The 288,358-nt window shown below is 46.6% G+C and overlaps 2 long non-coding RNA genes across 2 annotated transcripts; one reads left to right on the forward strand and one right to left on the reverse strand.

Moving 5' to 3' along the window:
• Positions 1–30,635: 30,635 nt before the first annotated feature.
• Positions 30,636–32,374, reverse strand: LOC128436459 (uncharacterized). The gene is made up of 3 exons (XR_008338079.1): positions 32,286–32,374; positions 31,016–31,057; positions 30,636–30,906 (listed from the first exon to the last, which is right to left on the reverse strand). It is a non-coding gene; the product is annotated as an uncharacterized LOC128436459 (long non-coding RNA).
• A 53,838-nt stretch (positions 32,375–86,212) lies between these two features.
• LOC128436458 (uncharacterized) lies at positions 86,213–87,683 on the forward strand. The gene is made up of 3 exons (XR_008338078.1): positions 86,213–86,403; positions 87,277–87,400; positions 87,513–87,683. It is a non-coding gene; the product is annotated as an uncharacterized LOC128436458 (long non-coding RNA).
• Positions 87,684–288,358: the final 200,675 nt, after the last annotated feature.

Genomic DNA, 288,358 nt, shown 5'->3' on the forward strand with positions numbered 1-288,358 from the left:
AGTTTGCTCGAGAGAAGTCCACCTTGTTTGATTGGTGGTGCACCGCCACTAAAACTACAGATTTTTCCTCTCTTCGAGAATTAGTCCTGCTGGAGGAATTCAAGAATAGTGTATCAGAACGTATAGTAACATACTTGAATGAGCAAAAAGTGGTGTCAATGTCCCAGGCAGCTGTATTAGCGGACGAGTTTGTACTCACCCACAAGCCCGCTCGTTCGTTCTCTACCTCTCCAACCACTCAGTTTCGCAGGTCAGTTTCGCTACCTTTACGTTCTAGGGAGGAACGGGAGTGTTATTATTGTCATGAATTTGGCCATTTAATTGCTGACTGTCAGCTTCGTATGAGAAATCATCCACCGCCCGTTCAACAACCAAAGGGGGTTGGGTTGATAAGTACAGTTTCTCGCTCTGTGGCAGTTATGCCGAATGTGTGTATTTCTGACCTTCCTGACCCCAGCTACAAACCATTCATTTTGAGTGGTCTCGTGTCACTGACCGGTGATCCAAAGGAACAGCAAAAGGTTCAGATTCTCCGTGACACTGGGGCGGCCCAGTCGTTTATCCTCTCTGATGCAGTGCCATTGTCAGGTGATTCATTCTGTGGTTCCAGTGTTTTGGTTCAGGGCATAGAGATGGGGTTTGTGCCAGTCCCCTTGCACCTGATACATTTAAAATGTGATTTAGTCAGTGGAATTTTCAAAGTCGGGGTATGTCATAACCTGCCGGTAAAAGGCGTTCAGTTTATCATGGGCAATGATATTGCTGGAGGCAGAGTGCTGCCTATGTTGGAGGTATTGGACTGTCCCGAAGCTAACGCTGAGGATGAGTTAGCCGAGAGATTCCCTGGGATTTTTCCGGTGGGGGCTGTTACACGGGCGCAGTCCCGACCATTGAGTAATGTGGTTGACCTGTCTGACTCCTTTCTTGTCCCAGTGGGGGACGTAAATGAGGTTACTGGTTCTACCTCTGTGCCCCCTCCACAGCCTGATAAGAACAGTGCCGTTGAGAGTGCTGGCCTTAGTCTCGACCCATTGCCTCTACCGATAACTCGTGATAAGCTGGTTGCTATGCAAAAGATAGATTCTACACTGGAGCAGTGTTATGGGAAGGCTGTTACTCCGGGTGGGGATATCGACGGTAAGGTGGGTTACTTCCTAGATAATGCTCTTCTCATGCGTAAGTGGACTTCATCTCTTGATTCAGAACGTGACTGGAGTGTGATCTATCAGATTGTAGTGCCTGTTGCATATCGACAGGATATTCTATCACTTGCTCATAGTCACGTATGGTCTGGTCATTTAGGTATCACGAAAACCTATGACAGGATTCTAAGGCACTTCTTTTGGCCTGGACTGAAACGTGATGTAGCTGCATTCTGTCGTACTTGTCATACCTGTCAGGTCACAGGAAAACCAAACCAGGTTATTCCACCCGCTCCTCTCTGTCCGATACCCGCGTTAGGTGAGCCTTTTGAGCACGTGTTAGTTGATTGTGTTGGCCCATTGCCTAAGTCTAAGACTGGTAACCAGTTTTTATTGACGATTATGTGTGTTGCTACACGTTATCCTGAGGCTATTCCCCTTCGGAAAATCACTGCTCAGGCAGTGGTCAAGGCTTTGGTTAAGTTTTTCTCGACGTTTGGGCTCCCGAAAGTGGTGCAAACAGATCAAGGAAGTAATTTCCTTTCTAACCTTTTTGAGCAGGTGCTGACATCTTTGTCTATTACACACAGAGTTTCCAGTGCCTACCACCCTGAGTCTCAGGGTGCCCTCGAACGTTGGCACCAAACGCTTAAATCCATACTGCGAAAGTACTGTCTCGAGACCGGGAGAGACTGGGATGAGGGTGTTCCTTTTGCCTTGTTTGCGGTTCGTGAGATCGTTCAGGAGTCCTTAGGGTTTAGTCCGGCTGACCTTGTTTTTGGACATACGGTACGCGGCCCTCTCAGAGTTCTGAAAGACCAGCTTATCTCGGGTAGTGCTTCTTCTCAAAATGTGTTAACTTATGTGAGCCGGTTCCGTGAACGGTTGCACAGTGCCTGTGCCCTCGCTAGGGAAGCTCTGTCCGCCTCACAGAAGCGGATGAAGCGTCACTTTGATGAGAAGGCTGTCCCACGTTCACTGCAGACGGGTGACCAGGTTCTAGTTCTGCTTCCCATTCCCGGATCCTCCCTCTCTGCCCGTTTCTCCGGTCCTTATTGTGTGGGACGGAAGTTGAGTGACACAGATTATGTTATACAGACCCCAGATCGGAGGCGCAAGACAAGAGTTTGCCATGTTAACATGCTTAAGTTGTATCATGCAAAAGTTACTCCTCCTGAGGACTCCGTAGAAGGGTCTACGGGTCCCACAGTCAAGTCTGCCGTTCCAGCTGTATTGGTTCCAGGCTCCTACCAGGTTCCTGAGGGTGACGAGGATGGATTGGAGTTGCGGAGTGCTCCTCAACAGACCCCTCGGTTGTTGAACTCTCGGATGCTGTCATCTCTTGACTCGCATCTGGCCTATCTGGATGAGGAACGTAGGGCTGACATGGTAGCCCTAATACGTGGGTTCCCTTGTCTGTTCGGTGATGTTCCTTCCCTGACCAACGTTTTGAAGCATGATATAGATGTGGGAGGTGCAGCACCTATCAAGCAGCATCCATACCGCATTAACGCTACGAAAAGGTTGATCATGTCGCAGGAGGTGTCTTATTTAGTAGAGAATAGTCTGGCGTCTTCGAGCTCTAGTCCTTGGAGTTCACCATGCCTCTTGGTACCCAAGCCTGATGGCACGTTCCGTTTCTGTACGGATTATAGGAAGGTGAACGCAGTCACGGTTCCTGACTCGTACCCGTTGCCGCGTATTGATGATTGTGTGGACACCATTGGGTCTGCCCGGTATGTGACAAAGCTGGATCTGTTAAAGGGATATTGGCAAGTCCCACTTACTGCTCGTGCTTCGGAGATCTCCGCATTTGTCACTCCAGACAAGTTTCAGCAGTACTCAGTGATGGCGTTTGGGATGCGGAATGCACCTGCCACTTTCCAGCGCTTAGTGAATATTGTTTTAGCTGACGTCCCACACTGTGCTGCTTACCTCAATGATGTGGTTGTGTATTCGTCTGATTGGGCTGCTCATGTAGATACCTTGACAACAGTGTTCCAGCGTTTGGGGAGGGCTTCCTTGACGCTGAATTTGGCAAAATGTGAGTTTGGTAGGGCTACCGTTACTTACCTTGGTAAACAGGTTGGGGGTGGTGAGGTGCGCCCCGTGGAGGCTAAGGTGACTGCTATCACTGCCTTCCCAGTGCCAACCACCCGGCGTGAGCTGCGCCGCTTCTTGGGTATGGCTGGGTATTATCGTGGGTTCTGTAGGAATTTTTCCTCTGTTGTCGCCCCTCTGACTAGTCTGCTGAGCCCCTTGGTCCCGTTTGCGTGGTCTCCAGATTGCCAGCACGCTTTTGTTTCTGTTAAGACTCTGCTATGTAGTACCCCTGTTCTGGTGGCTCCTGACTTTGAGAAGCCATTCAAGATGGAGGTAGACGCATGCAATGTAGGTGCCGGTGCCGTTCTTATCCAGGAGGATTCCAACGGGCTGGACCATCCGGTCTGCTACTTCTCACGTAAGTTCAATGAGTGCCAGACACGGTACTCTACTATTGAGCAGGAAGCTCTGGCTTTGCTGATGGCACTCCAGTTTTTTGAAGTTTATTTGGGATCGAGTTCTAGGCCAATTGTGGTCTACACGGATCACAATCCGCTGGTTTTTCTCCACCGGATGTATAATCAGAACCAGCGCCTCATGCGGTGGGCGCTGATTGTGCAGGGGTACAACCTGGTGATTCGTCACAAGAAGGGCTCCGAGAATATGTGTGCGGATGCCCTTTCTCGTGTGTGATGTTTGCTCTTATGGGTGGGGGTGTTACGTGTGTGGTTGTTTTCCTGTGTCTCCCCTCTCATTCTCTGTAGGTCTCACACCATTGGCTGTTCCTCCACCATCGTCCAACCCCCTGTCCAATCTGGGAGCTGTCTGTTGGCCAATCAGTGTCGTCAGGCCTTGATAACTTGCACCTGTTTTGTCTCCATTGAGGGAGGCCATTGTCTGCCTGTGTGTGGGCTGTGTGGGGCTGTTGCCTTTTGTTTGTGAGATGCCACCGGGGTTTAGGTGAATAGGTAAGACACCCTTGGGTTTACACTGCCATCACGTAGACCATACTCTGTTATCACATCAGGTTAGGAGCGGGGCCACCCTCTGTATGTATTAGCTAGGTTGTATGTGAGCACTAGTTAGTTGTCACTTTATCTTGTTTTCTTTGCTTTGGCTCCGCATATAGTTCCCTATTCCCCTTGGCGGATCGCTGGCTAAATAAAACACACTTACTTATCCAGTTTGCTGTTGTGCCCTGTTTTGTTGTTCTCCGAGTCAGCCTAACAGTAACATGTGTTATGGTTCCCCTACTCCCCCCCTAGACGTAGCAAGCTAACATCCTGGAGCCGTAACAATAACCATCATCATACTGAATGGAGTTGAGACTGACCAACATTCACACAGGATACAAGGTGATCATCTGCTGGAGGGGATGATTCACGAATGATCAATTTGTACTTTCACTGTCAATTCATGTCAACTACAGGCCTGCTGCAGAGCTCACATAAACTTGCAGATTAATCTGTGGCTGCTCAATTTTTGTGCACTTTGGTTGTTCGCAACAATCAATTCACTCCTCTTGATTGCCCAGCAGCACCATCAGCAGGCCCCACCAACGAATCAGTCCCACTGGGAATCATCTGATATGTCTCCAATTTGTCTCAGTATGTGGCACAGGACTCAGAATGCCACAGCGCTATTGCATTGAGGTCACATATGACTCAATGTCTTCTTCCATTTAATTCAAATTGTAAATAAAACGTGCGTCTTTCCCACAACACATTCGCTCTCTTAAATCTCGAAAGGCCTCAAAACTACAGCCATACAGGTGAGTGCATGTGTGAGTGAGACAGAGGGATTGAGACCGCCAAGCTCTTCCTGCAGTGATTTCTATTCTGTAAGTGTTATTGCCGTCTCTCCTCCACTCTGCTGTTTATTATGCAGCGGAAAATGATACTTTCCCTTCGGGAGGGTTTGGAAATGGTGGATGAATTGCACTTCCCTCTGGGATGGGTTGGAGCAATGTGAGTGTACCAGACAGCTTTCAGCTTTCTCTTACAAACCTCACTCTCTACTCCTCATCCTCTTTGTTCTGTTCATTCCCCCTCTTCTATTTTTTTATTACCCACTGTCTCTCTGTATTTGTGTGTGTGTTTTTGTGTGTGTGTGTGTCAGTGTATCTCAGGGGTTGAGAAGTGCTTGTCAAATTACAGCAGAATATTGATGCACGACCTGACGTGACAGCACAGACACACACACACAAAACACACAGGTTTGCACAGCTATCCTTATTACATCCCAATTTACATCTTCCCCCTAACCTTAACCAAGACCATTACTGCTCCTGACAAGATCATTCTTTATGCTGGAAAAGGTCCTAAAGATGTAACAAAATGAGTCCCGCACACCAACATTGAGAGCATCAGAGCAAGACACATCCCTCTGTTGAGTTAGGGACATTGTGCGTTTGAGGAGTGTGTTTATGTATCTGATGTGTGCATGTTTGTGTTCTTTCCTGAGCCCCGAGTCTAGGAGGAAAGTATGTACAACATGGCATTCATGGTAAATTGACTGATACTGTGCTTGTGGTGTGTTTGCGTGTGTCTGTTTGTTGTGTTGATGATGCAGTAAAATACCAGTATTCACACCTTTGTGGTCGCAGGTGTAAAGTTTCTTCCTTATGAATGTGTGACAGTCTTGCCTCGGTCTGCACATTTAAGTGTGTGTTTTTGTGTGTGTTGTCTTTGACAAACTCCAAACAGAATGGCAGAGCATTGTTGCGGAACAGCGTCGCTCTGTTGTGTCTGGTATAACAGATGTTGGATGGCTGAATGAACGATCATTAAATAGCTTTTATCTGGCTGAAATTGTGTCTGATGTTTATGTGAGTAAAATAAAATCTGTGCACCTCAGTAGATAAAACAATGTACAAAAAATTGTTGACCAATACATTTCTACAGCTTCCTAGACAATTAAAATCTGTGTAACTCATACCTTATCCATACCAGATGACATTGGGTTGGCGAGGGGTGTTTCCCTAATCAACTCTTCTCGACAAAAAGGGCTGCAGTTGTACTCCACTCCATTACAATGGTTATAGCCAGCAGACTAGACTTAGTTTAAATACATTTTTGTTTGAAGTGCATGCAGTTCCTTTTGTTGCATTGATTTCTCCTGCCCGGACACAAAAGAGAATTAATTGGATGCTTCAGAAAGATTGCTCTTTGTACGCTGAGGTGAGCGTCACACTGATTCAAACTGAAATATGTCAACAATGCACACTGCTCATGTAGCTGTGTGCGTCACATGCATCCAATGAACAGTTCCTTCACATATATTTATCCTAATGCTAATATTCTTTTGAGGAAGTGAAATGTGCAGTGAGTTGATTGTTGAGCCTCATGTCTCTAAGCTAAGAGCGTGGCTGCAGTCTTTTAGTGTTTCCTAAAGTTTGCTAAGAGAGTGAAATGAGCTTGAGGTGGCTGCCATGATATGAGCTGGTCAGATTTTAGAGAACATGGGCTATGGTCGGATGACAGCTTCTGCGGGCAATGCTCTTTATTTTGGGGCTTCTAATGTAAACAGTGGTATCCAGGCCAAGACTCCATCTTCTGTTTACGCCTCAAAACACTAAGAGCAATTACTTTCGGTGACGTTTTAGATCCTAATAGCATTTTGGCTAATTTGTTAATGTATGTTCCACCCCTTTTGCTCTACACACGGACTGTTTACCTGCAGGCATCCAACGATTCTGCATATTAATATTTCAAATCTGCCCCAGATAACTGTCTGCGCTCTCTAGACACTGTATATCATGGTGCCTTAAGGTTTGTCACTGGTTGTAAAGCCCTCACTCACCGCTGCATCTTATATGCTCGAGTTGAGTGGCCATCTCTGGCAGCACGCCGCCTTATACATTGGCATATTTTTATTTATAAAGCTATCTTGGGTCTGCTCCCCCACTACTTATGTAAGTACATCTTTAAATCCCAGAGCAATTACTGCTTACGTTCAAATGAGCTTTATTTATTAGTTATGCCCAAAGTAAACACTGAATTTGGTAAGCACTGTTTTAAGTTCGCTGCACCTGCTGCTTGGAATGCACTGCAAAAAACTCTTAAGTTAAAGGAGCTCATAAACCTTGAAACTTTGAAGACTCGTGTGAGAGAAATTGGAGCGGCTTCATACCGCACTTGTTCTTGTTTTGGTGGGAATCCGGAGCTTTAGTCCTGTTGCCTTATCTTAAGGGAACAGGGAACTTATCTTATTTGATCTGTGTTATGTGATTTTTGTGTGTCTTGTGACTGTTGACATTTTTTGTATGCTGCTGTCTTGGCCAGGCTTCCCTTGGAAAAGAGGTCATTGTATCTCAACGGGACCGACCTGGTTAAATAAAGGCAAATAAAAAATAAATAAAAAAATCTGTTCATAAAGATTAGAACTGACTCTGACATTCTTGCTCTCACGTATAGCCCCTCTTGTTAATTTGAGGAGATTATTCGGATTTTAGTTCATGTCTAAAAGCAGCAAAGACCACGGGTCACAGAAATATCTTCACCAAGAGATATAGTCTAAACAGCAACAAAAGAACCAATAGCAAATTATTTTAATTGTTGTAAGTATTTTTTTAGTAAATAAAGAGTTGAGCTCCACTGCTGTTGTGTTGCTCTATTAATTCATCCATCAAGTAAGCTGAACAGTCAAATGTCAATCAATGTCCCCCTAGTCAATCTTTCAGACAGTCAATCGAGCAGCCAGCTGCTGCGTCACTCACAGGGAAGCGAGCGCTATCTAAAAATAATCTAAAAACCAGTCATGCCAGTCACTCAGGAAGGGAGCCAGTCACTCCATCATGCACTTTAACCTGGTGCATCTCTGCAGTCTCAGGATATAGCTCTGTGAGCGGCTCAGATACATTTCAGCTTGTAATAAATTCCTACTAATTCCAAGGAAGCCAAGTAGAAAATGGAGAATGAAAAACGGACAATAATTTGTCCCAAGAGGAAGGTGTATTTTCATGCCGTGCGCTGTTCCACTCTGCAATTTGTCCAGAGCATGCATGCATACAGTCAGCTAGGAATTCAGTCATCTGGCCAATTTATTTAGCCAGTCATCCATTCAAGCACTCAGCCAATCGGTGTGCCTGTGAATCAGCCAGCCATCTTACCCACTCATCCATAAACATGGCCTGTAATTCGCTCATTTTAGGACGTTAAAAGTGGTTTTGTTTTAATGGAGAGGTCCTGTAAGAGCACGGCCCTGCAGCAAGACAGATGCACATATTGAAGTCAATATCATGTGCATTAAAAATGCTTCATTTAAGATGATGTATAGAAAAAAACACTGCATTCATCAGTTTCATACTATGGAACACACACTTTTGCAAGATTCTTGGTCCTTTTGGATTGACACTGCTCCCATTGGAGGGTAAATGTGAGTGACAAAAAACAAACATCTTCTTAGTTATCTCTATCAGCTGATTTTGGGGCTTGAAGCCTTTAGGTGTATGGTGAACAGAAGATAAGAGTCATGCATGAAATAGGCTTGCATTAAAACACATTTACAAATTGTAGTGCTGCACTACCGGACACATAGCCACTTGTTGTTTAATGAGAGTTGATCTCACACACCTCCTCCCTGTGCTGAAAATACTAACATAAAATAAAAAAGGAGAATTAACATTGGCTAAAGTGTACTCGTTGCTTTTGTAAAATAGGAGAATAATAAAGGCTATAATATAAACATTTATGTGGAGGTGCTATGGATTTACCAAAGGAATAGAAAGATAAATAGTTTTAATCTCATAATTATGTGACACGTCTGAATAAGGATTTTATAATCTAATAATAATAATTCATGAGAAAACTCCGGTATCCCTCCATGATCTATAACGCTTATCTTTATAAGGGGCACTGGGGCCAATCCCTGCTGGGTGGAAGGTGGAGAAAACCCTGGACAGGTTGCTCATCTATCACAGGGCCAGCATACAGAGGCAAGCAACCAATCACACCTACGGTTATTTAAGAGTCTCTAACGTATCTCAGGACTATGGCCGAAGTAACCTGAGAAAACTCACCCAGAGGGAGAAAGACATCATTTGTTCTATTAATTATAAGAATGATTTGAGGAGGTTATCAATCATCTCTACTTGAGAAGACAAGCACAGGATGGCACTTCCTTGCTCCTTGGTTTGAGACAATGTATGATGTGGATGACACTGTATTACTATTGGTGTGGTTTATATAACTGGGTATTCATGAAATAATTAAGATAAAGGGAAGCCATATTTACAGTGTAAGGTCTCTAATTGACAACTGGGCTTGAGGTGTTTTTGAAAGGGGTTACTTGAGTTCATCTTTTTTCTCAAACTACTGCCTCCGAAGTCAAGAATGAAACTTACCCAGACGTCAATTTAATGATCTTTGAACCTAAATAAAATGATCTGTGTATTTTGATGATATCAAGACACATCATTTGTTGATATATAAAAATACTAAAAATGTTATTATTATTAACCTAGAATGAAACTAATGCCCATGCAACACTGGAAGCCTGGGTCTTGCTTTTGCAAAATAAACAGTAACAATTATCTTTCACCACAGTTTCAGTGTCTGTTTCTTTAATATGTCGCAGACTTAAATATTCCTGCACTTACACTTCCTGCACCCATTTAAATGTAAAAGCATTGACCCTTCATGTTGTCTGAATCCATTCATTTGTTTAAACAAGGTTTTTAATTGTAAATGAAGGATCAGAAGATGAACGGATTCATACCATACAGTCCTGTATGTGATTGAGCATTTAGACCCATTTCTATTTGAGGAAATACTGTATATACCAGAAACATGCAGCTCTGAAGCAGGCACGCTTGAAAGATGCAACAGATTGGCGAGACAGTCACGTCATGTCTGCACAGTGTGGCCCAGGTCTTAAAAATTAAATTCCCCCGCCAGCATCCATGAATTATTCTCTGAGACATCAATATGTTGGAAAAAAACCTATGTTAAGGAAACTGAAAAAAAATCCTGCGTTCACCCCCCTGATACGGATCTAAACCAAAATGTAATGGGTTCAAAGACAAGCGCAGATAAAAACACACAAATTCCTGAAGAAGATGAAGATATAAACCATCAAATTATATCAAATTCATATTATTTTCTAGTAAAAGATGTCATGTTTTAAAGTTAAGTGAAAAATCTTCACTGTGTGGAAAGGTAATGTACACTTTGGTTTGATATACTGTCTTATCTGCCTTGGCGCGGTTTCAGTTTGCCTCGGGTTTCACAGATGAAACTGCAGGAGAGGAGTCGCATCACTATGAGGCTATCCTGAAATAATTTAGAAAACAATAAGCACACCCAGGAGTTGTGAAAATAATATTATTGACTGGAACACTATGACTCGAACAGCAATTACTGCTTCAGTTCTCCTGGCTGCAGGGCGCTGACATATCAATCATAGTGCCAGTGTGTCAGGGAGGCACACTGCAGCTGTGTGCATCAACATGCTGAGTTTCAACCACACGAAAATAACAAATATATTTACTACAAATGAAAGGAAGCCATTCCAGGTGTTTCATGTAAAATTCATAATTATTCATCGGTCCTGACATTTACTGATTTAATGATCATGAAAAGCATCAGTGTCACAATTTTGCATTGCAATGATTATTTATGTTATATTTTATATTGTTCACTATTTTTATATTGTTATATTTATGCTTGCAAAAAACTCACCAGAGCAAATTCCTCTCATGCGTAAACCTACTTGGCAATAAACCCTGATTTTGTTTCATAACAACAGGTTTGTTATATTTGCAGCTTTAGCACTATCTTCTCCTGAATGTCATACACTGTCCGACAAGCTTCTTTTATCATGTGAGTCAAAAGTTTCTCCAGTACAAAAAATGGATTCCAAAAGAGTTTTTGCCAGTTATCATATATATTCTTGCCTCATATTGAAACTGAGAAACACTTAATCAGTTTTTTTCTCTCGTTCACACTCATTCTCCTACAATCATGTTTCGAAGATTTGAAATTAAATCACAGCATTGTACTTCCCTGGTTTTCTGTCAACAGCACACACTCAGTCACGACTATTCGAAGTGACCGTCACTGTCAATTCCACCTGGGGCTTTACAAAATCTACAGAGAAGCACCTTTTGTTTGAGATGAGCCACGAGCCAGGTTGGCTGCGCTCCCAGTAAACGGCCCCATGTGTTGTCAGTGGAGAGGTTGGGGGAGAGAAGACTGGAAAATTACCACCAAGCACACACAATCTGAGTAACCTGACCGCCAGAGATGCTACAGAGACACATTACGAGGATGAGCGAAAACTATATCAAGCTGATTGGTTTGCTTGTGTGGTGTGTTTCACGGCTATATAGAGGAAATGACAGTGGTTATACCGTCTAACAGGTGATTTGTGTCATTGACAACCTCACACGTACACTGAGGGGATGTTTCCAGGAGCCGGGGGGGGCTGATTTGATGTGCTCCTCAATTGTCCGATAATGGTACATTATTACAGCTTTACCCTGGTTTCTGCACATGGCAACATCTGTAGTCCAATCACACAACATCACCCATAAAAATCAAAGAATCACTGGAATTTCTTTTGCACGAGTTAATAATGTACAAGGCCTGCTACAGAGGCAGCATAATAAAACTTCAACTTTTAAAATATTAACTGAAACAGGATGAGATGACCGTTCATAATACGGTGAGCTGATGTTAAATAATAAACTGTGCTTGTGCTGCTGGTCTATTTGCATCAGTCATGATTGTGATCGCAACAGTAAACTGATCATATTTGAATGCTTATGATTTAAGAAACACTGTTCATTTCACATACCTATAGCTGTAAATTGCTTATACACAATAAACTAGACAAAACTCCACCTCAGGGCTTCAAATCTCCGGGCAATGTCTGCTTTAAATGGACTTTTCAGAAGTCCTGTAGCTCATCCTCTCTCTGTGGCTGTTCTGAAACACAGCCAGCAAGCTGACACTTTATTTGGTAAGAGCTGTCAACAGCTGCTTTCCCATTGATTGTTTTCTTGCTTCAAAGCTCATCTAAAGTCCTGAGCATTCGCTTAGTCACAAATGTAATTTCATTGCAATTTCACCACAGATAACATTTTATATAGGAGCTGTGGCTCAGGGGGGATAGCGGGTTGTCGTCTAAACAGAGGGTTAGCGGTTGGAACACAGTCGTCCCCGTTCCGCATGCCAAAGTATCCTTGGATAAGATACTGAACCCCAAACTGCTTGACGACTGTGCCATTGTCATGGAAAAAGTGCTCCCCATGATGCACTGTGTGAATGGTGGGTGGCAAACAACAGTAAAGCGCTCTGAGTGGTCGTCAAGAAAGCGCTATATAAATAGAGACCATAGACAATTTCTCAGAGTTATGCCAGTGGATGGTGATGTTACATTGTGATACTAAGTTTGTAGAGACGAGTCAGATTGGATGTGATGTGTCTTCTCACAGGTTAGATGTGTTGCTCTGGCCAGTGTAGGTGCGCAAGGATACTTAGAGAGAAGATTGTGCTCCAAAGGCCTTATTGAGTGCAACTGTCTTCCTCCGAATACAAGGATGCACTTGAAGATACTTTTATATGCTGCTATTTTTGATAGTTTATGATGTTGTACAATGCTCATCAGTAACCAATCCCATAACTCCTCCTACTTCGTAGTCTTGGACGAGTGCTTTTCCAATGAAAGACACATACCACTCCTGACCCATGTTAACTCAACATTTGGGCAGAAAGGATGTCCTTACAGGACCTTCCCTTTATTGATCTTCTTGTCAATACACTTTCAGTTTTCATTCATGATGCATCACCCTGTTTTTAAAGCATCACATAACTATTTAAAACAAAATCATACATCAGTGTGATAAGAAATAAAAAATCTCCCATCCACAAACATGGTGGAGCCAGGATTTATGACTCATACTGCAGCCAAAAACTTTGGCTTCACTATCATAATATCCATCTTTATATACAGTGTGATTTGACTCAGTGTGTTATCATGTATCATATACATTTTAAAAGTACCAATGTTCCGTACCTGGCCCTACTCCACACACTTCTAACTAATCAACAGTGTCGACATCAAGTCTACTAAATAAAGCTTTTGCATCCATCTTAACTTGTGGTTTGATTGAAATAGCATAAAGCAATAAGACAAAAGACAAACATCCACAATGGGATACGGTTGTAAATGTGGTGAGGATGAGTGAGTGTGAGTGAGTGACAAATAGAGTGTTTAATAGCCTGTGACACGTTAAGATGAGAGCGTGAGCGGAGCTACACTCCAACTGAGGAAGATTTATAGTGGTGGATCATCAGGTGCAAAGGCTCCGAACAACACTGATGAAAAGAAACTCCGGCTTCCTGCAGTGGCTTATAGACGTGACGGCCAGTACAAGTGAACAAACCCAAAGGTCCCAAACAGTCCCAAAGCAGATCCTGCATCAGCTGATCATAAACCTACCTTAAAAACAAATTACACATTTCCAATCTAAAAAAAAACACTGATCTTTTTCAGTGTGATACAGTGCTAAGTTTTCATGGTTCACTTGGGAGACCATTTAGAAGAAAATCTCAGGTATATGTGCCACAATCAGGTTGCATGATTAAAACTAAATGTTTTGATGTAAAAAAGTAAGATATATATATTCCATGCACCTGTAGCATAGATCAGATCAGAAACCCACACTAGCTGCATAATTAAGACAAACAATTAAAGTAACATATAAAACCAATGAGAAATTCAAATATACTTAAAAACTGCATGGTGTATAGCAATACTTGTAGGAGCTCCATTAAGGAAACATTTAACTCTGCTTGACAAAGTACCACATAACTAAAGACTCAAACTGCCAAGTGTTGGAACACATATCAGAGAAGGAACTGCCTATACTATGGACACAGTATAAACATGGGAGAGGAGGAAAATACAGAGCTATATGATTTACTTGGCCTGAGGAGAATAATTATTTCAAAAACATGTTAAGGGAGATTTATAAATGTCAACACTCACACTTTAATACCACATTAGGCCTATATCTAAATGTTAGTGTTGGTACTCAGTTTGCCTGTTCAGAATCCAATAAATTACGTAACAAATTAATTTTGTTAAGCGCTGTTAACGTCCTCTGACTCTCTGGCAAAGAACATACCAGTATAAACTCAGTTGAAATTAGACCTTTTTTTTTTAATTCTGATTTTTGTAGATTACAATACTGAAAACAAATGTTTCCAATTGGATTTGAAGTGTTTTGGACCAACAATTTAATCCAAATCCAATTATTAAGGTCCCACCTCTCAAAGATCTGACATTGAGGAAAGTTGTAATTAGAGAAGCAATATGCTGGGTTTAGTCTATCAATCACAGTTTTAACTGTCCATCATTAATTTGAAGTTCTTAGAAAATGTCCTCACATTGTGCCTCAAGCAGCAGCTGGTTTGACCGATTACACTTCGCACATGCTGAATAATAGATGACAGGGGACCTTGAAAATGTTTAACCAAATCACCTCTGAGTAAAGTTTACGAGATTAGGATGCGGGGAGTAAAATGAGGGGCGGCTTAAATTCCTCAATTAACTGTATTATCTCCTATTTTCAGTACTGCTTATATATTTTGTTCTATTATTATATATTTTTACAGGGAGCAGAGAATGACTCAGTAACCGGAGATATGACAATGATCTAACACACACACTGAAGCTAAGTCATACACGGCGGTCTCTTTTTACATGTCCCTATGCAGGTCTATACAGTTCAATGACATGCGAAGCAATTGCTCACGTCCCTGTGCATTGAGACAAGAAAAGAGTCAATAATGTCAGTGATAATATAATCCTCAATCTAAAGCACCACTTAACTGCTGTGCAGAGGAGGGGCTGAAATCACCAGCCCCCAGATTACAGCTCCCTTAAATCAGGTGAGAGAAACTTTCCCTTCAAGTCACCAATCGAGTTGATCCTATTGGACCCTGCAGGTTTGACTGTTTGAAGCGAATCCCCAAGTTTAATTAAACTTTATTTTTTTAATCATTTATTTAATGACCACTATGAGTTCCTCCTGCAAAGTACACAAGTAAAGGTGGCTGCAGTTAGGAGCTGATGTAGCAAGTGGAAACAAAGTCCCTGCAGCAAACGTACTTTGTTACCACAAAGGTACCTCATGTTATAGAATGTTCAAAGCCAAAAATGCTACAGTTCAACGCCAAAAATGCTACAACTTCTACTCTATCATGTTGTTTCCTGTTTTTAAATTGCATGAACTTATATAAGCATTGTTTTGTGAGCAGGTGGTTTCTACTCCAGAATTAAATCCTGCAGCTTGACGGGTTTTTTTCCACAACTCAACCCCTGAGGCTTCTGCTGCTGCTCATTGTAAATATACAGTAAGTATTTACATGATGTGCTAGTTACACTAGCATGCTCCAGACTGTTCTAACTAACACACTCGTACACACACGTCTGTATATAATATCTCATTAAGTTCATAATTCGATTTGTAAAGAGGGATGTGTGTTTGTGTGTTTGAGAGGGGCGTTAGGGTCCAATGAAAGGATAAAGTGAGGGAAATGTGTATTTTTTTTAAACTTCTGATACACAACAGTCTTAGGCTTGAGTTTTAATGAGATCAATGAGCGAGTTACAAAGCCTTGATCACCTCCCCCTCTTTTTACCTTCCTTACTTCCAACAGCCTTCTCTCAGTCTAACCCCCTGTTCAGTCTTCTCTCCGTCTCTCTTGCCTAGAGTAGTGTACGAATAATGACGAGATTGAGTGATAAAACGGATGCAACCAACATCGCACATCCCTTTGTTTGCTCCAGATGCTGTTTAGTACACATACAATCTTGCCCGGGGTTACATCTGGATTGACTCACTCACAACACCAATTTCTATTCTCTGTGATCACATGAAAGCAGGTTTGGCACTCAGTGTCTTCGGATGTGAGAGGAGGGTGGAAGGAGGGCAAAGAGGAGGATCAGAGGTGTTCAGTGTGGGGGTGAGTTCTAAATCTTCTACAGAAGTATGGAGGTATATGACCTTTTTATTCCAGTACCTCTCTCAGAACTATTTATAAACTGACATGGCAGCAATATCATTAAATGTAAGAGATCTCAATGCTGTGGCTGTATGGGGAAGTTGGCAGAGCTAAAACCACATCTTTGACTTGCAGTGACTACCTTCCACTCACTAGAAAATGCTGGGGTTTTGTAGAGAACAGTCCTGACTAGCTCCTCCCAGGTTTTTGCACACCTTGTTGAGCTTTAAAATGTCCCCCCAAAATGAAATGGGACAAGGTTTTGTCTGAGGATATAAGTACATGGTTTGAAAGCAAGCAGCATTGGTGCACTTACGCCTTAGATTGCTTTCAAATTATATTATATATTTATATACACCTCAACATTGTCTCTGTACTGTTTTTAAAGTTAGATGGATCGGTTACAGTGGATGCTCTCGTTGTCCTCAGAAATTAAACAAAGCAGGCAAGACATTGTTCTTCCGGAATAAAAAAAACTTAAGAAGGGTTTACAAAATGCAGTTTGAACCAGTTCTGCTTGATTAACACATTTTTCATTCTCTCTCCAGCCAATTACATTCCCAGGCGAGAATACTACTTTTCCCTTTTGCATAACTCATCTCAGCCTCAGTGAGCGATCTCAGATAACAGGCTCATCTCCAGCTTTATCAACACCAGCTGCTGTTCATCAATCAACCCTCTTACCAGACACAACGTTGCTATTGGAATATTATGCACAACCCCATTAAACATGATTACTGATGTTAACCTACAATGGTTAATGTTCACATAAAAAAATCCTGTCTATAATGTGGGCATGGTACTATGGCAGGGGTTTCCAACTGGTTTTGTCCCAAGGACCACCATTCTGACAAGAAAGTAATCCGCGGCCCACTGATGCGCGTGCCTACGCACGCGCATGACTACTTGTGTGCGTGGGTGCATTTGGATAGAAGGAAGTTTTAACATTTGGTTTTCCATGTTGGTTTTATTTAAAAACCTCAAACAAATCTAGAAAAATCTTTGTAAACAACAACAAAAACGGTTGATTTTTAATGCTAAAGAATTGAAAACAAAATTAAAATGCAATTTGTAGTTGTACTGCCTCGCAGAACCATATGTACAATCATATATAACGTTCATGACTTAAATGTACAGACATGTAGCTGACATGACATGACGTTGAGAGCATGTTAAAGTAACGGTTATCAATAACAATCAACATAAGCTGGGGCTACAACTGAAGAGGGAAGCTGACAAAGTAATGCAGAATATGTCACAAATGATAATCATACAATATCAGACCAACAATTAAGGCCTACTTAAGTTTAACCTCATGATCACCAGCAGCAAATTACACCTACTGCTAGTGTGTGTGTGTGGAGTGAGGGGAGACCTATCAGTGTGATATCTGGGCATGGTGAAGTCCACACAGCATGTCTATTCGTGGCGAAATGGTAGACAGCGACAGTCTCATGTCATTCTCTGGTTCAAGCCTTGCCCTGTACTTATTCTTCAAGTACGCTAGTGTAGAAAAACCGCTCTCACACATGTAGGTTGTTGGAAAGGGCAAAAGACACCTCTTTGCTTTTGCAGCAAGCTGTGGAAATTCTGTCGGGCAACTTATCCAGAACATAACAAGGGGCTGTGTGTCATACTGTGAGTCTTAGAGCTCTCCTAAGAAATTGTTTCTCAACCAGCGAAAGTGTCCAGCGAGTTTGTCTTTTTCCAAGGTATTTGTTTTTCACTATTTAATATTTTCATTATTAATTCTGCCCTTTTGGGCCTTCTTTTAGGGAAAATAAAAATTCCCATCATACAAACTACAGGTGTGTAGGGTGCACTTTGTAAAATGTGGTTCTTATATTTTTATTTAGACTTAACATTGAGATTTATATAAAATATTTACATTTAAATGTAACATTTAAAAGTAACATTGAATGCTTATATTCATGGAAGATATTGTATAATTTTGCTTTACTGCAGGACATTGCTCTTAGAAAATGCATTTAACTTATTTACTTACATTTCTGTCTCAATGAAAAAGTGACTGTTGAAAGTAATGTAATGCATTTGAGCAGCATGTTGGGTGGAATGTGTTACTGTCTTAATCCCCACATTAAAATAGACAATGGTTGTCCTAAATGAGGACATACATAGGCTGAGCTGGCACTGTGTTAAATAAGAAGCTGTCACTTCATAATTTACCTATAGGTTGTTGCTAATGGTGGTGGAGGCTGAAATTTAGCATGAAACTATTTAAACCTGCTTGTTAACACTGGCCTCACTAATTAAAATGACTGATAAGCAACAGAAGTATTAACTAAGGCAATCATCAGCGTGTGCATAATTCTAGTTTGGTATATCCATCATGGCTCCTCTACCCATAACATATGTGATTATACATTCAATTCCTTGTACAAGTATACGTTCATGACTCCGATTAGAAATGTGTGTGAGTTTTGTAAGTCATAGTTCACTGGTGTGAGAGAGAGAAATAGGAAGACAAATGTTGTACACTAGGCTAAAGGGCAATGTTGTACTTTATAGGTTTTACTCTGTGTTGCACAGGGTGAAGTATTCAAAAAGCCAGTGCCCTGGATCATTGCTGAAAAGCAAGACAGTTATGGGGCTTGAAGAACATCAGGAACATGGTGCTTTACCCATCACACTCTGCTGACGTCACCCCAGCTGCTTTACAATGCTGCAATCAGATATTTTCTATATGTGAAATATATTACAGTGCTTCGAAAGTACCCTTTATACAACGAGAAATGTGTGCCTCCTTATTATAATTAATGGCCAAGTGGACTGACTGCAGCCCTCCATTAATAAAATACAGACGCTCCGAGCTATTGATATCGAACAGGAGAGGATCGGGTTTCAAACTTTATATGATTTAGATTAATTGCTTGCAATCAAGGCTTACCATTTTTTCAATATCCCCTGTTGACAGTTTGTTATCACAATTAATTAGCTGAGTGATTGAGTTTATTCATCTCTAACAGGGAAATTATAGTCCTCTCTAGCACTGCATCCTCTGACAGTGTACGGATACATTGTAAAAATAACAATTGTGTGTTACACATTCCTATTGAATGTGAATCCAAGGACCTGGATGACCAATTTCTTTAATTTTGAGTTAAAAGTTTATGCTAAGTATTATATAACTATCTTTTACATCTCTTTATATATTTGATTTCAGCACACTTGAGGCTCTGAATGTGAATAAATCATATATATATTTCATTTTAGGAACACTAGTCATTCTATCATTGTGGTAAATGAAGTATTTCGAAAGTATATTCTAATTTATAAACAGTTCTAGTTTAAGTTTGGTCATTTATCTTTTTTATTGTACATTGTTCCTCACTAGCTCTTTTATAGGATACTCAGTATGAATTGAGCCTTATTCTGATAGATGTGAACATAATTCAAATGAGCCTTATTCTGATAGATGTGAACATAATTCAAATATTGATTATTATAGGATAAGGATAAGTCGGTCGTTACAACAGCGGTGTATATTCCGCCACTTATCAGGCCGCTGAGATCAGACACCATAGACTGTATACAACGATGGGCGATATGACTGAAATGTTTTGATCATCAACTGGTGGCTGGGTGCAATAATGGTCCTAAATCCCACCTCCTCCTGGTTAGTGGATGGGACATGGACCAATCTAGTCATCAACGTATGATATATTCACATTTATTTTCACAATCTTCCATGAATGAGACACCAAGAGTGGGACAGAGGATTGTGTTTACAGTTGCACAAGGATCCTGTTTTTGTATCTCATCCTACTTCAGTGAAAAATGAAGGCTCCCAGATTGAACGCAGCACCGCAGCCCTCTGAACCTTTTTTCTTTTCAATGGATTTCACTGTACAATGACAGTTTTTCACTGTGCAGAGCAAAGTGTAAGCAGCCATGGTCAAAACTGACTGATGCTAAGAAAAAAAAATCTAAAATGTGTTGGAGTTCCTTGAACAGGTGTCAGGTATGTTTTAAGCTTGTCTGGAAAATTGGAGAACCATATAATTTCTTTAATTTGTTGTGCAAACAGTGGCTAGTATAGAGCAAACCAAAAGCAGTGGAGGGCTGTGAGCTGAACCCTATGGCCAGCAAAAATCAGTTTCTGTCTGAAAGGACCTTTATTCATATACAGTTAGAACAGTAACCATTAGCATTAAGATAATATTCCCTTTGACAAAAACTGTGAGATGATGCATTACAATTGTGAGACCAAAAGTTTGTATTTATTGGAGTTTCACGGTCTATTTGTGAACTTAATCCTCCCCTGTCTCATTAATGCCCGGCTCAAGTAGGCACCACTCATGTCTGCTATCATGACCATTACAGATCTGAGAGTTTAAGCTATTATGAAACATCCACTTTGACAGCAGCAGGCAGGAATCATTTTAATCGCCTATCCCTCACTGTCTCCGTCCCTCTTCCTTTAAGAAATCTTTACTAATTGTCACGACATTTCATTTCGCTCTCACAAATAAACCTTTTTTTCCACATAAACATTTAGCAATCTTGTATACGACTCAAGCTTAAACTGAAAAATGGACATCTCAATGAAGAGCCCGCTTTATATCGTTAGTATGCTTCTCAGACTCCATAAGTATTTATCACCTGTCAAAAACTATTTGCCCATCTTTCTACTGCTGTAGACGTCTGTCACTTTTACTAAGAATATCTCCTATCTTTCTCTTCACTGAATCCATTCTCCCTTCTTTCCCTAATTAAAGTCACATCCGTAAGGCTCAGCAAGGAAAGACTCACACACAAACAACCATAATTAGCCCCTGGATTCAGTTAGTTCAGTAACAAAACCACAGTTACAATACATTCACACTCAAGAGTAAAGACACACAAACACTGATTTGCACCACGGACACACTCATGCTGTCTTTCCAGATGTTTTGGGGTTGAGGAATTATTTCTAAGGAATTCATTTTTGACAGGTTGTTATTAAACAAGAGTTGCCAGGGCAATGCTCAGTAGGATTTAAATAGGCGTACACCCATCCTCCCTCTTCCAAACATGGTGGAGGTAAGGCAACACCATGAAAGGTCCTGTGTCTGGTTTGTCCAATCTGGGCTACCGTAAAAACATGGCAGTGCAGCATGGCAGACTCCATGTGGATATAATAATAGCTCTTTGTTAGGCTAAGAAAAAAAAAAAATCCTTATTTTAGTGATAATTCACAAGTGACACACTCAAGGGATAGTTCTTAAAAATCCACTCACCGTCTACTCACCACTACGCCAATGGAAGGGAGGGTGAAGTGTTTGAGTCCATAAAACACAGTAGGAGTGACAGGGTTAATTGCAGACAAATGAAATCCAATTTAAGTAACTGGTGGCTCCTTCTTCAGACCTAATGAAACAGAAAAAATATATAAATGCGTCCATACGGCTGGTGTGGTGTCATCGAAGTGACGTAAGCTCAGGCATTCAAATTCAACTTGAAATGGCATCCTCTATACACCATGTTAAAAGCCTAAATAATAAACTGTTGTCTTTCCTTTTAATTTCTAAAGGAGTGCACAATTGTGCACTTGTTGCAAGTATCTGGTTTAGAATATGATAAAAAAAAAGCCCACCGTAGTGTCCTGGGAAGTTGATCAGTACTATTGTACTGTATAGAGTGCAAATCTTGAATCATTTATAAATTATAAGTTGAAGTTATTCGTCAGAGCAGGCTTTTGGATGCATTTATCATTACAGTCTTTTTAAATCCCTTTAATAATAATTTTCATCAACTTTTTTCAGCAATGGCCGTTCAGTAACCTCCATGCATAATATGTGTGACAGTTTAGACCACTGTCCCTGTTTGGCTGCCTGTCGGCGGCGCGCATTGATGGATGGTGTGAGCGGCAAGGCCCTCAAGCATACATTCTCTTGTTCAAACACTCACAAACAATCTTACCCGCTCACCACGGCTCTGTACTGCAGACTAAAAGAGTCAGGGTGGGGCTGAGGGCTTTAAATATGGTGTCAGGAAATACCTGCTGCAACTGATTGGACTGATTGGCCATGTTTGGGCCAAACCATTTTCCCTTGTGTCAAAGGGGGACACTGGACATTGACATTGGACATTAATGAGTGACAATTTTAAATGTACTAGTGAAAATCACTAATCTGCTAAATGAAAGTAACATTAACATGCATGCTGTATTTTTTGATGAGTGTATTCATGGTTGGTTGGCAAAATGCTCAGTATTATAATCCCCCTGTTGATTGGGCCTGTCTAGTGGGAGGGGCCATGGGGTATATAAGGGGTGAGCTGCTGTCCTTCTGACAGTCTGCTGCATGCTGTTGCCGGAGGAGGTTGTCGTTGTTGTGCAGGGTGCTCAGCTCTCCACGGAATATCTACTGAGGTGATTATTCTATTATGTTGTAATTGAGTTTAATTTGCATTTATTTTGCTAATGGATTATTTGATTTATTGACATTGATTATTTGAAGTACCGGTATTTGATTTTGAATATGCTTTGATTTATTATAGAGAATATTTGATTATTGATTATTTGAATTGATTGAATTATTTGATTGTGGAATTGGTTTTGAATATGTTTTATTTGACTATTTGCAGATGTTTGGGTTTTGGCCTCCTATGTATGTTGTGCACTTATTTTGACACTTTGGGAGAATAAATGTTGTTATAAACCAATTTGCAACTGTGTGCCTTGCCATCTTTGGGTTTGAAAGTCCAGTCTTTTTAAGGTTACATTACCTTCACCCGAGGCGGGGTGTGACAATATGTATTAATACATCAAAGACAGTTGCAGACGTATACTACCTCTGTTCCTCCATGTGAAATAAAGGATAAAAGAGTAGACAAAATGAAAGCGCTGACGTTTCCCTGAAGATATGTAATTTTTTTATTTTTTTTACCATGACTCAGTGGAAAAATCTAACGAGCAACTTCGTCTCTGTCGGCTTTGCACATTGTAAACCATGATGAGACAGGAAAGTGCGAGAGAATAAGTTATAGCGAGCCCAGCGCTAACCATGCAATTTGTCACAGGTGACTGAGTAGATGGGTTAAACTTAATTAATATTTTAATAGGAAAATTTACCTTTTGTGTGCTCGACTTTCAAGATAGATGAGTTCCACAAACTTAAAGTCCAAGTGAGGATAAAGTCAGAACTAGAAAAAAAAAAGAAAAAATCTTGTGTAAGCTGTTTTGAATTTTTTTTTTTTTTACTTTCAGTGATTTTCAATGAATAAAAACAGATCATCTCTGGAATTAGTCATGGTTGGTTCAGTGGTAGAAAGCAAAGACTGTAATTAAAGATGGATGACACTTTTGTCTTTGGAGACAGTCTGTCTGTGCAGCAGTGTTTGTGATGTGCAGTTGTAGTATTAACATTCTGCCGATACATCATGAGTAGCTATCAGCTGTGAATCATGACATTTCACACCATTTTTTTTAAATCAAATAACGAGAAAATGTACCAGTATATACATCACTGTGAAAAGAGTGACCTAAAACAAAAGAAACCATATTTTGAAAACATACTTTTTTGGAACTACAGTCAGCCAGTAGGTGGCACTGCAGATGATTTGGCTTCACGGTAAAGTCATCCATCTTTATATAAAGTCTATGAAGGTAACAAAATAAAATAAAATAAAATAAGGAAGACAAAAAAGCTAAGAATTGTGCTACACCTCATATTTTGCAAGGGAAATAATATAAACAATCTACGACTACCTTCATCTTGATGAACATTTCAAAGTTGTTAAAAATGTGTTGGCATATCAATAGATAATGGTCTGCATTTATAATAATACATTTAAGCCATAAACCTTTTAATTTTAATACATTTTTAATTTTAATTAGAGACCCATTTTTTTTTGCAAATGCAATTACATCTTTGATCCTATTAAATACATTCGGTTCCCAGTACATGTCAAGGACACCATTTCTTAGCTTTTTCAGTCTAAAATATGTATGACTAAATCTTACCATATGTCTCATACCCTGTTTCTTTATACGTGGATATGAATACAACATTTCAGCAGCATTTTTTAAAACAGCCTTGTGCAGAAATTTTCTATTAAATGGCCACCATCCTTTAGAATCTCATTTCCCAGGAAACCACATTTGTGCTAGGCAAACCGAGACAGAGAGGAGCCATGGGTTTGAGTTGTGACTGTGCTGGAGGGCAGAGCCACTGATTTCGCCCCAACAAATGACAGTTACAAAGTACCCAATAAAACACAGAGGACATCTGCAGCTGTGACAACTGTATCAAGTCATTTATTCACCCACTTCAGGAAACTTTACAATCTGACACAGGCACTTGGGATGCATAGTGAAGCCTCGCTGATTTCGCTTACCTCTTTGTTTCCAGAGACTACTGGCTTTGTCCTGATTCATGGTGACTCAGGTAGTGTGTGTGTGTTGAAATAAATTGAAGTCTGAGCTGCAGCATTAAGTCGTTTGTCATGGATGACAGAGTAAACGGGGTAGTCTTAATGAATATTTTAATTGATGCATTACCTTATTGAACTTTTGGCTTCTGAGTTTTTCTTCTGGCCGTCTCTAAAGGTTTAGCATCATTCCTAATTAATAGGTTGGTCATTTGTGATGCTGGCAGTTCTAAACAAAAACACACGCAGCCATTGATGCATATGTAGTGTAAACTCACACACACACACACCTACTGCAAACCATCCTAATTTGAATATCACTGTTGGAACTCCATTCATTTTTAATAGGCAAGGGAAGTCAGTCGGCGAGTTCAGTGCATGTCTGACAGCGAGTCAAGCTATTTTGAAAAGTACTGCAGCAAAGACACACACAGGGGATAGAGATGCATGTACACACATCCTCATATAGGACATGTTGCATGTGAGCAGACAAGCACATCATTATACAGACAGTACAGATTAGTGTGTATTTGAATAGATAGAAACCACCAAGCTGTTAAAAGTACCTCCCAAGAGGCTGTTCTGTGTACTTGATCCCTCCCCCCCACCCCCCTCTGAATACCAAACTCCTGTGAAGTGTGGTCTCAATTTGTTCCTCTTCACAAATAAATGAGTTTATTATGTTGATTATAAAAATATGCTAATTCACTTTCAGAAATGGCTCAGGTAAAAAACAGGAGAAGGGGTATTTCTAGTCCCGCCAATGACTCTGCATTAGGATGGATGACGTGCCTCCACATCCTCCCACTGTACAAAAATAAAGCCCAAATATGGCAGATATGGTCACCGCAATATTGTTCTGGTGACATTTAGAGCCAGAGAAGAGCCTGTAAACTTATCAAGCACAGCACAGTACATTCCACAACAAAAACTAATTTTTGTACTTTTGGAAGCACAAAACAATGCCAAGAAAAGGGGTTGGATTTTGCCCTCCATTTTTTAACCTTGATTCCCAGTAAGAGATGCAGCTATGGCTACCAAGTCACATCAATCACAATCAATCAATCAAATTCTAATTCAATAGCCCACATTCACAAATCACAATTTCGTCTCATAGGGCTTTAACATTGTGAGACATCCTCTGTCCTTAACCCTCAGCAAGAGTAAGGAAAAACTACTAAAAACCCTTTTAACAGTGTAAAAATACGTAGAAACCTCAGAGAGAGCCACATGTGAGGGATCCCTCTCCCAGAACGGACAGAAGGGCAATAGATGTCAAGTGTAGGAAAACATCATCAAGATTAAAGTTTTTAGCAGCATTGATGAGGGTAAACATTCTGAAGGATAACATCAAGACTATATGTCAAGCAGTCCTGCTGCAATCATAGTCTATGGTCAGCAGCCAGCAAGATCATGATCCATCATCCAGATCGGATCCACTATAGTCCAAAGTCATTGTCCACTACCGCCAGTCAGGATCCATCATCAGCTGCCACCTCGGTCGTGGTCCACCACCATTATCTGATGCCAATGCGACAAAGGATCCTCCATTATTATTACAATCAGCCAGCATGATATAGAATCCACCACACTGGATCCACCAATGCGACCTCGGATGCGTGATCCACAAATCGCAATCCATGATGATGTGGCCACAGCTGCGGCCCTGGATCTGCGGGCGATAAGGCAAAGGGACTCAGGGGAAGGGGTCAAGTCAGAAACATGTATTGATTAGATATGAATTATGATGTGATAAGGATGGAGAAGAGGAAGGTGAAGCTGGAAAGAGAAGCTCCGTGTGTCATAAATTCCCTTTGCACCATCAAGTGTTTTTGCCTTGTAATCAATGATACAGGCCGAACTTGAGGGTACACTGAGGCTCAAGGTAAATCTGACTGGCTACTGGTTTGTATGGTAGTTCTATGAAAACCATGTGGCTCACTCAGTAGATCAGACATCATTACTTCTATTCCTTTTTAAACTAAAAGCTTCCTAGTTAAGAACATAGGTTAAGTTACGCTCTGCCGCACTTATTAATGCATACCGCCAGTTGATGTTATCAACCTTCTAGACCTATAGCAGCATAACTAAGAGGAGGTCTAAGACAAGCCTGGAACGGCTCTAACTATAAGCTTTATCAAAAAGGAAGGTTTTGAGCCTACTCTTAAACGAACAGATGGTGTCTGCTTCCCGAACTGAAAGCGAGAGATTATATCGCAGGAGAGGGGCTTGATGGCTGAAAGCTCTGGCTCCTACTCTACTTTTAGAGACTTTAGGGACGACAAGTAGGCCTTAATTCTGGGAGCGGAGTGCTCTAGTGGGTTGATAGGGTACAACAGCTCTTTAAATGGCGCATTATTATTAAGGGCCTTGAAGGTGAGGAGGAGAATTTTAAATTCTATTCTAGATTTAACTGGAAGCCAGTGTAGCGATGCTAATACTGGAGAAATGTGCTCCCTTTTCTTGGTTCTTGTCAGGACACGTGCTGCGTGGACAAGCTGTAGAGTCTTTAACGACTTACTGCTAGAGCCTGATAATAATGAATTACAACAAGGGGTCAAACAACATCATGGGGCATCGTAGAAATATCTACCTTTAATCTTAATCTAGTTCTAGCTGTCACTGTACTACAGCATCCTGCCAAAGCCAGTGCAAACAGTGTCTGCAAAGCAAATGTGTCATGAGATAATACTTACGAAACATAACCAGTCACTTCATTACTATCAAATGCCTGTGTGCCGACATAAGCAAAGTAAAAAAGGGCACAATGTTAAAATGATCTTCTCATATCAGTTGTGGCCAGTAAATGACAAAACAAAAATCAACATTTGTATTAACTATCCTCTCTGTTAAAACTAATAGACAATTAAAAAGTATGGATAGGTAGATTAGTAGAGTTGGAGTCAAAGAAATCAAAGAAAAAATATTAAAACCTAGTTTAAATGGACAACATTATATTAATTTGTTGCAGATAAAGTAAACTCCAGGATCATTCAGCTACACTGGTGACATGTTCTCTTCTTTCACATGAAGTGCCAAAATTATAAATATACATATAAATATTGAGGGCTCAACTGATTTCATAGTATCATCCCTCCTACAAAATTTGCCCTAAATCAAACCTGAACAAAATCCAGATCAAAAATGTAATCCAACACTGTCACCTATCCAGTGACATGTTTAGCATGCACATTATCATAATCATTTTATATGTGCTAATTTCACTTTAATTTACCATTGCTTTTGTTAACAAAAACTCGAAGAGTTGGAACTCAGAGGATAAGGAAATAATCAATGTCTAAATACAGGCTAAGGTCATACACATGGACAATCTAAGAAAATACAATAATGGCTGAAAAGTGGTCGGCTAGAGGAACAAAGCCAGCCTGGCAAACAGGAAGTGAACCACAGTTGATATACATTCAAGGAGATCTGATTGGATAATTGAGCACATGTGAGCAGATAAACAACATCAGGAAGAGAGCTAACTGAAATGCATGAGGAGAAGATTTAACAAAAATAAAAAGGGGAAATTTAGTTATGTGCAGTCCATGGTGTCTATGCAAGTGATTGCCATGTTACAGCTCACAGCAAAGTACATGATGTCGATTAAAGTAAACACCCAAACATAAGTGGTTGGATCACAGCAAATTTAGATTTTTTTCCCACCAGATCCAGGTCAGTATGGTCCTGTTCTCTGGAACAAGCTGCCTGTTGATTATTAGACTTATTATTAGTTATTATTGTGTGAGGTTTAAGTCGGTTGATTCAGCCAGTTTAATGCTGTGTTTAAGTGCAATCTGTAAACAGGGGCTTGGAAGCCTATATCATGTTGTAGAATCTCTATAGCAGGGGTCACTAAGGCAGACCACTGTACAGATCCACCCCCAGATCTATAACTGATAATTAATTGTCTTAAACATGAATCTCCTTTGAAACGTTGAAACAACTTAAGATTTAGTTGTTATTTGATGAGCAGTTAATGTAACGTGAAAGGGAAATTCTATGATAAGTAATCAGCAGTACAGTACATTTCTTAATATTGCAACGAAGATTCCTGGCTAATTATCAGTGTAAGTCTTCTCAATAATGAATGTTTAGTGGATGTGACAGAATGTGTCTAAATGTATCATAGAACTCAAGCAGTGTTATTCAATGTCTCATCAAGCCAAATGTCAGATCATTCTTCGGGACATGACATTAGCAAACTTACTTCATGGAATCCTCAAGTCTGTGTGAATCTGAACCTTCCACATTTACTATGACCTTTACTGTTGTGGAGATCCCATTGAAAGTGCATCAGATTCCTCCATCTATAGCTCAGCTGCCTCTGGCCATGCTTCAATGACCTCCATTCATCCATCCATCTCAACAGCAGATGCTCTTCTCACTTGCAGGATACATCGACTCTTTCATCACCTGAACATCTTAGCCAGCCTTGGTCATTGATTTGCTTTTCCTATGACACAGAGCTTGTACTTGCCTCAGGAGATGAAGCTTAAAAGAAGGAGACAATTCAACTCTACTAATAAGTATCTAAAAGCATCCTTCAGTATGCTTCCTATCCAACATGTGCACAGCTGTCTTGTTTGGGCACTGATTCAGAAGGATGCTATGGATTGCTACAAAAACTGAAATATCATATGGGAGGCTACAGATACAAATTAATATGGCTTGAATGCCCAGAGCTTGATGTGAACACTCTCAAAAGAAAAGTTCAAAAATATCAAAAAGCTAAGAAAGGCTTGTCCACAGGGACAAACAGACGAAACATTGGAACATGACAGTTGAAGAAGAGAACAACTGTCAGACCATCAGTGAAAAAGTGTATGTCAATCAAATACTACCAATCAACAACCTTAAAGACTGATGGCCTAGCCGAGGTGAATATTTTTTTTTAGTAAAACGGTTCACAGTATGTTATAAATAAAGTCTGTTTATATTAACATATTATGCCTTTTTATTGGTTAATTTTTAAATAGATAAATGAAGAATTTAGAAGGATCGTCACTATTAACCTGGAGATGACATTCATGGCCAAAATTGACCAGTATATCGTTGGAGTCCTCAACAAGAGGAGCTGCTAAAATTAAGATTCAGCGGATGAGATACAATATACAAGAGCTATGAATAAAAACATTTCAGTTCATTTTTTATTTCTACCATGTGATATTGGTTGAGCTTGATTTACACATTATCTCAGGCCATGGTTAGTGCTATGTTTATTCACTGTCACCAGAGACGTAACTTTGGACCCTTTTCATCCGTCGTCAGATGCACAGCTCATCAGCTCTATACCCTGAAGCAATGGAGCAGTGATAGCAGTGAAATGTGAATTGCTCCTCCCACCTGTAGGGCGACCCAGAGTGTTCACCAGCAAATTGTCATCTTACTTTAAGAAAGAAAAGGATATTTGTAATATTGCCCTTTTTGACTAATATGGCGACGCCTGCGAGCTAGTTCTGGCAGGCAACTCGAGCGGCGCTGCGCCAATCAGGTGTCATACATCATGTGACATACCTCAATCTCCACAACCATCTTAATACACACCCACCTTATCAGGTGGTCTATTTAACCAGAGAGACATTTCCCATCAACCCCTCTTGCTCGCACTGCTTCTGCAGTATTGCTACCTGTTGCTTCAGCGTCTCAGCGTTGACCAAGTGACCGTTGTTCCTCCGTGGGTCGTTGTCTCTCTCAATCCGAGTAATTCCTCCTCTGAAGAAGTTCGCTTTATTTCCGAAATTTCGGCTCGGTCCTTCAAGATTCACTACGTGTGAATCGGACGTCAAGCGTCTGCGCCACGACTCCCGCGGGCCTCTCAGCGCGCACCACATCCTGGAGGAGCTGCGCACCCGAAGCGTTTAATTCATCGGGTCTGAGCCACGAGTTAGTTTCAACTACTTCTTGACTGAAGGCGGCTCCGCGAGGCCGAACAAACGCTGGTGGCAGCGTCACTGACGGCAGCTTCGCTGACGGATTCTTCCCGGCAGGGCTGGACTGGGAGAACAAAACGGCCCGGGCATTTTTTGGCTCAGACCGGCCCACATAATTAGCGGAGCACATCTGCCATTAAATTGACGTAACTTATGTCTTCTAAATGTACAAACGTTCTGGCCTAGTGGAAAAGGTGCACAATTTAACTAAAAAAACTCTCTTTCAGGTACCAAAAAAACACCAGGAAATGTGCAGTGACTTCACACTCAATTGTTTATTTAAAATGAATCTATAAATTTGTCATGATAGCTGGCAGAAAACCTGGACGTTGAGAGAAGAGAGCCCCTGGCAGCTGCCGATGAACTGGCCTTATCTGCTCTCTTCAGTCCAATCAGCTCCTTGGACAGAGAGAGAGGGGGGGGGCACATACCCACTCTGATGTTAGGCACATACAACATCAGATTTTTAACGCTTTTATGTCGTGGTAATGTGGATATGTTTACTCACTTGGTGCATAGCCTTGTCTGCGCTCTTCAGTTCCAATCAGCTCTTTGGGCACACACACTACAGTCAATCAAACACTCATGAAACCTACAGATAGCCACACACACACACAGAGCGGGGGGGGGGGGACATTGTGTTTGGAGCATCTTGCTTTGGATGGTGGTTCAAAAAAGTTTGCAGTGTAGCACGGTCTGGACGGCAAAAGTAGTCAACATCTGCCTCAACAGTCTGGCAAATTAAAAGAAGGCCAGTAGGTCTAAACGAGTCACAGAAAGTAAGCACCAGAATAAAGTAGTCCAACAATAGGCCATGTGATTGAATATCCAGTAGGAATAAGTAAAACAAAAATGTTCTTGAAAAATTAGCCAAATATGAGCTATCTAAAAAGATTAAATTGGCTCAACAACAGATAAGGCACATTAACTTTGCCAGTCATCACCAGTCAACCCCAACCCATATTTCCACACACCCATATGACTATATGGCACCAGCCTGGCTATCAATCCACCCCAACCCCTTGTATTCCCTCCCACCCATAACACACTGGATTATGATAAATGGGGAGACCAGCCTACTTCAGCTTCTTGTTGAAGCCAGACACCTTTTAACTTTCACCAGCTTGTCGATGTCGGGGGAAAGTTTCTGAGCAGCGGCTATTTTCATAACTTCATTCAGATGTCCGTGCGTCGTCTCCTCACTCCGCACATCAACACTCGTGTTCTCCCTCCGCTTCCTCATTAACCCCTGAGCCACCAACAACCAGCCAATGAGAGCCCGTCATTCCACACAGCCCCACAGCCATTTGTCAAGAACTGTCACATGTCCCACCGCGACCCATTCACTGACCCTCTGGACATCTTAGTACTTTTTTTTTTTTTTCAAAAAAAAAAATCAAATACTAAAAAATATTCGACCCTTATCACCCGCGGGCCGGATGTGACATACAGTCGGGCCGGATCCGGCCCGCGGGCTGCCACCCCGGCATCCCTGGTGTAATGCCATAGTAGTGTAATACTACGTGGTAATAAAAACTTTCCAACGACTATTATTACAGCATTCCACCTGTGAACGGCGTGTATCGTGGGGCTATGCTGTGTGCTTGCTTATCCGTCAGGCATGATAGCGTGCAGCATGACTACTCATCTAGCATTTTCATTAGCATATTAGCATAGCCGTTTGTCACATCTATTACGCATCATTTTCATATCGCTGCGGCTGGCTAAATTCAAATCCATCATCTAAACGTATTATCCTTATGTTAATAGCTGCTTACCTGGTGCACCGGCAGCGGCTCACTCAGTCCATGAGCCTCGGGTTCGGACTCATCATCTCCTCCTCCCTGTTCATGGCTAATACTACCGTCACCCTCTTCCACCATCTGTGCTGTCTCCATGGGTGGATCGCTACAGCTAGCCTCCTCGCCCTGTCCACTGGTGCTGGTGGTGCTTGATTCACCTGAGGTGGAGGGGGCTCCCGAAGCACCTCCACTGAACATGTCAGTTATTTTAGCACATTTTCCGGCGTCTGCGGCTAGATTTTTGAGCCTTTTGGCCCTGAGCTTTTCAGCTCCACCTTTACGCTTTGGTTTGTCCATTGCCGTCTTCCACTCTCGCGCGCATAGCTAAATACAGGAAGGGGTGGGGCGTAATAATTGGTTCTGTCTCAGATGGCGCACTTGTGCACTTGACTTCAGCAGGCACCGTTTCAATGCGTATGGCGGCGTATTGGTTAGGTTACCCACCGAATAGTACCGAAGTGACATCTGAGACACACATTTAGTACCCCCCCCCCCCCCCCCACACACATGGTGTCATGTGGGGGGGGGGGGGGGGGGGGCCTCGGCCGTCATGTTGACGGCCCTCGGCCGTCAACATGACATCGTGGGCCGCCGGTCAGTTTATTTATTTTTATTTTTTTGAAAAAAAAAAAAAAAAAAACCCGGGGGCGGCCATCGGCCCTCGAGGGACGTCGGCCCAGCGGGAAAATGCCCGGTATGCCCGATTGCCAGTCCAGCCCTGCTTCCCGGGACATCTCTGCTCTACCAACTTCTCCCTCACCGCGGGATGTTGTCCCTCGGAGGCAGAGGACGCCCGCCTGGATCCGCTGGGGCTTTCATCCTGTCTCCTCTGCTGAATGAAGTCTGCACTGAACGTTATGAATGAAACAATTCAGGCTGGAATCACACGCCATCTTCCCTGCACGTGATGTAAACAAAATTACGGGACCGGCTCGTGTTATAGTACTTCCTGGTACGTCACTCCAGCAGGATTATGGGAGTTGTAGTCCAATCTTCAGCCATGGGTCTGAAGCTTCTGTCTCCTGACAACAGTACCTTTCCCAAAGGAATCAAATGCTAGCAGGTAATATGTTTTGTTATTCCGGAAACTTTCAATTATATAATATAATATATATGTGGGTGGAGTGGTCTTCCTCCAACCAAGGGTTGGGGTTCAATCTTGTGCAGGGTGCTGGGCCCTCAGGTGGGCCCTCATAGATGTTGAATGCAATAATTGTAAATAACTTGTATATATGACTTTCTTATGACTTCTGGCATGCGATGATTTCGCAACGGACGTGCCATGTGCTATATTTATCGCATTGCACATGCCCGAGTTTCAGGGATAGGAAGGGAGCGAGATGGCTCACTCCTCAGCTACTTCCATCAGCACCTCCGGTAAAACAAAGTTTATTACAGCTGCGCGAATAACACGCGCATGAGGTAACTAACGAATGATCGAATATTAAATTCGCAGGGGCAACTATTTTGTCTTCGGATTGTCAACTACAATCTGGTGCACTTTGAGGTAGTGCACCAGAAAATTCTGGACATCCTTCATTGGATGTGAGAGAGTGGTGGTTTACTGTTGTGTCAAGACACCACAACACTTCTGTGCGCAGCGTTGTCGTAAGGCCTGCATGATTATGGCCAAAATCATAATTACGATTATTTAGATCAATATTAATATCATGATTATTCATACATTTTAGGAACAATATATTTTTATAGCATTTTCATGTTTAAAGGCACAAGAACACTGCTTCACTTCCATGTTGTGCTACATTCCAGCTAATGTACACATCTTTCATTAGGTCCTGGGCAATCGACTCTCCTGTCGGTTCTTATGGGAAAAAAATGACGTCTGTAAGCATCGACTCTTCATTGCAAATTACAATCAATGCAGTGAATTGTCAGGGACATGTACGGCTCCATTGTTGTGCTTGATCATTGCTCACAGTATTTATTGGACACATGTCTTTGGCCAAATGAAATGCGATCGCATCAGTTATTCCAGTGTGTCTTCGGGAAGGGGATGGATACGCTGTCGCACCATGCATGGTCGTTTATGGTTTTCTCTGTTGACGTTGGACATGGACGGAGATTCAGGGAGGTAATGTTAGTTTTGGCCTTGATGCACTTGTTGTACTATGGTTTGTGGGTCGTTTTTTCAGGTGGTTAAACAAGGTAGTTGTATTGCTATGCGGCGCAAACACAACTCTAAACGCACTCTGGCATTATTTGTTCTTGGTTATCATCACTTGCCCTAAATTCCAAAACTACCATACAACGGTTGATGATCCTTTTCGAAGGACTAGCTCCTCGCCTTCTGCTCCTGATAATTGATTTACCTTTCACACGACACCGTGATTGGCTACTCTCTGTCTCTACTCTCTAAGAAATACCGGAACTGGCTGCAGACAAAACGTTGTTCTGGCTACCGCTGCAGGGTGCGTGCATGACAACTCCCATTTTGTTCTCCCTCTGGTGGTTAGCGAATGTTAGTCGAGAAAGCGCTTGATTGGATATGTAGCAAAGCACGCATTTTAAATGTCAATATCGCTGACGATCATGCAATTCGATTAATTGTGCAGCCCTAGTTGTTGTGGCTCCCTTTGTCACTCTGAGGTCCGTAAATAGATAGATAGATAGATAGATAGATAACTTTATTCATCCCCGAAGGGAAATTAAGTCGTCATAGCAGCCGGTACATTTGATTACAATAAAATACAATACAATAGAATAAAATATTGAGGTAGAAAGAATAAAAACAGAAACACAAGATAAATAGGTAGATAAGGTGCAGTGGCAGATGATGGTAATAGTACTGATGATATGATGGTAATATTATTGTTAGATAGTATATAAAAATTGTATAATATATATTTATATATGATAGTAATTATACCAATATAATAGCAGTATATAGTAATAATAGCAGTAACAGTATATATAATAATAGTCAAATATAATAATAATAATAACATGTACACATGTATAAATATGTGTATATAGACTTATATATACAAAGAATATACAAAGAGTATGATATAATATATAGTACGGGTATAAATATAAGTATTTGGCGATGCAATAGATAATATAATGTACTATGAGTGTAAGAATATGTAGACAGAGTGTGCAAAAGACAATATTATTGTATAAAATGATGAATTGAGACAGGTATATTTAGTTTAGTTCAGTGATGGTGGCTCTGACAGAGGTAGATGCGTTGTACAGTCTTATTGCGGTTGGGAGGAACGACTTCCTGTATCGTTCCTTAGAGCAGCGGGGTTGAATGAGTCTTTGGCTGAAGCTGCTCCTTAGCTTGTCCAGTGTTTTGTGGAGGGGTGAGACGGATTGTCCAAGATTGCCAGCATTTCAGGTGGTTTGCTGGACTTAGAGTGTTAAATTCTGGGGTATAGGTTGCCATGTGCCAAGTTCACAATATATTCTCCTACAGCCAGGGCAGTTGGGGGGAACCTCACCAGGCAGTATATATTCTCCCGCGACAATGTGCCTACAGCGAATGACCACACCACGGGGGTGCATGGTGCGCATCACAGTTTCACAGGTAGCATATTCTCCTGCAGGCATGCGCCATGGAGAATAGCTACACCGCAGTGGCATGGCACACAAAACAGGCTCACTAGGTAGCATATTCTCCAGCAGGCATGCGCCTATGGAGAATAGCCACACCGCAGTGGCGTGGAACACATAACAGGCTCACTAGGTAGCATATTCTCCAGCAGGCATGCGCCTATGGAGAATAGCCACACCGCAGTGGCGTGGAACACATAACAGGCTCACTAGGTAGCATATTCTCCAGCAGGCATGCGCCTATGGAGAATAGCCACACCGCAGTGGCGTGGAACACATAACAGGCTCACTAGGTAGCATATTCTCCAGCAGGCATGCGCCTATGGAGAATAGCCACACCGCAGTGGCGTGGAACACATAACAGGCTCACTAGGTAGCATATTCTCCAGCAGGCATGCGCTTATGGAGAATAGCCACACCGCAGTGGCGTGGAACACATAACAGGCTCACTAGGTAACAGGCTCACTAGCCAGCAGGCATGCGCCTATGGAGAATAGCCGCAGTGGCATGGAACACATAACAGGCTCACTAGGTAGCATATTCTCCAGCAGGCATGCGCCCATGGAGAATAGCCACACCGCAGTGGCATGGAACACATAAACAGGCTCACTAGGTAGCATATTCTCCAGCAGGCATGCGCCTATGGAGAATAGCCACACCGCAGTGGCGTGGAACACATAACAGGCTCACTAGGTAGCATATTCTCCTGCAGGCATGCGCCTATGGAGAATAGCCACACCGCAGTGGCGTGGAACACATAACAGGCTCACTAGGTAGCATATTCTCCAGCAGGCATGCGCCTATGGAGAATAGCCACACCGCAGTGGCGTGGGACACATAACAGGCTCACTAGGTAGCATATTCTCCAGCAGGCATGCGCCTATGGAGAATAGCCACACCGCAGTGGCGTGGAACACATAACAGGCTCACTAGGTAGCATATTCTCAAGCAGGCATGCGCTTATGGAGAAATGGCCACACCGCGGCGGTGAATGGCGCACACATAGCAGATACCGATTCATCCGTCAGGCTCCGAATTTGTGCAGTGTTGGGGGGTTACAGTATTAGCTCATCACTCCCATCATTCCTGTGTTAGCATATTGGGAGTGATTAAGTTGGAGCCTAGACACCAAACACAAACATGTTCTATTGTGAATAATAAATATCTTAATAAATAAGATGTGAGTAGTCTGACTGAAATGGAGCGAAGCCAGCGAGCTAGTTCTGGCAGGCAAATCGAGCTGCGCTGCTTCAGTCATGTGCCATACATCAGGTGACATAAATCATGTGACATATATCAGGTGACATACTTCACTTGCCACAACCAGCCACAGCACTCATCCACTGCATTAGGCGGTCTATTTAAGCAGAGGGAAATCCCATCTGTCCAACCATACCCGAGCGTCTTGACCCCATGGTATTCATCCAATTCCTACAGAGCAGTGAATAGATCAAGAACCAATAACCTTATCATGTGTCAATGCTGCTACAATAGAAAATCTATGAATCCTCAATGATGACAGGTAAGACTGTCATTTACCTTGGCTTTATATTTCCTTATTACTGAATTGTTGTCAAGGTGAGTCAGAGTATATGATAACGGAAGCAGTCTAATAGGAAATCTGACAAGGACGCTCATTTAATCCTCTACATGACCTTATCCTCTCTAGTCTTAGAAGAACACATGTTCACAACAAGTCTGATAGATCTTGTCGAGACTTCTGAATTATCATTGCTAAGAATAAATACTGCTTTCTGTTCTTTCTTCTCTATGATCAAACGCTTGCATCCCTCTTCAACCCATCTGACGACACCCTTGCCTACCAACAATGGTTGAAAATGCATGACGAGATCTCCTCAAAGCTTCGCCATCCCTGCCAGAGCTGAGGCCTAACACCTGGATGCTGTCCCCGCACTCACTAAGATGTGGCACCGCTATGACTGCAACACTCCATCATCAATGCTACTCATGCTATGTTGGACACCACAAGAAGGAATATTGACTCTCAAACATCATCTGCAGCCTTGATGTTTTAATATGTAATCTCCGCTGCACAAATCCTTTGTTGCATGTCAGATCTCGGGATCCATCACGTCTCCGCGTCCGGGTATAGTCACAGGCATGTTTCGGCGCGCCTTCATCCCCTCAAATGGTGACGATACAATGCAAACGATGCCAAGGGATTCATTGCACCCTTGCCGTGGCATACATCTGTTCCTGTCCATCCTGGGAGAGGGATCCCTCACATGTGGCTCTCTCCGAGGTTTCTACATTTTTCCCTGTTTATGGGGTTTTTTTTGGTAGTTTTTCCTTACTCTTGTCGAGGGTTAAGGACAGGATGTCGCATTTGTTAAGCCCGATGAAACGAATCATGTTTTGAATATTGGCGATACAAACAAAACATGTGAGTGAATAATTTCTATGTGCTTTGCAGACTGATTCTTTTATTGCATTTCAGGTGGTTTGCTGGGCTTAAAGGTGAAATTCCGATGCATATGTTGCCATGTGCCAAGTTCACTATATTCCCGTATATGGAACCTCACCAGGTAGTATATTCCCCCGCAGACAATTTGGCTACATCGAATGACCACACCACGGCGGTGAATGGCTCACATAACAGGTTCACTAGTTAGCATATTCTCCTGCAGGCTAATGCCCCTACGGAGAATGGCCACACCGCGGCGGTGAATGGCGCACACATAGCAGATACCGATCCATACGTCAGGCTCCGACTATGTGCAGTGTTGGGGGGTTACAAGTATTTGCTCATCACTCCCATCATTACTGTGTAATCATATGGGGGAGTGATTAAGTTGGAGCCTAGACGCCAAACACTAAATCTGTTGTAATAAATATATTACATGATCAAACGTGAGTTGTCTGACAGAAATATGGCGACGCCTGTGAGCTAGTTCTGGCAGGCAACTCGAGCGGCGCTGCGCCAATCAGGTGTCATACATCATGTGACATACCTCAATCTCCACAACCATCTTAATACACACCCACCTTATCAGGTGGTCTATTTAACCAGAGAGACATTTCCCATCAACCCCTCTTGCTCGCACTGCTGCTGCAGTATTGCTACCTGTTGCTTCAGTCCCTCCACCACCCCAGCATCCACCTGTAGGCTCCAACGGGGGGTTACAAGTATTTGCTCATCACTCCCATCATTACTGTGTAATCATATGGGGCAGTGATTAAGTTGGAGCCTAGACGCCAAACACTAAATCTGTTGTAATAAATATATTACATGATCAAACGTGAGTTGTCTGACAGAAATGGATGTTTTTTCTCTTGCCAGAGCACAGTGACTCAAAAAGTGGGCCCAAATATATATTCTTTTTCACTCCCTCTGTCTCTCTATTAACTATTGAAAGTTTGATTTGCGAAACAAGACAGACAGTCTTTCTGTCTCTCCCCCACTCCTCTGTTATCTATGAGGTACAAGCTGTATTTCCATATTTGGACCAGTGAATAATATGACTGGGGGCCTCTGGGAGGAGGACCGGCTTATTATTGTGTCAAGGCTACTGAGTTTGCCCTGACAGGGTTATGGGAACACATACACACACGTTTATACCTCTATCTTTGTGGGAAATTCATTGACATACTGGATAGTCCCCTCAGCCCACCTCAACCATCACGACTACATGCCAAACCCTGCTCCTAACCCTAACTTTAACCATAATCATAAAGTCTTAACCCTCAAACAGCCCTTTGAAGTTGAAGGGAAGTAAGGACTGTCTAAAATGCCCTCACTTTCCCAAAATGTCCTTACTACAAAAGATATAAAACTCAAATTTTCCAGTTTTTATCCTCTGGCTATAGCACAGATGAACACCAGTGGGATTTTATTACACTTTTTTCATTATTTATTACCAACAGTCACAGAAGCTAGCTCCTATAAACAACGTTTATTTCAGAGTGTGTGTTATGACTGTTTTTGCTAGGGTGCTTGTACTGTGGGATTTGCATACATTTTCTAATTTTTGTGTGTATCTCTGCGTATAGACTGTTCATTTATCCGTGTTTGTGCCCTTTCCCTGTGCGTGTGTGCCCTCACTTGCCTCCTGACAATTGAGAACTTAATCTTAAAATATCACACTAATCAGAGATGACCTTGATCAAAGTGAAGAGGAAATCTGTGATAAAAGTCTCGTCAAAGAACGTGACTGCAGTATATTTGTGAGAGATATAAAGCTAAAAGTTAAGATATAACCCCTACATGCTATTTATGCAAATAACAGACATGGAACAGTGCAGGGATTATATGGAAGTAATGGAAAATGTGTTAAGAGAATATTTGGTAACCAGGTCCTTCATTAAATGTTTTTTCCAGATTTTGCCGGTTTGGCGAAAGGCCGTTAAGCAGCTTCCATCACCTAAAGGTACATGCATATATGCGAATAATATTCAAAATAATGATTACAATATATCTTATTTGAAGAGTCCCTTTAAGGATATCCAGGAGAAACTTTACAATAGAAGATGCTATTGAAACACATACTGAGCCAAGAGGGTAGCAAAATAATTTAAAGGCCCAATGAAATGAAGAATACATTTTCCAGGTTGTTGTCTCTTTTTGTATGTCAAAAACAAATGTTATAGTATTATTAACATCTGAATTCCTGTCATTTCTCTTTATGTAAAGGGTTTGATGACTTTAATCCTTTATTCAGGAGCGTTTAAAAATGTTTGCCTTTGATTATAATGCCTTTTAAAAATATTAACTCATGACCATAAATTCCAACACATCAGCATAGAGGGACCAACATTTTTCATTCTAATTTGATCTATAAATCTGAAGGTGTAGGCAAAGGATGTGGTGAGTATTATGGAGGTTTTCTTAAGGCTGGTAAAAGGAGAACTCAGGCAGCAGCTGATGTCTTATGCAAACGATTCTAATGTAGACTTGATGCATCAAGGAGACCAGAAGTTGAAACAATATACAAATACTAACAGAGTAACATGATCAATTGTCACCCCCATGTCTGAAGATTTCTTCCACAGCATCCCAACTTCAGTCCAACACGAGAGAAAGTTCAACGTGAGTTGAAGTGCCGATTCCCAGAGGATGTATTCTAACCTCTAGTCTTGTAAACACAACACTGGCTGAAGCTGATGGCAAGTAAACAGCTGTTAATGCTAATGTTGGCTACACTGTTTTGGGTCAGCACGACTCCCCAGCAGAAATAATTTTATTTTTTTTCCACAGTCACACACACACCCCTGTGACAAACACACACAGTGGACAAAACAAACATATTATTAAAGTTTACATTGAATTAAAAACTGTCAAGCCCCTTTGTTTACCACCAGTCTACTTTTCACTCTAACATGAGAATGGAAGCACAACATACTCAAATCTGTTTGCTGATATTTGAAGTATCCATGTCCATTTTGCTTTATTAAGAAAATATTTATCTCATTCTCCAGCTGCTTAATTGAGCTTATAATTTTCTGAGAGACCTTGTGAGGCTGTTACAGTTTTTCTCCATTGCTTTGGCTCATTTCACGAAACAGAAATGACATTCTCAAAACAACACGTGCAAACCTTGTTCACAACAGATTGGAATATGTCATTCCTTTAATCAAATTGCAGCTGTATTAGCACATCCTTGCAATGTCAAGTACAATTTCCAACAGCTTGCACAAATTTCAAATGATTAGCACACCTTTGCAAACGGTTAGGTACAACTTCCTTCAGTTAGCAATTGAATATATATTTCTGGTCAAAACTGACTGTCGATTCTCAGTCAAGTGGTTGTTCTCTGCAGAACATGTTGGCATAATTTCATTGTGTACATCATCACCTGCACAATAGTTCACTCTACTGTCAAAATCTTTCAATCACATAATACCATGAAAAACATCATGGTATATACTGTAATAAGGATATCTTGGATCATTGGCTTAATTTTCAGGTGCAACTAGAACTTTAGTAATCAAGGTTGAGTTTCACACATCTGATCACCAATCACACAGTAAGTTTACAGTTTTTCTCCATTGCTTTGGCTCATTTCACGAAACAGAAATGACATTCTCAGAGCTCTAAGTGCAATTGGGAAAATAGCCAATATGGTTCAGGACAACTACATAGATCACCTTCAGAAGGTCATATCTCACTATACCAAATTTTAGTTTTGATGTGCTTATTGTTTGACAGTATATTGTGCTGTACACATTTTCTGTTACTGTAAGTACGATGTATGGCAATTACTGTAACAATTTCCATGGCAGTATGAGTGCAATAAAGTATTTTATGTGAAACCTTGAATTCATCTTTTTTCTGTTTGATACACATAATATTCTGGAAAGAAAACATCTACTGTAACCATTCAGTGACCATTCAAGGACTGAGCCAAGATTGAAATGTGCACATGAGGGATATTTCTATGGTCCACTGCCATACTGACAAAACATCTAAACATTTTGACCTGTAGTGTTTAAACAAGGCCAAAGGGACTTTTCATTTTGGGGGCACTGACTATTTATATGAGAAAATGATTTGGTTTTGAAACTTGAGTTAACTGTTTTGGGTGAGATAGGACCTTTTGAAGGTGATCTATGTAGTTGTGCTGAACCATATGGGCTATTTTGCCAATTGCACTTAGATTTCTGAGAATGTCATTTCTGTTTCGTGAAATGAGCCAAAGCAATGGAGAAAAACTGTAATGTATTTTAAATTGACAAATACAGTACATCAGTAGTCTTTTCCAAATGTATGAAGAAGAAGAAGGATAGTGCTCATCGAAACTAGAAAAGCGCTACGTATATAAGTACAGGCCATCTAACAAATAACAGTCACAACCGACAACAAACTAGCTAGAACATCAAAAAATCCTCAATCTTAAAAACAAATACCCATAGGTGAATATGTTCCCAGCGGCTTTGCTGCTGGTGAAAGAGTCACAGTGTTTTAGCTTTTGATAGTCACAAGTTGTCATCACACATTGAGAGCTGCCGGAGCACAGATGCTCTGACAATTCACAGTTTTACAAGAACATAACGCAATCGCAAAAACAGGAGGACAAGGAGAGCATAACCCAGTTGATGTGACTCTGTATTTAGTATGTGTATTTAATTACTACTCTGACATCACTATATCATTTTCAAAAAACTTAGATATTTTACCAATTAATTCTAAAAGACATTTTTAAAACTTTACAAGCTGTATAGAACAACATCTCAGAATAATTTGCAGCTGTTATATTTAAATAGTCCTGTGAATTAACAATGCAGAGAAAACCCAATTACACCAAACACCGGGGTCAATTCCAGAACATCCTTTAGAGGACCTATATGAATTCATCAATTAATTAGCATTTCATAAGAAAGAGTTGGCTTCCTCCTCTACGATAGCTTCAAGGAGGTCAGTGGAAAATCTGAAAATAAAGACAGGTATGTCAGCACTATGTCATATCGTCAGCAAGAGTTGTGCTTCTTCACAGAATCTGGTAGAGTCAGACGAGTCAAACATGCAGTGTCAATCATTCATGAGGCAATAAACAGCAATGAAACATCAAGGTGTTGAAATTAACATCACGTCTGCATGACAACAGTCACCTCTGCTTGCACTCGCAGACTCTGCTCTCATTCTGCAGAAATGCCAAAATTGTGTCTATGCATGCTGCTGTATGCATTACTCTGCCATATTTGTCTTTGCTGCCTCGTGTTTCTCTGTCGGTTTCAGTTTTACTTTAATCGCAGCCCTTCTCTGATTATCATTCATCTCGTCAAACAATCTGTTCACAGGCTGCTGTAGTTCACCGGCTGCTGTAGTTACTCCTGTCATATCAATCATTCATACACACCCACACAGACGCCAGGCAAATCCCTGCCTGGCGTCATTCCTAGCCGATGATTCTGATTCCTTAATCACTGCCCCCTTTCATACACTGAACACTCAAACATAATTGTTTACTGCCACTTTAATGTATACAATTATAAGAGGTATCTACCGATTAATTCCACAAATGATTGTATGTCTTTTGGTCTCTGTTTATGGCATACATACACTCCTGATCAAAATCTTAAGACCAGTTAAAAAATGTCATGAATTTGCATTTTGCACTGTTGGATCTTAGGAAGGTTCTAAGTAGAGCTTCAAAATAGAAAAAGAAGAAATGGGAACAAGAGACCAAAAGTTGTGAGCAGGCAATTTATTGAAAACAACAATTAAACTCAAATAGGCTGTTCATCAGCTGATCAAAAGTTTAAGACCACAGCCTTTAAAAGCCAAAATCTGTGCAAAAATTTGGATTCCATGTCATTTCCTGTCAAGTAATCACACTGTGAAGATCTCTTGATGGCAAAGGCAAAAAAGCTCACCGTCTTTGAACGTGGTAGGATTGTTGAACTGCATAAACAAGGCCTCTCACAACGTGCCATCGCTGCTGAGGTTGGACGCAGTAAGACAGTCATTTTGCATTTCTTAAAAGATCCTCAGGGTTATGGAACAAAAAAAATCAAGTGGTAGACCCAAAAAAATCTCACCGGCGCTGAGCCGGAGGATCCGAATGGCTGTCCGTCAAGACACGGGACGATCCTCGTCCCAAATTAAGGCCATTACTGGTGCTGCCTGCAGCCCAATAACCATCAGACGGCATCTGCGAAGGAAGGGCTTCAAAACCAAGAAACGTCTTCAAAGGCCACGTCTCCTTCAACGCCACAAAATTGCCCGTTTAGACTTTGCAAGGGAGCACCAAACATGGGACATTCAAAGGTGGAAGAAAGTTTTATTCTCTGACGAGAACAAATTTAACCTTGATGGTCCTGATGGCTTCCAACGTTACTGGTATGACAAGGAAATGCCACCCGAGATGTTTTCAATGCGGCACAGTGGAGGGGGCGCCATCATGATCTGGGGTGCTTTTTCCTTCAATGGAACAATGGAGCTCCAGGTTATGCAGGGGCGTCAAACAGCAGCTGGCTATATGGAGATGCTGCAGCGGGCATCCCTCAGGACTGAGGGCCCTCGTCTGTGTGGTAACGACTGGGTTTTTCAGCAGGACGACGCTCCAATTCACAATGCCCGTCTGACCAAGACTTTTTTCCAGGAGAATAACATCACTCTTTTGGACCATCCTGCGTGTTCCCCTGATCTTAATCCAATTGAGAACATTTGGGGATGGGTGGCAAGGGAAGTTTACAAAAATGGACTTCAGTTCCAGACAGTGGATGCCCTTCGTGAAGCCATCTTCACCACTTGGCGCAACATTCGCACTAGCCTTTTGGAAACACTTGCATCAAGCATGCCAAAACGAATTTTTGAAGTGATCAACAAAAATGGTGGAGCTACTCATTACTGAGACAGTTTTTGACACTTTAATTTCTGTTTTAGGAGGTTTCTTTTTTTTTTTAGCTGTGGTCTTAAACTTTTGATCAGCTGATGAACAGCCTACTTCAGTTAAATTGTTGTTTTCAATAAATTGCCTGCTCACAACTTTTGGGCTCTTGTTCCCATTTCTTCTTTTTGCATTTTGAAACTCTACTTAGAACCTTCCTAAGATTCAACAGTGCAAAATGCAAATTCATGCAATTTTTTAACTGGTCTTAAGATTTTGATCAGGAGTGCATCTCATAAACAATCATCTAATCGGGTTCACACTCGATTTGTTTATTGTAAATTGCCAGAGAAAGTGCAGGGCGGAATTTAGTGCAACTTTGAAATGTGATACATTGAATGTTTATAAAAATAGAAGAAACAGTCACTCCGGTGCTCTGTAGCAGAGGGTGGGGGTGGGCGATGTTGACTGAAGGGTCAAACCACAAGTCAACATCAGCACCAGGTCATTTTAATTATTTGTTTTTGTTTATTTCAACATATCGGATTGAGAGACATTCACGGATGCGAAGCAACATCATGACATCATAGAATAACTTCCTGTTTTCAGCAGTTATTCTTCAAAGTAAGAGCACAATGTTTTTTTTGTGGCGGCAATCCTTTAATCTCGAGGTTAATTACAGCGCTTTTATTTGTATATGTTATGAACTCTGATCTTAACATTGTGTTGATTGCATGTCAGCTATTTCATTGGTCTATTAAGCAATGTATGAAAGAATAATATAATTCAAATCATTAAATAATTTTCAAACTCACAGAAGTCACACCTGAACAGACAAAGAAAAATTGTTTTATTTTATTAAATTCACCTGACTGTATTGCAGGGTAAGTGTTTTCTAACTTCAGTCTGCACCATAGAAGAAGCTTTGCACACAACAATAACAAAGAAACAGTATATTATAGAACAGTTTGAGGAGGACTCACTAATGACATGTATTAATTCTGAAGTCGCTCCAGAGCATCAGCCCAGGCCAAGAGAACAGCCATTCTAAACAAATAATATGTTACCCTAAAACCAAGTGATTGACCCAAGTATTTTTAAGGTGAAAAGTTGCTTCACATTCTTCAGCTCATTGCATACCATATTTATATGCTATAAATACCTGGAGAGGTCTTCTACTTAAGCTTTCATGCACTGTTGAGTCAATTAGCTGGTTCTTTTGTGTGAGCGCATACATCTATGAATGTGATGAACCTCAGAGACCGTCCTTGAGAGACCAACCACTGGCCTGAACTCTGGTCTCCTCCCCTTCTTCCTTGCCTTCCTCCTCTGCTCCTCTGATCCACAGACTTACGGAAAAATGGAAGAAGTGCAGTAGGCAGAGTGGTTGGGGGCTGTAAGGAGGGGGAGATCAAACACATGGCATCTAAAAAGAGAGGCAGAAATCCAATTAGGGAAAGAAGAAGAAGGAAATGTATGCAATCAGATGATTTCCCCCACCAAAGGCAACTGTATAACAGGCTCTAAGACTCGTTGTTTATGCATCACAGGAAAGAAGTTAAACTCAGTAGAGAGGGAAACAGACTGCAGCAGGAAAGGAGAGATGGGTCCATGGATAATTGAGTTGTAAACTAAATGAACGTTACTTTTAGTTCGGAGTAATAAAGCATATTGTTTCACTTGTTATAATTAATGTTCTCTTACCCCTACATCACCCCAAATAACGAGAAAGATAATGTTATTTAAGTCAACTTGACAGGAGCATTATCAAGATAATAATAAACTTACTAATGAAGATTAATTGATGTAATTGATTACATTAAATCCAAACTAGGCTGTAATGTACACTACAATACCCAGCCATGTGAGCAGCAACCTTAATGATCTATGACAATGGCATCATCCTGATTCCCTCAACTAAAAGTAAATGTGATTTTTACGCTGAGCTTTGCATTATCAAAAATCAAGCTCTGTGAAAAACAACAGTTCATGACCAAAGGTTTGTTCAGCAAAAACCTCTTTACAATTGTATGCCATTTTTATGATTCATGATACATCATCCCAGGTCAAAAGTTAACATTATAATGTGTATAAATGAGCCACATCAAAGGAACATGACTTTAAAGCCATTACCACAGAGTTTCGAACTTCTAATTGGTTACCATATTTACCTTTTCTAAAAAAGCCTCTTCTCATCAAAGGTTGGTAATAGTTTGGAAGCATGCAAGCATAAGCACAGTGCTATAAAGGTTGACTGTAGCAGATCAGTTTTAATCAATCAATCACTGTGAGGACATTAAATGTTCTCGATAAATTTGGATGCCTTTTTTTAGAAAGCCTAAATCTCAAAAAGTCACATTCGGGGTATTTTATGCATGTTTTGAAGTTTTTCATGTTGTTAACAAAGTTTTTCAAAAAGAGCACACCATTTACTTAAATTGTATTTATTTGGCTGCAACGCTATGGACTCAAATCACATAATGGTGAATAGTTGAGTAGTTTATTTTCGGATTAACTATCCCTTTATTGTCAGATTTCATCAAGGAAAATGTGTCACTTTCAGCTAAATCTAAACTCCTGGACAAAATGTCACAATTATGGTAAGGAATCCAGCAAGTGGAGTGGGGTAGTGGGACATATCAGGTTTGTGTGGTAGATTAAGGCATATCTTTCCCATTTAGGCCCTAAGGAAACTTTAACTGTGCCTAACCAATTTACTGTACTGAATGTCTTTTCATTAAATCAGCGAAATTTGTAGTCCAACAATATAGTAGCAGCATTATTATATTGCTGAAAGCCAAATGGATATTGGATAATATAAATGTCAATATTCTCTAAGGTCGATGTCTTGAATCAAAAACATCCTGTGGCTGATAAGAACTGAAACAGTAAATTGACGCAGCGAAGTACAATCACAGTCACTCTTTGTCTTGTAAGAAGGGAGAAACTGATTTGACATTTTCATTAAAATGAAAATTTTACAACCATTACTACATGATATCAAATGCAGCAATTCTAGTATTTGTATGTGTACGAGTCCCAATTTATTTTTGAAATGTTACTTAATATATATAAAGTCCTGATGTTCTGATAATCTCTGCCTCATTTATATTAAATCAGTATGAGAAAAATAGCTGAAAGCAAAAGTGAATTAACACAAAGAGGGAAAGAAAACAGAGAGGAAGGACGAGTCCCAGGAGAGCTGGAGGATATCTGTTCATTTGGAGCTGCACTGCCCCTCGAAGTCCCTTGTCAACAAGCTTTGCAGTGCCTCCACTATTGAGATTAATCGGGAGGCTCTGGTGTGTATGAGAACAATAGAGCAAGACTGCATATATATTTCATCAAAATTAATTACGTGACTGCACATCAGTGGGTTTACCTTTGCATGTGTACAAGAGTACCGCACTTGGCAATGAATTGTCATCTGTCATCGCATACTAAATAGCTCCTTATTTATTATACAGTTGAGATGCCAACACTAAGTCGTGCCACAATCTGCTTTGATCACAGCCTCGAAAAAATCTTCCATCCTTAGACCCTTGATTTGGATTAAGCAATAACTTTCCGCAGGAAAATCCTTGTAGCGGCAAACAAAATGAAAAACATGGAACAAACCTCAGGAAGGGCCATGGAGAAGGAAATATCATGTTGACAGTCTAGATCAACATAGTACATTCAGTGTATAACAACATTTAAAGATAGTGCTGACCTTGATGCTATGTTAGAGGTGTGCTCGGTCACAGATCCTTTAGACAGCACTCTCTGCAAGGCTGGATGTAACCAGCTCCCGGACGAGGTTAACATCAACACCAATATTCAAATACCAACCCAATTAAGCAAATATTCTCTCTGCCATGTAAACAGCATTTTCTGATTACCTTAATACAATAAAGTTCATACTCCGAATAAGAAATAATCAAATTAAGACATGGAGTATTCCAACATGTAGACATTTTAACTGCATCAAAACATTTGAGTTTTCATAGCATTTTTGCGATATCGACATACAGCAGTTAAAAACTGCTTGAATACAGATTCCCTGGGTGCAAACAAGATGGAAAAATGAAAAATAGTTGAAGCTTTTGCAAAATAAGACAGAAAACACTATATTAAACAATTTCTAGTTTTATAACCTGCAAAATAATGTCGGACATAATGAGGTTATTCATAATCAGACTATGTTCTGCAACATGAATGGGAATATAAATCTTATTTTAACGTGAAGGAAGAGGGAAACATAATCAGCCACTAATAACTTTGGCCATTATAGTAGGGTCAGGAACCTCAATTCCAGGCAGTCCATGTGTCCTTCAGTGTGGCAGGCTTTGCGATAAAGACTGTTAGACACAGACTATAGCTAAAATATTGAAATCCTAACTCAACTCTAAATGAATAAAGATAGAAGTAGTTTGAGCCAGATAAGGCCTTCACGCAAATGATTAATAATAACCCTTTCCTTCCAAGTGTTTAATCTTGAAAATTAGAATGTGTCTGCGTCACAATGCTGTTTCGTTGTTTTGGTTAAATTGTTTTGATATAGCAAGAACACAATAATCTTCTCTCCAATTGTCAACACCGTTGGCCCACATGCCATCAGCTGTGTCAAGGCTGGTCAAGAGATGAACATTTTGAGACTTGTCACTTCCTTATTCCAAAGCCAAGAAGGAGGGGCTACGCCTGCGCACTTTCGAGGAGGAAGAACCAAGATCTACTGTTATAAAATAGACAGGCGCTGGCTGTTTGATGCGTTCTGATGGGTCTCGTGTTCTGATGCGACTTGTTGGATGCCCATTGCTTTGCTGATTGTTACCTTTCATTGCTTTCTAAATAAATACTTGATTGAACAAACCGAGTTTGGCTTGTCTTCTCATATTTAGGATAAACGAACACGCTTAACAAGACACTGATTCAATTACCTCAATGGAGAGGTGGAAAAATCTAAAAAAAAAAGGCCCTGTTATGGAAGGGTCTAGACAAATTTGGAGATGTTTACAGAACTGTCGATTGGGATAAAGGTTCGATTGGACATATACTGACATGTATACTGACCTTTTCCAACGCCAAAAAACTAGAACAAGCCAACAAAAGACAGAGAAAAGAAGAGTTTGAAGAAAGCCAATGTCAGTCTTCGTCTATGTCTGATGTTTGTTCCCCACATGCGGCTTCAGCTTCCAAATGGCTGCGATCAAGCCTAGGGCCGATCCATGACAAAACTAAATGTGTCTGGTGCTGTGCTCCAGAGTCGAAGAAGCACCCAGAATCAAAGCTGCACTTGATTTCATATGATCAAGCATGGACAGCATTCAAGAACCACACAGTGGCCCTGGAAGATCAAGTAATGCGCGACAGAATTAACTGTCTCATAGATTCGGCGGCTGATCAACCCTACGCACTGGAGATCAGATATCCCCTAAAATGCTGGTTGAAACATGTGCATAGATACCAGAAAATGAGTGAAGATGACAAGCTTCCATTGATGCACAATGTCACTCTCCGTGAGGCTCAGACAATGTTCTTTGACCACGTCAAAACAGTTATCTTTGTGGAACATGAACTAAGATCAATACAGAGCCTCCTCCATGACTACACATCCATCATATCTGGGTACGGCTTCCCAGGATCCGGGGTAAAGTCATCTTACATCAAAGACATCCTGACCCGGGAGTTTGGGGGTAAGATTGGCTTCAACTCACGCCCTCAGAGGAACCAGAGTGACCTAGTCTATGATACATGTGGGGGAGGTACATATGTCGAAGCAGCGCTCTCATCCATTGGTGTCAGCAGTGAGCAACTTGTGCACAATGTAGCTGAGCGGCTCAGAGATGATGTCAAGTCCATCAAACTTCAGCAACTAGAGGAGGAGGAAGAGTTCTCACCACTCATTGTTCTACTGCTATCTTCTTTGCAGGGGAAGAATGGGGGTAGTAGATCTGTCTCCAAGCACACTCTCCCTTTCATCTCTTTTCACACAGTACATTGTAAAGCGACCTACCACAACTCCTGGAGACCTGGGGGCTGATTTGTGTAACATTTTTGCTCTCCCGGATGGTGGCCATCTTGGATTTTGGGGTCAACAGGATGTCTTAATGTCAAAATGATGTCAGAATCACAATCTTTATGGTCAATGTACCACAAAAAGTTTCCTCATACATTATTCTAGGTGCTCTGGTTAAAAAGTTAATTTGTGTATCAAATTTCGTTGTCGCTCTACCAGATGGTGGCAATCTTGGATTTCGGGGTCAAGATGATGTCTAAATGGCAAAATTGTGTCAGAATCACAATCCTTATGGTCAATGTACCACAAAAAGTGTATTCATACATTATTCTAGGTGCTCTGGTAAAAAAGTTACTTTTACAAGATAGTGCGGCTGCCATTTTGGATTTGGCCCTCTAGCGAAAAATGCCGAAATTTTTGCGAGGGACATGGGGGCAATTTTTTTTATAAATGGTGTATAGATGTCAAATCAGTCGTCAAAACATATTTGCCAGAGAATGGTCACGGAATTGAGGTTCCTGACCCTACTATTAGGTTCATAGTTTTGGTTTAAAGTGAAATGACTGAATGGAAAGGAAATCTTTAGATTTGCTTGTGATGTTCAAGGACATGAGTTACAGTATATCTTGACTTTTTAAACTACAAAATAACTAGGTCAATATTTCAGTTTTTCCAATACTTTGATTCAAGACCAACGACTGCAAAATTAACTTATCAAACTTAGCTGTATATTCACTGAGCTTTATTTTTTTTTGTAATCCTCTTGCTGCAGTCCCACTCATTATATCCCTTGACAAGTTTTTCAATCTGGTAAATTGTCAAAAAAACTCATATTTCATACTAGCTCTACATTGCCCCTTTTTCAAGAGGTCTTAAGCTACTGTCAATCAACACATCCTGCACCAACACTTCAAATTAAAAGCCTTTCAGTGGCCCGGATGTATAATACCACCCTTTTTTCCAGGCTTGACTGTTATACCAGCCCTACAAACATGAATATATGTGACTGAGGGAGTGAGTGAGTGACTGAGTTATAGCATTGACCAGCAGCTAGAGTGTTTCAGAACATTCGATTTCAGGCCACCTTCCAGGCCGATCAATCTTACCACAATATCAACATCGAAATTCTTCATGTATCAAACCCCCGATGGTTGTGAGAAACCTGGGTGTCATGTTTGATTAATGGCTTTCCTCTCCTGGCAATGCTGCATGTCTCCCGGTCTGATTTTTTCTCGAACATGTTGAGAAATGTTTGACCATCCTCACACATTAGTGTATATGCTACTATATATTAGGTACTATTCTCCTGTACAGATATATGTCTAATTCCACAGATACTCCCTTCTCTCTCTATCAGTACCCAGGGCCCGGTTATCGATAAAGGACCAACCAACAGTACACTGTAGTGTTTATGTTGAGCGACTTCCATATCTAACTCAGATGCCCCAGACAGAGAGGCACCAACTTCAACTCTTTAGGGTATTTCACCATTGGCAAGAAGTAAGGACACAATGTGATTTAGTTATGCATACTTTAGGCTTAACTATCCGATAGGATTCGAACGCCTACATGTAAAATAGAGAGTGACAGCAATTCTAGCCATTCATGGATGTGCTGTTAGAATGGGTGTTATACGGAGCCAGATAAAGCCTGATTATTCTGACACTAAACTCCATGTTTATCTCTCGCCACAACTACTGCAACGCCCATCTTTTGTTCCCCACTTCAAACACAGTAAAACTCTCACAGATGGTTTAGAATGTAACAGGATGTCTGCTTTTCGATTAGCCTAAAGTGATAGGCCTGTGTATCACTCCACTGCTTATTGCGCTCCGCTGAGCAGCGATGGACAACAGAATCAAAATCAAGATATTTCTTGTGACTCCTGACTCTTAGACCATCAAACAGGCTCACAATCAGTCATGGCAACATCATTCCTCCAAGCAACATCATCTGCCATTCCCATCCATGCACACAAGACCACTGATGTACAGTCTTCTTGATTCCCAATGGTGGAACAAGCTATCAAATGAGAGCAGTGGGATCCCTGTATCTTAAAAACCAAGCAAAAGTATTCAATTGGGATTCAATTTGTGGTAAACGAAGTGTTAACATCAGAGTATGGTAAGGAACATAGACATGCACAGGCCAAGTTAAGGAAGTCATTTACACGTTTGAATATGCACACATATATTGGAACATTACATAAGTCGTCATGTGGAAGGCAAAAAGAGGCTTTGATCAAAATGTGGAGTTAATGAGGGTTGACACGGGTAGCTCGACCATCAGAATTCTCTAAAGGAGTACAGAGAGAGAGTGAGCGCCAGTGAACTACAGTGAATTGTCAGAGCTGCTCCACGGGCAATGGGAATACATTAAAACATGGTTGTTAAGGGCTTTAATGACAGGCATCAAATGATGAAACGGAAAAATAAAGCTTTACGCTCATGGCTGCAATGTGACTCAAAATGATGAAAAGGTTTCTCTCCAAATGGATTTAGGTTGGCCTCAGAGTGGTGTAAAGTCTATTGGGGATAGAGAGCTTGAGCATCAGTAGCAGATGTTCCATGATCAAAGATTCCAAATACAAAAGGTTTATGATTAGTGGGAAAATATAATATGATGAAATGATTGAGAAATCTTTGGAAACACTGTCAACAATCATCAGTGCTCTATAACTCTGCTAGGTGTTATAGGATTATAATCAGTAGAAGGAGGCTTATTTAAATTAAAGGACAAGGGGAGAATTCTGCACAGGGAAGCAAATGAGAAAGATGATCCCATGCTAAAAAACATAGTTGGGTTGCCTTTGAGCTAGGCATTTGTAACCTCCATTAGTTTCTCACAATGAAAATGCTGATATGCACTTTAAATATGCACCTAACATCTCTTACTTTGAAGTAAGCAAGTACACCCGGTTACTTTTACATGTAAAAAGTCCTGTATTGGACAAATTGGACAGCACTCACCTTGATTTAATTGGTGCTAAATGAAGGTTAGAAGTATTATATATAACTTTAACTATATCAAAATGTATAAAAAATAACAACCATACCAGTGAATTTTTTTTTATCTCGAGAAATCTGTGAATCTGTTAGAATAAGGTGACAATCAGCTCCATTTTGCGGTTTGTCATAAGCCCTTTGCACATTTCATAATTGTGTTTAGATTGAAATTGATTGTTATCCAACTTTAGTCGAATTTGAATGACACAACTTGTTTTCGTTTTTACTTTTCACCAGTTATTTCAATTTTATTGTATTTGGCTGCAACACTGTTTACCCCTGAATCTCCAAAAGTGTTTTGTGGACTCAACACACCCACCTTTCATGGGCAAAGTGGTGAGTAGATAATGAGGGAAATATTTGTTTTTCGGTGAGCTATCCTTTTAAGTTGTCAGTGAAAGAAGATGAGCACACAGCTACTTTGAGATTTCCGCCAAACAGCAACAGTTAAAGTGATTTTTGAGAGGAGGGGACCTCGGATTAATTCAATTTGCGGAAAAAAATCTCCCAAACTTCTCGATCTTAAGTTGTCAGGAAAATAAGCTGAGCCAACGGTAGCTGTAGCTCGGCTCACAGCTTTTTGAACACCTCCTCTGTCTATCAAACACTGTTGGGGTAGAGTCGGGTTAGAGTGAAACTGCTTTATTCAGTGTTTTAACTAGATTTAATCTTTGTTAATTTATTTTGGAGAGATGTTGGAGACCTTTGAGTGTTATTCAGTTCCTAGGAAGAACTTCTTGAACCAGAAACAACCCGGAAACGAGAAACTCGAGTGGCATTACATTATATTGTACATTGTGTAAGTGTCGTTCTGTCCAGGACAGACATGTGCAGGTCCACGTGCACATGGGTTTTCTGCTGCATGTACTGTATTTGTATGTATGTTTAACTGCCACATGGGGTATGAATTCATCACATGAATGAATTTGTCTCATGAATTTCCTTGTTGGTCCACCTCTTCCAATCTGGAACAAATTGGTGGACCAACAAATCAACTCAAACAGCCATACCTTGAACACCACATCCATGGCTTTAAACAGTGTGTGGCTAAAACAATGGAAACCTACACAGCAATAGTAAATGAAAATGTGTGAAAAGTAATATTGTTTGCTATCAGATCAAATTACATGGTTTTCTGGTGGTAATTTACTGAATTAATTTTGTGATCAAGTTAGGATTGTATGGACTGAAAAAGTCACTCACAAGCATGGAATTTGAATTATAATACAAAAAGTGCAAAGTTCCGACAACAAAATATATAATTTCCAAGAGATATCAAAAGTTTGGCATTTCTTTTATTGATCTTGTTCCCGTGAGAGGGAATTCTTGATAACGCAGGTTTCCAGCGATAGATGTATTAAAGATGAATATGATATGAATTGATGATTGACTTTAGTTTTGAAGGCTCAGGAATTTTTTAAATAATGATACAGAGAGAAAAGGAACATAAGGATGAGAAGTATGAGTGAAGATTAGATTGTTTGTCGATCATTTTGTGAGATATGTCATAATCTTCTTTTTTCTTTGCCTGGAACTCTTTGACTAATACTGCAGTATGTGGAGCTGGATATGATGAGGCCATGCTCACAGGACACATATTTGTTGTTTAACTTTTGTTTATTCTGTTTTCTCCATCATTTTATTTGTATTTTGCGTGATTGCGCTAAAACAGTGCCATGCATAAACATGCTCAAATTTTGGTAAACTGAATTGATCGCTTTGCAGCTGCTGAGCTTGAACGTGGGCATTGATTACTCTTGTGAGACTTATATGATGCTCAGGTTTTACAGCACCCTGAAATGAAAGATACAATTTTCGCCTAACAAAATCTTACACTTTGGGAATGAATATCCTTTTTTGAAATCTACTAACTTTGAAGTCCATTTCATAGCAAGACATCTCAAAATTATCTCTGCCAAGCTTTATTCTGAAAAGTGAAACAGAGTAAAGTCAGAAGTTTTAGTAAGGACTATGTTTTGGACTTAACTTTTTGGACATTCTGGACATAAACAACGTATTGTGACGAAACATCAGAGGTAAGACTTATTTGTCGTTCTTTGAGGTAAACTCCATTTTTTGGTCTGGTTTGGCTGTTTGTAAAGTGAGTGTTGATTGAAATAGCATGTTTATCAGTACAGGCCTTGTGTACAACTAGTTTGGGTGTTTTGTCAAAACACTTGCTCAGTTGGTTTGTTTTTTAATTGCTTTTGGTGAAAATTGTTGTTATGGGCATTTTGCAGAGCTGTTCTTACGAGGTACAGCATGTCAATATTAACTCAACTTTATTTCATATAACACCTCTTCAAATCTGTAATGTCCACTGGCAACCCAGTGGGTTTTAAGAGGAAAATTCTAAATTGTGTACTATGAGCGTGAACAAGTTAATTTGTAACTGATCTTTGAGCTACCCTCTTTTAAGTGTGAACTTGCACGACACTAATCAGTAATTTGGACCTTACATTGCTACATTTATCATTTTTAGCTCTATCACTCTGCCAAGCTTTCAGGGATCTTAATTTCCAAGATTTGTTCTTATATCTTTTGTAACATTTCATGTGCCACCAAATGGATTCATGTTTTGAACGCAATACAGGTCACCGAGTGTGTCACACTATTGCTGCGAATCTGAATATCATCACACAAATGCTAAGGCACGGAGACACTTCTTTCCCAAATCACACACATACAGGCACACTAAGAAAACACACGCACACACACGCATGCTGACACCATCCATTAGAAGCAGACAGGTGACAGCGGGCAGTGGTGGCAAACTGTGACAGGAATGACATGTTCTTTAATCAAAGAGGACACACACACCTCTACGCTGTGATTACAACAGCAAAACGGGGTGAGCTCCATAGACATAAGGTGGAGGATAATGGGAAGAGGGAGGGCAGAGGATAATGGGAAGAGGGAGGGCAGAGGAGAGCGGCAGATGGGGAGAGAAGACAACATATTTCAGCGACTTGGAGAAAAGGATGAGGAGATAACAAATGAGAAGACAAGGGACCAAACAAACTAGAACAAGGGGATTCCCTGCTGGAAAAGGCCTGAGTAGACAAGTGGAGCCAGGATGGCCATATGATTCACCTCGCCCCTGATGTAATGTACCAGGTGTTCAGCTGTCAGGTGTTATGAACCGGTCTTCTCCTACTGTGTCCTCTGTCATCTGTTGCCGTACAACAGCCTGCTCTCAGGCTGTGCCCTGTCTCCTCTTTCTTTTAGCTTTCCTTTTCTTTTATCCTCTCCTCTTCGATCTTTTCTTATCTCCCGCTGCCAGGAGGAGGGGGCATTTAAGGCATAGGCAGCTATACCATCGGGCAATTCTCTGTCTATCGTCATGTCAAATGTGCCCTATCTTGGATAGAACGGTTGTGATTGTCCTGACTGACGGCCAAGGACGCTGGAGGTGAGGGAGGTGCAGACAATTACTGTTAATATTAAACATGTTTAAAATTTACAAATCAAGGCTCAATTGGTAGGATTAAGATTATTTTGTAAAACCCTCACATTGTAGAATTACTTGGGCTTAGCCACTTCTGGTGGACTTTTAGACTAGTGTGGTGTCATCCTATTATCTGCAAGCCCCGACATTCATGAAACAAGGTCATTTGCACCGTGTGTTACCTCTAAAAGGTCCACCAGAAACGGCTAAGCTAGCGGACGTTAGCATTTCTGATGGTCCCTTAATGCACCTCGTTGGAAGATATCTGCAGCCATTAAAGCTTTAAAACACGGTTTAAATTACCACGTTTTGGGTCGGATATGAATGTCGGGGCTTGTTGTCACTTCGATGACACAACAGGAGAAGTATGGAGACGTGTTGTGCTTTTTTCTGTTTTTACATCTGAAGATAACCCCCTAATATCTTCAGTTGTATTGGATTTGGCTGCGACACTGTTTACCCCTGAATCTCCAAAAGTGTTTTGTGTCATCATTTTCGTACGTTTTCTAAAACAGTCACTCGTGATAAGCAGTAATTGGCTACGTGTGCCGGGGGAGGAAGGTCACAACATTGGAACGACCCTCTTGAAAGTTCAGTGTGTAGAATTTAATGACATGTAGTGTGAAGTTGCATGTTGCAGCTGAATAACCCTCACCTCAGCCTCCCTTTCCAAATATAGAAGAGAGCATGTGGGAACCCTCAGATGTCATAACAGATCAAAAGGTGTTTCTCCAGTTTGGACGACTGTAAAAAACGTGGTGCCCTCCATAGAGAGGACCTGCTCCTGATGCAGATATAATGTATTTAAATGTAAAAGACCCATTGTGAGGGAAAGAAAACAACAATTTGTACAATTTAGAATATTACACACTATATCACTGGGATTATTTTATATTCAATATCTACCAAAAGATCAATTCACCTAAATTTTACACACTGAACCTTTGCGGTCTCTTTGTGCACCACTGAAAGCTTGCACCATCATTTCAGTATGTCCAGTACATAGAGTTTCTCTATGATGGCACTGTTTTCAGTAGGGATGCACCGATATACCGATATTTAAAATAACAATCTGGCCGATAGCCGATACCGATATTTGTTTATTTTCTTCACCTTCACCTTCCATTCACCTTTTTGTGCCAGAAAAATAATTAAATCATTATTTAAAAAGCACTATTTAAAAAAATGTCAGCCCTTCATCACTCTTATCTTTTAATGAGCACAAATTGAATCAGATTTATGAAACAATCTTTGATTTAACTAAACTTTATTTAACAGAGACATATTATGCCCATTTTACCGCAAGTTGAAATGGTTCCTCGGGATCTTAATGAAATGTCTGTAACATATTTTGGTCAAAATACCACAAGGATTATTTAAAACCGCACCTTTTTACCCTGTCTAAAACAGCCCTGTTAAAGTATCATTATAGAGAACGCTCTTCTCATTGATTTACGGTAGCAGTATTGCCCGTTTATTAGATGTGTTACGGCTTCTGTGTGTATGACGTATGTTGTCAGTTCCCTTGTTACCTGTGCATGAGACGGATGAATAGAGCCGGTGCACATGAGAATAAAGTACTTAGACGCTACGCTCATACTTTTTACACCAAGTTACACTGCGTGAGTCAAGATAACCTAACAAGCCCTCCTCAGTTTTACCTGGTTTGGGTGTCGGGCAGAAATCATATCGCGTCATCACCCACCGTGGCCCTTCGCGATGCTTGTTTTAATTAAACAGTCGGATTCCCCTGGTCCGCACCAGTTCCCAGTCAGCTGCTAGGCTGACTGGGAAACAAGCCGGAGGGTTCCCCCAGCGGTCGCCGTAGCTGAGGTGATTCGCGAGAAGGGCCCGACACGCGTCCAGAGTGGCCGCCGCTGACCGCGTACCCGGTCCCCTCCAACGGCCCGCCTTCCGCGCCGGCGATGGACACCGCCCCGCGGTCCAAGAGAAAGAAAGCCCCCGCACCAGTGACGCCGTGAGGTGCCACCGGATGAGGACCTCCCGGTGCCGCACACTGAGCCTCCGGCGGCGCGGAGAGGAGGGCGACGGAGCGGCACGTGCCCAGCGGTTTTACAACAAATATGAACATCGGCCAATGATATCGGTGAAAGTCAAGTTTATTACCGATAAGCCGATATCAGTAAACGAGGCGAATATCGGCCGCTACCGATGTTCGGCCGATATATCGGTGCATCCCTAGTTTTCAGTCCTGTCTTGAAGTGTGGCCATATGCAACATAACGGGTGCAAACTGTTTTGCCGTTAGACATTTTGTGTGACCTAGTTCTTTACAAGGGTTCTGTTTGTTGCAGACTGTTCACAAAGTTTGGCTCATGGGCCTGCTGCACAAACTCAGCCTGTAAACCCAACGTATTCTCTTTGCTTATGATTGTTCTGTATGAGCTTCCTCTATGTTTGACTCAAATTATTGAGTCTCAATCTTTGTGTTTTTTTCTGATTAATTCCTGTTCTCTTGTTCCTCTCGTCCTCTGGAAATGAATCTGGTAACATCTCATCTCATCTCATCGTCATCCGCTTATCCGGGGTCGGGTCGCGGGGGGAGCAGCTCAAGCAGGGGGCCCCAGACTTCCCTTTCCCGGGCCACATTGACCAGCTCTGACGGGGGGATCCCGAGGCGTTCCCAGGCCAGTGTTGAGATATAATCTCTCCACCTAGTCCTGGGTCTTCCCCGAGGTCTCCTCCCCACTGGACGTGCCTGAAACACCTCCCAAGGGAGGCGCCCAGTGGGCATCCTTACCAGATGCCCGAACCACCTCAGCTGACTCCTTTCTAAGTAAAGGAGCAGCGGCTCTAATCCGAGTCCCTCACGGATGACTGAGCTTCTCACCCTATCTCTAAGGGAGACGCCAGCCACCCTTCTGAGAAAACTCATCTCGGCCGCTTGTACCCGCGATCTCATCCTTTCGGTCATCACCCAGCCCTCATGACCATAGGTGAGGATAGGAACGAAGATCGACCGGTAGATCGAGAGATTTGCCTTGCGGCTCAGCTCTCTTTTCGTTACAACGGTGCGGTAAAGCGAACGCAATACCGCCCCCGCTGCTCCGATTCTCCGGCCAATCTCACGCTCCATAGTACCCTCACTCGCGAACAAGACCCCGAGGTACTTGAACTCCTTCACTTGGGCTAAGGACTCATTTCCTACCCGGAGTAAGCAATCCATCGGTTTCCTGCTAAGAGTCATGGCCTCAGATTTAGCGGTGCTGATCCTCATCCCAGCCGCTTCACACTCGGCTGCCAGCCGATCCAGTGAGTGCTGAAGGTCACAAGCCGATGATCCAATGAGGACCACATCATCCGCAAAAAGCAGTGACGAGATCCTCAGACCACCAAACTGCAACCCCTCCCCACCACGACTACGCCTCGATATCCTGTCCATGTATATCACAAACAGGATTGGTGACAAGGCGCAGCCCTGGCGGAGACCAGCACCCACTGAGAACGAAACTGACTGGCTGCCGAGGACCCGAACACAGCTCTCGCTTTGGGAGTACAGGGATTGGATGGCCCTGAGGAGAGACCCCCTTACCCCATACTCCCGCAGCACCTCCCACAGTTTCTCCCAGGGGACCCGGTCATACGCCTTCTCCAGATCCACAAAACACAAGTGGACCGGATGGGCATACTCCCAGGCCCCCTCCAGGATCCTTGCGAGAGTGAAGAGCTGGTCCGTAGTTCCACGTCCGGGGCGAAAACCGCATTGTTCCTCTTCAATCTGAGGTTCGACGATCGGCCGAACCCTCCTTTCCAGCACCTTGGAGTAGACTTTACCAGGGAGGCTGAGAAGTGTGATACCCCGATAATTGGTACACACTCTCTGGTCCCCCTTTTTGAACAGGGGAACCACCACCCCGGTTTGCCACTCCTTTGGCACTGTACCCGACTCCCACGCGATGTTGAATAGGCGTGTCAACCATGACAGCCCCTCAACACCCAGAGCCTTTAGCATTTCTGGCTGGATCTCATCAATCCCTGGGGCTTTGCCACTGCGGAGATGTTTGACTACCTCAGTGACCTCCACCAGGGAAATTGACGACGAAACACCATCAACCTCGAGCTCTGCCTCCAACATAGAGGGCGTGTTATTCGGATTCAGGAGTTCCTCAAAGTGTTCCTTCCAACGTCCGACGACCTCCTCAGTTGAGGTCAACAGAGTCCCATCCTTACTGTACACAGCTTGGATGGTTCCCCGTTTCCCCCTCCTGAGGTGCCGGATAGTCTTCCAGAAACACTTTGGTGCCGACCGAAAGTCCTTCTCCATGACCTCTCCGAACTTCTCCCACACCCGCTGCTTAGCCTCCGACACGGCAGCAGCTGCAGCCCTTCGGGCCTGTCGGTACCCTGCAACCGAGTCAGGAGTCCTCCAGGATATCATATCCCGGAAGGCCTCCTTCTTCAATCGGACGGCTTCCCTGACCACCGGTGTCCACCACGGTGTCCGAGGGTTACCGCCCCTTGAGGAACCTAAGACCCTGAGGCCACAGCTAGCCGCCGCAGCTTCAGCAATGGAGGCTTTGAACACCGCCCACTCCGGCTCAATGTCCCCAACCTCCACAGGAATGCCAGAAAAACTCCGCCGGAGGTGTGAGTTGAAGATACCTAGGACGGGGGCCTCCTCCAGACGTTCCCAGTTCACCCGCACTACTCGTTTGGGCTTACCAGGTCTATCCGGAAATTTCCCCCATTCCCTGATCCAACTCACAACCAGATGGTGGTCGGTTGACAGTTCCGCCCCTCTCTTTACCCGAGTGTCCAAAACATGCGGCCTCAGATCAGATGACACGATCACAAAATCGATCATTGATCTTCGGCCTAGGGTACTCTGGTACCAGGTACACTTATGAGCACCCTTATGTTCGAACATGGTGTTTGTTATGGACAATCCATGACTAGCACAGAAGTCCAATAACAAACGACCGCTCGGGTTCAGATCAGGGAGGCCGTTCCTCCCCACCACGCCTCTCCAGGTATCTCCATCGTTGCCCACGTGGGCGTTGAAGTCACCCAGCAGAACTACGGAGTCCCCTACTGGAGCCCCATGCAGGACTCCATTCAGGGTCTCCAAGAAGGCCGAGTACTCTGAGCTGCTGTTTGGTGCATACGCACAAACAACAGTCAGAGTTTTCCCCCCTACAACCCTTAGGCGCAGGGAGGCGACCCTCTCGTCTACCGGGGTAAACTCCAACACCGCGGCGCTCAGCCGGGGATTTATGAGTATCCCCACACCCGCCCGGCGCCTCACGCCCTTGGCAACTCCGGAGAAGAATAGAGTCCAACCCTTATCCAGGAGTACGGTACCAGAGCCGAGACTGTGCGTGGAGGTAAGCCCCACCAGATCTAACTGGTAGCGCTCCACCTCCCTCACAAGCTCCGGTTCCTTTCCCCACAGCGAGGTGACGTTCCACGTCCCCAGAGCCAGCTTCTGCCGCCCGGGTCTGGTCCGTCGAGACCCCTGACCTTCGCTGCCACCCATGTGGCTGCGCACCCGACCCCAACGGGTCTTCCCACAGGTGGTGGGCCCATGAGATGGAATCTGGTAACATGCCTAGGCTTTTCTTTCTTCCTTCTCTACTCTTATCTTCTCCGCTTTTGACCTCCTCTGATATTTTCCATCTCTGGATCAAAGTAGGGACACAGATATGTGTCCTCCTCTCATGTAGGGTTTCTTTTGTTGCTTCATCAACTCTATTCTTTATCACACATCCTTTTTTGTTGCATTGGCTGTTTTGATGCTGCTTCAGAGCAGTGTTCTCTTTTGGGAAAACTTTAAAAACAATACTAACAAGTACAGTGCCAGACTAGACTTGTTAAAACTAAATATAGACATCACTTTTAAGTGATATCTCTTCTAATATCTGATCTCAGAACAGTTTTCTATCCCATAAAGGATCTGATGTTTTCTATTTGTATTCATTTTATAATTTATTGTCCAGTATTAGTTTGACAAAGATAAAAATTGCAAAGATTATATTTAGGATCGGATAATATCTATAGCTATCTACAGAGATGCTTGTCAGGCTGCCCTTGACCTCCATCATTCTGAGAATAGTTATGAAACATCATTACGCAAATGTATGTACTGTTCTTGTGCATCAGAAAACTACTTCAACAGTCTTTTCATCCTAAGCATTAAGAGGCAGCAGTAGTGAACAAGAGACACTGCAATTCATCATCTGTGCAAGATCTGCAGTGCAGTCTGAGACACAATATTGTTCAATATCATTGTGGGATTGTTCAAAGCACGGGTTGTGTGCATAGTGAGATGGCGAGAGAGTGGTTTTTGATGGTTGGAATCTGGAACCTAGAGTCAGTTAAGCTGTGAAGAAGAACCATTTATGAGCAGTTTATGCTGTTTGCCAGTATAAACAAATGTAACTCCTCAACACCCTAACCAAGTTCCTGTACTGTCCACTTCTCTGCCGTTCTGCATCTTGCACGGTTTCATTTTTGCAAACCGGCACCCGACCCGCCTTGTGAGTATCAAAAGCGAGTCCATTGTGGTACTTTTTTTAAGCAGCAAAGCCACAATGAATATAGTCACCACTGGTTATTTCTGTCTTCATGTCATCAATATTGATGTTCTAGCTGGTTTGTCATTGACAGTGACGAGTGGAAGTGAAGTGGTGAAAGGTCATGTCATAGGCTTCATATAAGCTGATACAGATGTTAAAATACTGCACAATCATCTTAACATCAGATTTCTCCAGAAAAAGTAATTACTTCGGTTCTTATTAGCGGGTGTCTGACCCATACAGAGTTCTAGTCACGCAATGAAAAAATAAATTAACCCATCAAATGTATTTTAAAAGTACTTGTTCATACAGTACATACGGTAAATGTTAAAATGTTTGATCTCAAGTTTATACTATTGTAAGCCAAAGCAAGAAAGAGTGTGGTGGACAAACGATTGTCTGTTACATTGGGGGGGAAAAAGTTTTTTTGTGTTTAGATGGATAACCATCTTCTGTCAAAATATTAGAGGCTGTTGGAGACTTTGCTCCAATTCAGCCGTTTTTATTCGGAAAAAAAGGGAACCGAAGCAACTTTTTCTCACCTCAGCCGCTCTTCTCTCACCTCCGCCGTTCTTTTCTCACCCATATCTTCCTCCCCCACTTCCTCTCTCGCCTGGTTGGACTATACGAGCAACCTGCCTTCACCTTGCTGCCCTTCAACAACCTCTCCTGTCCTTGCCATATTGTTTCATTTCCCTACCACCTCTCTCCCGGCATGTCTTCTCACCTCCTCTTTCCCACTTCCTTTCTCTGTTGTTAGACTTCACAATAACACAGACAGACACACACACACACAGAGAAACACAGAGGTAAAAGTTGAATGAATATATTCCAACTTGTGCATATAGTGAATATAAGACATATTCAAAAGATGGGCAGAAACAGAGACCAGTTCCAACGGTTAGCACCGGTCCGTAAACCGCCGGCTGTTCACGGCCGGTCAGTCCTTCCGCCTGGCTATCTCAGGTCCCGGAGTCCCAGGTACTTGCCGGTCCTTCCTTACTCTCTGCTCATTGACTTTTGAACTGCAGCCGCTCACATATCCCACAGAGAGGTCGAGGTTGACTTTTATGATCAGCCAGCTTTCGGGACAGGCACATGATTGGGGAACCGCCGAGTGGGAGAAGCAGTCAGCTTTCTGTTCTTCTGTGTCAGACTTGATGGTGTCCGGAAGGTTTTTGACCATGCTACCCCCGGCTGAGAGGCAGCTTGTGGCCTTCCTAACCTGGTCCAAGGGAGCCCGTGAGTGGTGGATTATTCCATCGATTTCCGGACGCTCGCTGCTGAGAGCGATTGGAATTCCTCCTAGCTGACGGACGCTTTCTACAATGGCCTCTCTGACATCATCAAGGATGAGCTGGGGGCAAGGGATCCTCTGGCTGATTTGGACCAGTCTTAGCTACAGCTATCCGCATCGACAGACATCTCCAGGAACGGAGGCGAGAGAGGGCAATCACCATAGTCGTCCACCTTCATCACCTTTGGACACCTCCGGCAGGACCCGGCTGTCATCAGCTGAATGACAGCAACGCCGTATGGAGAACTGATGCATGTATTGTGGGCAGGGAGGCCACTATGTGTCATCTTGTATGGTAAAAGACTGGGCTCACCAGGAATTCCAAGGGCACTGGTAAGCCATATCAGAAGTTCTGAAAGGTCCTGCTCTTCTGCTCGGGACAATCTAACACAGTTTTTATTAACTCTGGGGCCAACACCAACCTCCTGGACCGTGCTCTTGACGTGCAGCTGGACTTTGATCAGGAACCTTGATCCAGCCCATCAAGGCCACTGCTCTGGATGGGCGCCTTCTCTGCACAGTAACCAGATTTTATATCGAAAAGGTATTTATGATGACAGGGCAATAAATCGATTTACTGCAGAATAATGAATTGTGACAGAACATCATCAACCATCCTCTGTTGGAGCAAAGATAAACAAGAGTGTGTGAATCAAAGGAAAATCTTTCAATAGTATGCTTTCATCCCATTGACCCAGCATGTTCCTGCTGTGCAACTCTAGATAGGTTCAAACCTACATTTTACATCTATTCCTGGAATAGATAGAGCCTTATTCACAAGGCCACTGTATATGCATTAGCTTCCTGTTGTAGACTTTTGATAGAGTTATCAACAAAACCTGTAGATTTAGAGCAAATATACACTCTAGTTTTGATCCTTCCTTGATCCCGGATTAGACCCCACAGCATTTCTGTTTATTTCCTTTGCTCTTAGTCACTATCAATTATGATAAAATAGGGATTAGCACAGTATAATTTTTCTTTATTGATTTACCATGGATCAAGCTCTTCAGATTTACATTTGTGTCATCACATTTTTTGATCAGGGATCAACAATCAACCTTATTATAGGATAACATGGATGGTCTCAATCCATCAACCACAGAGTAATAGGCCCAGCAATCTTCTGCAGCACTACTCTGGGATTACAGTTTCCAGTTACAGTCCAATCTGAAGCACCTGTAAGCAAAGATCTGCTAGACTGTGTACTTTACCTTATCTGAAAGACTATTGACTTTGATAAATCAACTAACAGAATCGTTTTGATCCTTTGGCCTTTGGGTTATTGACCCTCTTCGTATTTTCTATTTCCGAAAGATCCAACTGCGTAGTCCAACTCAATGAACATAAGCGTTACAAATTTGTGTACATTCCTCATTTTCCTCGGCTTCAAAAACTGAAAGTGGTGTCGTTGTGTCAACTCACTAAAGTTCATTAAGACTTTGTGATATTTCAAAGTTTCTTGCTGAATATCAACATAAAAACAGTTTTTTTTAACAACCTCTACATCTTTTTGTCAGACAAACAATTCAGCATCAATGTTGAAATTGCTGGGCCTTATTCTTGGATTCCCGAACCCTAACCTTGAATGGTTGACTGTCATTCCCTTAGACACTTCCTGTGGGAGAATGTAACTGCTCATTAAAACACTCACCATACATTGTGCAACAACAGGCATTCAACGTGGAGATATGGAATGAAACAATTGCTCTTCTGCCTATTATATGCCTGTGTACAATCAAATAGATTCCGTAGCTGTTACTTTAAGATGAAAGAGATAATGTTGCTATAAAGTGATTACTAGGGCATAGACCCTCACTCACATGACAACACAACTTAAAAAGCCCAAATAAATTACATTAACATAACTGAAATTAGCTTTTCCAAAAGGCACACGCAGAAGGCAATGGGTATCCAGCACGTTAACCTTCATACCAGCATGCATAGATTCATGTACGCACATATATCAGTTCACAGCAGGACACCACTTTATTCTCCACTGAATGCTGAGGTTGAACGATTCCACATATAGCACTGAGACACACTCATACACACCCAACCACACACTGTATACATAATATACCTACCAGTACACAGCTCTCACAGCAGTTGGGCACTTTAATTTCACTTTCGCTGCAAACACACACACACACAGACATAAACACGCAAGTTTGATTTATTGATGTATTCCCAGATAAATTATGTACATTTGGATTCCATATGGTGTTGGCTAAATCTCTCATCGCATACTTGTTACAGCTCCATCACATACAGGGAAAATTCATTCCCGAGTCAGACATTGAAAAATATTAACTGCAAGAAAAATCTCCAGAAACAGCTTTGTCACATGTCATGATTAAAAAAGGTAGTCTATATTTGGATCAGAAAGTTTTTAGCTGGTAGACTAGGAAAGTCATAAAATGTCTACTTTATTCTTAAATATGTTTAAAAGATTCGGCTCAAACCTATTCAAGCCAGACATGTGATATATTTCATGAATTTATGTTGTGTAACTACAGTCATAAGTCATTCTGGCATCAGCGTGTGCATAATGTCTCAAATTTACTTTTGGCTCACTATCAGGGCTCAGTGAACTCTGGGAATCAATTTTATGCGTTTGCCAAAAATACATCCTAATACAAGTTCATCTTCCTTGCCAATGCCAGGATTTTTTTGGGGGGCGGGGGGCGCAGTCAGTCAGCTAATGTGTGTTCTTGTAATGTTGAGTGAGGTAACTTTATTTGTCTGCACAGCAGGGACAACAGTCGGGTATGGATGGAGACCAAGGCGGGTTGAATCGATAAAATAATCCATAGTAGAGCTCAACAATGCAGTTCCAGATGTTACAGTCCCATTTTCCTAACAGAGATTTTGATCATCAGCCCTACTTTTTGAACCACCCAAGGTAGACTTACCACAAGCATTGAGATTTTATAAAAGTTTGATATGCTCCTGTAGATGCCGTGTGATATCAGCTGCGTGTTAAGAAACACACATTTTAGTCACGATGCCTGTACTGTTTAGCCATGTGAAGCACTGTAAACATACATACACTACCATATTGTAACACTAAATCAACATCATCAAATCCAAGAAGTTGAAAATGGGTGGTTAATGGGATGTGTGGTTCCTGTCATGGTTACATTCACACATACTCAAAGCATTTCCAGTTTCAGGTTTTAAATCACTTCCTGTTTTACTTTGATACTCACGCTTGTCTCTGTCTCTTAAGGTAACTTCACTTCTGCATGTGTCTCGTTATCTTCAGTTCAGTTAGTATATATAATGTGCGTCTCCCACTGTCATGTGCCAGCTCGTCTCGTCCGTAACTTACCGACGTTTTTAGATCATTTTTTCAGATTTAGCGATTTTGTCTTGACCTCACGTTTTTGGATACCTTTGCCTCGTCTCTCCCCTTTTTTTGTGATTTTTTCATTAACTTCTTCATTGATTTCTGTCAATGAGAGGCCCTTGTCTACATCTTTGAGCTACGCTAAGGGTACATGCACCTCTTGAATATTAAGATCTCTGTTACAACTTTGATGTATGCAGTGACAGCACTGTAAATGAGGGACAATCCAAGTCTGTGATCTTCGAAACCCTTTGATATGAGCTACTTCTTTTCCTGGCTGATCATGAATCTGCATGGTCTTTAAAAGGCTTTTATCCTAACAGATAACGAGAGCATAATTGTAACGATGGTTTGAATGTAAAAGGTTTATTCAAATCCAACTAGAGGAAAAGTAAAAATGACTAGAACTATATCCAACAATATTCAAATGCATAAGAATCTAAAATCATATTTACGATAATGGGACATTTCATTTTGTTGGCCTTTTACATTACATCATGTTTCTAACATTAATGTGTGCAACACTTCCTGTAGCCTACCCATTTCAAGATAAAAGCACTTCAGTGTTTCTGTAGACTGAATCCACTCATTTGTTTTTAAAAGGATTTAACTGCGAAATACTTGCAGGGGCGGAAGGTGCCCGGCTTCATGCTGTATAGCACTGGTATGTATTTGAGTACACAGGACCACTTTTGTGGAAGGAAATACAGGAGTGACACCAGAAACCTCAGAAAGGCTGTAGTTATATTTCAAGTTAATGTAAAGGTGATGGGTAAAATTCTGTCATGCTCTCTCGCCCTCTCTCCCCGTCTGTCTCTCTGTCTCTCTCACACACTCACCATATATGGCCATTTAGGGCAAACCCTCTATAAAAATCATAGAAATGAAGCTAGCGTAAGTTCAGTCAGGAGGACTTAACCTGCAGACGATCAGCTGATTGTGGGCATTCCTAAATATCCAATCAGGTCGGGCGCGGTCTCTCTTAGCCAGTCATTCAACAGCTGTCAAACTTTAAAAATCCCTTCTCCTCTCTTCCTAAGTCAGCCATCATTCAGCAACTCGCGCAACCCCTCCTCTACCCCATTCTCCTCCAGTCTTGAAGGATATTCATCACCTCATCCGGATCCCGACCTCAACTGATCTGTGGATCATGTCAATGGATTTTCCCTGTCAAGGTTTTTTGTCGTTTTTCCTTACCCTTGTGAGGGTTGAGGGCAGAGGATGTCACACTCAGCGAGACCAATAGGTAAACGAGCATAAGATGTGCCATCCAAACAAACGATTGACCGATAAACCACCACCAGTGTCTAGACCCCGGGGGGTATTCCTGTTCGATGCTCTGCTCCACCCCCTTCTATTCCTGATGACATCTCACAGGGGTCTAAAATGCCATAGACTATAACACATTCACATTTCTGCTGTGAGATTGCCAAAATAAATATTGGAAATTGGAAATCAAGTCTCTCCTGATTGAACTGGCAGAAGCTGGTGTCAACTCCTGACAACTGTTTCCCCCGAGCGTGATTCGTGTACCTGTGTCCCTTCAGATATATTTTAAACAGCAATGGTGGCTTATCAACGTCAAACTATTTTTTTGATGTTTTCATTAAGAGACCCCTTGTGGATGACGTTATATCCTAAACATTTAATGTTGTGGAGCTGGCTAATGGTTGCACATAAACTGGGCATGCCTGAGCTTCATATATATTATTATACATCTATGCCTTCATTCCTCATACCACATTTTCTCTTGAATACTAAATTTGTGTTTTATCTTTTTTATCATCTATATGCAGTGTCGGCTTGGAGACACAGTTGAGGCTCCATTTACTCCACAGACCCACAATTCCCTAGAACACTTCTCCAATCTTTCTTTGCTATTTGAGTTGCCATGTCTCCCTTTTTTTGTCCCTTTCTTCCGTCTCTCAGTGTCCCTTGCCTCAGCCAGTACGAGTCATGTCTCCTCGTCTTTATGCAGTAAATCAACAAATTTCCTGTGTAGCTGCAGTATAAAGGTCATATCCACTTGACTCTAATGGTTTACCAAATAATATCTTCACTCCTTTTACGCGACTCTCTTTTTGCTTTTGGATTTGACCTTAGTCCCATGTGCCTGCTTGTATATTTCTCTTTTATTCATTCCTCAATTTTCTTTAATTACCTGCTGTATTATGTTTAAACAGCATGAAAAGCTCCAAATAAATATTTTGTTAACAGTCTTAAATGCTCTTCAGTAGTGGCACTCGTGAGGAAGTTAGAAAAACGTCTTAATTTATTAATTATCTCTCCATAATAAATAAGTCTGGTCAGAAGGAAATCACTTCAAAAATGTCTGAAAATGTTTTTTTAATACTACTTTTCAAAGTAGGTAAACTCATTCCATATGGCTGTTTTTCCATAGCGCCAGGATGGGTCACAAGAAACTATGCAAATCATGTCCAGGGTTAGGTACATTTGTAATCAGAAATATTTAATCACATGATAAAAACTACAATCAACCCAGATTTCATTTTCCAAACTATGTAATATGATAATGTTATCATGGATGATGTGATCTCAGCTTTATAGTCTTCTTTCTTTTTAAGCAGTACTAATAGGAAAGCATTTCCCAAGATTTCACAACGAAATAATCGTTCAGCTTGAATTTTGTTTCATTAATTTTCTCAAAAGTGTAAATCAGTTCATTTTCATTAGCTACAGTAGCATTCGCTAACACACAATACTGAACCCATTACAGTTATTGGGTACTGAATACACAAATTGTATGTTATCCCCATCAAAAAAATAGATGTTGCAGAAAAAAAAAAAAAAAGTATTCGTAGAAATGTTGCATTCGTTTTTGTGTGTTGTAAATTGCGATATTTGCCATGTGTAAATTAATCCAGAAGTTTTTAGAGCGGGTCACATTTTTTGTAAACCAATGAATTAAGTTAGTAATTTCAAAATAAATGTAATGTAATTAGTAATGAGAAGTTGACTACATTTCATAGGAATCTGCTCCCTGTCCTTGTATATGAATTATCTTAAAATCGTATAGTGGTACTTTTATATAACAGTGTTTTTCTGATGTATTAGTGGATTTCTGGAAAACGTAAATAAAAATACTTTAAATCTAGTTTAAGGAACAAAGAAGGTGATTACCTTTTCTGTGAGTCAACATTGATAATCATTTATTAATTAGAACACGAAGATTAATTTAAATGTTAAAAATAACTAAAAAGCAAGCCCAGATTGTGAATTGTATGCGTGTTGCAGTCTCCTAGATACCAAATCATAATAATCATGCTTTTTATCACAATGGTACTAAAAACAAAAACAAAAAAATTGTTTGCACTAAATAGCTGTATTATTAATAAAGTCTTCTCTTTCTACAAGCACATTCACGCAGTTCCCTTGTTAGAGACCTGATGTTTTCTTTCAAGGCTCCATCTTTACAAAAAGCACTGTTGTTAATGATTACGGAAAAAGGCAAGAGGCCATATTTCCTCAACTGCAAATTTATCTGCAAGTCCACAGCCAACACCAGGACACAGGGCAGCTGGTTTGTCGCCTGAGAGTCAAACTCAAGAACAGGTAAAACTGTCAGTGCTTTTTTTGGCCTTTCTTAAATATTATTGCTGCAATCTCAAGGTAGGACGTTTCGTAGAAAGTGTAGTAGAAAGTAGAAAGGTGACTCAAACCAGTCCAACAACATTTTCCTCTGCTTTCTGTGGGCAGACATTAACATGAGACCTTGGAGGGATTTTAGGGAGTAAATTAGATTGAGAAGACGATGCGACAAGAATAGAATCCCCATTGGAAACAATGCCCTTGGATAGTGCTCATCATACTATGGCTTGAAAACAATGTGTCCTCTCAGCCGGTTCAAAAGAAGACTCTTGCATTTCCTTAATGATACTCTGTATGGTTATTATTCCTTAATGCAAGAGTTAAAGGCATAGTGAAGATTTAAAATATATACATACAAAGTATATAGCTCTTCTAACCAAGCCCTGTTCACTCGCACAGATTCAGCCCTTCCTAATACATTTTTGGGGAGATGGTCCTCATAGTTGGGAGCTATGGGCATGCATGTGTCTTGGGGTGAGTTCTCGTTAGGGTGACTGATGGATTGCTCCTTCTGTAAACTGCCATTTTCTCGACAAATTTTATTAATCCAGAATGTTACATGGCAAGAGATTCAAGTCCACATTATTGCTTAGTGATCAAGATGACTAATGAGTTTTTCTATGTAGCTGGGATGGGTGCTCATGTGGTACCACCTTCCAGGCAGAGTGATGGGACCTGTGGGATTTCACAGATCAAGATAGTGGACAGCTTCTCACTGGGCAGGGCCCAAGTGGCGTGAAAATAATTGTCTGTACCAGCCAACAGGTGTACATTCAGCAAATCCCATCTACTTTGGGTGATGTGGGCTCTGTGGAGAGTTTCATATTGTACAAGTTGAGCATTTATTTCAGCAGTCAGAGAGAAGTGTTCACGGATTAATGGACCCAAATGCAGGAATACACAAAAGGCAAATAATAAGGAAATCAGGCTTACATGCACATGAATGGAGTTCAGGCCAATAAGCCAAACTCCTGGAGCAAAGCATGAGGAACAGGAGCAGAAACCAAACAGTTTTGTGAGGAAACAAACTGTTCCTCAATTCAGGGCCTGCATCCTTCAAAGGATTCCGTTAATGCAGCACGATCAGGGCAGACACACATTATGAATGTGGTTGCCTTGTTTCGTGATGGATTTGCTGCATGTCCTCACTCCCACGCTGACCTGCGTTCACTTTACCCCTTAACAATAAAACACAAATTCTAATGAGTTGTACTGGACATGCCGTTTACTCTGTGTTTTATTCGCTCAAGAGTTTATGAGACACATATTTAAACACATTGGAAAAAAGTCCAATATTTTACTTGCCTGGGATGAGGTGACTTGCACAGCCATCAGGGTTACAGTGGATAATCTGGATTCATGATTCTGCACCATATATTATTTCTTCATAAATGTGATAATTTGTTTGTTTGTTTGTTTGAGGACGGACGGACGGACTGTCACATGCAGGCTGATATTTTCACCTTGCTTGCTGTCACCAGTATGTCTTTGACTAACAGTTTGTTACTTAATCAATGAATCCTTGGATATGTTGGGCCGGAAGGAATCTTCCCATTTGTTGATGCATTTGAATGAGCCTTTGAATTGGGACTTGGTCAACTTGTGCCACTGTAATTCAATCTGTATCCAAATGCTGCCTCCGAAAGAATGCAGCCCTCGAATTGAGACCGACTACAAACAAAGACAGGAGCAAAAGTCTACAACATAAACAGAGAACACGACAATATGTTTTTACAGATCCTGACTACTTTTTCTCGTAAGTATTTAATTACTTGCGTATAAATTTGAGTTGAATCTTTTGATTATGGATTTAGTTTTGTTAGTAATGAAAAAGTCTTCCACCTCATATTTTACAATTAGTGTACTAAATCAAATGAAAGTGGTTATTCGACAATAGTTGATGGAGATGAGTGATTCCCTTTTGTTGCCATGATGAGACGGGAGTGTTGCATAGCTGTTCTGGATTGTGTCGATCTTTGCACATCATGTACACATCACTTGTGATTATTTTGTCATTTTATTGGTCAGAATCAAGGAGATTGTTTTATTGTTCCACTACTTCACTTTCTTTGACAGTGGAATGAGTCAAGTGCATCGAGCCATTTGTCAGTGGGGGTGGTTGGAGGCAGTGAAATAAGTAAGGGTAGACTTTTGACTTTAACCGTAGCAATTTGCCCAATAAGAGTGGGTGGGAGTTTGTTCAGTATGTGTAGTCATCCACATTTTGTATTATTATTTCAGTATTTTATTATATGGAGTATTTTTAAGATTCCAATTTCTATAAAAACAAATCTTCAAATGTGTGTTTATAAACAGACTCGAGTTCTCTGAACACAGTCTATCTTCTTCATAATTAATTTTTTTTCTATCATCCAATCAGTGGAGCACCGAGGATGATTATGTGGTCCTCAACTATTTGTTTATTGGGTGCATTCAATCCTGAGAGGAACTAAAATAATTGAATCTTCTGATTGAAAACCGGCAAAATGTTCACAATCACTTCTGAGTCCATTTCAGCATGTAACTGGTCCAGTTGGATACACTATGAGAACAAAGACAGAATATTCTGTGTTCTGTGTAAAACACAGTAGATTGAACCCATTCTGAAAACTTTAATGGTGGAAGAAAGTATTTGGCAGTGTGTAAACCCATCTGGGCTTGAGTACAGTTAGAAACAGGGGGGAAATAAGCATGACTGTGGAAGAGTAATCCACAGTCAGCAGAACAGCCTTCATAAATCTCAGTAAAAGAACGAGTATAGCTAACAATCAAATTTGTAGCTGAACAACAGATGTTTGTTCATGAAGCACATATAATGAATACAGCTACAAACAAATACTCACAAACCCCCGAAAAGGCCAGAGTAACATACACAGGCCTCATGGCTGAGAGCATCACTTTTACATACATTCTCTGCATATTCCCAAAAGCCTCAGACTAGGGTCCCTATTTGTTTGGACTAATTCTATTTCCCTCACCTTAATGCCGTTTACTGTATATGTTTCTGGATCCAAGCCCTGCTGCGGATTAAGGATGCATACGTCAGAAAACAACACAGCCCAGGACTATACATTTAAATAGCCTGTCCCCAACAATACATTAAGAAGAGATAGATGAAGTAGAAATTAGGAAGCAGAATTAGAGAGAGAACAAAAGAAAGGGAGGGAAGGAGGGAGATAGTGATGAACAATAAAACACAAGGAAAAATTAGGGGGGAGTGAAACAGAAAGACACAAAGTTCTGCTAAAGAGCTGTTTTAGATTAATGGCTCATCTTCCAAAAGTGAGCGAGACACTTTCGGGCTCCCGGTCTAAACGTAGCCAGGTCGTTAATCACCATGGCAACAGATGAAACAATGGCCACCGATATGACATTGAGCTTCGGAACATTTGCCCATTTTGGAGTAGGTCCCTATTTTATTGTGTGGGACAGAGGCCAAGTGCCACACAGAACTACCCCAGCAGCCGGACGGTAAGCACAGTGTCTTAATTTGTGAGGGCCAAGGAAGAGAGTTAATATTGATATAGGACTCACGTCTGCGTCTCTAGGTATTGCTTAGAATGAGAGCGAAAGCAGGGGAAACAGCGAGCGATTTATTCTCAGTTTAAACTGTACAAAGGCATAATGTAATGTAAAAATTTGTATTCCTCCATTTTGATTCACAGTGTCTCCAATCACCGTGCACCTCTACCTTTTGGAAAGCACAGGTCTAGTCTTTGTTCTCCGTTCTCTCTAAACTTCCCAGTTCACCAGATCTGGCAAATTCACCTTACCACGACAACAACACTTGACCTGTTCCCACAAATATTCCTATTTGAGTGTGTTTTACAGTCAATTCACAAATGATTTGGCCATAACGGTACAAAGATATGGGCACATGCAAATAAAAAGGGAAGGGTTTACTGCATATGACCAATCCCAGACATGGACAAGTGTGCTTATAATAGAAAAAATTTGTACAAGGACTACAAACACATCCCTTATAGGAAAACACACAAATTTCACATGGTTTTCACATGTGGCAAACATGCAAGAGTAGATCTGACTGTAATTTCATTGTGTATATGACCGTTCTAGTCTTATTCTTTCAGGTGCAGCCCTGGTGGGCTCAAGAGCACCTGGGAATAAATACAAAATAAACTCAAAATATACAGTCTAAAGATGTAATTAGGCTGTTTTCATATCTTTAGGCTACAATCGTTTCGTTTTGTAAACAGATACTTAAATAAAGTAAGTCAAATACCATAAAGAACAAAGTAGAACAAAAATTATACTTGGAAAAATATTGCTATTAAAATGTCAAATCTACATTGTACACCGTGTTCTTGCTGAGCTACTCTGCATCACCCACAGTGTACAAGAATCACCCACAAGTAAAGAAACGTAGATTAATGCAGACAGTCTCCGGTACTGTGAGCACATTGCTCCTATGTATCAGGTGGTTTATGTTCAGCTCCAACAGCTGACAAAGGTTTATCGTTCTCGCCGATGAAAATCAATATCTTTCGTAAAGATACACATTGGAGTAGGCAAAAGGATTTGTCCGGTGTCTGAAGACCCTTGTCCTCCTCAGAGACCCTCAACAATCTATGCATCAGAAGGAATTGATTGGTAAGAGCGGCGGTGCTTTTATACGGCCTGATCTCTCCACTCCAGGAGCAGGTTAGCCGTTTAGCATAAGTTACCATGGCGATTTACCCCGATAAGATGAACAACCTTCAATGGACTTAAAGTCCTGCAGTACAGGCCCCTGTTAGGCTCACTTCTAAGACTTCAACACCAACCACAGCGGAGTCATTAGATACAAACACATTTCGTGCAGCTCCCTCTGGAGTAACAAAAAGGCCTCACCAAGTGGCTACATGGTCAACAACATCCTAAAGTGCCTCTGTCCAGCATGAGGTCCCTCATGACATAAGGTTAAAATGGTAGGATGTACATACTCACAAGCCACAGTTCTATAAGCTGTTTCCTGTTTTGGATGAATCTGGGGGGTTACTTTTGGGAGACAATGCCAGGACATTGGATCCCAGAGGACAAAGGTGGCAAAGTGACCCCTATGCAGTGGCTGATCAAGAGCCCAACTTGAGGTGACTCCATCTGACGTCACAAAATGGCGGCCCAGGGGAAGCTTTGACAGCAAATGAATGACTGCAGAGAATCCTGCAGGCTCCACCAGCGTCCACGAGTATTCACTGTTTTTTTTTTGTCTGTTTTCTCTTACATCTGCTCTGTTCAATAATATTTACATTTTGCATTAAAAACTAATTTAATCCATTATTTCATTAAAGTGCAAGTGAGAATCAAAATGATAAAAAGCATGCCAGGAGTGTGATTGGGTGGTGTGACCGGGGTAAATAAACTCAGAAAAACTCCATATTCAGTGTTTCATTGTTTAACCCACTTCATGTTCTGGAGGGAAGAGAGCTGCTTTTATAGCCACTGTACATATATTATTTAGCCGCCTGCTTTCCTTAGAAATCCAATTATCAGATTTTGAAGCAAAGAGCTGGCAAATGCTCCAGAGGCAAACCTCAAATGCTGCCAAACAAATCTCTGAGCGAGATTAGCTCCAGACCTGGTGCACACACATCCAAGATATTGATTTCACACTCCCTCATGTAAACACAAACACGCAAGCACAAACAAATCCACCTGATTAGACGGTTATCATCAAAGCTAATGGTGGAATTCAAATCTGGTTTTCTGCCTCAGGAATTCAACATGTAACTGTATCTGCGTTAGACTCTCATGTGCTGCTCAGGCTGTTCCTTCTGAAGTTAGCAAAATAGACGGTGAAAATCAGCTTTCATCACAGTTTTAAATGTGTATCTGTTGAATATGTGTTATCATAAATATTTGCAACACTTGCACTTCCTAAACCTGTGTCCCCAACAAAGTTCCTGCATGTGCAGGTGATTTACCGGTCATCTCAGAACTTTTTGATCTCACCCGGTAGGGGTGCCAAAAGTAACTAACTAATACAAATGTATGCAAAATGTTTCTTCATGACATACCAGTAGTGAGCCTAATTATCTGCACAACAGCACAATCCCCATCAATCCTCTTTAGCTATGGAACCGCAATAATGCTAGTTTAAGTCAATCATTTCTACGGATTCCATTGTCTTATCACAAGCACAATGTTCTTTAATATAATACATTTCTGTTATTATACATTGTATCCGGTTTCCTTCACTGTCCCTACCTATAAATGTGACTACCGTCTGTCTGTGGGCCTGTGGAACAAATATCTCGAGAACCGTTGATCTTGTCAGCTTTACATTTGGCATGTGCATTCTAAATGGACCAGGGAAGGGCATTGTCGAAGTTAATGTCCTTTGGACACATGATACATCCATTAATAACCTAAACTTTGAATCAACAGGCGACCAGTGCACTGTAGCTGTCAGTGGGGGTGTGTGCTTTCAGTCTGTGGACCGTGTTGAACACATCTTCTTCTACGCCCTCTGATAAACCACAGCAGTGGGCAGCAACTGGCTCAAACCGTGAGTAAAAATCGCCACCAGATCATTTTGATTATTTCTTCCATATTGGACGAAAACAGACAGTACAGGAGTCATGGTTGATCTCCAAAATGTCAATAGAATCACTTCATCTTTAGCGATTTTTTTGAATAAAACATTGACAAGTAGGAGGGCAATTCTACAATGTGTATTTAGAAATTTTTTACAATAATAATTATAATTCATAAAAGCTTCCGTGAAAATTAATCTGTTCATAACTATATAAGGCAATGGCGACAGTGGTCAGTTGGTTCATTGAATTTAATTAATCTGAAGTGACCATCAGCATGACCTTGAGGTTGTAGAGACTGAACTTTTAAAATTAAATATAGCGATTTTTATGATTCATCTGAAAACCTGATTATATGTCAAGCTAAGATCGTTCTCAATGTAATGTAATCAAAGACCCACCGCGGGTATGAAAGCAGCTTTGCTTTCAATGAAATGCTCCCCTGTAATTAGTTTCAAAGTTCTTCACAGAGCTATTAAAAAAATAATGAATGTGACCTGACTTGAAGGCAAAAAGCTGAGCAGACCATAGTGACCATATGTAATTGAAAAAAATAAAAGCTGTGCTATAGTTTTCCTTTTGAAGCTCTGACTAACTGTCATGAATAATTAATAGCAATGGGATGGGCACAACATCTCCATAAGCTTCTACCCGGTTGCAGCTGCAGCTGCTGGTAGCGGAATAAATTGAGAAACTCCACATTCATATTAGAGAAAATGAGACTTTTATTAAATTAATTGGGGCTTTACACAAAAATGAGTTCTTTGAAAGATGCTTTGGTTTAATACTTACAAATGCCATGTTCAACTGTTTTACATTATAAACATCACATTTGACTTATTGTACTATATAACTGGCATATTAAGCATTTAAACAATTTGGAAGGATTAATCTCTTCATTCAGTTCTACAGTCAAATGGGAAAAGTAAGTGGCCCACTCGTACTCCTGTCTATAAAAACAAAGTTAGTAATTTACACAGCACCTTTCACAGAATTGTTACAACGTCCCTTATGATCAAAGTGATCAAATCAAGAGTCAGGTAAAAACAAAAACATGTAAAGGCACCAGATGAAATATAAGAGACCTAGATGTCTGTCTGAAAAGATGGCTTTTAGTTTATAGAGTCCCAACTCCTCAGGATTACTGAGAGACCAAAGCTTAGGGGCTACACCCATGATCCTCCAGGGTGTTATAGCGTGTCAGAGGTACACCATAGTCCAAAATAAGTGATTTCACACAGCAAAAAAAAACAAAAAACATTATTCAGCTTGATCCAGAATCAGTCAGAACCAAAAGAGTTAGTCTTGTTCTGGGTCAGTTGGACCAGTCTGTAGTCCACATGCTTTATCATGCCAGGCTGCCTGTCACTCGGTGCTGACAAAATATGATAACATCAGCCATCAGTTTCCACATTTAAATTCAGCTAATTAGTATTTGGATCTGCAAGCACACTCATAAATATCCTTAAATATAGCAGAATTTTTCATCAAGATCCCCGATACATTTTAAAACCATCTAATGTATTGTAGCTTTCTGGAATTACCATTGAACACATCATTATTAATCCAACCCTTTTGTGTGAAGCTATTGTTGGGTTGCAGCGTTTATTAAGTTATATGAGCTAGGAATCAAACAAACCCAGGCCTGTCCAGATTCAGACATGAAGAATGTCTCCAAAGGGGTTCTCATTTATACGGTGGAATTCTTCAGGAGTCTCCACTTCAATTTTTCTTAAGATCTATGGAATTCATTCTTATGTAATAGTTTGCAATTTCATCTGGGAATTTACAATAAGTCTAGCTCAAGGTACTTATGCAAACGTCGCCTCGGAACTTTGCGATTCCTTCCTTCCACCACTTCTCGCACTTCCATTGATGGTGCCTGACTCGATTATTTCCCGGCCCCCACTGAAAAGGCTTTTTTAATAAAGGGTTTAAGTAAAGTACCTAGCTTTTGCAGTAATATGGTAATGACTAAATAATATAGTAAATGACTAAATGATAAAGCAAATAAAGTTATGACTATTAAGAGTGAATGATATATGCAGTAGTTAAGGGCCAAATTAGTTTGTGAAATTTTTACATCACCATTGTACCATCCCCGGCTGAATGATGGTCTGACTCTTTTATTGATGGTTCACAACACTTAATAAACCACATCATAATATCACAAACAATTATTAGTGTGAATGATACAGTCTCTATATGTTTGATAATAATAATATATACACAGACCTACGCTGACTCATTAAGTTCAGGGACAGGATTTGGTCTTCTATTATAAAAGAAGCTCAGCAGCAACTTTGCTATTAGTGTAGACCGTTTTACTGAGCGTTTACATGCGTGTGTGATCCGTGCTGTGCTCGACACTCCTGCAGCGGCTCAGAGCTGCCGAGCGGCTTCACAGGAGGAAGTTAGAGCTGTGATTGAGGACTGTCGAGTAGGTAGAGAGAGAGGATAACTTAATTCCTCTTGATGCTGTCATCTTTCACAGCTGGACATGGCGGGATCCCTCACATGCCTCTTCAGTTATTGAGGAACAAGTTCCAAGATGACAACTCTTTCATCATCCAAATTTGAATAAAATTCTAAATCGCAGGTTGAACACATTTTGTAGCTTTGGAAAATTCATTTTTTGTGTAGTATATTTCAAGAGGTACTTGCTGAAAATACATTGTAATTTTGCATAATTTATAGGCCCGGGCCATATAGGCTGTGGTTGCTCGGTGAATGGGCTGAGGAACGGCGTGCTTTTTATTTCCACATCCATTTTAACAAGTTAGAGCAGCAACCTGCGGTTCAGCTCTGGATGCCGCGCTGCTCTTCTAGAGAGACGAGGCTTTGCAGATTTTCTTCGCAAACCGAACATGTTTCACGACAGCAAAGACCGATAAATTGATCTTTCAGCACAGTTTCAATGTTTATTATTAAATAATAAATATTCGCAACACTTCCTGTAGCCTATTCCTTTCAAAATAAATCACCCTAGTATTTCTGGTGACATTTTTTAAAAGGTTCTTATTGTGAAAAGTATTTCATATGCTGCTGAAATTGTTGTTTCTTAGTTCATACGTGTTCTGGTCCTTAATGGATGAATCTCTAAAGAGCTCATTTCGTGTTCCAGTTGGGTGGGATTATGCTATTAATATATTGGAGACATGACATTTGCAATATGTTCAATTCAATAGTTTTCTAACAGGGTTCAGATAAACAGTAGAGTACAATGCATGATTATAAATTTAATTTAAGTGAGTGTCTGAAACACTGTAAAATATTATTTTGCAACTTGCTACAGATGAATGAACAAAAAGAGTAATTTATTAATAATGAAGTGAAAACCACTTTTTAAAAAGGAGTGGTAAAAAGAGAGACTTCAGCAGTAAAGAATTTAACTTAAAACCACAAACTAAACAAACTAAATTGTTACTCAACCAAAAGACAGCACACATGACTTAACAGAGGAGATCACCAGCACACACAGTTTGAACGCTGCCACTTGGCCCACTGGGGCTGGCTGGCTGCTTCTCTGGGCCTTTAACCACCAGGGCCTTGATCGGTGATTGAGCCCAGCCGTGAACACTCACACATAAGAGGCCATAAGACTTTTAAACTCCTCCCAACTGCAATAACTCCACTAAATAAGTACCGTGGCATATTTGCACTACTGTTTTTTCTTTCTTCAGCTGTATATATATATATATTTAGACATAAATTTAGACATATATTTTATTTCATATTTTAAATAGTTGATATTCTATTTTACACTATTTTATTCAAATTATGTTTTTGTTTTTTTAATTATTGAGCATTGTTAGAAGAGAGCCTGTGACTCAAGTATTTCATTGCCAGCGACTGCTTAATTGTTATCTCTGTGCATTTGATAATAAAACTCTTGAATCTTGCAGCTGCATGGAAAAGGGTGGCGCCTGCATGGACGCTGGGGGGAGAGCAGAGAGAATACACCACTCATCTTGTGTGGGGTCACTAAGAAGGGGCTGAGACATATTTCGGAAGAATCACAAGATAAGAGTCACAGCTGAGATTTATTTGAGTTTAACATGATCCAAGATTTGAGTTACACTCATTGAGATCATTTAGATAACTCTTCTGTTAATCAGAATGAGACTCAGATGAGCTTACATGCAGTCACTTCTCCTGAGGTCATAATGAGAAAACCGAGACATATTTGAGAATAATCATGAGATCATAGATGCGTAGCAGAGAGTGATGTGAGGTCTTTCCATGCTCCCATTTTCAGTCGCCTTAAATTCGACTAATTTAAGATTTAGAGATCTCTGTTTTGATCAGAGAAAGACGTAAATGAGACAATATGTGGTTGTTTCTCCTGATCTGAATTTAAGAAGTTGTAGAAAAAAAAATTCGGTAGCAACAGCCCTTTTAAGTCAATTCATTGTATCTTTTGAACCAAGTGTAAAGTTCTGACAACTGGGAGGATTTGTTCACTTTTCTTGGTTTTCGTGAGGTTGGCTTCAGCAGCGTTTTGAATAAGCGGCAGATGTCAGATTTTTGGGAAATACCTGTTATGTAATTAAAAATGAATAAGCAAAGTGCTTTCCGTTGGAAATGAGTGAAACAGGAAGGTCCTACGACAGAGTTTCTATTATATTTGTTTGTTGTCTAATAGGTTTACCATGAAACTTGATGGAAGGATGTGCTAAGTGTAACAGTATGGCAATTTAGATTGTATTTGTCAGGCTAGATTCTGTTAGTGTTTCTGTTTATCTGTTAGATCTCTGTTTTTTATGTTTGCACTCTGTTTCTATTTTCTGCTTTATTTTGTAGTCTCTGTTCCTTGTGTGTTGTTTCTGTCTTCACTTCCTGTTGGTGATTGTCTTCCCAGTCCTCATGTGTTTCACCTGTGGTTAATTGGCACTGCCTTCCCTCTGTGTATATAAGCCCCTGTCCTTCCCTTTGTCCTTGTTGGATTGTTGTTGCTGTTCTCGCTGTGTAGCCGGTTTTCCTGTTGTGTTTCTTGGTGCTGTCCTTTCCTGTGTTCCTGTCCTGATCTCCTGAGCCTCAGTTAAGCTTCCTTGTGTTTTGGTCCTCCTGTTCTTGTCTTTCTAGTTTGTCAACTCCTTTAGTTTTTGTCTAGTTAAAGCCTCTTTTAATATTAAATACTCTTTCTGTTAACTACCTCTGCTCCTGGGTCCATCAATCCTGACACTAAGAGTCAGAGAAAAAGACATTTGATTTTGTCACTTTACTTTCAACCTACCCTCATCAAGCTATATTACAGCACTAGTAGATAATGACCCTTGAGGGCCCATCTTATTTCCTTATTTGATGTATTCAGATAAAGTTCTATGTCCATCCTCTCAATTTTTATCCCATATGAAATAACCCTCTTCACTGTTGATGGCAAATTCAGTGGAGATGGTATTATTCTCTCTGCTCCCATTTAGATAGAGTAGGTGACTCAGGGGTAAATCTGATGGGGCCCCTGAAGTGCCCATTTCCTGTCAATTGTTGTTTTTGAAGTGCTTGAACAGCAAACAAATTTGAAATATATTCAATGATGTGTGGCTTACTATTAAAGCTATAGAGCTAGCTGTAAACAAGAAATTACTTAAATGAGCACCTCGCTATGTTGGACATATAAGTGGGCCCTCTGTGTAAATTGTGGCACCTTCATGATCTAAATATACAGGACATACAAAGGAAACTTTGACCTGGTTATACGCCATTAACAGATGTAAATATTGCAAAAGTTCTGTTAAAAAAATGTTTGTTGGCTAAAAGAGTTTGTGTTTAGCCTCAATATCCTGGACCATTTTACAGCATACAATTAAACTTTGCATGGACAAGTGCTTTAATGTACAGTACATAGCTGCTTTAATTTCCCTAGATGGAGATACAAAAGTAGACTATAATCATATAATGTAATTAGGCAGCAGAGGCACAGGAAATTAGACTGGTATCTTCAAATCTTGAGGGCAATGATAAAATCTCATAAGTTATTACCTTCTGTAGAAGCTTTAACGTCACATTATTTCCTCAGTGGTGAGACAATACACTTGTACCCTACGATGTGAGAATATTGTATAGTTTTATTATTGTCAAATACACCAACTGGTTTAGTAATTTATAATGACCTTTCTACCAGTGTGTAGAAAAAACCCCTGAAAATTACACAAAACATCAAAATGTCAAGGTAGTTAATTATACAGTTAAATTAAATACTGTACTACAGATTACGTAACACACTGTTCATGCTGAGGTCTGGGTTCAGAGAGAAACTGCTGTTTTGGGGCTGAGCGGCACCAGACTTACAGCTCTGCTCTCTGCCTCCTCATTGACACCAGATCGCTGTGGCTCAGAGAGGGTCAGTAGCCCAGAAATGTCAAAAGTGTCACAGTGAATCAATTCAAACCTTCAGGCCCCGACTTCATAAAGTCCAAGCTTAGCAGCCTCTGAGAGACTAGGTGCACATCAAGGGTAGGAAGGAAGTATTTTTACTTAAGTACTTGAAGACATGATAAAACAGTTTGCACACTGTCAAGAATATCACAGGTGATGTGCTTCTGTAGTCGTCTGTGGGTGACACATAACCCAGAAACACAGAATGCAAACATCAGAATGGCTCCATTCATTTAAAACAAACCAGTAAATGTCAGGGGGGTTTGGTCTTTTAGAAACAAACAAAGTTTTAAAGTTGACTGCAAAGTGGCAGTTAATTAGTTAATGGCAGCTTACAGTTGCCATTTGGTAAGATTGGTCATTCATGGACAGATTGGATGAAGCCGTCTGGTGTTCCCCCACATGCTTCTAAAGATATTTCAGCTGGTCACCATTCTGCCAACTCACAGTAAATTATGTTAAAGGGGACATATTATGAAAATTCCACTTTTGTAGTGCTTCTACACATTAGTTTGGGTATCTGGCATGTCTACCGTCCCAAAAAGAAACTCTGGAAAAAAATCACTCCCGCGATTTGTTGTGGTTCCTCTATTTCAGAAACTATGTGCTAAAGTGCGTCCAATGGAATTTCCACCAAAATAGACGTCATAGTCGAAAAATGCCCATTTAGTACATTCCCCCATTGCTCTATGCACTCCCCCACTACCACTCGACCCACCCCTAGATGGACCCTCCCACTTTATAGAAGCTCGGTCCACCGGTGTCCGCCATTTCATTCTTGCAAGCCTTGGCCTTGGAAACACTTGGATAAGCTAACAGCAGCATGAATCAATTTCGACAACCGAGATGCTCAGTGGTCGGCTGCACAAATGTCTTCATGTGACTCCAGCTTCAGAAGACACAAGATTGAGATGGATTGAGTTCATATATGATGGCAACGTTCCTGCCACCACTTTGAATCGGACTGTTTTATCAACCTGGGCCAATATAACAACGGATTCTCTAAAAGGTTGTTATTGAAAGAGGGGTAGGTGCCATCTTTCCATCGCAATACTGAAGACGAGGGAAATGTAAGTATTTTTTTTAAATAATTCTGGTATTTGCTTCTTTTAGACATTTTGTGTGGAGGCTAGTGCCGTTAGCATGTTGTGCCGTGTGTGAGGGGGTGGGGGGCTAGTATGTAGTGGTGGGGGATAGGGAGAGACTTTACAGGAGTTTTCATGTTCGACTGTTAATAACGTTATTGAACAATTAATCGAAGACGGCGTCGAACGGTGTTTGCACGGCAGGTTCATGAGTGTTGTGCTCTCCACGCGCTTTCCCCCACTCCGCTGGTGTGTGCCTAGTAGCTGCTGTAGCTGGAAGTTAGCTGCGGCCGCCGGCCGTCAGTAGCTGCCACGGTTGCCGGCTGTCCGAAGATGCCGCGGCCGCCGGCCGGCCGGCCATAGCTGCCACGGCCGCCGGCCGTCAGTAGCTGCCGCGGCCGCCGGCCGTCCGTAGCTGCCGCGGCCGCCGGCCGTCAGTAGCTGCCACGGTTGCCGGCCGTCCGTAGCTGCCGCGGTCGCCGGCCAGCCGCCAGTAGCTGCCGCGGCTGCCGGCCGCCGGCCGTCAGTAGCTGCGCCGGCCGTCAGTAGCTGCTAAGGTTGCTACTGGCGCTGTAGCTAACTTCCAGCCCAGTGCTGCCGTGGGAAAAAATCGGCGGCACAGTACACCAGGCAGGACACGCGAGCGGACAGAGGGAAAGAACGTGGAGAGCACAACACTCACGAACCTAACTTCCAGCTACAGCTGCTGCTACGGGCGCTCGTTCAAGATACCGGAGGATGTTGTCATAATGTGCGGGACTAGAACGATTATTCATTACCAGCCCTAGTTGGGGAAATGTGCCCTTGTATCCTTGTATGCATGACAGTAGTACAAACATGAATAACTTTGGTGTTCAGGCAAGCACATCTGTTCACGGTGCTAGGCTACATCACGTAGCATGCCAGACGGACCCACCAAAGATGCGCACACATGGAACGCAGCTTTCTATGAAAACACTGCGACCTCACTACAAAAGTACAGGTTTGTTTACCCTCAGTTACTTCGTCATGTCATTGATTGTGTCTCCGTGTTAAAGTTGTAACAGCATCTCATTTGTTGTGACTCCATGGATACTGTGTCTGTTTTATCATAGGCACACAGAAAACTGTGCTGCACTGATGTCGGTGTTGGGACCTCAGCTGTAAGAGACCTCGCTTGGAGGAGGGACAGGACAACCCAAGTTGTTGCAGTATGGACTTCGGAGAGCCACAGGATGCTACCTATGATCCTGATGACTCGATCACAGTCTTGACTGAGTCAGCAGATGTGACGTGAGTGACTCAATATTTAATCTAAACATTTCAATAATCAGAGATTACCATCCTACACTTTTTTAGCTGTTGCAGCCTTTTGGTGAAATCTTTGTCGTTCTAATAGAATGGAATCTTCCAACCCTGTTCATAAGACACCCACATATATTGTCTTAGAAAACTGCCTCCTGGAGCTGTTTGAGGTGTGTCCTGTGTGTCGGCGGGGGACAGATGTAATATATAAGAAGGGCGAGTGCACAGCAAAGCCGGTGAAAGCAGATGCAATCTTCCATGATTCTTACAGGCTCTATTTAAAAGCCAAACAGTGTACAAACAGTATGTGAAACATAAATAACATATCGATTAACTGCTGTCTTTAAATTGTCTTCACGATTTAAAGACCATTTATTTATCGTCTTCACGATAAATAGAATAAAATAATTATAAAAAGAAAATAATAAATACAAAGTGCAAAATGTCCAACTTTTTCCCTCAATTTGTATTACAGATCACGTGGATAACCTGTTGGACCTAATCTTTCACCAGGTTTTTCAGGACCCGGCCCCATATGTGAATGAGGTGCTGAAGATCTCAAAACCTGAGGACCTCTCTGCTAAGTATGAGAAACCTGACAAGCAGGAAGTTATAGCCAGCTATGTCGAGTTTCAATCAAGGGCAGGTCTGAACCCTGTATAACTTCCCTGAGCATCAGGGAACACTCTGCGTATCTGGAGCACCGAGCAGGAGGGCAGGACCACCCTGATTCTCCGGCCCAGATAGCCTCAACACCAGCTCACAAAGCTTCTCTACGACAAATAACTGTAACGGCTGAGCAAAGTTCACATTGTATTTAGAGAATAAAGGTGACACACAAATATAAAGTGTTCCTTTGTTTACAGTATGGCTACTGATGGCACAAATTGTATTTTTGAAATCAATGTTTTCATTATTTTTTGTATTTATTACCTCTGTCCCAGCCAGTACATTTAATAACTATTTTTTAAAAGCTCTGTGGCATTCTTTCTAGCAATCTTTCTGACAATAAAAGTTTATAGAAACAGTTGTTTGCTTTTAATGTTTGATATGTAACATGTTAACAATTGACACGTGTAAGATGAGCAGTTAGCAAAGTAATACACAGGGAAGAGTAATTTATGTATTTTATTCCTCAGTCATATTTGTATTGCAGAAATGACTCATCCATAAAAAAAAAAAAAAACTTACTGCTCTATTCCTCTTGGACATAAAGGCCCATAATCTGCCCTATAGATGTTGAATGCATTCTGTAGTGAGAACACATTCAAACACACAGGCTAATTAATGGAGGTAAAAAACGTTATGTCCTACACCTCCATGAGAGGGGGGAGGGGTGAGAAGGGGGAGGGATGAGAGGGGTGAAAGGGGGGCGGGGCCCTCAAAACAGCTTGATCTCAGGAGGGCTGTTTTAAATGATCCTTATGGTATTTTTACCAAAAAATGTTACAGACATTTCATTAAGACCCCAAGGAACCATATCAAATGTGGTGAAATGGGCATAATATGTCCCCTTTAAATCCCAATCCAAAATGGAATAAGCTAAATTGCATCTTGGTCGAGACCATTAACCCATTTACCAGATGGGACATGTGTCCACAATGTCCTTCTTTTACGAAAAAAAGAAGGAAAAACAGAGTGGCTGAAATTTTTTGTGTAAGGAGAAATGCATTGAGTTTTTTTTTTTCTAGCGCTCTTAGCCTGGAAAACAGTTCTCATATAAAGAGTTTCACTGATGAAGATAAAGATTCAAACAGCGATGTTCCTACTGACCTGCTGACCAATAAGGCTCACAGTAAGAGACACGCTTGAGATACTTGAAATAAATGTCCAAAAAGCTTATGGAAAGAACGATTTAAAATGAAATCCAGATGTTTAAGATGTCGGATTTTTTTGTTTCATGTATCTATCTGTTTCAGAGGCTATTAGCTTCACGCCCTGTTCTTATATAAGGCTGTTGTAATGCCGGTTGTTGTTCACTGAACGTCAATCCACAGCCTGATGCTGCCGGCGGCAACACAAACACAAAGAAAATGCAGCAGCACTTGTATGAAACTGACACATAAAGGTGCAGAAACAAGACAAGGCAGACATCAAGGCTGATACATCTCACCACCTTGTGCTGTGATTATATAATCTACATGGAGGGCCCGGAAGCCGAACCGATGAGAAAGGGAACAGGTGAATGCAGTTGAGGAGCAGCCTGGTGTGGCGGGGAATATTGGAGGCCCAAAGAAGGTAAAGAAGCATAACCAATTAAATGTTGAATCACAATTTTGTTATTGAAGTTATTGAAAACACACCCATGCTAATGCATACAAAATTAAAAAATTTGAGGTTGACCACATTTATTTACCAACATTTTATCAGGAAACTGACTTCATTTGGAAAACATTTTTATAAATTGAGATGAGCCAATGTATTTCCTCCTAAAATAGCAGATGATTGTTTTTGTGAGTAAGTAAATGGCCCATTAAAAGGTCTCTTCTTGAAAAAAATTATGCTAACATTGCTTGAAATACAGAGGGATTTGTGTCCCTGTGAGCAACATGTATACATTCTGTACGCCCTGACCTTATTAAGAACTAAAGGATAAAGCTTTTCCCAGGACAAGCATTAATAGCTCACTAATGACTCATTCTGACTTCTCCAAAGCTACAGATGTTGAAAGAGGGAAATTTTTCTAAAACTCTCCAGCTCGACCATATGAAGAGAGAAGAAAAAAAACAGAGTAATCTGTACCCATGTCTGAAGGATTTATTTTTATTTTTTGGGAGTTCTATCCAGCTCTTATTTATGTGAGAACTAAATTTACTTGGGGTTTATATAATAAAAAAATGTGTTGTTCAAGGTGTGTTTTATTTGCACTGCCCAAGCAGGATGGCTTATTTGATAATGAGTCTCCATTGAAAGTCGTAATTAGGACCCATCCAATCCAGCCTGAAAAAAATGCCCGAGTTTAATCTTGCTGTCCTTATCAAGGGACGTCCACACAGAAATAGAGGATACAAAGTTATCTAAAATCTGGTTGGGTCTCAGTTGGGATTATAACTGATATGCCTTTATCTACTGCACTCAAGCTCTTACTTTAACAAACTTTTCAGTGTGATGCATTGATAAAATATGAATCCGTGTATATGGATGGATCACCCAGGAAGTAGTGTGAGAATAAGGTTAAGCTGAGAGCTTCTGAAGGACTCTGCAAACACCCACAGCAATGCTTCTTTCCTGTAACTTTCCTCTCCTGACTCATTTGACACCGACTCTTGATGAGAGCTGATTATTACGTCCATAAATGGGTCTCATCACAACAAGGATCAAAACATATGATTCCCCTCTGCCTCCTCGAACAATTGCCCCAGAAGCACTGAGTAATTTCCGCAGATGACTCCTCTGCAAATGAGCTCTTTGATCGGGTTACTGTGGAGCAATGAGAATTGAAGCAATGTCCCCCTCAGGTGGCTGGTGATTTAGTGTACATCGGTGGTTTTGAGCCGATGCACAAGTCGCCTGTTGAGTAATGGGATGAACCGTTGAATCAAACGGTGACCAATCTTGTGATTTAACAGGAATAATTTATCAAAGAGCCATCATGGGAGGACTTCAGAGTAACACCTACTGACACTGCCACGCAGGACTCTTTCAAACTCAATCCAAAGTTATTTTTGGGGATCAGGCTTACAGTTTGTGAGTCTCTCTGCTCTTTAGAACACGTTGTTGTTGTTTTCCCCTTCACTTCTTACAATTACTGCTGAGGCTTTGTTCTTGGTAGCTGAAAAGCACTTTTTATGCCACTTTGAAGCTGCCTTATGTTTTAGTTCTTTGTTGTGTAGACTACTCTTCTCTGCTGCTATTGCAGTTTTAGGGGAAAATATAATTTCTGCATCTATATTGTAATTTTTATACAAATACCTTTGGCTGTGTGTGTGTCTATATAAACACATACATTTTAGACATGTATATATATTTAAATGTGTGTGTGTTGTATGCGGTGTGCATTTATACATTAATAAACAGATACATACATAATAAGCTTATACACACTTAATACTGTACATAAATACGTCATCTTTTTCTTGGACCTATCCACCTTGTATCGCAAACACAAGTTTAATTAATAATCTTTTAACAATAGAGTCTGGGAGCATGTTTGTATTGAGGCATCAACCTTAGCATATGCAAGGTGTTGTTTTTATAAAAGCCATTATTCGCCACATATGCTCTTACTCAGGTCTTCCTCATTCCATGTATCAAATCAACACCTTCATAACTTTTCGTGTGCTAACTGCCCAAAGGAAACATTTATGCTCCCTTTCTTGTTTGATTTTTCTCCTCATGTTTGAGATCTTGGCACTTCTGGGAAAATGTTTTTACAATCATGGATGACCACTCAGAACTAAACACAGATGCCATACCAGCAGACGAACCAATTTCACAATGATAGAACACCTTATTTGACTTTCTTCCACCATCTTTAATTGAGGTAATAATACAACTCAGTGCATACACTTTCTTGTCCTATCTATTTTAACAGCCACTTACTCTAAGGATATTTTATGCTTCTATTGTACTCCTTCTACTACTTAAAGTCAAACCTTTTTACGCTGCCAGCAGGTGGCAGCAGACGATACTCATTTACCCTAATTGACCAGTCACTTCTACTTAAGACAATCCCATAATCACTGGAAAATAAAGAGGATATTTGGGACCATTATACAACATTCATGCACAGTTATGATAATGTAAGCTGCACATTGAAGCCGTTCTTTGTTTATGATTAGCTCTAAAGCTTATGACAAAGCACAAAGAAAATTGTTCCTTGTTAAGCACATTGTGCGGAGAAACTAATCATTCCTGACAAATTGTCACATTTATTGTTAGTATAAAAAAAATGTGACTCGATTAATATAAAAAAATTAAGATTACTGATCGGACAGGGGGCAACCATATTTCACCCCCCTGGCGCTGCTCTTGGATCTGGCCCTGGTTCAATGGTACAATCTTGAGGGCTTTCTGAGACAACAATAAATCAAATACATATTGTTATATATTGTAACAAAACACAACATTCTCAGATTATATTTTGCATTACTTCTTGCTACATGGCTTCTATGTATTGCGGTGAAACTGGCCTGTGTTATATTGGAAATAATAGAAAACAATATTTTAATAAGGATTTGGCTTATAAACAATACAACGACAGTATGGCTATGTGAGTCACTATAACCATTCTTAGTTACACAAAAGAAGTGAGCTTTAGTGGGTGCAAGCTAAAGGAGCAGTAAACATTTGTCATGTTGATCAAATTTGTTGATCCATTTATTCACTTGCTCTTTTTCTGGCTCTGGCACAAAAAAATAGCACTCCCGTCCTCATACCACCCACAAGGCTCTGATTGGCCTGGCTGCTTGTCAAACCAGAAAAGCGGCGAGACAAACACCAGACCTGTTTGAATAGTTTAAAAGGTCCTGACCTTTGGGCAGTGATTCGCAGGCCATGAACAAAGCTTAGGCTGTGGAGAGGGAGGGCGGCTTGACGGTTTTTACTAATGTAGGTGGTGTTGCGGAAATTGCAATGCAACAATTGGCTGAATAGATGGACATTTTTTAATCATTTGTTGCTGCAGAGTGAACTTTTCATTCTTTCCACTGCTTTTGTTCAAAACCCTAACAACCCGCTGACGTTGCTGAGAAAGTGCATTTTGAAAAGCCACTAAAGCCACAGGTATGACCCATCTCAAAGAGGTGGGGGCTTGTCAAGTGATGCTTTGTCACTCATAGCCAACAAGAGCTCACAAGATGACTAGTCAGGCTAGATAGTTCCCAGCTCTATATCCTGGTTACATCAAAGTTGGGTAAACCTGAAAAAAAACGGATTGAATCCACCATTGCCAGTTGCTGGTGTTTCATGTTCAGAAACGCACCAACAAAACAGGCTGAATAATCACTAGATGGCAGCAATAGAGGTCAGGGACTGTTATGTTTTTTTTTTTTAAATCTTTTTCTTCGGTAAGTACAATCTCAACAGTAACTGAACGATATTCAAGTTATACAAGTATGGGGAAGAATCCAATCGGTGTTGGAGATGGCAAAGATTGCGGAAGTTACCCATGGAGACAATCCTCCATTGCCTCCACAGTGCTAATCCTAGAGTTTTGCCAGAAAAGAGGAAAAAACTAACAAGACCGCTCATATGTCTAGTTCTTATCACCACCAATCAGAGATAGACCTCATAAATACATGTGTCTAGTCATTTGACCTGTAAAATGAAAGCTTATCCAACCTTTTCACACTGAACTTTTACCGGACCATAATCTTTTGAGAGCTTAAATCCATTAACATCAAAATATGCAAACTTTGCCGTCAGCTATTCAAAGTATTCTGCAGGTTTTAAAATGATGAACGTGATGTTTGAGCCCTCCAGGCAAAACTGAACCCTATGTCTCCTATGATCTTTGTCAAATTGTAATCAAAAGGACACAGTTTATTTTTAAAAAGTACTGTGACATTTTGGGAAAAACCTAATTTGCTTTCTTTCTGATTCAATTCTTGCCATTTCTATATTTAAATGTATTCCATTGTCATGTCTGTGGAGAAAACCAGCAGTTAGTTACTGTAACTTAGTTTTGCCTAGAAAATTGAGGTAAACACTGATCATCACTCAGTAGACAACAAACCCAACAAATCCTGTTGGGGTGTAGGTATGCAAGGGAATTTGTTGCTCTGTATTTGTTTTGAGCCAACCAGGAAGATACGGTTTCCTGGTGAGAAACCGAGAAGTCTAACTGCAGACCTAATGTCTCAGGACCTATGGTCTACGAGCCAGACAGAATATATTTATATATAATCAAACTTTTTATCATTCACGGTAACAGGGTTGCTTTGACAGACTTTTCTTTCATTGCCCTGTTCAATGCAATTGTTACCTGCTTATTATAGTAGTGGAAAATCAAATTTCTGTATGTTTTTACTGACACATATGGGAACTTAACATTCTTACCACCATTCCCACAGACCTGTGGTATACCCCTTCTCTGTAGGGAATCAATTTTTCATTTTCCAGTCTCATGGCTTTTGAACGATCATGTTTGAATTTGTGGTATGACGTGGTCTCGCTCTCAGCAGACAGGAAGTATTGAATTACTCTCTAAATCTACTTTTCTTCTCCCCTGGGCTCTGGTCATTAACCCACTCTGTATGTGGCACATTAGAGTCATTGTTGTGGGAGTCTGAGTCTTTTAGCCATTTAACTAAAGACAGCCTCTCTCTCTGTGTGATGTCTGTTCATCTCTTCCACTCTCTCTCTCTCTCATTATGCCTCTAACCTGCTCTTCTCCATTGAGAGATTCACAAAGGCATTTCATAATATTGCATTAGTAAAATCAGGCGTTGGGTCTTCCCCTTTAGACCTCCTGTCCTCCCAAACGTCACTTTGTTCAGAAAATTTAAACTTAAGTGTAATGAATGTAAGAGTATCCAGTCTCTCACTGGCAATAACTGATTTTCTTCCTGTGGCTCTATCAACGCAGTGATGTACAGTGCTGATTTACTGCATTTTACACGTAGGATCATTCAGGTAAATGAGTGACAATACACATTTAGAACTTAACATCAGATGGAGAATGTGTTTTGAATATGTTCTTTTGAGTTTAACTTTGATGGCACTGCATACAAAACCATCGTATATACAATATTATTCAATAATGAACTTAATTTACTTAAATAACAATGTTTCAAAGTGTTTTACAGAAAGAACTAGACCACATCTACATTCATTAGATCCTGATTTTATATTGGATATGCATCAAAGTGCACAAACTATGTATGTTGAGTTTTATAAATATGTTGGTAAAAATAAGAAACTAACCGTACAATGTCAAAATATTAGGTTTTATCGTTTAAAAGCAGCATCAACTCAAAGTGGCTTTAAAGAAATCAGAAATGTCACACAACTGAGGAGGTGTTGGTCCCAGTTGGGAACTTCAGTGTCCCTTCACGCAGCTGTGTTGCCATCATGGACTTCAGGTTTGTTGTGTGCCATGTAGTGCTCTTTGATCTGGTGTTTAAGAGCTTTTTGCTCTTTCCGTCTCCGCTTCAGTTTGTGCAGCATGTACTCAGATAGTTTTGCAACACAAGCACCTTTTGAAATGCAAATCGCAGTAGTGTACAAGTGTGAGGGTTTAACAAACTCTTGATGAAAATCTGGTTGGCAAGTGGGCAGAGCCAATGACAAAATGAACTGAAAATCCACAGAGGCCCACTTTCCTGGAAGTCATTTTGTATGACATGTTTGAATATTCATTTAGCTCCATTATACCTGATCCTGTTCACCCTTACAGCAAGATGTTGCTCTCCATGCTGGATTTGACTTTGAATGAACGAAGAGCTGACTGTGGCAGACGGAGCGGTAACCTTGGATTTGTCATGGGAATTCCCATAAGCTGCTATCACAAAGACTTCTCAGTAAACATTGGGCTCTAAAGGCTTTGATTTGATTCTCTTAAATTTGTTTTGGGGTGTGAAAAGACAATGTTTTACAATGTTGATGTGTTCTGTAACTTCCAAGTTGATCATTTAAGTTGAAATTGAATTTATTTGGATTCAGGCAATGATATACAGTGATAATTTGTAAATAAAGGTTACGGACAAAAGTAACAAACATATTTTGAACAAACAGGGTCTCATTCTAAAACAAAACATTGCATCAGAGGGATTCTTGATTGGTGTACATGTATGTCAGGAAAAGGTAGACTTATAAACTTAAACTGGGAGAATCCTCCACTGCTTACCAATACCTAGTTCACACTAGGTGATTTTTACCAACACAAGCCCCACATTGGAGCTAAATTGGCAAAACGCCAAACGCTATGAGTCAACTCTTCAAAGACAGGACATAAGAGGGTCGCAGACACATTGCCTCCTCTGGCTAGATTTCTGGCAGGCTAAATATCTTGTCAATTGTCGACTGTAACAGTCTGACAATTTCGATTGTATTTGTCAGGCTAAATTCTGTAAGTGTTTTCTGTTTATCTGTTAGATCTCTGTTGTTTATGTTTGAGTTGTTTTCGTGTTTGCACTCTGTTTCTGTTTTCTGCTTTATTTTGGAGTCTCTGTTCCTTGTGTGTTGTTTCTGTCTTCACTTCCTGTCAGTGATTGTCTTCCCAGTCCTCATGTGTTTCACCTGTGTTTAATTGGCCCTGCCTTCCCTCTGTGTATATAAGCCCCTGTCCTTCCCTTTGTCCTTGTCGGATTGTTGTTGCTGTTCTTCCTGCTGTGTTTTTTTGGTGCTGTCCTGCCCTGACCTGATCTCCGTGTAAGCTTCCTTGTGTTTTGGTCCTCCTGTTCTTGTCTTTCCAGTTTGTCAACTCCTTTAGTGTTTATGTTTTGTGTTTGTCTAGTTAAAGCCTCTTTTTATATTAAATACTCTTTATGTTAACTACCTCTGCTCCTGGGTCCATCTAATTCCACCAATCCTGACGGTGACAACTAAAGCCAATTACAGTAGGCCAGACACATTTGTCAGGGGTATCTCCTGGGGAAAAACTGTATTTTCAACAATCCTGTGTGTGTTTAGAATGTTATATTCTGATTTAATAGTCCTGCCTTGGTTTAGGTGGAGAAAAAAAATGCCCCCCTCTTCCAACATACAGTACTGACTGCACGAACACAGTACTTTTTTTATTCATGTCTGTATAGGCCAACCCTTGTTTAATGTTTTGTTTTATATAATTGATTAAATATCAAGTCTTTATGAATGACATGGGGGGGCCCCCATCTGACTTCCAGGTTCTCATTAGCATAGAGAATGTCAGTTTTAGCTTATTTAGCACAGAAATCCACCAGAATTCCTACATAGTCACCATCTGCTCGAGATCTTCTTCATGTGCCTTAGTTTGAATAGACACAACTGGAAAGAAGGTGCACCAGAGGACCACAAGCAAAACTTAAAGAAACTACAACGACACTCCGTGGTGCACATATCTCCCCCAGAGCCCAATAGTCTTCCTATGAAACCACATTCAAATTCACTAAACCCAGATTTGTATTCAGAACTTCACCATTTTTATGCACACTCAAACATATATCAGACCCCTCAGCAAGTCAGATTTTTCCTCATGATACTGTTAAACCTACCTTTTGTTCAAGAAGGTGAAAAAAAAAAAAAATCCTGGATCCTACCCCTGATCTGGATCCATTCCAAAGCTTAATGGTGTCTTCCTAAGGTTATGACCCACCCCTCCACAACATTTGATGGAAATAATTTGAGAAGTTTTGCATTATCCTGTTAACTAACAAACAAACATAGAAAAGAAAAGAACCCCATAGGTGCACAATAATGCAGCTAAATCCTGGAAAGCAGTTGACAAACAGTGAACCTGAGCTATTGCCTCTAGAAGTCCTGCAGCCATGAGACCGACACCACTGTGATAAAACACTGGCATGTGATCTGCTCATTTTTGTACCTTAGGAGTTAAAAGTAGTTTTTAAGGAGTAACACCATACCATCAACATATAGAAGCCCATCAGCAAGTGGTGGTTTGCGCTGAATTCAAAATACTGTACTATTTGCCATTTGTCTGTGAATAGCAGGTTTTAGCTGGCTGGTGAGACTGGATTTTGTGTATTTATATAATCAACAACTTGATATAGTTGTCATTTAGGGGAGAAAATAGTAGTAATGGTTAATAATTAATAACGGTAAGCCATTTATACAGGGTATGCTGTACTTATTAGACATGTTTATATGCATCAACAGAGGTTGTCCCTGGAGGAGGTCTTTGGACTATGGGAGAAAACCAGAATATTTCGATAAAACACTACTGATGGGAGCAGCAGTGCTCGATGGCTTAAACTAATTTTCAGTTTTAATGTCCTGGCTCATCAGTGTATTCAATATCTTTGGACACTTTGGACTCCGCAATACAATTTCAAAAATGACATTTGCATCCTTATTAATGAAGGTCAAAACTGCCTGAGCAGTCAACACAAAATATTGTTTTTCACAGGCAGCTGACATTTCATCCTCATTCAAGATATCCAGATTTCCATGTGATAGAGAAAGTGCTGAGAACTGTATGATTGTGTGTGTGTGAATGGGTTTTTGACGAATCTGTTCTGCTAAGCTGGGGTTATTGTTCATTTCTCTTTGCAAAGATGGACATATACACTCCTGATCAAAATCTTAAAACCAGTTAAAAAATTGCATGAATTTGCGTTTTGCACTGTTGAATCTTAGGAAGGTTCTAAGTAGAGTTTCAAAATGCAAAAAGAAGAAATGGGAACAAGAGCCCAAAAGCTATGAGCAGGCAATTTATTGAAAACAACAATTTAACTTAAGTAGGCTGATCAAAAGTTTAAGACCACAGCAAAAAAAAAAAAAAAAAACTCCTAAAACAGAAATTAAAGTGTTAAAAACTGACTCAGTAATGAGTAGCTCCACCATTATTGTTGATCACTTCAAAGATTCGTTTTGGCATGCTTGATGCAAGTGTTTCCAAAAGGCTAGTGCGAATGTTGCGCCAAGTGGTGAAGATGGCTTCACGAAGGGCATCCACTGTCTGGAACTGAAGTCCATTTTTGTAAACTTCCCTTGCCATCCATCCCCAAATGTTCTCAATTGGATTAAGATCAGGGGAACACGCAGGATGGTCCAAAAGAGTGATGTTATTCTCCTGGAAAAAAGTCTTGGTCAGACGGGCATTGTGAATTGGAGCGTCGTCCTGCTGAAAAACCCCCACAGTTACCACACAGACGAGGGCCCTCAGTCATGAGGGATGCCCGCTGCAGCATCTCCATATAGCCAGCTGCTGTTTGACGCCCCTGCACAACCTGGAGCTCCATTGAAGGAAAAAGTACCCCAGATCATGATGGCGCCTCCTCCACTGTGCCGCGTAGAAAACATCTCAGGTGGCATCTCTTTGTCATGCCAGTAACGTTGGAAGCCATCAGGACCATCAAGGTTACATTTTTTCTCGTCAGAGAATAAAACTTTCTTCCACCTTTGAATGTCCCATGTTTGGTGCTCCCTTGCAAAGTCTAAACGGGCAATTTTGTGGCGTTGAAGGAGACGTGGCCTTTGAAGACGTTTCTTGTTTTTGAAGCCCTTCCTTCGCAGATGCCGTCTGATGGTTATTGGGCTGCAGTCAGCACCAGTAATGGCCTAAATTAGGGACGAGGATCGTCCAGTGTCTTGACGGACAGCCATTCGGACCCTCCGGTGATATTTTTTGGGTCTACCACTTGATTTTTTGGTTCCATAACCCTGAGGATCTTTTAAGAAATGCAAAATGACTGTCTTACTGCGTCCAACCTCAGCAGCGATGGCACGTTGTGAGAAGCCTTGTTTATGCAGTTCAACAATCCTACCACGTTCAGAGACGGTGAGCTTTTTTGCCTTTGCCATCAAGAGATCTTCACAGTGTGATTCCTTGACAGGAAATGACATGGAATCCAAATTTTTGAACAGATTTTGGCTTTTAAAGGCTGTGTTCTTAAACTTTTGATCAGCTGATGAACAGCCTATTTTAGATAAATTGTTTTCAATAAATTGCCTGCTCACAACTTTTGGTCTCTTGTTCCCATTTCTTCTTTTTGCATTTTGAAGCTCTACTTAGAACCTTCCTAAGATCCAACAGTGCAAAATGCAAATTCATGCAATTTAACTGGTCTTAAGATTTTGATCAGGAGTGTATATATATATATATATATAAATTTGTTGTGGAGCTGCATGAATTACATAGCCTGACATTGTCATTAGGGATGGGCGTTCGATTAAATTGTCTTCGTCGATCGTCGGGAGAGTTAATGACGAATTTTCGATTAATCATTAATATTTTCAATTTCAAAAATTTACTATTTATAAGATACATTAAAATGCAGTGAAAAAGCATGTTTTCTCATTGAGATCTTTATTACAAGATGAACAAAATATGCGCTGCCGTAATCTTAAGCAGCGGAGCCGACAGCTAGAAGCCGGTGCTACTAAACACAACTGACCCTCGTTTTTCTTTTTCTCTAAAATTAAATAATAATATAAAAAAAACAATGTTAAACAACAACTACAAATATATAATACTTAGATCTGACAGGTTTTGCCAAATGTAACTCAAAACTATCAAACAAGGCCCAGAGTCGAGAAAGCTTCATAAAAATAACCAGTAACTCACATACAACTTCAGCACCAGCCTACGGATTTGTGTTGAGAAAGATGAGCATTTTAACGTGCTCTGGGGTCAGAGGCGAACGCAGCCTGCTCTGAGGGGACTGACGTCGCCGTGATACACAGGTAGCTCCGTGCTAACTTGGCTAGCCTGGCCGCGGCTCCGGTGTTTGCGGCTCCGGTGTTTGCGCTCCCCTCGGCCGTGTCAGACAACGCAGGCTCCCTCAGACTCTGGGATAGCTTCGCAGTGTTGGCAGTGAACCAAGTCATTTTTTAACTCAAAATGGTCCCATGCAACACTTCGCCTTGACCTCTTCATGTTTACTTGGAAATGGAACTACACGGTAACTCGCAGCCAGTCGCAGGTAACTGAGTAGGACTGTGGCGTTTTTTTCAAACACTGCCCCCCATGGTCAAATGTGTAATTAGCGAATTTCTCGATGAAAAAATTATTTCATCGACGAAATTCTTAATGATCAATTAATCGATCGTCGATTAATTATGCCCATCCCTAATTGTCATACTCATAATTCTAGTCAGAATATGAGTCTGATACCGTTCCATTGGGCTGTGATTATGGGGTGTGTTTCAACCGAAGCAGAAAAAAAAATGCCTCTTCGCTCAATTGGATAGACCTACAACCAATCAGAGCAATGTAGTATGTGACGTATGTTAAGCGACGCATAGTTGTTGTCAACAGAACTCAACTGCACGCACGCTGGAAGAAGTAGAAGAACTTACATCGACAACTATGATACTATGTTTACAACATTTGATTCATATCATGAAATTGTGAGGGGGGCATTGGCTGCTGTGTGGCCTCAAGCAGCCACTTAGTGGACCTATAGGAAGGGTCAGCTCTGACCAGATCTTATTTTTATATCACAACTGTGCATGAGACAACATGCCCCAAGCAACGCAGCCCTTGTTTCACTGCAGGACTGATATTATTCTGTATATTATATTATATATTGTGGCGTATATTGCGGTTGATGGGTAATGTTAGAGGCTTTAGCTATATATACTTCCCGTATGGGGAATATGTGGAGTTCTGAATAAACCACAGTAAACAGTACCTGTGTCTCTGCCTTTCCTTGTCTTGCCACATTGGTGACCCTGTTTTTGGACATGTTCGAGGTAGAGGAGGATAGTGTCCCTTCCTCATCGGGGGAAGACGTATTTTCTTCCCCGGCGCCTGTGGACCGTGTCTCCACAACGACCATGGCGCCGCAGCTTCCGCGACCGACCAGCTCCGCGGAGCACGTTAAACTGCCGGAGTTTTGGCAGAACGACCCCGCGCCGTGGTTTCTGCACGTCGAGGCTCTTTTCCATCTGCGAGGAGTAACGGCAGACGACTCCAGGTATTTTTTGGTGGTCGCGGCTTTGGACCAGCAATCCACCCGGCGCGTGATGCAGCTCCTGCGAGCCCCGCCGCTGCGCGGAAAGTACGCCGCCCTCAAGCAGCTTCTCCTCCGGCGCTACAGCTTGTCAGCCGCGGAGAGAGCGGACAAGCTACTGTCGCTTCCCGGTTTGGGCGATGGTTCGGCAGTGGACCTGATGGACGAGATGCTGTCGTTGCTGGGCTCCGAGGATGATGGTTTCCTGTTCCCGCACATCTTTCTGCGTCAGCTCCCGCGGCAGGTGCGCGCAGCCCTCGCCAACTCTTCTTGTTTGGCGGCCGGCGACTTCCGTGGATTGGCTGAGCAGGCGGACCGGATCCTGCTGACTTCGAGGAACGTCTCCGTGCAGAGTGTGGCCGTGGAGTCCTTGCAGCCGACGTTGGAGGACGAGGTTCTGGCATTGACGGCTGCAGTTTCCACCCGCAGACAGCGCGGCCAGCTGTGTTTCTTCCATCAGCGCTTCGGCAGCAAGGCGCGCCGCTGCGTTCCTCCGTGCGCGTTCGAGGCACCGGGAAACGGAAGAGCCGGCGCTCGGTAGCAGCCGTGGGCGCTGGCGAGCAAGAGGTACTGACTTTTGTCCCATTTTTTTTTCTCCCTCTGGGTGTTCGGGGGGGGCTGTGTGGCGTGCACTCAGGGGTGTGTCCTCTCACCCAGTGGGTTGATGGGTAATGTTAGAGGCTTTAGCTATATATACTTCCCGTATGGGGAACATGTGGAGTTCTGAATAAACCACAGTAAACAGTACCTGTGTCTCTGCCTTTCCTTGTCTTGCCACAATATCACCTTATTCCCACGATTTGGGGTAACATGAGCAGGCATATAAGTAGTAATGTGTTATGGATGATAGCCTGTCTTTGTGACACTCGGCAGGCGACTCATCACAGTGGTGCTTACCGATGCAACGACTTACTTTTATCCTCAGTGGCAATGGTAACCCAACGCTCGTCCCGGCCATTCATCACTTCTGGTCAGTGCTCCTGCAACTGACAGAGGCTAAACAGGAAAGGTTGGACAGGACTTCTTTAATCTGCTGTGATTGATGGAAACAGAACTGTGTTGGTGAATGTATGCTGGTAGAGCTAACTAGTTTCTTCATGATGTGACAGCAGTGAATATAGCTACATAGTGGCTCTAGTGTCTTAATATTAATTGTTCTTTTGTCTCCTTTCTTTTGGCTTGCTGTTTTCATATGGGGCAGCTGCTGGCGGACAATCAACAGCTCAATGCATTTAGAAAGAATGGCACTGGGACAAAAATGAATCCTTCACATCTACGTAATAAAGACTTGACTATTTGCAGGCATATGCAGAGTCACAGCTCTCTAAATACCTGGCTGCATTTTGTTGTTATATTACAGCTGAGGGAAGATGCAACAGTCACACCGAGGAGCTAATTATAAGCACAGTGATCATGTTCATTGTTGTACCTCTCCAAATGAGGCTTTTGTTTACTGGTTTGGACAACATAATATTCCTGGACTTGTTTGTGTGGGCTGCTGTATTCTTTCTTTTTTTTTCCGCCTCCATCCTGCAGAGATAAATGCTGTGACAACTCAGTAGCCACTGTATGCCTGTTCCTGCCTCTGATTTACACATGAGCGATCACAGGAACACTATGAGACCGTTTTTTCAATTCAAAAGGGTATTTTTCAAAGAATTCACCCAGGTCTAAAGTTTAATGGAAAACACAGTACTTTTCAAACGAGGCGCTGGAATTTAGGCTGATGCTTTTATTTGAAGGCAACAGGGTTGGCCGCCCTTTCACAACTTCACACGGGCAAAGAAAAGCAGTTTGTTTGTTGGTAATTTATGGGGGGGATGCAGGACACTGACACTGCAAGTGTGAGTTCAGGGTTGAGGCACCCTGGGGCCCCCCTGACCTGAACAAAAGCTAGTTTCGTATTGCCATTTAACGAATGGTTATTTTTAAGCGAAAAACACACACACCCACGCACAAACACTGCTTGCTATTTAAGAGTGTTCTCCTTGGTTTCCTTTGTTCCCCCTTCTCTCTCTCTCACACACACATACACACACAACTGCACTTAAGAAAGGTGGGGAGTGGACATGAGCTCTTAGTATCAGTAAAACTAATTGTAAGACCAATTATATTCTCTACAAATGCAATTTAAAGTGTTTTCTACCAATCCAGGAGGCTGGCAGGTGAGATAAGGAGTAATGAGACGAGATTTGAGGTTGTCTATTTGTGTCGATTTGATAGGGAAGTGGTGATTAATGCCTGTCTGTGATTCATTGTGTGAATGTAACTTTGGAGCTTTCATGGTGGCAGTCTCAGGGGGAGCTTGGACAGCCATAAAAGGAGAAAACTGGTATTATTCAACCGTGTAGTATTGCAATATTTTTATATTAAATTTGTTTTTTTCTATTGATACTTGTACAAATGTGTATGTGCAAACCTGCTTGGCAATAAAACCCGATTCTGTTATTCTGGGTCTTTATTAAGAGTCAGGCAAGATTACCTGTCTTGCCAAAAAAGCACTATTGAATGATGTGAGACTTGGATTGTCGCAGGAAGATTGAGGTGGAGGCATGGGTTAGAGAGATTCTCAGATGTTATTGAGAAAAAATATTATGGCAATTTTTCTCTGATGTGGAAGATGTAAACAACGACTTCAATGGCTGGTGAGGAAAACATTTCGCACAGATTTTTGATGAAAGATTTTGGAAATTCTAATAGGTGTTCACAGTGGTGAATAATTAACTTGATGAGCCTCACTTGAATATATGAGTTCATTATAACAGTTCTGTTAACAGATTCTTCAACTAATGTACAAAAGAAAAATGTCAGTATTGAAGCAAAAGGGAGGAAACAGATTCTAGTCTAGGTCACTGTAACTTATGTCAAAATTCATATTTTCCTCAAGAGATACAAACACAGAGGAATGTGCAGCCGCAAATCTGAACTGAACAGAGACACATGATGAATCCATAATTATCAACAAACTGACAAAGACAAAGGGAAACAGGTGCAGACTATCTCAAGGCCAGTAAACACAATACATAACGTCACCAACAACGCACAGGTGGAACAGGAAGTACAGAGAATGTGAAAAATAATACAGGACTCACAACAACACAAGAGTCAGTCAACTGAAGCAGAGACACAAAAGGAACAGTAAAAAAATAATTTAACACGTGGAAATAACATCCAATGAATCCAAAGTCCATACACAAACGTTCACAGGAGCAGAATCAGGAAGAGACAACAAGCGGAGGAGCAACGAGCTGCTGCATTTTAGCACAGGTCCACTGACTGGCCCCTGACATTCCTGACAGCATCCTGTACATCTGACACCAATGTAGTCCCAGCTTTTATCAATACAGTTGTTTACACCAGTGACAGTTTACTCACACGTAACTGACATAAAACTATTTTCAGTCACAGGATCAGTTCCTTTCCACACTTTTAAATTACAACCCCCAGGGCTGTTCTTAACCTTTTTCAAATTATTTATTTAAGTTCAAGAGCTCCTTCTGCTCTGTTTTGACGTGGTGTACCTTTCATGAAGAACATCGTCAGGAGAGTACAGGAAAGGAGAGAACAGCAAGGGACAAAGCAAGAGGAGGAACTCGCATACACAGAGCGAATGCGCATTAAACGTCCATTTAGGGAATCATGTCATGCAATCAAGAGACTATTAGGTTCTACAAACACATATTTAAAAGAGTGGGAAAAAGAAAACGCTAATAAATAGACTACTGAATGAAAACTTCTCAAATATTACTAATCTGGAGGATTTTTCTTTTTCCACAGTCATTCCCTGAACTGCCAAATCATCTAGCTGGACTGATTATCACATGTATGTCTGTTCCTGCTAGGCATGATCATCCTAAGGTAAGCAGTGCACGGCTCCTTCATTCTGACCATTGGATTCTTTTCTAGAGATTTTAGATTTCCACAGTATAAAAGATAATTTAAGATAATATCATGGTTTCATGGTGTTTCACAATCATTCTTTTGCCTGTTTGGACGAAAGATCTTCTCCCACAGTGTAAAGACATGCAGACCATCACTACACACCGCCAACAGAATATTAATAAACAATTAATAGAGAAAGAGAATATAGCCTTATTCACTTAGTTCTCATATTCTGTCGTTGAAATGAGAAGTCTAAAGATTACTGCGGTGTATAGAGTGATTTTTAAATGGCTCTTATCCCTTATTTATTACCCTGCGCACAACAGACTATTGTTTTCATCCCTGTCTGTGCATGAGTCGCTGTTGCACACGCAGAATAACTCAACAACGCATAGGCGGATTTCCAGATAATTAACTATTGGGGATGATCAGTTGGGGTCGTGGGGGACAACACTCCTTCAGAAGACAACTGTATACTTGTTTTATTAATGTGCACAGTAAAGGCCAAATTGAACAGGTTTGCTTTCTTTGACAGGCGGTCAGTGTGTTTGTGGGGGACATAAAGAAAGTGCGAAGCCAAGAGCACTGTCCTCCTGTTTTTTCAGTACTATTTACGTTCGACTTAAATAGAGTGTGGATCCCATGATTCAGTAGAAGAATTAACTACAGGATGCTCACCTGCCAACAAATTCTCTACCTGAAAAAACAGCGCTCTCACTCTTATAGGTGATGGGGCGGAGGAGGCTGACAGGTTGTTTAAGGGGGCTGGTTTGGGGGGTTTAAAGGGGATGGCATCTGCCCTCCTCCCCATACAAATCACCTACTGTGATATCCAACTTGATCACACACTGCTGACCTCGGTTTCTTTTTCCGGGGATGGCGATTATAAGTTTCACTTCTCTTTGCCATTCTCTCTCTGTGTGTGGTGCCAGTTGCGGAGTCTGACAGCCAGTCGAGGAGATGAAAGATTTAAGCCTGTGTATGTGTACACAGTTTTCTTCAAAGTTGTGTGGGTTGAGACAGTACACAAAAGAGCTGGATAGGATCATAGTTTCCCCAAGACAAACCAATGCAACAGATTGCATTCCTCATATCAATGCAGTGTTAGCTTTTTATAAATTCAATTGCTTGGCCCAAACAACACCTTTATAAAATATAAAGTACAGAAAGGGAAACAGTGACCGGAATGAGGATGATGCAACTGTGGATATATACATGAACAAAAAGATCGATGGAATATATTAGCATGTGTGAATGGTTAAGTATTCCTGTTATTGTTTTGTGCAAGATGACACAGCAAAATAGATTAGTCAGAAGAGTCTATGTTTGTGAAAAAAGAGATGTGTAAATTAAATTAAGACTAACTAAACATTTACAAAACCACATGCAAATACCCCAATAGTCCCTCACAGCAAAAGTACAGGGGGAAGTATAAAGAATGAAGGATGTTTGTGAGTCTGTTTGGCATCAACATGCATCTGAGTTGATGTGAACCCAAGTGGACAGCAATAGTTCCATATGTACACATGCCTTTCAGATGTATCCAGCTGACCACTCGGGTTTAGATTTCCTTACCGTCCATGTCAATGCCATATCTACAGCCACACGCTTGAAAAACATGGCAATATTCCCTTTAGCTGTGTCTTTGGGGTCGCATCCTTCAGAGGCTGCATTTGAAGACCTGATTGTGTCATCGCGGCACTACTAGGGTGTCCAAATTCAAAAGCTCCTCCTTATGCGGCAAACAAATATGTCCTTTCACCCCCAGCAACGGAGGCTCCACCAGGTGGATCCTTCCTGATCCAACACAATCAATGTTTAATTTAGCTTCTGTGATGAACTGCTTAAGGTAATGGTGGCAAAAATGTCATGAGATGTGTAACCCTTGGTTACACCCGAATGAGTGTTAATGTGGACCAGGATAGGGGATTATATATCAGCAGGAGCCCTGGACTTGATAATCAGTAATGAGAATTACACAACAGGATTTCTTTAAATTAACTTTATTTCCCCAAACATAAACAGAAATAAATATTTCACGTAAAAGTCACATCTAAGTCCAGTCTTAAAAGGCAAATTTATGTCACTTTGAGTGAGGAACATGGAAGTCAAATTTCTCTCAAAGATCATAAGGTCGGCTCGCCATCCAGTTAACTGGAATCTTCTTCGGATGTCCTCTTTGGCGCCAGGGAGAATTATTTTCATCACCAAAAACCTGACCCATAGACTGGTCACACCATTTATGGAATGTCATCCACACACAGTAATATCTTGACCATATCAGGTAACATGAACAATTGCTCATTTAGGACATTTCTAGGCATTCTTACTATAATGTAAAGTGCCTACAAGTGTCCCATGTATTTTTTGTTTTGTTTTTACCTAACACAAAGAGTGAGACATGTCTTGGCATTTTTTCATCACTCAGGGTGGGCCTTCAGAGTGGGTTCCCGGGCTTGGCTGGTGCTGGAGAATTTTTTCTCCAATGTATTGTATTTTTCCCTTGTAAAACGTGTGGGACATTTCGAGGCATTTTTGCTACACTGTAAAGTGCCTACAAGTATCCCATGTATTTTATTTTTTTTTACCTAGAACAAAGAGTGAGACATTTTAGGCATTTTTCAGCATTCAGGGTTGGGCTTTAGAGTGGGTCCCCGGGCTTGGTTGGTGCTGGAGATTTTTTTCTACCATGTATTGTATTTATCCCTAACAAAACATTTGGGACATTTCTAGGCATTCTTGCTATAATGTAAAGTGCCTACAAGTGTCCCATGTAATTGTTTTACATAACACAAAGAGTGACACATTTCTAGGCATTTTTCACCACTCAGGGTGGGGCTTTAAAGTGGCTTCCCAGGCGGGCTGCTGCTGGAGAATTTTTTCTCCAATGTATTGTATTTATCCCTAACAAAACATTTGGGACATTTCTAGGCATTCTTGCTATAATGTAAAGTGCCTACAAGTGTCCCATGTATTTTTTGTTTTGTTTTTACCTAACACAAAGAGTGAGACATTTCTAGGCATTTTTCATCACTCAGGGTGGGCCTTCAGAGTGGGTTCCCGGGCTTGGCTGGTGCTGGGGAATTTTTTCTCCAATGTATTGTATTTTTCCCTAACAAAACGTGTGGGACATTTCGAGGGATTATTGCTACACTGTAAAGTGCCTACAAGTGTCCCATGTATTTTTATTTTTTTTAACCTAACACAAAGAGTGAGACACTTCTAGGCATTTTTCAGCACTCAGGGTTGGGCATTAGATTGGGTCCCCGGGCTTGGCTGGTGCTGGAGAATTTTTTCTACCATGTATTGTATTTATCCCTAACAAAACATTTGGGACATTTCTGGGCATTCTTGCTATAATGTAAAGTGCCTACAAGTTTCCCATGTAATTGTTTTACATAACACAAAGAGTGAGACATTTCTAGGCATTTTTCACCACTCAGGGTGGGGCTTTAAAGTGGCTTCCCAGGCTTGGCTGCTGCTGGAGAATTTTTTCTCCAATGTATTGTATTTTTCCCTAATAAAACGTCTGGGACATTTCGAGGCATTTTTGCTCAACTGTAAAGTGCCTACAAGTGTCCCATGTATTTTTTGTTTTGTTTTTACCTAACAGAAAGATTGAGACATTTCTAGGCATTTTTTTAGCACTCCGGGTGGGGCTTTAGAGTGGGTCCCCGGGCTTGGCTGGTGCTGGAGAATTTGTTCTACCGTGTATTGTATTTTTCCCTAATAAAACATTTAGGACATTTCTAGGCATTCTTACTATAATGTAAAGTGCCTACAAGTGTCCCATGTATTTTTTGTTTTGTTTTTACCTAACACAAAGAGTGAGACATGTCTTGGCATTTTTTCATCACTCAGGGTGGGCCTTCAGAGTGGGTTCCCGGGCTTGGCTGGTGCTGGAGAATTTTTTCTCCAATGTATTGTATTTTTCCCTTGTAAAACGTGTGGGACATTTCAAGGCATTTTTGCTACACTGTAAAGTGCCTACAAGTGTCCCATGTATTTTATTTTTTTTTACCTAGAACAAAGAGTGAGACATTTTAGGCATTTTTCAGCACTCAGGGTCGGGCTTTAGAGTGGGTCCCCGGGATTGGCTGGTGCTGGAGAATTTTTTGTACCATGTATTGTGTTTATCCCTAACTAAACATTTGGGACATTTCTAGGCATTCTTGCTATAATATAAAGTGCCTACAAGTGTCCCATGTATTTTTTTACCTAACACAAAGAGTGAGACATTTCTAGTAATTTTTTCATCACTCAGGGTGGGCCTTCAGAGTGGGTTCCCGGGCTTGGCTAGTGCTGGAGCATTTTTTCTCCAATGTATTGTATTTTTCCCTTATAAAACGTGTGGGACATTTCGAGGCATTTTTGCTACACTGTAAAGTGCCTACAAGTATCCCATGTATTTTTATTTTTTTTAACCTAACACAAAGAGTGAGACATTTCTAGGCATTTTTCAGCACTCAGGGTGGGGCTTTAAAGTGGCTTCCCAGGCTTGGCTGCTGCTGGAGAATTTTTTCTCCAATGTATTGTATTTATCCCTAACAAAACATTTGGGACATTTCTGGCATTCTTGCTATAATGTAAAGTGCCTACAAGTGTCCCATGTCATTTTTTTTACATAACACAAAGAGTGAGACATTTCTAGGCATTTTTCAGCAGTCGGGGTTGGGCTTTAGAGTGGGTCCCCGGGCTTGGTTGGTGCTGGAGATTTTTTTCTACCATGTATTGTATTTATCCCTAACAAAACATTTGGGACATTTCTAGGCATTCTTGCTATAATGTAAAGTGCCTACAAGTGTCCCATGTAATTGTTTTACATAACACAAAGAGTGAGACATTTCTAGGCATTTTTCAGCACTCAGGGTGGGGCTTTAGAGTAGCTTCCCAGGCTTGGCTGCTGCTGGAGAATTTTTTCTCCCATTTATTGTATTTTTCCCTAACAAAACATTTGGGACATTTCTAGGCATTCTTGCTATAATGTAAAGTGCCTACAAGTGTCCCATGTAATTGTTTTACATAACACAAAGAGTGAGACATTTCTAGGCATTTTTCACCACTCAGGGTGGGGCTTTAAAGTGGCTTCCCAGGCTTGGCTGCTGCTGGAGAATTTTTTCTCCAATGTATTGTATTTTTCCCTAATAAAATGTCTGGGACATTTCGAGGCATTTTTGCTCAACTGTAAAGTGCCTACAAGTGTCCCATGTATTTTTTGTTTTGTTTTTACCTAACAGAAAGATTGAGACATTTCTAGGCATTTTTTTAGCACTCCGGGTGGGGCTTTAGAGTGGGTCCCCGGGCTTGGCTGGTGCTGGAGATTTTTTTCTACCATGTATTGTATTTATCCCTAACAAAACATTTGGGACATTTCTAGGCATTCTTGCTATAATGTAAAGTGCCTACAAGTGTCCCATGTAATTGTTTTACATAACACAAAGAGTGAGACATTTCTAGGCATTTTTCAACACTCAGGGTGGGGCTTTAGAGTAGCTTCCCAGGCTTGGCTGCTGCTGGAGAATTTTTTCTCCCATTTATTGTATTTTTCCCTAACAAAACATTTGGGACATTTCTAGGCATTCTTGCTATAATATAAAGTGCCTACAAGTGTCCCATGTATTTTTTTACCTAACACAAAGAGTGAGACATTTCTAGTAATTTTTTCATCACTCAGGGTGGGCCTTCAGAGTGGGTTCCCGGGCTTGGCTAGTGCTGGAGAATTTTTTTTCCAATGTATTGTATTTATCCCTAACAAAACATTTGGGACATTTCTGGCATTCTTGCTATAATGTAAAGTGCCTACAAGTGTCCCATGTCATTTTTTTTACATAACACAAAGAGTGAGACATTTCTAGGCATTTTTCAGCACTCAGGGTGGGGCTTTAGAGTAGCTTCCCAGGCTTGGCTGCTGCTGGAGAATTTTTTCTCCAATGTATTGTATTTTTCCCTAATAAAACATTTGGGACGTTTCTAGGCATTCTTGCTATAATGTAAAGTGCCTACAAGTGTCCCATGTATTTTTTGTTTTGTTTTTACCTAACACAAAGAGTGAGACATTTCTAGGCATTTTTTGTATCACTAAGGGTGGGCCTTCAGAGTGGGTTCCCGGGCTTGGCTAGTGCTGGAGCATTTTTTCTCCAATGTTTTGTATTTTTCCCTTGTAAAACGTGTGGGACATTTCGAGGCATTTTTGCTACACTGTAAAGTGCCTACAAGTATCCCATGTATTTTAATTTTTTTTACCTAACACAAAGAGTGAGACATTTCTAGGCATTTTTCAGCACTCAGGGTTGGGCTTTAGAGTGGGTCCCCGGGTTGTTTCTGGTGCTGGAGAATTTTTTCTACCATGTATTGTATTTATCCCTAACAAAACATTTGGGACATTTCTGGCATTCTTGCTATAATGTAAAGTGCCTACAAGTGTCCCATGTCATTTTTTTTACATAACACAAAGAGTGAGACATTTCTAGGCATTTTTCAGCACTCAGGGTGGGGCTTTAGAGTAGCTTCCCAGGCTTGGCTGCTGCTGGAGAATTTTTTCTCCCATTTATTGTATTTTTCCCTAACAAAACATTTGGGACATTTCTAGGCATTCTTGCTATAATGTAAAGTGCCTACAAGTGTCCCATGTATTTTTTGTTTTGTTTTTACCTAACACAAAGAGTGAGACATTTCTAGGCATTTTTCAGCACTCAGGGTTGGGCTTTAGAGTGGGTCCCCGGGATTGGCTGGTGCTGGAGAATTTTTTGTACCATGTATTGTGTTTATCCCTAACTAAACATTTGGGACATTTCTAGGCATTCTTGCTATAATATAAAGTGCCTACAAGTGTCCCATGTATTTTTTTACCTAACACAAAGAGTGAGACATTTCTAGTAATTTTTTCATCACTCAGGGTGGGCCTTCAGAGTGGGTTCCCGGGCTTGGCTAGTGCTGGAGCATTTTTTCTCCAATGTATTGTATTTTTCCCTTGTAAAACGTGTGGGACATTTCGAGGCATTTTTGCTACACTGTAAAGTGCCTACAAGTATCCCATGTATTTTTATTTTTTTTAACCTAACACAAAGAGTGAGACATTTCTAGGCATTTTTCAGCACTCAGGGTGGGGCTTTAGAGTGGGTCCCCGGGCTTGGCTGGTGCTGGAGAATTTTTTCTACCATGTATTGTGTTTATCCCTAACAAAACATTTGGGACATTTCTAGGCATTCTTGCTATAATGTAAAGTGCCTACAAGTGTCCCATGTACTTGTTTTACATAACACAAAGAGTTAAACATTTCTAGGCATTTTTCACCACTCAGGGTGGGGCTTTAAAGTGGCTTCCCAGGCTTGGCTGCTGCTGGAGAATTTTTTCTCCAATGTATTGTATTTATCCCTAACAAAACATTTGGGACATTTCTGGCATTCTTGCTATAATGTAAAGTGCCTACAAGTGTCCCATGTCATTTTTTTTACATAACACAAAGAGTGAGACATTTCTAGGCATTTTTCAGCACTCAGGGTGGGGCTTTAGAGTAGCTTCCCAGGCTTGGCTGCTGCTGGAGAATTTTTTCTCCAATGTATTGTATTTTTCCCTAATAAAACATTTGGGACGTTTCTAGGCATTCTTGCTATAATGTAAAGTGCCTACAAGTGTCCCATGTATTTTTTGTTTTGTTTTTACCTAACACAAAGAGTGAGACATTTCTAGGCATTTTTTGTATCACTAAGGGTGGGCCTTCAGAGTGGGTTCCCGGGCTTGGCTAGTGCTGGAGCATTTTTTCTCCAATGTTTTGTATTTTTCCCTTGTAAAACGTGTGGGACATTTCGAGGCATTTTTGCTACACTGTAAAGTGCCTACAAGTATCCCATGTATTTTAATTTTTTTTACCTAACACAAAGAGTGAGACATTTCTAGGCATTTTTCAGCACTCAGGGTTGGGCTTTAGAGTGGGTCCCCGGGTTGTTTCTGGTGCTGGAGAATTTTTTCTACCATGTATTGTATTTATCCCTAACAAAACATTTGGGACATTTCTGGCATTCCTGCCATAATGTAAAGTGCCTACAAGTGTCCCATGTATTTTTTGTTTTGTTTTTACCTAACACAAAGAGTGAGACATTTCTAGGCATTTTTCAGCAGTCGGGGTTGGGCTTTAGAGTGGGTCCCCGGGCTTGGTTGGTGCTGGAGATTTTTTTCTACCATGTATTGTATTTATCCCTAACAAAACATTTGGGACATTTCTGGCATTCTTGCTATAATGTAAAGTGCCCACAAGTGTCCCATGTCATTTTTTTTACATAACACAAAGAGTGAGACATTTCTAGGCATTTTTCAGCACTCAGGGTGGGGCTTTAGAGTATCTTCCCAGGCTTGGCTGCTGCTGGAGAATTTTTTCTCCCATTTATTGTATTTTTCCCTAACAAAACATTTGGGACATTTCTAGGCATTCTTGCTATAATGTAAAGTGCCTACAAGTGTCCCATGTATTTTTTGTTTTGTTTTTACCTAACACAAAGAGTGAGACATTTCTAGGCATTTTTCAGCACTCAGGGTGGGCCTTCAGAGTGGGTTCCCGGGCTTGGCTGGTGCTGGAGAATTTTTTCTCCAATGTATTGTATTTTTCCCTTGTAAAACGTGTGGGACATTTCGAGGCATTTTTGCTACACTGTAAAGTGCCTACAAGTATCCCATGTATTTTATTTGTTTTTATCTAGAACAAAGAGTGAGACATTTTAGGCATTTTTCAGCACTCAGGGTGGGGCGTTAGAGTGGGTCCCCGGGATTGGCTGGTGCTGGAGAATTTTTTGTACCATGTATTGTGTTTATCCCTAACTAAACATTTGGGACATTTCTAGGCATTCTTGCTATAATATAAAGTGCCTACAATTGTCCCATGTATTTTTTTACCTAACACAAAGAGTGAGACATTTCTAGTAATTTTTTCATCACTCAGGGTGGGCCTTCAGAGTGGGTTCCCGGGCTTGGCTAGTGCTGGAGCATTTTTTCTCCAATGTATTGTATTTTTCCCTTATAAAACGTGTGGGACATTTCGAGGCATTTTTGCTACACTGTAAAGTGCCTACAAGTATCCCATGTATTTTTATTTTTTTTAACCTAACACAAAGAGTGAAACATTTCTAGGCATTTGTCAGCACTCAGGGTGGGGCTTTAAAGTGGCTTCCCAGGCTTGGCTGCTGCTGGAGAATTTTTTCTCCAATGTATTGTATTTATCCCTAACAAAACATTTGGGACATTTCTGGCATTCTTGCTATAATGTAAAGTGCCTACAAGTGTCCCATGTCATTTTTTTTACATAACACAAAGAGTGAGACATTTCTAGGCATTTTTCAGCACTCAGGATGGGGCTTTAGAGTAGCTTCCCAGGCTTGGCTGGTGCTGAAGAATTTTTTCTCCCATTTATTGTATTTTTCCCGAACAAAACATTTGGGACGTTTCTAGGCATTCTTGCTATAATGTAAAGTGCCTACAAGTGTCCCATGTATTTTTTGTTTTGTTTTTACCTAAAACAAAGAGTGAGACATTTCTAGTAATTTTTTCATCACTCAGGGTGGGCCTTCAGAGTGGGTTCCCGGGCTTGGCTAGTGCTGGAGCATTTTTTCTCCAATGTATTGTATTTTTCCCTTATAAAACGTGTGGGACATTTCGAGGCATTTTTGCTACACTGTAAAGTGCCTACAAGTATCCCATGTATTTTTATTTTTTTTAACCTAACACAAAGAGTGAGACATTTCTAGGCATTTTTCAGCACTCAGGGTCGGGCTTTAAAGTGGCTTCCCAGGCTTGGCTGCTGCTGGAGAATTTTTTCTCCAATGTATTGTATTTATCCCTAACAAAACATTTGGGACATTTCTGGCATTCTTGCTATAATGTAAAGTGCCTACAAGTGTCCCATGTCATTTTTTTTACATAACACAAAGAGTGAGACATTTCTAGGCATTTTTCAGCACTCAGGATGGGGCTTTAGAGTAGCTTCCCAGGCTTGGCTGGTGCTGAAGAATTTTTTCTCCCATTTATTGTATTTTTCCCTAACAAAACATTTGGGACGTTTCTAGGCATTCTTGCTATAATGTAAAGTGCCTACAAGTGTCCCATGTATTTTTTGTTTTGTTTTTACCTAAAACAAAGAGTGAGACATTTCTAGTCATTTTTTTTACCACTCAGGGTGGGCCTTCAGAGTGGGTTTCCGGGCTTGGCTAGTGCTGGAGCATTTTTTCTCCAATGTATTGTATTTTTCCCTTGTAAAACGTGTGGGTCATTTCGAGGCATTTTTGCTACACTGTAAAGTGCCTACAAGTATCCCATGTATTTTAATTTTTTTTACCTAACACAAAGAGTGAGACATTTCTAGAAATTTTTCAGCACTCAGGGTTGGGCTTTAGAGTGGGTCCCCGGGTTGTTTCTGGTGCTGGAGAATTTTTTCTACCATGTATTGTATTTATCCCTAACAAAACATTTGGGACATTTCTAGGCATTCTTGCTATAATGTAAAGTGCCTACAAGTGTCCCATGTAATTGTTTTACATAACACAAAGAGTGAGACATTTCTAGGCATTTTTCACCTCTCAGGGTGGGGCTTTAGAGTGGGTCCCCGGGATTGGCTGGTGCTGGAGAATTTTTTGTACCATGTATTGTGTTTATCCCTAACTAAACATTTGGGACATTTCTAGGCATTCTTGCTATAATATAAAGTGCCTACAAGTGTCCCATGTATTTTTTTACCTAACACAAAGAGTGAGACATTTCTAGTAATTTTTTCATCACTCAGGGTGGGCCTTCAGAGTGGGTTCCCGGGCTTGGCTAGTGCTGGAGCATTTTTTCTCCAATGTATTGTATTTTTCCCTTGTAAAACGTGTGGGACATTTCGAGGCATTTTTGCTACACTGTAAAGTGCCTACAAGTATCCCATGTATTTTTATTTTTTTTAACCTAACACAAAGAGTGAGACATTTCTAGGCATTTTTCAGCACTCAGGGTGGGGCTTTAGAGTGGGTCCCCGGGCTTGGCTGGTGCTGGAGAATTTTTTCTACCATGTATTGTGTTTATCCCTAACAAAACATTTGGGACATTTCTAGGCATTCTTCCTATAATGTAAAGTGCCTACAAGTGTCCCATGTACTTGTTTTACATAACACAAAGAGTTAAACATTTCTAGGCATTGTTCACCACTCAGGGTGGGGCTTTAAAGTGGCTTCCCAGGCTTGGTTGCTGCTGGAGAATTTTTTCTCCAATGTATTGTATTTATCCCTAACAAAACATTTGGGACATTTCTGGCATTCTTGCTATAATGTAAAGTGCCTACAAGTGTCCCATGTACTTGTTTTACATAACACAAAGAGTGAGACATTTCTAGGCATTTTTCAGCACTCAGGGTGGGGCTTTAGAGTAGCTTCCCAGGCTTGGCTGGTGCTGAAGAATTTTTTCTCCCATTTATTGTATTTTTCCCTAACAAAATATTTGGGACGTTTCTAGGCATTCTTGCTATAATGTAAAGTGCCTACAAGTGTCCCATGTATTTTTTGTTTTGTTTTTACCTAACACAAAGAGTGAGACATTTCTAGACATTTTTCATCACTCAGGGTGGGCCTTCAGAGTGGGTTCCCGGGCTTGGCTGGTGCTGGGGAATTTTTTCTCCAATGTATTGTATTTTTCCCTAACAAAACATTTGGGACATTTCTGGCATTATTGCTACACTGTAAAGTGCCTACAAGTATCCCATGTATTTTAATTTTTTTTACCTAACACAAAGAGTGAGACATTTCTAGGCATTTTTCAGCACTCAGGGTTGGGCTTTAGAGTGGGTCCCCGGGTTGTTTCTGGTGCTGGAGAATTTTTTCTACCATGTATTGTATTTATCCCTAACAAAACATTTGGGACATTTCTGGCATTCTTGCTATAATGTAAAGTGCCTACAAGTGTCCCATGTATTTTTTGTTTTGTTTTTACCTAACACAAAGAGTGAGACATTTCTAGGCATTTTTCATCACTCAGGGTGGGCCTTCAGAGTGGGTTCCCGGGCTTGGCTGGTGCTGGGGAATTTTTGTCCAATGTATTGTATTTTTCCCTTGTAAAACGTGTGGGACATTTCGAGGCATTTTTGCTGCACTGTAAAGTGCCTACAAGTATCCCATGTATTTTAATTTTTTTTACCTAACACAAAGAGTGAGACATTTCTAGGCATTTTTCAGCAGTCGGGGTTGGGCTTTAGAGTGGGTCCCCGGGCTTGGTTGGTGCTGGAGATTTTTTTCTACCATGTATTGTATTTATCCCTAACAAAACATTTGGGACATTTCTAGGCATTCTTGCTATAATGTGAAGTGCCTACAAGTGTCCCATGTAATTGTTTTACATAACACAAAGAGTGAGACATTTCTAGGCATTTTTCACCACTCACGTTGGGGCTTTAAAGTGGCTTCCCAGGCTTGGCTGCTGCTGGAGAATTTTTTCTCCAATGTATTGTATTTTTCCCTAACAAAACGTGGGGGACATTTCGAGGGATTATTGCTACACTGTAAAGTGCCTACAAGTGTCCGATGTATTTTTATTTTTTTTAACCTAACACAAAGAGTGAGACACTTCTAGGCATTTTTCATCACTCAGGGTGGGGGCCTAAGTGTGGGTCCCCGGGCACTGCCGGTGCTGGTGCTGGGTCTCTCCTTGGAGGCCCGGGTCAGCGAAATCTGAATAAGTGTGGAATGGAGAACCAAGAGCGCGAGGCTCTTTAACCCAGGCCCATGGGTGATAACACTCAGGACGGGGGCTTAAGTTTGGGTCTCCGGGCACGGCCGGTGCTGGTGCTTGGTCTCTCCTTGGAGGCCCAGGTCAGCGAAATCTGACTTAGTGTGGAATGGAGAACCAAGAGCGCGAGGCTCTTTAACCCAGGCCCATGGGTGATAACACTCAGGACGGGGGCTTAAGTGTGGGTCCCCGGTCACGGCCGGTGCTGGTGCTTGGTCTCTCCTTGTAGGCCCGGATCTGCGAAATCTGACTAAATGTGGAATGGAGAACCAAGGGCACGAGGCTCTTTAACCCAGGCCCATGGGTGATAAAACTCAGGACGGGGGCTTAAGTGTTGGACCCCGGGCATTGCCGGTGCTGGTGCTTGGTCTCTCCGTGGTGGCCCGGTTCAGTGAAATGTGACTAAGAAAGAGATCTAAACAAAGGAAACTGATATACATACGTTTCCTTTGATTCCTTTGGAGATAACCATAGGAAATATGGGTAAGAACGGGAACCAAGGATCCTTTGGAGATAAGCATAGGAGTGTTTCCTTAAAAGAGGATCATAGGAATGTTTCCTTTTGAATTACTTAGAGAGAGACCCAAATATTGCACTTCCGTAACCCCTAGTGTGGGACATTTCTAGGCATTTTGCTGTAATGTAAAGTGCCTACAAGTGTCCCATGTATTGTATTACCCTAACACCAAAGGTGTGGGACATTTCCAGGCATTTTGCCTCAATGATAAGTGCCTAGAAGCGTCCGGCTCATTCTGATTGGTTGGGACATTTTTAGGCATTTTTGCTATAATGTAAAGCGCCTACAAATGTCCCATGTAATGTATTTTTCCCTGACACAAAGAGTGGAACATTTCTAGGCGTTTTCAGCACTCAGGGTGTGGGCTTTAGAGTGGGTCCCCGGGCTCATTAATATTTGGAGTTTTTTTCTCCCATGTTTTGTATTTTTCCCCATGAAAAAGTGTGGGACATTTCTAGGCATTTTTGCTATAATGTAAAGTGCCTAGAAATGTCCCAACTATTGTATCTTTCCCTAACACAAAGAGTGAGACATTTCTAGGCATTTTCAGCACTCAGGACGGGGGCTTAAGTGTGGGTCCCCGGGCACGGCCGGTGCTGGTGCTTGGTCTCTCCGTGGAGGCCCGGTTTAGTGAAATGTGACTAAGAAAGAGATCTAAACACAGGAAACTGATATACATATGTTTCCTTTGATTCCTTTGGAGATAACCATAGGAAATATGGGTAAGAACAGGAACCAAGGATCCTTTGGAGATAAGCATAGGAGTGTTTCCTTTGGAGACGATAATAGGAACGTTTCCTTTTGAATTACTCACAGAGAGACCCAAATATTGCACTTCCGTAACCCCTAGTGTGGGACATTTCTAGGCATTTTGCTGTAATGTAAAGTGCCTACAAGTGTCCCATGTATTGTATTACCCTAACACCAAAGGTGTGGGACATTTGCAGGCATTTTGCCTCAATGATAAGTGCCTAGAAGCGTCTGGCTCATTCTGATTGGTTGGGACATTTCTAAGCATTTTTGCTATAATGTAAAATGCCTAGAAGTGTCCCAAGTATTGTATCTTTCCCTAACACAAAGAGTGAGACATTTCTAGGCATTTTCAGCACTCAGGACGGGGGCTTAAGTGTGGGTCCCCGGGCACGGCCGGTGCTGGTGCTTGGTCTCTCCGTGGAGGCCCGGTTTAGTGAAATGTGACTAAGAAAGAGATCTAAACACAGGAAACTGATATACATATGTTTCCTTTGATTCCTTTGGAGATAACCATAGGAAATATGGGTAAGAACAGGAACCAAGGATCCTTTGGAGATAAGCATAGGAGTGTTTCCTTAAAAGAGGATCATAGGAATGTTTCCTTTTAAATTACTCAGAGAGAGACCCAAATATTGCACTTCCGTAACCCCTAGTGTGGGACATTTCTAGGCATTTTGCTGTAATGTAAAGTGCCTACAAGTGTCCCATGTATTGTATTACCCTAACACCAAAGGTGTGGGACATTTCCAGGCATTTTGCCTCAATGATAAGTGCCTAGAAGCGTCCGGCTCATTCTGATTGGTTGGGACTGTGAGGGAAAATTCAACAGACCAGGTGTCTCACTACTGTGGCCTTGGCAAACTGGGAGTTTGCTACAGCGGACGGACACAGCAGATGAGCACTGAGGAGGATTTCATATCTTTTTCATATTAAGTTTTATGAAGCACCTCTTTGTATTAATTCTGGCATGTCTTCTTTTTCTCATGCTGTCTTGTGAAACGCCTCTTTGTATAAGTCCTGGCTTTTTCACCTTCGCAGCCAGTTGTTCCATCCTGAGCACCCGTGCTTGTTGTGTATCTCTGCAGAGATTACTATTATAAAGACTCAATGGCAACTCCAGTCTGATTTCATTATTTCAAATCTCAAGATGAATTTCCATCACAATTTTGGCGTCACAAACAGGATCCCTTGAAAGATCGTCTGGACCCGAGAAGTCTTCGGTGGCTGATCACCCAGGAGAGAAAATCTTCTGCCTCTACCTCCAACACTGAAGAGAAGAGAGGACCGAAAAAACTGGGGTTCTGGACCTTCTTCACAGGGATCCAAAGACCTCTCTTTGGTCATCTTAAATCTGGTGAGATGTTGAAATTCTGATTTTCACGACTGTTTAGATGATTTCTCAAATACGAAATCAAACATAAGAAATAATACATTTAAAGGGTTTTATTTGGAACAGGTGTATTAGTCATTCTCTCTGGATTACTGTGGATTATTAATGTTAATCTGACCCATCTTGTGGCAATCATCCTAGTTGAAGGCATTTTTCTTGTTTTGCCGGAGAAAGAAACAAGGATTCGTGGAGACGTCCACGTCTTAAATTAGAGTGTTGTGAAAATAGTTGATGAGTCCTTTTTCACACAGCTAATTAATAAGGTTATGAAAATTGTTGATAAGCCAATTTCATAGACCAGATAGGATGGGTAACAAGGGAAGTCAAGGACCCCAAAGCCCAGAGGGTCCTATTGTGGACTCTGTGGTTGCAAGGCACGGATGGGATAGTGTGACATTTCTTCCAGTATGGTCCAGAGACTTTGCTTTTCCTCATAACGGGTCATTCAGTGTCGACATTAATTTTTTTTACTTTTAAGAGAGAAACTCCTCGAGGAAGAATCAAAAAAAAAAAAAAGGGCAACAAAAAATAACATAAATAAAGAGTGTAGGGACAGAAAGCGATAATTTAAAGGTCGTTTTCTGTCTAAGGTTGACAAGAAGGAAAGTGATAATGTTGGAAAGAATGTTGAAAAGTAATCATATAGATCTCTGTATTCTCCTTTTGAAAGGGTGTGGCAGTCCTCTTCTAAACGCCTGCCTTCTCCTCACCAACGACAAAACCCTCCTCCACATGATGCAGAGACCAGACTCCACCAATCAACGCTCAGGCCCATCTCAGACGCCACCCACCGCTCTCCCAGTCTATGGAGACGGGGCAGCGGGAGGACTGAATCATGACGCCACCTCTTCCTCATCCTTAGGCCCCACTGACTTTGCAAAGATGTGTCCGCACTGTGGGGGAGATCTCCGTCTGACTCCACCAGACTGGGATGATGCGGGTAATGCAACATACGTCAACGCTCTCAACACACTCCTCAACGCCCTGAGGACCGCCTTCCCAAATAAAAGTGACATGTCCAAAATAACGGGGTGCAAACAACAACCAGACGAAATCGTAGGAGATTTCCTCACAAGTCTGACTGTCCTGTTTAATCAACACAGCGTTATGATGCAGGCTGTGTCCACCCTGTCAAGGCTAAGCAGACAAGATAGCACTGCTAGCAGAGCCAACTTCACTGAACCAGGAAGAGGGGGGCGTGGCCGTGGGAGAAGCTTCTCTCGACGACCCAAAATTCCCAAAGATGAGTGTTTCATCTGCAGAGGAAAAGGACACTGGGCAACGAAATGCCCCCAACGGCGAAGGGACGGGGAGACAAGAACTTTCACTGCCGACTGAACTTTGCAGAAAGTGAGGGGGGGGGCAGACGGGGAGGAGACGTCCAGCCTACCCACCGAGGATCAGAGAAGGGAAGTGAAACACACACACAGAAGCTCCAGCACACACACAAATACATGCCACTGCAAAGAAGTATCAGCTTGCATTACTAACCGCACACACACACACACACACACACACCAGATTACACACAACTTCGTGGTTCTTATGTTAAGTACAATAGTAATGCCTTTAAGAAAATGCCTTAACTCCAAGTTAACGGTCACAAACTTAATGTAATGGTCGACTCTGGTGCAGGTTATTCTGTGGTTAGGATGTCAGATTTGCCCACATCTCCTGAGATGAGTGGTCGCTTTATATTCTCTCAAGGTGCCAGCGGTGCCACTGTAAAAGAAAACTTCACAAAACCTCTCAAATGCGCCGCTCAGTTTGACAAACATCAACAACCTCCCATAAAGTTTGAACATGGTTTTCTGTTGTCTCCCTGTTGCCCAATTAATCTATTAGGAAGAGATTTGATGATTGTGTTAGGCCTCAACTTAGTATCCTCCTCTGATGGAGTGACGGTTACACACAATTCTTCTTCACCCACCTTCACAATGTCACAGACCACACATGAGCAGCTGTTTGCATATCAGTTGCAACTTCCTATAAATGCCTCCACTGATCTGCTCTCCACGTCACACTCTCTTATCACCCTTTTTTCTGATGTTATGCACACGGATTCATTGCACTGCACTTCACATGTGACAGACACATGCTCATTTGTTGTGACTGAAAATCACCTTCATTCTTATGCGATGTTGACCAGCCCCTCTGATGTTTCTCCTCTACTTTCAGATCTGCCTGAAACATTGTAGGTAAAGGACAAATCTGATGTGGGCCTCATCAGAAACTGTGATCCAGTCAAAATCACTCCAAAATCTGATTATAGACCATGTAAACAACAATATCCACTCAGACAAGAAGCAGTGGAGGGTATACGTCCTGTTTCTGAATCTTTTTTGCAGGCTGGTGTAAATGTCCCCTTCCCTGATGCACCGGTCCACACTCCACTGTTCCCAGTTAAGAAGATCAGAGACAAAAGCCTCAGAGGCTCACTATTCGTGTTATCCATGATCTCCTTAATTATTGTTTTTCCAATTATTTTGTCGAGACACCCTCCTAGAAAAGCTTCTGATGATCTAACAAACTCCTCTTTACCTACAGTGTCCTCTCAGACCCGTCCAGCACATGCAAATTTACTAGACACAAGAAAAGTGATTCAGGTCCCTTGATCTGTAACCTATTCCACATCACTACTTACCTGGACACTGACAGCACAGATGATTCTGATGACGATACTCAAATTTAGTTTTATTTTACTCTTTTTATTTTTCATTTTCATTTTCATTTTTATGTTATTTTCTCCCTCCAGCTTGCTTATGTGTTTCTTAGTGATTTCACTAGACAAAAAACAGCTACTGCAATTATCCTTTCAACTTCATATTTTCTGATGCCTTAATTTAAATCTCTGAATTTTTAAGGTTGATGTGTTACTTTATGAAGTTTGTACATACTTAATAATATATACATACCACTTCTGTCCGTCCTGGGTGAGGAATCCCTCACATGTGGCTCTCTCTAAGGTTTCTACTTATTTTTCACCCTGTGAAAAGGGTTTTTTGAGTAGTTTTCTTCCTTACGCTTTATGAGGGTTAAGGGCAGAAGATGTCACACCATGTTAAAGGCCTATGATATTTTCAACCTTAGATATACTTTATGTTGACATTTAACGTTTTATTACATTTTAATATGAGTTACTTTTGCCAATCAATACAGTGTGTTACATTTTGATAATGGTTAATGAGAAAATGATTTTGTTTGACCTGATTTCCTTCCATATTTTTTTCATTTTGGACGCTTGCTCCATTACAGGGAAAGAACTTTTTTTTTTTGTTTCCTTTCCACAAAAACAGCAGTGGCTACCTATTGTGGCCTCATTGCCAGTGATTCTGTATGTATGCAAGGTACCAGGGTTGCAGACTCGTCGATTTTTCTTCTATGATTTGATGTTTGTTATTGATAATGATTATGATGTTTCTTGATTATTTTCGTTAGTGATCATATTTTTATTGATGATCAAATGGGGGAGTGTGAGGGAAAATTCAACAGACCAGGTGTCTCACTACTGTGGCCTTGGCAAACTGGGAGTTTGCTACAGCGGACGGACACAGCAGATGAGCACTGAGGAGGATTTCATATCTTTTTCATATTAAGTTTTATGAAGCACCTCTTTGTATTAATTCTGGCATGTCTTCTTTTTCTCATGCTGTCTTGTGAAACGCCTCTTTGTATAAGTCCTGGCTTTTTCACCTTCGCAGCCAGTTGTTCCATCCTGAGCACCCGTGCTTGTTGTGTATCTCTGCAGAGATTACTATTATAAAGACTCAATGGCAACTCCAGTCTGATTTCATTATTTCAAGTCTCAAGATGAATTTCCATCACAGGACATTTTTAGGCATTTTTGCTATAATGTAAAGCGCCTACAAATGTCCCATGTAATGTATTTTTCCCTGACACAAAGAGTGGAACATTTCTAGGCGTTTTCAGCACTCAGGGTGTGGGCTTTAGAGTGGGTCCCCGGGCTCAGCAATATTTGGAGATTTTTTCCTCCATGTTTTGTATTTTTCCCCATGAAAAAGTGTGGGACATTTCTAGGCATTTTTGCTATAATGTAAAGTGCCTAGAAATGTCCCAACTATTGTATCTTTCCCTAACACAAAGAGTGGGACATTTCTAGGCATTTTCAGCACTCAGGACGGGGGTCTAAGTTTGGGTCCCCGGGCACGGCCGGTGCTGGTGCTGGGTCTCTCCATGTATGCCCGGGTCATCGAAAAGTGACTAAGTATGGAATGGAGAACCAAGAGCACGAGGCTCTTTAACCCAGGCCAATTAGTGATTACACTCAGGACGGGGGCTTAAGTGTGGGTCCCCGGGCACGGCCGGTGCTGGTGCTTGGTCTCTCCTTGGAGGCCCGGGTCAGCGAAATTTGACTAAGAAAGAGACCTAACACAGGAAACTGATATACATATGTTTACTTTGATTCCTTTGGAGATAACCATAGGCCACATGGGTAAGAACGGGAACCAAGGATCTTTTGGAGATAAGCATAGGAGTGTTTCCTTTAAAGAGGATCATAGGGGAGGCGCTGTGGAGCCGCGGACCAAGATGGCAGCTTAGAGTGGGGTCTCCTCACAGCTCTGCTAAAAGTTAACAAAGTCCTAGTTATTAACGCTTCTAAATACTTCTAAAAGATGTCTAAACAAACAACGCTTAAAGACTGCGAGAGCAGCTCCAGATCCCGTGGCTCTCAGAAAACCAAAGCTACTCCGGTACCCGATGTTGCAGACGAGCCGAGCAGCCCACGGAGTGACCTAGCTGAGGTGCTAAAAGAGCTACAGTCACTTCACACCACTGTCACCGCGATTAACAGCAAGATAAGCACCCTTGATGGCTTCGGGGCAAAACTCGATAACGTGGAGAGACGCATAGCTGTGATGAATAGCTCTGTCGATGCTGTGCAAAAGAGTTTTGCGGACCTCCAACAAGACATCACCACCAATACTAAGCGGCTCGTGGAGGCCGAAGGGCGCATAGGAGACACCGAAGACGGCCTGCACAGTGTGAAAAAGGAGATGACTGACGCTGTTAAACGCATCGCCTATTTGGAGTCCAAGACGGAAGATCTGGAAAATCGTGCCCGGAGGAAGAATTTAAGGTTGGTAGGGCTCCCCGAAAACGCTGAAAAGACCCAGCCCATGATCGATTACATCCAGCACATGCTGCCGGTCTGGTTGGGAGTCGACGGCGCCAAATCGCTCACCTTGGAGAGAGCGCACGGCACGCTGGCAAGACCAAGACCGGATCAGAATAGAGCTGTAATCATTCGTTTCCTACGATTTCAGGACCGTGAGTTTGTCCTCAACACATCCAAACAACGCTCGCTCACTCATGATGGTCACAAAATCTTCTTTGCTCAAGATGTATCAGCGGAAACCATGAAAGCACGGAGCCCATTTAATGCAGCGAGGAAAATGTTCATTGAAGCTGGAACGTTTCGGGGATTCACCCTACGGCCTTGCAAGATGAGGGCTCTACATAATGGAAAGATCATCCATTTCTCCACACCAGAAGAAGCTGAGAAGTTTTCCCCAAACTCCTAAACTTCTAAACGCCGAGGAGTATGGGTAACTACAAAAGGTCTGATATGGACAATATAGGTGCACTGTAGCTTATTACAGATTCCGTTAAGTTATTTTTATATATATGTTGTACTTTCTAATTTATTTTAATTATTTGCAGAGCTACTACTACCATATTTGGTGGACACTTTATTTTATGCACCTACTATAGGCTGATGGGCTCGTTTATTTGACTCAGGCTGCTGAGGCAGTCAAACCAAGAAGCGTTTATAATATTATGCTTTATATTTATCACTCTAGGACAGTAAGTGTTTGAATGTTCGGGATGCAGAGCTGGGGGGGGAATATGTGGGCTGTCTGAGGGAAGTGCCTACAGTTAAACCACTCCTCATTAGTGTGGAATGGTTCTTGTCCTCACATCGTTTAGTTTAAGTAAGGGGAGGGGGGTTGGATTTCAAAGGTTAAGTGTTTTTATATGTCTAGTTAAGTTGTAATTATTTTCATTTATTCTATTTTATTTTTTGTCACACTCAACATGGTCATGTACAGTGCCTTGCATATGTATTCACCCCCTTTGGACTTTTCTACATTTTGTCATGGTATAACCACAGATTAAAATGTATTTCATCGTGAGTTTATGTAATGGACCAACACAAAATAGTGCATCATTTGGAAGTGGGGGGAAATATTACATGGATTTCACAATTATTTACAAATAAAAATCTGAAAAGTGTTGAGTGCATATGTATTCACCCCCTTTACTGTGAAACCCCTAACAAAGATCTGGTGCGACCACTTGCATTCACAAGTCACATTTGCAAGTCACATAATTAGTAAATAGGGTCCACCTGTCTGCAATTTAATCTCAGTATAAATACATCTGTTCTGTGACGGACTCAGAGTTTGTTGGAGATCATTACTGAACAAACAGCATCATGAAGAACAAGGAGCTCACCAAACAGGTCAGGGATAAAGTTGTGGAGAAATATGAAGCAGGGTTAGGTTATAAAAAAATATCCAGAGCTTTGAACATCTCTCTGAGCACCATAAAATCCATCATAAGAAAATGGAAAACACTATGTGTGGTGAAAATCCAACACTGCCCATCACCCTGAGCACACCATCCCAACAGTAAAACATGGTGGTGGTAGCATCATGCTGTGGGGATGCTTCTCTTCAGCAGGTACAGGGAAACTGGTCAGAATAGAGGGAAAGATGGATGGAGCCAAATACAGGGAAATCCTTGAAGAAAATCTGATGCAGTCTGCAAAAGACTTGAGACTGGGGCAGAGGTTCATCTTCCACCAGGACATTGACCCTAAACATACAGCCAGAGCTACAAAGGAATGGTTTGGATTAAAGAATGTTAATGTCTTAAAATGGCCCAGTCAAAGCCCATACCTCAATCCAATAGAGAATCTATGGCAAGACTTGAAGATTGCGGTTCACAGACGGTCTCCATCCAATCTGACTGAGCTTCATCTTTTTTGCCAAGAAGAATGGACAAACCTTTCCATCTCTAGATGTGCAAAGCTGGTAGAGACATACCACAAAAGACTTGCAGCTGTAATTGCAGCGAAAAGGGGTTCTACCAAGTATTGACACAGGGGGCTGAATACTTGTGCACCCAACAGATGTCAACTTTTTTGTTCTCATTATTGTTTGTGTCACAATAAAATTTATTTTGCACCTCCAAAGTACTATGCATGTTTTGTTGATCAAACGGGAAAAAGTTTATTTAAGTCTATTTGAATTCCAGTTAGTAACAGTACATAATGGGAAAAAGTCCAAGGGGAGTGAATACTTATGCAAGGCACTGTATATCAGTTTCCTGTGTTTAGATCTCTTTCTTAGTCACATTTCACTGAACTGGGCGTCCATGGAGAGACCAAGCACCAGCACCGGCCGTGCCCGGAGACCCACACTTAAGCCCCCGTCCTGAGTGTTATCACCCATGGGCCTCGGTTAAAGAGCCTCGCGCCCTTGGTTCTCCATTCCACACTTAGTCAGATTTCGCTGACCCGGGCCTCCATGGAGAGACCCATCACCAGCACCGGCCGTTCCCGGGGACCCACACTTAGGCCCCCGTCCTGAGTGCTGAAAATGTCTAGAAATGTCTCACTCTTTGTGTTAGGGAAATATACAATACTTGGGACACTTCTAGGCACTTTACATTACGGCAAAAATGCCTACAAATGTCCCACACGTTTTCATGGGGAAAAATACAAAACATGGGAGAAAAAACCTCCAAATATTGCTGAGCCCGGGGACCCACTCTAAAGCCCACACCCTGAGTGCTGAAAACGCCTAGAAATGTTCCACTCTTTCTGTCAGGGAAAAATACATTACATGGGACATTTGTAGGCGCTTTACATTATAGCAAAAATGCCTAAAAATGTCCCACCCAATCAGAATGAGCCAGACGCTTCTAGGCACTTATCATTGAGGCAAAATGCCTGGAAAAGTCCCACACCTTTGGTTTTAGGGTAATACAATACATGGGACACTTGTAGGCACTTTACATTACAGCAAAATGCCTAGAAATGTCCCACACTAGGGGTTACGGAAGTGCAATATTTGGGTCTCTCTATGAGTAATTCAAAAGGAAACATTCCTATGATCCTCTTTAAAGGAAACACTCCTATGCTTATCTCCAAAGGATCCTTGGTTCCCGTTCTTACCCATATTTCCTATGGCTATCTCCAAAGGAATCAAAGGAAACATATGTATATCAGTTTCCTGTGTTTAGATGTCTTTCTTAGTCACATTTCACTGAACAGGGCTTTCCCGGATAGACCAAGCACCAGCACCGGCTATGCCCTGAGACCCACACTTAAGCCCCCGTCCTGAGTGTTATCACCCATGGGACTTGGTTAAAGAGCCTCGCGCCCTTGGTTCTCCATTCCACACTTAGTCCGATTTCGCTGACCCAGGCCTCCATGGAGAGACCAAGCACCAGCACCGGCAGTGCCCGGAGACCCACACTTAAGCCCCCGTCCTGAGTGTTATCACCCATGGGACTGGGTTAAAGAGCCTCGCGCTCTTGGTTCTCCATTCCACACTTAGTCCGATTTCGCTGACCCAGGCCTCCATGGAGAGACCAAGCACCAGCACCGGCCGTGCCCGGAGACCCACACTTAAGCCCCCGTCCTGAGTTTTATCACCCTTGGGCCTTGGTTAAGGGGCCTCGCGCCCTTGGTTATCCATTCCACACTTAGTCCGATTTCGCTGACCCAGGCCTCCATGGAGAGACCCAGCACCAGCACCGGCCGTGCCCCGAGACCCACACTTTAGCCCCCGTCCTGAGTGTTATCACCCATGGGCCTTGGTTAAAGAGCCTCGCGCCCTTGGTTCTCCATTCCACACTTAGTCAGATTTCGCTGACCCGGGCCTCCAAGGAGAGACCAAGCACCAGCACCGGCCGTGCCCGGAGACCCACACTTAAGCCCCCATCCTGAGTGTTATCACCCATGGGCCTCGGTTAAAGAGCCTCGCGCCCTTGGTTCTCCATTCCACACTTAGTCAGATTTCGCTGACACGGGCCTCCATGGAGACACCCAGCACCAGCACCGGCCGTGCCCGGGGACCCACACTTAGGCCCTCGTCCTGAGTGCTGAAAATGTCTAGAAATGTCTCACTCTTTGTGTTAGGGAAAGATACAATACTTGGGACACTTCTAGGCACTTTACATTATAGCAAAAATGCCTACAAATGTCCCACACGTTTTCATGGGGAAAAATACAAAACATGGGAGAAAAACCTCCAAATATTGCTGAGCCCGGGGACCCACTCTAAAGCCCACACCCTGAGTGCTGAAAACGCCTAGAAATGTTCCACTCTTTGTGTCAGGGAAAAATACATTACATGGGACATTTGTAGGCGCTTTACATTATAGCAAAAATGCCTAAAAATGTCCCAACCAATCAGAATGAGCCGGACGCTTCTAGGCACTTATCATTGAGGCTAAATTTCTGGAAATGTCCCACACCTTTGGTGTTAGGGTAATACAATACATGGGACACTTGTAGGCACTTTACATTACAGCAAAATGCCTAGAAATGTCCCACACTAGGGGTTACGGAAGTGCAATATTTGGGTCTCTCTATGAGTAATTCAAAAGGAAACATTCCTATGATCCTCTTTAAAGGAAACACTCCTATGCTTATCTCCAAAGGATCCTTGGTTCCCGTTCTTACCCATATTTCCTATGGCTATCTCCAAAGGAATCAAAGGAAACATATGTATATCAGTTTCCTGTGTTTAGATGTCTTTCTTAGTCACATTTCACTGAACAGGGCTTTCCCGGATAGACCAAGCACCAGCACCGGCTATGCCCTGAGACCCACACTTAAGCCCCCGTCCTGAGTGTTATCACCCATGGGACTTGGTTAAAGAGCCTCGCGCCCTTGGTTCTCCATTCCACACTTAGTCCGATTTCGCTGACCCAGGCCTCCATGGAGAGACCAAGCACCAGCACCGGCAGTGCCCGGAGACCCACACTTAAGCCCCTGTCCTGAGTGTTATCACCCATGGGACTGGGTTAAAGAGCCTCGCGCTCTTGGTTCTCCATTCCACACTTAGTCCGATTTCGCTGACCCAGGCCTCCATGGAGAGACCAAGCACCAGCACCGGCCGTGCCCGGAGACCCACACTTAAGCCCCCGTCCTGAGTTTTATCACCCATGGGCCTTGGTTAAGGGGCCTCGCGCCCTTGGTTCTCCATTCCACACTTAGTCCGATTTCGCTGACCCAGGCCTCCATGGAGAGACCCAACACCAGCACCGGCCGTGCCCGGAGACCCACACTTTAGCCCCCGTCCTGAGTGTTATCACCCATGGGCCTTGGTTAAAGAGCCTCGCGCCCTTGGTTCTCCATTCCACACTTAGTCAGATTTCGCTGACACGGGCCTCCATGGAGACACCCAGCACCAGCACCGGCCGTGCCCGGGGACCCACACTTAGGCCCCCGTCCTGAGTGCTGAAAATGTCTAGAAATGTTTCACTCTTTGTGTTAGGGAAAGATACAATACTTGGGACACTTCTAGGCACTTTACATTATAGCAAAAATGCCTACAAATGTCCCACACGTTTTCATGGGGAAAAATACAAAACATTGGAGAAAAAACGTCCAAATATTGCTGAGCCCGGGGACCCACTCTAAAGCCCACACCCTGAGTGCTGAAAACGCCTAGAAATGTTCCACTCTTTGTGTCAGGGAAAAATACATTACATGGGACATTTGTAGGCGCTTTACATTATAGCAAAAATGCCTAAAAATGTCCCAACCAATCAGAATGAGCCGGACGCTTCTAGGCACTTATCATTGAGGCAAAATTTCTGGAAATGTCCCACACCTTTAGTGTTAGGGTAATACAATACATGGGACACTTGTAGGCACTTTACATTACAGCAAAATGCCTAGAAATGTCCCACACTAGGGGTTACGGAAGTGCAATATTTGGGTCTCTCTATGAGTAATTCAAAAGGAAACATTCCTATGATCCTCTTTAAAGGAAACACTCCTATGCTTATCTCCAAAGGATCCTTGGTTCCCGTTCTTACCCATATTTCCTATGGTTATCTCCAAAGTAATCAAAGGAAACATATGTATATCAGTTTCCTGTGTTTAGATCTCTTTCTTAGTCACATTTCACTGAACCGGGCTTTCCCGGAGAGACCAAGCACCAGCACCGGCCGTGCCCGGAGACCCACACTTAAGCCCCCGTCCTGAGTGTTATCACTCATGGGCCTTGGTTAAAGAGCCTCGCGCCCTTGGTTCTCCATTCCACACTTAGTCCGATTTCGCTGACCCAGGCCTCCATGGAGAGACCAAGCACCAGCACCGGCAGTGCCCGGAGACCCACACTTAAGCCCCCGTCCTGAGTGTTATCACCCATGGGACTGGGTTAAAGAGCCTCGCGCTCTTGGTTCTCCATTCCACACTTAGTCCGATTTCGCTGACCCAGGCCTCCATGGAGAGACCCAGCACCAGCACCGGCCGTGCCCGGAGACCCACACTTTAGCCCCCGTCCTGAGTGTTATCACCCATGGGCCTTGGTTAAAGAGCCTCGCGCCCTTGGTTCTCCATTCCACACTTAGTCCGATTTCGCTGACCCAGGCCTCCATGGAGAGACCAAGCACCAGCACCGGCAGTGCCCGGAGACCCACACTTAAGCCCCCGTCCTGAGTGTTATCACCCATGGGACTGGGTTAAAGAGCCTCGCGCTCTTGGTTCTCCATTCCACACTTAGTCCGATTTCGCTGACCCAGGCCTCCATGGAGAGACCCAGCACCAGCACCGGCCGTGCCCGGAGACCCACACTTTAGCCCCCGTCCTGAGTGTTATCACCCATGGGCCTTGGTTAAAGAGCCTCGCGCCCTTGGTTCTCCATTCCACACTTAGTCAGATTTCGCTGACCCGGGCCTCCAAGGAGAGACCAAGCACCAGCACCGGCCGTGCCCGGAGACCCACACTTAAGCCCCCATCCTGAGTGTTATCACCCATGGGCCTCGGTTAAAGAGCCTCGCGCCCTTGGTTCTCCATTCCACACTTAGTCAGATTTCGCTGACACGGGCCTCCATGGAGACACCCAGCACCAGCACCGGCCGTGCCCGGGGACCCACACTTAGGCCCTCGTCCTGAGTGCTGAAAATGTCTAGAAATGTCTCACTCTTTGTGTTAGGGAAAGATACAATACTTGGGACACTTCTAGGCACTTTACATTATAGCAAAAATGCCTACAAATGTCCCACACGTTTTCATGGGGAAAAATACAAAACATTGGAGAAAAACCTCCAAATATTGCTGAGCCCGGGGACCCACTCTAAAGCCCACACCCTGAGTGCTGAAAACGCCTAGAAATGTTCCACTCTTTGTGTCAGGGAAAAATACATTACATGGGACATTTGTAGGCGCTTTACATTATAGCAAAAATGCCTAAAAATGTCCCAACCAATCAGAATGAGCCGGACGCTTCTAGGCACTTATCATTGAGGCAAAATTTCTGGAAATGTCCCACACCTTTGGTGTTAGGGTAATACAATACATGGGACACTTGTAGGCACTTTACATTACAGCAAAATGCCTAGAAATGTCCCACACTAGGGGTTACGGAAGTGCAATATTTGGGTCTCTCTATGAGTAATTCAAAAGGAAACATTCCTATGATCCTCTTTAAAGGAAACACTCCTATGCTTATCTCCAAAGGATCCTTGGTTCCCGTTCTTACCCATATTTCCTATGGTTATCTCCAAAGTAATCAAAGGAAACATATGTATATCAGTTTCCTGTGTTTAGATCTCTTTCTTAGTCACATTTCACTGAACCGGGCTTTCCCGGAGAGACCAAGCACCAGCACCGGCCGTGCCCGGAGACCCACACTTAAGCCCCCGTCCTGAGTGTTATCACCCATGGGCCTTGGTTAAAGAGCCTCGCGCCCTTGGTTCTCCATTCCACACTTAGTCCGATTTCGCTGACCCAGGCCTCCATGGAGAGACCAAGCACCAGCACCGGCAGTGCCCGGAGACCCACACTTAAGCCCCCGTCCTGAGTGTTATCACCCATGGGACTGGGTTAAAGAGCCTCGCGCTCTTGGTTCTCCATTCCACACTTAGTCCGATTTCGCTGACCCAGGCCTCCATGGAGAGACCCAGCACCAGCACCGGCCGTGCCCGGAGACCCACACTTTAGCCCCCGTCCTGAGTGTTATCACCCATGGGCCTTGGTTAAAGAGCCTCGCGCCCTTGGTTCTCCATTCCACACTTAGTCAGATTTCGCTGACCCGGGCCTCCAAGGAGAGACCAAGCACCAGCACCGGCCGTGCCCGGAGACCCACACTTAAGCCCCCATCCTGAGTGTTATCACCCATGAGCCTCGGTTAAAGAGCCTCGCGCCCTTGGTTCTCCATTCCACACTTAGTCAGATTTCGCTGACACGGGCCTCCATGGAGACACCCAGCACCAGCACCGGCCGTGCCCGGGGACCCACACTTAGGCCCTCGTCCTGAGTGCTGAAAATGTCTAGAAATGTCTCACTCTTTGTGTTAGGGAAAGATACAATACTTGGGACACTTCTAGGCACTTTACATTATAGCAAAAATGCCTACAAATGTCCCACACGTTTTCATGGGGAAAAATACAAAACATGGGAGAAAAACCTCCAAATATTGCTGAGCCCGGGGACCCACTCTAAAGCCCACACCCTGAGTGCTGAAAACGCCTAGAAATGTTCCACTCTTTGTGTCAGGGAAAAATACATTACATGGGACATTTGTAGGCGCTTTACATTATAGCAAAAATGCCTAAAAATGTCCCAACCAATCAGAATGAGCCGGACGCTTCTAGGCACTTATCATTGAGGCAAAATTTCTGGAAATGTCCCACACCTTTGGTGTTAGGGTAATACAATACATGGGACACTTGTAGGCACTTTACATTACAGCAAAATGCCTAGAAATGTCCCACACTAGGGGTTACGGAAGTGCAATATTTGGGTCTCTCTATGAGTAATTCAAAAGGAAACATTCCTATGATCCTCTTTTAAGGAAACACTCCTATGCTTATCTCCAAAGGATCCTTGGTTCCCGTTCTTACCCATATTTCCTATGGCTATCTCCAAAGGAATCAAAGGAAACATATGTATATCAGTTTCCTGTGTTTAGATCTCTTTCTTAGTCACATTTCACTGAACCGGGCTTTCACGGAGAGACCAAGCACCAGCACCGGCCGTGCCCGGGGACCCACACTTAAGCCCCCGTCCTGAGTGTTATCACCCATGGGCCTGGGTTAAAGAGCCTCGCGCTCTTGGTTCTCCATTCCAAACTTTTCAGATTTCGCTGACCCGGGCCTCCAAGGAGAGACCCAGCACCAGCACCGGCCGTGCCCGGAGACCCACACTTAAGCCCCCGTCCTGAGTGTTATCACCCATGGGCCTTGGTTAAAGAGCCTCGCGCCCTTGGTTCTCCATTCCACACTTAGTCCGATTTCGCTGACCCAGGCCTCCATGGAGAGACCCAGCACCAGCACCGGCCGTGCCCGGAGACCCACACTTAAGCCCCCGTCCTGAGTGTTATCACCCATGGGCCTCGGTTAAAGAGCCTCGCGCCCTTGGTTCTCCATTCCACACTTAGTCAGATTTCGCTGACACGGGCCTCCATGGAGACACCCAGCACCAGCACCGGCCGTGCCCGGGGACCCACACTTAGGCCCCCGTCCTGAGTGCTGAAAATGTCTAGAAATGTTTCACTCTTTGTGTTAGGGAAAGATACAATACTTGGGACACTTCTAGGCACTTTACATTATAGCAAAAATGCCTACAAATGTCCCACACGTTTTCATGGGGAAAAATACAAAACATTGGAGAAAAAACGTCCAAATATTGCTGAGCCCGGGGACCCACTCTAAAGCCCACACCCTGAGTGCTGAAAACGCCTAGAAATGTTCCACTCTTTGTGTCAGGGAAAAATACATTACATGGGACATTTGTAGGCGCTTTACATTATAGCAAAAATGCCTAAAAATGTCCCAACCAATCAGAATGAGCCGGACGCTTCTAGGCACTTATCATTGAGGCAAAATTTCTGGAAATGTCCCACACCTTTAGTGTTAGGGTAATACAATACATGGGACACTTGTAGGCACTTTACATTACAGCAAAATGCCTAGAAATGTCCCACACTAGGGGTTACGGAAGTGCAATATTTGGGTCTCTCTATGAGTAATTCAAAAGGAAACATTCCTATGATCCTCTTTAAAGGAAACACTCCTATGCTTATCTCCAAAGGATCCTTGGTTCCCGTTCTTACCCATATTTCCTATGGTTATCTCCAAAGGAATCAAAGGAAACATATGTATATCAGTTTCCTGTGTTTAGATCTCTTTCTTAGTCACATTTCACTGAACCGGGCTTTCCCGGAGAGACCAAGCACCAGCACCGGCCGTGCCCGGAGACCCACACTTAAGCCCCCGTCCTGAGTGTTATCACCCATGGGCCTTGGTTAAAGAGCCTCGCGCCCTTGGTTCTCTTCTTCACACTTAGTCCGATTTCGCTGACCCATGCCTCCAAGGAGAGACCAAGCACCAGCACCGGTCGTGCCCGGAGACCCACACTTAAGCCCCCGTCCTGAGTGTTATCACCCATGGGCCCGGGTTAAAGAGCCTCGCGCTCTTGGTTCTCCATTCCACACTTAGTCCGATTTCGCTGACCCAGGCCTCCATGGAGAGACCAAGCACCAGCACCGGCCGTGCCCGGAGACCCACACTTAAGCCCCCATCCTGAGTGTTATCACCCATGGGCCTCGGTTAAAGAGCCTCGCGCCCTTGGTTCTCCATTCCACACTTAGTCAGATTTCGCTGACACGGGCCTCCATGGAGACACCCAGCACCAGCACCGGCCGTGCCCGGAGACCCACACTTAAGCCCCCGTCCTGAGTGTTATCACCCATGGGCCTCGGTTAAAGAGCCTCGCGCCCTTGGTTCTCCATTCCACACTTAGTCAGATTTCGCTGACACGGGCCTCCATGGAGACACCCAGCACCGGCCGTGCCCGGGGACCCACACTTAGGCCCCCGTCCTGAGTGCTGAAAATGTCTAGAAATGTTTCACTCTTTGTGTTAGGGAAAGATACAATACTTGGGACACTTCTAGGCACTTTACATTATAGCAAAAATGCCTACAAATGTCCAACACGTTTTCATGGGGAAAAATACAAAACATGGGAGAAAAAACCTCCAAATATTGCTGAGCCCGGGGACCCACTCTAAAGCCCACACGCTGAGTGCTGAAAACGCCTAGAAATGTTCCACTCTTTGTGTCAGGGAAAAATACATTACATGGGACATTTGTAGGCGCTTTACATTATAGCAAAAATGCCTAAAAATGTCCCAACCAATCAGAATGAGCCGGACGCTTCTAGGCACTTATCATTGAGGCAAAATGCCTGGAAATGTCCCACACCTTTGGTGTTAGGGTAATACAATACATGGGACACTTGTAGGCACTTTACATTACAGCAAAATGCCTAGAAATGTCCCACACTAAGGGTTACAGAAGTGCAATATTTGGGTCTCTCTATGAGTAATTCAAAAGGAAACATTCCTATGATCCTCTTTAAAGGAAACACTCCTATGCTTATCTCCAAAGGATCCTTGGTTCCCGTTCTTACCCATATTTTCTATGGCTATCTCCAAAGGAATCAAAGGAAACATATGTATATCAGTTTCCTGTGTTTAGATCTCTTTCTTAGTCACATTTCACTGAACCGGGCTTTCCCGGATAGACCAAGCACCAGCACCGGCCATGCCCTGAGACCCACACTTAAGCCCCCGTCCTGAGTGTTATCACCCATGGGACTTGGTTAAAGAGCCTCGCGCCCTTGGTTCTCCATTCCACACTTAGTCCGATTTCGCTGACCCAGGCCTCCATGGAGAGACCAAGCACCAGCACCGGCCGTGCCCGGAGACCCACACTTAAGCCCCCGTCCTGAGTGTTATCACCCATGGGACTGGGTTAAAGAGCCTCGCGCTCTTGGTTCTCCATTCCACACTTAGTCCGATTTCGCTGACCCAGGCCTCCATGGAGAGACCAAGCACCAGCACCGGCCGTGCCCGGAGACCCACACTTAAGCCCCCGTCCTGAGTGTTATCACCCATGGGCCTTGGTTAAAGAGCCTCGCGCCCTTGGTTCTCCATTCCACACTTAGTCCAATTTCGCTGACCCAGGCCTCCATGGAGAGACCCAGCACCAGCACCGGCTGTGCCCGGAGACCCACACTTTAGCCCCCGTCCTGAGTGTTATCACCCATGGGCTTGGGTTAAAGAGCCTCGCGCCCTTGGTTCTCCATTCCACACTTAGTCAGATTTCGCTGACCCGGGCCTCCAAGGAGAGACCAAGCACCAGCAACGGCTGTGCCCTGAGACCCACACTTAAGCCCCCGTCCTGAGTGTTATCACCCATGGGCCTTGGTTAAAGAGCCTCGCGCCCTTGGTTCTCCATTCCACACTTAGTCAGATTTCGCTGACCCAGGCCTCCATGGAGAGACCCAGCACCAGCACCGGCCGTGCCCGGAGACCCACACTTAAGCCCCCGTCCTGAGTGTTATCACCCATGGGCCTCGGTTAAAGAGCCTCGCGCCCTTGGTTCTCCATTCCACACTTAGTCAGATTTCGCTGACACGGGCCTCCATGGAGACACCCAGCACCAGCACCGGCCGTGCCCGGGGACCCACACTTAGGCCCCCGTCCTGAGTGCTGAAAATGTCTAGAAATGTTTCACTCTTTGTGTTAGGGAAAGATACAATACTTGGGACACTTCTAGGCACTTTACATTATAGCAAAAATGCCTACAAATGTCCCACACGTTTTCATGGGGAAAAATACAAAACATGGGAGAAAAAACCTCCAAATATTGCTGAGCCCGGGGACCCACTCTAAAGCCCACACCCTGAGTGCTGAAAACGCCTAGAAATGTTCCACTCTTTGTGTCAGGGAAAAATACATTACATGGGATATTTGTAGGCGCTTTACATTATAGCAAAAATGCCTAAAAATGTCCCAACCAATCAGAATGAGCCGGACGCTTCTAGGCACTTATCATTGAGGCAAAATGCCTGGAAATGTCCCACACCTTTGGTATTAGGGTAATACAATACATGGGACACTTGTAGGCACTTTACATTACAGCAAAATGTCTAGAAATGTCCCACACTAAGGGTTACGGAAGTGCAATATTTGGGTCTCTCTATGAGTAATTCAAAAGGAAACATTCCTATGATCCTCTTTTAAGGAAACACTCCTATGCTTATCTCCAAAGGATCCTTGGTTCCCGTTCTTACCCATATTTCCTATGGCTATCTCCAAAGGAATCAAAGGAAACATATGTATATCAGTTTCCTGTGTTTAGATCTCTTTCTTAGTCACATTTCACTGAACCGGGCTTTCACGGAGAGACCAAGCACCAGCACCGGCCGTGCCCGGGGACCCACACTTAAGCCCCCGTCCTGAGTGTTATCACCCATGGGCCTGGGTTAAAGAGCCTCGCGCTCTTGGTTCTCCATTCCAAACTTAGTCAGATTTCGCTGACCCGGGCCTCCAAGGAGAGACCCAGCACCAGCACCGGCCGTGCCCGGAGACCCACACTTAAGCCCCCGTCCTGAGTGTTATCACCCATGGGCCTTGGTTAAAGAGCCTCGCGCCCTTGGTTCTCCATTCCACACTTAGTCCGATTTCGCTGACCCAGGCCTCCATGGAGAGACCCAGCACCAGCACCGGCCGTGCCCGGAGACCCACACTTAAGCCCCCGTCCTGAGTGTTATCACCCATGGGCCTCGGTTAAAGAGCCTCGCGCCCTTGGTTCTCCATTCCACACTTAGTCAGATTTCGCTGACCCAGGCCTCCATGGAGAGACCCAGCACCAGCACCGGCCGTGCCCGGAGACCCACACTTAAGCCCCCGTCCTGAGTGTTATCACCCATGGGCCTCGGTTAAAGAGCCTCGCGCCCTTGGTTCTCCATTCCACACTTAGTCAGATTTCGCTGACACGGGCCTCCATGGAGACACCCAGCACCAGCACCGGCCGTGCCCGGGGACCCACACTTAGGCCCCCGTCCTGAGTGCTGAAAATGTCTAGAAATGTTTCACTCTTTGTGTTAGGGAAAGATACAATACTTGGGACACTTCTAGGCACTTTACATTATAGCAAAAATGCCTACAAATGTCCCACACGTTTTCATGGGGAAAAATACAAAACATGGGAGAAAAAACCTCCAAATATTGCTGAGCCCGGGGACCCACTCTAAAGCCCACACCCTGAGTGCTGAAAACGCCTAGAAATGTTCCACTCTTTGTGTCAGGGAAAAATACATTACATGGGATATTTGTAGGCGCTTTACATTATAGCAAAAATGCCTAAAAATGTCCCAACCAATCAGAATGAGCCGGACGCTTCTAGGCACTTATCATTGAGGCAAAATGCCTGGAAATGTCCCACACCTTTGGTATTAGGGTAATACAATACATGGGACACTTGTAGGCACTTTACATTACAGCAAAATGTCTAGAAATGTCCCACACTAAGGGTTACGGAAGTGCAATATTTGGGTCTCTCTATGAGTAATTCAAAAGGAAACATTCCTATGATCCTCTTTTAAGGAAACACTCCTATGCTTATCTCCAAAGGATCCTTGGTTCCCGTTCTTACCCATATTTCCTATGGCTATCTCCAAAGGAATCAAAGGAAACATATGTATATCAGTTTCCTGTGTTTAGATCTCTTTCTTAGTCACATTTCACTGAACCGGGCTTTCACGGAGAGACCAAGCACCAGCACCGGCCGTGCCCGGGGACCCACACTTAAGCCCCCGTCCTGAGTGTTATCACCCATGGGCCTGGGTTAAAGAGCCTCGCGCTCTTGGTTCTCCATTCCAAACTTAGTCAGATTTCGCTGACCCGGGCCTCCAAGGAGAGACCCAGCACCAGCACCGGCCGTGCCCGGAGACCCACACTTAAGCCCCCGTCCTGAGTGTTATCACCCATGGGCCTTGGTTAAAGAGCCTCGCGCCCTTGGTTCTCCATTCCACACTTAGTCCGATTTCGCTGACCCAGGCCTCCATGGAGAGACCCAGCACCAGCACCGGCCGTGCCCGGAGACCCACACTTAAGCCCCCGTCCTGAGTGTTATCACCCATGGGCCTCGGTTAAAGAGCCTCGCGCCCTTGGTTCTCCATTCCACACTTAGTCAGATTTCGCTGACACGGGCCTCCATGGAGACACCCAGCACCAGCACCGGCCGTGCCCGGGGACCCACACTTAGGCCCCCGTCCTGAGTGCTGAAAATGTCTAGAAATGCTTCACTCTTTGTGTTAGGGAAAGATACAATACTTGGGACACTTCTAGGCACTTTACATTATAGCAAAAATGCCTACAAATGTCCCACACGTTTTCATGGGGAAAAATACAAAACATTGGAGAAAAAACGTCCAAATATTGCTGAGCCCGGGGACCCACTCTAAAGCCCACACCCTGAGTGCTGAAAACGCCTAGAAATGTTCCACTCTTTGTGTCAGGGAAAAATACATTACATGGGACATTTGTAGGCGCTTTACATTATAGCAAAAATGCCTAAAAATGTCCCAACCAATCAGAATGAGCCGGACGCTTCTAGGCACTTATCATTGAGGCAAAATTTCTGGAAATGTCCCACACCTTTAGTGTTAGGGTAATACAATACATGGGACACTTGTAGGCACTTTACATTACAGCAAAATGCCTAGAAATGTCCCACACTAGGGGTTACGGAAGTGCAATATTTGGGTCTCTCTATGAGTAATTCAAAAGGAAACATTCCTATGATCCTCTTTAAAGGAAACACTCCTATGCTTATCTCCAAAGGATCCTTGGTTCCCGTTCTTACCCATATTTCCTATGGTTATCTCCAAAGGAATCAAAGGAAACATATGTATATCAGTTTCCTGTGTTTAGATCTCTTTCTTAGTCACATTTCACTGAACCGGGCTTTCCCGGAGAGACCAAGCACCAGCACCGGCCGTGCCCGGAGACCCACACTTAAGCCCCCGTCCTGAGTGTTATCACCCATGGGCCTTGGTTAAAGAGCCTCGCGCCCTTGGTTCTCTTCTTCACACTTAGTCCGATTTCGCTGACCCATGCCTCCAAGGAGAGACCAAGCACCAGCACCGGTCGTGCCCGGAGACCCACACTTAAGCCCCCGTCCTGAGTGTTATCACCCATGGGCCCGGGTTAAAGAGCCTCGCGCTCTTGGTTCTCCATTCCACACTTAGTCCGATTTCGCTGACCCAGGCCTCCATGGAGAGACCAAGCACCAGCACCCGCCGTGCCCGGAGACCCACACTTAAGCCCCCATCCTGAGTGTTATCACCCATGGGCCTCGGTTAAAGAGCCTCGCGCCCTTGGTTCTCCATTCCACACTTAGTCAGATTTCGCTGACACGGGCCTCCATGGAGACACCCAGCACCAGCACCGGCCGTGCCCGGAGACCCACACTTAAGCCCCCGTCCTGAGTGTTATCACCCATGGGCCTCGGTTAAAGAGCCTCGCGCCCTTGGTTCTCCATTCCACACTTAGTCAGATTTCGCTGACACGGGCCTCCATGGAGACACCCAGCACCGGCCGTGCCCGGGGACCCACACTTAGGCCCCCGTCCTGAGTGCTGAAAATGTCTAGAAATGTTTCACTCTTTGTGTTAGGGAAAGATACAATACTTGGGACACTTCTAGGCACTTTACATTATAGCAAAAATGCCTACAAATGTCCAACACGTTTTCATGGGGAAAAATACAAAACATGGGAGAAAAAACCTCCAAATATTGCTGAGCCCGGGGACCCACTCTAAAGCCCACACGCTGAGTGCTGAAAACGCCTAGAAATGTTCCACTCTTTGTGTCAGGGAAAAATACATTACATGGGACATTTGTAGGCGCTTTACATTATAGCAAAAATGCCTAAAAATGTCCCAACCAATCAGAATGAGCCGGACGCTTCTAGGCACTTATCATTGAGGCAAAATGCCTGGAAATGTCCCACACCTTTGGTGTTAGGGTAATACAATACATGGGACACTTGTAGGCACTTTACATTACAGCAAAATGCCTAGAAATGTCCCACACTAAGGGTTACAGAAGTGCAATATTTGGGTCTCTCTATGAGTAATTCAAAAGGAAACATTCCTATGATCCTCTTTAAAGGAAACACTCCTATGCTTATCTCCAAAGGATCCTTGGTTCCCGTTCTTACCCATATTTTCTATGGCTATCTCCAAAGGAATCAAAGGAAACATATGTATATCAGTTTCCTGTGTTTAGATCTCTTTCTTAGTCACATTTCACTGAACCGGGCTTTCCCGGATAGACCAAGCACCAGCACCGGCCATGCCCTGAGACCCACACTTAAGCCCCCGTCCTGAGTGTTATCACCCATGGGACTTGGTTAAAGAGCCTCGCGCCCTTGGTTCTCCATTCCACACTTAGTCCGATTTCGCTGACCCAGGCCTCCATGGAGAGACCAAGCACCAGCACCGGCCGTGCCCGGAGACCCACACTTAAGCCCCCGTCCTGAGTGTTATCACCCATGGGACTGGGTTAAAGAGCCTCGCGCTCTTGGTTCTCCATTCCACACTTAGTCCGATTTCGCTGACCCAGGCCTCCATGGAGAGACCAAGCACCAGCACCGGCCGTGCCCGGAGACCCACACTTAAGCCCCCGTCCTGAGTGTTATCACCCATGGGCCTTGGTTAAAGAGCCTCGCGCCCTTGGTTCTCCATTCCACACTTAGTCCAATTTCGCTGACCCAGGCCTCCATGGAGAGACCCAGCACCAGCACCGGCTGTGCCCGGAGACCCACACTTTAGCCCCCGTCCTGAGTGTTATCACCCATGGGCTTGGGTTAAAGAGCCTCGCGCCCTTGGTTCTCCATTCCACACTTAGTCAGATTTCGCTGACCCGGGCCTCCAAGGAGAGACCAAGCACCAGCAACGGCTGTGCCCTGAGACCCACACTTAAGCCCCCGTCCTGAGTGTTATCACCCATGGGCCTTGGTTAAAGAGCCTCGCGCCCTTGGTTCTCCATTCCACACTTAGTCAGATTTCGCTGACCCAGGCCTCCATGGAGAGACCCAGCACCAGCACCGGCCGTGCCCGGAGACCCACACTTAAGCCCCCGTCCTGAGTGTTATCACCCATGGGCCTCGGTTAAAGAGCCTCGCGCCCTTGGTTCTCCATTCCACACTTAGTCAGATTTCGCTGACACGGGCCTCCATGGAGACACCCAGCACCAGCACCGGCCGTGCCCGGGGACCCACACTTAGGCCCCCGTCCTGAGTGCTGAAAATGTCTAGAAATGTTTCACTCTTTGTGTTAGGGAAAGATACAATACTTGGGACACTTCTAGGCACTTTACATTATAGCAAAAATGCCTACAAATGTCCCACACGTTTTCATGGGGAAAAATACAAAACATGGGAGAAAAAACCTCCAAATATTGCTGAGCCCGGGGACCCACTCTAAAGCCCACACCCTGAGTGCTGAAAACGCCTAGAAATGTTCCACTCTTTGTGTCAGGGAAAAATACATTACATGGGATATTTGTAGGCGCTTTACATTATAGCAAAAATGCCTAAAAATGTCCCAACCAATCAGAATGAGCCGGACGCTTCTAGGCACTTATCATTGAGGCAAAATGCCTGGAAATGTCCCACACCTTTGGTATTAGGGTAATACAATACATGGGACACTTGTAGGCACTTTACATTACAGCAAAATGTCTAGAAATGTCCCACACTAAGGGTTACGGAAGTGCAATATTTGGGTCTCTCTATGAGTAATTCAAAAGGAAACATTCCTATGATCCTCTTTTAAGGAAACACTCCTATGCTTATCTCCAAAGGATCCTTGGTTCCCGTTCTTACCCATATTTCCTATGGCTATCTCCAAAGGAATCAAAGGAAACATATGTATATCAGTTTCCTGTGTTTAGATCTCTTTCTTAGTCACATTTCACTGAACCGGGCTTTCACGGAGAGACCAAGCACCAGCACCGGCCGTGCCCGGGGACCCACACTTAAGCCCCCGTCCTGAGTGTTATCACCCATGGGCCTGGGTTAAAGAGCCTCGCGCTCTTGGTTCTCCATTCCAAACTTAGTCAGATTTCGCTGACCCGGGCCTCCAAGGAGAGACCCAGCACCAGCACCGGCCGTGCCCGGAGACCCACACTTAAGCCCCCGTCCTGAGTGTTATCACCCATGGGCCTTGGTTAAAGAGCCTCGCGCCCTTGGTTCTCCATTCCACACTTAGTCCGATTTCGCTGACCCAGGCCTCCATGGAGAGACCCAGCACCAGCACCGGCCGTGCCCGGAGACCCACACTTAAGCCCCCGTCCTGAGTGTTATCACCCATGGGCCTCGGTTAAAGAGCCTCGCGCCCTTGGTTCTCCATTCCACACTTAGTCAGATTTCGCTGACACGGGCCTCCATGGAGACACCCAGCACCAGCACCGGCCGTGCCCGGGGACCCACACTTAGGCCCCCGTCCTGAGTGCTGAAAATGTCTAGAAATGTTTCACTCTTTGTGTTAGGGAAAGATACAATACTTGGGACACTTCTAGGCACTTTACATTATAGCAAAAATGCCTACAAATGTCCCACACGTTTTCATGGGGAAAAATACAAAACATTGGAGAAAAAACGTCCAAATATTGCTGAGTCCGGGGACCCACTCTAAAGCCCACACCCTGAGTGCTGAAAACGCCTAGAAATGTTCCACTCTTTGTGTCAGGGAAAAATACATTACATGGGACATTTGTAGGCGCTTTACATTATAGCAAAAATGCCTAAAAATGTCCCAACCAATCAGAATGAGCCGGACGCTTCTAGGCACTTATCATTGAGGCAAAATTTCTGGAAATGTCCCACACCTTTAGTGTTAGGGTAATACAATACATGGGACACTTGTAGGCACTTTACATTACAGCAAAATGCCTAGAAATGTCCCACACTAGGGGTTACGGAAGTGCAATATTTGGGTCTCTCTATGAGTAATTCAAAAGGAAACATTCCTATGATCCTCTTTAAAGGAAACACTCCTATGCTTATCTCCAAAGGATCCTTGGTTCCCGTTCTTACCCATATTTCCTATGGTTATCTCCAAAGGAATCAAAGGAAACATATGTATATCAGTTTCCTGTGTTTAGATCTCTTTCTTAGTCACATTTCACTGAACCGGGCTTTCCCGGAGAGACCAAGCACCAGCACCGGCCGTGCCCGGAGACCCACACTTAAGCCCCCGTCCTGAGTGTTATCACCCATGGGCCTTGGTTAAAGAGCCTCGCGCCCTTGGTTCTCTTCTCCACACTTAGTCCGATTTCGCTGACCCATGCCTCCAAGGAGAGACCAAGCACCAGCACCGGTCGTGCCCGGAGACCCACACTTAAGCCCCCGTCCTGAGTGTTATCACCCATGGGCCCGGGTTAAAGAGCCTCGCGCTCTTGGTTCTCCATTCCACACTTAGTCCGATTTCGCTGACCCAGGCCTCCATGGAGAGACCAAGCACCAGCACCGGCCGTGCCCGGAGACCCACACTTAAGCCCCCATCCTGAGTGTTATCACCCATGGGCCTCGGTTAAAGAGCCTCGCGCCCTTGGTTCTCCATTCCACACTTAGTCAGATTTCGCTGACACGGGCCTCCATGGAGACACCCAGCACCAGCACCGGCCGTGCCCGGAGACCCACACTTAAGCCCCCGTCCTGAGTGTTATCACCCATGGGCCTTGGTTAAAGAGCCTCGCGCCCTTGGTTCTCCATTCCACACTTAGTCCGATTTCGCTGACCCAGGCCTCCATGGAGAGACCAAGCACCAGCACCGGCAGTGCCCGGAGACCCACACTTAAGCCCCCGTCCTGAGTGTTATCACCCATGGGACTGGGTTAAAGAGCCTCGCGCTCTTGGTTCTCCATTCCACACTTAGTCCGATTTCGCTGACCCAGGCCTCCATGGAGAGACCCAGCACCAGCACCGGCCGTGCCCGGAGACCCACACTTTAGCCCCCGTCCTGAGTGTTATCACCCATGGGCCTTGGTTAAAGAGCCTCGCGCCCTTGGTTCTCCATTCCACACTTAGTCAGATTTCGCTGACCCGGGCCTCCAAGGAGAGACCAAGCACCAGCACCGGCCGTGCCCGGAGACCCACACTTAAGCCCCCATCCTGAGTGTTATCACCCATGAGCCTCGGTTAAAGAGCCTCGCGCCCTTGGTTCTCCATTCCACACTTAGTCAGATTTCGCTGACACGGGCCTCCATGGAGACACCCAGCACCAGCACCGGCCGTGCCCGGGGACCCACACTTAGGCCCTCGTCCTGAGTGCTGAAAATGTCTAGAAATGTCTCACTCTTTGTGTTAGGGAAAGATACAATACTTGGGACACTTCTAGGCACTTTACATTATAGCAAAAATGCCTACAAATGTCCCACACGTTTTCATGGGGAAAAATACAAAACATGGGAGAAAAACCTCCAAATATTGCTGAGCCCGGGGACCCACTCTAAAGCCCACACCCTGAGTGCTGAAAACGCCTAGAAATGTTCCACTCTTTGTGTCAGGGAAAAATACATTACATGGGACATTTGTAGGCGCTTTACATTATAGCAAAAATGCCTAAAAATGTCCCAACCAATCAGAATGAGCCGGACGCTTCTAGGCACTTATCATTGAGGCAAAATTTCTGGAAATGTCCCACACCTTTGGTGTTAGGGTAATACAATACATGGGACACTTGTAGGCACTTTACATTACAGCAAAATGCCTAGAAATGTCCCACACTAGGGGTTACGGAAGTGCAATATTTGGGTCTCTCTATGAGTAATTCAAAAGGAAACATTCCTATGATCCTCTTTTAAGGAAACACTCCTATGCTTATCTCCAAAGGATCCTTGGTTCCCGTTCTTACCCATATTTCCTATGGCTATCTCCAAAGGAATCAAAGGAAACATATGTATATCAGTTTCCTGTGTTTAGATCTCTTTCTTAGTCACATTTCACTGAACCGGGCTTTCACGGAGAGACCAAGCACCAGCACCGGCCGTGCCCGGGGACCCACACTTAAGCCCCCGTCCTGAGTGTTATCACCCATGGGCCTGGGTTAAAGAGCCTCGCGCTCTTGGTTCTCCATTCCAAACTTAGTCAGATTTCGCTGACCCGGGCCTCCAAGGAGAGACCCAGCACCAGCACCGGCCGTGCCCGGAGACCCACACTTAAGCCCCCGTCCTGAGTGTTATCACCCATGGGCCTTGGTTAAAGAGCCTCGCGCCCTTGGTTCTCCATTCCACACTTAGTCCGATTTCGCTGACCCAGGCCTCCATGGAGAGACCCAGCACCAGCACCGGCCGTGCCCGGAGACCCACACTTAAGCCCCCGTCCTGAGTGTTATCACCCATGGGCCTCGGTTAAAGAGCCTCGCGCCCTTGGTTCTCCATTCCACACTTAGTCAGATTTCGCTGACACGGGCCTCCATGGAGACACCCAGCACCAGCACCGGCCGTGCCCGGGGACCCACACTTAGGCCCCCGTCCTGAGTGCTGAAAATGTCTAGAAATGTTTCACTCTTTGTGTTAGGGAAAGATACAATACTTGGGACACTTCTAGGCACTTTACATTATAGCAAAAATGCCTACAAATGTCCCACACGTTTTCATGGGGAAAAATACAAAACATTGGAGAAAAAACGTCCAAATATTGCTGAGCCCGGGGACCCACTCTAAAGCCCACACCCTGAGTGCTGAAAACGCCTAGAAATGTTCCACTCTTTGTGTCAGGGAAAAATACATTACATGGGACATTTGTAGGCGCTTTACATTATAGCAAAAATGCCTAAAAATGTCCCAACCAATCAGAATGAGCCGGACGCTTCTAGGCACTTATCATTGAGGCAAAATTTCTGGAAATGTCCCACACCTTTAGTGTTAGGGTAATACAATACATGGGACACTTGTAGGCACTTTACATTACAGCAAAATGCCTAGAAATGTCCCACACTAGGGGTTACGGAAGTGCAATATTTGGGTCTCTCTATGAGTAATTCAAAAGGAAACATTCCTATGATCCTCTTTAAAGGAAACACTCCTATGCTTATCTCCAAAGGATCCTTGGTTCCCGTTCTTACCCATATTTCCTATGGTTATCTCCAAAGGAATCAAAGGAAACATATGTATATCAGTTTCCTGTGTTTAGATCTCTTTCTTAGTCACATTTCACTGAACCGGGCTTTCCCGGAGAGACCAAGCACCAGCACCGGCCGTGCCCGGAGACCCACACTTAAGCCCCCGTCCTGAGTGTTATCACCCATGGGCCTTGGTTAAAGAGCCTCGCGCCCTTGGTTCTCTTCTTCACACTTAGTCCGATTTCGCTGACCCATGCCTCCAAGGAGAGACCAAGCACCAGCATCGGTCGTGCCCGGAGACCCACACTTAAGCCCCCGTCCTGAGTGTTATCACCCATGGGCCCGGGTTAAAGAGCCTCGCGCTCTTGGTTCTCCATTCCACACTTAGTCCGATTTCGCTGACCCAGGCCTCCATGGAGAGACCAAGCACCAGCACCGGCCGTGCCCGGAGACCCACACTTAAGCCCCCATCCTGAGTGTTATCACCCATGGGCCTCGGTTAAAGAGCCTCGCGCCCTTGGTTCTCCATTCCACACTTAGTCAGATTTCGCTGACACGGGCCTCCATGGAGACACCCAGCACCAGCACCGGCCGTGCCCGGAGACCCACACTTAAGCCCCCGTCCTGAGTGTTATCACCCATGGGCCTCGGTTAAAGAGCCTCGCGCCCTTGGTTCTCCATTCCACACTTAGTCAGATTTCGCTGACACGGGCCTCCATGGAGACACCCAGCACCGGCCGTGCCCGGGGACCCACACTTAGGCCCCCGTCCTGAGTGCTGAAAATGTCTAGAAATGTTTCACTCTTTGTGTTAGGGAAAGATACAATACTTGGGACACTTCTAGGCACTTTACATTATAGCAAAAATGCCTACAAATGTCCAACACGTTTTCATGGGGAAAAATACAAAACATGGGAGAAAAAACCTCCAAATATTGCTGAGCCCGGGGACCCACTCTAAAGCCCACACGCTGAGTGCTGAAAACGCCTAGAAATGTTCCACTCTTTGTGTCAGGGAAAAATACATTACATGGGACATTTGTAGGCGCTTTACATTATAGCAAAAATGCCTAAAAATGTCCCAACCAATCAGAATGAGCCGGACGCTTCTAGGCACTTATCATTGAGGCAAAATGCCTGGAAATGTCCCACACCTTTGGTGTTAGGGTAATACAATACATGGGACACTTGTAGGCACTTTACATTACAGCAAAATGCCTAGAAATGTCCCACACTAAGGGTTACAGAAGTGCAATATTTGGGTCTCTCTATGAGTAATTCAAAAGGAAACATTCCTATGATCCTCTTTAAAGGAAACACTCCTATGCTTATCTCCAAAGGATCCTTGGTTCCCGTTCTTACCCATATTTTCTATGGCTATCTCCAAAGGAATCAAAGGAAACATATGTATATCAGTTTCCTGTGTTTAGATCTCTTTCTTAGTCACATTTCACTGAACCGGGCTTTCCCGGATAGACCAAGCACCAGCACCGGCCATGCCCTGAGACCCACACTTAAGCCCCCGTCCTGAGTGTTATCACCCATGGGACTTGGTTAAAGAGCCTCGCGCCCTTGGTTCTCCATTCCACACTTAGTCCGATTTCGCTGACCCAGGCCTCCATGGAGAGACCAAGCACCAGCACCGGCCGTGCCCGGAGACCCACACTTAAGCCCCCGTCCTGAGTGTTATCACCCATGGGACTGGGTTAAAGAGCCTCGCGCTCTTGGTTCTCCATTCCACACTTAGTCCGATTTCGCTGACCCAGGCCTCCATGGAGAGACCAAGCACCAGCACCGGCCGTGCCCGGAGACCCACACTTAAGCCCCCGTCCTGAGTGTTATCACCCATGGGCCTTGGTTAAAGAGCCTCGCGCCCTTGGTTCTCCATTCCACACTTAGTCCAATTTCGCTGACCCAGGCCTCCATGGAGAGACCCAGCACCAGCACCGGCTGTGCCCGGAGACCCACACTTTAGCCCCCGTCCTGAGTGTTATCACCCATGGGCTTGGGTTAAAGAGCCTCGCGCCCTTGGTTCTCCATTCCACACTTAGTCAGATTTCGCTGACCCGGGCCTCCAAGGAGAGACCAAGCACCAGCAACGGCTGTGCCCTGAGACCCACACTTAAGCCCCCGTCCTGAGTGTTATCACCCATGGGCCTTGGTTAAAGAGCCTCGCGCCCTTGGTTCTCCATTCCACACTTAGTCAGATTTCGCTGACCCAGGCCTCCATGGAGAGACCCAGCACCAGCACCGGCCGTGCCCGGAGACCCACACTTAAGCCCCCGTCCTGAGTGTTATCACCCATGGGCCTCGGTTAAAGAGCCTCGCGCCCTTGGTTCTCCATTCCACACTTAGTCAGATTTCGCTGACACGGGCCTCCATGGAGACACCCAGCACCAGCACCGGCCGTGCCCGGGGACCCACACTTAGGCCCCCGTCCTGAGTGCTGAAAATGTCTAGAAATGTTTCACTCTTTGTGTTAGGGAAAGATACAATACTTGGGACACTTCTAGGCACTTTACATTATAGCAAAAATGCCTACAAATGTCCCACACGTTTTCATGGGGAAAAATACAAAACATGGGAGAAAAAACCTCCAAATATTGCTGAGCCCGGGGACCCACTCTAAAGCCCACACCCTGAGTGCTGAAAACGCCTAGAAATGTTCCACTCTTTGTGTCAGGGAAAAATACATTACATGGGATATTTGTAGGCGCTTTACATTATAGCAAAAATGCCTAAAAATGTCCCAACCAATCAGAATGAGCCGGACGCTTCTAGGCACTTATCATTGAGGCAAAATGCCTGGAAATGTCCCACACCTTTGGTATTAGGGTAATACAATACATGGGACACTTGTAGGCACTTTACATTACAGCAAAATGTCTAGAAATGTCCCACACTAAGGGTTACGGAAGTGCAATATTTGGGTCTCTCTATGAGTAATTCAAAAGGAAACATTCCTATGATCCTCTTTTAAGGAAACACTCCTATGCTTATCTCCAAAGGATCCTTGGTTCCCGTTCTTACCCATATTTCCTATGGCTATCTCCAAAGGAATCAAAGGAAACATATGTATATCAGTTTCCTGTGTTTAGATCTCTTTCTTAGTCACATTTCACTGAACCGGGCTTTCACGGAGAGACCAAGCACCAGCACCGGCCGTGCCCGGGGACCCACACTTAAGCCCCCGTCCTGAGTGTTATCACCCATGGGCCTGGGTTAAAGAGCCTCGCGCTCTTGGTTCTCCATTCCAAACTTAGTCAGATTTCGCTGACCCGGGCCTCCAAGGAGAGACCCAGCACCAGCACCGGCCGTGCCCGGAGACCCACACTTAAGCCCCCGTCCTGAGTGTTATCACCCATGGGCCTTGGTTAAAGAGCCTCGCGCCCTTGATTCTCCATTCCACACTTAGTCCGATTTCGCTGACCCAGGCCTCCATGGAGAGACCCAGCACCAGCACCGGCCGTGCCCGGAGACCCACACTTAAGCCCCCGTCCTGAGTGTTATCACCCATGGGCCTCGGTTAAAGAGCCTCGCGCCCTTGGTTCTCCATTCCACACTTAGTCAGATTTCGCTGACACGGGCCTCCATGGAGACACCCAGCACCAGCACCGGCCGTGCCCGGGGACCCACACTTAGGCCCCCGTCCTGAGTGCTGAAAATGTCTAGAAATGTTTCACTCTTTGTGTTAGGGAAAGATACAATACTTGGGACACTTCTAGGCACTTTACATTATAGCAAAAATGCCTACAAATGTCCCACACGTTTTCATGGGGAAAAATACAAAACATTGGAGAAAAAACGTCCAAATATTGCTGAGCCCGGGGACCCACTCTAAAGCCCACACCCTGAGTGCTGAAAACGCCTAGAAATGTTCCACTCTTTGTGTCAGGGAAAAATACATTACATGGGACATTTGTAGGCGCTTTACATTATAGCAAAAATGCCTAAAAATGTCCCAACCAATCAGAATGAGCCGGACGCTTCTAGGCACTTATCATTGAGGCAAAATTTCTGGAAATGTCCCACACCTTTAGTGTTAGGGTAATACAATACATGGGACACTTGTAGGCACTTTACATTACAGCAAAATGCCTAGAAATGTCCCACACTAGGGGTTACGGAAGTGCAATATTTGGGTCTCTCTATGAGTAATTCAAAAGGAAACATTCCTATGATCCTCTTTAAAGGAAACACTCCTATGCTTATCTCCAAAGGATCCTTGGTTCCCGTTCTTACCCATATTTCCTATGGTTATCTCCAAAGGAATCAAAGGAAACATATGTATATCAGTTTCCTGTGTTTAGATCTCTTTCTTAGTCACATTTCACTGAACCGGGCTTTCCCGGAGAGACCAAGCACCAGCACCGGCCGTGCCCGGAGACCCACACTTAAGCCCCCGTCCTGAGTGTTATCACCCATGGGCCTTGGTTAAAGAGCCTCGCGCCCTTGGTTCTCTTCTCCACACTTAGTCCGATTTCGCTGACCCATGCCTCCAAGGAGAGACCAAGCACCAGCACCGGTCGTGCCCGGAGACCCACACTTAAGCCCCCGTCCTGAGTGTTATCACCCATGGGCCCGGGTTAAAGAGCCTCGCGCTCTTGGTTCTCCATTCCACACTTAGTCCGATTTCGCTGACCCAGGCCTCCATGGAGAGACCAAGCACCAGCACCGGCCATGCCCGGAGACCCACACTTAAGCCCCCATCCTGAGTGTTATCACCCATGGGCCTCGGTTAAAGAGCCTCGCGCCCTTGGTTCTCCATTCCACACTTAGTCAGATTTCGCTGACACGGGCCTCCATGGAGACACCCAGCACCAGCACCGGCCGTGCCCGGAGACCCACACTTAAGCCCCCGTCCTGAGTGTTATCACCCATGGGCCTCGGTTAAAGAGCCTCGCGCCCTTGGTTCTCCATTCCACACTTAGTCAGATTTCGCTGACACGGGCCTCCATGGAGACACCCAGCACCGGCCGTGCCCGGGGACCCACACTTAGGCCCCCGTCCTGAGTGCTGAAAATGTCTAGAAATGTTTCACTCTTTGTGTTAGGGAAAGATACAATACTTGGGACACTTCTAGGCACTTTACATTATAGCAAAAATGCCTACAAATGTCCAACACGTTTTCATGGGGAAAAATACAAAACATGGGAGAAAAAACCTCCAAATATTGCTGAGCCCGGGGACCCACTCTAAAGCCCACACGCTGAGTGCTGAAAACGCCTAGAAATGTTCCACTCTTTGTGTCAGGGAAAAATACATTACATGGGACATTTGTAGGCGCTTTACATTATAGCAAAAATGCCTAAAAATGTCCCAACCAATCAGAATGAGCCGGACGCTTCTAGGCACTTATCATTGAGGCAAAATGCCTGGAAATGTCCCACACCTTTGGTGTTAGGGTAATACAATACATGGGACACTTGTAGGCACTTTACATTACAGCAAAATGCCTAGAAATGTCCCACACTAAGGGTTACAGAAGTGCAATATTTGGGTCTCTCTATGAGTAATTCAAAAGGAAACATTCCTATGATCCTCTTTAAAGGAAACACTCCTATGCTTATCTCCAAAGGATCCTTGGTTCCCGTTCTTACCCATATTTTCTATGGCTATCTCCAAAGGAATCAAAGGAAACATATGTATATCAGTTTCCTGTGTTTAGATCTCTTTCTTAGTCACATTTCACTGAACCGGGCTTTCCCGGATAGACCAAGCACCAGCACCGGCCATGCCCTGAGACCCACACTTAAGCCCCCGTCCTGAGTGTTATCACCCATGGGACTTGGTTAAAGAGCCTCGCGCCCTTGGTTCTCCATTCCACACTTAGTCCGATTTCGCTGACCCAGGCCTCCATGGAGAGACCAAGCACCAGCACCGGCCGTGCCCGGAGACCCACACTTAAGCCCCCGTCCTGAGTGTTATCACCCATGGGACTGGGTTAAAGAGCCTCGCGCTCTTGGTTCTCCATTCCACACTTAGTCCGATTTCGCTGACCCAGGCCTCCATGGAGAGACCAAGCACCAGCAACGGCTGTGCCCGGAGACCCACACTTAAGCCCCCGTCCTGAGTGTTATCACCCATGGGCCTTGGTTAAAGAGCCTCGCGCCCTTGGTTCTCCATTCCACACTTAGTCAGATTTCGCTGACCCAGGCCTCCATGGAGAGACCCAGCACCAGCACCGGCCGTGCCCGGAGACCCACACTTAAGCCCCCGTCCTGAGTGTTATCACCCATGGGCCTCGGTTAAAGAGCCTCGCGCCCTTGGTTCTCCATTCCACACTTAGTCAGATTTCGCTGACACGGGCCTCCATGGAGACACCCATCACCAGCACCGGCCGTGCCCGGGGACCCACACTTAGGCCCTCGTCCTGAGTGCTGAAAATGTCTAGAAATGTCTCAATCTTTGTGTTAGGGAAAGATACAATACTTGGGACACTTCTAGGCACTTTACATTATAGCAAAAATGCCTACAAATGTCCCACACGTTTTCATGGGGAAAAATACAAAACATGGGAGAAAAACCTCCAAATATTGCTGAGCCCGGGGACCCACTCTAAAGCCCACACCCTGAGTGCTGAAAACGACTAGAAATGTTCCACTCTTTGTGTCAGGGAAAAATACATTACATGGGACATTTGTAGGCGCTTTACATTATAGCAAAAATGCCTAAAAATGTCCCAACCAATCAGAATGAGCCGGACGCTTCTAGGCACTTATCATTGAGGCAAAATTTCTGGAAATGTCCCACACCTTTGGTGTTAGGGTAATACAATACATGGGACACTTGTAGGCACTTTACATTACAGCAAAATGCCTAGAAATGTCCAACACTAGGGGTTACGGAAGTGCAATATTTGGGTCTCTCTATGAGTAATTCAAAAGGAAACATTCCTATGATCCTCTTTTAAGGAAACACTCCTATGCTTATCTCCAAAGGATCCTTGGTTCCCGTTCTTACCCATATTTCCTATGGCTATCTCCAAAGGAATCAAAGGAAACATATGTATATCAGTTTCCTGTGTTTAGATCTCTTTCTTAGTCACATTTCACTGAACCGGGCTTTCACGGAGAGACCAAGCACCAGCACCGGCCTTGCCCGGGGACCCACACTTAAGCCCCCGTCCTGAGTGTTATCACCCATGGGCCTGGGTTAAAGAGCCTCGCGCTCTTGGTTCTCCATTCCAAACTTAGTCAGATTTCGCTGACCCGGGCCTCCAAGGAGAGACCCAGCACCAGCACCGGCCGTGCCCGGAGACCCACACTTAAGCCCCCATCCTGAGTGTTATCACCCATGGGCCTTGGTTAAAGAGCCTCGCGCCCTTGGTTCTCCATTCCACACTTAGTCCGATTTCGCTGACCCAGGCCTCCATGGAGAGACCCAGCACCAGCACCGGCCGTGCCCGGAGACCCACACTTAAGCCCCCGTCCTGAGTGTTATCACCCATGGGCCTCGGTTAAAGAGCCTCGCGCCCTTGGTTCTCCATTCCACACTTAGTCAGATTTCGCTGACACGGGCCTCCATGGAGACACCCAGCACCAGCACCGGCCGTGCCCGGGGACCCACACTTAGGCCCCCGTCCTGAGTGCTGAAAATGTCTAGAAATGTTTCACTCTTTGTGTTAGGGAAAGATACAATACTTGGGACACTTCTAGGCACTTTACATTATAGCAAAAATGCCTACAAATGTCCAACACGTTTTCATGGGGAAAAATACAAAACATGGGAGAAAAAACCTCCAAATATTGCTGAGCCCGGGGACCCACTCTAAAGCCCACACGCTGAGTGCTGAAAACGCCTAGAAATGTTCCACTCTTTGTGTCAGGGAAAAATACATTACATGGGACATTTGTAGGCGCTTTACATTATAGCAAAAATGCCTAAAAATGTCCCAACCAATCAGAATGAGCCGGACGCTTCTAGGCACTTATCATTGAGGCAAAATGCCTGGAAATGTCCCACACCTTTGGTGTTAGGGTAATACAATACATGGGACACTTGTAGGCACTTTACATTACAGCAAAATGCCTAGAAATGTCCCACACTAAGGGTTACAGAAGTGCAATATTTGGGTCTCTCTATGAGTAATTCAAAAGGAAACATTCCTATGATCCTCTTTAAAGGAAACACTCCTATGCTTATCTCCAAAGGATCCTTGGTTCCCGTTCTTACCCATATTTTCTATGGCTATCTCCAAAGGAATCAAAGGAAACATATGTATATCAGTTTCCTGTGTTTAGATCTCTTTCTTAGTCACATTTCACTGAACCGGGCTTTCCCGGAGAGACCAAGCACCGGCCGTGCCCGGAGACCCACACTTAAGCCCCCGTCCTGAGTGTTATCACCCATGGGCCTTGGTTAAAGAACCTCGCGCCCTTGGTTCTCTTCTCCACACTTAGTCCGATTTCGCTGACCCATGCCTCCAAGGAGAGACCAAGCACCAGCACCGGTCGTGCCCGGAGACCCACACTTAAGCCCCCGTCCTGAGTGTTATCACCCATGGGCCCGGGTTAAAGAGCCTCGCGCTCTTGGTTCTCCATTCCACACTTAGTCCGATTTCGCTGACCCAGGCCTCCATGGAGAGACCCAGCACCAGCACCGGCTGTGCCCGGAGACCCACACTTTAGCCCCCGTCCTGAGTGTTATCACCCATGGGCTTGGGTTAAAGAGCCTCGCGCCCTTGGTTCTCCATTCCACACTTAGTCAGATTTCGCTGACCCGGGCCTCCAAGGAGAGACCAAGCACCAGCAACGGCTGTGCCCTGAGACCCACACTTAAGCCCCCGTCCTGAGTGTTATCACCCATGGGCCTTGGTTAAAGAGCCTCGCGCCCTTGGTTCTCCATTCCACACTTAGTCAGATTTCGCTGACCCAGGCCTCCATGGAGAGACCCAGCACCAGCACCGGCCGTGCCCGGAGACCCACACTTAAGCCCCCGTCCTGAGTGTTATCACCCATGGGCCTCGGTTAAAGAGCCTCGCGCCCTTGGTTCTCCATTCCACACTTAGTCAGATTTCGCTGACACGGGCCTCCATGGAGACACCCAGCACCAGCACCGGCCGTGCCCGGGGACCCACACTTAGGCCCCCGTCCTGAGTGCTGAAAATGTCTAGAAATGTTTCACTCTTTGTGTTAGGGAAAGATACAATACTTGGGACACTTCTAGGCACTTTACATTATAGCAAAAATGCCTACAAATGTCCCACACGTTTTCATGGGGAAAAATACAAAACATGGGAGAAAAAACCTCCAAATATTGCTGAGCCCGGGGACCCACTCTAAAGCCCACACCCTGAGTGCTGAAAACGCCTAGAAATGTTCCACTCTTTGTGTCAGGGAAAAATACATTACATGGGATATTTGTAGGCGCTTTACATTATAGCAAAAATGCCTAAAAATGTCCCAACCAATCAGAATGAGCCGGACGCTTCTAGGCACTTATCATTGAGGCAAAATGCCTGGAAATGTCCCACACCTTTGGTATTAGGGTAATACAATACATGGGACACTTGTAGGCACTTTACATTACAGCAAAATGTCTAGAAATGTCCCACACTAAGGGTTACGGAAGTGCAATATTTGGGTCTCTCTATGAGTAATTCAAAAGGAAACATTCCTATGATCCTCTTTAAAGGAAACACTCCTATGCTTATCTCCAAAGGATCCTTGGTTCCCGTTCTTACCCATATTTCCTATTGCTATCTCCAAAGGAATCAAAGGAAACATATGTATATCAGTTTCCTGTGTTTAGATGTCTTTCTTAGTCACATTTCACTGAACAGGGCTTTCCCGGATAGACCAAGCACCAGCACCGGCTATGCCCTGAGACCCACACTTAAGCCCCCGTCCTGAGTGTTATCACCCATGGGACTTGGTTAAAGAGCCTCGCGCCCTTGGTTCTCCATTCCACACTTAGTCCGATTTCGCTGACCCAGGCCTCCATGGAGAGACCAAGCACCAGCACCGGCAGTGCCCGGAGACCCACACTTAAGCCCCCGTCCTGAGTGTTATCACCCATGGGACTGGGTTAAAGAGCCTCGCGCCCTTGGTTCTCCATTCCACACTTAGTCAGATTTCGCTGACCCAGGCCTCCATGGAGAGACCCAGCACCAGCACCGGCCGTGCCCGGAGACCCACACTTAAGCCCCCGTCCTGAGTGTTATCACCCATGGGCCTCGGTTAAAGAGCCTCGCGCCCTTGGTTCTCCATTCCACACTTAGTCAGATTTCGCTGACACGGGCCTCCATGGAGACACCCAGCACCAGCACCGGCCGTGCCCGGGGACCCACACTTAGGCCCCCGTCCTGAGTGCTGAAAATGTCTAGAAATGTTTCACTCTTTGTGTTAGGGAAAGATACAATACTTGGGACACTTCTAGGCACTTTACATTATAGCAAAAATGCCTACAAATGTCCCACACGTTTTCATGGGGAAAAATACAAAACATGGGAGAAAAAACCTCCAAATATTGCTGAGCCCGGGGACCCACTCTAAAGCCCACACCCTGAGTGCTGAAAACGCCTAGAAATGTTCCACTCTTTGTGTCAGGGAAAAATACATTACATGGGATATTTGTAGGCGCTTTACATTATAGCAAAAATGCCTAAAAATGTCCCAACCAATCAGAATGAGCCGGACGCTTCTAGGCACTTATCATTGAGGCAAAATGCCTGGAAATGTCCCACACCTTTGGTATTAGGGTAAATACAATACATGGGACACTTGTAGGCACTTTACATTACAGCAAAATGCCTAGAAATGTCCCACACTAGGGGTTAAGGAAGTGCAATATTTGGGTCTCTCTATGAGTAATTCAAAAGGAAACATTCCTATGATCCTCTTTAAAGGAAACACTCCTGTGCTTATCTCCAAAGGATCCTTGGTTCCCGTTCTTACCCATATTTCCTATGGTTATCTCCAAAGGAATCAAAGGAAATATATGTATATCAGTTTCCTGTGTTTAGATCTCATTCTTAGTCACATTTCACTGAACCGGGCTTTCCCGGAGAGACCCAGCACCAGCACCGGCCGTGCCCAAAGACCCACACTTAAGCCCCCCTCCTGAGTGTTATCACCCAAGGGCCTGGGTTAAAGAACCTCGCGCTCTTGGTTCTCCATTTCACACTTAGTCAGATTTCGCTGACCCGGGCCTCCAAGGAGAGACCAAGCACCAGCACCGGCCGTGCCCGGAGACCCACACTTAAGCCCCCGTCCTGAGTGTTATCACCCATGGGCCTTGGTTAAAGAGCCTCGCGCCCTTGGTTCTCCATTCCACACTTAGTCCGATTTCGCTGACCCAGGCCTCCATGGAGAGACCCAGCACCAGCACCGGCCGTGCCCGGAGACCCACACTTTAGACCCGTCCTGAGTGTTATCACCCATGGGCCTTGGTTAAAGAGCCTCGCGCCCTTGGTTCTCCATTCCACACTTAGTCAGATTTCGCTGACCCAGGCCTCCATGGAGAGACCCAGCACCAGCCCCGGCGTGCCCGGGGACCCACACTTAAGCCCCCGTCCTGAGTGCTGAAAATGTCTAGAAATTTCTCACTCTTTGTGTTAGGGAAAGATACAATACTTGGGACACTTCTAGGCACTTTACATTATAGCAAAAATGCCTAAAAATGTCCCAACCAATCAGAATGAGCCGGACGCTTCTAGGCACTTATCATTGAAGCAAAATGCCTGGAAATGTCCCACACCTTTGGTGTTAGGGTAATACAATACATGGACACTTGTAGGCACTTTACATTACAGCAAAATGCCTAGAAATGTCCCACACTAGGGGTTACGAAAGTGCAATATTTGGGTCTCTCTATGAGTAATTCAAAAGGAAACATTCCTATGATCCTCTTTAAAGGAAACACTCCTATGCTTATCTCCAAAGGATCCTTGGTTCCCGTTCTTACCCATATTTCCTATGGCTATCTCCAAAGGAATCAAAGGAAACATATGTATATCAGTTTCCTGTGTTTAGATCTCTTTCTTAGTCACATTTCACTGAACCGGGCTTTCCCGGATAGACCAAGCACCAGCACCGGCCATGCCCTGAGACCCACACTTAAGCCCCCGTCCTGAGTGTTATCACCCATGGGCCTTGGTTAAAGAGCCTCGCGCCCTTGGTTCTCCATTCCACACTTAGTCCGATTTCGCTGACCCAGGCCTCCATGGAGAGACCAAGCACCAGCACCGGCAGTGCCCGGAGACCCACACTTAAGCCCCCGTCCTGAGTGTTATCACCCATGGGACTGGGTTAAAGAGCCTCGCGCTCTTGGTTCTCCATTCCACACTTTGTCCGATTTCGCTGACCCAGGCCTCCATGGAGAGACCCAGCACCAGCACCGGCCGTGCCCTGAGACCCACACTTAAGTCCCCGTCCTGAGTGTTATCACCCATGGGCCTCGGTTAAAGAGCCTCGCGCCCTTGGTTCTCCATTCCACACTTAGTCAGATTTCGCTGACCCGGGCCTCCATGGAGAGACCCAGCACCAGCACCGGCCGTGCCCGGGGACCCACACTTAGGCCCTCGTCCTGAGTGCTGAAAATGTCTAGAAATGTCTCACTCTTTGTGTTAGGGAAAGATACAATACTTGGGACACTTCTAGGCACTTTACATTATAGCAAAAATGCCTACAAATGTCCCACACGTTTTCATGGGGAAAAATACAAAACATGGGAGAAAAACCTCCAAATATTGCTGAGCCCGGGGACCCACTCTAAAGCCCACACCCTGAGTGCTGAAAACGCCTAGAAATGTTCCACTCTTTGTGTCAGGGAAAAATACATTACATGGGACATTTGTAGGCGCTTTACATTATAGCAAAAATGCCTAAAAATGTCCCAACCAATCAGAATGAGCCGGACGCTTCTAGGCACTTATCATTGAGGCAAAATTTCTGGAAATGTCCCACACCTTTAGTGTTAGGGTAATACAATACATGGGACACTTGTAGGCACTTTACATTACAGCAAAATGCCTAGAAATGTCCCACACTAGGGGTTATGGAAGTGCAATATTTGGGTCTCTCTATGAGTAATTCAAAAGGAAACATTCCTATGATCCTCTTTAAAGGAAACACTCCTATGCTTATCTCCAAAGGATCCTTGGTTCCCGTTCTTACCCATATTTCCTATGGCTATCTCCAAAGGAATCAAAGGAAACATATGTATATCAGTTTCCTGTGTTTAGATCTCTTTCTTAGTCACATTTCACTGAACCGGGCTTTCCCGGATAGACCAAGCACCAGCACCGGCCATGCCCTGAGACCCACACTTAAGCCCCCGTCCTGAGTGTTAACACCCATGGGCCTTGGTTAAAGAGCCTCGCGCCCTTAGTTCTCCATTCCACACTTAGTCCGATTTCGCTGACCCAGGCCTCCATGGAGAGACCAAGCACCAGCACCGGCCGTGCCCGGAGACCCACACTTAAGCCCCCGTCCTGAGTGTTATCACCCATGGGCCTTGGTTAAAGAGCCTCGCGCCCTTGGTTCTCCATTCCACACTTAGTCCGATTTCGCTGACCCAGGCCTCCATGGAGAGACCCAGCACCAGCACCGGCCGTGCCCGGAGACCCACACTTTAGACCCGTCCTGAGTGTTATCACCCATGGGCCTTGGTTAAAGAGCCTCGCGCCCTTGGTTCTCCATTCCACACTTAGTCAGATTTCGCTGACCCAGGCCTCCATGGAGAGACCCAGCACCAGCACCGGCCGTGCCCGGGGACCCACACTTAAGCCCCCGTCCTGAGTGCTGAAAATGTCTAGAAATTTCTCACTCTTTGTGTTAGGGAAAGATACAATACTTGGGACACTTCTAGGCACTTTACATTATAGCAAAAATGCCTAAAAATGTCCCAACCAATCAGAATGAGCCGGACGCTTCTAGGCACTTATCATTGAGGCAAAATGCCTGGAAATGTCCCACACCTTTGGTGTTACGGTAATACAATACATGGGACACTTGTAGGCACTTTACATTACAGCAAAATGCCTAGAAATGTCCCACACTAGGGGTTACGGAAGTGCAATATTTGGGTCTCTCTATGAGTAATTCAAAAGGAAACATTCCTATGATCCTCTTTAAAGGAAACACTCCTGTGCTTATCTCCAAAGGATCCTTGGTTCCCGTTCTTACCCATATTTCCTATGGTTATCTCCAAAGGAATCAAAGGAAATATATGTATATCAGTTTCCTGTGTTTAGATCTCATTCTTAGTCACATTTCACTGAACCGGGCTTTCCCGGAGAGACCCAGCACCAGCACCGGCCGTGCCCAAAGACCCACACTTAAGCCCCCCTCCTGAGTGTTATCACCCAAGGGCCTGGGTTAAAGAACCTCGCGCTCTTGGTTCTCCATTTCACACTTAGTCAGATTTCGCTGACCCGGGCCTCCAAGGAGAGACCAAGCACCAGCACCGGCCGTGCCCGGAGACCCACACTTAAGCCCCCGTCCTGAGTGTTATCACCCATGGGCCTTGGTTAAAGAGCCTCGCGCCCTTGGTTCTCCATTCCACACTTAGTCCGATTTCGCTGACCCAGGCCTCCATGGAGAGACCCAGCACCAGCACCGGCCGTGCCCGGAGACCCACACTTTAGACCCGTCCTGAGTGTTATCACCCATGGGCCTTGGTTAAAGAGCCTCGCGCCCTTGGTTCTCCATTCCACACTTAGTCAGATTTCGCTGACCCAGGCCTCCATGGAGAGACCCAGCACCAGCACCGGCCGTGCCCGGGGACCCACACTTAAGCCCCCGTCCTGAGTGCTGAAAATGTCTAGAAATTTCTCACTCTTTGTGTTAGGGAAAGATACAATACTTGGGACACTTCTAGGCACTTTACATTATAGCAAAAATGCCTAAAAATGTCCCAACCAATCAGAATGAGCCGGACGCTTCTAGGCACTTATCATTGAAGCAAAATGCCTGGAAATGTCCCACACCTTTGGTGTTAGGGTAATACAATACATGGACACTTGTAGGCACTTTACATTACAGCAAAATGCCTAGAAATGTCCCACACTAGGGGTTACGAAAGTGCAATATTTGGGTCTCTCTATGAGTAATTCAAAAGGAAACATTCCTATGATCCTCTTTAAAGGAAACACTCCTATGCTTATCTCCAAAGGATCCTTGGTTCCCGTTCTTACCCATATTTCCTATGGCTATCTCCAAAGGAATCAAAGGAAACATATGTATATCAGTTTCCTGTGTTTAGATCTCTTTCTTAGTCACATTTCACTGAACCGGGCTTTCCCGGATAGACCAAGCACCAGCACCGGCCATGCCCTGAGACCCACACTTAAGCCCCCGTCCTGAGTGTTATCACCCATGGGCCTTGGTTAAAGAGCCTCGCGCCCTTGGTTCTCCATTCCACACTTAGTCCGATTTCGCTGACCCAGGCCTCCATGGAGAGACCAAGCACCAGCACCGGCAGTGCCCGGAGACCCACACTTAAGCCCCCGTCCTGAGTGTTATCACCCATGGGACTGGGTTAAAGAGCCTCGCGCTCTTGGTTCTCCATTCCACACTTTGTCCGATTTCGCTGACCCAGGCCTCCATGGAGAGACCCAGCACCAGCACCGGCCGTGCCCTGAGACCCACACTTAAGTCCCCGTCCTGAGTGTTATCACCCATGGGCCTCGGTTAAAGAGCCTCGCGCCCTTGGTTCTCCATTCCACACTTAGTCAGATTTCGCTGACCCGGGCCTCCATGGAGAGACCCAGCACCAGCACCGGCCGTGCCCGGGGACCCACACTTAGGCCCTCGTCCTGAGTGCTGAAAATGTCTAGAAATGTCTCACTCTTTGTGTTAGGGAAAGATACAATACTTGGGACACTTCTAGGCACTTTACATTATAGCAAAAATGCCTACAAATGTCCCACACGTTTTCATGGGGAAAAATACAAAACATGGGAGAAAAACCTCCAAATATTGCTGAGCCCGGGGTACACTCTAAAGCCCACACCCTGAGTGCTGAAAACGCCTAGAAATGTTCCACTCTTTGTGTCAGGGAAAAATACATTACATGGGACATTTGTAGGCGCTTTACATTATAGCAAAAATGCCTAAAAATGTCCCAACCAATCAGAATGAGCCGGACGCTTCTAGGCACTTATCATTGAGGCAAAATTTCTGGAAATGTCCCACACCTTTAGTGTTAGGGTAATACAATACATGGGACACTTGTAGGCACTTTACATTACAGCAAAATGCCTAGAAATGTCCCACACTAGGGGTTATGGAAGTGCAATATTTGGGTCTCTCTATGAGTAATTCAAAAGGAAACATTCCTATGATCCTCTTTAAAGGAAACACTCCTATGCTTATCTCCAAAGGATCCTTGGTTCCCGTTCTTACCCATATTTCCTATGGTTATCTCCAAAGGAATCAAAGGAAATATATGTATATCAGTTTCCTGTGTTTAGATCTCATTCTTAGTCACATTTCACTGAACCGGGCTTTCCCGGAGAGACCCAGCACCAGCACCGGCCGTGCCCAAAGACCCACACTTAAGCCCCCCTCCTGAGTGTTATCACCCAAGGGCCTGGGTTAAAGAACCTCGCGCTCTTGGTTCTCCATTTCACACTTAGTCAGATTTCGCTGACCCGGGCCTCCAAGGAGAGACCAAGCACCAGCACCGGCCGTGCCCGGAGACCCACACTTAAGCCCCCGTCCTGAGTGTTATCACCCATGGGCCTTGGTTAAAGAGCCTCGCGCCCTTGGTTCTCCATTCCACACTTAGTCCGATTTCGCTGACCCAGGCCTCCATGGAGAGACCCAGCACCAGCACCGGCCGTGCCCGGAGACCCACACTTTAGACCCGTCCTGAGTGTTATCACCCATGGGCCTTGGTTAAAGAGCCTCGCGCCCTTGGTTCTCCATTCCACACTTAGTCAGATTTCGCTGACCCAGGCCTCCATGGAGAGACCCAGCACCAGCACCGGCCGTGCCCGGGGACCCACACTTAAGCCCCCGTCCTGAGTGCTGAAAATGTCTAGAAATTTCTCACTCTTTGTGTTAGGGAAAGATACAATACTTGGGACACTTCTAGGCACTTTACATTATAGCAAAAATGCCTAAAAATGTCCCAACCAATCAGAATGAGCCGGACGCTTCTAGGCACTTATCATTGAAGCAAAATGCCTGGAAATGTCCCACACCTTTGGTGTTAGGGTAATACAATACATGGACACTTGTAGGCACTTTACATTACAGCAAAATGCCTAGAAATGTCCCACACTAGGGGTTACGAAAGTGCAATATTTGGGTCTCTCTATGAGTAATTCAAAAGGAAACATTCCTATGATCCTCTTTAAAGGAAACACTCCTATGCTTATCTCCAAAGGATCCTTGGTTCCCGTTCTTACCCATATTTCCTATGGCTATCTCCAAAGGAATCAAAGGAAACATATGTATATCAGTTTCCTGTGTTTAGATCTCTTTCTTAGTCACATTTCACTGAACCGGGCTTTCCCGGATAGACCAAGCACCAGCACCGGCCATGCCCTGAGACCCACACTTAAGCCCCCGTCCTGAGTGTTATCACCCATGGGCCTTGGTTAAAGAGCCTCGCGCCCTTAGTTCTCCATTCCACACTTAGTCCGATTTCGCTGACCCAGGCCTCCATGGAGAGACCAAACACCAGCACCGGCCGTGCCCGGAGACCCACACTTAAGCCCCCGTCCTGAGTGTTATCACCCATGGGCCTTGGTTAAAGAGCCTCGCGCCCTTGGTTCTCCATTCCACACTTAGTCCGATTTCGCTGCCCCAGGCCTCCATGGAGAGACCAAGCACCAGCACCGGCCGTGCCCGGAGACCCAGACTTTAGACCCGTCCTGAGTGTTATCACCCATGGGCCTTGGTTAAAGAGCCTCGCGCCCTTGGTTCTCCATTTTACACTTAGTCAGATTTCAATGACCCGGGCCTCCAAGGAGAGACCAAGCACCAGCAACGGCCGTGCCCTGAGACCCACACTTAAGCCCCCGTCCTGAGTGTTATCACCCATGGGCCTTGGTTAAAGAGCCTCGCGCCCTTGGTTCTCCATTCCACACTTAGTCCGATTTCGCTGACCCAGGCCTCCATGGAGAGACCCAGCACCAGCACCGGCCGTGCCCGGAGACCCACACTTAAGGCCCCCTCCTGAGTGTTATCACCCATGGGCCTGGGTTAAAGAGCCTCACGCTCTTGGTTCTCCATTTCACACTTGGTCAGATTTCGCTGACCCGGGCCTCCATGGAGAGACCCAGCACCAGCACCGGCCGTGCCCGGAGACCCACACTTTAGACCCGTCCTGAGTGTTATCACCCATGGGCCTTGGTTAAAGAGCCTCGCGCCCTTGGTTCTCCATTCCACACTTAGTCCGATTTCGCTGCCCCAGGCCTCCATGGAGAGACCAAGCACCAGCACCGGCCGTGCCCGGAGACCCACACTTTAGACCCGTCCTGAGTGTTATCACCCATGGGCCTTGGTTAAAGAGCCTCGCGCCCTTGGTTCTCCATTCCACACTTAGTCCGATTTCGCTGACCCAGGCCTCCATGGAGAGACCAAGCACCAGCACCGGCCGTGCCCGGAGACCCACACTTAAGCCCCCGTCCTGAGTGTTATCACCCATGGGCCTTGGTTAAAGAGCCTCGCGCCCTTGGTTCTCCATTCCACACTTAGTCCGATTTCGCTGACCCAGGCCTCCATGGAGAGACCCAGCACCAGTACCGGCCGTGCCCGGAGACCCACACTTTAGCCCCCGTCCTGAGTGTTATCACCCATGGGCCTTGGTTAAAGAGCCTCGCGCCCTTGGTTCTCCATTCCACACTTAGTCAGATTTCGCTGACCCGGGCCTCCAAGGAGAGACCAAGCACCAGCAACGGCCGTGCCCTGAGACCCACACTTAAGCCCCCGTCCTGAGTGTTATCACCCATGGGCCTTGGTTAAAGAGCCTCGCGCTCTTGGTTCTCCATTCCAAACTTAGTCAGATTTCGCTGACCCGGGCCTCCAAGTAGAGACCCAGCACCAGCACCGGCTGTACCCGGAGACCCACACTTAAGTCCCCATCCTGAGTGTTATCACCCATGGGCCTTGGTTTAAGATTCTCGCGCCCTTGGTTCTCCATTCCACACTTAGTCCGATTTCGCTGACCCAGGCCTCCATGGAGAGACCCAGCACCAGCACCGGCCGTGCCCGGAGACCCACACTTAAGCCCCCGTCCTGAGTGTTATCACCCATGGGCCTCGGTTAAAGAGCCTCGCGCCCTTGGTTCTCCATTCCACACTTAGTCAGATTTCGCTGACACGGGCCTCCATGGAGACACCCAGCACCAGCACCGGCCGTGCCCGGGGACCCACACTTAGGCCCCCGTCCTGAGTGCTGAAAATGTCTAGAAATGTCTCACTCTTTGTGTAAGGGAAAGATACAATATTAGGGACACTTCTAGGCACTTTACATTATAGCAAAAATAGCTACAAATGTCCCACACGTTTTCATGGGGAAAAATACAAAACATGGGAGAAAAAACCTCCAAATATTGCTGAGCCCGGGGACCCACTCTAAAGCCCACACCCTGAGTGCTGAAAACGCCTAGAAATGTTCCACTCTTTGTGTCAGGGAAAAATACATTACATGGGACATTTGTAGAAGCTTTACATTAGAGCAAAAATGCCTAAAAATGTCCCAACCAATCAGAATGAGCCGGACGCTTCTAGGCACTTATCATTGATGCAAAATGCCTGGAAATGTCCCACACCTTTGGTGTTAGGGTAATACAATACATGGGACACTTGTAGGCACTTTACATTACAGCAAAATGCCTAGAAATGTCCCACACTAGGGGTTACGAAAGTGCAATATTTGGGTCTCTCTATGAGTAATTCAAAAGGAAACATTCCTATGATCCTCTTTAAAGGAAACACTCCTATGCTTATCTCCAAAGGATCCTTGGTTCCCGTTCTTACCCATATTTCCTATGGCTATCTCCAAAGGAATCAAAGGAAACATATGTATATCAGTTTCCTGTGTTTAGATCTCTTTCTTAGTCACATTTCACTGAACCGGGCTTTCCCGGATAGACCAAGCACCAGCACCGGCCATGCCCTGAGACCCACACTTAAGCCCCCGTCCTGAGTGTTATCACCCATGGGCCTTGGTTAAAGAGCCTCGCGCCCTTGGTTCTCCATTCCACACTTAGTCCGATTTCGCTGACCCAGGCCTCCATGGAGAGACCAAGCACCAGCACCGGCCGTGCCCGGAGACCCACACTTAAGCCCCCGTCCTGAGTGTTATCACCCATGGGCCTTGGTTAAAGAGCCTCGCGCCCTTGGTTCTCCATTCCACACTTAGTCCGATTTCGCTGACCCAGGCCTCCATGGAGAGACCCAGCACCAGCACCGGCCGTGCCCGGAGACCCACACTTTAGACCCGTCCTGAGTGTTATCAAACATGGGCCTTGGTTAAAGAGCCTCCCGCCCTTGGTTCCCCATTCCACACTTAGTCAGATTTCGCTGACCCGGGTCTCCAAGGAGAGACCAAGCACCAGCAACGGCCGTGCCCTGAGACCCACACTTAAGCCCCCGTCCTGAGTGTTATCACCCATGGGCCTTGGTTAAAGAGCCTCGCGCCCTTGGTTCTCCATTCCACACTTAGTCAGATTTCGCTGACCCGGGCCTCCATGGAGAGACCCAGAACCAGCACCGGCCGTGCCCGGAGACCCACACTTAAGCCCCCGTCCTGAGTGTTATCACCCATGGGCCTCGGTTAAAGAGCCTCGCGCCCTTGGTTCTCCATTCCACACTTAGTCAGATTTCGCTGACACGGGCCTCCATGGAGACACCCAGCACCAGCACCGGCCGTGCCCGGGGACCCACACTTAGGCCCCCGTCCTGAGTGCTGAAAATGTCTAGAAATGTCTCACTCTTTGTGTAAGGGAAAGATACAATACTTGGGACACTTCTAGGCACTTTACATTATAGCAAAAATGCCTACAAATGTCCCACACGTTTTTATGGGGAAAAATACAAAACATAGGAGAAAAAACCTCCAAATATTGCTGAGCCCGGGGACCCACTCTAAAGCCCACACCCTGAGTGCTGAAAACGCCTAGAAATGTTCCACTCTTTGTGTCAGGGAAAAATACATTACATGGGACATTTGTAGAAGCTTTACATTATAGCAAAAATGCCTAAAAATGTCCCAACCAATCAGAATGAGCCGGACGCTTCTAGGCACTTATCATTGAAGCAAAATGCCTGGAAATGTCCCACACCTTTGGTGTTAGGGTAATACAATACATGGGACACTTGTAGGCACTTTACATTACAGCAAAATGCCTAGAAATGTCCCACACTAGGGGTTACGAAAGTGCAATATTTGGGTCTCTCTATGAGTAATTCAAAAGGAAACATTCCTATGATCCTCTTTAAAGGAAACACTCCTATGCTTATCTCCAAAGGATCCTTGGTTCCCGTTCTTACCCATATTTCCTATGGCTATCTCCAAAGGAATCAAAGGAAACATATGTATATCAGTTTCCTGTGTTTAGATCTCTTTCTTAGTCACATTTCACTGAACCGGGCTTTCACGGAGAGACCAAGCACCAGCACCGGCCGTGCCCGGGGACCCACACTTAAGTCCCCCGTCCTGAATGTTATCACCCATGGGCCTTGGTTAAAGAGCCTCGCGCCCTTGGTTCTCCATTCCACACTTAGTCCGATTTCGCTGACCCAGGCCTCCATGGAGAGACCAAGCACCAGCACCGGCCGTGCCCGGAGACCCACACTTAAGCCCCCGTCCTGAGTGTTATCACCCATGGGCCTTGGTTAAAGAGCCTCGCGCCCTTGGTTCTCCATTCCACACTTAGTCAGATTTCGCTGACCCGGGCCTCCATAGAGAGACCCAGAACCAGCACCGGCCGTGCCCGGAGACCCACACTTAAGTCCCCGTCCTGAGTGTTATCACCCATGGGCCTCGGTTAAAGAGCCTCGCGCCCTTGGTTCTCCATTCCACACTTAGTCAGATTTCGCAGACCCGGGTCTCCATGGAGAGACCCAGCACCAGCACCGGCCGTGCCCGGGGACCCACACTTAGGCCCCCGTCCTGAGTGCTGAAAATGTCTAGAAATGTCTCACTCTTTGTGTTAGGGAAAGATACAATACTTGGGACACTTCTAGGCACTTTACATTATAGCAAAAATGCCTACAAATGTCCCACACTTTTTCATGGGGAAAAATACAAAACATGGGAGAAAAACCTCCAAATATTGCTGAGCCCGGGGACCCACTCTAAAGCCCACACCCTGAGTGCTGAAAACGCCTAGAAATGTTCCACTCTTTGTGTCAGGGAAAAATACATTACATGGGACATTTGTAGGCGCTTTACATTATAGCAAAAATGCCTAAAAATGTCCCAACCAATCAGAATGAGCCGGACGCTTCTAGGAACTTATCATTGAGGCAAAATGCCTGGAAATGTCCCACACCTTTGGTGTTAGGGTAATACAATACATGGGACACTTGTAGGCACTTTACATTACAGCAAAATGCCTAGAAATGTCCCACACTAGGGGTTACGGAAGTGCAATATTTGGGTCTCTCTATGAGTAATTCAAAAGGAAACATTCCTATGATCCTCTTTAAAGGAAACACTCCTATGCTTATCTCCAAAGGATCCTTGGTTCCCGTTCTTACCCATATTTCCTATGGTTATCTCCAAAGGAATCAAAGGAAACATATGTATATCAGTTTCCTGTGTTTAGATCTCTTTCTTAGTCACATTTCACTGAACCGGGCTTTCCCGGAGAGACCAAGCACCAGCACCGGCCATGCCCTGAGACCCACACTTAAGCCCCCGTCCTGAGTGTTATCACCCATGGGCCTGGGTTAAAGAGCCTGGCGCTCTTGGTTCTCCATTTCACACTTAGTCAGATTTCGCTGACCCGGGCCTCCATGGAGAGACCCAGCACCAGCACCGGCCGTGCCCGGGGACCCACACTTAAGCCCCCGTCCTGAGTGCTGAAAATGTCTAGAAATTTCTCACTCTTTGTGTTAGGGAAAGATACAATACTTGGGACACTTCTAGGCACTTTACATTATAGCAAAAATGCCTAAAAATGTCCCAACCAATCAGAATGAGCCGGACGCTTCTAGGCACCTATCATTGAGGCAAAATGCCTGGAAATGTCCCACACCTTTGGTGTTACGGTAATACAATACATGGGACACTTGTAGGCACTTTACATTACAGCAAAATGCCTAGAAATGTCCCACACTAGGGGTTAAGGAAGTGCAATATTTGGGTCTCTCTATGAGTAATTCAAAAGGAAACATTCCTATGATCCTCTTTAAAGGAAACACTCCTGTGCTTATCTCCAAAGGATCCTTGGTTCCCGTTCTTACCCATATTTCCTATGGTTATCTCCAAAGGAATCAAAGGAAATATATGTATATCAGTTTCCTGTGTTTAGATCTCATTCTTAGTCACATTTCACTGAACCGGGCTTTCCCGGAGAGACCCAGCACCAGCACCGGCCGTGCCCAAAGACCCACACTTAAGCCCCCCTCCTGAGTGTTATCACCCAAGGGCCTGGGTTAAAGAACCTCGCGCTCTTGGTTCTCCATTTCACACTTAGTCAGATTTCGCTGACCCGGGCCTCCAAGGAGAGACCAAGCACCAGCACCGGCCGTGCCCGGAGACCCACACTTAAGCCCCCGTCCTGAGTGTTATCACCCATGGGCCTTGGTTAAAGAGCCTCGCGCCCTTGGTTCTCCATTCCACACTTAGTCCGATTTCGCTGACCCAGGCCTCCATGGAGAGACCCAGCACCAGCACCGGCCGTGCCCGGAGACCCACACTTTAGACCCGTCCTGAGTGTTATCACCCATGGGCCTTGGTTAAAGAGCCTCGCGCCCTTGGTTCTCCATTCCACACTTAGTCAGATTTCGCTGACCCAGGCCTCCATGGAGAGACCCAGCACCAGCCCCGGCGTGCCCGGGGACCCACACTTAAGCCCCCGTCCTGAGTGCTGAAAATGTCTAGAAATTTCTCACTCTTTGTGTTAGGGAAAGATACAATACTTGGGACACTTCTAGGCACTTTACATTATAGCAAAAATGCCTAAAAATGTCCCAACCAATCAGAATGAGCCGGACGCTTCTAGGCACTTATCATTGAAGCAAAATGCCTGGAAATGTCCCACACCTTTGGTGTTAGGGTAATACAATACATGGACACTTGTAGGCACTTTACATTACAGCAAAATGCCTAGAAATGTCCCACACTAGGGGTTACGAAAGTGCAATATTTGGGTCTCTCTATGAGTAATTCAAAAGGAAACATTCCTATGATCCTCTTTAAAGGAAACACTCCTATGCTTATCTCCAAAGGATCCTTGGTTCCCGTTCTTACCCATATTTCCTATGGCTATCTCCAAAGGAATCAAAGGAAACATATGTATATCAGTTTCCTGTGTTTAGATCTCTTTCTTAGTCACATTTCACTGAACCGGGCTTTCCCGGATAGACCAAGCACCAGCACCGGCCATGCCCTGAGACCCACACTTAAGCCCCCGTCCTGAGTGTTATCACCCATGGGCCTTGGTTAAAGAGCCTCGCGCCCTTGGTTCTCCATTCCACACTTAGTCCGATTTCGCTGACCCAGGCCTCCATGGAGAGACCAAGCACCAGCACCGGCAGTGCCCGGAGACCCACACTTAAGCCCCCGTCCTGAGTGTTATCACCCATGGGACTGGGTTAAAGAGCCTCGCGCTCTTGGTTCTCCATTCCACACTTTGTCCGATTTCGCTGACCCAGGCCTCCATGGAGAGACCCAGCACCAGCACCGGCCGTGCCCTGAGACCCACACTTAAGTCCCCGTCCTGAGTGTTATCACCCATGGGCCTCGGTTAAAGAGCCTCGCGCCCTTGGTTCTCCATTCCACACTTAGTCAGATTTCGCTGACCCGGGCCTCCATGGAGAGACCCAGCACCAGCACCGGCCGTGCCCGGGGACCCACACTTAGGCCCTCGTCCTGAGTGCTGAAAATGTCTAGAAATGTCTCACTCTTTGTGTTAGGGAAAGATACAATACTTGGGACACTTCTAGGCACTTTACATTATAGCAAAAATGCCTACAAATGTCCCACACGTTTTCATGGGGAAAAATACAAAACATGGGAGAAAAACCTCCAAATATTGCTGAGCCCGGGGTACACTCTAAAGCCCACACCCTGAGTGCTGAAAACGCCTAGAAATGTTCCACTCTTTGTGTCAGGGAAAAATACATTACATGGGACATTTGTAGGCGCTTTACATTATAGCAAAAATGCCTAAAAATGTCCCAACCAATCAGAATGAGCCGGACGCTTCTAGGCACTTATCATTGAGGCAAAATTTCTGGAAATGTCCCACACCTTTAGTGTTAGGGTAATACAATACATGGGACACTTGTAGGCACTTTACATTACAGCAAAATGCCTAGAAATGTCCCACACTAGGGGTTATGGAAGTGCAATATTTGGGTCTCTCTATGAGTAATTCAAAAGGAAACATTCCTATGATCCTCTTTAAAGGAAACACTCCTATGCTTATCTCCAAAGGATCCTTGGTTCCCGTTCTTACCCATATTTCCTATGGTTATCTCCAAAGGAATCAAAGGAAATATATGTATATCAGTTTCCTGTGTTTAGATCTCATTCTTAGTCACATTTCACTGAACCGGGCTTTCCCGGAGAGACCCAGCACCAGCACCGGCCGTGCCCAAAGACCCACACTTAAGCCCCCCTCCTGAGTGTTATCACCCAAGGGCCTGGGTTAAAGAACCTCGCGCTCTTGGTTCTCCATTTCACACTTAGTCAGATTTCGCTGACCCGGGCCTCCAAGGAGAGACCAAGCACCAGCACCGGCCGTGCCCGGAGACCCACACTTAAGCCCCCGTCCTGAGTGTTATCACCCATGGGCCTTGGTTAAAGAGCCTCGCGCCCTTGGTTCTCCATTCCACACTTAGTCCGATTTCGCTGACCCAGGCCTCCATGGAGAGACCCAGCACCAGCACCGGCCGTGCCCGGAGACCCACACTTTAGACCCGTCCTGAGTGTTATCACCCATGGGCCTTGGTTAAAGAGCCTCGCGCCCTTGGTTCTCCATTCCACACTTAGTCAGATTTCGCTGACCCAGGCCTCCATGGAGAGACCCAGCACCAGCACCGGCCGTGCCCGGGGACCCACACTTAAGCCCCCGTCCTGAGTGCTGAAAATGTCTAGAAATTTCTCACTCTTTGTGTTAGGGAAAGATACAATACTTGGGACACTTCTAGGCACTTTACATTATAGCAAAAATGCCTAAAAATGTCCCAACCAATCAGAATGAGCCGGACGCTTCTAGGCACTTATCATTGAAGCAAAATGCCTGGAAATGTCCCACACCTTTGGTGTTAGGGTAATACAATACATGGACACTTGTAGGCACTTTACATTACAGCAAAATGCCTAGAAATGTCCCACACTAGGGGTTACGAAAGTGCAATATTTGGGTCTCTCTATGAGTAATTCAAAAGGAAACATTCCTATGATCCTCTTTAAAGGAAACACTCCTATGCTTATCTCCAAAGGATCCTTGGTTCCCGTTCTTACCCATATTTCCTATGGCTATCTCCAAAGGAATCAAAGGAAACATATGTATATCAGTTTCCTGTGTTTAGATCTCTTTCTTAGTCACATTTCACTGAACCGGGCTTTCCCGGATAGACCAAGCACCAGCACCGGCCATGCCCTGAGACCCACACTTAAGCCCCCGTCCTGAGTGTTATCACCCATGGGCCTTGGTTAAAGAGCCTCGCGCCCTTAGTTCTCCATTCCACACTTAGTCCGATTTCGCTGACCCAGGCCTCCATGGAGAGACCAAACACCAGCACCGGCCGTGCCCGGAGACCCACACTTAAGCCCCCGTCCTGAGTGTTATCACCCATGGGCCTTGGTTAAAGAGCCTCGCGCCCTTGGTTCTCCATTCCACACTTAGTCCGATTTCGCTGCCCCAGGCCTCCATGGAGAGACCAAGCACCAGCACCGGCCGTGCCCGGAGACCCAGACTTTAGACCCGTCCTGAGTGTTATCACCCATGGGCCTTGGTTAAAGAGCCTCGCGCCCTTGGTTCTCCATTTTACACTTAGTCAGATTTCAATGACCCGGGCCTCCAAGGAGAGACCAAGCACCAGCAACGGCCGTGCCCTGAGACCCACACTTAAGCCCCCGTCCTGAGTGTTATCACCCATGGGCCTTGGTTAAAGAGCCTCGCGCCCTTGGTTCTCCATTCCACACTTAGTCCGATTTCGCTGACCCAGGCCTCCATGGAGAGACCCAGCACCAGCACCGGCCGTGCCCGGAGACCCACACTTAAGGCCCCCTCCTGAGTGTTATCACCCATGGGCCTGGGTTAAAGAGCCTCACGCTCTTGGTTCTCCATTTCACACTTGGTCAGATTTCGCTGACCCGGGCCTCCATGGAGAGACCCAGCACCAGCACCGGCCGTGCCCGGAGACCCACACTTTAGACCCGTCCTGAGTGTTATCACCCATGGGCCTTGGTTAAAGAGCCTCGCGCCCTTGGTTCTCCATTCCACACTTAGTCCGATTTCGCTGCCCCAGGCCTCCATGGAGAGACCAAGCACCAGCACCGGCCGTGCCCGGAGACCCACACTTTAGACCCGTCCTGAGTGTTATCACCCATGGGCCTTGGTTAAAGAGCCTCGCGCCCTTGGTTCTCCATTCCACACTTAGTCCGATTTCGCTGACCCAGGCCTCCATGGAGAGACCAAGCACCAGCACCGGCCGTGCCCGGAGACCCACACTTAAGCCCCCGTCCTGAGTGTTATCACCCATGGGCCTTGGTTAAAGAGCCTCGCGCCCTTGGTTCTCCATTCCACACTTAGTCCGATTTCGCTGACCCAGGCCTCCATGGAGAGACCCAGCACCAGTACCGGCCGTGCCCGGAGACCCACACTTTAGCCCCCGTCCTGAGTGTTATCACCCATGGGCCTTGGTTAAAGAGCCTCGCGCCCTTGGTTCTCCATTCCACACTTAGTCAGATTTCGCTGACCCGGGCCTCCAAGGAGAGACCAAGCACCAGCAACGGCCGTGCCCTGAGACCCACACTTAAGCCCCCGTCCTGAGTGTTATCACCCATGGGCCTTGGTTAAAGAGCCTCGCGCTCTTGGTTCTCCATTCCAAACTTAGTCAGATTTCGCTGACCCGGGCCTCCAAGTAGAGACCCAGCACCAGCACCGGCTGTACCCGGAGACCCACACTTAAGTCCCCATCCTGAGTGTTATCACCCATGGGCCTTGGTTTAAGATTCTCGCGCCCTTGGTTCTCCATTCCACACTTAGTCCGATTTCGCTGACCCAGGCCTCCATGGAGAGACCCAGCACCAGCACCGGCCGTGCCCGGAGACCCACACTTAAGCCCCCGTCCTGAGTGTTATCACCCATGGGCCTCGGTTAAAGAGCCTCGCGCCCTTGGTTCTCCATTCCACACTTAGTCAGATTTCGCTGACACGGGCCTCCATGGAGACACCCAGCACCAGCACCGGCCGTGCCCGGGGACCCACACTTAGGCCCCCGTCCTGAGTGCTGAAAATGTCTAGAAATGTCTCACTCTTTGTGTAAGGGAAAGATACAATATTAGGGACACTTCTAGGCACTTTACATTATAGCAAAAATAGCTACAAATGTCCCACACGTTTTCATGGGGAAAAATACAAAACATGGGAGAAAAAACCTCCAAATATTGCTGAGCCCGGGGACCCACTCTAAAGCCCACACCCTGAGTGCTGAAAACGCCTAGAAATGTTCCACTCTTTGTGTCAGGGAAAAATACATTACATGGGACATTTGTAGAAGCTTTACATTAGAGCAAAAATGCCTAAAAATGTCCCAACCAATCAGAATGAGCCGGACGCTTCTAGGCACTTATCATTGATGCAAAATGCCTGGAAATGTCCCACACCTTTGGTGTTAGGGTAATACAATACATGGGACACTTGTAGGCACTTTACATTACAGCAAAATGCCTAGAAATGTCCCACACTAGGGGTTACGAAAGTGCAATATTTGGGTCTCTCTATGAGTAATTCAAAAGGAAACATTCCTATGATCCTCTTTAAAGGAAACACTCCTATGCTTATCTCCAAAGGATCCTTGGTTCCCGTTCTTACCCATATTTCCTATGGCTATCTCCAAAGGAATCAAAGGAAACATATGTATATCAGTTTCCTGTGTTTAGATCTCTTTCTTAGTCACATTTCACTGAACCGGGCTTTCCCGGATAGACCAAGCACCAGCACCGGCCATGCCCTGAGACCCACACTTAAGCCCCCGTCCTGAGTGTTATCACCCATGGGCCTTGGTTAAAGAGCCTCGCGCCCTTGGTTCTCCATTCCACACTTAGTCCGATTTCGCTGACCCAGGCCTCCATGGAGAGACCAAGCACCAGCACCGGCCGTGCCCGGAGACCCACACTTAAGCCCCCGTCCTGAGTGTTATCACCCATGGGCCTTGGTTAAAGAGCCTCGCGCCCTTGGTTCTCCATTCCACACTTAGTCCGATTTCGCTGACCCAGGCCTCCATGGAGAGACCCAGCACCAGCACCGGCCGTGCCCGGAGACCCACACTTTAGACCCGTCCTGAGTGTTATCAAACATGGGCCTTGGTTAAAGAGCCTCCCGCCCTTGGTTCCCCATTCCACACTTAGTCAGATTTCGCTGACCCGGGTCTCCAAGGAGAGACCAAGCACCAGCAACGGCCGTGCCCTGAGACCCACACTTAAGCCCCCGTCCTGAGTGTTATCACCCATGGGCCTTGGTTAAAGAGCCTCGCGCCCTTGGTTCTCCATTCCACACTTAGTCAGATTTCGCTGACCCGGGCCTCCATGGAGAGACCCAGAACCAGCACCGGCCGTGCCCGGAGACCCACACTTAAGCCCCCGTCCTGAGTGTTATCACCCATGGGCCTCGGTTAAAGAGCCTCGCGCCCTTGGTTCTCCATTCCACACTTAGTCAGATTTCGCTGACACGGGCCTCCATGGAGACACCCAGCACCAGCACCGGCCGTGCCCGGGGACCCACACTTAGGCCCCCGTCCTGAGTGCTGAAAATGTCTAGAAATGTCTCACTCTTTGTGTAAGGGAAAGATACAATACTTGGGACACTTCTAGGCACTTTACATTATAGCAAAAATGCCTACAAATGTCCCACACGTTTTTATGGGGAAAAATACAAAACATAGGAGAAAAAACCTCCAAATATTGCTGAGCCCGGGGACCCACTCTAAAGCCCACACCCTGAGTGCTGAAAACGCCTAGAAATGTTCCACTCTTTGTGTCAGGGAAAAATACATTACATGGGACATTTGTAGAAGCTTTACATTATAGCAAAAATGCCTAAAAATGTCCCAACCAATCAGAATGAGCCGGACGCTTCTAGGCACTTATCATTGAAGCAAAATGCCTGGAAATGTCCCACACCTTTGGTGTTAGGGTAATACAATACATGGGACACTTGTAGGCACTTTACATTACAGCAAAATGCCTAGAAATGTCCCACACTAGGGGTTACGAAAGTGCAATATTTGGGTCTCTCTATGAGTAATTCAAAAGGAAACATTCCTATGATCCTCTTTAAAGGAAACACTCCTATGCTTATCTCCAAAGGATCCTTGGTTCCCGTTCTTACCCATATTTCCTATGGCTATCTCCAAAGGAATCAAAGGAAACATATGTATATCAGTTTCCTGTGTTTAGATCTCTTTCTTAGTCACATTTCACTGAACCGGGCTTTCACGGAGAGACCAAGCACCAGCACCGGCCGTGCCCGGGGACCCACACTTAAGTCCCCCGTCCTGAATGTTATCACCCATGGGCCTTGGTTAAAGAGCCTCGCGCCCTTGGTTCTCCATTCCACACTTAGTCCGATTTCGCTGACCCAGGCCTCCATGGAGAGACCAAGCACCAGCACCGGCCGTGCCCGGAGACCCACACTTAAGCCCCCGTCCTGAGTGTTATCACCCATGGGCCTTGGTTAAAGAGCCTCGCGCCCTTGGTTCTCCATTCCACACTTAGTCAGATTTCGCTGACCCGGGCCTCCATAGAGAGACCCAGAACCAGCACCGGCCGTGCCCGGAGACCCACACTTAAGTCCCCGTCCTGAGTGTTATCACCCATGGGCCTCGGTTAAAGAGCCTCGCGCCCTTGGTTCTCCATTCCACACTTAGTCAGATTTCGCAGACCCGGGTCTCCATGGAGAGACCCAGCACCAGCACCGGCCGTGCCCGGGGACCCACACTTAGGCCCCCGTCCTGAGTGCTGAAAATGTCTAGAAATGTCTCACTCTTTGTGTTAGGGAAAGATACAATACTTGGGACACTTCTAGGCACTTTACATTATAGCAAAAATGCCTACAAATGTCCCACACTTTTTCATGGGGAAAAATACAAAACATGGGAGAAAAACCTCCAAATATTGCTGAGCCCGGGGACCCACTCTAAAGCCCACACCCTGAGTGCTGAAAACGCCTAGAAATGTTCCACTCTTTGTGTCAGGGAAAAATACATTACATGGGACATTTGTAGGCGCTTTACATTATAGCAAAAATGCCTAAAAATGTCCCAACCAATCAGAATGAGCCGGACGCTTCTAGGAACTTATCATTGAGGCAAAATGCCTGGAAATGTCCCACACCTTTGGTGTTAGGGTAATACAATACATGGGACACTTGTAGGCACTTTACATTACAGCAAAATGCCTAGAAATGTCCCACACTAGGGGTTACGGAAGTGCAATATTTGGGTCTCTCTATGAGTAATTCAAAAGGAAACATTCCTATGATCCTCTTTAAAGGAAACACTCCTATGCTTATCTCCAAAGGATCCTTGGTTCCCGTTCTTACCCATATTTCCTATGGTTATCTCCAAAGGAATCAAAGGAAACATATGTATATCAGTTTCCTGTGTTTAGATCTCTTTCTTAGTCACATTTCACTGAACCGGGCTTTCCCGGAGAGACCAAGCACCAGCACCGGCCATGCCCTGAGACCCACACTTAAGCCCCCGTCCTGAGTGTTATCACCCATGGGCCTGGGTTAAAGAGCCTGGCGCTCTTGGTTCTCCATTTCACACTTAGTCAGATTTCGCTGACCCGGGCCTCCAAGGAGAGACCAAGCACCAGCACCGGCCGTGCCCTGAGACCCACACTTAAGCCCCCGTCCTGAGTGTTATCACCCATGGGCCTTGGTTAAAGAGCCTCGCGCCCTTGGTTCTCCATTCCACACTTAGTCCGATTTCGCTGACCCAGGCCTCCATGGAGAGACCCAGCACCAGCACCGGCCGTGCCCGGAGACCCACACTTAAGCCCCCGTCCTGAGTGTTATCACCCATGGGCCTCGGTTAAAGAGCCTCGCGCCCTTGGTTCTCCATTCCACACTTAGTCAGATTTCGCTGACACGGGCCTCCATGGAGACACCCAGCACCAGCACCGGCCGTGCCCGGGGACCCACACTTAGGCCCCCGTCCTGAGTGCTGAAAATGTCTAGAAATGTCTCACTCTTTGTGTAAGGGAAAGATACAATACTTGGGACACTTCTAGGCACTTTACATTATAGCAAAAATAGCTACAAATGTCCCACACGTTTTCATGGGGAAAAATACAAAACATGGGAGAAAAAAACTCCAAATATTGCTGAGCCCGGGGACCCACTCTAAAGCCCACACCCTGAGTGCTGAAAACGCCTAGAAATGTTCCACTCTTTGTGTCAGGGAAAAATACATTACATGGGACATTTGTAGAAGCTTTACATTAGAGCAAAAATGCCTAAAAATGTCCCAACCAATCAGAATGAGCCGGACGCTTCTAGGCACTTATCATTGATGCAAAATGCCTGGAAATGTCCCACACCTTTGGTGTTAGGGTAATACAATACATGGGACACTTGTAGGCACTTTACATTACAGCAAAATGCCTAGAAATGTCCCACACTAGGGGTTACGAAAGTGCAATATTTGGGTCTCTCTATGAGTAATTCAAAAGGAAACATTCCTATGATCCTCTTTAAAGGAAACACTCCTATGCTTATCTCCAAAGGATCCTTGGTTCCCGTTCTTACCCATATTTCCTATGGCTATCTCCAAAGGAATCAAAGGAAACATATGTATATCAGTTTCCTGTGTTTAGATCTCTTTCTTAGTCACATTTCACTGAACCGGGCTTTCCCGGATAGACCAAGCACCAGCACCGGCCATGCCCTGAGACCCACACTTAAGCCCCCGTCCTGAGTGTTATCACCCATGGGCCTTGGTTAAAGAGCCTCGCGCCCTTGGTTCTCCATTCCACACTTAGTCCGATTTCGCTGACCCAGGCCTCCATGGAGAGACCAAGCACCAGCACCGGCCGTGCCTGGAGACCCACACTTAAGCCCCCGTCCTGAGTGTTATCACCCATGGGCCTTGGTTAAAGAGCCTCGCGCCCTTGGTTCTCCATTCCACACTTAGTCCGATTTCGCTGACCCAGGCCTCCATGGAGAGACCCAGCACCAGCACTGGCCGTGCCCGGAGACCCACACTTTAGACCCGTCCTGAGTGTTATCACCCATGGGCCTTGGTTTAAGAGCCTCCCGCCCTTGGTTCCCCATTCCACACTTAGTCAGATTTCGCTGACCCGGGTCTCCAAGGAGAGACCAAGCACCAGCAACGGCCGTGCCCTGAGACCCACACTTAAGCCCCCGTCCTGAGTGTTATCACCCATGGGCCTTGGTTAAAGAGCCTCGCGCCCTTGGTTCTCCATTCCACACTTAGTCCGATTTCGCTGACCCAGGCCTCCATGGAGAGACCCAGCACCAGCACCGGCCGTGCCCGGAGACCCACACTTTAGACCCGTCCTGAGTGTTATCACCCATGGGCCTTGGTTAAAGAGCCTCGCGCCCTTGGTTCTCCATTCCACACTTAGTCAGATTTCGCTGACCCGGGCCTCCAAGGAGAGACCAAGCACCAGCAACGGCCGTGCCCTGAGACCCACACTTAAGCCCCCGTCCTGAGTGTTATCACCCATGGGCCTTGGTTAAAGAGCCTCGCGCCCTTGGTTCTCCATTCCACACTTAGTCCGATTTCGCTGACCCAGGCCTCCATGGAGAGACCCAGCACCAGCACCGGCCGTGCCCAAAGAGCCACACTTAAGCCCCCCTCCTGAGTGTTATCACCCATGGGCCTGGGTTAAAGAGCCTCGCGCTCTTGGTTCTCCATTTCACACTTAGTCAGATTTCGCTGACCCAGGCCTCCATGGAGAGACCCAGCACCAGCACCGGCCGTGCCCGGGGACCCACACTTAAGCCCCCGTCCTGAGTGCTGAAAATGTCTAGAAATTTCTCACTCTTTGTGTTAGGGAAAGATACAATACTTGGGACACTTCTAGGCACTTTACATTATAGCAAAAATGCCTAAAAATGTCCCAACCAATCAGAATGAGCCGGACGCTTCTAGGCACTTATCATTGAAGCAAAATGCCTGGAAATGTCCCACACCTTTGGTGTTAGGGTAATACAATACATGGGACACTTGTAGGCACTTTACATTACAGCAAAATGCCTAGAAATGTCCCACACTAGGGGTTACGAAAGTGCAATATTTGGGTCTCTCTATGAGTAATTCAAAAGGAAACATTCCTATGATCCTCTTTAAAGGAAACACTCCTATGCTTATCTCCAAAGGATCCTTGGTTCCCGTTCTTACCCATATTTCCTATGGCTATCTCCAAAGGAATCAAAGGAAACATATGTATATCAGTTTCCTGTGTTTAGATCTCTTTCTTAGTCACATTTCACTGAACCGGGCTTTCACGGAGAGACCAAGCACCAGCACCGGCCGTGCCCGGGGACCCACACTTAAGTCCCCCGTCCTGAATGTTATCACCCATGGGCCTTGGTTAAAGAGCCTCGCGCCCTTGGTTCTCCATTCCACACTTAGTCCGATTTCGCTGACCCAGGCCTCCATGGAGAGACCAAGCACCAGCACCGGCCGTGCCCGGAGACCCACACTTAAGCCCCCGTCCTGAGTGTTATCACCCATGGGCCTTGGTTAAAGAGCCTCGCGCCCTTGGTTCTCCATTCCACACTTAGTCAGATTTCGCTGACCCGGGCCTCCATAGAGAGACCCAGAACCAGCACCGGCCGTGCCCGGAGACCCACACTTAAGTCCCCGTCCTGAGTGTTATCACCCATGGGCCTCGGTTAAAGAGCCTCGCGCCCTTGGTTCTCCATTCCACACTTAGTCAGATTTCGCAGACCCGGGCCTCCATGGAGAGACCCAGCACCAGCACCGGCCGTGCCCGGGGACCCACACTTAGGCCCCCGTCCTGAGTGCTGAAAATGTCTAGAAATGTCTCACTCTTTGTGTTAGGGAAAGATACAATACTTGGGACACTTCTAGGCACTTTACATTATAGCAAAAATGCCTACAAATGTCCCACACTTTTTCATGGGGAAAAATACAAAACATGGGAGAAAAACCTCCAAATATTGCTGAGCCCGGGGACCCACTCTAAAGCCCACACCCTGAGTGCTGAAAACGCCTAGAAATGTTCCACTCTTTGTGTCAGGGAAAAATACATTACATGGGACATTTGTAGGCGCTTTACATTATAGCAAAAATGCCTAAAAATGTCCCAACCAATCAGAATGAGCCGGACGCTTCTAGGAACTTATCATTGAGGCAAAATGCCTGGAAATGTCCCACACCTTTGGTGTTAGGGTAATACAATACATGGGACACTTGTAGGCACTTTACATTACAGCAAAATGCCTAGAAATGTCCCACACTAGGGGTTACGGAAGTGCAATATTTGGGTCTCTCTATGAGTAATTCAAAAGGAAACATTCCTATGATCCTCTTTAAAGGAAACACTCCTATGCTTATCTCCAAAGGATCCTTGGTTCCCGTTCTTACCCATATTTCCTATGGTTATCTCCAAAGGAATCAAAGGAAACATATGTATATCAGTTTCCTGTGTTTAGATCTCTTTCTTAGTCACATTTCACTGAACCGGGCTTTCCCGGAGAGACCAAGCACCAGCACCGGCCATGCCCTGAGACCCACACTTAAGCCCCCGTCCTGAGTGTTATCACCCATGGGCCTGGGTTAAAGAGCCTGGCGCTCTTGGTTCTCCATTTCACACTTAGTCAGATTTCGCTGACCCGGGCCTCCAAGGAGAGACCAAGCACCAGCACCGGCCGTGCCCTGAGACCCACACTTAAGCCCCCGTCCTGAGTGTTATCACCCATGGGCCTTGGTTAAAGAGCCTCGCGCCCTTGGTTCTCCATTCCACACTTAGTCCGATTTCGCTGACCCAGGCCTCCATGGAGAGACCCAGCACCAGCACCGGCCGTGCCCGGAGACCCACACTTAAGCCCCCGTCCTGAGTGTTATCACCCATGGGCCTCGGTTAAAGAGCCTCGCGCCCTTGGTTCTCCATTCCACACTTAGTCAGATTTCGCTGACACGGGCCTCCATGGAGACACCCAGCACCAGCACCGGCCGTGCCCGGGGACCCACACTTAGGCCCCCGTCCTGAGTGCTGAAAATGTCTAGAAATGTCTCACTCTTTGTGTAAGGGAAAGATACAATACTTGGGACACTTCTAGGCACTTTACATTATAGCAAAAATAGCTACAAATGTCCCACACGTTTTCATGGGGAAAAATACAAAACATGGGAGAAAAAACCTCCAAATATTGCTGAGCCCGGGGACCCACTCTAAAGCCCACACCCTGAGTGCTGAAAACGCCTAGAAATGTTCCACTCTTTGTGTCAGGGAAAAATACATTACATGGGACATTTGTAGAAGCTTTACATTAGAGCAAAAATGCCTAAAAATGTCCCAACCAATCAGAATGAGCCGGACGCTTCTAGGCACTTATCATTGATGCAAAATGCCTGGAAATGTCCCACACCTTTGGTGTTAGGGTAATACAATACATGGGACACTTGTAGGCACTTTACATTACAGCAAAATGCCTAGAAATGTCCCACACTAGGGGTTACGAAAGTGCAATATTTGGGTCTCTCTATGAGTAATTCAAAAGGAAACATTCCTATGATCCTCTTTAAAGGAAACACTCCTATGCTTATCTCCAAAGGATCCTTGGTTCCCGTTCTTACCCATATTTCCTATGGCTATCTCCAAAGGAATCAAAGGAAACATATGTATATCAGTTTCCTGTGTTTAGATCTCTTTCTTAGTCACATTTCACTGAACCGGGCTTTCCCGGATAGACCAAGCACCAGCACCGGCCATGCCCTGAGACCCACACTTAAGCCCCCGTCCTGAGTGTTATCACCCATGGGCCTTGGTTAAAGAGCCTCGCGCCCTTGGTTCTCCATTCCACACTTAGTCCGATTTCGCTGACCCAGGCCTCCATGGAGAGACCAAGCACCAGCACCGGCCGTGCCTGGAGACCCACACTTAAGCCCCCGTCCTGAGTGTTATCACCCATGGGCCTTGGTTAAAGAGCCTCGCGCCCTTGGTTCTCCATTCCACACTTAGTCCGATTTCGCTGACCCAGGCCTCCATGGAGAGACCCAGCACCAGCACTGGCTGTGCCCGGAGACCCACACTTTAGACCCGTCCTGAGTGTTATCACCCATGGGCCTTGGTTTAAGAGCCTCCCGCCCTTGGTTCCCCATTCCACACTTAGTCAGATTTCGCTGACCCGGGTCTCCAAGGAGAGACCAAGCACCAGCAACGGCCGTGCCCTGAGACCCACACTTAAGCCCCCGTCCTGAGTGTTATCACCCATGGGCCTTGGTTAAAGAGCCTCGCGCCCTTGGTTCTCCATTCCACACTTAGTCCGATTTCGCTGACCCAGGCCTCCATGGAGAGACCCAGCACCAGCACCGGCCGTGCCCGGAGACCCACACTTTAGACCCGTCCTGAGTGTTATCACCCATGGGCCTTGGTTAAAGAGCCTCGCGCCCTTGGTTCTCCATTCCACACTTAGTCAGATTTCGCTGACCCGGGCCTCCAAGGAGAGACCAAGCACCAGCAACGGCCGTGCCCTGAGACCCACACTTAAGCCCCCGTCCTGAGTGTTATCACCCATGGGCCTTGGTTAAAGAGCCTCGCGCCCTTGGTTCTCCATTCCACACTTAGTCCGATTTCGCTGACCCAGGCCTCCATGGAGAGACCCAGCACCAGCACCGGCCGTGCCCAAAGAGCCACACTTAAGCCCCCCTCCTGAGTGTTATCACCCATGGGCCTGGGTTAAAGAGCCTCGCGCTCTTGGTTCTCCATTTCACACTTAGTCAGATTTCGCTGACCCAGGCCTCCATGGAGAGACCCAGCACCAGCACCGGCCGTGCCCGGGGACCCACACTTAAGCCCCCGTCCTGAGTGCTGAAAATGTCTAGAAATTTCTCACTCTTTGTGTTAGGGAAAGATACAATACTTGGGACACTTCTAGGCACTTTACATTATAGCAAAAATGCCTAAAAATGTCCCAACCAATCAGAATGAGCCGGACGCTTCTAGGCACTTATCATTGAAGCAAAATGCCTGGAAATGTCCCACACCTTTGGTGTTAGGGTAATACAATACATGGGACACTTGTAGGCACTTTACATTACAGCAAAATGCCTAGAAATGTCCCACACTAGGGGTTACGAAAGTGCAATATTTGGGTCTCTCTATGAGTAATTCAAAAGGAAACATTCCTATGATCCTCTTTAAAGGAAACACTCCTATGCTTATCTCCAAAGGATCCTTGGTTCCCGTTCTTACCCATATTTCCTATGGCTATCTCCAAAGGAATCAAAGGAAACATATGTATATCAGTTTCCTGTGTTTAGATCTCTTTCTTAGTCACATTTCACTGAACCGGGCTTTCCCGGATAGACCAAGCACCAGCACCGGCCATGCCCTGAGACCCACACTTAAGCCCCCGTCCTGAGTGTTATCACCCATGGGCCTTGGTTAAAGAGCCTCGCGCCCTTGGTTCTCCATTCCACACTTAGTCCGATTTCGCTGACCCAGGCCTCCATGGAGAGACCAAGCACCAGCACCGGCCGTGCCTGGAGACCCACACTTAAGCCCCCGTCCTGAGTGTTATCACCCATGGGCCTTGGTTAAAGAGCCTCGCGCCCTTGGTTCTCCATTCCACACTTAGTCCGATTTCGCTGACCCAGGCCTCCATGGAGAGACCCAGCACCAGCACTGGCCGTGCCCGGAGACCCACACTTTAGACCCGTCCTGAGTGTTATCACCCATGGGCCTTGGTTTAAGAGCCTCCCGCCCTTGGTTCCCCATTCCACACTTAGTCAGATTTCGCTGACCCGGGTCTCCAAGGAGAGACCAAGCACCAGCAACGGCCGTGCCCTGAGACCCACACTTAAGCCCCCGTCCTGAGTGTTATCACCCATGGGCCTTGGTTAAAGAGCCTCGCGCCCTTGGTTCTCCATTCCACACTTAGTCCGATTTCGCTGACCCAGGCCTCCATGGAGAGACCCAGCACCAGCACCGGCCGTGCCCGGAGACCCACACTTTAGACCCGTCCTGAGTGTTATCACCCATGGGCCTTGGTTAAAGAGCCTCGCGCCCTTGGTTCTCCATTCCACACTTAGTCAGATTTCGCTGACCCGGGCCTCCAAGGAGAGACCAAGCACCAGCAACGGCCGTGCCCTGAGACCCACACTTAAGCCCCCGTCCTGAGTGTTATCACCCATGGGCCTTGGTTAAAGAGCCTCGCGCCCTTGGTTCTCCATTCCACACTTAGTCCGATTTCGCTGACCCAGGCCTCCATGGAGAGACCCAGCACCAGCACCGGCCGTGCCCAAAGAGCCACACTTAAGCCCCCCTCCTGAGTGTTATCACCCATGGGCCTGGGTTAAAGAGCCTCGCGCTCTTGGTTCTCCATTTCACACTTAGTCAGATTTCGCTGACCCAGGCCTCCATGGAGAGACCCAGCACCAGCACCGGCCGTGCCCGGGGACCCACACTTAAGCCCCCGTCCTGAGTGCTGAAAATGTCTAGAAATTTCTCACTCTTTGTGTTAGGGAAAGATACAATACTTGGGACACTTCTAGGCACTTTACATTATAGCAAAAATGCCTAAAAATGTCCCAACCAATCAGAATGAGCCGGACGCTTCTAGGCACTTATCATTGAAGCAAAATGCCTGGAAATGTCCCACACCTTTGGTGTTAGGGTAATACAATACATGGGACACTTGTAGGCACTTTACATTACAGCAAAATGCCTAGAAATGTCCCACACTAGGGGTTACGAAAGTGCAATATTTGGGTCTCTCTATGAGTAATTCAAAAGGAAACATTCCTATGATCCTCTTTAAAGGAAACACTCCTATGCTTATCTCCAAAGGATCCTTGGTTCCCGTTCTTACCCATATTTCCTATGGCTATCTCCAAAGGAATCAAAGGAAACATATGTATATCAGTTTCCTGTGTTTAGATCTCTTTCTTAGTCACATTTCACTGAACCGGGCTTTCACGGAGAGACCAAGCACCAGCACCGGCCGTGCCCGGGGACCCACACTTAAGTCCCCCGTCCTGAGTGTTATCACCCATGGGCCTTGGTTAAAGAGCCTCGCGCCCTTGGTTCTCCATTCCACACTTAGTCCGATTTCGCTGACCCAGGCCTCCATGGAGAGACCAAGCACCAGCACCGGCCGTGCCCGGAGACCCACACTTAAGCCCCCGTCCTGAGTGTTATCACCCATGGGCCTTGGTTAAAGAGCCTCGCGCCCTTGGTTCTCCATTCCACACTTAGTCCGATTTCGCTGACCCAGGCCTCCATGGAGAGACCCAGCACCAGCACCGGCCGTGCCCGGAGACCCACACTTTAGACCCGTCCTGAGTGTTATCACCCATGGGCCTTGGTTAAAGAGCCTCGCGCCCTTGGTTCTCAATTCCACACTTAGTCAGATTTCGCTGACCCGGGCCTCCAAGGAGAGACCAAGCACCAGCACCGGCCGTGCCCTGAGACCCACACTTAAGCCCCCGTCCTGAGTGTTATCACCCATGGGCCTGGGTTAAAGAGCCTCGCGCTCTTGGTTCTCCATTCCACACTTAGTCAGATTTCGCTGACCCGGGCCTCCATGGAGAGACCCAGAACCAGCACCGGCCGTGCCCGGAGACCCACACTTAAGTCCCCGTCCTGAGTGTTATCACCCATGGGCCTCGGTTAAAGAGCCTCGCGCCCTTGGTTCTCCATTCCACACTTAGTCAGATTTCGCTGACCCGGGCCTCCATGGAGAGACCCAGCACTAGCACTGGCCGTGCCCGGGGACCCACACTTAGGCCCCCGTCCTGAGTGCTGAAAATGTCTAGAAATGTCTCACTCTTTGTGTTAGGGAAAGATACAATACTTGGGACACTTCTAGGCACTTTACATTATAGCAAAAATGCCTACAAATGTCCCACACTTTTTCATGGGGAAAAATACAAAACATGGGAGAAAAACCTCCAAATATTGCTGAGCCCGGGGACCCACTCTAAAGCCCACACCCTGAGTGCTGAAAACGCCTAGAAATGTTCCACTCTTTGTGTCAGGGAAAAATACATTACATGGGACATTTGTAGGCGCTTTACATTATAGCAAAAATACCTAAAAATGTCCCAACCAATCAGAATGAGCCGGACGCTTCTAGGCACTTATCATTGAGGCAAAATGCCTGGAAATGTCCCACACCTTTGGTGTTAGGGTAATACAATACATGGGACACTTGTAGGCACTTTACATTACAGCAAAATGCCTAGAAATGTCCCACACTAGGGGTTACGGAAGTGCAATATTTGGGTCTCTCTATGAGTAATTCAAAAGGAAACATTCCTATGATCCTCTTTAAAGGAAACACTCCTATGCTTATCTCCAAAGGATCCTTGGTTCCCGTTCTTACCCATATTTCCTATGGTTATCTCCAAAGGAATCAAAGGAAACATATGTATATCAGTTTCCTGTGTTTAGATCTCTTTCTTAGTCACATTTCACTGAACCGGGCTTTCCCGGAGAGACCAAGCACCAGCACCGGCCATGCCCTGAGACCCACACTTAAGCCCCCGTCCTGAGTGTTATCACCCATGGGCCTGGGTTAAAGAGCCTGGCGCTCTTGGTTCTCCATTTCACACTTAGTCAGATTTCGCTGACCCGGGCCTCCAAGGAGAGACCAAGCACCAGCACCGGCCGTGCCCTGAGACCCACACTTAAGCCCCCGTCCTGAGTGTTATCACCCATGGGCCTGGGTTAAAGAGCCTCGCGCTCTTGGTTCTCCATTCCAAACTTAGTCAGATTTCGCTGACCCGGGCCTCCATGGAGAGACCCAGAACCAGCACCGGCCGTGCCCGGAGACCCACACTTAAGTCCCCGTCCTGAGTGTTATCACCCATGGGCCTCGGTTAAAGAGCCTCGCGCCCTTGGTTCTCCATTCCACACTTAGTCAGATTTCGCTGACCCGGGCCTCCATGGAGAGACCCAGCACCAGCACCGGCCGTGCCCGGGGACCCACACTTAGGCCCCCGTCCTGAGTGCTGAAAATGTCTAGAAATGTCTCACTCTTTGTGTTAGGGAAAGATACAATACTTGGGACACTTCTAGGCACTTTACATTATAGCAAAAATGCCTACAAATGTCCCACACTTTTTCATGGGGAAAAATACAAAACATGGGAGAAAAACCTCCAAATATTGCTGAGCCCGGGGACCCACTCTAAAGCCCACACCCTGAGTGCTGAAAACGCCTAGAAATGTTCCACTCTTTGTGTCAGGGAAAAATACATTACATGGGACATTTGTAGGCGCTTTACATTATAGCAAAAATGCCTAAAAATGTCCCAACCAATCAGAATGAGCCGGACGCTTCTAGGCACTTATCATTGAGGCAAAATGCCTGGAAATGTCCCACACCTTTGGTGTTAGGGTAATACAATACATGGGACACTTGTAGGCACTTTACATTACAGCAAAATGCCTAGAAATGTCCCACACTAGGGGTTACGGAAGTGCAATATTTGGGTCTCTCTATGAGTAATTCAAAAGGAAACATTCCTATGATCCTCTTTAAAGGAAACACTCCTATGCTTATCTCCAAAGGATCCTTGGTTCCCGTTCTTACCCATATTTCCTATGGTTATCTCCAAAGGAATCAAAGGAAACATATGTATATCAGTTTCCTGTGTTTAGATCTCTTTCTTAGTCACATTTCACTGAACCGGGCTTTCCCGGAGAGACCAAGCACCAGCACCGGCCGTGCCCTGAGACCCACACTTAAGCCCCCGTCCTGAGTGTTATCACCCATGGGCCTGGGTTAAAGAGCCTCGCGCTCTTGGTTCTCCATTCCAAACTTAGTCAGATTTCGCTGACCCGGGCCTCCAAGGAGAGACCCAGCACCAGCACCGGCCGTGCCCGGAGACCCACACTTAAGCCCCCGTCCTGAGTGTTATCACCCATGGGCCTTGGTTAAAGAGCCTCGCGCCCTTGGTTCTCCATTCAACACTTAGTCCGATTTCGCTGCCCCAGGCCTCCATGGAGAGACCAAGCACCAGCACCGGCCGTGCCCGGAGACCCACACTTTAGACCCGTCCTGAGTGTTATCACCCATGGGCCTTGGTTAAAGAGCCTCGCGCCCTTGGTTCTCCATTTTACACTTAGTCAGATTTCAATGACCCGGGCCTCCAAGGAGAGACCAAGCACCAGCAACGGCCGTGCCCTGAGACCCACACTTAAGCCCCCGTCCTGAGTGTTATCACCCATGGGCCTTGGTTAAAGAGCCTCGCGCCCTTGGTTCTCCATTCCACACTTAGTCCGATTTCGCTGACCCAGGCCTCCATGGAGAGACCCAGCACCAGCACCGGCCGTGCCCGGAGACCCACACTTAAGGCCCCCTCCTGAGTGTTATCACCCATGGGCCTTGGTTAAAGAGCCTCACGCTCTTGGTTCCCCATTTCACACTTAGTCAGATTTCGCTGACCCGGGCCTCCATGGAGAGACCCAGCACCGGCACCGGCCGTGCCCGGGGACCCACACTTAGGCCCCCGTCCTGAGTGCTGAAAATGTCTAGAAATGTCTCACTCTTTGTGTTAGGGAAAGATACAATACTTGGGACACTTCTAGGCACTTTACATTATAGCAAAAAGGCCTACAAATGTCCCACACTTTTTCATGGGGAAAAATACAAAACATGGGAGAAAAACCTCCAAATATTGCTGAGCCCGGGGACCCACTCTAAAGCCCACACCCTGAGTGCTGAAAACGCCTAGAAATGTTCCACTCTTTGTGTCAGGGAAAAATACATTACATGGGACATTTGTAGGCGCTTTACATTATAGCAAAAATGCCTAAAAATGTCCCAACCAATCAGAATGAGCCGGATGCTTCTAGGCACTTATCATTGAGGCAAAATGCCTGGAAATGTCCCACACCTTTGGTGTTACGGTAATACAATACATGGGACACTTGTAGGCACTTTACATTACAGCAAAATGCCTAGAAATGTCCCACACTAGGGGTTACGGAAGTGCAATATTTGGGTCTCTCTATGAGTAATTCAAAAGGAAACATTCCTATGATCCTCTTTAAAGGAAACACTCCTGTGCTTATCTCCAAAGGATCCTTGGTTCCCGTTCTTACCCATATTTCCTATGGTTATCTCCAAAGGAATCAAAGGAAATATATGTATATCAGTTTCCTGTGTTTAGATCTCTTTCTTAGTCACATTTCACTGAACCGGGCTTTCCCGGAGAGACCAAGCACCAGCACCGGCCGTGCCCTGAGACCCACACTTAAGCCCCCGTCCTGAGTGTTATCACCCATGGGCCTGGGTTAAAGAGCCTCGCGGTCTTGGTTCTCCATTCCAAACTTAGTCAGATTTCGCTGACCCGGGCCTCCAAGGAGAGACCCAGCACCAGCACCGGCCGTGCCCGGAGACCCACACTTAAGCCCCCGTCCTGAGTGTTATCACCCATGGGCCTTGGTTAAAGAGCCTCGCGCCCTTGGTTCTCCATTCCACACTTAGTCCGATTTCGCTGACCCAGGCCTCCATGGAGAGACCCAGCACCAGCTCCGGCCGTGCCCGGAGACCCACACTTAAGCCCCCGTCCTGAGTGTTATCACCCATGGGCCTCGGTTAAAGAGCCTCGCGCCCTTGGTTCTCCATTCCACACTTAGTCAGATTTCGCTGACCCAGTCCTCCATGGAGAGACCCAGCACCAGCACCGGCCGTGCCCTGAGACCCACACTTAAGCCCCCGTCCTGAGTGTTATCACCCATGGGCCTGGGTTAAAGAGCCTCGCGCTCTTGGTTCTCCATTTCACACTAAGTCAGATTTCGCTGACCCGGGCCTCCAAGGAGAGACCAAGCACCAGCACCGGCCGTGTCCGGAGACCCACACTTAAGCCCCCTTCCTGAGTGTTATCACCCATGGGCCTTCGTTAAAGAGCCTCGCGCCCTTGGTTCTCCATTCCACACTTAGTCCGATTTCGCTGACCCAGGCCTCCATGGAGAGACCCAGCACCAGCACCGGCCGTGCCCGGGGACCCACACTTAGGCCCCCGTCCTGAGTGCTGAAAATATCTAGAAATGTCTCACTCTTTGTGTTAGGGAAAGATACAATACTTGGGACACTTCTAGGCACTTTACATTATAGCAAAAAGGCCTACAAATGTCCCACACTTTTTCATGGGGAAAAATACAAAACATGGGAGAAAAACCTCCAAATATTGCTGAGCCCGGGGACCCACTCTAAAGCCCACACCCTGAGTGCTGAAAACGCCTAGAAATGTTCCACTCTTTGTGTCAGGGAAAAATACATTACATGGGACATTTGTAGGCGCTTTACATTATAGCAAAAATGCCTAAAAATGTCCCAACCAATCAGAATGAGCCGGATGCTTCTAGGCACTTATCATTGAGGCAAAATGCCTGGAAATGTCCCACACCTTTGGTGTTACGGTAATACAATACATGGGACACTTGTAGGCACTTTACATTACAGCAAAATGCCTAGAAATGTCCCACACTAGGGGTTACGGAAGTGCAATATTTGTCCCTATGAGTAATTCAAAAGGAAACATTCCTATGATCCTCTTTAAAGGAAACACTCCTATGCTTATCTCCAAAGGATCCTTGGTTCCCGTTCTTACCCATATTTCCTATGGCTATCTCCAAAGGAATCAAAGGAAACATATGTATATCAGTTTCCTGTGTTTAGATCTCTTTCTTAGTCACATTTCACTGAACCGGGCTTTCCCGGATAGACCAAGCACCAGCACCGGCCATGCCCTGAGACCCACACTTAAGCCCCCGTCCTGAGTGTTATCACCCATGGGCCTTGGTTAAAGAGCCTCGCGCCCTTGGTTCTCCATTCCACACTTAGTCCGATTTCGCTGACCCAGGCCTCCATGGAGAGACCAAGCACCAGCACCGGCCGTGCCCGGAGACCCACACTTAAGCCCCCGTCCTGAGTGTTATCACCCATGGGCCTTGGTTAAAGAGCCTCGCGCCCTTGGTTCTCCATTCCACACTTAGTCCGATTTCGCTGACCCAGGCCTCCATGGAGAGACCCAGCACCGGCCGTGCCCGGAGACCCACACTTTAGACCCGTCCTGAGTGTTATCACCCATGGGCCTTGGTTAAAGAGCCTCCCGCCCTTGGTTCCCCATTCCACACTTAGTCAGATTTCGCTGACCCGGGTCTCCAAGGAGAGACCAAGCACCAGCAACGGCCGTGCCCTGAGACCCACACTTAAGCCCCCGTCCTGATTGTTATCACCCATGGGCCTTGGTTAAAGAGCCTCGCGCCCTTGGTTCTCCATTCCACACTTAGTCCTATTTCGCTGACCCAGGCCTCCATGGAGAGACCCAGCACCAGCACCGGCCGTGCCCAAAGACCCACACTTAAGCCCCCCTCCTGAGTGTTATCACCCATGGGCCTTGATTAAAGAGCCTCGCGCCCTTGGTTCTCCATTCCACACTTAGTCCGATTTCGGTGACCCATGCCTCCATGGAGAGACCCAGCACCAGCACCGGCCGTGCCCGGGGACCCACACTTAGGCCCCCGTCCTGAGTGCTGAAAATGTCTAGAAATGTCTCACTCTTTGTGTTAGGGAAAGATACAATACTTGGGACACTTCTAGGCACTTTACATTATAGCAAAAATGCCTACAAATGTCCCAACCAATCAGAATGAGCCGGACGCTTCTAGGCACTTATCATTGAAGCAAAATGCCTGGAAATGTCCCACACCTTTGGTGTTAGGGTAATACAATACATGGGACACTTGTAGGCACTTTACATTACAGCAAAATGCCTAGAAATGTCCCACACTAGGGGTTACGAAAGTGCAATATTTGGGTCTCTCTATGAGTAATTCAAAAGGAAACATTCCTATGATCCTCTTTAAAGGAAACACTCCTATGCTTATCTCCAAAGGATCCTTGGTTCCCGTTCTTACCCATATTTCCTATGGCTATCTCCAAAGGAATCAAAGGAAACATATGTATATCAGTTTCCTGTGTTTAGATCTCTTTCTTAGTCACATTTCACTGAACCGGGCTTTCCCGGATAGACCAAGCACCAGCACCGGCCATGCCCTGAGACCCACACTTAAGCCCCCGTCCTGAGTGTTATCACCCATGGGCCTTGGTTAAAGAGCCTCGCGCCCTTGGTTCTCCATTCCACACTTAGTCCGATTTCGCTGACCCAGGCCTCCATGGAGAGACCAAGCACCAGCACCGGCCGTGCCTGGAGACCCACACTTAAGCCCCCGTCCTGAGTGTTATCACCCATGGGCCTTGGTTAAAGAGCCTCGCGCCCTTGGTTCTCCATTCCACACTTAGTCCGATTTCGCTGACCCAGGCCTCCATGGAGAGACCCAGCACCAGCACCGGCCGTGCCCGGAGACCCACACTTTAGACCCGTCCTGAGTGTTATCACCCATGGGCCTTGGTTTAAGAGCCTCCCGCCCTTGGTTCCCCATTCCACACTTAGTCAGATTTCGCTGACCCGGGTCTCCAAGGAGAGACCAAGCACCAGCAACGGCCGTGCCCTGAGACCCACACTTAAGCCCCCGTCCTGAGTGTTATCACCCATGGGCCTTGGTTAAAGAGCCTCGCGCCCTTGGTTCTCCATTCCACACTTAGTCCTATTTCGCTGACCCAGGCCTCCATGGAGAGACCCAGCACCAGCACCGGCCGTGCCCAAAGACCCACACTTAAGCCCCCCTCCTGAGTGTTATCACCCATGGGCCTGGGTTAAAGAGCCTCGCGCTCTTGGTTCTCCATTTCACACTTAGTCAGATTTCGCTGACCCGGGCCTCCAAGGAGAGACCAAGCACCAGCACCGGCCGTGCCCTGAGACCCACACTTAAGCCCCCGTCCTGAGTGTTATCACCCATGGGCCTGGGTTAAAGAGCCTCGCGCACTTGGTTCTCCATTCCAAACTTAGTCAGATTTCGCTGACCCGGGCCTCCAAGTAGAGACCCAGCACCAGCACCAGCCGTGTCCGGAGACCCACACTTAAGCCCCCGTCCTGAGTGTTGTCACCCATGGGCCTTGGTTAAAGAGCCTCGCGCCCTTGGTTCTCCATTACACACTTAGTCCGATTTCGCTGACCCAGGCCTCCATGGAGAGACCCAGCACCAGCACCGGCCGTGCCCGGGGACCCACACTTAGGCCCCCGTCCTGAGTGCTGAAAATGTCTAGAAATGTTCCACTCTTTGTGTCAGGGAAAAATACATTACATGGGACATTTGCAGGCGCTTTACATTATAGCAAAAATGCCTAAAAATGTCCCAACCAATCAGAATGAGCCGGATGCTTCTAGGCACTTATCATTGAGGCAAAATGCCTGGAAATGTCCCACACCTTTGGTGTTACGGTAATACAATACATGGGACACTTGTAGGCACTTTACATTACAGCAAAATGCCTAGAAATGTCCCACACTAGGGGTTACGGAAGTGCAATATTTGGGTCTCTCTATGAGTAATTCAAAAGGAAACATTCCTATGATCCTCTTTAAAGGAAACACTCCTATGCTTATCTCCAAAGGATCCTTGGTTCCCGTTCTTACCCATATTTCCTGTGGTTATCTCCAAAGGAATCAAAGGAAACATATGTATATCAGTTTCCTGTGTTTAGATCTCTTTCTTAGTCACATTTCACTGAACCGGGCTTTCCCGGAGAGACCAAGCACCAGCACCGGCCATGCCCTGAGACCCACACTTAAGCCCCCGTCCTGAGTGTTATCACCCATGGGCCTTGGTTAAAGAGCCTCGCGCCCTTGGTTCTCCATTCCACACTTAGTCCGATTTCGCTGACCCAGGCCTCCATGGAGAGACCCAGCACCGGCCGTGCCCGGAGACCCACACTTTAGACCCGTCCTGAGTGTTATCACCCATGGGCCTTGGTTAAAGAGCCTCCCGCCCTTGGTTCCCCATTCCACACTTAGTCAGATTTCGCTGACCCGGGTCTCCAAGGAGAGACCAAGCACCAGCAACGGCCGTGCCCTGAGACCCACACTTAAGCCCCCGTCCTGAGTGTTATCACCCATGGGCCTTGGTTAAAGAGCCTCGCGCCCTTGGTTCTCCATTCCACACTTAGTCCTATTTCGCTGACCCAGGCCTCCATGGAGAGACCCAGCACCAGCACCGGCCGTGCCCGGGGACCCACACTTAGGCCCCCGTCCTGAGTGCTGAAAATGTCTAGAAATGTCTCACTCTTTGTGTTAGGGAAAGATACAATACTTGGGACACTTCTAGGCACTTTACATTATAGCAAAAATGCCTACAAATGTCCCAACCAATCAGAATGAGCCGGACGCTTCTAGGCACTTATCAATGAAGCAAAATGCCTGGAAATGTCCCACACCTTTGGTGTTAGGGTAATACAATACATGGGACACTTGTAGGCACTTTACATTACAGCAAAATGCCTAGAAATGTCCCACACTAGGGGTTACGAAAGTGCAATATTTGGGTCTCTCTATGAGTAATTCAAAAGGAAACATTCCTATGATCCTCTTTAAAGGAAACACTCCTATGCTTATCTCCAAAGGATCCTTGGTTCCCGTTCTTACCCATATTTCCTATGGCTATCTCCAAAGGAATCAAAGGAAACATATGTATATCAGTTTCCTGTGTTTAGATCTCTTTCTTAGTCACATTTCACTGAACCGGGCTTTCCCGGATAGACCAAGCACCAGCACCGGCCATGCCCTGAGACCCACACTTAAGCCCCCGTCCTGAGTGTTATCACCCATGGGCCTTGGTTAAAGAGCCTCGCGCCCTTGGTTCTCCATTCCACACTTAGTCCGATTTCGCTGACCCAGGCCTCCATGGAGAGACCAAGCACCAGCACCGGCCGTGCCTGGAGACCCACACTTAAGCCCCCGTCCTGAGTGTTATCACCCATGGGCCTTGGTTAAAGAGCCTCGCGCCCTTGGTTCTCCATTCCACACTTAGTCCGATTTCGCTGACCCAGGCCTCCATGGAGAGACCCAGCACCAGCACTGGCCGTGCCCGGAGACCCACACTTTAGACCCGTCCTGAGTGTTATCACCCATGGGCCTTGGTTTAAGAGCCTCCCGCCCTTGGTTCCCCATTCCACACTTAGTCAGATTTCGCTGACCCGGGTCTCCAAGGAGAGACCAAGCACCAGCAACGGCCGTGCCCTGAGACCCACACTTAAGCCCCCGTCCTGAGTGTTATCACCCATGGGCCTTGGTTAAAGAGCCTCGCGCCCTTGGTTCTCCATTCCACACTTAGTCCGATTTCACTGACCCAGGCCTCCATGGAGAGACCCAGCACCAGCACCGGCCGTGCCCGGAGACCCACACTTTAGACCCGTCCTGAGTGTTATCACCCATGGGCCTTGGTTAAAGAGCCTCGCGCCCTTGGTTCTCCATTCCACACTTAGTCAGATTTCGCTGACCCGGGCCTCCAAGGAGAGACCAAGCACCAGCAACGGCCGTGCCCTGAGACCCACACTTAAGCCCCCGTCCTGAGTGTTATCACCCATGGGCCTTGGTTAAAGAGCCTCGCGCCCTTGGTTCTCCATTCCACACTTAGTCCGATTTCGCTGACCCAGGCCTCCATGGAGAGACCCAGCACCAGCACCGGCCGTGCCCAAAGAGCCACACTTAAGCCCCCCTCCTGAGTGTTATCACCCATGGGCCTGGGTTAAAGAGCCTCGCGCTCTTGGTTCTCCATTTCACACTTAGTCAGATTTCGCTGACCCAGGCCTCCATGGAGAGACCCAGCACCAGCACCGGCCGTGCCCGGGGACCCACACTTAAGCCCCCGTCCTGAGTGCTGAAAATGTCTAGAAATTTCTCACTCTTTGTGTTAGGGAAAGATACAATACTTGGGACACTTCTAGGCACTTTACATTATAGCAAAAATGCCTAAAAATGTCCCAACCAATCAGAATGAGCCGGACGCTTCTAGGCACTTATCATTGAAGCAAAATGCCTGGAAATGTCCCACACCTTTGGTGTTAGGGTAATACAATACATGGGACACTTGTAGGCACTTTACATTACAGCAAAATGCCTAGAAATGTCCCACACTAGGGGTTACGAAAGTGCAATATTTGGGTCTCTCTATGAGTAATTCAAAAGGAAACATTCCTATGATCCTCTTTAAAGGAAACACTCCTATGCTTATCTCCAAAGGATCCTTGGTTCCCGTTCTTACCCATATTTCCTATGGCTATCTCCAAAGGAATCAAAGGAAACATATGTATATCAGTTTCCTGTGTTTAGATCTCTTTCTTAGTCACATTTCACTGAACCGGGCTTTCCCGGATAGACCAAGCACCAGCACCGGCCATGCCCTGAGACCCACACTTAAGCCCCCGTCCTGAGTGTTATCACCCATGGGCCTTGGTTAAAGAGCCTCGCGCCCTTGGTTCTCCATTCCACACTTAGTCCGATTTCGCTGACCCAGGCCTCCATGGAGAGACCAAGCACCAGCACCGGCCGTGCCTGGAGACCCACACTTAAGCCCCCGTCCTGAGTGTTATCACCCATGGGCCTTGGTTAAAGAGCCTCGCGCCCTTGGTTCTCCATTCCACACTTAGTCCGATTTCGCTGACCCAGGCCTCCATGGAGAGACCCAGCACCAGCACTGGCCGTGCCCGGAGACCCACACTTTAGACCCGTCCTGAGTGTTATCACCCATGGGCCTTGGTTTAAGAGCCTCCCGCCCTTGGTTCCCCATTCCACACTTAGTCAGATTTCGCTGACCCGGGTCTCCAAGGAGAGACCAAGCACCAGCAACGGCCGTGCCCTGAGACCCACACTTAAGCCCCCGTCCTGAGTGTTATCACCCATGGGCCTTGGTTAAAGAGCCTCGCGCCCTTGGTTCTCCATTCCACACTTAGTCCGATTTCGCTGACCCAGGCCTCCATGGAGAGACCCAGCACCAGCACCGGCCGTGCCCGGAGACCCACACTTTAGACCCGTCCTGAGTGTTATCACCCATGGGCCTTGGTTAAAGAGCCTCGCGCCCTTGGTTCTCCATTCCACACTTAGTCAGATTTCGCTGACCCGGGCCTCCAAGGAGAGACCAAGCACCAGCAACGGCCGTGCCCTGAGACCCACACTTAAGCCCCCGTCCTGAGTGTTATCACCCATGGGCCTTGGTTAAAGAGCCTCGCGCCCTTGGTTCTCCATTCCACACTTAGTCCGATTTCGCTGACCCAGGCCTCCATGGAGAGACCCAGCACCAGCACCGGCCGTGCCCAAAGAGCCACACTTAAGCCCCCCTCCTGAGTGTTATCACCCATGGGCCTGGGTTAAAGAGCCTCGCGCTCTTGGTTCTCCATTTCACACTTAGTCAGATTTCGCTGACCCAGGCCTCCATGGAGAGACCCAGCACCAGCACCGGCCGTGCCCGGGGACCCACACTTAAGCCCCCGTCCTGAGTGCTGAAAATGTCTAGAAATTTCTCACTCTTTGTGTTAGGGAAAGATACAATACTTGGGACACTTCTAGGCACTTTACATTATAGCAAAAATGCCTAAAAATGTCCCAACCAATCAGAATGAGCCGGACGCTTCTAGGCACTTATCATTGAAGCAAAATGCCTGGAAATGTCCCACACCTTTGGTGTTAGGGTAATACAATACATGGGACACTTGTAGGCACTTTACATTACAGCAAAATGCCTAGAAATGTCCCACACTAGGGGTTACGAAAGTGCAATATTTGGGTCTCTCTATGAGTAATTCAAAAGGAAACATTCCTATGATCCTCTTTAAAGGAAACACTCCTATGCTTATCTCCAAAGGATCCTTGGTTCCCGTTCTTACCCATATTTCCTATGGCTATCTCCAAAGGAATCAAAGGAAACATATGTATATCAGTTTCCTGTGTTTAGATCTCTTTCTTAGTCACATTTCACTGAACCGGGCTTTCCCGGATAGACCAAGCACCAGCACCGGCCATGCCCTGAGACCCACACTTAAGCCCCCGTCCTGAGTGTTATCACCCATGGGCCTTGGTTAAAGAGCCTCGCGCCCTTGGTTCTCCATTCCACACTTAGTCCGATTTCGCTGACCCAGGCCTCCATGGAGAGACCAAGCACCAGCACCGGCCGTGCCTGGAGACCCACACTTAAGCCCCCGTCCTGAGTGTTATCACCCATGGGCCTTGGTTAAAGAGCCTCGCGCCCTTGGTTCTCCATTCCACACTTAGTCCGATTTCGCTGACCCAGGCCTCCATGGAGAGACCCAGCACCAGCACTGGCCGTGCCCGGAGACCCACACTTTAGACCCGTCCTGAGTGTTATCACCCATGGGCCTTGGTTTAAGAGCCTCCCGCCCTTGGTTCCCCATTCCACACTTAGTCAGATTTCGCTGACCCGGGTCTCCAAGGAGAGACCAAGCACCAGCAACGGCCGTGCCCTGAGACCCACACTTAAGCCCCCGTCCTGAGTGTTATCACCCATGGGCCTTGGTTAAAGAGCCTCGCGCCCTTGGTTCTCCATTCCACACTTAGTCCGATTTCGCTGACCCAGGCCTCCATGGAGAGACCCAGCACCAGCACCGGCCGTGCCCGGAGACCCACACTTTAGACCCGTCCTGAGTGTTATCACCCATGGGCCTAGGTTAAAGAGCCTCGCGCCCTTGGTTCTCCATTCCACACTTAGTCAGATTTCGCTGACCCGGGCCTCCAAGGAGAGACCAAGCACCAGCAACGGCCGTGCCCTGAGACCCACACTTAAGCCCCCGTCCTGAGTGTTATCACCCATGGGCCTTGGTTAAAGAGCCTCGCGCCCTTGGTTCTCCATTCCACACTTAGTCCGATTTCGCTGACCCAGGCCTCCATGGAGAGACCCAGCACCAGCACCGGCCGTGCCCAAAGAGCCACACTTAAGCCCCCCTCCTGAGTGTTATCACCCATGGGCCTGGGTTAAAGAGCCTCGCGCTCTTGGTTCTCCATTTCACACTTAGTCAGATTTCGCTGACCCAGGCCTCCATGGAGAGACCCAGCACCAGCACCGGCCGTGCCCGGGGACCCACACTTAAGCCCCCGTCCTGAGTGCTGAAAATGTCTAGAAATTTCTCACTCTTTGTGTTAGGGAAAGATACAATACTTGGGACACTTCTAGGCACTTTACATTATAGCAAAAATGCCTAAAAATGTCCCAACCAATCAGAATGAGCCGGACGCTTCTAGGCACTTATCATTGAAGCAAAATGCCTGGAAATGTCCCACACCTTTGGTGTTAGGGTAATACAATACATGGGACACTTGTAGGCACTTTACATTACAGCAAAATGCCTAGAAATGTCCCACACTAGGGGTTACGAAAGTGCAATATTTGGGTCTCTCTATGAGTAATTCAAAAGGAAACATTCCTATGATCCTCTTTAAAGGAAACACTCCTATGCTTATCTCCAAAGGATCCTTGGTTCCCGTTCTTACCCATATTTCCTATGGCTATCTCCAAAGGAATCAAAGGAAACATATGTATATCAGTTTCCTGTGTTTAGATCTCTTTCTTAGTCACATTTCACTGAACCGGGCTTTCACGGAGAGACCAAGCACCAGCACCGGCCGTGCCCGGGGACCCACACTTAAGTCCCCCGTCCTGAGTGTTATCACCCATGGGCCTTGGTTAAAGAGCCTCGCGCCCTTGGTTCTCCATTCCACACTTAGTCCGATTTCGCTGACCCAGGCCTCCATGGAGAGACCAAGCACCAGCACCGGCCGTGCCCGGAGACCCACACTTAAGCCCCCGTCCTGAGTGTTATCACCCATGGGCCTTGGTTAAAGAGCCTCGCGCCCTTGGTTCTCCATTCCACACTTAGTCCGATTTCGCTGACCCAGGCCTCCATGGAGAGACCCAGCACCAGCACCGGCCGTGCCCGGAGACCCACACTTTAGACCCGTCCTGAGTGTTATCACCCATGGGCCTTGGTTAAAGAGCCTCGCGCCCTTGGTTCTCAATTCCACACTTAGTCAGATTTCGCTGACCCGGGCCTCCAAGGAGAGACCAAGCACCAGCACCGGCCGTGCCCTGAGACCCACACTTAAGCCCCCGTCCTGAGTGTTATCACCCATGGGCCTGGGTTAAAGAGCCTCGCGCTCTTGGTTCTCCATTCCACACTTAGTCAGATTTCGCTGACCCGGGCCTCCATGGAGAGACCCAGAACCAGCACCGGCCGTGCCCGGAGACCCACACTTAAGTCCCCGTCCTGAGTGTTATCACCCATGGGCCTCGGTTAAAGAGCCTCGCGCCCTTGGTTCTCCATTCCACACTTAGTCAGATTTCGCTGACCCGGGCCTCCATGGAGAGACCCAGCACCAGCACTGGCCGTGCCCGGGGACCCACACTTAGGCCCCCGTCCTGAGTGCTGAAAATGTCTAGAAATGTCTCACTCTTTGTGTTAGGGAAAGATACAATACTTGGGACACTTCTAGGCACTTTACATTATAGCAAAAATGCCTACAAATGTCCCACACTTTTTCATGGGGAAAAATACAAAACATGGGAGAAAAACCTCCAAATATTGCTGAGCCCGGGGACCCACTCTAAAGCCCACACCCTGAGTGCTGAAAACGCCTAGAAATGTTCCACTCTTTGTGTCAGGGAAAAATACATTACATGGGACATTTGTAGGCGCTTTACATTATAGCAAAAATGCCTAAAAATGTCCCAACCAATCAGAATGAGCCGGACGCTTCTAGGCACTTATCATTGAGGCAAAATGCCTGGAAATGTCCCACACCTTTGGTGTTAGGGTAATACAATACATGGGACACTTGTAGGCACTTTACATTACAGCAAAATGCCTAGAAATGTCCCACACTAGGGGTTACGGAAGTGCAATATTTGGGTCTCTCTATGAGTAATTCAAAAGGAAACATTCCTATGATCCTCTTTAAAGGAAACACTCCTATGCTTATCTCCAAAGGATCCTTGGTTCCCGTTCTTACCCATATTTCCTATGGTTATCTCCAAAGGAATCAAAGGAAACATATGTATATCAGTTTCCTGTGTTTAGATCTCTTTCTTAGTCACATTTCACTGAACCGGGCTTTCCCGGAGAGACCAAGCACCAGCACCGGCCGTGCCCTGAGACCCACACTTAAGCCCCCGTCCTGAGTGTTATCACCCATGGGCCTGGGTTAAAGAGCCTCGCGCTCTTGGTTCTCCATTCCAAACTTAGTCAGATTTCGCTGACCCGGGCCTCCAAGGAGAGACCCAGCACCAGCACCGGCCGTGCCCGGAGACCCACACTTAAGCCCCCGTCCTGAGTGTTATCACCCATGGGCCTTGGTTAAAGAGCCTCGCGCCCTTGGTTCTCCATTCCACACTTAGTCCGATTTCGCTGACCCAGGCCTCCATGGAGAGACCCAGCACCAGCACCGGCCGTGCCCGGAGACCCACACTTAAGCCCCCGTCCTGAGTGTTATCACCCATGGGCCTCGGTTAAAGAGCCTCGCGCCCTTGGTTCTCCATTCCACACTTAGTCAGATTTCGCTGACACGGGCCTCCATGGAGACACCCAGCACCAGCACCGGCCGTGCCCGGGGACCCACACTTAGGCCCCCGTCCTGAGTGCTGAAAATGTCTAGAAATGTCTCACTCTTTGTGTAAGGGAAAGATACAATACTTGGGACACTTCTAGGCACTTTACATTATAGCAAAAATGCCTACAAATGTCCCACACGTTTTCATGGGGAAAAATACAAAACATGGGAGAAAAAACCTCCAAATATTGCTGAGCCCGGGGACCCACTCTAAAGCCCACACCCTGAGTGCTGAAAACGCCTAGAAATGTTCCACTCTTTGTGTCAGGGAAAAATACATTACATGGGACATTTGTAGAAGCTTTACATTAGAGCAAAAATGCCTAAAAATTTCCCAACCAATCAGAATGAGCCGGACGCTTCTAGGCACTTATCATTGAAGCAAAATGCCTAGAAATGTCCCACACTAGGGGTTACGAAAGTGCAATATTTGGGTCTCTCTATGAGTAATTCAAAAGGAAACATTCCTATGATCCTCTTTAAAGGAAACACTCCTATGCTTATCTCCAAAGGATCCTTGGTTCCCGTTCTTACCCATATTTCCTATGGCTATCTCCAAAGGAATCAAAGGAAACATATGTATATCAGTTTCCTGTGTTTAGATCTCTTTCTTAGTCACATTTCACTGAACCGGGCTTTCCCGGATAGACCAAGCACCAGCACCGGCCATGCCCTGAGACCCACACTTAAGCCCCCGTCCTGAGTGTTATCACCCATGGGCCTTGGTTAAAGAGCCTCCCGCCCTTGGTTCTCCATTCCACACTTAGTCCGATTTCGCTGACCCAGGCCTCCATGGAGAGACCAAGCACCAATACCGGCCGTGCCCGGAGACCCACACTTAAGCCCCCGTCCTGAGTGTTATCACCCATGGGCCTTGGTTAAAGAGCCTCGCGCCCTTGGTTCTCCATTCCACACTTAGTCCGATTTCGCTGACCCAGGCCTCCATGGAGAGACCCAGCACCAGCACCGGCCGTGCCCGGAGACCCACACTTTAGACCCGTCCTGAGTGTTATCAACCATGGGCCTTGGTTAAAGAGCCTCCCGCCCTTGGTTCCCCATTCCACACTTAGTCAGATTTCGCTGACCCGGGTCTCCAAGGAGAGACCAAGCACCAGCAACGGCCGTGCCCTGAGACCCACACTTAAGCCCCCGTCCTGAGTGTTATCACCCATGGGCCTTGGTTAAAGAGCCTCGCGCCCTTGGTTCTCCATTCCACACTTAGTCCTATTTCGCTGACCCAGGCCTCCATGGAGAGACCCAGCACCAGCACCGGCCGTGCCCAAAGACCCACACTTAAGCCCCCCTCCTGAGTGTTATCACCCATGGGCCTGGGTTAAAGAGCCTCGCGCTCTTGGTTCTCCATTTCACACTTAGTCAGATTTCGCTGACCCGGGCCTCCAAGGAGAGACCAAGCACCAGCACCGGCCGTGCCCTGAGACCCACACTTAAGCCCCCGTCCTGAGTGTTATCACCCATGGGCCTTGGTTAAAGAGCCTCGCGCCCTTGGTTCTCCATTCCACACTTAGTCCGATTTCGCTGACCCAGGCCTCCATGGAGAGACCCAGCACCAGCACTGGCCGTGCCCGGAGACCCACACTTAAGCCCCCGTCCTGAGTGTTATCACCCATGGGCCTCGGTTAAAGAGCCTCGCGCCCTTGGTTCTCCATTCCACACTTAGTCAGATTTCGCTGACACGGGCCTCCATGGAGACACCCAGCACCAGCACCGGCCGTGCCCGGGGACCCACACTTAGGCCCCCGTCCTGAGTGCTGAAAATGTCTAGAAATGTCTCACTCTTTGTGTAAGGGAAAGATACAATACTTGGGACACTTCTAGGCACTTTACATTATAGCAAAAATGCCTACAAATGTCCCACACGTTTTCATGGGGAAAAATACAAAACATGGGAGAAAAAACCTCCAAATATTGCTGAGCCCGGGGACCCACTCTAAAGCCCACACCCTGAGTGCTGAAAACGCCTAGAAATGTTCCACTCTTTGTGTCAGGGAAAAATACATTACATGGGACATTTGTAGAAGCTTTACATTATAGCAAAAATGCCTAAAAATGTCCCAACCAATCAGAATGAGCCGGACGCTTCTAGGCACTTATCATTGAAGCAAAATGCCTGGAAATGTCCCACACCTTTGGTGTTAGGGTAATACAATACATGGGACACTTGTAGGCACTTTACATTACAGCAAAATGCCTAGAAATGTCCCACACTAGGGGTTACGAAAGTGCAATATTTGGGTCTCTCTATGAGTGATTCAAAAGGAAACATTCCTATGATCCTCTTTAAAGGAAACACTCCTATGCTTATCTCCAAAGGATCCTTGGTTCCCGTTCTTACCCATATTTCCTATGGCTATCTCCAAAGGAATCAAAGGAAACATATGTATATCAGTTTCCTGTGTTTAGATCTCTTTCTTAGTCACATTTCACTGAACCGGGCTTTCACGGAGAGACCAAGCACCAGCACCGGCCGTGCCCGGGGACCCACACTTAAGTCCCCCGTCCTGAGTGTTATCACCCATGGGCCTTGGTTAAAGAGCCTCGCGCCCTTGGTTCTCCATTCCACACTTAGTCCGATTTCGCTGACCCAGGCCTCCATGGAGAGACCAAGCACCAGCACCGGCCGTGCCCGGAGACCCACACTTAAGCCCCCGTCCTGAGTGTTATCACCCATGGGCCTTGGTTAAAGAGCCTCGCGCCCTTGGTTCTCCATTCCACACTTAGTCAGATTTCGCAGACCCGGGCCTCCATGGAGAGACCCAGCACCAGCACCGGCCGTGCCCGGGGACCCACACTTAGGCCCCCGTCCTGAGTGCTGAAAATGTCTAGAAATGTCTCACTCTTTGTGTTAGGGAAAGATACAATACTTGGGACACTTCTAGGCACTTTACATTATAGCAAAAATGCCTACAAATGTCCCACACTTTTTCATGGGGAAAAATACAAAACATGGGAGAAAAACCTCCAAATATTGCTGAGCCCGGGGACCCACTCTAAAGCCCACACCCTGAGTGCTGAAAACGCCTAGAAATGTTCCACTCTTTGTGTCAGGGAAAAATACATTACATGGGACATTTGTAGGCGCTTTACATTATAGCAAAAATGCCTAAAAATGTCCCAACCAATCAGAATGAGCCGGACGCTTCTAGGAACTTATCATTGAGGCAAAATGCCTGGAAATGTCCCACACCTTTGGTGTTAGGGTAATACAATACATGGGACACTTGTAGGCACTTTACATTACAGCAAAATGCCTAGAAATGTCCCACACTAGGGGTTACGGAAGTGCAATATTTGGGTCTCTCTATGAGTAATTCAAAAGGAAACATTCCTATGATCCTCTTTAAAGGAAACACTCCTATGCTTATCTCCAAAGGATCCTTGGTTCCCGTTCTTACCCATATTTCCTATGGTTATCTCCAAAGGAATCAAAGGAAACATATGTATATCAGTTTCCTGTGTTTAGATCTCTTTCTTAGTCACATTTCACTGAACCGGGCTTTCCCGGAGAGACCAAGCACCAGCACCGGCCATGCCCTGAGACCCACACTTAAGCCCCCGTCCTGAGTGTTATCACCCATGGGCCTGGGTTAAAGAGCCTGGCGCTCTTGGTTCTCCATTTCACACTTAGTCAGATTTCGCTGACCCGGGCCTCCAAGGAGAGACCAAGCACCAGCACCGGCCGTGCCCTGAGACCCACACTTAAGCCCCCGTCCTGAGTGTTATCACCCATGGGCCTTGGTTAAAGAGCCTCGCGCCCTTGGTTCTCCATTCCACACTTAGTCCGATTTCGCTGACCCAGGCCTCCATGGAGAGACCCAGCACCAGCACCGGCCGTGCCCGGAGACCCACACTTAAGCCCCCGTCCTGAGTGTTATCACCCATGGGCCTCGGTTAAAGAGCCTCGCGCCCTTGGTTCTCCATTCCACACTTAGTCAGATTTCGCTGACACGGGCCTCCATGGAGACACCCAGCACCAGCACCGGCCGTGCCCGGGGACCCACACTTAGGCCCCCGTCCTGAGTGCTGAAAATGTCTAGAAATGTCTCACTCTTTGTGTAAGGGAAAGATACAATACTTGGGACACTTCTAGGCACTTTACATTATAGCAAAAATAGCTACAAATGTCCCACACGTTTTCATGGGGAAAAATACAAAACATGGGAGAAAAAACCTCCAAATATTGCTGAGCCCGGGGACCCACTCTAAAGCCCACACCCTGAGTGCTGAAAACGCCTAGAAATGTTCCACTCTTTGTGTCAGGGAAAAATACATTACATGGGACATTTGTAGAAGCTTTACATTAGAGCAAAAATGCCTAAAAATGTCCCAACCAATCAGAATGAGCCGGACGCTTCTAGGCACTTATCATTGATGCAAAATGCCTGGAAATGTCCCACACCTTTGGTGTTAGGGTAATACAATACATGGGACACTTGTAGGCACTTTACATTACAGCAAAATGCCTAGAAATGTCCCACACTAGGGGTTACGAAAGTGCAATATTTGGGTCTCTCTATGAGTAATTCAAAAGGAAACATTCCTATGATCCTCTTTAAAGGAAACACTCCTATGCTTATCTCCAAAGGATCCTTGGTTCCCGTTCTTACCCATATTTCCTATGGCTATCTCCAAAGGAATCAAAGGAAACATATGTATATCAGTTTCCTGTGTTTAGATCTCTTTCTTAGTCACATTTCACTGAACCGGGCTTTCCCGGATAGACCAAGCACCAGCACCGGCCATGCCCTGAGACCCACACTTAAGCCCCCGTCCTGAGTGTTATCACCCATGGGCCTTGGTTAAAGAGCCTTGCGCCCTTGGTTCTCCATTCCACACTTAGTCCGATTTCGCTGACCCAGGCCTCCATGGAGAGACCAAGCACCAGCACCGGCCGTGCCCGGAGACCCACACTTAAGCCCCCGTCCTGAGTGTTATCACCCATGGGCCTTGGTTAAAGAGCCTCGCGCCCTTGGTTCTCCATTCCACACTTAGTCCGATTTCGCTGACCCAGGCCTCCATGGAGAGACCCAGCACCAGCACCGGCCGTGCCCGGAGACCCACACTTTAGACCCGTCCTGAGTGTTATCAAACATGGGCCTTGGTTAAAGAGCCTCCCGCCCTTGGTTCCCCATTCCACACTTAGTCAGATTTCGCTGACCCGGGTCTCCAAGGAGAGACCAAGCACCAGCAACGGCCGTGCCCTGAGACCCACACTTAAGCCCCCGTCCTGAGTGTTATCACCCATGGGCCTTGGTTAAAGAGCCTCGCGCCCTTGGTTCTCCATTCCACACTTAGTCAGATTTCGCTGACCCGGGCCTCCATGGAGAGACCCAGAACCAGCACCGGCCGTGCCCGGAGACCCACACTTAAGCCCCCGTCCTGAGTGTTATCACCCATGGGCCTTGGTTTAAGATTCTCGCGCCCTTGGTTCTCCATTCCACACTTAGTCCGATTTCGCTGACCCAGGCCTCCATGGAGACACCCAGCACCAGCACCGGCCGTGCCCGGGGACCCACACTTAGGCCCCCGTCCTGAGTGCTGAAAATGTCTAGAAATGTCTCACTCTTTGTGTTAGGGAAAGATACAATACTTGGGACACTTCTAGGCACTTTACATTATAGCAAAAATGTCTACAAATGTCCCACACGTTTTCATGGGGAAAAATACAAAACATGGGAGAAAAAACCTCCAAATATTGCTGAGCCCGGGGACCCACTCTAAAGCCCACACCCTGAGTGCTGAAAACGCCTAGAAATGTTCCACTCTTTGTGTCAGGGAAAAATACATTACATGGGAGATTTGTAGGCGCTTTACATTATAGCAAAAATGCCTAAAAATGTCCCAACCAATCAGAATGAGCCGGACGCTTCTAGGCACTTATCATTGAGGCAAAATGCCTGGAAATGTCCCACACCTTTGGTGTTACGGTAATACAATACATGGGACACTTGTAGGCACTTTACATTACAGCAAAATGCCTAGAAATGTCCCACACTAGGGGTTACGGAAGTGCAATATTTGGGACTCTCTATGAGTAATTCAAAAGGAAACATTCCTATGATCCTCTTTAAAGGAAACACTCCTGTGCTTATCTCCAAAGGATCCTTGGTTCCCGTTCTTACCCATATTTCCTATGGTTATCTCCAAAGGAATCAAAGGAAATATATGTATATCAGTTTCCTGTGTTTAGATCTCATTCTTAGTCACATTTCACTGAACCGGGCTTTCCCGGAGAGACCCAGCACCAGCACCGGCCGTGCCCAAAGACCCACACTTAAGCCCCCCTCCTGAGTGTTATCACCCATGGGCCTGGGTTAAAGAACCTCGCGCTCTTGGTTCTCCATTTCACACTTAGTCAGATTTCGCTGACCCGGGCCTCCAAGGAGAGACCAAGCACCAGCACCGGCCGTGCCCGGAGACCCACACTTAAGCCCCCGTCCTGAGTGTTATCACCCATGGGCCTTGGTTAAAGAGCCTCGCGCCCTTGGTTCTCCATTCCACACTTAGTCCGATTTCGCTGACCCAGGCCTCCATGGAGAGACCCAGCACCAGCACCGGCCGTGCCCGGAGACCCACACTTTAGACCCGTCCTGAGTGTTATCACCCATGGGCCTTGGTTAAAGAGCCTCGCGCCCTTGGTTCTCCATTCCACACTTAGTCCGATTTCGGTGACCCATGCCTCCATGGAGAGACCCAGCACCAGCACCGGCCGTGCCCGGGGACCCACACTTAGGCCCCCGTCCTGAGTGCTGAAAATGTCTAGAAATGTCTCACTCTTTGTGTTAGGGAAAGATACAATACTTGGGACACTTCTAGGCACTTTACATTATAGCAAAAATGCCTACAAATGTCCCAACCAATCAGAATGAGCCGGACGCTTCTAGGCACTTATCATTGAAGCAAAATGCCTGGAAATGTCCCACACCTTTGGTGTTAGGGTAATACAATACATGGGACACTTGTAGGCACTTTACATTACAGCAAAATGCCTAGAAATGTCCCACACTAGGGGTTACGAAAGTGCAATATTTGGGTCTCTCTATGAGTAATTCAAAAGGAAACATTCCTATGATCCTCTTTAAAGGAAACACTCCTATGCTTATCTCCAAAGGATCCTTGGTTCCCGTTCTTACCCATATTTCCTATGGCTATCTCCAAAGGAATCAAAGGAAACATATGTATATCAGTTTCCTGTGTTTAGATCTCTTTCTTAGTCACATTTCACTGAACCGGGCTTTCCCGGATACACCAAGCACCAGCACCGGCCATGCCCTGAGACCCACACTTAAGCCCCCGTCCTGAGTGTTATCACCCATGGGCCTTGGTTAAAGAGCCTCGCGCCCTTGGTTCTCCATTCCACACTTAGTCCGATTTCGCTGACCCAGGCCTCCATGGAGAGACCAAGCACCAGCACCGGCCGTGCCTGGAGACCCACACTTAAGCCCCCGTCCTGAGTGTTATCACCCATGGGCCTTGGTTAAAGAGCCTCGCGCCCTTGGTTCTCCATTCCACACTTAGTCCGATTTCGCTGACCCAGGCCTCCATGGAGAGACCCAGCACCAGCACCGGCCGTGCCCGGAGACCCACACTTTAGACCCGTCCTGAGTGTTATCACCCATGGGCCTTGGTTTAAGAGCCTCCCGCCCTTGGTTCCCCATTCCACACTTAGTCAGATTTCGCTGACCCGGGTCTCCAAGGAGAGACCAAGCACCAGCAACGGCCGTGCCCTGAGACCCACACTTAAGCCCCCGTCCTGAGTGTTATCACCCATGGGCCTTGGTTAAAGAGCCTCGCGCCCTTGGTTCTCCATTCCACACTTAGTCCTATTTCGCTGACCCAGGCCTCCATGGAGAGACCCAGCACCAGCACCGGCCGTGCCCAAAGACCCACACTTAAGCCCCCCTCCTGAGTGTTATCACCCATGGGCCTGGGTTAAAGAGCCTCGCGCTCTTGGTTCTCCATTTCACACTTAGTCAGATTTCGCTGACCCGGGCCTCCAAGGAGAGACCAAGCACCAGCACCGGCCGTGCCCTGAGACCCACACTTAAGCCCCCGTCCTGAGTGTTATCACCCATGGGCCTGGGTTAAAGAGCCTCGCGCACTTGGTTCTCCATTCCAAACTTAGTCAGATTTCGCTGACCCGGGCCTCCAAGTAGAGACCCAGCACCAGCACCAGCCGTGTCCGGAGACCCACACTTAAGCCCCCGTCCTGAGTGTTGTCACCCATGGGCCTTGGTTAAAGAGCCTCGCGCCCTTGGTTCTCCATTACACACTTAGTCCGATTTCGCTGACCCAGGCCTCCATGGAGAGACCCAGCACCAGCACCGGCCGTGCCCGGGGACCCACACTTAGGCCCCCGTCCTGAGTGCTGAAAATGTCTAGAAATGTTCCACTCTTTGTGTCAGGGAAAAATACATTACATGGGACATTTGCAGGCGCTTTACATTATAGCAAAAATGCCTAAAAATGTCCCAACCAATCAGAATGAGCCGGATGCTTCTAGGCACTTATCATTGAGGCAAAATGCCTGGAAATGTCCCACACCTTTGGTGTTACGGTAATACAATACATGGGACACTTGTAGGCACTTTACATTACAGCAAAATGCCTAGAAATGTCCCACACTAGGGGTTACGGAAGTGCAATATTTGGGTCTCTCTATGAGTAATTCAAAAGGAAACATTCCTATGATCCTCTTTAAAGGAAACACTCCTATGCTTATCTCCAAAGGATCCTTGGTTCCCGTTCTTACCCATATTTCCTGTGGTTATCTCCAAAGGAATCAAAGGAAACATATGTATATCAGTTTCCTGTGTTTAGATCTCTTTCTTAGTCACATTTCACTGAACCGGGCTTTCCCGGAGAGACCAAGCACCAGCACCGGCCATGCCCTGAGACCCACACTTAAGCCCCCGTCCTGAGTGTTATCACCCATGGGCCTTGGTTAAAGAGCCTCGCGCCCTTGGTTCTCCATTCCACACTTAGTCCGATTTCGCTGACCCAGGCCTCCATGGAGAGACCCAGCACCGGCCGTGCCCGGAGACCCACACTTTAGACCCGTCCTGAGTGTTATCACCCATGGGCCTTGGTTAAAGAGCCTCCCGCCCTTGGTTCCCCATTCCACACTTAGTCAGATTTCGCTGACCCGGGTCTCCAAGGAGAGACCAAGCACCAGCAACGGCCGTGCCCTGAGACCCACACTTAAGCCCCCGTCCTGAGTGTTATCACCCATGGGCCTTGGTTAAAGAGCCTCGCGCCCTTGGTTCTCCATTCCACACTTAGTCCTATTTCGCTGACCCAGGCCTCCATGGAGAGACCCAGCACCAGCACCGGCCGTGCCCGGGGACCCACACTTAGGCCCCCGTCCTGAGTGCTGAAAATGTCTAGAAATGTCTCACTCTTTGTGTTAGGGAAAGATACAATACTTGGGACACTTCTAGGCACTTTACATTATAGCAAAAATGCCTACAAATGTCCCAACCAATCAGAATGAGCCGGACGCTTCTAGGCACTTATCAATGAAGCAAAATGCCTGGAAATGTCCCACACCTTTGGTGTTAGGGTAATACAATACATGGGACACTTGTAGGCACTTTACATTACAGCAAAATGCCTAGAAATGTCCCACACTAGGGGTTACGAAAGTGCAATATTTGGGTCTCTCTATGAGTAATTCAAAAGGAAACATTCCTATGATCCTCTTTAAAGGAAACACTCCTATGCTTATCTCCAAAGGATCCTTGGTTCCCGTTCTTACCCATATTTCCTATGGCTATCTCCAAAGGAATCAAAGGAAACATATGTATATCAGTTTCCTGTGTTTAGATCTCTTTCTTAGTCACATTTCACTGAACCGGGCTTTCCCGGATAGACCAAGCACCAGCACCGGCCATGCCCTGAGACCCACACTTAAGCCCCCGTCCTGAGTGTTATCACCCATGGGCCTTGGTTAAAGAGCCTCGCGCCCTTGGTTCTCCATTCCACACTTAGTCCGATTTCGCTGACCCAGGCCTCCATGGAGAGACCAAGCACCAGCACCGGCCGTGCCTGGAGACCCACACTTAAGCCCCCGTCCTGAGTGTTATCACCCATGGGCCTTGGTTAAAGAGCCTCGCGCCCTTGGTTCTCCATTCCACACTTAGTCCGATTTCGCTGACCCAGGCCTCCATGGAGAGACCCAGCACCAGCACTGGCCGTGCCCGGAGACCCACACTTTAGACCCGTCCTGAGTGTTATCACCCATGGGCCTTGGTTTAAGAGCCTCCCGCCCTTGGTTCCCCATTCCACACTTAGTCAGATTTCGCTGACCCGGGTCTCCAAGGAGAGACCAAGCACCAGCAACGGCCGTGCCCTGAGACCCACACTTAAGCCCCCGTCCTGAGTGTTATCACCCATGGGCCTTGGTTAAAGAGCCTCGCGCCCTTGGTTCTCCATTCCACACTTAGTCCGATTTCGCTGACCCAGGCCTCCATGGAGAGACCCAGCACCAGCACCGGCCGTGCCCGGAGACCCACACTTTAGACCCGTCCTGAGTGTTATCACCCATGGGCCTTGGTTAAAGAGCCTCGCGCCCTTGGTTCTCCATTCCACACTTAGTCAGATTTCGCTGACCCGGGCCTCCAAGGAGAGACCAAGCACCAGCAACGGCCGTGCCCTGAGACCCACACTTAAGCCCCCGTCCTGAGTGTTATCACCCATGGGCCTTGGTTAAAGAGCCTCGCGCCCTTGGTTCTCCATTCCACACTTAGTCCGATTTCGCTGACCCAGGCCTCCATGGAGAGACCCAGCACCAGCACCGGCCGTGCCCAAAGAGCCACACTTAAGCCCCCCTCCTGAGTGTTATCACCCATGGGCCTGGGTTAAAGAGCCTCGCGCTCTTGGTTCTCCATTTCACACTTAGTCAGATTTCGCTGACCCAGGCCTCCATGGAGAGACCCAGCACCAGCACCGGCCGTGCCCGGGGACCCACACTTAAGCCCCCGTCCTGAGTGCTGAAAATGTCTAGAAATTTCTCACTCTTTGTGTTAGGGAAAGATACAATACTTGGGACACTTCTAGGCACTTTACATTATAGCAAAAATGCCTAAAAATGTCCCAACCAATCAGAATGAGCCGGACGCTTCTAGGCACTTATCATTGAAGCAAAATGCCTGGAAATGTCCCACACCTTTGGTGTTAGGGTAATACAATACATGGGACACTTGTAGGCACTTTACATTACAGCAAAATGCCTAGAAATGTCCCACACTAGGGGTTACGAAAGTGCAATATTTGGGTCTCTCTATGAGTAATTCAAAAGGAAACATTCCTATGATCCTCTTTAAAGGAAACACTCCTATGCTTATCTCCAAAGGATCCTTGGTTCCCGTTCTTACCCATATTTCCTATGGCTATCTCCAAAGGAATCAAAGGAAACATATGTATATCAGTTTCCTGTGTTTAGATCTCTTTCTTAGTCACATTTCACTGAACCGGGCTTTCCCGGATAGACCAAGCACCAGCACCGGCCATGCCCTGAGACCCACACTTAAGCCCCCGTCCTGAGTGTTATCACCCATGGGCCTTGGTTAAAGAGCCTCGCGCCCTTGGTTCTCCATTCCACACTTAGTCCGATTTCGCTGACCCAGGCCTCCATGGAGAGACCAAGCACCAGCACCGGCCGTGCCTGGAGACCCACACTTAAGCCCCCGTCCTGAGTGTTATCACCCATGGGCCTTGGTTAAAGAGCCTCGCGCCCTTGGTTCTCCATTCTACACTTAGTCCGATTTCGCTGACCCAGGCCTCCATGGAGAGACCCAGCACCAGCACTGGCCGTGCCCGGAGACCCACACTTTAGACCCGTCCTGAGTGTTATCACCCATGGGCCTTGGTTTAAGAGCCTCCCGCCCTTGGTTCCCCATTCCACACTTAGTCAGATTTCGCTGACCCGGGTCTCCAAGGAGAGACCAAGCACCAGCAACGGCCGTGCCCTGAGACCCACACTTAAGCCCCCGTCCTGAGTGTTATCACCCATGGGCCTTGGTTAAAGAGCCTCGCGCCCTTGGTTCTCCATTCCACACTTAGTCCGATTTCGCTGACCCAGGCCTCCATGGAGAGACCCAGCACCAGCACCGGCCGTGCCCGGAGACCCACACTTTAGACCCGTCCTGAGTGTTATCACCCATGGGCCTTGGTTAAAGAGCCTCGCGCCCTTGGTTCTCCATTCCACACTTAGTCAGATTTCGCTGACCCGGGCCTCCAAGGAGAGACCAAGCACCAGCAACGGCCGTGCCCTGAGACCCACACTTAAGCCCCCGTCCTGAGTGTTATCACCCATGGGCCTTGGTTAAAGAGCCTCGCGCCCTTGGTTCTCCATTCCACACTTAGTCCGATTTCGCTGACCCAGGCCTCCATGGAGAGACCCAGCACCAGCACCGGCCGTGCCCAAAGAGCCACACTTAAGCCCCCCTCCTGAGTGTTATCACCCATGGGCCTGGGTTAAAGAGCCTCGCGCTCTTGGTTCTCCATTTCACACTTAGTCAGATTTCGCTGACCCAGGCCTCCATGGAGAGACCCAGCACCAGCACCGGCCGTGCCCGGGGACCCACACTTAAGCCCCCGTCCTGAGTGCTGAAAATGTCTAGAAATTTCTCACTCTTTGTGTTAGGGAAAGATACAATACTTGGGACACTTCTAGGCACTTTACATTATAGCAAAAATGCCTAAAAATGTCCCAACCAATCAGAATGAGCCGGACGCTTCTAGGCACTTATCATTGAAGCAAAATGCCTGGAAATGTCCCACACCTTTGGTGTTAGGGTAATACAATACATGGGACACTTGTAGGCACTTTACATTACAGCAAAATGCCTAGAAATGTCCCACACTAGGGGTTACGAAAGTGCAATATTTGGGTCTCTCTATGAGTAATTCAAAAGGAAACATTCCTATGATCCTCTTTAAAGGAAACACTCCTATGCTTATCTCCAAAGGATCCTTGGTTCCCGTTCTTACCCATATTTCCTATGGCTATCTCCAAAGGAATCAAAGGAAACATATGTATATCAGTTTCCTGTGTTTAGATCTCTTTCTTAGTCACATTTCACTGAACCGGGCTTTCCCGGATAGACCAAGCACCAGCACCGGCCATGCCCTGAGACCCACACTTAAGCCCCCGTCCTGAGTGTTATCACCCATGGGCCTTGGTTAAAGAGCCTCGCGCCCTTGGTTCTCCATTCCACACTTAGTCCGATTTCGCTGACCCAGGCCTCCATGGAGAGACCAAGCACCAGCACCGGCCGTGCCTGGAGACCCACACTTAAGCCCCCGTCCTGAGTGTTATCACCCATGGGCCTTGGTTAAAGAGCCTCGCGCCCTTGGTTCTCCATTCCACACTTAGTCCGATTTCGCTGACCCAGGCCTCCATGGAGAGACCCAGCACCAGCACTGGCCGTGCCCGGAGACCCACACTTTAGACCCGTCCTGAGTGTTATCACCCATGGGCCTTGGTTTAAGAGCCTCCCGCCCTTGGTTCCCCATTCCACACTTAGTCAGATTTCGCTGACCCGGGTCTCCAAGGAGAGACCAAGCACCAGCAACGGCCGTGCCCTGAGACCCACACTTAAGCCCCCGTCCTGAGTGTTATCACCCATGGGCCTTGGTTAAAGAGCCTCGCGCCCTTGGTTCTCCATTCCACACTTAGTCCGATTTCGCTGACCCAGGCCTCCATGGAGAGACCCAGCACCAGCACCGGCCGTGCCCGGAGACCCACACTTTAGACCCGTCCTGAGTGTTATCACCCATGGGCCTTGGTTAAAGAGCCTCGCGCCCTTGGTTCTCCATTCCACACTTAGTCAGATTTCGCTGACCCGGGCCTCCAAGGAGAGACCAAGCACCAGCAACGGCCGTGCCCTGAGACCCACACTTAAGCCCCCGTCCTGAGTGTTATCACCCATGGGCCTTGGTTAAAGAGCCTCGCGCCCTTGGTTCTCCATTCCACACTTAGTCCGATTTCGCTGACCCAGGCCTCCATGGAGAGACCCAGCACCAGCACCGGCCGTGCCCAAAGAGCCACACTTAAGCCCCCCTCCTGAGTGTTATCACCCATGGGCCTGGGTTAAAGAGCCTCGCGCTCTTGGTTCTCCATTTCACACTTAGTCAGATTTCGCTGACCCAGGCCTCCATGGAGAGACCCAGCACCAGCACCGGCCGTGCCCGGGGACCCACACTTAAGCCCCCGTCCTGAGTGCTGAAAATGTCTAGAAATTTCTCACTCTTTGTGTTAGGGAAAGATACAATACTTGGGACACTTCTAGGCACTTTACATTATAGCAAAAATGCCTAAAAATGTCCCAACCAATCAGAATGAGCCGGACGCTTCTAGGCACTTATCATTGAAGCAAAATGCCTGGAAATGTCCCACACCTTTGGTGTTAGGGTAATACAATACATGGGACACTTGTAGGCACTTTACATTACAGCAAAATGCCTAGAAATGTCCCACACTAGGGGTTACGAAAGTGCAATATTTGGGTCTCTCTATGAGTAATTCAAAAGGAAACATTCCTATGATCCTCTTTAAAGGAAACACTCCTATGCTTATCTCCAAAGGATCCTTGGTTCCCGTTCTTACCCATATTTCCTATGGCTATCTCCAAAGGAATCAAAGGAAACATATGTATATCAGTTTCCTGTGTTTAGATCTCTTTCTTAGTCACATTTCACTGAACCGGGCTTTCACGGAGAGACCAAGCACCAGCACCGGCCGTGCCCGGGGACCCACACTTAAGTCCCCCGTCCTGAGTGTTATCACCCATGGGCCTTGGTTAAAGAGCCTCGCGCCCTTGGTTCTCCATTCCACACTTAGTCCGATTTCGCTGACCCAGGCCTCCATGGAGAGACCAAGCACCAGCACCGGCCGTGCCCGGAGACCCACACTTAAGCCCCCGTCCTGAGTGTTATCACCCATGGGCCTTGGTTAAAGAGCCTCGCGCCCTTGGTTCTCCATTCCACACTTAGTCCGATTTCGCTGACCCAGGCCTCCATGGAGAGACCCAGCACCAGCACCGGCCGTGCCCGGAGACCCACACTTTAGACCCGTCCTGAGTGTTATCATCCATGGGCCTTGGTTAAAGAGCCTCGCGCCCTTGGTTCTCAATTCCACACTTAGTCAGATTTCGCTGACCCGGGCCTCCAAGGAGAGACCAAGCACCAGCACCGGCCGTGCCCTGAGACCCACACTTAAGCCCCCGTCCTGAGTGTTATCACCCATGGGCCTGGGTTAAAGAGCCTCGCGCTCTTGGTTCTCCATTCCACACTTAGTCAGATTTCGCTGACCCGGGCCTCCATGGAGAGACCCAGAACCAGCACCGGCCGTGCCCGGAGACCCACACTTAAGTCCCCGTCCTGAGTGTTATCACCCATGGGCCTCGGTTAAAGAGCCTCGCGCCCTTGGTTCTCCATTCCACACTTAGTCAGATTTCGCTGACCCGGGCCTCCATGGAGAGACCCAGCACCAGCACTGGCCGTGCCCGGGGACCCACACTTAGGCCCCCGTCCTGAGTGCTGAAAATGTCTAGAAATGTCTCACTCTTTGTGTTAGGGAAAGATACAATACTTGGGACACTTCTAGGCACTTTACATTATAGCAAAAATGCCTACAAATGTCCCACACTTTTTCATGGGGAAAAATACAAAACATGGGAGAAAAACCTCCAAATATTGCTGAGCCCGGGGACCCACTCTAAAGCCCACACCCTGAGTGCTGAAAACGCCTAGAAATGTTCCACTCTTTGTGTCAGGGAAAAATACATTACATGGGACATTTGTAGGCGCTTTACATTATAGCAAAAATGCCTAAAAATGTCCCAACCAATCAGAATGAGCCGGACGCTTCTAGGCACTTATCATTGAGGCAAAATGCCTGGAAATGTCCCACACCTTTGGTGTTAGGGTAATACAATACATGGGACACTTGTAGGCACTTTACATTACAGCAAAATGCCTAGAAATGTCCCACACTAGGGGTTACGGAAGTGCAATATTTGGGTCTCTCTATGAGTAATTCAAAAGGAAACATTCCTATGATCCTCTTTAAAGGAAACACTCCTATGCTTATCTCCAAAGGATCCTTGGTTCCCGTTCTTACCCATATTTCCTATGGTTATCTCCAAAGGAATCAAAGGAAACATATGTATATCAGTTTCCTGTGTTTAGATCTCTTTCTTAGTCACATTTCACTGAACCGGGCTTTCCCGGAGAGACCAAGCACCAGCACCGGCCGTGCCCTGAGACCCACACTTAAGCCCCCGTCCTGAGTGTTATCACCCATGGGCCTGGGTTAAAGAGCCTCGCGCTCTTGGTTCTCCATTCCAAACTTAGTCAGATTTCGCTGACCCGGGCCTCCAAGGAGAGACCCAGCACCAGCACCGGCCGTGCCCGGAGACCCACACTTAAGCCCCCGTCCTGAGTGTTATCACCCATGGGCCTTGGTTAAAGAGCCTCGCGCCCTTGGTTCTCCATTCCACACTTAGTCCGATTTCGCTGACCCAGGCCTCCATGGAGAGACCCAGCACCAGCACCGGCCGTGCCCGGAGACCCACACTTAAGCCCCCGTCCTGAGTGTTATCACCCATGGGCCTCGGTTAAAGAGCCTCGCGCCCTTGGTTCTCCATTCCACACTTAGTCAGATTTCGCTGACACGGGCCTCCATGGAGACACCCAGCACCAGCACCGGCCGTGCCCGGGGACCCACACTTAGGCCCCCGTCCTGAGTGCTGAAAATGTCTAGAAATGTCTCACTCTTTGTGTAAGGGAAAGATACAATACTTGGGACACTTCTAGGCACTTTACATTATAGCAAAAATGCCTACAAATGTCCCACACGTTTTCATGGGGAAAAATACAAAACATGGGAGAAAAAACCTCCAAATATTGCTGAGCCCGGGGACCCACTCTAAAGCCCACACCCTGAGTGCTGAAAACGCCTAGAAATGTTCCACTCTTTGTGTCAGGGAAAAATACATTACATGGGACATTTGTAGAAGCTTTACATTAGAGCAAAAATGCCTAAAAATTTCCCAACCAATCAGAATGAGCCGGACGCTTCTAGGCACTTATCATTGAAGCAAAATGCCTAGAAATGTCCCACACTAGGGGTTACGAAAGTGCAATATTTGGGTCTCTCTATGAGTAATTCAAAAGGAAACATTCCTATGATCCTCTTTAAAGGAAACACTCCTATGCTTATCTCCAAAGGATCCTTGGTTCCCGTTCTTACCCATATTTCCTATGGCTATCTCCAAAGGAATCAAAGGAAACATATGTATATCAGTTTCCTGTGTTTAGATCTCTTTCTTAGTCACATTTCACTGAACCGGGCTTTCCCGGATAGACCAAGCACCAGCACCGGCCATGCCCTGAGACCCACACTTAAGCCCCCGTCCTGAGTGTTATCACCCATGGGCCTTGGTTAAAGAGCCTCCCGCCCTTGGTTCTCCATTCCACACTTAGTCCGATTTCGCTGACCCAGGCCTCCATGGAGAGACCAAGCACCAGCACCGGCCGTGCCCGGAGACCCACACTTAAGCCCCCGTCCTGAGTGTTATCACCCATGGGCCTTGGTTAAAGAGCCTCGCGCCCTTGGTTCTCCATTCCACACTTAGTCCGATTTCGCTGACCCAGGCCTCCATGGAGAGACCCAGCACCAGCACCGGCCGTGCCCGGAGACCCACACTTTAGACCCGTCCTGAGTGTTATCAACCATGGGCCTTGGTTAAAGAGCCTCCCGCCCTTGGTTCCCCATTCCACACTTAGTCAGATTTCGCTGACCCGGGTCTCCAAGGAGAGACCAAGCACCAGCAACGGCCGTGCCCTGAGACCCACACTTAAGCCCCCGTCCTGAGTGTTATCACCCATGGGCCTTGGTTAAAGAGCCTCGCGCCCTTGGTTCTCCATTCCACACTTAGTCCTATTTCGCTGACCCAGGCCTCCATGGAGAGACCCAGCACCAGCACCGGCCGTGCCCAAAGACCCACACTTAAGCCCCCCTCCTGAGTGTTATCACCCATGGGCCTGGGTTAAAGAGCCTCGCGCTCTTGGTTCTCCATTTCACACTTAGTCAGATTTCGCTGACCCGGGCCTCCAAGGAGAGACCAAGCACCAGCACCGGCCGTGCCCTGAGACCCACACTTAAGCCCCCGTCCTGAGTGTTATCACCCATGGGCCTTGGTTAAAGAGCCTCGCGCCCTTGGTTCTCCATTCCACACTTAGTCCGATTTCGCTGACCCAGGCCTCCATGGAGAGACCCAGCACCAGCACTGGCCGTGCCCGGAGACCCACACTTAAGCCCCCGTCCTGAGTGTTATCACCCATGGGCCTCGGTTAAAGAGCCTCGCGCCCTTGGTTCTCCATTCCACACTTAGTCAGATTTCGCTGACACGGGCCTCCATGGAGACACCCAGCACCAGCACCGGCCGTGCCCGGGGACCCACACTTAGGCCCCCGTCCTGAGTGCTGAAAATGTCTAGAAATGTCTCACTCTTTGTGTAAGGGAAAGATACAATACTTGGGACACTTCTAGGCACTTTACATTATAGCAAAAATGCCTACAAATGTCCCACACGTTTTCATGGGGAAAAATACAAAACATGGGAGAAAAAACCTCCAAATATTGCTGAGCCCGGGGACCCACTCTAAAGCCCACACCCTGAGTGCTGAAAACGCCTAGAAATGTTCCACTCTTTGTGTCAGGGAAAAATACATTACATGGGACATTTGTAGAAGCTTTACATTATAGCAAAAATGCCTAAAAATGTCCCAACCAATCAGAATGAGCCGGACGCTTCTAGGCACTTATCATTGAAGCAAAATGCCTGGAAATGTCCCACACCTTTGGTGTTAGGGTAATACAATACATGGGACACTTGTAGGCACTTTACATTACAGCAAAATGCCTAGAAATGTCCCACACTAGGGGTTACGAAAGTGCAATATTTGGGTCTCTCTATGAGTGATTCAAAAGGAAACATTCCTATGATCCTCTTTAAAGGAAACACTCCTATGCTTATCTCCAAAGGATCCTTGGTTCCCGTTCTTACCCATATTTCCTATGGCTATCTCCAAAGGAATCAAAGGAAACATATGTATATCAGTTTCCTGTGTTTAGATCTCTTTCTTAGTCACATTTCACTGAACCGGGCTTTCACGGAGAGACCAAGCACCAGCACCGGCCGTGCCCGGGGACCCACACTTAAGTCCCCCGTCCTGAGTGTTATCACCCATGGGCCTTGGTTAAAGAGCCTCGCGCCCTTGGTTCTCCATTCCACACTTAGTCCGATTTCGCTGACCCAGGCCTCCATGGAGAGACCAAGCACCAGCACCGGCCGTGCCCCGAGACCCACACTTAAGCCCCCGTCCTGAGTGTTATCACCCATGGGCCTTGGTTAAAGAGCCTCGCGCCCTTGGTTCTCCATTCCACACTTAGTCAGATTTCGCAGACCCGGGCCTCCATGGAGAGACCCAGCACCAGCACCGGCCGTGCCCGGGGACCCACACTTAGGCCCCCGTCCTGAGTGCTGAAAATGTCTAGAAATGTCTCACTCTTTGTGTTAGGGAAAGATACAATACTTGGGACACTTCTAGGCACTTTACATTATAGCAAAAATGCCTACAAATGTCCCACACTTTTTCATGGGGAAAAATACAAAACATGGGAGAAAAACCTCCAAATATTGCTGAGCCCGGGGACCCACTCTAAAGCCCACACCCTGAGTGCTGAAAACGCCTAGAAATGTTCCACTCTTTGTGTCAGGGAAAAATACATTACATGGGACATTTGTAGGCGCTTTACATTATAGCAAAAATGCCTAAAAATGTCCCAACCAATCAGAATGAGCCGGACGCTTCTAGGAACTTATCATTGAGGCAAAATGCCTGGAAATGTCCCACACCTTTGGTGTTAGGGTAATACAATACATGGGACACTTGTAGGCACTTTACATTACAGCAAAATGCCTAGAAATGTCCCACACTAGGGGTTACGGAAGTGCAATATTTGGGTCTCTCTATGAGTAATTCAAAAGGAAACATTCCTATGATCCTCTTTAAAGGAAACACTCCTATGCTTATCTCCAAAGGATCCTTGGTTCCCGTTCTTACCCATATTTCCTATGGTTATCTCCAAAGGAATCAAAGGAAACATATGTATATCAGTTTCCTGTGTTTAGATCTCTTTCTTAGTCACATTTCACTGAACCGGGCTTTCCCGGAGAGACCAAGCACCAGCACCGGCCATGCCCTGAGACCCACACTTAAGCCCCCGTCCTGAGTGTTATCACCCATGGGCCTGGGTTAAAGAGCCTGGCGCTCTTGGTTCTCCATTTCACACTTAGTCAGATTTCGCTGACCCGGGCCTCCAAGGAGAGACCAAGCACCAGCACCGGCCGTGCCCTGAGACCCACACTTAAGCCCCCGTCCTGAATGTTATCACCCATGGGCCTTGGTTAAAGAGCCTCGCGCCCTTGGTTCTCCATTCCACACTTAGTCCGATTTCGCTGACCCAGGCCTCCATGGAGAGACCCAGCACCAGCACCGGCCGTGCCCGGAGACCCACACTTAAGCCCCCGTCCTGAGTGTTATCACCCATGGGCCTCGGTTAAAGAGCCTCGCGCCCTTGGTTCTCCATTCCACACTTAGTCAGATTTCGCTGACACGGGCCTCCATGGAGACACCCAGCACCAGCACCGGCCGTGCCCGGGGACCCACACTTAGGCCCCCGTCCTGAGTGCTGAAAATGTCTAGAAATGTCTCACTCTTTGTGTAAGGGAAAGATACAATACTTGGGACACTTCTAGGCACTTTACATTATAGCAAAAATAGCTACAAATGTCCCACACGTTTTCATGGGGAAAAATACAAAACATGGGAGAAAAAACCTCCAAATATTGCTGAGCCCGGGGACCCACTCTAAAGCCCACACCCTGAGTGCTGAAAACGCCTAGAAATGTTCCACTCTTTGTGTCAGGGAAAAATACATTACATGGGACATTTGTAGAAGCTTTACATTAGAGCAAAAATGCCTAAAAATGTCCCAACCAATCAGAATGAGCCGGACGCTTCTAGGCACTTATCATTGATGCAAAATGCCTGGAAATGTCCCACACCTTTGGTGTTAGGGTAATACAATACATGGGACACTTGTAGGCACTTTACATTACAGCAAAATGCCTAGAAATGTCCCACACTAGGGGTTACGAAAGTGCAATATTTGGGTCTCTCTATGAGTAATTCAAAAGGAAACATTCCTATGATCCTCTTTAAAGGAAACACTCCTATGCTTATCTCCAAAGGATCCTTGGTTCCCGTTCTTACCCATATTTCCTATGGCTATCTCCAAAGGAATCAAAGGAAACATATGTATATCAGTTTCCTGTGTTTAGATCTCTTTCTTAGTCACATTTCACTGAACCGGGCTTTCCCGGATAGACCAAGCACCAGCACCGGCCATGCCCTGAGACCCACACTTAAGCCCCCGTCCTGAGTGTTATCACCCATGGGCCTTGGTTAAAGAGCCTCGCGCCCTTGGTTCTCCATTCCACACTTAGTCCGATTTCGCTGACCCAGGCCTCCATGGAGAGACCAAGCACCAGCACCGGCCGTGCCCGGAGACCCACACTTAAGCCCCCGTCCTGAGTGTTATCACCCATGGGCCTTGGTTAAAGAGCCTCGCGCCCTTGGTTCTCCATTCCACACTTAGTCCGATTTCGCTGACCCAGGCCTCCATGGAGAGACCCAGCACCAGCACCGGCCGTGCCCGGAGACCCACACTTTAGACCCGTCCTGAGTGTTATCAAACATGGGCCTTGGTTAAAGAGCCTCCCGCCCTTGGTTCCCCATTCCACACTTAGTCAGATTTCGCTGACCCGGGTCTCCAAGGAGAGACCAAGCACCAGCAACGGCCGTGCCCTGAGACCCACACTTAAGCCCCCGTCCTGAGTGTTATCACCCATGGGCCTTGGTTTAAGATTCTCGCGCCCTTGGTTCTCCATTCCACACTTAGTCCGATTTCGCTGACCCAGGCCTCCATGGAGACACCCAGCACCAGCACCGGCCGTGCCCGGGGACCCACACTTAGGCCCCCGTCCTGAGTGCTGAAAATGTCTAGAAATGTCTCACTCTTTGTGTTAGGGAAAGATACAATACTTGGGACACTTCTAGGCACTTTACATTATAGCAAAAATGTCTACAAATGTCCCACACGTTTTCATGGGGAAAAATACAAAACATGGGAGAAAAAACCTCCAAATATTGCTGAGGCCGGGGACCCACTCTAAAGCCCACACCCTGAGTGCTGAAAACGCCTAGAAATGTTCCACTCTTTGTGTCAGGGAAAAATACATTACATGGGAGATTTGTAGGCGCTTTACATTATAGCAAAAATGCCTAAAAATGTCCCAACCAATCAGAATGAGCCGGACGCTTCTAGGCACTTATCATTGAGGCAAAATGCCTGGAAATGTCCCACACCTTTGGTGTTACGGTAATACAATACATGGGACACTTGTAGGCACTTTACATTACAGCAAAATGCCTAGAAATGTCCCACACTAGGGGTTACGGAAGTGCAATATTTGGGACTCTCTATGAGTAATTCAAAAGGAAACATTCCTATGATCCTCTTTAAAGGAAACACTCCTGTGCTTATCTCCAAAGGATCCTTGGTTCCCGTTCTTACCCATATTTCCTATGGTTATCTCCAAAGGAATCAAAGGAAATATATGTATATCAGTTTCCTGTGTTTAGATCTCATTCTTAGTCACATTTCACTGAACCGGGCTTTCCCGGAGAGACCCAGCACCAGCACCGGCCGTGCCCAAAGACCCACACTTAAGCCCCCCTCCTGAGTGTTATCACCCATGGGCCTGGGTTAAAGAACCTCGCGCTCTTGGTTCTCCATTTCACACTTAGTCAGATTTCGCTGACCCGGGCCTCCAAGGAGAGACCAAGCACCAGCACCGGCCGTGCCCGGAGACCCACACTTAAGCCCCCGTCCTGAGTGTTATCACCCATGGGCCTTGGTTAAAGAGCCTCGCGCCCTTGGTTCTCCATTCCACACTTAGTCCGATTTCGCTGACCCAGGCCTCCATGGAGAGACCCAGCACCAGCACCGGCCGTGCCCGGAGACCCACACTTTAGACCCGTCCTGAGTGTTATCACCCATGGGCCTTGGTTAAAGAGCCTCGCGCCCTTGGTTCTCCATTCCACACTTAGTCAGATTTCGCTGACCCAGGCCTCCATGGAGAGACCCAGCACCAGCACCGGCCGTGCCCGGGGACCCACACTTAAGCCCCCGTCCTGAGTGCTGAAAATGTCTAGAAATTTCTCACTCTTTGTGTTAGGGAAAGATACAATACTTGGGACACTTCTAGGCACTTTACATTATAGCAAAAATGCCTAAAAATGTCCAAACCAATCAGAATGAGCCGGACGCTTCTAGGCACTTATCATTGAAGCAAAATGCCTGGAAATGTCCCACACCTTTGGTGTTAGGGTAATACAATACATGGACACTTGTAGGCACTTTACATTACAGCAAAATGCCTAGAAATGTCCCACACTAGGGGTTACGAAAGTGCAATATTTGGGTCTCTCTATGAGTAATTCAAAAGGAAACATTCCTATGATCCTCTTTAAAGGAAACACTCCTATGCTTATCTCCAAAGGATCCTTGGTTCCCGTTCTTACCCATATTTCCTATGGCTATCTCCAAAGGAATCAAAGGAAACATATGTATATCAGTTTCCTGTGTTTAGATCTCTTTCTTAGTCACATTTCACTGAACCGGGCTTTCACGGAGAGACCAAGCACCAGCACCGGCCGTGCCCGGGGACCCACACTTAAGTCCCCCGTCCTGAGTGTTATCACCCATGGGCCTTGGTTAAAGAGCCTCGCGCCCTTGGTTCTCCATTCCACACTTAGTCCGATTTCGCTGACCCAGGCCTCCATGGAGAGACCAAGCACCAGCACCGGCCGTGCCCGGAGACCCACACTTAAGCCCCCGTCCTGAGTGTTATCACCCATGGGCCTTGGTTAAAGAGCCTCGCGCCCTTGGTTCTCCATTCCACACTTAGTCCGATTTCGCTGACCCAGGCCTCCATGGAGAGACCCAGCACCAGCACCGGCCGTGCCCGGAGACCCACACTTTAGACCCGTCCTGAGTGTTATCATCCATGGGCCTTGGTTAAAGAGCCTCGCGCCCTTGGTTCTCAATTCCACACTTAGTCAGATTTCGCTGACCCGGGCCTCCAAGGAGAGACCAAGCACCAGCACCGGCCGTGCCCTGAGACCCACACTTAAGCCCCCGTCCTGAGTGTTATCACCCATGGGCCTGGGTTAAAGAGCCTCGCGCTCTTGGTTCTCCATTCCACACTTAGTCAGATTTCGCTGACCCGGGCCTCCATGGAGAGACCCAGAACCAGCACCGGCCGTGCCCGGAGACCCACACTTAAGTCCCCGTCCTGAGTGTTATCACCCATGGGCCTCGGTTAAAGAGCCTCGCGCCCTTGGTTCTCCATTCCACACTTAGTCAGATTTCGCTGACCCGGGCCTCCATGGAGAGACCCAGCACCAGCACTGGCCGTGCCCGGGGACCCACACTTAGGCCCCCGTCCTGAGTGCTGAAAATGTCTAGAAATGTCTCACTCTTTGTGTTAGGGAAAGATACAATACTTGGGACACTTCTAGGCACTTTACATTATAGCAAAAATGCCTACAAATGTCCCACACTTTTTCATGGGGAAAAATACAAAACATGGGAGAAAAACCTCCAAATATTGCTGAGCCCGGGGACCCACTCTAAAGCCCACACCCTGAGTGCTGAAAACGCCTAGAAATGTTCCACTCTTTGTGTCAGGGAAAAATACATTACATGGGACATTTGTAGGCGCTTTACATTATAGCAAAAATGCCTAAAAATGTCCCAACCAATCAGAATGAGCCGGACGCTTCTAGGCACTTATCATTGAGGCAAAATGCCTGGAAATGTCCCACACCTTTGGTGTTAGGGTAATACAATACATGGGACACTTGTAGGCACTTTACATTACAGCAAAATGCCTAGAAATGTCCCACACTAGGGGTTACGGAAGTGCAATATTTGGGTCTCTCTATGAGTAATTCAAAAGGAAACATTCCTATGATCCTCTTTAAAGGAAACACTCCTATGCTTATCTCCAAAGGATCCTTGGTTCCCGTTCTTACCCATATTTCCTATGGTTATCTCCAAAGGAATCAAAGGAAACATATGTATATCAGTTTCCTGTGTTTAGATCTCTTTCTTAGTCACATTTCACTGAACCGGGCTTTCCCGGAGAGACCAAGCACCAGCACCGGCCGTGCCCTGAGACCCACACTTAAGCCCCCGTCCTGAGTGTTATCACCCATGGGCCTGGGTTAAAGAGCCTCGCGCTCTTGGTTCTCCATTCCAAACTTAGTCAGATTTCGCTGACCCGGGCCTCCAAGGAGAGACCCAGCACCAGCACCGGCCGTGCCCGGAGACCCACACTTAAGCCCCCGTCCTGAGTGTTATCACCCATGGGCCTTGGTTAAAGAGCCTCGCGCCCTTGGTTCTCCATTCCACACTTAGTCCGATTTCGCTGACCCAGGCCTCCATGGAGAGACCCAGCACCAGCACCGGCCGTGCCCGGAGACCCACACTTAAGCCCCCGTCCTGAGTGTTATCACCCATGGGCCTCGGTTAAAGAGCCTCGCGCCCTTGGTTCTCCATTCCACACTTAGTCAGATTTCGCTGACACGGGCCTCCATGGAGACACCCAGCACCAGCACCGGCCGTGCCCGGGGACCCACACTTAGGCCCCCGTCCTGAGTGCTGAAAATGTCTAGAAATGTCTCACTCTTTGTGTAAGGGAAAGATACAATACTTGGGACACTTCTAGGCACTTTACATTATAGCAAAAATGCCTACAAATGTCCCACACGTTTTCATGGGGAAAAATACAAAACATGGGAGAAAAAACCTCCAAATATTGCTGAGCCCGGGGACCCACTCTAAAGCCCACACCCTGAGTGCTGAAAACGCCTAGAAATGTTCCACTCTTTGTGTCAGGGAAAAATACATTACATGGGACATTTGTAGAAGCTTTACATTAGAGCAAAAATGCCTAAAAATTTCCCAACCAATCAGAATGAGCCGGACGCTTCTAGGCACTTATCATTGAAGCAAAATGCCTAGAAATGTCCCACACTAGGGGTTACGAAAGTGCAATATTTGGGTCTCTCTATGAGTAATTCAAAAGGAAACATTCCTATGATCCTCTTTAAAGGAAACACTCCTATGCTTATCTCCAAAGGATCCTTGGTTCCCGTTCTTACCCATATTTCCTATGGCTATCTCCAAAGGAATCAAAGGAAACATATGTATATCAGTTTCCTGTGTTTAGATCTCTTTCTTAGTCACATTTCACTGAACCGGGCTTTCCCGGATAGACCAAGCACCAGCACCGGCCATGCCCTGAGACCCACACTTAAGCCCCCGTCCTGAGTGTTATCACCCATGGGCCTTGGTTAAAGAGCCTCCCGCCCTTGGTTCTCCATTCCACACTTAGTCCGATTTCGCTGACCCAGGCCTCCATGGAGAGACCAAGCACCAGCACCGGCCGTGCCCGGAGACCCACACTTAAGCCCCCGTCCTGAGTGTTATCACCCATGGGCCTTGGTTAAAGAGCCTCGCGCCCTTGGTTCTCCATTCCACACTTAGTCCGATTTCGCTGACCCAGGCCTCCATGGAGAGACCCAGCACCAGCACCGGCCGTGCCCGGAGACCCACACTTTAGACCCGTCCTGAGTGTTATCAACCATGGGCCTTGGTTAAAGAGCCTCCCGCCCTTGGTTCCCCATTCCACACTTAGTCAGATTTCGCTGACCCGGGTCTCCAAGGAGAGACCAAGCACCAGCAACGGCCGTGCCCTGAGACCCACACTTAAGCCCCCGTCCTGAGTGTTATCACCCATGGGCCTTGGTTAAAGAGCCTCGCGCCCTTGGTTCTCCATTCCACACTTAGTCCTATTTCGCTGACCCAGGCCTCCATGGAGAGACCCAGCACCAGCACCGGCCGTGCCCAAAGACCCACACTTAAGCCCCCCTCCTGAGTGTTATCACCCATGGGCCTGGGTTAAAGAGCCTCGCGCTCTTGGTTCTCCATTTCACACTTAGTCAGATTTCGCTGACCCGGGCCTCCAAGGAGAGACCAAGCACCAGCACCGGCCGTGCCCTGAGACCCACACTTAAGCCCCCGTCCTGAGTGTTATCACCCATGGGCCTTGGTTAAAGAGCCTCGCGCCCTTGGTTCTCCATTCCACACTTAGTCCGATTTCGCTGACCCAGGCCTCCATGGAGAGACCCAGCACCAGCACTGGCCGTGCCCGGAGACCCACACTTAAGCCCCCGTCCTGAGTGTTATCACCCATGGGCCTCGGTTAAAGAGCCTCGCGCCCTTGGTTCTCCATTCCACACTTAGTCAGATTTCGCTGACACGGGCCTCCATGGAGACACCCAGCACCAGCACCGGCCGTGCCCGGGGACCCACACTTAGGCCCCCGTCCTGAGTGCTGAAAATGTCTAGAAATGTCTCACTCTTTGTGTAAGGGAAAGATACAATACTTGGGACACTTCTAGGCACTTTACATTATAGCAAAAATGCCTACAAATGTCCCACACGTTTTCATGGGGAAAAATACAAAACATGGGAGAAAAAACCTCCAAATATTGCTGAGCCCGGGGACCCACTCTAAAGCCCACACCCTGAGTGCTGAAAACGCCTAGAAATGTTCCACTCTTTGTGTCAGGGAAAAATACATTACATGGGACATTTGTAGAAGCTTTACATTATAGCAAAAATGCCTAAAAATGTCCCAACCAATCAGAATGAGCCGGACGCTTCTAGGCACTTATCATTGAAGCAAAATGCCTGGAAATGTCCCACACCTTTGGTGTTAGGGTAATACAATACATGGGACACTTGTAGGCACTTTACATTACAGCAAAATGCCTAGAAATGTCCCACACTAGGGGTTACGAAAGTGCAATATTTGGGTCTCTCTATGAGTGATTCAAAAGGAAACATTCCTATGATCCTCTTTAAAGGAAACACTCCTATGCTTATCTCCAAAGGATCCTTGGTTCCCGTTCTTACCCATATTTCCTATGGCTATCTCCAAAGGAATCAAAGGAAACATATGTATATCAGTTTCCTGTGTTTAGATCTCTTTCTTAGTCACATTTCACTGAACCGGGCTTTCACGGAGAGACCAAGCACCAGCACCGGCCGTGCCCGGGGACCCACACTTAAGTCCCCCGTCCTGAGTGTTATCACCCATGGGCCTTGGTTAAAGAGCCTCGCGCCCTTGGTTCTCCATTCCACACTTAGTCCGATTTCGCTGACCCAGGCCTCCATGGAGAGACCAAGCACCAGCACCGGCCGTGCCCCGAGACCCACACTTAAGCCCCCGTCCTGAGTGTTATCACCCATGGGCCTTGGTTAAAGAGCCTCGCGCCCTTGGTTCTCCATTCCACACTTAGTCAGATTTCGCAGACCCGGGCCTCCATGGAGAGACCCAGCACCAGCACCGGCCGTGCCCGGGGACCCACACTTAGGCCCCCGTCCTGAGTGCTGAAAATGTCTAGAAATGTCTCACTCTTTGTGTTAGGGAAAGATACAATACTTGGGACACTTCTAGGCACTTTACATTATAGCAAAAATGCCTACAAATGTCCCACACTTTTTCATGGGGAAAAATACAAAACATGGGAGAAAAACCTCCAAATATTGCTGAGCCCGGGGACCCACTCTAAAGCCCACACCCTGAGTGCTGAAAACGCCTAGAAATGTTCCACTCTTTGTGTCAGGGAAAAATACATTACATGGGACATTTGTAGGCGCTTTACATTATAGCAAAAATGCCTAAAAATGTCCCAACCAATCAGAATGAGCCGGACGCTTCTAGGAACTTATCATTGAGGCAAAATGCCTGGAAATGTCCCACACCTTTGGTGTTAGGGTAATACAATACATGGGACACTTGTAGGCACTTTACATTACAGCAAAATGCCTAGAAATGTCCCACACTAGGGGTTACGGAAGTGCAATATTTGGGTCTCTCTATGAGTAATTCAAAAGGAAACATTCCTATGATCCTCTTTAAAGGAAACACTCCTATGCTTATCTCCAAAGGATCCTTGGTTCCCGTTCTTACCCATATTTCCTATGGTTATCTCCAAAGGAATCAAAGGAAACATATGTATATCAGTTTCCTGTGTTTAGATCTCTTTCTTAGTCACATTTCACTGAACCGGGCTTTCCCGGAGAGACCAAGCACCAGCACCGGCCATGCCCTGAGACCCACACTTAAGCCCCCGTCCTGAGTGTTATCACCCATGGGCCTGGGTTAAAGAGCCTGGCGCTCTTGGTTCTCCATTTCACACTTAGTCAGATTTCGCTGACCCGGGCCTCCAAGGAGAGACCAAGCACCAGCACCGGCCGTGCCCTGAGACCCACACTTAAGCCCCCGTCCTGAATGTTATCACCCATGGGCCTTGGTTAAAGAGCCTCGCGCCCTTGGTTCTCCATTCCACACTTAGTCCGATTTCGCTGACCCAGGCCTCCATGGAGAGACCCAGCACCAGCACCGGCCGTGCCCGGAGACCCACACTTAAGCCCCCGTCCTGAGTGTTATCACCCATGGGCCTCGGTTAAAGAGCCTCGCGCCCTTGGTTCTCCATTCCACACTTAGTCAGATTTCGCTGACACGGGCCTCCATGGAGACACCCAGCACCAGCACCGGCCGTGCCCGGGGACCCACACTTAGGCCCCCGTCCTGAGTGCTGAAAATGTCTAGAAATGTCTCACTCTTTGTGTAAGGGAAAGATACAATACTTGGGACACTTCTAGGCACTTTACATTATAGCAAAAATAGCTACAAATGTCCCACACGTTTTCATGGGGAAAAATACAAAACATGGGAGAAAAAACCTCCAAATATTGCTGAGCCCGGGGACCCACTCTAAAGCCCACACCCTGAGTGCTGAAAACGCCTAGAAATGTTCCACTCTTTGTGTCAGGGAAAAATACATTACATGGGACATTTGTAGAAGCTTTACATTAGAGCAAAAATGCCTAAAAATGTCCCAACCAATCAGAATGAGCCGGACGCTTCTAGGCACTTATCATTGATGCAAAATGCCTGGAAATGTCCCACACCTTTGGTGTTAGGGTAATACAATACATGGGACACTTGTAGGCACTTTACATTACAGCAAAATGCCTAGAAATGTCCCACACTAGGGGTTACGAAAGTGCAATATTTGGGTCTCTCTATGAGTAATTCAAAAGGAAACATTCCTATGATCCTCTTTAAAGGAAACACTCCTATGCTTATCTCCAAAGGATCCTTGGTTCCCGTTCTTACCCATATTTCCTATGGCTATCTCCAAAGGAATCAAAGGAAACATATGTATATCAGTTTCCTGTGTTTAGATCTCTTTCTTAGTCACATTTCACTGAACCGGGCTTTCCCGGATAGACCAAGCACCAGCACCGGCCATGCCCTGAGACCCACACTTAAGCCCCCGTCCTGAGTGTTATCACCCATGGGCCTTGGTTAAAGAGCCTCGCGCCCTTGGTTCTCCATTCCACACTTAGTCCGATTTCGCTGACCCAGGCCTCCATGGAGAGACCAAGCACCAGCACCGGCCGTGCCCGGAGACCCACACTTAAGCCCCCGTCCTGAGTGTTATCACCCATGGGCCTTGGTTAAAGAGCCTCGCGCCCTTGGTTCTCCATTCCACACTTAGTCCGATTTCGCTGACCCAGGCCTCCATGGAGAGACCCAGCACCAGCACCGGCCGTGCCCGGAGACCCACACTTTAGACCCGTCCTGAGTGTTATCAAACATGGGCCTTGGTTAAAGAGCCTCCCGCCCTTGGTTCCCCATTCCACACTTAGTCAGATTTCGCTGACCCGGGTCTCCAAGGAGAGACCAAGCACCAGCAACGGCCGTGCCCTGAGACCCACACTTAAGCCCCCGTCCTGAGTGTTATCACCCATGGGCCTTGGTTTAAGATTCTCGCGCCCTTGGTTCTCCATTCCACACTTAGTCCGATTTCGCTGACCCAGGCCTCCATGGAGACACCCAGCACCAGCACCGGCCGTGCCCGGGGACCCACACTTAGGCCCCCGTCCTGAGTGCTGAAAATGTCTAGAAATGTCTCACTCTTTGTGTTAGGGAAAGATACAATACTTGGGACACTTCTAGGCACTTTACATTATAGCAAAAATGTCTACAAATGTCCCACACGTTTTCATGGGGAAAAATACAAAACATGGGAGAAAAAACCTCCAAATATTGCTGAGGCCGGGGACCCACTCTAAAGCCCACACCCTGAGTGCTGAAAACGCCTAGAAATGTTCCACTCTTTGTGTCAGGGAAAAATACATTACATGGGAGATTTGTAGGCGCTTTACATTATAGCAAAAATGCCTAAAAATGTCCCAACCAATCAGAATGAGCCGGACGCTTCTAGGCACTTATCATTGAGGCAAAATGCCTGGAAATGTCCCACACCTTTGGTGTTACGGTAATACAATACATGGGACACTTGTAGGCACTTTACATTACAGCAAAATGCCTAGAAATGTCCCACACTAGGGGTTACGGAAGTGCAATATTTGGGACTCTCTATGAGTAATTCAAAAGGAAACATTCCTATGATCCTCTTTAAAGGAAACACTCCTGTGCTTATCTCCAAAGGATCCTTGGTTCCCGTTCTTACCCATATTTCCTATGGTTATCTCCAAAGGAATCAAAGGAAATATATGTATATCAGTTTCCTGTGTTTAGATCTCATTCTTAGTCACATTTCACTGAACCGGGCTTTCCCGGAGAGACCCAGCACCAGCACCGGCCGTGCCCAAAGACCCACACTTAAGCCCCCCTCCTGAGTGTTATCACCCATGGGCCTGGGTTAAAGAACCTCGCGCTCTTGGTTCTCCATTTCACACTTAGTCAGATTTCGCTGACCCGGGCCTCCAAGGAGAGACCAAGCACCAGCACCGGCCGTGCCCGGAGACCCACACTTAAGCCCCCGTCCTGAGTGTTATCACCCATGGGCCTTGGTTAAAGAGCCTCGCGCCCTTGGTTCTCCATTCCACACTTAGTCCGATTTCGCTGACCCAGGCCTCCATGGAGAGACCCAGCACCAGCACCGGCCGTGCCCGGGGACCCACACTTAAGCCCCCGTCCTGAGTGCTGAAAATGTCTAGAAATTTCTCACTCTTTGTGTTAGGGAAAGATACAATACTTGGGACACTTCTAGGCACTTTACATTATAGCAAAAATGCCTAAAAATGTCCAAACCAATCAGAATGAGCCGGACGCTTCTAGGCACTTATCATTGAAGCAAAATGCCTGGAAATGTCCCACACCTTTGGTGTTAGGGTAATACAATACATGGACACTTGTAGGCACTTTACATTACAGCAAAATGCCTAGAAATGTCCCACACTAGGGGTTACGAAAGTGCAATATTTGGGTCTCTCTATGAGTAATTCAAAAGGAAACATTCCTATGATCCTCTTTAAAGGAAACACTCCTATGCTTATCTCCAAAGGATCCTTGGTTCCCGTTCTTACCCATATTTCCTATGGCTATCTCCAAAGGAATCAAAGGAAACATATGTATATCAGTTTCCTGTGTTTAGATCTCTTTCTTAGTCACATTTCACTGAACCGGGCTTTCCCGGATAGACCAAGCACCAGCACCGGCCATGCCCTGAGACCCACACTTAAGCCCCCGTCCTGAGTGTTATCACCCATTGGCCTTGGTTAAAGAGCCTCGCGCCCTTAGTTCTCCATTCCACACTTAGTCCGATTTCGCTGACCCAGGCCTCCATGGAGAGACCAAACACCAGCACCGGCCGTGCCCGGAGACCCACACTTAAGCCCCCGTCCTGAGTGTTATCACCCATGGGCCTTGGTTAAAGAGCCTCGCGCCCTTGGTTCTCCATTCCACACTTAGTCCGATTTCGCTGCCCCAGGCCTCCATGGAGAGACCAAGCACCAGCACCGGCCATGCCCGGAGACCCACACTTTAGACCCGTCCTGAGTGTTATCACCCATGGGCCTTGGTTAAAGAGCCTCGCGCCCTTGGTTCTCCATTTTACACTTAGTCAGATTTCAATGACCCGGGCCTCCAAGGAGAGACCAAGCACCAGCAACGGCCGTGCCCTGAGACCCACACTTAAGCCCCCGTCCTGAGTGTTATCACCCAAGGGCCTTGGTTAAAGAGCCTCGCGCCCTTGGTTCTCCATTCCACACTTAGTCCGATTTCGCTGACCCAGGCCTCCATGGAGAGACCCAGCACCAGCACCGGCCGTGCCCGGAGACCCACACTTAAGGCCCCCTCCTGAGTGTTATCACCCATGGGCCTGGGTTAAAGAGCCTCACGCTCTTGGTTCTCCATTTCGCACTTGGTCAGATTTCGCTGACCCGGGCCTCCATGGAGAGACCCAGCACCGGCACCGGCCGTGCCCGGGGACCCACACTTAGGCCCCCGTCCTGAGTGCTGAAAATGTCTAGAAATGTCTCACTCTTTGTGTTAGTGAAAGATACAATACTTGGGACACTTCTAGGCACTTTACATTATAGCAAAAAGGCCTACAAATGTCCCACACTTTTTCATGGGGAAAAATACAAAACATGGGAGAAAAACCTCCAAATATTGCTGAGCCCGGGGACCCACTCTAAAGCCCACACCCTGAGTGCTGAAAACGCCTAGAAATGTTCCACTCTTTGTGTCAGGGAAAAATACATTACATGGGACATTTGTAGGCGCTTTACATTATAGCAAAAATGCCTAAAAATGTCCCAACCAAAATGAATGAGCCGGATGCTTCTAGGCACTTATCATTGAGGCAAAATGCCTGGAAATGTCCCACACCTTTGGTGTTACGGTAATACAATACATGGGACACTTGTAGGCACTTTACATTACAGCAAAATGCCTAGAAATGTCCCACACTAGGGGTTACGGAAGTGCAATATTTGTCCCTATGAGTAATTCAAAAGGAAACATTCCTATGATCCTCTTTAAAGGAAACACTCCTATGCTTATCTCCAAAGGATCCTTGGTTCCCGTTCTTACCCATATTTCCTATGGCTATCTCCAAAGGAATCAAAGGAAACATATGTATATCAGTTTCCTGTGTTTAGATCTCTTTCTTAGTCACATTTCACTGAACCGGGCTTTCCCGGATAGACCAAGCACCAGCACCGGCCATGCCCTGAGACCCACACTTAAGCCCCCGTCCTGAGTGTTATCACCCATGGGCCTTGGTTAAAGAGCCTCGCGCCCTTGGTTCTCCATTCCACACTTAGTCCGATTTCGCTGACCCAGGCCTCCATGGAGAGACCAAGCACCAGCACCGGCCGTGCCCGGAGACCCACACTTAAGCCCCCGTCCTGAGTGTTATCACCCATGGGCCTTGGTTAAAGAGCCTCGCGCCCTTGGTTCTCCATTCCACACTTAGTCCGATTTCGCTGACCCAGGCCTCCATGGAGAGACCCAGCACCGGCCGTGCCCGGAGACCCACACTTTAGACCCGTCCTGAGTGTTATCACCCATGGGCCTTGGTTAAAGAGCCTCCCGCCCTTGGTTCCCCATTCCACACTTAGTCAGATTTCGCTGACCCGGGTCTCCAAGGAGAGACCAAGCACCAGCAACGGCCGTGCCCTGAGACCCACACTTAAGCCCCCGTCCTGATTGTTATCACCCATGGGCCTTGGTTAAAGAGCCTCGCGCCCTTGGTTCTCCATTCCACACTTAGTCCTATTTCGCTGACCCAGGCCTCCATGGAGAGACCCAGCACCAGCACCGGCCGTGCCCAAAGACCCACACTTAAGCCCCCCTCCTGAGTGTTATCACCCATGGGCCTTGATTAAAGAGCCTCGCGCCCTTGGTTCTCCATTCCACACTTAGTCCGATTTCGGTGACCCATGCCTCCATGGAGAGACCCAGCACCAGCACCGGCCGTGCCCGGGGACCCACACTTAGGCCCCCGTCCTGAGTGCTGAAAATGTCTAGAAATGTCTCACTCTTTGTGTTAGGGAAAGATACAATACTTGGGACACTTCTAGGCACTTTACATTATAGCAAAAATGCCTACAAATGTCCCAACCAATCAGAATGAGCCGGACGCTTCTAGGCACTTATCATTGAAGCAAAATGCCTGGAAATGTCCCACACCTTTGGTGTTAGGGTAATACAATACATGGGACACTTGTAGGCACTTTACATTACAGCAAAATGCCTAGAAATGTCCCACACTAGGGGTTACGAAAGTGCAATATTTGGGTCTCTCTATGAGTAATTCAAAAGGAAACATTCCTATGATCCTCTTTAAAGGAAACACTCCTATGCTTATCTCCAAAGGATCCTTGGTTCCCGTTCTTACCCATATTTCCTATGGCTATCTCCAAAGGAATCAAAGGAAACATATGTATATCAGTTTCCTGTGTTTAGATCTCTTTCTTAGTCACATTTCACTGAACCGGGCTTTCCCGGATAGACCAAGCACCAGCACCGGCCATGCCCTGAGACCCACACTTAAGCCCCCGTCCTGAGTGTTATCACCCATGGGCCTTGGTTAAAGAGCCTCGCGCCCTTGGTTCTCCATTCCACACTTAGTCCGATTTCGCTGACCCAGGCCTCCATGGAGAGACCAAGCACCAGCACCGGCCGTGCCTGGAGACCCACACTTAAGCCCCCGTCCTGAGTGTTATCACCCATGGGCCTTGGTTAAAGAGCCTCGCGCCCTTGGTTCTCCATTCCACACTTAGTCCGATTTCGCTGACCCAGGCCTCCATGGAGAGACCCAGCACCAGCACCGGCCGTGCCCGGAGACCCACACTTTAGACCCGTCCTGAGTGTTATCACCCATGGGCCTTGGTTTAAGAGCCTCCCGCCCTTGGTTCCCCATTCCACACTTAGTCAGATTTCGCTGACCCGGGTCTCCAAGGAGAGACCAAGCACCAGCAACGGCCGTGCCCTGAGACCCACACTTAAGCCCCCGTCCTGAGTGTTATCACCCATGGGCCTTGGTTAAAGAGCCTCGCGCCCTTGGTTCTCCATTCCACACTTAGTCCGATTTCGCTGACCCAGGCCTCCATGGAGAGACCCAGCACCAGCACCGGCCGTGCCCGGAGACCCACACTTTAGACCCGTCCTGAGTGTTATCACCCATGGGCCTTGGTTTAAGAGCCTCCCGCCCTTGGTTCCCCATTCCACACTTAGTCAGATTTCGCTGACCCGGGTCTCCAAGGAGAGACCAAGCACCAGCAACGGCCGTGCCCTGAGACCCACACTTAAGCCCCCGTCCTGAGTGTTATCACCCATGGGCCTTGGTTAAAGAGCCTCGCGCCCTTGGTTCTCCATTTCACACTTAGTCAGATTTCGCTGACCCGGGCCTCCAAGGAGAGACCAAGCACCAGCACCGGCCGTGCCCTGAGACCCACACTTAAGCCCCCGTCCTGAGTGTTATCACCCATGGGCCTGGGTTAAAGAGCCTCGCGCACTTGGTTCTCCATTCCAAACTTAGTCAGATTTCGCTGACCCGGGCCTCCAAGGAGAGACCAAGCACCAGCACCGGCCGTGCCCTGAGACCCACACTTAAGCCCCCGTCCTGAGTGTTATCACCCATGGGCCTGGGTTAAAGAGCCTCGCGCACTTGGTTCTCCATTCCAAACTTAGTCAGATTTCGCTGACCCGGGCCTCCAAGTAGAGACCCAGCACCAGCACCGGCCGTGTCCGGAGACCCACACTTAAGCCCCCGTCCTGAGTGTTGTCACCCATGGGCCTTGGTTAAAGAGCCTCGCGCCCTTGGTTCTCCATTCCACACTTAGTCCGATTTCGCTGACCCAGGCCTCCATGGAGAGACCCAGCACCAGCACCGGCCGTGCCCGGGGACCCACACTTAGGCCCCCGTCCTGAGTGCTGAAAATGTCTAGAAATGTCTCACTCTTTGTGTTAGGGAAAGATACAATACTTGGGACACTTCTAGGCACTTTACATTATAGCAAAAAGGCCTACAAATGTCCCACACTTTTTCATGGGGAAAAATACAAAACATGGGAGAAAAACCTCCAAATATTGCTGAGCCCGGGGACCCACTCTAAAGCCCACACCCTGAGTGCTGAAAACGCCTAGAAATGTTCCACTCTTTGTGTCAGGGAAAAATACATTACATGGGACATTTGCAGGCGCTTTACATTATAGCAAAAATGCCTAAAAATGTCCCAACCAATCAGAATGAGCCGGATGCTTCTAGGCACTTATCATTGAGGCAAAATGCCTGGAAATGTCCCACACCTTTGGTGTTACGGTAATACAATACATGGGACACTTGTAGGCACTTTACATTACAGCAAAATGCCTAGAAATGTCCCACACTAGGGGTTACGGAAGTGCAATATTTGTCCCTATGAGTAATTCAAAAGGAAACATTCCTATGATCCTCTTTAAAGGAAACACTCCTATGCTTATCTCCAAAGGATCCTTGGTTCCCGGTCTTACCCATATTTCCTATGGCTATCTCCAAAGGAATCAAAGGAAACATATGTATATCAGTTTCCTGTGTTTAGATCTCTTTCTTAGTCACATTTCACTGAACCGGGCTTTCCCGGATAGACCAAGCACCAGCACCGGCCATGCCCTGAGACCCACACTTAAGCCCCCGTCCTGAGTGTTATCACCCATGGGCCTTGGTTAAAGAGCCTCGCGCCCTTGGTTCTCCATTCCACACTTAGTCCGATTTCGCTGACCCAGGCCTCCATGGAGAGACCCAGCACCGGCCGTGCCCGGAGACCCACACTTTAGACCCGTCCTGAGTGTTATCACCCATGGGCCTTGGTTAAAGAGCCTCCCGCCCTTGGTTCCCCATTCCACACTTAGTCAGATTTCGCTGACCCGGGTCTCCAAGGAGAGACCAAGCACCAGCAACGGCCGTGCCCTGAGACCCACACTTAAGCCCCCGTCCTGAGTGTTATCACCCATGGGCCTGGGTTAAAGAGCCTCGCGCACTTGGTTCTCCATTCCAAACTTAGTCAGATTTCGCTGACCCGGGCCTCCAAGTAGAGACCCAGCACCAGCACCGGCCGTGTCCGGAGACCCACACTTAAGCCCCCGTCCTGAGTGTTGTCACCCATGGGCCTTGGTTAAAGAGCCTCGCGCCCTTGGTTCTCCATTCCACACTTAGTCCGATTTCGCTGACCCAGGCCTCCATGGAGAGACCCAGCACCAGCACCGGCCGTGCCCGGGGACCCACACTTAGGCCCCCGTCCTGAGTGCTGAAAATGTCTAGAAATGTCTCACTCTTTGTGTTAGGGAAAGATACAATACTTGGGACACTTCTAGGCACTTTACATTATAGCAAAAAGGCCTACAAATGTCCCACACTTTTTCATGGGGAAAAATACAAAACATGGGAGAAAAACCTCCAAATATTGCTGAGCCCGGGGACCCACTCTAAAGCCCACACCCTGAGTGCTGAAAACGCCTAGAAATGTTCCACTCTTTGTGTCAGGGAAAAATACATTACATGGGACATTTGCAGGCGCTTTACATTATAGCAAAAATGCCTAAAAATGTCCCAACCAATCAGAATGAGCCGGATGCTTCTAGGCACTTATCATTGAGGCAAAATGCCTGGAAATGTCCCACACCTTTGGTGTTACGGTAATACAATACATGGGACACTTGTAGGCACTTTACATTACAGCAAAATGCCTAGAAATGTCCCACACTAGGGGTTACGGAAGTGCAATATTTGTCCCTATGAGTAATTCAAAAGGAAACATTCCTATGATCCTCTTTAAAGGAAACACTCCTATGCTTATCTCCAAAGGATCCTTGGTTCCCGGTCTTACCCATATTTCCTATGGCTATCTCCAAAGGAATCAAAGGAAACATATGTATATCAGTTTCCTGTGTTTAGATCTCTTTCTTAGTCACATTTCACTGAACCGGGCTTTCCCGGATAGACCAAGCACCAGCACCGGCCATGCCCTGAGACCCACACTTAAGCCCCCGTCCTGAGTGTTATCACCCATGGGCCTTGGTTAAAGAGCCTCGCGCCCTTGGTTCTCCATTCCACACTTAGTCCGATTTCGCTGACCCAGGCCTCCATGGAGAGACCCAGCACCGGCCGTGCCCGGAGACCCACACTTTAGACCCGTCCTGAGTGTTATCACCCATGGGCCTTGGTTAAAGAGCCTCCCGCCCTTGGTTCCCCATTCCACACTTAGTCAGATTTCGCTGACCCGGGTCTCCAAGGAGAGACCAAGCACCAGCAACGGCCGTGCCCTGAGACCCACACTTAAGCCCCCGTCCTGAGTGTTATCACCCATGGGCCTTGGTTAAAGAGCCTCGCGCCCTTGGTTCTCCATTCCACACTTAGTCCTATTTCGCTGACCCAGGCCTCCATGGAGAGACCCAGCACCAGCACCGGCCGTGCCCGGGGACCCACACTTAGGCCCCCGTCCTGAGTGCTGAAAATGTCTAGAAATGTCTCACTCTTTGTGTTAGGGAAAGATACAATACTTGGGACACTTCTAGGCACTTTACATTATAGCAAAAATGCCTACAAATGTCCCAACCAATCAGAATGAGCCGGACGCTTCTAGGCACTTATCAATGAAGCAAAATGCCTGGAAATGTCCCACACCTTTGGTGTTAGGGTAATACAATACATGGGACACTTGTAGGCACTTTACATTACAGCAAAATGCCTAGAAATGTCCCACACTAGGGGTTACGAAAGTGCAATATTTGGGTCTCTCTATGAGTAATTCAAAAGGAAACATTCCTATGATCCTCTTTAAAGGAAACACTCCTATGCTTATCTCCAAAGGATCCTTGGTTCCCGTTCTTACCCATATTTCCTATGGCTATCTCCAAAGGAATCAAAGGAAACATATGTATATCAGTTTCCTGTGTTTAGATCTCTTTCTTAGTCACATTTCACTGAACCGGGCTTTCCCGGATAGACCAAGCACCAGCACCGGCCATGCCCTGAGACCCACACTTAAGCCCCCGTCCTGAGTGTTATCACCCATGGGCCTTGGTTAAAGAGCCTCGCGCCCTTGGTTCTCCATTCCACACTTAGTCCGATTTCGCTGACCCAGGCCTCCATGGAGAGACCAAGCACCAGCACCGGCCGTGCCTGGAGACCCACACTTAAGCCCCCGTCCTGAGTGTTATCACCCATGGGCCTTGGTTAAAGAGCCTCGCGCCCTTGGTTCTCCATTCCACACTTAGTCCGATTTCGCTGACCCAGGCCTCCATGGAGAGACCCAGCACCAGCACTGGCCGTGCCCGGAGACCCACACTTTAGACCCGTCCTGAGTGTTATCACCCATGGGCCTTGGTTTAAGAGCCTCCCGCCCTTGGTTCCCCATTCCACACTTAGTCAGATTTCGCTGACCCGGGTCTCCAAGGAGAGACCAAGCACCAGCAACGGCCGTGCCCTGAGACCCACACTTAAGCCCCCGTCCTGAGTGTTATCACCCATGGGCCTTGGTTAAAGAGCCTCGCGCCCTTGGTTCTCCATTCCACACTTAGTCCGATTTCGCTGACCCAGGCCTCCATGGAGAGACCCAGCACCAGCACCGGCCGTGCCCGGAGACCCACACTTTAGACCCGTCCTGAGTGTTATCACCCATGGGCCTTGGTTAAAGAGCCTCGCGCCCTTGGTTCTCCATTCCACACTTAGTCAGATTTCGCTGACCCGGGCCTCCAAGGAGAGACCAAGCACCAGCAACGGCCGTGCCCTGAGACCCACACTTAAGCCCCCGTCCTGAGTGCTGAAAATGTCTAGAAATTTCTCACTCTTTGTGTTAGGGAAAGATACAATACTTGGGACACTTCTAGGCACTTTACATTATAGCAAAAATGCCTAAAAATGTCCCAACCAATCAGAATGAGCCGGACGCTTCTAGGCACTTATCATTGAAGCAAAATGCCTGGAAATGTCCCACACCTTTGGTGTTAGGGTAATACAATACATGGGACACTTGTAGGCACTTTACATTACAGCAAAATGCCTAGAAATGTCCCACACTAGGGGTTACGAAAGTGCAATATTTGGGTCTCTCTATGAGTAATTCAAAAGGAAACATTCCTATGATCCTCTTTAAAGGAAACACTCCTATGCTTATCTCCAAAGGATCCTTGGTTCCCGTTCTTACCCATATTTCCTATGGCTATCTCCAAAGGAATCAAAGGAAACATATGTATATCAGTTTCCTGTGTTTAGATCTCTTTCTTAGTCACATTTCACTGAACCGGGCTTTCACGGAGAGACCAAGCACCAGCACCGGCCGTGCCCGGGGACCCACACTTAAGTCCCCCGTCCTGAGTGTTATCACCCATGGGCCTTGGTTAAAGAGCCTCGCGCCCTTGGTTCTCCATTCCACACTTAGTCCGATTTCGCTGACCCAGGCCTCCATGGAGAGACCAAGCACCAGCACCGGCCGTGCCCGGAGACCCACACTTAAGCCCCCGTCCTGAGTGTTATCACCCATGGGCCTTGGTTAAAGAGCCTCGCGCCCTTGGTTCTCCATTCCACACTTAGTCCGATTTCGCTGACCCAGGCCTCCATGGAGAGACCCAGCACCAGCACCGGCCGTGCCCGGAGACCCACACTTTAGACCCGTCCTGAGTGTTATCACCCATGGGCCTTGGTTAAAGAGCCTCGCGCCCTTGGTTCTCAATTCCACACTTAGTCAGATTTCGCTGACCCGGGCCTCCAAGGAGAGACCAAGCACCAGCACCGGCCGTGCCCTGAGACCCACACTTAAGCCCCCGTCCTGAGTGTTATCACCCATGGGCCTGGGTTAAAGAGCCTCGCGCTCTTGGTTCTCCATTCCACACTTAGTCAGATTTCGCTGACCCGGGCCTCCATGGAGAGACCCAGAACCAGCACCGGCCGTGCCCGGAGACCCACACTTAAGTCCCCGTCCTGAGTGTTATCACCCATGGGCCTTGGTTAAAGAGCCTCGCGCCCTTGGTTCTCCATTCCACACTTAGTCAGATTTCGCTGACCCGGGCCTCCATGGAGAGACCCAGCACCAGCACTGGCCGTGCCCGGGGACCCACACTTAGGCCCCCGTCCTGAGTGCTGAAAATGTCTAGAAATGTCTCACTCTTTGTGTTAGGGAAAGATACAATACTTGGGACACTTCTAGGCACTTTACATTATAGCAAAAATGCCTACAAATGTCCCACACTTTTTCATGGGGAAAAATACAAAACATGGGAGAAAAACCTCCAAATATTGCTGAGCCCGGGGACCCACTCTAAAGCCCACACCCTGAGTGCTGAAAACGCCTAGAAATGTTCCACTCTTTGTGTCAGGGAAAAATACATTACATGGGACATTTGTAGGCGCTTTACATTATAGCAAAAATGCCTAAAAATGTCCCAACCAATCAGAATGAGCCGGACGCTTCTAGGCACTTATCATTGAGGCAAAATGCCTGGAAATGTCCCACACCTTTGGTGTTAGGGTAATACAATACATGGGACACTTGTAGGCACTTTACATTACAGCAAAATGCCTAGAAATGTCCCACACTAGGGGTTACGGAAGTGCAATATTTGGGTCTCTCTATGAGTAATTCAAAAGGAAACATTCCTATGATCCTCTTTAAAGGAAACACTCCTATGCTTATCTCCAAAGGATCCTTGGTTCCCGTTCTTACCCATATTTCCTATGGTTATCTCCAAAGGAATCAAAGGAAACATATGTATATCAGTTTCCTGTGTTTAGATCTCTTTCTTAGTCACATTTCACTGAACCGGGCTTTCCCGGAGAGACCAAGCACCAGCACCGGCCATGCCCTGAGACCCACACTTAAGCCCCCGTCCTGAGTGTTATCACCCATGGGCCTGGGTTAAAGAGCCTGGCGCTCTTGGTTCTCCATTTCACACTTAGTCAGATTTCGCTGACCCGGGCCTCCAAGGAGAGACCAAGCACCAGCACCGGCCGTGCCCTGAGACCCACACTTAAGCCCCCGTCCTGAGTGTTATCACCCATGGGCCTGGGTTAAAGAGCCTCGCGCTCTTGGTTCTCCATTCCAAACTTAGTCAGATTTCGCTGACCCGGGCCTCCATGGAGAGACCCAGAACCAGCACCGGCCGTGCCCGGAGACCCACACTTAAGTCCCCGTCCTGAGTGTTATCACCCATGGGCCTCGGTTAAAGAGCCTCGCGCCCTTGGTTCTTCATTCCACACTTAGTCAGATTTCGCTGACCCGGGCCTCCATGGAGAGACCCAGCACCAGCACCGGCCGTGCCCGGGGACCCACACTTAGGCCCCCGTCCTGAGTGCTGAAAATGTCTAGAAATGTCTCACTCTTTGTGTTAGGGAAAGATACAATACTTGGGACACTTCTAGGCACTTTACATTATAGCAAAAATGCCTACAAATGTCCCACACTTTTTCATGGGGAAAAATACAAAACATGGGAGAAAAACCTCCAAATATTGCTGAGCCCGGGGACCCACTCTAAAGCCCACACCCTGAGTGCTGAAAACGCCTAGAAATGTTCCACTCTTTGTGTCAGGGAAAAATACATTACATGGGACATTTGTAGGCGCTTTACATTATAGCAAAAATGCCTAAAAATGTCCCAACCAATCAGAATGAGCCGGACGCTTCTAGGCACTTATCATTGAAGCAAAATGCCTAGAAATGTCCCACACTAGGGGTTACGAAAGTGCAATATTTGGGTCTCTCTATGAGTAATTCAAAAGGAAACATTCCTATGATCCTCTTTAAAGGAAACACTCCTATGCTTATCTCCAAAGGATCCTTGGTTCCCGTTCTTACCCATATTTCCTATGGCTATCTCCAAAGGAATCAAAGGAAACATATGTATATCAGTTTCCTGTGTTTAGATCTCTTTCTTAGTCACATTTCACTGAACCGGGCTTTCCCGGATAGACCAAGCACCAGCACCGGCCATGCCCTGAGACCCACACTTAAGCCCCCGTCCTGAGTGTTATCACCCATGGGCCTTGGTTAAAGAGCCTCCCGCCCTTGGTTCTCCATTCCACACTTAGTCCGATTTCGCTGACCCAGGCCTCCATGGAGAGACCAAGCACCAGCACCGGCCGTGCCCGGAGACCCACACTTAAGCCCCCGTCCTGAGTGTTATCACCCATGGGCCTTGGTTAAAGAGCCTCGCACCCTTGGTTCTCCATTCCACACTTAGTCCGATTTCGCTGACCCAGGCCTCCATGGAGAGACCCAGCACCAGCACCGGCCGTGCCCGGAGACCCACACTTTAGACCCGTCCTGAGTGTTATCACCCATGGGCCTTGGTTAAAGAGCCTCGCGCCCTTGGTTCTCAATTCCACACTTAGTCAGATTTCGCTGACCCGGGCCTCCAAGGAGAGACCAAGCACCAGCACCGGCCGTGCCCTGAGACCCACACTTAAGCCCCCGTCCTGAGTGTTATCACCCATGGGCCTGGGTTAAAGAGCCTCGCGCTCTTGGTTCTCCATTCCACACTTAGTCAGATTTCGCTGACCCGGGCCTCCATGGAGAGACCCAGAACCAGCACCGGCCGTGCCCGGAGACCCACACTTAAGTCCCCGTCCTGAGTGTTATCACCCATGGGCCTTGGTTAAAGAGCCTCGCGCCCTTGGTTCTCCATTCCACACTTAGTCAGATTTCGCTGACCCGGGCCTCCATGGAGAGACCCAGCACCAGCACTGGCCGTGCCCGGGGACCCACACTTAGGCCCCCGTCCTGAGTGCTGAAAATGTCTAGAAATGTCTCACTCTTTGTGTTAGGGAAAGATACAATACTTGGGACACTTCTAGGCACTTTACATTATAGCAAAAATGCCTACAAATGTCCCACACTTTTTCATGGGGAAAAATACAAAACATGGGAGAAAAACCTCCAAATATTGCTGAGCCCGGGGACCCACTCTAAAGCCCACACCCTGAGTGCTGAAAACGCCTAGAAATGTTCCACTCTTTGTGTCAGGGAAAAATACATTACATGGGACATTTGTAGGCGCTTTACATTATAGCAAAAATGCCTAAAAATGTCCCAACCAATCAGAATGAGCCGGACGCTTCTAGGCACTTATCATTGAGGCAAAATGCCTGGAAATGTCCCACACCTTTGGTGTTAGGGTAATACAATACATGGGACACTTGTAGGCACTTTACATTACAGCAAAATGCCTAGAAATGTCCCACACTAGGGGTTACGGAAGTGCAATATTTGGGTCTCTCTATGAGTAATTCAAAAGGAAACATTCCTATGATCCTCTTTAAAGGAAACACTCCTATGCTTATCTCCAAAGGATCCTTGGTTCCCGTTCTTACCCATATTTCCTATGGTTATCTCCAAAGGAATCAAAGGAAACATATGTATATCAGTTTCCTGTGTTTAGATCTCTTTCTTAGTCACATTTCACTGAACCGGGCTTTCCCGGAGAGACCAAGCACCAGCACCGGCCATGCCCTGAGACCCACACTTAAGCCCCCGTCCTGAGTGTTATCACCCATGGGCCTGGGTTAAAGAGCCTGGCGCTCTTGGTTCTCCATTTCACACTTAGTCAGATTTCGCTGACCCGGGCCTCCAAGGAGAGACCAAGCACCAGCACCGGCCGTGCCCTGAGACCCACACTTAAGCCCCCGTCCTGAGTGTTATCACCCATGGGCCTGGGTTAAAGAGCCTCGCGCTCTTGGTTCTCCATTCCAAACTTAGTCAGATTTCGCTGACCCGGGCCTCCATGGAGAGACCCAGAACCAGCACCGGCCGTGCCCAGAGACCCACACTTAAGTCCCCGTCCTGAGTGTTATCACCCATGGGCCTCGGTTAAAGAGCCTCGCGCCCTTGGTTCTCCATTCCACACTTAGTCAGATTTCGCTGACCCGGGCCTCCATGGAGAGACCCAGCACCAGCACCGGCCGTGCCCGGGGACCCACACTTAGGCCCCCGTCCTGAGTGCTGAAAATGTCTAGAAATGTCTCACTCTTTGTGTTAGGGAAAGATACAATACTTGGGACACTTCTAGGCACTTTACATTATAGCAAAAATGCCTACAAATGTCCCACACTTTTTCATGGGGAAAAATACAAAACATGGGAGAAAAACCTCCAAATATTGCTGAGCCCGGGGACCCACTCTAAAGCCCACACCCTGAGTGCTGAAAACGCCTAGAAATGTTCCACTCTTTGTGTCAGGGAAAAATACATTACATGGGACATTTGCAGGCGCTTTACATTATAGCAAAAATGCCTAAAAATGTCCCAACCAATCAGAATGAGCCGGATGCTTCTAGGCACTTATCATTGAGGCAAAATGCCTGGAAATGTCCCACACCTTTGGTGTTACGGTAATACAATACATGGGACACTTGTAGGCACTTTACATTACAGCAAAATGCCTAGAAATGTCCCACACTAGGGGTTACGGAAGTGCAATATTTGTCCCTATGAGTAATTCAAAAGGAAACATTCCTATGATCCTCTTTAAAGGAAACACTCCTATGCTTATCTCCAAAGGATCCTTGGTTCCCGGTCTTACCCATATTTCCTATGGCTATCTCCAAAGGAATCAAAGGAAACATATGTATATCAGTTTCCTGTGTTTAGATCTCTTTCTTAGTCACATTTCACTGAACCGGGCTTTCCCGGATAGACCAAGCACCAGCACCGGCCATGCCCTGAGACCCACACTTAAGCCCCCGTCCTGAGTGTTATCACCCATGGGCCTTGGTTAAAGAGCCTCGCGCCCTTGGTTCTCCATTCCACACTTAGTCCGATTTCGCTGACCCAGGCCTCCATGGAGAGACCCAGCACCGGCCGTGCCCGGAGACCCACACTTTAGACCCGTCCTGAGTGTTATCACCCATGGGCCTTGGTTAAAGAGCCTCCCGCCCTTGGTTCCCCATTCCACACTTAGTCAGATTTCGCTGACCCGGGTCTCCAAGGAGAGACCAAGCACCAGCAACGGCCGTGCCCTGAGACCCACACTTAAGCCCCCGTCCTGAGTGTTATCACCCATGGGCCTTGGTTAAAGAGCCTCGCGCCCTTGGTTCTCCATTCCACACTTAGTCCTATTTCGCTGACCCAGGCCTCCATGGAGAGACCCAGCACCAGCACCGGCCGTGCCCGGAGACCCACACTTTAGACCCGTCCTGAGTGTTATCACCCATGGGCCTTGGTTAAAGAGCCTCGCGCCCTTGGTTCTCCATTCCACACTTAGTCAGATTTCGCTGACCCGGGCCTCCAAGGAGAGACCAAGCACCAGCAACGGCCGTGCCCTGAGACCCACACTTAAGCCCCCGTCCTGAGTGCTGAAAATGTCTAGAAATTTCTCACTCTTTGTGTTAGGGAAAGATACAATACTTGGGACACTTCTAGGCACTTTACATTATAGCAAAAATGCCTAAAAATGTCCCAACCAATCAGAATGAGCCGGACGCTTCTAGGCACTTATCATTGAAGCAAAATGCCTGGAAATGTCCCACACCTTTGGTGTTAGGGTAATACAATACATGGGACACTTGTAGGCACTTTACATTACAGCAAAATGCCTAGAAATGTCCCACACTAGGGGTTACGGAAGTGCAATATTTGGGTCTCTCTATGAGTAATTCAAAAGGAAACATTCCTATGATCCTCTTTAAAGGAAACACTCCTATGCTTATCTCCAAAGGATCCTTGGTTCCCGTTCTTACCCATATTTCCTATGGTTATCTCCAAAGGAATCAAAGGAAACATATGTATATCAGTTTCCTGTGTTTAGATCTCTTTCTTAGTCACATTTCACTGAACCGGGCTTTCCCGGAGAGACCAAGCACCAGCACCGGCCGTGCCCTGAGACCCACACTTAAGCCCCCGTCCTGAGTGTTATCACCCATGGGCCTGGGTTAAAGAGCCTCGCGCTCTTGGTTCTCCATTCCAAACTTAGTCAGATTTCGCTGACCCGGGCCTCCAAGGAGAGACCCAGCACCAGCACCGGCCGTGCCCGGAGACCCACACTTAAGCCCCCGTCCTGAGTGTTATCACCCATGGGCCTTGGTTAAAGAGCCTCGCGCCCTTGGTTCTCCATTCCACACTTAGTCCGATTTCGCTGACCCAGGCCTCCATGGAGAGACCCAGCACCAGCACCGGCCGTGCCCGGAGACCCACACTTAAGCCCCCGTCCTGAGTGTTATCACCCATGGGCCTCGGTTAAAGAGCCTCGCGCCCTTGGTTCTCCATTCCACACTTAGTCAGATTTCGCTGACACGGGCCTCCATGGAGACACCCAGCACCAGCACCGGCCGTGCCCGGGGACCCACACTTAGGCCCCCGTCCTGAGTGCTGAAAATGTCTAGAAATGTCTCACTCTTTGTGTAAGGGAAAGATACAATACTTGGGACACTTCTAGGCACTTTACATTATAGCAAAAATGCCTACAAATGTCCCACACGTTTTCATGGGGAAAAATACAAAACATGGGAGAAAAAACCTCCAAATATTGCTGAGCCCGGGGACCCACTCTAAAGCCCACACCCTGAGTGCTGAAAACGCCTAGAAATGTTCCACTCTTTGTGTCAGGGAAAAATACATTACATGGGACATTTGTAGAAGCTTTACATTAGAGCAAAAATGCCTAAAAATTTCCCAACCAATCAGAATGAGCCGGACGCTTCTAGGCACTTATCATTGAAGCAAAATGCCTAGAAATGTCCCACACTAGGGGTTACGAAAGTGCAATATTTGGGTCTCTCTATGAGTAATTCAAAAGGAAACATTCCTATGATCCTCTTTAAAGGAAACACTCCTATGCTTATCTCCAAAGGATCCTTGGTTCCCGTTCTTACCCATATTTCCTATGGCTATCTCCAAAGGAATCAAAGGAAACATATGTATATCAGTTTCCTGTGTTTAGATCTCTTTCTTAGTCACATTTCACTGAACCGGGCTTTCCCGGATAGACCAAGCACCAGCACCGGCCATGCCCTGAGACCCACACTTAAGCCCCCGTCCTGAGTGTTATCACCCATGGGCCTTGGTTAAAGAGCCTCGCGCCCTTGGTTCTCCATTCCACACTTAGTCCGATTTCGCTGACCCAGGCCTCCATGGAGAGACCAAGCACCAGCACCGGCCGTGCCTGGAGACCCACACTTAAGCCCCCGTCCTGAGTGTTATCACCCATGGGCCTTGGTTAAAGAGCCTCGCGCCCTTGGTTCTCCATTCCACACTTAGTCCGATTTCGCTGACCCAGGCCTCCATGGAGAGACCCAGCACCAGCACCGGCCGTGCCCGGAGACCCACACTTTAGACCCGTCCTGAGTGTTATCACCCATGGGCCTTGGTTTAAGAGCCTCCCGCCCTTGGTTCCCCATTCCACACTTAGTCAGATTTCGCTGACCCGGGTCTCCAAGGAGAGACCAAGCACCAGCAACGGCCGTGCCCTGAGACCCACACTTAAGCCCCCGTCCTGAGTGTTATCACCCATGGGCCTTGGTTAAAGAGCCTCGCGCCCTTGGTTCTCCATTCCACACTTAGTCCGATTTCGCTGACCCAGGCCTCCATGGAGAGACCCAGCACCAGCACTGGCCGTGCCCGGGGACCCACACTTAGGCCCCCGTCCTGAGTGCTGAAAATGTCTAGAAATGTCTCACTCTTTGTGTTAGGGAAAGATACAATACTTGGGACACTTCTAGGCACTTTACATTATAGCAAAAATGCCTACAAATGTCCCACACTTTTTCATGGGGAAAAATACAAAACATGGGAGAAAAACCTCCAAATATTGCTGAGCCCGGGGACCCACTCTAAAGCCCACACCCTGAGTGCTGAAAACGCCTAGAAATGTTCCACTCTTTGTGTCAGGGAAAAATACATTACATGGGACATTTGTAGGCGCTTTACATTATAGCAAAAATGCCTAAAAATGTCCCAACCAATCAGAATGAGCCGGACGCTTCTAGGCACTTATCATTGAGGCAAAATGCCTGGAAATGTCCCACACCTTTGGTGTTAGGGTAATACAATACATGGGACACTTGTAGGCACTTTACATTACAGCAAAATGCCTAGAAATGTCCCACACTAGGGGTTACGGAAGTGCAATATTTGGGTCTCTCTATGAGTAATTCAAAAGGAAACATTCCTATGATCCTCTTTAAAGGAAACACTCCTATGCTTATCTCCAAAGGATCCTTGGTTCCCGTTCTTACCCATATTTCCTATGGTTATCTCCAAAGGAATCAAAGGAAACATATGTATATCAGTTTCCTGTGTTTAGATCTCTTTCTTAGTCACATTTCACTGAACCGGGCTTTCCCGGAGAGACCAAGCACCAGCACCGGCCATGCCCTGAGACCCACACTTAAGCCCCCGTCCTGAGTGTTATCACCCATGGGCCTGGGTTAAAGAGCCTGGCGCTCTTGGTTCTCCATTTCACACTTAGTCAGATTTCGCTGACCCGGGCCTCCAAGGAGAGACCAAGCACCAGCACCGGCCGTGCCCTGAGACCCACACTTAAGCCCCCGTCCTGAGTGTTATCACCCATGGGCCTGGGTTAAAGAGCCTCGCGCTCTTGGTTCTCCATTCCAAACTTAGTCAGATTTCGCTGACCCGGGCCTCCATGGAGAGACCCAGAACCAGCACCGGCCGTGCCCAGAGACCCACACTTAAGTCCCCGTCCTGAGTGTTATCACCCATGGGCCTCGGTTAAAGAGCCTCGCGCCCTTGGTTCTCCATTCCACACTTAGTCAGATTTCGCTGACCCGGGCCTCCATGGAGAGACCCAGCACCAGCACCGGCCGTGCCCGGGGACCCACACTTAGGCCCCCGTCCTGAGTGCTGAAAATGTCTAGAAATGTCTCACTCTTTGTGTTAGGGAAAGATACAATACTTGGGACACTTCTAGGCACTTTACATTATAGCAAAAATGCCTACAAATGTCCCACACTTTTTCATGGGGAAAAATACAAAACATGGGAGAAAAACCTCCAAATATTGCTGAGCCCGGGGACCCACTCTAAAGCCCACACCCTGAGTGCTGAAAACGCCTAGAAATGTTCCACTCTTTGTGTCAGGGAAAAATACATTACATGGGACATTTGCAGGCGCTTTACATTATAGCAAAAATGCCTAAAAATGTCCCAACCAATCAGAATGAGCCGGATGCTTCTAGGCACTTATCATTGAGGCAAAATGCCTGGAAATGTCCCACACCTTTGGTGTTACGGTAATACAATACATGGGACACTTGTAGGCACTTTACATTACAGCAAAATGCCTAGAAATGTCCCACACTAGGGGTTACGGAAGTGCAATATTTGTCCCTATGAGTAATTCAAAAGGAAACATTCCTATGATCCTCTTTAAAGGAAACACTCCTATGCTTATCTCCAAAGGATCCTTGGTTCCCGGTCTTACCCATATTTCCTATGGCTATCTCCAAAGGAATCAAAGGAAACATATGTATATCAGTTTCCTGTGTTTAGATCTCTTTCTTAGTCACATTTCACTGAACCGGGCTTTCCCGGATAGACCAAGCACCAGCACCGGCCATGCCCTGAGACCCACACTTAAGCCCCCGTCCTGAGTGTTATCACCCATGGGCCTTGGTTAAAGAGCCTCGCGCCCTTGGTTCTCCATTCCACACTTAGTCCGATTTCGCTGACCCAGGCCTCCATGGAGAGACCCAGCACCGGCCGTGCCCGGAGACCCACACTTTAGACCCGTCCTGAGTGTTATCACCCATGGGCCTTGGTTAAAGAGCCTCCCGCCCTTGGTTCCCCATTCCACACTTAGTCAGATTTCGCTGACCCGGGTCTCCAAGGAGAGACCAAGCACCAGCAACGGCCGTGCCCTGAGACCCACACTTAAGCCCCCGTCCTGAGTGTTATCACCCATGGGCCTTGGTTAAAGAGCCTCGCGCCCTTGGTTCTCCATTCCACACTTAGTCCTATTTCGCTGACCCAGGCCTCCATGGAGAGACCCAGCACCAGCACCGGCCGTGCCCGGAGACCCACACTTTAGACCCGTCCTGAGTGTTATCACCCATGGGCCTTGGTTAAAGAGCCTCGCGCCCTTGGTTCTCCATTCCACACTTAGTCAGATTTCGCTGACCCGGGCCTCCAAGGAGAGACCAAGCACCAGCAACGGCCGTGCCCTGAGACCCACACTTAAGCCCCCGTCCTGAGTGCTGAAAATGTCTAGAAATTTCTCACTCTTTGTGTTAGGGAAAGATACAATACTTGGGACACTTCTAGGCACTTTACATTATAGCAAAAATGCCTAAAAATGTCCCAACCAATCAGAATGAGCCGGACGCTTCTAGGCACTTATCATTGAAGCAAAATGCCTGGAAATGTCCCACACCTTTGGTGTTAGGGTAATACAATACATGGGACACTTGTAGGCACTTTACATTACAGCAAAATGCCTAGAAATGTCCCACACTAGGGGTTACGGAAGTGCAATATTTGGGTCTCTCTATGAGTAATTCAAAAGGAAACATTCCTATGATCCTCTTTAAAGGAAACACTCCTATGCTTATCTCCAAAGGATCCTTGGTTCCCGTTCTTACCCATATTTCCTATGGTTATCTCCAAAGGAATCAAAGGAAACATATGTATATCAGTTTCCTGTGTTTAGATCTCTTTCTTAGTCACATTTCACTGAACCGGGCTTTCCCGGAGAGACCAAGCACCAGCACCGGCCGTGCCCTGAGACCCACACTTAAGCCCCCGTCCTGAGTGTTATCACCCATGGGCCTGGGTTAAAGAGCCTCGCGCTCTTGGTTCTCCATTCCAAACTTAGTCAGATTTCGCTGACCCGGGCCTCCAAGGAGAGACCCAGCACCAGCACCGGCCGTGCCCGGAGACCCACACTTAAGCCCCCGTCCTGAGTGTTATCACCCATGGGCCTTGGTTAAAGAGCCTCGCGCCCTTGGTTCTCCATTCCACACTTAGTCCGATTTCGCTGACCCAGGCCTCCATGGAGAGACCCAGCACCAGCACCGGCCGTGCCCGGAGACCCACACTTAAGCCCCCGTCCTGAGTGTTATCACCCATGGGCCTCGGTTAAAGAGCCTCGCGCCCTTGGTTCTCCATTCCACACTTAGTCAGATTTCGCTGACACGGGCCTCCATGGAGACACCCAGCACCAGCACCGGCCGTGCCCGGGGACCCACACTTAGGCCCCCGTCCTGAGTGCTGAAAATGTCTAGAAATGTCTCACTCTTTGTGTAAGGGAAAGATACAATACTTGGGACACTTCTAGGCACTTTACATTATAGCAAAAATGCCTACAAATGTCCCACACGTTTTCATGGGGAAAAATACAAAACATGGGAGAAAAAACCTCCAAATATTGCTGAGCCCGGGGACCCACTCTAAAGCCCACACCCTGAGTGCTGAAAACGCCTAGAAATGTTCCACTCTTTGTGTCAGGGAAAAATACATTACATGGGACATTTGTAGAAGCTTTACATTAGAGCAAAAATGCCTAAAAATTTCCCAACCAATCAGAATGAGCCGGACGCTTCTAGGCACTTATCATTGAAGCAAAATGCCTAGAAATGTCCCACACTAGGGGTTACGAAAGTGCAATATTTGGGTCTCTCTATGAGTAATTCAAAAGGAAACATTCCTATGATCCTCTTTAAAGGAAACACTCCTATGCTTATCTCCAAAGGATCCTTGGTTCCCGTTCTTACCCATATTTCCTATGGCTATCTCCAAAGGAATCAAAGGAAACATATGTATATCAGTTTCCTGTGTTTAGATCTCTTTCTTAGTCACATTTCACTGAACCGGGCTTTCCCGGATAGACCAAGCACCAGCACCGGCCATGCCCTGAGACCCACACTTAAGCCCCCGTCCTGAGTGTTATCACCCATGGGCCTTGGTTAAAGAGCCTCGCGCCCTTGGTTCTCCATTCCACACTTAGTCCGATTTCGCTGACCCAGGCCTCCATGGAGAGACCAAGCACCAGCACCGGCCGTGCCTGGAGACCCACACTTAAGCCCCCGTCCTGAGTGTTATCACCCATGGGCCTTGGTTAAAGAGCCTCGCGCCCTTGGTTCTCCATTCCACACTTAGTCCGATTTCGCTGACCCAGGCCTCCATGGAGAGACCCAGCACCAGCACCGGCCGTGCCCGGAGACCCACACTTTAGACCCGTCCTGAGTGTTATCACCCATGGGCCTTGGTTTAAGAGCCTCCCGCCCTTGGTTCCCCATTCCACACTTAGTCAGATTTCGCTGACCCGGGTCTCCAAGGAGAGACCAAGCACCAGCAACGGCCGTGCCCTGAGACCCACACTTAAGCCCCCGTCCTGAGTGTTATCACCCATGGGCCTTGGTTAAAGAGCCTCGCGCCCTTGGTTCTCCATTCCACACTTAGTCCGATTTCGCTGACCCAGGCCTCCATGGAGAGACCCAGCACCAGCACCGGCCGTGCCCGGAGACCCACACTTTAGACCCGTCCTGAGTGTTATCACCCATGGGCCTTGGTTTAAGAGCCTCCCGCCCTTGGTTCCCCATTCCACACTTAGTCAGATTTCGCTGACCCGGGTCTCCAAGGAGAGACCAAGCACCAGCAACGGCCGTGCCCTGAGACCCACACTTAAGCCCCCGTCCTGAGTGTTATCACCCATGGGCCTTGGTTAAAGAGCCTCGCGCCCTTGGTTCTCCATTTCACACTTAGTCAGATTTCGCTGACCCGGGCCTCCAAGGAGAGACCAAGCACCAGCACCGGCCGTGCCCTGAGACCCACACTTAAGCCCCCGTCCTGAGTGTTATCACCCATGGGCCTGGGTTAAAGAGCCTCGCGCACTTGGTTCTCCATTCCAAACTTAGTCAGATTTCGCTGACCCGGGCCTCCAAGGAGAGACCAAGCACCAGCACCGGCCGTGCCCTGAGACCCACACTTAAGCCCCCGTCCTGAGTGTTATCACCCATGGGCCTGGGTTAAAGAGCCTCGCGCACTTGGTTCTCCATTCCAAACTTAGTCAGATTTCGCTGACCCGGGCCTCCAAGTAGAGACCCAGCACCAGCACCGGCCGTGTCCGGAGACCCACACTTAAGCCCCCGTCCTGAGTGTTGTCACCCATGGGCCTTGGTTAAAGAGCCTCGCGCCCTTGGTTCTCCATTCCACACTTAGTCCGATTTCGCTGACCCAGGCCTCCATGGAGAGACCCAGCACCAGCACCGGCCGTGCCCGGGGACCCACACTTAGGCCCCCGTCCTGAGTGCTGAAAATGTCTAGAAATGTCTCACTCTTTGTGTTAGGGAAAGATACAATACTTGGGACACTTCTAGGCACTTTACATTATAGCAAAAAGGCCTACAAATGTCCCACACTTTTTCATGGGGAAAAATACAAAACATGGGAGAAAAACCTCCAAATATTGCTGAGCCCGGGGACCCACTCTAAAGCCCACACCCTGAGTGCTGAAAACGCCTAGAAATGTTCCACTCTTTGTGTCAGGGAAAAATACATTACATGGGACATTTGCAGGCGCTTTACATTATAGCAAAAATGCCTAAAAATGTCCCAACCAATCAGAATGAGCCGGATGCTTCTAGGCACTTATCATTGAGGCAAAATGCCTGGAAATGTCCCACACCTTTGGTGTTACGGTAATACAATACATGGGACACTTGTAGGCACTTTACATTACAGCAAAATGCCTAGAAATGTCCCACACTAGGGGTTACGGAAGTGCAATATTTGTCCCTATGAGTAATTCAAAAGGAAACATTCCTATGATCCTCTTTAAAGGAAACACTCCTATGCTTATCTCCAAAGGATCCTTGGTTCCCGGTCTTACCCATATTTCCTATGGCTATCTCCAAAGGAATCAAAGGAAACATATGTATATCAGTTTCCTGTGTTTAGATCTCTTTCTTAGTCACATTTCACTGAACCGGGCTTTCCCGGATAGACCAAGCACCAGCACCGGCCATGCCCTGAGACCCACACTTAAGCCCCCGTCCTGAGTGTTATCACCCATGGGCCTTGGTTAAAGAGCCTCGCGCCCTTGGTTCTCCATTCCACACTTAGTCCGATTTCGCTGACCCAGGCCTCCATGGAGAGACCCAGCACCGGCCGTGCCCGGAGACCCACACTTTAGACCCGTCCTGAGTGTTATCACCCATGGGCCTTGGTTAAAGAGCCTCCCGCCCTTGGTTCCCCATTCCACACTTAGTCAGATTTCGCTGACCCGGGTCTCCAAGGAGAGACCAAGCACCAGCAACGGCCGTGCCCTGAGACCCACACTTAAGCCCCCGTCCTGAGTGTTATCACCCATGGGCCTTGGTTAAAGAGCCTCGCGCCCTTGGTTCTCCATTCCACACTTAGTCCTATTTCGCTGACCCAGGCCTCCATGGAGAGACCCAGCACCAGCACCGGCCGTGCCCGGGGACCCACACTTAGGCCCCCGTCCTGAGTGCTGAAAATGTCTAGAAATGTCTCACTCTTTGTGTTAGGGAAAGATACAATACTTGGGACACTTCTAGGCACTTTACATTATAGCAAAAATGCCTACAAATGTCCCAACCAATCAGAATGAGCCGGACGCTTCTAGGCACTTATCAATGAAGCAAAATGCCTGGAAATGTCCCACACCTTTGGTGTTAGGGTAATACAATACATGGGACACTTGTAGGCACTTTACATTACAGCAAAATGCCTAGAAATGTCCCACACTAGGGGTTACGAAAGTGCAATATTTGGGTCTCTCTATGAGTAATTCAAAAGGAAACATTCCTATGATCCTCTTTAAAGGAAACACTCCTATGCTTATCTCCAAAGGATCCTTGGTTCCCGTTCTTACCCATATTTCCTATGGCTATCTCCAAAGGAATCAAAGGAAACATATGTATATCAGTTTCCTGTGTTTAGATCTCTTTCTTAGTCACATTTCACTGAACCGGGCTTTCCCGGATAGACCAAGCACCAGCACCGGCCATGCCCTGAGACCCACACTTAAGCCCCCGTCCTGAGTGTTATCACCCATGGGCCTTGGTTAAAGAGCCTCGCGCCCTTGGTTCTCCATTCCACACTTAGTCCGATTTCGCTGACCCAGGCCTCCATGGAGAGACCAAGCACCAGCACCGGCCGTGCCTGGAGACCCACACTTAAGCCCCCGTCCTGAGTGTTATCACCCATGGGCCTTGGTTAAAGAGCCTCGCGCCCTTGGTTCTCCATTCCACACTTAGTCCGATTTCGCTGACCCAGGCCTCCATGGAGAGACCCAGCACCAGCACTGGCCGTGCCCGGAGACCCACACTTTAGACCCGTCCTGAGTGTTATCACCCATGGGCCTTGGTTTAAGAGCCTCCCGCCCTTGGTTCCCCATTCCACACTTAGTCAGATTTCGCTGACCCGGGTCTCCAAGGAGAGACCAAGCACCAGCAACGGCCGTGCCCTGAGACCCACACTTAAGCCCCCGTCCTGAGTGTTATCACCCATGGGCCTTGGTTAAAGAGCCTCGCGCCCTTGGTTCTCCATTCCACACTTAGTCCGATTTCGCTGACCCAGGCCTCCATGGAGAGACCCAGCACCAGCACCGGCCGTGCCCGGAGACCCACACTTTAGACCCGTCCTGAGTGTTATCACCCATGGGCCTTGGTTAAAGAGCCTCGCGCCCTTGGTTCTCCATTCCACACTTAGTCAGATTTCGCTGACCCGGGCCTCCAAGGAGAGACCAAGCACCAGCAACGGCCGTGCCCTGAGACCCACACTTAAGCCCCCGTCCTGAGTGCTGAAAATGTCTAGAAATTTCTCACTCTTTGTGTTAGGGAAAGATACAATACTTGGGACACTTCTAGGCACTTTACATTATAGCAAAAATGCCTAAAAATGTCCCAACCAATCAGAATGAGCCGGACGCTTCTAGGCACTTATCATTGAAGCAAAATGCCTGGAAATGTCCCACACCTTTGGTGTTAGGGTAATACAATACATGGGACACTTGTAGGCACTTTACATTACAGCAAAATGCCTAGAAATGTCCCACACTAGGGGTTACGAAAGTGCAATATTTGGGTCTCTCTATGAGTAATTCAAAAGGAAACATTCCTATGATCCTCTTTAAAGGAAACACTCCTATGCTTATCTCCAAAGGATCCTTGGTTCCCGTTCTTACCCATATTTCCTATGGCTATCTCCAAAGGAATCAAAGGAAACATATGTATATCAGTTTCCTGTGTTTAGATCTCTTTCTTAGTCACATTTCACTGAACCGGGCTTTCACGGAGAGACCAAGCACCAGCACCGGCCGTGCCCGGGGACCCACACTTAAGTCCCCCGTCCTGAGTGTTATCACCCATGGGCCTTGGTTAAAGAGCCTCGCGCCCTTGGTTCTCCATTCCACACTTAGTCCGATTTCGCTGACCCAGGCCTCCATGGAGAGACCAAGCACCAGCACCGGCCGTGCCCGGAGACCCACACTTAAGCCCCCGTCCTGAGTGTTATCACCCATGGGCCTTGGTTAAAGAGCCTCGCGCCCTTGGTTCTCCATTCCACACTTAGTCCGATTTCGCTGACCCAGGCCTCCATGGAGAGACCCAGCACCAGCACCGGCCGTGCCCGGAGACCCACACTTTAGACCCGTCCTGAGTGTTATCACCCATGGGCCTTGGTTAAAGAGCCTCGCGCCCTTGGTTCTCAATTCCACACTTAGTCAGATTTCGCTGACCCGGGCCTCCAAGGAGAGACCAAGCACCAGCACCGGCCGTGCCCTGAGACCCACACTTAAGCCCCCGTCCTGAGTGTTATCACCCATGGGCCTGGGTTAAAGAGCCTCGCGCTCTTGGTTCTCCATTCCACACTTAGTCAGATTTCGCTGACCCGGGCCTCCATGGAGAGACCCAGAACCAGCACCGGCCGTGCCCGGAGACCCACACTTAAGTCCCCGTCCTGAGTGTTATCACCCATGGGCCTTGGTTAAAGAGCCTCGCGCCCTTGGTTCTCCATTCCACACTTAGTCAGATTTCGCTGACCCGGGCCTCCATGGAGAGACCCAGCACCAGCACTGGCCGTGCCCGGGGACCCACACTTAGGCCCCCGTCCTGAGTGCTGAAAATGTCTAGAAATGTCTCACTCTTTGTGTTAGGGAAAGATACAATACTTGGGACACTTCTAGGCACTTTACATTATAGCAAAAATGCCTACAAATGTCCCACACTTTTTCATGGGGAAAAATACAAAACATGGGAGAAAAACCTCCAAATATTGCTGAGCCCGGGGACCCACTCTAAAGCCCACACCCTGAGTGCTGAAAACGCCTAGAAATGTTCCACTCTTTGTGTCAGGGAAAAATACATTACATGGGACATTTGTAGGCGCTTTACATTATAGCAAAAATGCCTAAAAATGTCCCAACCAATCAGAATGAGCCGGACGCTTCTAGGCACTTATCATTGAGGCAAAATGCCTGGAAATGTCCCACACCTTTGGTGTTAGGGTAATACAATACATGGGACACTTGTAGGCACTTTACATTACAGCAAAATGCCTAGAAATGTCCCACACTAGGGGTTACGGAAGTGCAATATTTGGGTCTCTCTATGAGTAATTCAAAAGGAAACATTCCTATGATCCTCTTTAAAGGAAACACTCCTATGCTTATCTCCAAAGGATCCTTGGTTCCCGTTCTTACCCATATTTCCTATGGTTATCTCCAAAGGAATCAAAGGAAACATATGTATATCAGTTTCCTGTGTTTAGATCTCTTTCTTAGTCACATTTCACTGAACCGGGCTTTCCCGGAGAGACCAAGCACCAGCACCGGCCATGCCCTGAGACCCACACTTAAGCCCCCGTCCTGAGTGTTATCACCCATGGGCCTGGGTTAAAGAGCCTGGCGCTCTTGGTTCTCCATTTCACACTTAGTCAGATTTCGCTGACCCGGGCCTCCAAGGAGAGACCAAGCACCAGCACCGGCCGTGCCCTGAGACCCACACTTAAGCCCCCGTCCTGAGTGTTATCACCCATGGGCCTGGGTTAAAGAGCCTCGCGCTCTTGGTTCTCCATTCCAAACTTAGTCAGATTTCGCTGACCCGGGCCTCCATGGAGAGACCCAGAACCAGCACCGGCCGTGCCCGGAGACCCACACTTAAGTCCCCGTCCTGAGTGTTATCACCCATGGGCCTCGGTTAAAGAGCCTCGCGCCCTTGGTTCTTCATTCCACACTTAGTCAGATTTCGCTGACCCGGGCCTCCATGGAGAGACCCAGCACCAGCACCGGCCGTGCCCGGGGACCCACACTTAGGCCCCCGTCCTGAGTGCTGAAAATGTCTAGAAATGTCTCACTCTTTGTGTTAGGGAAAGATACAATACTTGGGACACTTCTAGGCACTTTACATTATAGCAAAAATGCCTACAAATGTCCCACACTTTTTCATGGGGAAAAATACAAAACATGGGAGAAAAACCTCCAAATATTGCTGAGCCCGGGGACCCACTCTAAAGCCCACACCCTGAGTGCTGAAAACGCCTAGAAATGTTCCACTCTTTGTGTCAGGGAAAAATACATTACATGGGACATTTGTAGGCGCTTTACATTATAGCAAAAATGCCTAAAAATGTCCCAACCAATCAGAATGAGCCGGACGCTTCTAGGCACTTATCATTGAAGCAAAATGCCTAGAAATGTCCCACACTAGGGGTTACGAAAGTGCAATATTTGGGTCTCTCTATGAGTAATTCAAAAGGAAACATTCCTATGATCCTCTTTAAAGGAAACACTCCTATGCTTATCTCCAAAGGATCCTTGGTTCCCGTTCTTACCCATATTTCCTATGGCTATCTCCAAAGGAATCAAAGGAAACATATGTATATCAGTTTCCTGTGTTTAGATCTCTTTCTTAGTCACATTTCACTGAACCGGGCTTTCCCGGATGGACCAAGCACCAGCACCGGCCATGCCCTGAGACCCACACTTAAGCCCCCGTCCTGAGTGTTATCACCCATGGGCCTTGGTTAAAGAGCCTCCCGCCCTTGGTTCTCCATTCCACACTTAGTCCGATTTCGCTGACCCAGGCCTCCATGGAGAGACCAAGCACCAGCACCGGCCGTGCCCGGAGACCCACACTTAAGCCCCCGTCCTGAGTGTTATCACCCATGGGCCTTGGTTAAAGAGCCTCGCACCCTTGGTTCTCCATTCCACACTTAGTCCGATTTCGCTGACCCAGGCCTCCATGGAGAGACCCAGCACCAGCACCGGCCGTGCCCGGAGACCCACACTTTAGACCCGTCCTGAGTGTTATCACCCATGGGCCTTGGTTAAAGAGCCTCGCGCCCTTGGTTCTCAATTCCACACTTAGTCAGATTTCGCTGACCCGGGCCTCCAAGGAGAGACCAAGCACCAGCACCGGCCGTGCCCTGAGACCCACACTTAAGCCCCCGTCCTGAGTGTTATCACCCATGGGCCTGGGTTAAAGAGCCTCGCGCTCTTGGTTCTCCATTCCACACTTAGTCAGATTTCGCTGACCCGGGCCTCCATGGAGAGACCCAGAACCAGCACCGGCCGTGCCCGGAGACCCACACTTAAGTCCCCGTCCTGAGTGTTATCACCCATGGGCCTTGGTTAAAGAGCCTCGCGCCCTTGGTTCTCCATTCCACACTTAGTCAGATTTCGCTGACCCGGGCCTCCATGGAGAGACCCAGCACCAGCACTGGCCGTGCCCGGGGACCCACACTTAGGCCCCCGTCCTGAGTGCTGAAAATGTCTAGAAATGTCTCACTCTTTGTGTTAGGGAAAGATACAATACTTGGGACACTTCTAGGCACTTTACATTATAGCAAAAATGCCTACAAATGTCCCACACTTTTTCATGGGGAAAAATACAAAACATGGGAGAAAAACCTCCAAATATTGCTGAGCCCGGGGACCCACTCTAAAGCCCACACCCTGAGTGCTGAAAACGCCTAGAAATGTTCCACTCTTTGTGTCAGGGAAAAATACATTACATGGGACATTTGTAGGCGCTTTACATTATAGCAAAAATGCCTAAAAATGTCCCAACCAATCAGAATGAGCCGGACGCTTCTAGGCACTTATCATTGAGGCAAAATGCCTGGAAATGTCCCACACCTTTGGTGTTAGGGTAATACAATACATGGGACACTTGTAGGCACTTTACATTACAGCAAAATGCCTAGAAATGTCCCACACTAGGGGTTACGGAAGTGCAATATTTGGGTCTCTCTATGAGTAATTCAAAAGGAAACATTCCTATGATCCTCTTTAAAGGAAACACTCCTATGCTTATCTCCAAAGGATCCTTGGTTCCCGTTCTTACCCATATTTCCTATGGTTATCTCCAAAGGAATCAAAGGAAACATATGTATATCAGTTTCCTGTGTTTAGATCTCTTTCTTAGTCACATTTCACTGAACCGGGCTTTCCCGGAGAGACCAAGCACCAGCACCGGCCATGCCCTGAGACCCACACTTAAGCCCCCGTCCTGAGTGTTATCACCCATGGGCCTGGGTTAAAGAGCCTGGCGCTCTTGGTTCTCCATTTCACACTTAGTCAGATTTCGCTGACCCGGGCCTCCAAGGAGAGACCAAGCACCAGCACCGGCCGTGCCCTGAGACCCACACTTAAGCCCCCGTCCTGAGTGTTATCACCCATGGGCCTGGGTTAAAGAGCCTCGCGCTCTTGGTTCTCCATTCCAAACTTAGTCAGATTTCGCTGACCCGGGCCTCCATGGAGAGACCCAGAACCAGCACCGGCCGTGCCCAGAGACCCACACTTAAGTCCCCGTCCTGAGTGTTATCACCCATGGGCCTCGGTTAAAGAGCCTCGCGCCCTTGGTTCTCCATTCCACACTTAGTCAGATTTCGCTGACCCGGGCCTCCATGGAGAGACCCAGCACCAGCACCGGCCGTGCCCGGGGACCCACACTTAGGCCCCCGTCCTGAGTGCTGAAAATGTCTAGAAATGTCTCACTCTTTGTGTTAGGGAAAGATACAATACTTGGGACACTTCTAGGCACTTTACATTATAGCAAAAATGCCTACAAATGTCCCACACTTTTTCATGGGGAAAAATACAAAACATGGGAGAAAAACCTCCAAATATTGCTGAGCCCGGGGACCCACTCTAAAGCCCACACCCTGAGTGCTGAAAACGCCTAGAAATGTTCCACTCTTTGTGTCAGGGAAAAATACATTACATGGGACATTTGCAGGCGCTTTACATTATAGCAAAAATGCCTAAAAATGTCCCAACCAATCAGAATGAGCCGGATGCTTCTAGGCACTTATCATTGAGGCAAAATGCCTGGAAATGTCCCACACCTTTGGTGTTACGGTAATACAATACATGGGACACTTGTAGGCACTTTACATTACAGCAAAATGCCTAGAAATGTCCCACACTAGGGGTTACGGAAGTGCAATATTTGTCCCTATGAGTAATTCAAAAGGAAACATTCCTATGATCCTCTTTAAAGGAAACACTCCTATGCTTATCTCCAAAGGATCCTTGGTTCCCGGTCTTACCCATATTTCCTATGGCTATCTCCAAAGGAATCAAAGGAAACATATGTATATCAGTTTCCTGTGTTTAGATCTCTTTCTTAGTCACATTTCACTGAACCGGGCTTTCCCGGATAGACCAAGCACCAGCACCGGCCATGCCCTGAGACCCACACTTAAGCCCCCGTCCTGAGTGTTATCACCCATGGGCCTTGGTTAAAGAGCCTCGCGCCCTTGGTTCTCCATTCCACACTTAGTCCGATTTCGCTGACCCAGGCCTCCATGGAGAGACCCAGCACCGGCCGTGCCCGGAGACCCACACTTTAGACCCGTCCTGAGTGTTATCACCCATGGGCCTTGGTTAAAGAGCCTCCCGCCCTTGGTTCCCCATTCCACACTTAGTCAGATTTCGCTGACCCGGGTCTCCAAGGAGAGACCAAGCACCAGCAACGGCCGTGCCCTGAGACCCACACTTAAGCCCCCGTCCTGAGTGTTATCACCCATGGGCCTTGGTTAAAGAGCCTCGCGCCCTTGGTTCTCCATTCCACACTTAGTCCTATTTCGCTGACCCAGGCCTCCATGGAGAGACCCAGCACCAGCACCGGCCGTGCCCGGAGACCCACACTTTAGACCCGTCCTGAGTGTTATCACCCATGGGCCTTGGTTAAAGAGCCTCGCGCCCTTGGTTCTCCATTCCACACTTAGTCAGATTTCGCTGACCCGGGCCTCCAAGGAGAGACCAAGCACCAGCAACGGCCGTGCCCTGAGACCCACACTTAAGCCCCCGTCCTGAGTGCTGAAAATGTCTAGAAATTTCTCACTCTTTGTGTTAGGGAAAGATACAATACTTGGGACACTTCTAGGCACTTTACATTATAGCAAAAATGCCTAAAAATGTCCCAACCAATCAGAATGAGCCGGACGCTTCTAGGCACTTATCATTGAAGCAAAATGCCTGGAAATGTCCCACACCTTTGGTGTTAGGGTAATACAATACATGGGACACTTGTAGGCACTTTACATTACAGCAAAATGCCTAGAAATGTCCCACACTAGGGGTTACGGAAGTGCAATATTTGGGTCTCTCTATGAGTAATTCAAAAGGAAACATTCCTATGATCCTCTTTAAAGGAAACACTCCTATGCTTATCTCCAAAGGATCCTTGGTTCCCGTTCTTACCCATATTTCCTATGGTTATCTCCAAAGGAATCAAAGGAAACATATGTATATCAGTTTCCTGTGTTTAGATCTCTTTCTTAGTCACATTTCACTGAACCGGGCTTTCCCGGAGAGACCAAGCACCAGCACCGGCCATGCCCTGAGACCCACACTTAAGCCCCCGTCCTGAGTGTTATCACCCATGGGCCTGGGTTAAAGAGCCTGGCGCTCTTGGTTCTCCATTTCACACTTAGTCAGATTTCGCTGACCCGGGCCTCCAAGGAGAGACCAAGCACCAGCACCGGCCGTGCCCTGAGACCCACACTTAAGCCCCCGTCCTGAGTGTTATCACCCATGGGCCTGGGTTAAAGAGCCTCGCGCTCTTGGTTCTCCATTCCAAACTTAGTCAGATTTCGCTGACCCGGGCCTCCATGGAGAGACCCAGAACCAGCACCGGCCGTGCCCAGAGACCCACACTTAAGTCCCCGTCCTGAGTGTTATCACCCATGGGCCTCGGTTAAAGAGCCTCGCGCCCTTGGTTCTCCATTCCACACTTAGTCAGATTTCGCTGACCCGGGCCTCCATGGAGAGACCCAGCACCAGCACCGGCCGTGCCCGGGGACCCACACTTAGGCCCCCGTCCTGAGTGCTGAAAATGTCTAGAAATGTCTCACTCTTTGTGTTAGGGAAAGATACAATACTTGGGACACTTCTAGGCACTTTACATTATAGCAAAAATGCCTACAAATGTCCCACACTTTTTCATGGGGAAAAATACAAAACATGGGAGAAAAACCTCCAAATATTGCTGAGCCCGGGGACCCACTCTAAAGCCCACACCCTGAGTGCTGAAAACGCCTAGAAATGTTCCACTCTTTGTGTCAGGGAAAAATACATTACATGGGACATTTGCAGGCGCTTTACATTATAGCAAAAATGCCTAAAAATGTCCCAACCAATCAGAATGAGCCGGATGCTTCTAGGCACTTATCATTGAGGCAAAATGCCTGGAAATGTCCCACACCTTTGGTGTTACGGTAATACAATACATGGGACACTTGTAGGCACTTTACATTACAGCAAAATGCCTAGAAATGTCCCACACTAGGGGTTACGGAAGTGCAATATTTGTCCCTATGAGTAATTCAAAAGGAAACATTCCTATGATCCTCTTTAAAGGAAACACTCCTATGCTTATCTCCAAAGGATCCTTGGTTCCCGGTCTTACCCATATTTCCTATGGCTATCTCCAAAGGAATCAAAGGAAACATATGTATATCAGTTTCCTGTGTTTAGATCTCTTTCTTAGTCACATTTCACTGAACCGGGCTTTCCCGGATAGACCAAGCACCAGCACCGGCCATGCCCTGAGACCCACACTTAAGCCCCCGTCCTGAGTGTTATCACCCATGGGCCTTGGTTAAAGAGCCTCGCGCCCTTGGTTCTCCATTCCACACTTAGTCCGATTTCGCTGACCCAGGCCTCCATGGAGAGACCCAGCACCGGCCGTGCCCGGAGACCCACACTTTAGACCCGTCCTGAGTGTTATCACCCATGGGCCTTGGTTAAAGAGCCTCCCGCCCTTGGTTCCCCATTCCACACTTAGTCAGATTTCGCTGACCCGGGTCTCCAAGGAGAGACCAAGCACCAGCAACGGCCGTGCCCTGAGACCCACACTTAAGCCCCCGTCCTGAGTGATATCACCCATGGGCCTTGGTTAAAGAGCCTCGCGCCCTTGGTTCTCCATTCCACACTTAGTCCTATTTCGCTGACCCAGGCCTCCATGGAGAGACCCAGCACCAGCACCGGCCGTGCCCGGAGACCCACACTTTAGACCCGTCCTGAGTGTTATCACCCATGGGCCTTGGTTAAAGAGCCTCGCGCCCTTGGTTCTCCATTCCACACTTAGTCAGATTTCGCTGACCCGGGCCTCCAAGGAGAGACCAAGCACCAGCAACGGCCGTGCCCTGAGACCCACACTTAAGCCCCCGTCCTGAGTGCTGAAAATGTCTAGAAATTTCTCACTCTTTGTGTTAGGGAAAGATACAATACTTGGGACACTTCTAGGCACTTTACATTATAGCAAAAATGCCTAAAAATGTCCCAACCAATCAGAATGAGCCGGACGCTTCTAGGCACTTATCATTGAAGCAAAATGCCTGGAAATGTCCCACACCTTTGGTGTTAGGGTAATACAATACATGGGACACTTGTAGGCACTTTACATTACAGCAAAATGCCTAGAAATGTCCCACACTAGGGGTTACGAAAGTGCAATATTTGGGTCTCTCTATGAGTAATTCAAAAGGAAACATTCCTATGATCCTCTTAAAAGGAAACACTCCTATGCTTATCTCCAAAGGATCCTTGGTTCCCGTTCTTACCCATATTTCCTATGGCTATCTCCAAAGGAATCAAAGGAAACATATGTATATCAGTTTCCTGTGTTTAGATCTCTTTCTTAGTCACATTTCACTGAACCGGGCTTTCACGGAGAGACCAAGCACCAGCACCGGCCGTGCCCGGGGACCCACACTTAAGTCCCCCGTCCTGAGTGTTATCACCCATGGGCCTTGGTTAAAGAGCCTCGCGCCCTTGGTTCTCCATTCCACACTTAGTCCGATTTCGCTGACCCAGGCCTCCATGGAGAGACCAAGCACCAGCACCGGCCGTGCCCGGAGACCCACACTTAAGCCCCCGTCCTGAGTGTTATCACCCATGGGCCTTGGTTAAAGAGCCTCGCGCCCTTGGTTCTCCATTCCACACTTAGTCCGATTTCGCTGACCCAGGCCTCCATGGAGAGACCCAGCACCAGCACCGGCCGTGCCCGGAGACCCACACTTTAGACCCGTCCTGAGTGTTATCACCCATGGGCCTTGGTTAAAGAGCCTCGCGCCCTTGGTTCTCAATTCCACACTTAGTCAGATTTCGCTGACCCGGGCCTCCAAGGAGAGACCAAGCACCAGCACCGGCCGTGCCCTGAGACCCACACTTAAGCCCCCGTCCTGAGTGTTATCACCCATGGGCCTGGGTTAAAGAGCCTGGCGCTCTTGGTTCTCCATTTCACACTTAGTCAGATTTCGCTGACCCGGGCCTCCAAGGAGAGACCAAGCACCAGCACCGGCCGTGCCCTGAGACCCACACTTAAGCCCCCGTCCTGAGTGTTATCACCCATGGGCCTGGGTTAAAGAGCCTCGCGCTCTTGGTTCTCCATTCCAAACTTAGTCAGATTTCGCTGACCCGGGCCTCCATGGAGAGACCCAGAACCAGCACCGGCCGTGCCCAGAGACCCACACTTAAGTCCCCGTCCTGAGTGTTATCACCCATGGGCCTCGGTTAAAGAGCCTCGCGCCCTTGGTTCTCCATTCCACACTTAGTCAGATTTCGCTGACCCGGGCCTCCATGGAGAGACCCAGCACCAGCACCGGCCGTGCCCGGGGACCCACACTTAGGCCCCCGTCCTGAGTGCTGAAAATGTCTAGAAATGTCTCACTCTTTGTGTTAGGGAAAGATACAATACTTGGGACACTTCTAGGCACTTTACATTATAGCAAAAATGCCTACAAATGTCCCACACTTTTTCATGGGGAAAAATACAAAACATGGGAGAAAAACCTCCAAATATTGCTGAGCCCGGGGACCCACTCTAAAGCCCACACCCTGAGTGCTGAAAACGCCTAGAAATGTTCCACTCTTTGTGTCAGGGAAAAATACATTACATGGGACATTTGCAGGCGCTTTACATTATAGCAAAAATGCCTAAAAATGTCCCAACCAATCAGAATGAGCCGGATGCTTCTAGGCACTTATCATTGAGGCAAAATGCCTGGAAATGTCCCACACCTTTGGTGTTACGGTAATACAATACATGGGACACTTGTAGGCACTTTACATTACAGCAAAATGCCTAGAAATGTCCCACACTAGGGGTTACGGAAGTGCAATATTTGTCCCTATGAGTAATTCAAAAGGAAACATTCCTATGATCCTCTTTAAAGGAAACACTCCTATGCTTATCTCCAAAGGATCCTTGGTTCCCGGTCTTACCCATATTTCCTATGGCTATCTCCAAAGGAATCAAAGGAAACATATGTATATCAGTTTCCTGTGTTTAGATCTCTTTCTTAGTCACATTTCACTGAACCGGGCTTTCCCGGATAGACCAAGCACCAGCACCGGCCATGCCCTGAGACCCACACTTAAGCCCCCGTCCTGAGTGTTATCACCCATGGGCCTTGGTTAAAGAGCCTCGCGCCCTTGGTTCTCCATTCCACACTTAGTCCGATTTCGCTGACCCAGGCCTCCATGGAGAGACCCAGCACCGGCCGTGCCCGGAGACCCACACTTTAGACCCGTCCTGAGTGTTATCACCCATGGGCCTTGGTTAAAGAGCCTCCCGCCCTTGGTTCCCCATTCCACACTTAGTCAGATTTCGCTGACCCGGGTCTCCAAGGAGAGACCAAGCACCAGCAACGGCCGTGCCCTGAGACCCACACTTAAGCCCCCGTCCTGAGTGTTATCACCCATGGGCCTTGGTTAAAGAGCCTCGCGCCCTTGGTTCTCCATTCCACACTTAGTCCTATTTCGCTGACCCAGGCCTCCATGGAGAGACCCAGCACCAGCACCGGCCGTGCCCGGAGACCCACACTTTAGACCCGTCCTGAGTGTTATCACCCATGGGCCTTGGTTAAAGAGCCTCGCGCCCTTGGTTCTCCATTCCACACTTAGTCAGATTTCGCTGACCCGGGCCTCCAAGGAGAGACCAAGCACCAGCAACGGCCGTGCCCTGAGACCCACACTTAAGCCCCCGTCCTGAGTGCTGAAAATGTCTAGAAATTTCTCACTCTTTGTGTTAGGGAAAGATACAATACTTGGGACACTTCTAGGCACTTTACATTATAGCAAAAATGCCTAAAAATGTCCCAACCAATCAGAATGAGCCGGACGCTTCTAGGCACTTATCATTGAAGCAAAATGCCTGGAAATGTCCCACACCTTTGGTGTTAGGGTAATACAATACATGGGACACTTGTAGGCACTTTACATTACAGCAAAATGCCTAGAAATGTCCCACACTAGGGGTTACGGAAGTGCAATATTTGGGTCTCTCTATGAGTAATTCAAAAGGAAACATTCCTATGATCCTCTTTAAAGGAAACACTCCTATGCTTATCTCCAAAGGATCCTTGGTTCCCGTTCTTACCCATATTTCCTATGGTTATCTCCAAAGGAATCAAAGGAAACATATGTATATCAGTTTCCTGTGTTTAGATCTCTTTCTTAGTCACATTTCACTGAACCGGGCTTTCCCGGAGAGACCAAGCACCAGCACCGGCCATGCCCTGAGACCCACACTTAAGCCCCCGTCCTGAGTGTTATCACCCATGGGCCTGGGTTAAAGAGCCTGGCGCTCTTGGTTCTCCATTTCACACTTAGTCAGATTTCGCTGACCCGGGCCTCCAAGGAGAGACCAAGCACCAGCACCGGCCGTGCCCTGAGACCCACACTTAAGCCCCCGTCCTGAGTGTTATCACCCATGGGCCTGGGTTAAAGAGCCTCGCGCTCTTGGTTCTCCATTCCAAACTTAGTCAGATTTCGCTGACCCGGGCCTCCATGGAGAGACCCAGAACCAGCACCGGCCGTGCCCAGAGACCCACACTTAAGTCCCCGTCCTGAGTGTTATCACCCATGGGCCTCGGTTAAAGAGCCTCGCGCCCTTGGTTCTCCATTCCACACTTAGTCAGATTTCGCTGACCCGGGCCTCCATGGAGAGACCCAGCACCAGCACCGGCCGTGCCCGGGGACCCACACTTAGGCCCCCGTCCTGAGTGCTGAAAATGTCTAGAAATGTCTCACTCTTTGTGTTAGGGAAAGATACAATACTTGGGACACTTCTAGGCACTTTACATTATAGCAAAAATGCCTACAAATGTCCCACACTTTTTCATGGGGAAAAATACAAAACATGGGAGAAAAACCTCCAAATATTGCTGAGCCCGGGGACCCACTCTAAAGCCCACACCCTGAGTGCTGAAAACGCCTAGAAATGTTCCACTCTTTGTGTCAGGGAAAAATACATTACATGGGACATTTGCAGGCGCTTTACATTATAGCAAAAATGCCTAAAAATGTCCCAACCAATCAGAATGAGCCGGATGCTTCTAGGCACTTATCATTGAGGCAAAATGCCTGGAAATGTCCCACACCTTTGGTGTTACGGTAATACAATACATGGGACACTTGTAGGCACTTTACATTACAGCAAAATGCCTAGAAATGTCCCACACTAGGGGTTACGGAAGTGCAATATTTGTCCCTATGAGTAATTCAAAAGGAAACATTCCTATGATCCTCTTTAAAGGAAACACTCCTATGCTTATCTCCAAAGGATCCTTGGTTCCCGGTCTTACCCATATTTCCTATGGCTATCTCCAAAGGAATCAAAGGAAACATATGTATATCAGTTTCCTGTGTTTAGATCTCTTTCTTAGTCACATTTCACTGAACCGGGCTTTCCCGGATAGACCAAGCACCAGCACCGGCCATGCCCTGAGACCCACACTTAAGCCCCCGTCCTGAGTGTTATCACCCATGGGCCTTGGTTAAAGAGCCTCGCGCCCTTGGTTCTCCATTCCACACTTAGTCCGATTTCGCTGACCCAGGCCTCCATGGAGAGACCCAGCACCGGCCGTGCCCGGAGACCCACACTTTAGACCCGTCCTGAGTGTTATCACCCATGGGCCTTGGTTAAAGAGCCTCCCGCCCTTGGTTCCCCATTCCACACTTAGTCAGATTTCGCTGACCCGGGTCTCCAAGGAGAGACCAAGCACCAGCAACGGCCGTGCCCTGAGACCCACACTTAAGCCCCCGTCCTGAGTGATATCACCCATGGGCCTTGGTTAAAGAGCCTCGCGCCCTTGGTTCTCCATTCCACACTTAGTCCTATTTCGCTGACCCAGGCCTCCATGGAGAGACCCAGCACCAGCACCGGCCGTGCCCGGAGACCCACACTTTAGACCCGTCCTGAGTGTTATCACCCATGGGCCTTGGTTAAAGAGCCTCGCGCCCTTGGTTCTCCATTCCACACTTAGTCAGATTTCGCTGACCCGGGCCTCCAAGGAGAGACCAAGCACCAGCAACGGCCGTGCCCTGAGACCCACACTTAAGCCCCCGTCCTGAGTGCTGAAAATGTCTAGAAATTTCTCACTCTTTGTGTTAGGGAAAGATACAATACTTGGGACACTTCTAGGCACTTTACATTATAGCAAAAATGCCTAAAAATGTCCCAACCAATCAGAATGAGCCGGACGCTTCTAGGCACTTATCATTGAAGCAAAATGCCTGGAAATGTCCCACACCTTTGGTGTTAGGGTAATACAATACATGGGACACTTGTAGGCACTTTACATTACAGCAAAATGCCTAGAAATGTCCCACACTAGGGGTTACGAAAGTGCAATATTTGGGTCTCTCTATGAGTAATTCAAAAGGAAACATTCCTATGATCCTCTTAAAAGGAAACACTCCTATGCTTATCTCCAAAGGATCCTTGGTTCCCGTTCTTACCCATATTTCCTATGGCTATCTCCAAAGGAATCAAAGGAAACATATGTATATCAGTTTCCTGTGTTTAGATCTCTTTCTTAGTCACATTTCACTGAACCGGGCTTTCACGGAGAGACCAAGCACCAGCACCGGCCGTGCCCGGGGACCCACACTTAAGTCCCCCGTCCTGAGTGTTATCACCCATGGGCCTTGGTTAAAGAGCCTCGCGCCCTTGGTTCTCCATTCCACACTTAGTCCGATTTCGCTGACCCAGGCCTCCATGGAGAGACCAAGCACCAGCACCGGCCGTGCCCGGAGACCCACACTTAAGCCCCCGTCCTGAGTGTTATCACCCATGGGCCTTGGTTAAAGAGCCTCGCGCCCTTGGTTCTCCATTCCACACTTAGTCCGATTTCGCTGACCCAGGCCTCCATGGAGAGACCCAGCACCAGCACCGGCCGTGCCCGGAGACCCACACTTTAGACCCGTCCTGAGTGTTATCACCCATGGGCCTTGGTTAAAGAGCCTCGCGCCCTTGGTTCTCAATTCCACACTTAGTCAGATTTCGCTGACCCGGGCCTCCAAGGAGAGACCAAGCACCAGCACCGGCCGTGCCCTGAGACCCACACTTAAGCCCCCGTCCTGAGTGTTATCACCCATGGGCCTGGGTTAAAGAGCCTCGCGCTCTTGGTTCTCCATTCCACACTTAGTCAGATTTCGCTGACCCGGGCCTCCATGGAGAGACCCAGAACCAGCACCGGCCGTGCCCGGAGACCCACACTTAAGTCCCCGTCCTGAGTGTTATCACCCATGGGCCTTGGTTAAAGAGCCTCGCGCCCTTGGTTCTCCATTCCACACTTAGTCAGATTTCGCTGACCCGGGCCTCCATGGAGAGACCCAGCACCAGCACTGGCCGTGCCCGGGGACCCACACTTAGGCCCCCGTCCTGAGTGCTGAAAATGTCTAGAAATGTCTCACTCTTTGTGTTAGGGAAAGATACAATACTTGGGACACTTCTAGGCACTTTACATTATAGCAAAAATGCCTACAAATGTCCCACACTTTTTCATGGGGAAAAATACAAAACATGGGAGAAAAACCTCCAAATATTGCTGAGCCCGGGGACCCACTCTAAAGCCCACACCCTGAGTGCTGAAAACGCCTAGAAATGTTCCACTCTTTGTGTCAGGGAAAAATACATTACATGGGACATTTGTAGGCGCTTTACATTATAGCAAAAATGCCTAAAAATGTCCCAACCAATCAGAATGAGCCGGACGCTTCTAGGCACTTATCATTGAGGCAAAATGCCTGGAAATGTCCCACACCTTTGGTGTTAGGGTAATACAATACATGGGACACTTGTAGGCACTTTACATTACAGCAAAATGCCTAGAAATGTCCCACACTAGGGGTTACGGAAGTGCAATATTTGGGTCTCTCTATGAGTAATTCAAAAGGAAACATTCCTATGATCCTCTTTAAAGGAAACACTCCTATGCTTATCTCCAAAGGATCCTTGGTTCCCGTTCTTACCCATATTTCCTATGGTTATCTCCAAAGGAATCAAAGGAAACATATGTATATCAGTTTCCTGTGTTTAGATCTCTTTCTTAGTCACATTTCACTGAACCGGGCTTTCCCGGAGAGACCAAGCACCAGCACCGGCCATGCCCTGAGACCCACACTTAAGCCCCCGTCCTGAGTGTTATCACCCATGGGCCTGGGTTAAAGAGCCTGGCGCTCTTGGTTCTCCATTTCACACTTAGTCAGATTTCGCTGACCCGGGCCTCCAAGGAGAGACCAAGCACCAGCACCGGCCGTGCCCTGAGACCCACACTTAAGCCCCCGTCCTGAGTGTTATCACCCATGGGCCTGGGTTAAAGAGCCTCGCGCTCTTGGTTCTCCATTCCAAACTTAGTCAGATTTCGCTGACCCGGGCCTCCATGGAGAGACCCAGAACCAGCACCGGCCGTGCCCGGAGACCCACACTTAAGTCCCCGTCCTGAGTGTTATCACCCATGGGCCTCGGTTAAAGAGCCTCGCGCCCTTGGTTCTCCATTCCACACTTAGTCAGATTTCGCTGACCCGGGCCTCCATGGAGAGACCCAGCACCAGCACCGGCCGTGCCCGGGGACCCACACTTAGGCCCCCGTCCTGAGTGCTGAAAATGTCTAGAAATGTCTCACTCTTTGTGTTAGGGAAAGATACAATACTTGGGACACTTCTAGGCACTTTACATTATAGCAAAAATGCCTACAAATGTCCCACACTTTTTCATGGGGAAAAATACAAAACATGGGAGAAAAACCTCCAAATATTGCTGAGCCCGGGGACCCACTCTAAAGCCCACACCCTGAGTGCTGAAAACGCCTAGAAATGTTCCACTCTTTGTGTCAGGGAAAAATACATTACATGGGACATTTGTAGGCGCTTTACATTATAGCAAAAATGCCTAAAAATGTCCCAACCAATCAGAATGAGCCGGACGCTTCTAGGCACTTATCATTGAGGCAAAATGCCTGGAAATGTCCCACACCTTTGGTGTTAGGGTAATACAATACATGGGACACTTGTAGGCACTTTACATTACAGCAAAATGCCTAGAAATGTCCCACACTAGGGGTTACGGAAGTGCAATATTTGGGTCTCTCTATGAGTAATTCAAAAGGAAACATTCCTATGATCCTCTTTAAAGGAAACACTCCTATGCTTATCTCCAAAGGATCCTTGGTTCCCGTTCTTACCCATATTTCCTATGGTTATCTCCAAAGGAATCAAAGGAAACATATGTATATCAGTTTCCTGTGTTTAGATCTCTTTCTTAGTCACATTTCACTGAACCGGGCTTTCCCGGAGAGACCAAGCACCAGCACCGGCCGTGCCCTGAGACCCACACTTAAGCCCCCGTCCTGAGTGTTATCACCCATGGGCCTGGGTTAAAGAGCCTCGCGCTCTTGGTTCTCCATTCCAAACTTAGTCAGATTTCGCTGACCCGGGCCTCCAAGGAGAGACCCAGCACCAGCACCGGCCGTGCCCGGAGACCCACACTTAAGCCCCCGTCCTGAGTGTTATCACCCATGGGCCTTGGTTAAAGAGCCTCGCGCCCTTGGTTCTCCATTCCACACTTAGTCCGATTTCGCTGACCCAGGCCTCCATGGAGAGACCCAGCACCAGCACCGGCCGTGCCCGGAGACCCACACTTAAGCCCCCGTCCTGAGTGTTATCACCCATGGGCCTCGGTTAAAGAGCCTCGCGCCCTTGGTTCTCCATTCCACACTTAGTCAGATTTCGCTGACACGGGCCTCCATGGAGACACCCAGCACCAGCACCGGCCGTGCCCGGGGACCCACACTTAGGCCCCCGTCCTGAGTGCTGAAAATGTCTAGAAATGTCTCACTCTTTGTGTAAGGGAAAGATACAATACTTGGGACACTTCTAGGCACTTTACATTATAGCAAAAATGCCTACAAATGTCCCACACGTTTTCATGGGGAAAAATACAAAACATGGGAGAAAAAACCTCCAAATATTGCTGAGCCCGGGGACCCACTCTAAAGCCCACACCCTGAGTGCTGAAAACGCCTAGAAATGTTCCACTCTTTGTGTCAGGGAAAAATACATTACATGGGACATTTGTAGAAGCTTTACATTAGAGCAAAAATGCCTAAAAATTTCCCAACCAATCAGAATGAGCCGGACGCTTCTAGGCACTTATCATTGAAGCAAAATGCCTAGAAATGTCCCACACTAGGGGTTACGAAAGTGCAATATTTGGGTCTCTCTATGAGTAATTCAAAAGGAAACATTCCTATGATCCTCTTTAAAGGAAACACTCCTATGCTTATCTCCAAAGGATCCTTGGTTCCCGTTCTTACCCATATTTCCTATGGCTATCTCCAAAGGAATCAAAGGAAACATATGTATATCAGTTTCCTGTGTTTAGATCTCTTTCTTAGTCACATTTCACTGAACCGGGCTTTCCCGGATAGACCAAGCACCAGCACCGGCCATGCCCTGAGACCCACACTTAAGCCCCCGTCCTGAGTGTTATCACCCATGGGCCTTGGTTAAAGAGCCTCCCGCCCTTGGTTCTCCATTCCACACTTAGTCCGATTTCGCTGACCCAGGCCTCCATGGAGAGACCAAGCACCAGCACCGGCCGTGCCCGGAGACCCACACTTAAGCCCCCGTCCTGAGTGTTATCACCCATGGGCCTTGGTTAAAGAGCCTCGCACCCTTGGTTCTCCATTCCACACTTAGTCCGATTTCGCTGACCCAGGCCTCCATGGAGAGACCCAGCACCAGCACCGGCCGTGCCCGGAGACCCACACTTTAGACCCGTCCTGAGTGTTATCACCCATGGGCCTTGGTTAAAGAGCCTCGCGCCCTTGGTTCTCAATTCCACACTTAGTCAGATTTCGCTGACCCGGGCCTCCAAGGAGAGACCAAGCACCAGCACCGGCCGTGCCCTGAGACCCACACTTAAGCCCCCGTCCTGAGTGTTATCACCCATGGGCCTGGGTTAAAGAGCCTCGCGCTCTTGGTTCTCCATTCCACACTTAGTCAGATTTCGCTGACCCGGGCCTCCATGGAGAGACCCAGAACCAGCACCGGCCGTGCCCGGAGACCCACACTTAAGTCCCCGTCCTGAGTGTTATCACCCATGGGCCTTGGTTAAAGAGCCTCGCGCCCTTGGTTCTCCATTCCACACTTAGTCAGATTTCGCTGACCCGGGCCTCCATGGAGAGACCCAGCACCAGCACTGGCCGTGCCCGGGGACCCACACTTAGGCCCCCGTCCTGAGTGCTGAAAATGTCTAGAAATGTCTCACTCTTTGTGTTAGGGAAAGATACAATACTTGGGACACTTCTAGGCACTTTACATTATAGCAAAAATGCCTACAAATGTCCCACACTTTTTCATGGGGAAAAATACAAAACATGGGAGAAAAACCTCCAAATATTGCTGAGCCCGGGGACCCACTCTAAAGCCCACACCCTGAGTGCTGAAAACGCCTAGAAATGTTCCACTCTTTGTGTCAGGGAAAAATACATTACATGGGACATTTGTAGGCGCTTTACATTATAGCAAAAATGCCTAAAAATGTCCCAACCAATCAGAATGAGCCGGACGCTTCTAGGCACTTATCATTGAGGCAAAATGCCTGGAAATGTCCCACACCTTTGGTGTTAGGGTAATACAATACATGGGACACTTGTAGGCACTTTACATTACAGCAAAATGCCTAGAAATGTCCCACACTAGGGGTTACGGAAGTGCAATATTTGGGTCTCTCTATGAGTAATTCAAAAGGAAACATTCCTATGATCCTCTTTAAAGGAAACACTCCTATGCTTATCTCCAAAGGATCCTTGGTTCCCGTTCTTACCCATATTTCCTATGGTTATCTCCAAAGGAATCAAAGGAAACATATGTATATCAGTTTCCTGTGTTTAGATCTCTTTCTTAGTCACATTTCACTGAACCGGGCTTTCCCGGAGAGACCAAGCACCAGCACCGGCCATGCCCTGAGACCCACACTTAAGCCCCCGTCCTGAGTGTTATCACCCATGGGCCTGGGTTAAAGAGCCTGGCGCTCTTGGTTCTCCATTTCACACTTAGTCAGATTTCGCTGACCCGGGCCTCCAAGGAGAGACCAAGCACCAGCACCGGCCGTGCCCTGAGACCCACACTTAAGCCCCCGTCCTGAGTGTTATCACCCATGGGCCTGGGTTAAAGAGCCTCGCGCTCTTGGTTCTCCATTCCAAACTTAGTCAGATTTCGCTGACCCGGGCCTCCATGGAGAGACCCAGAACCAGCACCGGCCGTGCCCAGAGACCCACACTTAAGTCCCCGTCCTGAGTGTTATCACCCATGGGCCTCGGTTAAAGAGCCTCGCGCCCTTGGTTCTCCATTCCACACTTAGTCAGATTTCGCTGACCCGGGCCTCCATGGAGAGACCCAGCACCAGCACCGGCCGTGCCCGGGGACCCACACTTAGGCCCCCGTCCTGAGTGCTGAAAATGTCTAGAAATGTCTCACTCTTTGTGTTAGGGAAAGATACAATACTTGGGACACTTCTAGGCACTTTACATTATAGCAAAAATGCCTACAAATGTCCCACACTTTTTCATGGGGAAAAATACAAAACATGGGAGAAAAACCTCCAAATATTGCTGAGCCCGGGGACCCACTCTAAAGCCCACACCCTGAGTGCTGAAAACGCCTAGAAATGTTCCACTCTTTGTGTCAGGGAAAAATACATTACATGGGACATTTGTAGGCGCTTTACATTATAGCAAAAATGCCTAAAAATGTCCCAACCAATCAGAATGAGCCGGACGCTTCTAGGCACTTATCATTGAGGCAAAATGCCTGGAAATGTCCCACACCTTTGGTGTTAGGGTAATACAATACATGGGACACTTGTAGGCACTTTACATTACAGCAAAATGCCTAGAAATGTCCCACACTAGGGGTTACGGAAGTGCAATATTTGGGTCTCTCTATGAGTAATTCAAAAGGAAACATTCCTATGATCCTCTTTAAAGGAAACACTCCTATGCTTATCTCCAAAGGATCCTTGGTTCCCGTTCTTACCCATATTTCCTATGGTTATCTCCAAAGGAATCAAAGGAAACATATGTATATCAGTTTCCTGTGTTTAGATCTCTTTCTTAGTCACATTTCACTGAACCGGGCTTTCCCGGAGAGACCAAGCACCAGCACCGGCCGTGCCCTGAGACCCACACTTAAGCCCCCGTCCTGAGTGTTATCACCCATGGGCCTGGGTTAAAGAGCCTCGCGCTCTTGGTTCTCCATTCCAAACTTAGTCAGATTTCGCTGACCCGGGCCTCCAAGGAGAGACCCAGCACCAGCACCGGCCGTGCCCGGAGACCCACACTTAAGCCCCCGTCCTGAGTGTTATCACCCATGGGCCTTGGTTAAAGAGCCTCGCGCCCTTGGTTCTCCATTCCACACTTAGTCCGATTTCGCTGACCCAGGCCTCCATGGAGAGACCCAGCACCAGCACCGGCCGTGCCCGGAGACCCACACTTAAGCCCCCGTCCTGAGTGTTATCACCCATGGGCCTCGGTTAAAGAGCCTCGCGCCCTTGGTTCTCCATTCCACACTTAGTCAGATTTCGCTGACACGGGCCTCCATGGAGACACCCAGCACCAGCACCGGCCGTGCCCGGGGACCCACACTTAGGCCCCCGTCCTGAGTGCTGAAAATGTCTAGAAATGTCTCACTCTTTGTGTAAGGGAAAGATACAATACTTGGGACACTTCTAGGCACTTTACATTATAGCAAAAATGCCTACAAATGTCCCACACGTTTTCATGGGGAAAAATACAAAACATGGGAGAAAAAACCTCCAAATATTGCTGAGCCCGGGGACCCACTCTAAAGCCCACACCCTGAGTGCTGAAAACGCCTAGAAATGTTCCACTCTTTGTGTCAGGGAAAAATACATTACATGGGACATTTGTAGAAGCTTTACATTAGAGCAAAAATGCCTAAAAATTTCCCAACCAATCAGAATGAGCCGGACGCTTCTAGGCACTTATCATTGAAGCAAAATGCCTAGAAATGTCCCACACTAGGGGTTACGAAAGTGCAATATTTGGGTCTCTCTATGAGTAATTCAAAAGGAAACATTCCTATGATCCTCTTTAAAGGAAACACTCCTATGCTTATCTCCAAAGGATCCTTGGTTCCCGTTCTTACCCATATTTCCTATGGCTATCTCCAAAGGAATCAAAGGAAACATATGTATATCAGTTTCCTGTGTTTAGATCTCTTTCTTAGTCACATTTCACTGAACCGGGCTTTCCCGGATAGACCAAGCACCAGCACCGGCCATGCCCTGAGACCCACACTTAAGCCCCCGTCCTGAGTGTTATCACCCATGGGCCTTGGTTAAAGAGCCTCCCGCCCTTGGTTCTCCATTCCACACTTAGTCCGATTTCGCTGACCCAGGCCTCCATGGAGAGACCAAGCACCAGCACCGGCCGTGCCCGGAGACCCACACTTAAGCCCCCGTCCTGAGTGTTATCACCCATGGGCCTTGGTTAAAGAGCCTCGCACCCTTGGTTCTCCATTCCACACTTAGTCCGATTTCGCTGACCCAGGCCTCCATGGAGAGACCCAGCACCAGCACCGGCCGTGCCCGGAGACCCACACTTTAGACCCGTCCTGAGTGTTATCAACCATGGGCCTTGGTTAAAGAGCCTCCCGCCCTTGGTTCCCCATTCCACACTTAGTCAGATTTCGCTGACCCGGGTCTCCAAGGAGAGACCAAGCACCAGCAACGGCCGTGCCCTGAGACCCACACTTAAGCCCCCGTCCTGAGTGTTATCACCCATGGGCCTTGGTTAAAGAGCCTCGCGCCCTTGGTTCTCCATTCCACACTTAGTCCTATTTCGCTGACCCAGGCCTCCATGGAGAGACCCAGCACCAGCACCGGCCGTGCCCAAAGACCCACACTTAAGCCCCCCTCCTGAGTGTTATCACCCATGGGCCTGGGTTAAAGAGCCTCGCGCTCTTGGTTCTCCATTTCACACTTAGTCAGATTTCGCTGACCCGGGCCTCCAAGGAGAGACCAAGCACCAGCACCGGCCGTGCCCTGAGACCCACACTTAAGCCCCCGTCCTGAGTGTTATCACCCATGGGCCTTGGTTAAAGAGCCTCGCGCCCTTGGTTCTCCATTCCACACTTAGTCCGATTTCGCTGACCCAGGCCTCCATGGAGAGACCCAGCACCAGCACCGGCCGTGCCCGGAGACCCACACTTAAGCCCCCGTCCTGAGTGTTATCACCCATGGGCCTCGGTTGAAGAGCCTCGCGCCCTTGGTTCTCCATTCCACACTTAGTCAGATTTCGCTGACACGGGCCTCCATGGAGACACCCAGCACCAGCACCGGCCGTGCCCGGGGACCCACACTTAGGCCCCCGTCCTGAGTGCTGAAAATGTCTAGAAATGTCTCACTCTTTGTGTAAGGGAAAGATACAATACTTGGGACACTTCTAGGCACTTTACATTATAGCAAAAATGCCTACAAATGTCCCACACGTTTTCATGGGGAAAAATACAAAACATGGGAGAAAAAACCTCCAAATATTGCTGAGCCCGGGGACCCACTCTAAAGCCCACACCCTGAGTGCTGAAAACGCCTAGAAATGTTCCACTCTTTGTGTCAGGGAAAAATACATTACATGGGACATTTGTAGAAGCTTTACATTATAGCAAAAATGCCTAAAAATGTCCCAACCAATCAGAATGAGCCGG

This window comes from Pleuronectes platessa, unplaced genomic scaffold, assembly GCF_947347685.1.
Source record: "Pleuronectes platessa unplaced genomic scaffold, fPlePla1.1 scaffold_27, whole genome shotgun sequence".
In the NCBI taxonomy this organism is placed as follows: Eukaryota; Metazoa; Chordata; class Actinopteri; order Pleuronectiformes; family Pleuronectidae; genus Pleuronectes; species Pleuronectes platessa.